The following is a 243793-nucleotide window of genomic DNA, read 5'->3' on the forward strand; positions in this document are numbered from 1 at the left end:
AAGGCAGCAGTGGCACATACATCACACAGGTAGCAGCAGAGCAGGGCTGCAGCACTCTAGAAGCATATCCCAAACCTGTATATCTGTGCCCCAGCCCTGCAAAGCAGCTTCAGCTGACAGTGATTATTTTGCCCACCTGAGGAAGATGATGATGATGCCCAGGTAAAACAGGCAGCTCTACATACTGAAGGACTGCAGAAGCAGCAGTGTGTGCTGCTGGTGAGCACTTTGATTTCCCCAGACAACTAAAAAGGACCCCTGCACAGGCTGTTGTCTAAGCAGAGCTCCACTGGCTGTGCATTCTGAAATGTATTTTCACTCTCTTTAATGTTGCTCAGAGAATGACTTCATTACACTGCTCCAGACTTCTCCTGACTGTGCTTATCCCAGGAGGACCCAAGCTCTGGGAAAGCATTTTATGCTTGCCTAAAAATGCACCCTATTTATAACTCACTCCACTGTAGCAGGCAAAGTACTTTTTGCTGGACCCTTTCCCTCATACGTACACCTAGATGCATATTTTTTTGTCCTCTCAGTTTTCTCATTCACTGAGCCACAGATAATTATTGTGCTGGGAATGATAAAAGACAAGCCAGTTAATAAAATAAAGGCAAACAAGAATAAAAATACAAACAGCTTGGGCCTCGGCCAAAGTAGATCTGTGCTGCAGAGGCTCTGGATGAGCTTGGCTGTCTTGAAGATGCCCTTGCCTATTTTTCATAGTGCCTGGGAAGGAATAGTCCACCCACAACTTTAAGGCTCCCTCAAGTTCTTGTGTTTGTGTGGGTTCCTCCGATTGATTTTCCCCCTTTGCTGAGTCAGCTGAAGTATTTCCTCAAAGTCTGACAAAGGAAGGTGCACATTCCCCTTGCACTATATCAGACTAGGTTACAGTGCAGGAGAGATGCTGAGATGCTGCGTTCTCTGTCTGAAGATGAGGTTAAGAATAAGCCCCAAGAGTCGGACCTCAGGTTTTTCCCATTGATCAGACAACCCTGCCTGCAACAGGGAGGTTGGAACCAGCTGATCTTTGAGGTTCTTTCCTACCCAAGCCTTTCTTTGATTCCATGACCCTATGACATGAACCAAGGACAAAGAATAGGCACAAAGCCATCTTTCATATAGCCACAATTTAGGTGCCAGATGTGGCTCGGGAGGGACACCATGGGTTTGAGGCCAATTTGCTTTTGCAGTCAACACTTCCATAGAGAGTATGTAAATCAAATGAGGAAATCTATGGCCAGAACAACTCTTGGTGAGTGGACACTATAAGGATGTTTCTTAGATTGCCAGCCCCAATTTTATATGAGAGAGAGAAGACTGATGTTCTCTGTATCTTACAGAGGCTCCTTTGTATTCGATCAATCAGGCACAGAAATACCCAGATATGAATGCAGAATGACCAATATTCCCAGTACTTCTATTGTATACCTGCATCATAAACAGGTTTTTGATTTTACAGTATGAATTGCACAACGAATATTGTACAACACAGCAGAGCACAGAAGGTTTGGTTCACCATTAACATGATCACCATACATTTTTGGGTTTTCAGAGGGCTTTTGTCTTAAATTCCCATACATACTTGAAAGACTTGCTTATAGGGGTTGCATTTGTGTGTACTGAAAAGTCATCAGGATTCCAGGTTCAAACCACAGTGCTGTAACACCTAAAGAAATAAATGCCTGAAATAAATAGAGAATTAAATCGTAAAGATTTGTCCCCTCTATTTTGCCAGCTCTTCCCACACCCTGCTGTGGAGGACTGAACAATCTTTTCGTAGGCTGTGGATAGGATCAATTTTTTGTCTAATTCCCATATATACTGTCTCTGCAGTTGTCTTGTTTCCAATTTTGCAAGATTAAGGTGCAGTTTCCATAAAGAAACAAGTGGTATTAGTATAAAAATATGCAACACAGAACACATGTGCATATTGGCATTCAGGTCTCTACACCAATAACTATGCAGCACAGAACCACACTTACAGCTACAGGCATTCAGCACAAGGGGTCTCCAGATCAGGAAAAGGCAAAGGGTGGAAGAATTTATAGGTTTCCCATTTGTGGCTACAGATATGTTCACAGTCTCTGCAACTCATGGCACAGAGATTTACCTGGCATGAATAGATGCATGGCCTGCAATGCATTATTCAGCCTGATGTTCGTATGCACAGTGGCAGCCCATACAAAATGTGAATGGACCTGCCTCTTCATGCTGCACAGTTTGGCATAACAACATAAACACACATAAAAACCATTCATAAATAAATGCAGGATGCAACCCAGACCTTCCCACTGTGCTGTGCATGCAGCACATTTTGCCATGTATTTGCAGCAGACACACGCTTACACCTATAATGAAGCTCACAACACGTAGAATCCTAATTGCTTTTGTGAAGCCAGGTGCCTGTGGACTCAACACCTACATAAAATACCCAGATCACACCAGCTTTTGCTGTCCGTATCTCTCCTGATCCCCGCTGTGGAAAGCAGAGTTGCATTAAGAACTCTGAGAGCAGAGCTGATATTGCCAACCAAATTGAAGACACGGCTTTGCAAGATGCTTCAGATCTAGCAAATCTGGAGATAACATACCTATCTCCAGAGCACTGGTGGGAAAAAAAAAAAAAAGAGATTCATTTCCAGACCTAGAATTTTGCTATGGATAGCCATTATTTTAAAAATAATGATCCACAAATGATCAGTTAAAAGCACTTCCAATCTCAGAGTCACAAAGAAGCTAAGTGCTTCCACACACATTTGAGGGGCCTGGACTGGGATTTGGGCTGCAGATGAATAGTAGCAACTCTTGTGCACTTCTACCAGCAGCAGCTCCTGGTAGCAAAATGGACCTGAGATCAAAAATGTACGAAACAGGAGGGTGTTTGGAGCTGGCAGTGGGGTCTGCTGTACTGCTAGCACTAACCCATGCCAAGGCAAAAGACATCAGAGTTTCAAGGCAGTGGTGAATTCCTACTGGGCTCAAGTGTTGCACAATTAGTGTGGTGAAAAGAGACTCGGAGCTGGAGGTCGTTTTCCACTGAATCATCACAGATTGGCCACTGCTGAAGGCAGGAAGCAGTGCAGAATGGATGGGTGATCTCAGGAGACACTGTAAATCCTGTGCTCCCACTTAATGCCGAAGCACAAGCTCTCCTATAACCCCTCCAAGGAAAATGGAGTTCTGCATGACTTCCACACATATTCGTATTCAATAATAGATGAGCTCAGTGAATTTCTTGCGAAGTGGCTCCTTCTAACCATTTCCTTTAGTTAAATGTAATTGTTTGTTTAAAATCATGAAGTGAAAGCTCAGAGGGAGCCTGAGAGTTTGACCTCCTGTGTGCACTGTAAGAGATCCACCGCCACAGTCAGGATTTTGCTGCTCTGCAGTGCTGACACTTTCAAAAAGTTGCTGAGAAGCTCAGCACTAAAGCCCTCTCCCTAGTGCTAAAGGAGTCTCCATGGCCTGTTGGCAAATCATGGTACATAACCTCCATATATGTGTTCATGATGAGAACCATTCCTGTTGGAAAAGACCTATAAGGTCCTCAAGTCCAACCCCAACCCATCCCACCAAACCCACTGGCCACGTCTCTCAGTGCCACATCTCTATGGGTCTGGAACACCTCCAGGGTTGGTGACTCCACCACGCCCTGGGCAGCTGTGCCAGTGTAGCACTGCTCTTTCTTAGAAGACGTTTTTCCTAACATCCATCCTGAACATCCCCCATTGATCCTGCTCGTTGTGGAGCCCCTGCACTGCAATAAGCCTTGCTGTGTACATTCCCCAAGCTCCCAGTATCTGCACAGTTGAACTGGGGTTTGTATAGAAGACATACATTTACTCACAAGCTTTTCCAGTCCTTGCTGCTGCTGGATGCACTGGAAACAGCACAGACATATCCTTAGCCAGAGGTGTTCAGCTCCCTGCCTTTCAGGCGGATCTAAGAAGCACCAAGTCAGATGAAAGCAGTGGATAAAAGGAAGGAGAGAGTTTCCTCTTCTGGTCTCAGGAATCTGTTTTGGACTCAGCATGGGTTCAGTACACAGCTCTGCAGCAGTCCTACCCACCAAAACATGCTCAGTGTGGCACTCAACCACTCCAAGCTGTATGCAGGTCTGTCCTGTGACCAGCACCTGGCTCTCTGGGCTCTGGGCACACCTGTGTACCCACAAAGCACCTGCCAATCGATGAAGCCCCATGGAATGTTTGCCATACAAACCCCGTCCTCAGGAGACACAGTCTGGATGCACACAGCAGTGTTTCTGGGCGCTTTGCCCTTGGGCAGAGAGTGATTCAGGAGACAGCAGCATCCCTAACAGGAAAATTTAAGCATATCTGACAAGTCCAGGAAAGCGAAATGTGCTATTTGCTTTGGCCCTGATCCTGCAAAGACTCAGAGGTGTGTTAACTTCACGCACTGCAAATAGTGCCACAGCAGCAATTATAAAGGCATATAGTTTATCGCGCTGCTCGTCCCAGCTCTGCAAAGCAGCTTGACCTTCTCTGTACTAATGCATCCTGCACTGAGCCTCCCTGTCTCATCCCAAGCATGTTTGTAACTGAGAGGAAGTCTGGCTGGGAAGGCAGAAGCACATCTGGCTGCAGGATGCTTGTAGCACCTGAGGCAAAGCCCTATGTATTGTGTGCGTGCGGTTAAACCTGCGCTGTGTGTGCTTGATAGCTGGGTATCAGCTAGGTATATGGCTATGTAATTATACTGCAATTAAATTTAATAGCTTTGCTAACAGCTCAACTGCAGGAGAGTTTGTCTAAGAATTTTTGTACTGGGATTATTAACCTTTTGTTGGCTTCACCCATCTATTTACACTTTTATCCTGTCCTGTAAAATCGTGTTTACATTTCAGCCAGAGGTTTAGAAAAACATGTTTTGTTGTGACTGTTCTTTTATAAGCCAGAATTGCTCAGCCCAAAACTAAATCCAGCAGCATACTGCATATGGGGAGAGTTCTGTGTGCCAATGCCCATGGCTGGAAGGGCTTGATTCCATGAGCTGGTGGTCCTCTAGAAGCCTCTAGAACACCTCTCAAAACAGAGTGAGGAAGATCTGGACATTATTGTATTCCCTCAGGAAAAGATGTAAAGTGGCACTGAGTTGTAGCAGAGGGACACAGAAAAAGAAAAGGCTGTTGAGGTATAGCAGAAACTCCTAAACATCGACTTGAGATCAGCACTCTCTCATTAGCTGATCTGCACTCTCTTGCTTAATGGGCCTTGGCTAGATAATTGAGGGTTTCCATCTTATGGTCCATGTCTGAAGCAAACGTGTGTGCTGGAAACACCACCACCTGGACTATGGAAGGAGAAATAAGAGGAGCAGCAGCCCAGGTTCCCAGTAAACAATGCTCTCAGTTAATTCATTGCTTCGATAGGTTCTCCAGGGACATGGTAGAGAAGATTCTGTCTTCAAAGATCAGAATTCCATGCAAGCATACCATACAGTGAGTTTCCATTCTTCGCCTTGTTTAGCTCACAGGACTCTATCCGCCTCTTTATTTTAACCTTTGGTACAAGGTCTGTGTTCAGGCATCCTCATTTCTCTCTATTTATTCAGAGCAGTGATTTCTCGTCTGCAGATTGGAATCTGCTTAAGCTTTCATGGTGATTTATAAAGTCCTATCCCTCCTACAGTGCCAGGTTTTGTTTTCCTGTTTTAACATGTTTTCAGCTCCGTAATGATTTTTAATCAGACAGCAATTAATGATGCAAATAAGAAAAATGGACACTAAGGGATTGTTACATCTACTGTATTATAGTTATTTGGATTGTAATATTTCTGTCCTCTTCTTTCTTATATCATTTGGAGGCCTGTTACCACAAGTGCTTAGCAACATGTTTAATAGTCAGCATAGAGGAGCACAGTCCGTTGATATGGTATGGTCCAGTGGAGAGAGCTTTGTGCTAAATGTCATGATACATTAGCTTTTTATGCAAGAGGTGTTTATGGGCAATGAAAGATATTAGCCTTTAACCTGTCATTGTATTGTAATAAACAGGAAGACAAGGTTTGGGCCTCTGGCTACAAGAAGTCTTCAACCTGCCTAGATACATCACATTTTTCTATTATTTTTTTCAAGAAGAGATATAATCTTTGGTAAATTTACTTTTCTTTACATCATTAGTGCATTAGTTTCTAGAAAGTATTGCAGTACTAAGAACGAATCTTTAAGGAAAAAAAAGGAAGTCGTTTGATGGCATGGTGTGTTTGATGGCACCAGCTGTCTTTTTGTAGAAGCTGCCGTGATTTCCAAGCTGCTCCTTGGCCAATGGCTGCCCCGGAGTGTGGCAGGTCTCACCTCTAGCCCTTCCATTAATGCCTGTTGCAATTAGGGGACACTCAGAACACCAGCGTCTTGATAACCTATGTTATCAATCTGTGCCTTACCTGCAAGGCAGCTCTGCTGTGGGTGTGGGTGACCTAGAAGACAATTTCCAGTCTTTGTGTTTGAGGAAAGCCAAAGAAATATCATGTTGTTGTTCTTTGAGTAATTTCTTCTAATTGGAGTGGAGTTTTTGGAGGCTTTTCTCTCCACTCCCATCTATATATTGCAGTTTTCCATGAAATGTATAATGATGTGTCAATAAATCACTAGGCAAAATAAATATGCAGATCTTTTAGTGGTGAATGTTGCAAGAAATAAACCTTTTGTAATTGATAATTAATGTCTTCAGGATCGATAACTGGCAGAAGAACCTGTAGAGTAAGTCTGAATCATCCATGGCTGCTCAGGAATGATTGATGCTTTAGAAACAAGCCTGAGTACCAGCCAAGTGTATAAATTACAGCTTTAATATAAAATTGCTACCCAATGGCCTGAAACAGGTCCTGCTAGTGGCAGACGCTGGCCATTTGGCCTGTTTTAGGAGCAATAACACATTTTTTCATCATGTTGAGATAGACATAGAGGGATGAGTATTACTCCAGCTTGGGAAGGTACCTCACACAATTCAAGGACAGGCTATCTTGCTTTCTCCTGCTATTCACAAAGATAGAAAATCCATTGATGGAGGGTACAGGGATGGGTCTTTGGCATGAATTCCCACGTGTGTGCAATAAACTCCAATAGTCCAAGCAATGACTGCTGCAGCCCACAGAGAGAGCTGTTATGTTGTGAATCTGGGGGGATCTGATATACAGAGCAAGTAAAATAATGAAACCCTTCCTTCAAGCTGTGCGGTTTGGGGATGAATCTAGACCTCACAGCTGAGATCATCCTGTCCAGTATTTTTGATAGATCTCTATTCTCTGTGTGTGTGGCTATAGATGTTAGATGCACTGCATGGCCTGTATATATCAGCTCTATGATGTTACATGCGCAGAAACTGAAAGGACAAATGTAAACATACAAACAAATACAGGCAGCTCAGATTATGTGCTGAGAGACCCAGTTATCATAAAAAGACCAATAAGAAAGAGTAGAAGGATGTCTGACTGCCGGAATGACTCTTGTTTCCTTTTCATTATTCTTAATAAAAGGAGATGGTACCAAAAAATTGTGTTTCCCTGGTTATTTTTCCCAGGAGATGCTTTATAAAACACAGAATATATAACAGACTGTGTTGCAAGCAAATATCTTATTAAGTGAGTATAGTTACAAAGAAATAGTAACAAAAATGAATGGTAATATTTTTCCCCTCTTAGAGTTAGTGAAAAATGTAATAGTTCTTGGTGATAGGGATTTAATAGCAGATACCCTAAGAGTGGTGAAAAAAGAATCTCACCAGCACGGTGAATAGAACTTTTTAAATACTAGTATTGAACCATTAGCAATGAACAGGGTCGTGTAAGACTTTCTGAGTGGATGGTAATAAGATTTCTCCTCAGAGATCAGGCAGTGAACAGAAGGCATTTCTTCTTCTGAAGTCCAAAACTGCAGGTCTTCAGAAAAATATATAAAGCTGCACTTAATGGCAGCAACTCTGTGAGAGCCACTGATTTCAGGACTCCCAAGTACAGTCCAGAGGGCAACAGAGATGTAGGCATCTTGGGGCATCCACCTCTTTTTACTGACTGCAGAAGAAGCCACGGTCAATTAGTCCTCTAACCTAAGTGCCCCAAGTTAACTGAGGTGAACACCAGGGCAGTAAAGAAAATCCAAAGCAAAGTCAGCTCATGCTAACTAGGGAGAAAATGCTTGTCCAGTGTTTCTCTGGGAGGGAATTTTCAGCTCACAGGTCCATGGTGCAGCTGTACTCAGGAGACTGAATGTAATCAGGTTCATGAAAGAAAAACACCTGTTGGCATCAAGCTTGTTGTTAGCAGTGATACAGTTGCCTGATGCTCTTGTGGTACCATGAAAAGGTCTCTGTGTCAGAAGGCAAAAGGGGTGTCCATTAGTGAAAGCCCACCAAAGTGGGACACTGCTGGTGGCACAGCCTTGTTCTTCCAGGATGAATTCTGCCAGCCAGAGAATAAACCTGAGCAGCTGAGATAAAGTTATGTTCTTTCCACTGATGCTAGATGACTTTTTCAGTAGAAGCCATCCTATTCAGTTACATTATTTTTTACTATTTTTTCCCCTCAAGGATTTGAGTCACCTTCAACAGCAATCCTCCCCCTCCCCACTGCTATCGTTCTAGCATCATCTGGAAATGCCTGTAAAGACAACAACAAAACCTGGGGAGTAAAAGAAGAATAATATTGAAAAAGTGAGAAAAAAAAAAAAAGAAGAAAAAACAGCCAAAACCAACCAGAACTTTTATTTCTTGTTGAGTAACCATATTCCATGAGGCATGGCAAGCAGACATTAAATTCTCACTCGACTCAAAGGCAAACCATTATTCTGTAATTTTGTATGTAAATAAGATGTATTAGGAAATCACTCAAGCAATTAATTAAACAGCTGTTACAGAATAAGTGATAAAGGAAACAGGGGGGTGAATATGCGGAATTTTCCTTGCACTTTATGCATTTATTTATTTATTTGTTTGTTTGCTGCTTGTGTTGTGCACAACAATTCCTGTATACCTTAATGTCAGCATTCAAAATCTTCAGAGAAGGTTATCCCTCGTGGTCAGATTATGATTTCTTTGCTACAACAAGAGGATTGGGGAATGAAGATGTCTTGGAAGGGGATGGAGGTCTGTGGCTGCTGGCATGTGAAGCTGTCAGTGGTACATCTGATCTGCATGCATGGACTAGACTTTAGCTGAGAGAGGGACTTTATTTCCTTTCAGAAGTAATCTTCTCTCTTTAAGAGATGCAGTGACCTAGAAATGATGTGCTTGATCCTAAGCCAAATGTCAGCCTTGGTATCTTCAGTTGGCCACTTGTTTGGAGAGAAGCTTACAGCTTCATAACTCAGGCCATATATTGCACAAGGAAGCCATGTAATAAGGGAAACCCTTTTGGTAGAGCACAGCTCTCCAGGCCAAATACCTGAAGTTGTCCAAGCTGAGATCCAGCCAAAGCAATGCAAGGCACACAGCAAGAGACGGTCTGGAACTGATGAGCAAACAAGACAAGACAGAGCAAAGGTAAAAAGAAAAATGGCACCAGAGAGATGGGATTTGGTTGAGAACACATAAAAGGCCATAAACTGACCACAGACTGCTGATTTTGCTAGACTCCCTATTCCTCTTTCCTTGCATCACACTTGGTCTGATGGCTGTGCTTGGAAAAATCCCTCTAACCCTGCAGGGTTTGTGCCTTACAGGCGTACTGCTGATGTCTAGTCTAACATAACTGGGAATGCAAGGCATGGTGCTCTGTTCCCAACTCATACTCCTGCTGTTCGCCCGCTGGTGGGGCTGGGCTCAGGCTCATCTCCTGTGCACACATCTACCCTGCTGGTGCAAGGCTGTTTTGTTTTCAACAGCCTTTTAATTTCAATACTAGGCTTGGCAGCCGTCTTCCCAGCCATTCCCATTTGCAGTGAGAACAGCCTGTACCACTGCTAGCTGCAGGTCTGCAATGGATGCAGTCCAGCTCTAGATGATGTCCAAATTGAACAGAAGCCTTCCAGATTATGAGAGAGAGAAGCACACGTGTTGTGACAGCCTTGAAAGGTAGAGAAAGCCTGGCAACGAGCAGCGTAAAGGATGCCTTCTCTGGGATGTACTCAGCCCTCTACAGCAGCAGCACAAGCAATGCATCAGAGCCTCTCTCAGACTTTGAGTGTTTCCATTTTTTCAGCTTAGGAGGATAAATGCACCGGCTGAGTGGCTGCAAAACTGAGCTCTGCACAAAGATGGCAGCATTGCTAGAATACACGTGTGGAAAGCAGGGTCTTCAGGGTATCTACTGCAATTCGCTTCGTTCTGGGACCATATTGTGTCCCATTCCCAGCCTTATTAAAAAGAGCTCACTGCCCCTCCAGTGGAAACGATCCGAGCCTTGAAGAGACAGAGGACTGTTCTGGCTAGTCAAGGAAGTAATTCTAATTTGCAGCATTCAGCTTCCAACTGTTCTACAATAGCGAGAGGTTAACAGCGTGGAACCGGGTCTCGCTCAGAGCAGCCATTTCGCTCAGGCACTTTGTGCTGTCACTGCCAGCCCCCAGGCGGCTCTTTCTCCTGCTCCCACGTCCAGCTGAAGGGATCCCCACATAGATTCCTACCCCTTGGCAATGCCACGGGCTCCTACCTGACTGCAGTTTTGAAAGCAGTGTCAAAATGATACGAACCTGAGGTCAGTAGCAGCCTTTTAGCGCTCTCCAATGCGGCTGTATGCCAGAATTTTCTCACTCCACTATAGGTTTGGGAGTTCTCTCTCCGGTCCCATGAGATTGCTGCTGATTGCAGCTCATTATGTCATTTAGCACCTTCCCCAGGGCTGCCTTGAGTGCCAGCAGATAGACCAGACCCCTCAGGTTGTCCCATCCCTGGTGCTGCAGTCTGATGCCTCGTGGACCCAAGCAGTTGGATTCAGTGCCAGCCTGTGGCACTGAGCCCTGCTCTCATGAGACTCACTCTTCAGTGATTTTGCAGGGCAACAGCTTTTCTGGGTTTTGTGCCTTAGCTGCAAACAACCAGTGCTGGAGCATAGAAATACGGGGAGGGTTCAGATCCTTTGGGCAACAAAAGATAAAAAGCATCCAGTTCCCAAAGTACCGTGGTCACATTGTCTTGCAAAGTCTGTGCCCATCAGACCAATTAGGTGTCAGCCGTGCTCATTTCAACCACTTGCTACCACCACCCTAATCTTCTTGGCTAAGAACAACTTGCTACCCAGCTAAATAAACAGGGAAAAGCCAAGGGCAGCCAGGGGGAAGGGGCTGGCCTCACTCCTTGTTTAGGAATGATGGCTGGACAAAAAGATCTTAGTGCTCTTTTCCAACCTTAATGACTTTATGATTCTATGATTTCCCCCACTTGTTTACATCCAGACATAGGAGAAAAGGGACACAGCGTATTCTACAGCTCCAAAATGTCTCAGTGATGTCTTGGTGAGTCTTTCTTGCTTCAGACCACCAGCCCCAGGTGGGGAAGGACACGGGTATTTTCTTTTTCTGTCCACTCTAGACAATTATTCCAACAGCTGTCCTGGATGGGGCAGACTTAATAGCTGCAAATGAAGGACATTTTTCTCTGAAATAAGTGTTTTGATAAAAAATGGTAAAATCAATGGGTTCATTATTACACATTGACAGTAATACTTGGGGAAGAAGGAAAAAAAAAAAAAAAGCTAGTGCTGTTATAAATGATTGCAGCCTAGTGGCATTTCATTGTTCAAAGAGGTATTTTTGTGTAATGGAAACATCTGTGGCCTTTATAGAAATCCAGTGAGCTAATGAGCAGAGCTTACCTTCTGCAAGCACCACTACAGAAGGCTGCTGGACCACCTGCAATTGCTGATCTATCCTCATTGGTGGAGCTCAGTGCAAATTGCAGGCAGGTAAGCAATCACTCAGCGTTTCAGATCTGCTGACACAATGAGAGAAACACAGACAGAGATCTCATAGAAACACCTCCTCTCCCACCAGCATTAAAGTCTGAACACACAAACCTCCAGCGTGCACAAAAGTTGGTTTAGCACAAACCACATTTCAGTAAACTTATTGGTTCTCATAGAGTTGCCCACAGCAGCAAGTGCATACACAGGTGTCTGGTTCTGGGTAGACATCTATGGCCAACATCAGCCATAGCAATAGAAACTCACAGCATTATTTCATCATAGGACCAGTATTGGAAATTTTCTCTGTGCTGTTGAAAAGTTGCACCTGAACAAACTTAGCATTAGTTTCCACTGCAAAACCTTTTAAAATTATTACTGTAGAATTTCTGCCAAATATTTTCATCTCCAGTCCTGCAACTGTCTGTGTGTTTTTCTTCCCTTTATCCCCTCTTTCCTTTTCCCTTCCAAATTCCCCACTCAGAGGAGGAGAAATAATTGTATTAACAAGTCTACATTTCATTTGCTTTTTTTTTTTTTTTTTTTTTTGCATGTTACTGAGGAAATAAAGAGTAGAAATCTTTGTAACAACTTTACAATTTTATCTTTCCTGGTGGAACAGAAAAATTTGGTGCTCATTTGTGGTATCTTGAACCACTCAGGTTTAGACAGCTCCAGAAGACTTTCACCTCCTATAAAAGTGAATGGCTTTACATTGATTTAAATTACCATTACACGAGGTCAAAACATGAGAGCTCCTTGTATTGTGAGCTTGAGGCCTTCCAGCTGCCAAGCTGAGCAGAAATGCCTCAAAACATTCAGCTCAATAGGTTCGTGTGGTGTTCACACATACAGTGATGGGATTTAGGGGTGCACCACCCAACTCTCCTTCCTTCCAAAAAGCAGAGGTGGATTTTGAGAGGTGAAACCGAAACCCACCTCCCCCTTCAGTATTCATTAGCAAAAGTCATCCTTGCACATCACATTTGTGACACTGAGCTTTCACTTGGCAGCTTCTCTCTTCTCATCTTGTTTTGCTTTTGATCCCGGTATTTCTTGATGGGGATTTGTAGTGACTGCCTCTCCTGCCTGTTTGCAGGAAGCCAGTATATGATGTGAAACCCCTAAGCCTGCGGATCTGCACAGCTCCTTTGCCATCAGTGGGTTGGGGCCAACTGACACCAGCTGAGGATCTGGCCCATAACCCATAGCCAGAGAAGCAGCAAGGGGCAGCTCCTGACTGGGCCAAATGGCTGGGCCAGTACACAGCTGTATCGAGGGATGCAAGAGCTTAGATACAGTAGATAAGTCTGAATAAATCCATGCTGTACTCACCATTCCCTTGCCCTAGAAATAACAGCCTCGTCAGAGCACAGTGTACTGGCAAGAATAGCAAAGCATCCAACATGATGAATAATGTTTACATCGAGAATCCAGATGTCATTTTCCATCCTGTAGCTTTAGAAATAATGGCCTGTTACTTCTTATTAAATCAAGGGTAATCCATTCACCTACAGGCCCAATGATAGCTGTCTCTGCTAATCTCCACTCAGGGAGCTATATTCATCAACGGGGAAGGCCTGTGTTTCTAGCAACAACTGGAAGCCCAATGATCTTCAGCAATGAAATTTCAAATATCAATTAGTAGTTTAAAAGTATGGGTCTGTCAGCACAGTCCAGCATTAGCATAAAACCCAGCTTTCCATCAGAAGCATGACCTCCTGTGTCCTCGTGCAGCACAGACATCCTATTATTCATCTCCTTTAAAAATCTTTTTATTTACAAGAAATAAAAAGCTCGATGACCTCCTCAGTGATGATTCTCCAGTGTCAAGCAGCACTTCAGCCAGTTTAATTCTCTTGTGGGTGGACCTGGCTTCAAAATTGACCCTGCTCTGTGCTGGGGTTTGGAGGAGATGACCTCCATTGGTCCCTTTCAACCCAATCTTTTCTATGACTCCAAGAGGGAAGCAGTGATAATAGCTACGATTAAAATGCCGTGACCTTGAAAAACAATGGAACATTCTCTTTAAATCATCTTTATGCAGTTTTGTTTTTCCTGGTTGGGTTGAACCACTGACACCTCTGATTTGACCTGGCAATTCTGTCAGTGTGCACCTGCCCACCTTTGGCTTTTTGCTGAAGTGTGAAGAAAGGTTATTTTTTTGTGTGCAAAAAGAAAGGGAATTTTGAAAGCATAGATTAAATAAACAAATGTGTGACCAATTTAATGTGAGATATTTGCACACAGCAAGATCTGGTCACATCTACTTTCTGATTCTAGTCCTTCGCTTTGGGGCTTTTGGACTGTAATTGTGTTCAGTCTTCTATTTATACAATGAATCTATAATGTAATTTCATGAGGTACTGAGATGCACTGAAAAACATACGAGCACTAAGTTGCTCTGTCTAATCCATATGAAACAGTGTTGGAAATCAGCCTGGTAAACATGGCAAGAGAATGAGCAAGGATTTCATCTGGGGCTCTGACACTAATCTAAAAAGGATTACCAAGGAGATAGCCTGAGATGCAGAGCACTTGAACAGAGAGGACAACGAATCCTATTTAAATGAATGCCTTGAATTGCGGGTGGCTTGTAAGCGATTAGCACACTGACTTCATACTGACCAAGCCAGTAGGAGTTCATCCCTCACAGACACTGCGCTGGTTACATTTACTGCTCCATTCACCGACTACAAATAGAGGTTAAGAGAAACAGATGATTTTCCAACATTAACTTTTAATAGGGACAGCATGTCTGGCAAGATGAAAAGAATGAAAAGCCCTCGCTGTTCACAGTTGTAATCCACCCCCAGTTGTCTTGCTGTCATTTCTCCATAAGCTCCACCACTTGTTCCTTTGGGGAATGATCAGCAAAAACTGATACTGGGGCAGCTGATGCTCTGTGCTGGGTGTCCCAGCAGAAGGCAGCTCTTGTTCTTGTGTTCACACACTGGCAAAGATGGGTGCTCATGACCGTGCTCCTCTGTGCTCCCTGCTCAACATTCTTGTCTTGTTTGCTCCTTAGATTGTAATTTAAAAATCAGATCAGTCCGTTTGAAACGATGGAAAGTGAGGATCAGGTCAGCAAATTATTTAATTGTGGGTTTAACATATAGCATGAGAATTATGCTTTCTGTCATCAAAGAAATAACCCATTCCCTCCTTTTGTGGCAGAAACCTAAGAACACTCTGATTCACTTGGTCTCATTAGCTTGCATACCTCTGGCATATTGAAGATTCTGTGGCTTTTGTCCCTTTGTACTATAGGATTTAGCTTCTAAATACTAGAAAATATTCAGTGGATTTTAGCATGTGCAGTCCTGTGTTGCTGTATCCCATATGCCTGAAGCCAAGTGTCTAGCCAAGCATCTCCCAGGATCAAGAATTTATGCAGTGTTTCAGTAACAACTGAACAAATCCATGTTAATTCCATAAAAGATCTGTCATCCATCCTCCTACTGTTCTCTTTGCTTTTTGGCTATAAATAAATTATGCAAGCCCAGAAGTCCCCTAAAATCTTCACAGGTTAGCAGAGTGTCACGCAATGAGTGAACAACTTAAATATGGCCTGTTTAAAGCCTGACAACTCTGTGTATGCTGTGGTTCTCCAAACAGCCCTGAGCATTGCTGCAAGCACGTCCACCTCCATCCAGCACAGCCGCTTTGCAGTGATGCTGCTGCTTCCTTACCCTACACATGGGAGGATGGGGAACATAAAACTTCTCACTGGTCCATTCCATTCCCATTCTTTTTTTTTTTTTTTTTTCCTGTTATTTCTGGCAAAGGCCACTAAAGTTCATGAGATGGAAAATGTATTAATTATGCCAACGTTTATACCTTTCACAAGCCTAGTCACGTTCTTTCGCCAGTTTTGTTGAGCAGCTTTATTTCCACACAAAAGCACTACCATGTAATTATTTTATCTACATGGTTCAGTGGTTGAGTTAGAAATCGTACCGGATGATACAGAACATTCCTTATTTGAAGTGAAACTGTCACAAATGTATCAAAAACACTTTTTTATTTTTTTTTCCCATGGTGTATAATAGAAGCTATTACATGTACTACAAGCACTTATCCATTATAAAGTCATATTTGATTCAGGAAGACCGGAATGAGTTGCAGTAGGTTAAATATCTCAAAAGCCAAGGTTCTCCCTTCCTGCAGTTCATGTGCTTAGTTCACTTAACTTTCCAAACATAAAAGTAATCATAACATAATAACATACCCAGGGGACCTGAAAACCTCATTGGGTAGTTCATGGGATGTATTAAGCCATCCACCATGCCTTTCATCCACCAGAAGATCTGTGCAGGATGGAGAATATCAATATAAAAGAAGGCATCATAATATAGAGGGCCAAGCCCACAAGTTGCGTTTCATAAAGCCAGTAACACTACACTGATTTGAGTCAACAGAGGATCTGGCTCTTTGTATTTAAAGTAGACATAAATATCTCAGAGCCATAAAAGAGAAATATGCTTTAGCTGTACTTTAAGGAGAGATTTCAGCAAAGTTTATGTTTAAATTTCTTGGCTGATTAGCCCACAATGACTTGTAATCGCTTGGGAGAATTTTTAAAGATCGAACCTGAATTCACTCAAGGCACAGAAGCTGAGAAAGTTGTCTGTAATTCATGGGGACTAACTTTTATTTTTTAAGGGAAGAAAAAGCCTTCATCTTATTTGAAAACAGCTGTTGCATCCAGAACTGAGGACCTGAAGCTAGCAAAGCCTATTGTTTGAATGAAAGCTCAACACCTCATTTTCCACTCCTCTTGCAAAGGATGTGCAGTCCTGTGGAAAATGATAGAGTAACAATATTATAAAAATGGAGTGATAGATAAATAGAATCCTGTGTGTTTATCTTTTTTGAGCTAGATCTAGCAAGGCTTTTCTGAGCCACCTTGCAGGTAGCTTTTTAACGTGTACGCTTGAAGATAGGATATGGATCCATCCCATCACCTGTCACACAAGGCATACAGAGGTAGCTAATAAACTCAGGTCAGCATTGGGTCTAACAAAACAGAAACACCTTGGAAACGCTATGGAAAAACATGGTGCTCCAAATCTCTTCCTCTCTCTGACTTTCACTGTGATTGAAGGTGCTCAGCACACCGAAAACCCAACAATTCCTTGGGCACGGTCAGGTTTTCCATTCAGGAGAGATAACACAGACATTGCTGGGAAAGCTGTCTGCACCCCTGACTGCCCAGCTGTAAAATGTAACTAATTTCATTCACTGGGGAGTGCTGGGAGGATTAATTGGATTTAGTGGCCGCAATGTACTTTACATTGGTTGGGTGGAAGGAGACTGATAAGAGCTGAGGTGCAAATTTCTCAGAGGTGCAAGGAAATAACTGACCAAGAAGGAGGGCGATTATTTAAAGAGTCAGTGAAGCAAGGAAAAGACAATTAGCATTAGTATCACCCTAATTCACAACAATTTACAACAATGAAGCTGAGCCACTCTTCCTATCAAGGCCAGAATACATAATTCAGTTGACCTTATTATAAAACATTGAAAAAAATGAGTGAAGAGCCTGCATGTATGCACAGGCAAGCAGAAAACTGAAGGACACGTGAAGGAGCCAAATGAAAATGTTTCTTGAGAGCCCCAAATATGAAAGAAAACAGCAGTAGGTCTGTCAGGATTTGCAGGGTTGCTCAGTGCAGTGGTCACAAAACTTTCTATTCATCCATCTCTTGTCTCAGCATTGCTTGCAGGGAATCTAAATTTTGGCATCCAAATGAGTGAAGGACCACATAACCAGCCCATCCTCCTCCATTGCTGGATTTCTTTTTTCCTGTAGGTTATCTTAGATGTTAGCCTCAAAGTCTCCAGCAATGCAGCATAGAACAAACATTAGAGAAGCAGATGGAACACCAGGAGCAGCAGCATCAATAACTTATGAGTGGATTAGAAGCTGGAGTACAGCTGCCACCTTCTTGATCTTTTATTAGCACGTAATGTTATTAATTATAGAGTTAAAGGAAAGACATTTTGGAAGGGACAAGAGGACAGCAGACCTCTAATGGAATTGTGACTCTTGTATACCCTCAGCCTTTCTGTTCTTTTCTCTGTCTTGTTTTTCTTATGTGGAGCATCTGTTTTATGTTGGACGCTGTTTTTTAAGGAATACGTGGAGCTAGGGATTTAGAGCAGATCAGTTTTCAATAAGAAAAGTACTCCTATCTGCCTTTACCACCTTTAAAATTTTCCCCTATAATGCCTTTTTAGGCTGCTTATGGTGCTTGTACCTAAGGGTGTTGTCTGTCCAGGAAGCACTGGGCAGACAAGTGGTAGCTCTCCTGTTTAGCAGTGATTGCCATCCCCTCTTCAATCAGGAAAAAAACCTGCTCCAAAGAACTCCTTAATTCTGTTGAAAAGAATGTTTTTGTCTTCGTCTGTGAAATGTTCCATTCCCAGATAGAAACATTTGCAGAATTCCTATTATGCTGATGAGAAAACGTTCATCAGCATTAAAGGGCAAGAGATCTTTGGTAATACCAATCGTATGCAGCTTTTCCCAGTGCATCTTACACCATATAAGCATCATCTCCCTACTATACAACAGTAGAAGGTGATCTGAAGGTCAAAGCCAGTGGGAATGAAGAATCCAGGTCTCCTAAGCCTGAAGATGTTGCCCTCTCGGTCCAGAAACCTCACTCATGCCCTTCACACCAGTACATCAAAGTGACACCCAATTTTGATCTGCCACTGGGTATGCTGAGCCTGGTGACAATATTTTAGTCGCGTATCATTGCTTGCTGCATAACTTTAAAGTTTTCACTGAGCTGCACAGCCTCATGATTTACACTGCAGAGAGGGAGAGGTTAGATTTCAACTATTTGGATCCATCTCATTTTTCAATAAGGCAGCCATGAAATTTGACTTTTTGCCTGACAGCATCTGTTTTTGGGAACCCTGAGCGACCAAACACGGTATGCCTGGAAATACAGATCCTCAAAAGCTGTTTTGGTGCTTCCAAATTGACCAGGAAAACCTATGTTAGGAACAGACAAATACACAATTACCGTTGTGTATTTGTCCCCTCTCATTTGTCTGAGGGAAAGAGCCAGGCTTTTCCATTGAAAAGCTGTGCTAAAGGTTATAAAAGAGTGAATAAAGGTAAAAACATAATTATAGGGTACAGGTGCCAAGGATTCCTTATGCTTACTCCATCTTTCTTAGCCTGTACCCTGAAGATGTATTGCAGACACAAATCTTCCATTCCACTTAATCAGCAACGTCCTCAGCACAGAATCCATTGTCTCCATCACATAGAATCACAAGCCATGCTTGTTAGATTCTTTATGATATTCCAAGGAAAAAAAAAACTCTCAAAATTTTGTCCAAAGTCCACTCAGAGGGACCATAACCATCCACTTCTTAAGAACTCTGGGATAAACAACCCCAGCCAACATTAATATGGCACAAATTTTACAAATCTTTCATATCTGCAAGATGTATGTGGGCTGACTATCAACCTCCTTGATTTTTACAGTTGTTTACAAAATATCTAGTGTGCTGTAACATTATTTACAGGATTATTGATTTTTATTATTCATCTTTATGGCTGTCTTGTTCTCTGCTGGCTGATCGCTGTCAGATGTACTAGATTATACTCATGGCTTGGGCTGGAGTGGATGGGATTAATTGATTTGATTACATTGAGTGAAATCAGTGGATTTCACATCAAATAGAATCAATAATCTGAATTACATTAGACAGATGAGCAAACACTGGACAGGATCATTGCTTCGGTTTTCGTGGGCTGTTATGATGGTTGAGATCAACGGATTGAATTCCTATGTGCAAGACAGGGACTGGTTCCATCTGAATCGCGCTAGTGGGCTCAATAACCACAATTCCTTTTTAACTTGAGTTTTCACTGATCTTTATTATAATAATTATACCTAGCGGCAATCACCCTCCCTGGTACACACACAAAAAAAGTTCATTATATGACACAGAGATGAAGTGGCTCATTTTCCCCCTGTTCTAATTTGGTAAATGGTGATTACAGAGGTAGGAGCTCAGCGAAACCCAATGAGCCTTGATGCGTTAGTTAGATTTTTAGCAAGTCATCTTTACTGAGACCTAACTGCATGTAGCCAAGTAAGATGACAAGTCCAAAACTCCTGCCTGCTGGTAGTGTTGTTATTCTCCTGATTATCCTCCGGCATGTCAAACACTTCTGTGCTAGAAGGACGGCACAGCTGGCTATGGCGTCTTTCTCTTGTCCTTAATCAGAAATGTTGAACTGCTCCCTAATTCCCGAGAGAAAAAGGAATTCATTTGATTTCAGCTTTTTTCACTCCTGAATGCTAAGCAGCTCCTCCTTTTTCTCTCTCTTCCTGTTGAAAATGTGTGAGGAACTAATGTTTAGGAAAAAAAGTACATTTCGCAATTCCCACATGATGCTAAATCTCATCTTGTGCATGAAACCACAGTCAGATGTCGCAGTAGCAGAGGGATAGGATGTCAGCGATACTCCCTTTCAATTCAGTGATCAAAATGGAGGATTAGCAGTATCTTTCCCAGCTTAATGATACAAAAACCATGGGACCGGTCTGTGAAAATAAAGGCAGACAGTGTCGGCAATGAGAGGAAAGTGCAGTGGGTTACGACTGAGGTTATCATTTGAAAATAAAAGATCATTCGTATTTTCACGTACATAACAGCATCAGTTTGGGGAGGACAAGACAGAAGTTTTGACAGGGAGTCCGTGAGGGTTAAAAGAAAGGCTCTGAGCCAGAGACTCACTTCACCTACAAAATCCCTTCAAGGTCAGCTCAGGGATGGAAATGTTCCACCCTTTGGAGAACCTGGCAGGTCAATCTGAGTCTTACTTGCTTATCACATTCTTGTCCAGCAAGCATTTCTTTTTAAAGCAATTTAAGTTTGTACCAAAAATCTGTATTATTGCTAAAAGAAGGTAGCCTCTTGCTTCTTTCTGTTCTTCAGATTTTCTTTCTCCCTCAGAAGTGAGTCCAGAGGCTAAATTCACAACTAATAATAACAGAAGTTATTACTAAACTTTTTATTTCCACCAAATCTGAAACTGTCAGAACCATCCCAGAGGAGAGGTGGCACAGAGGAGGAACAAGGACATCTGCTTACCAGTGAGGAGCAACCATTCCAGTGTTAGAAGAGCCGGGTACCCAACCCTGGGAGCAATCATTTACGTGTTAACATGCCAAGCAGCAAACCCTGGGGGCTGGACTCCTTGAGTAGCTTGGTAACTGCCATAATTGAGCAGGAGTGAAACAGTGAATGTGTAACTTTATGGAGAGATGACTCTTAGTGAATGCTAGCTTTTATGCAGTGGTTATGTTCTCTTAGTGAGGATAAATTCCTTAGCAAGATCTCTGAAATCTTAAATATTAATTTAACCACGACTCTCTTACTGCCCAAATATACATACAACAAAAGACATGATGGCAAAGAGCAGAGGATAAAGCAGAGTAGAGCCTCACCCCTCTTTCTGAGAAGTTGTTTTTCCTAGTATCCAACCTGAACCTCCCCTGGCACAACTTAAGGCCATTTCCTTCTTGTCCTGTCTTTTGTTACCTGGAAAAAAGGTCACTCATGCACAACCAGACAAGGACATTTCCTGGTCTTTGCCTAGAAGGGGTAGACTTGATTGGGCTGTTAAGGAACAGGAGAAAAAGTCTGGCTCAGAACATGAAACACATAACTATTCCACGATTAAGCTGTATATACAGAGCTCTTTATTGAATGCTCGGGGATATGCTCAGTCTAAAAAACCTTTTAATGCAGAAAGTCAGACTCACGTTGCACACAAGCACTAGAAAAGCTGAGGCAGGCATCGCATTGATATCTCAGCAAGTCCAACTTGCAGCTCCTCAATGTTGCTAGCTACCAACTGAGACCCAGCCTCTCCTGTCCCCTTCCTCCCACTCTCCAAAGTTCTCCCCCTTCCTCTGTCTCCCTGGGAAGGCTGAATCTCATCTGTCTGCAGTTAGCGGAAACCGAAGTAACTGGACTTGCTGCTGGAACAGAAGAAATATGTGATGTTAACAGTTCATTGAGCTGTGAGATGAACAAGCTGGGTGTTGAAAAGGAAATCCAAGCTAAGAGTACATTTCCAGTGTTAATAAAGCTTTCTCCTGTTGTTGTATATTTCCGAATACTGATTCCAGGATGGTTGTCATCTGTTTTCTTCCAGAATTAGACAACAGGACAAGTTTAAGGTATCTTGAGCTCATTTGTCCTTGTTAAATGATAGCTCTGCCTGCATTAGAAGTCCTACTTCCTCCTCCGTTCTTTGCTAAAATCCCTATCATGCCTACAGCTGCCTTTAATTTTTGCAACAAAGTCTTCAACAACACTTTTGAGTCTTTTTCACTTGTGTCCTTCTAACGTGGAAGTGATAAACCAGAAAGTGAGACATGAATTCACTAGGAGCACAAGCAAGGCTGCATGCTAGTCAGAGAAAGATGGAGCAATCTTTCTTCTTTTGGTTTCCTGCATGATTACAGTGTGGTCAGGATCCAGACATTGCTGGTGATGGGAAGCCTGTGACAGAAGAACAACCACAAAGCCCAGCACAACTAGCAGAAGGAGCTGGGTGTTTGCTGAGACAGCAACAAGGGAAAACCCAGTCCATTTTCCTTGAAATGCATGGTTTCCTTCAGAATATGGTGCATGACAGAAAATAGATGTTCTCTCCCTTTATTTCCAGCCATCAAGGCGTTGCTCTAAGTGTCATCTTATTTCCACCTTTGCAGAGAATTAGCATAGGTAAGGCAGGTGGGGATGTGAGCTACTCTTCCCAGATGTTTTTTGCTTTCACACGATGTGAGCAGATGTTGCATCCAGGCTGCTCGGTGCTATTCTTGGCAGGAGCTAACTCAAAAATCTTTGCACTACACTTTCAGATGGAGATGAGTTTTAGTTGTTTGGGTTGTTTTTGGTTTTTTGGGGTTTTTTTTGGTTTTTTTTTAAACTTTTTAGGAGCGTTATATGTGGCAATTTCATAGCCTGAAATGATTTAGACATCTTCTGTTACAGTAAGACCATTTGGCATTTACTTTCATGAGCCACAGCGGAGACCCCATGCTGCAGTGAGGTTTGTCTTGAATTTCTGTTTCGCTGTCACAAAGCCATCAGCGTCTGCTTTTGCCACTGAGCTGCATCTCCAGAGAGGAGTAATATATATTATTCACATCGCATTAGCGTTCACAACATGTGAGATGCTGGACAAATGCATTATAAGGAAACAGTCGCTGCTGTGAAGAGTTTACAACCTAAGCAGAGAAAGCAGGAGAAATGTAAAGGAAAGGAGATGTAACGTAAAAATAAAATAAGAAAATATTCAGTGTGTCATGATTAACAGATGTGTTGCTAATTCTTTTTTTTTTTTTAATATTTCATTTAGTTGGCAGAGATTGCTGATTTTTTTTTTTTTTTCAGAACTCTCCCTACTTCTGCTAAAAAAAAAAAAAAACTTTATGGTGAAGACGTGGAACTTTTTTTTTGCTCTGTCTTTTGAAAATTGATTTTCAGAAACGCTTTTTTATCTTTTGAAAGCTCAAATGCAGAAATGCTTTGGTAAACTCCATTTGCAAAAAGTGACATGTTAGATTTGCCTTTTAAAAATGAAGCCTACAGAACCTCACTCAGAATTATTACTTTTCCATGAAAAAGTCTCCTTCCGTTGCAATAATTCCACATTTAGTGCAACGCTGACAGTGGATATCATCTCGTGCTCACAACCTTCACCTTGGATGTTACAGTTGCCTTGTACCCATCTGGTGGTCACTTCCTGACACATCTGTCAGGCCATTGTGCCTTATTTTGGCCATCGTCAGTCAGAGAATCATAGAATCTCAGAATTGTTTGAGTTGGAAGGAGCCCATGAAGGCCACCTGGTCCCACTCCCTGCAATGCACAGGGACACCCACAGCTCCATTAGTGCTCAGATCCCATCCCCTGACTTTGCCTGTCTGTAGGATGGGGCACCACCACCTCTCTGGGCAGCCTGTGCCACTGCCTCACTGCCCTTAGTGTAGAAAACGTTTTCCTTATGTCCAATCTGAATCAGCCCTCTTTTTGTTTGAAAACATTTCCCCTTGTCCTGTCACAACAGACCCTCGTGGTACACAGTTACTACCACTTTCTTTTCTGTATACTATTTAATCTCCTGTCTATGTCCTCTTGAGCCCTCCTGCTGCTCCCAGCATGGCTCAAGCCTTCTCCAGGCAGGAGGACATGTGTGACACCCTACCCATGACCAGAGCAGGGCTGAGAATCCTTTGGTTGGACACCACAACCTTATTTTTGCATCTTTCCATCCTGCTGACAGCACTGATGGATTTGGTGGCTCCTTTGGTGGCAGAGCTTTACACCAGACTTCCACCACCTACAAAAATGTGAGTTTACCTGATAGAGGCTCTTAAAAGATCTCTTACCTTGTGAAGATACCAGGTATCTTTCATTGGAACCCTGCACGTTTATCACCAGAAGTGCAGAGCAGGTAGCTTCTAGCTGGCAAACTGTCCATTTAACTATGGGGTTTTGGTTGGTTTTCTCCAGCAGGTCTTTTTTATAACAGCTGAACATCAACAAGCCCTTGAGTGGAACAATTGCCTTTGTGAAACTACAGCATCCTTCTTTTATTTTCCTCTGGGCATCTCAGTTCAGTTGCAGCATCCTTGAGGTGTCCTGCAAAATCCCAAAACAGGGCAGCAATACCCTGTGTTTGCATCTCGACACGAGATGGCAAGCCCAAATGCACAGTCACTGTGATGTGATTTTTAGGAGCAGGGATTATGTTGCCAGTGCTAACATGCTCTTTTTAAGCTATTCATGTTTCATTAAATAGATGCAGACTGCATCCCAGCAAGAACCAGGGGAGAACCTCTGCTTTGTGTCATACACAGAGCGGAGTGCAGGCAGAGGGGGGAGTGGGCAGGCACTGAGTTTTCTGCTTCGTGGGGAACTCCCTTCAGAGGAAAGTACATCAATTCAGAGGCAGATGAAGCCCTCTGTTGTCACTCTGCATTTCCTTTCCAGTGAAATGTCGCAGACAAGCAGTTTTCTGTTGGTCAAAATGACTTGTTTTGAAGGAGGAGGAATAAGTTTTCCCAAGTTTAATGTTAACCTTAATTCACGTTTTGATGCAGACTCATTCAGATTCAGGAATCCCACTTCAAAATTAAACATGACCACATTAAAAATAATAAAAAAGATCAGAAAGTTCTCCAATATACTGAAAGGTCACCAGGCAGGTCTCAGCCACCATCCATCACCTCTCCCTGCATCCCTTTGTGCCACTGGAAATCAGTAACTATTGGATTTCCTAGGTGAGGTTCTGCCATCCACATAACAGATGGTAGCTGCTTTTTTTTTCTGTTTACTGCACGCTGTGCCCTGATAGAAGGGAATGGCTGGGGAGCAAGGGCTGATCCCTCGCCTGCTTTGCTTCAGCACTGTGGATTGGATGGAGAGAAAGCTGCCCCATGTCAGGGTGATGGAGCTTGCTGTGTGATGGAGCTTGCCATGTTCGTGGGTTCAGGAGGTGAAATGCTGCAGGGACCTCCCCTGAGAGAGGAGCAGTGTAAATGGAGTTAAGCTGCCAGTGAAGAAGCTCCCAGCTGTGACAGCTGTCCCAAAAACCCCCATTTCCAACCTGCTCTCAGCTCGAAGTTCCTCCATTTCAGAAAATTCCAGGTTGGATTCAAACAAAACGTAGCACTGGTGTGAAAGGCCCCTTTGGCTGTTTGAGTGCCATCACATCAAGGAAAAGGTACGGTTCCATCTGCCCTGGGATCCCACCCAATTTTTCTGGTCGTCCCATCTGACGTGGCATCGTTTGTGTTTGACAGCAGACGCATCAATAAAACTGGAGCCTGGTTAAACTGCTGCGCTGTGTTTTGTCTTCTCCAAAAAAGAGGAATTTTGCTTTTTCAGGTTGCTGCGTGTTACAGTCCCTTATTGTTCAGGTGCTAGTTTCCTATTTGTTATCAACAGCTCAATTTTCTGCTTCAGCTGAGGTATGTTTGCAGGGCATTGTGGCTGGGCTTTCTTTGCTTTGTTTTCTGCCCGATTTCTGGATTTCCCTGCCTTGCCTTTCCTTTCCTCCAGCTTATTGAATTGCTGTTGATGTGAAACAGACTTCACCATCTCAGTTGTTTTTTTCTCCCTAAGCTTTTCAGCATCTCCATTGTCACCTCTGGTTTTGGTTCTCAGATGTACCTCTCTGGGCTATTTTTACAATTTATAGTTTATTATTTCTGCTTCTACATTTTAACCTAATGTTTGCTTTCAGAGATGAGCTCAGGTTTCACATTCTGAAAAGATTTCTGCTGGAAAAAGGAAAAAGGTATTGAGGTGTAAAACCTGCTGAAAATTAAAGAAAAAAATAAAATAATAATGTTGAAGACGTTCTGTTTCATTTCTATGAGTGTGCTTAAAGGAACAGGTGATATTCCTGCAAACTATCAGCAGATGGCAACTCCACCAGCAGTGAGCTCAGGGGGAGCCAGGGGAAATAGCTTTGTTGCTTTAAGCATGAGGTAGATATATTCCTCCAGTGCATACAGCTATAGATTATAACTATTACTTGACAACCTGCCACTAATTAAATCATAAATGACATGACAAAGAAATGCTTCAAAATCACGGGAAAACTTTTTGGGATACTTTTAGTACATTTCAGCTCCGCTCCATTTTCTGAAGCAGAGTGACATCTCCCAGTGTTTGTATTCAAAGTAAATTGAAGTAGTGAAGAATCTGACACGTATTCCTTCGTGGGAAACCAGGACGATTGCTGAAGGAGCTGCAGGAGCCTCTTCTAACAGCCCGAGCTCTCTCCTCCATTCATTAAGGGCTTTCCCTGCATGGTAGCACTGCCCTAATGCCTCCATCAGCCGCAGCTGCTTCAGCAGGTGGGAGAACCTTGTACTGGTGGGAAGAGAGCTGCTGCCCTTCATCATCCACGTGGTGCTGGTGGAGAAACAGCCCTGTGACTAACAGCTAGTGTGCGACCCACCAAGGGGCTTGGAGCTCCACAATATTGCTCTGCACGTAACAAATAATGCCTCAGGTTTAAATAACGCAGGCTAAACTCACACAGATTGATTTTATTCAGGCCCACCAGTAAGGTTTACTGCTTTTGGCAGAGGAAGACCATACTGACACCAGCTCCAAAACACTGCTGTGCTGTTTTGTTAACCCATTTCCATGGATTTCAGGTAAAGCCATATATCTTTTCTCAGGTAACAGTGATAGGATGAGAGATGATGTCCTCACGTTGCACTAGGGGAAGTTCAGGATGGAAACATTTCTTCTAAGAAAGAGCAGGGATGCACTGGCAGTGCTGCCCAGAGTGCGGTGGAGTCACTGACTATGGAGGTGTTCCAGAACCATGGAGATGTGGCACTGAGGGATGTGTTCAGAGGGCTTGGTGGGATGGTTTGGGGTTGGACTTAGGGATCTTAAAGGTCTTTTCCAACCTTAATGATTCTATATTGCCCGTGTTATCTTCCCAGCTCCATTCTGGGGTTCACAGAATGAAAGGGAAAAACATGGATTTGGTATGCCAGTGCCTCACCAGGACCCATGTCCAATCAACAGTGCTGGTGGAGCCATGTGTCACACTGCAGATAATTAGCTGATAAAGCAGATTCATTGTCTTTTTTATTCCGCTGGAAAATGACATAAATCATAACAGTTTTTTTCTTTGATAACTTAATGCTGCAGATGTGAAGTGTTTGGGGATGAATAGGATTCACTGTTTGTTAATGAGAGTTTAATGTCTTCATCTTCTGCATTAAACTCTAGCTAATTAATATTCATTCAATTAGAAAATGTAAAAATAAATTATACAAAATTAAGCTTTACACAGGAAGTGAGTGACCTCATTTCTGCTGTTTTCAGGTGCTAATTAAATTAGTCTCTTTCCTTTAAAGGAGGAGGCACCAAGTCCTGTTAGTCCTGGTAAGGAGCCTTAATGCACAGAGCTTTGCAGCTGTGAGTTCCAGCCTGCCCTGAGCTGATGGAGACTGACACCTACAGCCAGGTAAGATACAGTGATGATTTCTGATGATCTTTGGCTGGAAAGTTTGCTGGTTGGTGGAAAGACTCTGGTGGGATGCTGGTGGTTTTGAGGAGCTGAGTATTGCTGGAAGAGAAGGAAGTGTGCTCAGCTGGTAGGAGGATGAAGTCTTGGTTCTAGTCTGGATCTGTTTGCTGGCTTTGCTTGGGAGCTTCTTCCCTTCTTTTATGCTTTTTTTTTTTTTTTTTCCTCTCTCTCTGATAAGATTGTCTAAGCTTAGGAAGTCCTTTGGGAGGTGTACTAAATGGTGCTCTTTTGGAGTTGAGTGTCTTTGGGCTAGAGGGATGTTGTAGTCATCTGACATAAAGAGGTGGTCTGACTTAAGCAAGATTAAGGCAGCATAAAGCAAGCCAGCCTGAGCAGTCTTTATACAGAGAGACTGCGGGGGTCCTAAATAATCAGTTATCAGCGTGCCTAATGGAATTTTAAAGCTGTCCTTGCTTTGAGTCAGGGGTTGGACCGGGTGACCTGTAGAGGTCCTTCCAACTTCAATTACTTTGTAATGTTAAGCTCCTTCTGCTTGCCAAGATCCTGAAACTGTGCTTGTCTTCTGTTGCCAAAATAGTGTAAAAGGCAGTAAGATCCAGTAGAAAACTCAAACTACTTAAAGATTTGCTGTGATTATTACATACTGTGCTGTGAGGGGATGGGGGCATGGAGGTTTTATGCTGTTACCTGTTTTATAGTGCTTCATCCATCACTCCTCTTTAATCTGACACTTTCCAGTAGCCTTGAATGGCAATTCACTTGTGAAATAAAGGGGAGGGATGAATGAAACTCAAAGGTTGCATCTTATCTTTGTGGATTGCCAAAAGGAGAAAACATGGTAGGATAAAGATGGATCAATTACCAAGTGTTTAGGGAATTGTTATTTTTTTTGTGTACTGTTAGGAGTCAAAAGCAGTACAGACCATCACTGACACTGCAGTGAGATTGCTTGTGATGATAAATACCTCTTGCAAAGGAGGAGGATATACTAAAGCAATAAATGCTTTAGGACAACCTAGGAAAATTACAACACGCCTGATACAAAGAGATGTGGGGCCCAATTGTGTTTCACTGTACCATCTCCTCAAGGAGAGAAATGGGATTATTCCTAGTGTGACATGTCATATTTGACTTGGCTCATCATAAAGACATGATTTGTGAAGGATACACAAATGAACTACAGCATGACAGCCACAGGCACCTTGGTAGAAAGGAGGGTGTTTTGTGGAAGGGAGGTCATCAGTGTTACAAAAGATAGCTTTTTTTTTCCTCTGCTGACTGCTCCTGCTGTGGCCTTTTACAATAGGAACACAATAACTCTACCAAGGCTTGTCCCTTTGTGAATTCTGTAAAGGCTGCCATCCCATTCATCACTCGTTTTTCCTCTTCTGCTGCTTCTGTATCGTTCTACTTGCTGCATCTCCACATTAGCTAAAATATCTTAATCTTTAGAACCTGTTCTTGGTTTCAAGCCAGATTCCTGCTTTTCTTGGCTCATTCTAGCTATCACAATAGTTGGCACCAACTGTTAGGGCCACGCTGAAGGCCCCGTTTCAGGGTATTGCTTACAAAGCGATCTGCAGGTACTTGTTTGCCTGATGTAGACGATGCTGAGAGGAATGAGCTGCTGCAGTCATTGACTTCAGTGTTTTGTGCTTCCTGGTGCCATTCGGGTGATCTTAATTTGCTCTCTTAACTGAGCTGCAAGGGAAGTGCAGTCCCCAGAGCTTCAGCTTCGTGGTGTCACTTGGTGGTATGATGTTTGTTCTGATCACAGTACTGGTGTGCAGCAAAGCACGTCTGTGCCTCCTTAACTCCGTGTGTGTTTCGGGTCTGTTGCAGTCCATGGGGTCTGCCTCTGTGTGCTGAAGTGACCTGCTTTGTCTTGGGCCATTGGTAATTAGTGCAGGGCATGGCTTGGAGATGAGCTCCAGGCTCTTGGGTGATTGGCAAGGCTGTAACAAGCTTGATTCAAATCAAAGGGTTAAAATCTGGAGCAAGCTGCCTGATGTGATTGGATTATTCTTGGCTGGAGTCCTGTGGGCACAGGATGGGACGTTCCTCAATTTGTTTTCTGCTCTAACAAAGAAAAGATGATTGTCTCTACACACCTCCCGCCAAACCTTGCTGAGAGGCAGGTAGAAGAAGCCTTTGGGAGTTCACTGGGAGCCCTTTCTCTGCATGCCACCTTCCAGGAGAGCTTTTCATTGCTAATGTAAGGTCTGCCTGAGTAGAACTAACAAGCACTGCCCCTTAACATCACAGCCCCGCAGGTTGGCTTTCTCCCTGACATCAAGTTTTTCTCCTATATCCTCTCAACAATACCTTTTCTTCTGTAAAAGTCAACTTGGGAACACTGACAGCTGTGGATATGTCAAAAAAAAAAAAAAAAAAAAAAGACTGGCCTCCCATTCCCCACCCCACTGCTGAGTCAAGAAGTGTTTACACTTGACAAGATTAATCTCACCACCTATTTGAAGGCTTTACTGAAGTCTTTCATTTCACTGCTCACTCAGGCTGCTCAGGAAGGTTAGTGATTGCTGATGGCTTTGCAAACTGCTCCAGTGGACACTGAGTAAATATTTTAGGGAAGGTGGCTGCAAAGCACTCAAAATCCAGCCCTTTTGATGACAGGCTTCACCTAACCAGCTCAGTCAGAAGGGGAAACGACGTACCTCAACTGCAAATCCTCCTCCTTATCCTTTTAAGAAGGACCAGAGTCATGTTCAGATGTCTCTCACCATCAAACCTTGACTTGTGGTTGTTTTCTGCCCTGTGCTTCTGGCATACGATTCAGAAGGTGGGCACACACCTGGTCCTACAGCTGCAGTAGGTTCTTGGTGTCAGCATGGCATGAATCTTTCTGGCATGGTGAAGGCTCCTGTGTAACCCAGTGAAAATACTTAGTTTTGACTATTGGGAATTCGTTAACTAGTGATATATCTGTTGAGTTGATCACACGTGCAGTGAGTGAGCAACGAAGCAGCCAGCTGTGTGCTTCCATCCAGCTGCCATAGTAGTTAAGGTAGACCACAGACAGCCAGTTTCAGGTTTTTTTTTTTTTTTTTCCAGAATCTCTTGTAACTATGGAAGAATTCCTGAGTTCCTCATGCTTTCAGTATTGCATGCCTGTGTCTGAACTTTGCATTGGAACTCCTCAAATATTAGACTGTCTTGGTGGAAAATTTAGCAGAGGCTTCACTGCTGGGAGATGCTCTGGGCAGGAATTCATCAAGGATGATTCTTGTGCATAGCAGATGGTTTCTAAGCTCTGAGAAATGAGTATAGCATCACCTATTAGCCCAGACAAGATCACATCTCTGCTTCTCACGTAGTTTTTGTGTAGGGTTTGAGTATTTTAGCATTCTGACAGAAATCCAACAGATCTGTGAACTCATAGTTCCTCCAAAGTTAACTAATACCTGTGATGATTTCTGGACAGATCTCACTAAGATTTGTCCAAGGTAAAGGATTTTTTTTTTGTCTGACCCTTGGACCATACAAAAAAATCAAGATCACAGCATTTCAAACCCTTTGTAACATCTCTGCATGATTCACCCTTCAGTCAAGTTGTGCCATCACCTCTCCCCATCTCTCCTGTGAAACGTGGGATTATAGTCCAGCACTGAACTCAAAGGGGAAGCGCAGCTGTGTAAAGCAGCCAGGTTCCTGGCAAGCTATCTCTCTCCAGGCCAGCTTCACTTATTTCTTTTCACATCTATTGCTTCCTCAGCCACACGCGTGCTTACGTACGCTGTAATGATACTGACAGTGGCCAGAATTTTAAGCTCACTTTATATTTCTCTCTGTTTCCTTGGCTTTTATCCAGTCTGCAAGTCCCACTAGAAATACATAAATAAAAGCTGTTGTCTGAGCTGATTATGGGCCATCAGGCTTGAAGGCCCTTTTAAATTATGACCGGTCTTCAGAGATGGACAGATCTGTGCTGCTGTCTGATGCTGATGGGTCGTGTGTTCCTACAAGAGAATAGGGGGAGGGCAGGCTCTGCCTGCTTTTTTTTTTTCCTTTGGGTGAAAGGGACATTTTCTAAATGGGATTTTATTACAGTGACAGTTCTGAGTGTGAATCACCCCATTTATGTGATATTTTCAGCAGCTCCACCAATTATGGCCACCTTTGCCATGAAGAACAAGGAAATTAACAGCAGCTAATGGACTGACAGAGCTTTCAGTGCCAACTTGCTAGCATACGACAAGGCAGATCAGTCCCCGCCTGCCTCTTTTCTTATTTTCTTCACTGTCAGATATTTATTGTAATAGCTGAAAGGCAGCATTTAGCTAGCATAGCACTTTCTATTTAAGGTGCTGTGCAGAACAGTCCATTCCACAGATAAAGGGAAAAGTATGTTTGAGGATGATATTGGTACTGAAATGGAAATTGCCTAAAATTGGGTTGGGTGAACATGCTTATTATTCATTGGAATGATTTAAGTACCTGTTTTAGAAAAGAGGAGCAAAGACTGAGAGTGAAGTAAACTGTTATCTTCTCATTTAAAATAAATCTGTGGCTCAGGGAGTGCCCAGTGACCCCTGTGCAGGCTGCAGGGTGGTGGTGGGTGTTGGGAGCAGCTCTGGTTGGGTTGGATTCCCATAGGGCCTCCGCACAGAGCATCCTTGAGGGGAATATCTGCTAAACTGGGCAGCTGATAATGGTTAAGGAAGAAATCCCATCCTCAGCCCTTGTGTGCAAGTGCGTTGGGAGGCAGGAGAACAGCTGCTGTGGGATCTATGGGGTCTGTCCTAGATTTTGAATGCATCTGGACTCTACAGTACATTCTATTTCTGTGATCCACTATTATGGATCAATTTGTAAGCAGCACAGGGAGCTCCCAAAAATATGGGCAGCCTATGAAGTGACTCATCTCTCAGCTCAATGCAGGGTTCCCAGGACAAGGAAATAACCTTTTCCTTTCTATCACTGCAGGTGATTCTGTGATGGGGCACTTCAAGTTTTGTTGACAAGACCGAAAAGGATAATTGCAGCAGATGCTGTGGGGTTTGGTGTGCATTTGGGTTTCATTTTTCTGTTGCTTATGTAGCATGGATTGAAGGGTTTTGCCACAAGAAGCCCTTGAGAGCATCTCATTCCAAAATACTGGCATCTCACGGCCCTAATTTGGTACTAGGAGTGCTAATGTTCATACCAGAATTGCTTGTCATGCCTTTGAACTGCAGTCAGTTTGGAGAAGTTTATTATTGCGAGTGCTGTGGGCTGGTGAAGCTGTCCCAATGTTCAGAGCAGAAAATGAGGAACCTCAGTATCTAACTGCAGATGAGCAAGGACTGTGCTTATCAGGGTGTAATTAGCCTGATCTGTGACCTTGAGGGAACTGAGGCTGTGATAAGAAGCCCCTGGGAAGGATGCTCTCTTGTCAGACAGAGAACTTGCACAGAGATTAACTTCTGCTCTTATCCTAGCCTTGCCTTTATTTCTTCTTGCTTTTTACTCCTTCCTACAGAAAAATGGTTCATGAGATTGGTGCTTTTTAAGCTCCCTAGGCAGCAGCCTGAAGAAAATCACTTTTCCATCCTCTTTATGGCAGGGCCATCTCCAGGTTCCCCTCTGGTGCACTGCAGGTGGCTGTAGTGTCCTGGTGTCACCTGCAGTGGGCTGCTCTCGACTGAACTTTTTAGTTCTCAGTAGGCATTATCTCTGTAGCCTGGGCATCACTTGATGGTGATGGCATTCAGGGACCTGGACGCTGCATGAATTGCACTGGAGGCAAAATGGAGGTGATGATTTCCCCTTAGGCGTATGGATCTTCTCACCCTGCTGAAAGAACCTTAATGTCTTAGTTCAGACATGGGTTTAACTCTACGCTCTCCATCTCTAAGCAAAGCTAGGTTCAGAATCAGGCTGTATCAAAAGAAAATAGAAAGCATTCAGGCTTTTGGTAGGAATGTCCTCAAAAAGTGTTTCTCACTTCAGTTTCGTGTTTGCAAACTCTTAATTATAATTGAATTTTTAAAACAAAAGGCTTCAAAAAGTATAGGAGCTGAGGCAGACGTTTCTGAAGCTTGTTAGAACTCAAGTCCACAGTACTGGCTTTGAACTGAACAGTACTGTAGCCCGTACTGGCTTTGAACTGGCTACAGACTGAAGGTCTGTAGATGAAGGCCTGGATCTTCGTATCACTTAACATACATTGTTGTCCCCAGAGAAAAGAATGACAGGAAGTTGTGCAAAATTTTTTAAATATAAACTTCTTCTAGCATCTCTGACTGCATGGAAACCACATGGGTGCAATTCAGTTTCAAATAACCATGCCTGCTAACCATATCTAAACCAATGAAGCCTAGATACAGATGCATACTGCTTGCATAAGTTGGCTTCTGTGTGAGGAAACAGATGTGTTCCTTGTAGGCTTCTGAGGTTATTTAAATATCCACTGCCACTGTACTACACGTAGCCCTGACATGGTTATTTTACATAACACTGCTGCTTTTCTAAAACAGTAAGAACAGTGCAGTGCCCTCCCGCATTAAGATCAGCATGTGCATGTTATTTCTGACAGCATAACTATTTAACGTCCCCCTGGAGCAGTTTGAGAAGAGCTTTTAATGGGAAAAGAGATGGCAGAAGTTTATTCCTTCTTACCTGCATCACTTTGTATGTGCTTCTTATACAGATCACGTTTCCCGAAGTCCAGCACTGATTTATTTTTAATTTTTTTCTCTACTTTTTTCCCCGTGCCCAAGGATCACTCACTGGTAACCTTTGGAAAGCTGAAACCAAAGAAGACTTTCCAAAAATAGTGTCTGCATCTGAGGTCCTCAGCTGAGGACCTTCCCTTTCTGTGAGTGCATCTTCAGAGCTGTTTCACTGGGGTAACTTATTGAGCTCAATAGGTTCACTTCCTTCAGGGGTTTGGGAACTCTTCTACTTTCCTAGGTTTGCACACAGCTCTGGGGATGCTGTCTGAGCAAACCAGCCCAGCCCTGAGGATCCTGAGCCCATTGTGATCTGAGAATATCACTGCAAGCACCCAGCTCTGCCAGCAGCAATCTGAGCTGACAATGTCCTGGTGCATCTCGCAATGTACCAGGCTGAAACTGCAACTTCCATTTTGCTGCTAATTGTTTGGAATTCTTTGAACTCACGTCTGTAGATGGCACTTAAAACTGCCTCTGCCTGGTGCTCCTCATAAACAGATGGAGCGTTTGTTGACGTTTCAGTGACAGCTTGAAAACTTGTCTCCTACCTCTGAGCTGAGCCCTTTCTGCCTTGTCCTCCATCTGCCATCTCATTTTAAAACTAGCAGAACAACTCGAGTGAAGCAATTCCGACTTTTTCCATCTGTGCACAGTTAATTAAGAGGGTAATGAGAGCTCCGAATGAACAAGCCCTGCATTAATTCAAGATATGATTAAGGGAAACATCCAAAAATGAAAAATATATATATGTGCCTACATACATTAAAAAAAAATGTCTGAGTCCCTTTTGTCTGTCCTTATATTTGCCAACATTATGGCTGCTGATGATAGAAAAATGGAGGAAAGACTATGAAACGTCATCTCCATATTCTGAACATAAAATCTGCCCCAGCAGCTCAAAGGTGGGGAGGGATGGAGCTGCAGCTGAGGCTTTGCATAATGGGTTTCCCCCTTGTAAGGGCTGTGCATGCAAAGATAGGGGCTTGATACCAGAAAAAGAAAACACTCCACTTTTTTCTTTGGATTACAAGGGCAAGCCACAGTCAAGGGCCTTGAGGTGTGCACAAACCAAGGAATCAGCTTAACTGCAATGAATTCAGAAGGTATGGCTCTCCATGCCATTTGCTTGGGTGGCCCTCTCTCTTGACAGCCAGGCAATGTGTGATCACGTGAATCTACCTTGAGAAACTTACAGCCAGATATTTTTCTTGAATTTTAATTCTAGTGTAGGCTGGAAAAAGTGATGCACTGTCTTTGGTTTAGTTAGATTAAAGGTGCAGCAAGAAGCCTGACTGGGGAGTTAAGAATTGTATCATACAGACCAGAAGAGACCCCTAAGATCACCAAGTCCAACCTCAGTCCACCCCACTGTGCCCACTGACCACGTTTCTCAGTGCCACATCCCCACAGTTCTGGAACACCTCCAGGGATGGTGACTGCACCACTCCCAGGGCAGCCCATTACCTAATACCCATCCCTAATACCCGGCCTGAACCTCCCCTAGTGCAACATGAGGCCATTATCTCCCGTCCTATCGCTGTTACCTGGGAGTAGATGCTGACCCTCTCCTCACTAACACCTCTTGTCTGGAGGTCAGCAATAACTTCTCCTCTGAGCCTCCTCTTTGAGAGCGAGGCAACCTGTGGTGTCAGGAGGACACCATGAATCAGGGCACAAAAAAGGGCCTGAGGAGCCTTCAGAGTGAGGAAGAGGAGTGGCTGCGGAGTGAAGCACAGTCAGAAAGGGCTATCAGCTTCTCCTCTGTGCTGGTTGGTTCTCCCTCTCTTCTTAGCTAGTATTTTGTTTTACTGGGGGTGGAAAAATGAGTGGCACTGAGGAGGCTGAGTGAATTCTTGTTTGGGTTTGTTCTCCCTCTTAGCTTCTTGCAGCAGCAGGAAACACAGGAAATATTTCCAAACAAAGCCTGAAACTGACTGTGTGTGTTTGCTTGTGTAACTTTTCATGGCTCACAAATGGGGCTCTTGTCCCCTCACCACTGGGGCATGCAGCCACATTAGCAGCGACTTGTCAGCAGCCAGCACTGAGGGGCTGCTCCTCCTGCTTTATTGGAGGAGCTAATGGCATCCATGCATATCCAGAGGAGATAGCCAGGGTGCAGAGTCCTGGCCAGGATGATTACACAGAAGCACGCAGAATAGGACATGAGACATCAAAACACACATTCTTTCTGTTTTGAAAGGATTTCCGGAGTGCTGTGGGAAATAAGATAGGAAGGGAAATCAAGATATAATCCCTTGCCCCAAAGGAGCATCAAAATTGTCACTCCTGTCAGGCATTTGTCTAATCTTTGCTTAAAACCTCCCAGAGTGGGGATTTTGTGCCTTCCCTGGGCCATTTTTTCTGGTGTTTAACTACCCTTGCTGTTAGAAAGTTCGTCTTGATGTCTTGTCTGAATCTCCCTGGCTGTGCAATTTAAGTCCATTATTCCTTGTTATACCCTACATAGAGGAAAAATTTGTTCTCCTTTTCTTCTTATTTTTCATTGTGTAGCTTTCTGAAAACAGATGTCTTCCAAAAGGCACACGTGGAGTTCAGCCACAAGCATTTTGTCTAACGTGATGCATTTGCATGTCATGATTTTACTTGTTGCTCAGAAGCCAACACTGGTACCCAAATCCAGAGCTGGGCTGAATCTGCACTTGTTTAGCGAGGCTGATGCCAGAATTGTCCAGAAGTAGGGTAGGAACACAGGACTAAGAAACCAAATTCAGCTCTAAGTGCTTAAGTCACACTGAAGTTAATATGGTGGGTGAGTTCTACAAGCTGGCCTTCTGGAACACCTGATCACTTGTGCTTTTTATACTGGGACCTTCAGCAGTTATCTTTGGGAATCAGAACATGCCCTGTAGAGGCTTCCAGAGCTGTTTTTGGAGAGCGGGTGCTAAATTTCTTGGTATCCTGTGAGAGCATATTGTGTATGCATGCTTGAAGTACACAAAAAATGGAATTTCTAGCACAATGTGTGCAGTGATGCATCACGTGCTTTATTATATTGTTGATGACTCACACTAAACGTACACAGATAATTATGTGATTGCACTTTGTAGACCTATTAATGGAAACTTCACGTTCCCACTACATAGAAAACCCCACTTCAGTGAAACTTCCTATCTACGTTTTCAGTTTTCCTTACCTTTCATAAAGCTTCTGCTATATCCCTAAACTTTCAGAAGATTGGTTTTTCTCATTACACTTGAAAAGGAAAACAGGCAAGGATTTTTGTTAGAATCTGAAGAAAATGAGGAATTCTTCAGGCTGGGAACTTGTTATAAATTCCCATTTAAAAAAAAAGTTTCCCCACCTTTCTACCACCAAGTTTGAAGCTCCTTGAAATAAGGGCTAGTAATGGAAATGCTGACAGTATCTTAACTAGAGCAGCGTGAAAGGAGTGATATAATAGTTTATTTCAGGTAATGCCATGGTGATTTTTAATTTACATAATGTCAAAAATGCAGTATGTGAACTTTCTGAAAGCAAAAAAGTGGTGATAAAAAACATCTATTTATTCCTCCTGCCTCCTTGCAGAGATGAGAGAATGAACAAAGCCACAAGGAAAAACCTCAAGGCCGTGGTATTTGCATGAAGCATGCTACACATTATGTACCCTAGAAGTGTTTGAAAGAGAAGCTGACCCTGTATACTTACTCTTGTCTCAAATCATTTGCTAGTTTAATAGCTTAACATTTGCAAAATGATGTTCAGGTTTTCCCCCTCCTAGCATTAAAATGTAACTGGTACAGAGTTGACACAAGAGATCTCTGGAGGAATTTGGTCCCAAAATCAATTCTTGTGACAGTTCAGCATGTTTGAGTTGGGGTTGCAGGAAGCATTGGAAATGGAGGAGATTGTGGGGTCTAAAGCTCTACCAGAGCTCAGGGTTTTATAGATCTGAGGCTGCTAGGGATGTGTAAGTCAGACATCTGCTTTTACTGGGGAAAAAACTGTGCTCTTTCCTACTATCCAAATCAACAACCCTGTTCATAGCAATGGGGTTGGAACTGGATAACCTCTGAGGTCCCTTCCAAGCCATTCTTTGGTTCAAGTGGTGTCTCCCAGTCTTGAGTTCTATCGCCATTATATTCTGAGTCCTTCCAGATGGTATCAAGTTCTCAAAACAGTATTCTACCAAATTTTCAGTGCACAGTCCTTCTAGTAGCCCTCCACAAAGGGAAAACGTGAGCTATTAACACAACTCAGTGTGACACAGTAATGCTTGCAGCCACTAAAGCAGCCTAGTGTGACAAAAATGGCTCTGAGAAGCTAATGGAAATCCTGCATGATAAAGAAATCCAGAGTAAGAGAATCCCTTGTGAAAATATTATACTCTGAACGTCATTCATAAAAATAAAACAAATAAAAGTCAATTGTAAGGTCCAGGATACCAAAAAATATGAGTTTGGGTAGAAAAACTTAGAAGGAAAATTCGCTTTAAATCTGTGTAACCACCTTCAAGCCTCACACACTTACAGTTTTAATCTCTCACATTAGTGAGATTAGTACATGGTTTTTTTGCAATTAAACTGCATATTTTATCACTTCTTCTACTTTCATGCTATATAAACTTCCAGGAAATTACAGGTCTATAAAACGTTGCTGGTGCCCTGCTGCTGTGGGAGACAGAAGGAAAGAGACAGAAGTGGTGCTTCAGAGGGTGGCTGTTCCCTTTTTCTCCCCTCCCCAGGTTGTGTCATTAGTCAAAAAAAATGACAAACATTTATAAATGCAACTGTACGATTAGGACTTGTGTTCACAGGAACCTGAGCTCTGTACCCATAACCAGTGATGCTTTCCACTGAAGGTGCAGTATGGGTCTCCTTACTGAAAAGGAAAGGGAGAAAGCACTGCATCTCCATGTTTCCCAGTGAGTTCTTATCAGCTAAATCCTTTTTCTCCTTTTGTTCCTGTGCAATGTTGTTGGGCAAGGTCACTGTCTGAGATAGGAGAGCTCAGATGTTCCTTTTCCTCTACAGCTGTTAAGAGCAGAGGAACCCAGGATCTGGTTCAGTGTTGGGTCTGTGACTTCTAACCTCTGGACCCATACAACTGTTGTTGGAGGTACCCTGTGTCCCACAGAAAGTGCTCTCAGGCAAGAAAGGTTTGAGCCCTGCTCCCAAGTCATGTACTGTAAAGCAACAGATAATGCTTGGGGCAGACATGGAGGCAGAGAGGGTTGCAGACGAGAAAAGGGCATTTTTGGAGAGCAAGGCAACTCTGCTGCAGGAAAAACAAATAAAACCTGAGCTTTAGGCAAGTGTTGAGTAGCTTGAGAGTCAGTCTGGAATGTGATCCACTCAATCCAATGCTGCTGATGCCTCTAGCATAGTAAACTCAACTCTCTTAAATGTCACTTTGGAAGGTGAACAGATGGGAAGTGGAGCTAGAAATATAATCATGTTACATCTCTTAAACTTTTTTTAATAATAAAAAAAGTCTTCCTTGCAAGCATTTATCTGCCCTGTATTCTCTTCCTCACTTTTTTTTTTAAAAAAAAAGAACAGAATTTCAGTCTGGTGCATTTATGGAGGCGTTTGGCAGTAGCTGAAGGAAAGACCTGATGTGATGAAGGCAGGAGCTGAAGGTCTGAGTCCTTTCCCATGTGCTGCTTCTGATACTGACCCAGCAGGAGCAGAACTTTGACCCAGGGAGCAGCCTGGGAAGGGGAAAAGCACCAGGAGCTGAAGGCAGAGTGTCCTTCAGTGAACCAGGGAAGCTTTGCTGAAGAGTCTCTAAGCAGTGTGCGAGATCTGCATGTTGTGTGCAGCCAGGAGGCAGCTTTTGAAACTCCTGGCAAAGCTGTTGCATACAGATTATGAGCCTGCAGATTTGAGGAAATAATGGGCAGGACTCAAAGACTCTTGCTTCCCTGTAGGGGCAATAACCAAATTCCTTCATCTTATCAACCTACATTTTCAAAACTGACAAGTGATTTGGGATGCTAATGCTTCAACAAACCCACAACAACATAGCCTGAAGAGACCCGTTTTTCAAAGACAAACTAATTAAACACATTGTGCAGGACTTCCTCTCATGTTCCCAGCTAACAGCACTCGTGCATCCTCCAGGGTTCCTTTGTGGAGCTGAGATTGGGCCCACCCATACATCAGGTGCTCATGTGGTAGACAGAACGACTGGGAAGTTGAGCTAGTGAGCAAAATATTCTTGATGAAGGGTTATGTCCTAGCTTTGACGTTGTACCTTAGTTGCTCTGCTATAGTCAGATTTGCTGTGCAATTGCATTCCTATCACCTGAGAATTTGATAGGCATCTGATTCACCAGACACATTTCCTTCTGCAAACAGAGCTTTTTCAGGGTGTTGGAAGCAGAGAAGAACAGTATCTCTGAGTGGCAGTGGCCTCTTCCAGAGAATCAGCTGAGGATACAAACTTCCCATGCCCACCCAACACAAACCCTTACACCCCAGGGTCACCGGTGATTTATTCTGCCATGACTCCTCAGTGCTCCAAGTCCTCCTACCATCACTGAAGTTGATGGGAGAGAGAACTGGATGGGGAAAAACAGTGTAACTTTGCATAGTCCATTCTCATTGGTACATCAGTAGAGTTCCCATCTCTCATTTGCGTTCAGAAAATTAGGGTCTGTGGAAGGGCTCATCGTGGGGAAAGATTTTTTTTTTTTCTTTTTCCCACTGATTTTTGTCTCCAGAGAGATGAGTAAAGCATTACAGATAAACGTGGCATAGAAGAAAGAACATATGCTGTACATGCATTTAAATAGCATTTATCTTACTTTTCACTGACGTAGTGGTGAAATATGTTCTCTTTGCTTTCAAATTTTAGGGACGAACAGATGGTAAAAAGCTTAGTTTTGGGTATTATGTCCATCAAAATAACCTGTATTGCAAGTACCTCTTACTATAATTGGAGATTTTAGCTGCAGTAGGATTTGGACTCTAGGAAAAGTCCACTGCAGAAGGAGACATGTGCCAAAAGAGGACTGCCTTTCCTTTTTTTCTCACCAAAAAGTAACTTTTCTCAAAAGTGTGCTAAAAAATCCTTATTTCTTTGGTCCCGATTTTCTATGGATTGAGCAAAACCCCAACAATTCCATTCCCATGTGGGCTCTACGTCTCTCCATCCCCAAACGGGCCATCATCCCCCCCAGAATGTATTCAGTCATAAAAATTGGGCTAGGAACAAGATCTAGAGTGGTTTTAACACTATCTGTTCCTTTGAGAACTTGTTCTCCCATTCCTTCAAAACCTCATGAGGATGCATGAGTTGGGACCTGAGACCATCCCTGAAGTGAAACAAGAAGCACCTTGGGAGGATATATGATATGAAGAGGCAGTAGGAAGGAAAAACTTATCTAAGCCCTTCTTTCAAAAAGAGAAGCTCAACAGTTCTAAAGTTTTATGTATTTTATCACTGTTTGGCTAGTCTGAAAAAATTCTGAAATCTCCAGTGTAAGATGAGTTTAGGTACGTGCTCCACCTAGTCACTGCACTCTGGATAACACATCGTAATGCTATAATGGGATGGAAAATACTGCAATAATAATAGGGTGGCAAAGTCATTAGCTACAGCAAATAAGAACAAGCCCAAATGCAACAGCTGTAAAAATGAAGGAAAAGAGCTGCTTACCTTTAGAAGGCCTGAGTTACACAGATGTCTCAGCAAAAGATACGTTTGCCTTCCCTGCCAACCTTTAAATGAGGTCTGGGAAGGGATGAATCCTGGATCCAGCCCTTCCAGTCACTCAAGTGCATTGCATACAGCTGAGCTCCCCTGGGTTGGCCCTGCCTTTCCACCTGGTGCTCAATCACTGCTTCCAGCTCTGACTTAGCATTTCTGCTACACACACTGTACCAAACCTATAGCAGATGAGGCATTCTGGCAATGCATGCATACACTCAATCAAAAACTGTGAAGTAATTCCCATCCTTTGTTTAAAGTACTGTAGTAAGGGAAAACTTGGCCCTGAAACTAAAGGAGCTTTTGGGGAAGAAGGAGCGTGTCGAATGTGTGTTTATACCATAGCCAGGATGATGGGAACCTCCTCTGATGTGCCTCTAGAAAGGAAGAGCTTATGTATCATAGTGCTTGTAGACAAGTGAATGATCCCATTATGGGTTTATATATAGACAGGCATACTCTGAAGCATTCAGAAGCTGCCTTGCCCAATTTCAAGAATTTTTGGTTTTTATTTTTTCTCTCTGGGTTTTCTGTCTTGTTTTTTTTTTTGTTTGTTTGTTTGTTTTGTTCTTGTTTGTTTGTTTGTTTGTTTGTCTGTGAGTTTTGTTTTGTTTGTCTGGTTGCTTTTCTGGGGGCTCTGAGCTGCCGCTTCTGCTCCTCAGCAGTTTTCCTGGTTCAATGAGTCAATTTCTAATCTCTTTGGTCAGTGTGTGTTTTGCATGAATTTAATACCTGGTCAGCATTATCCCAGCTTTGCAGAGGACGGTCTCTTGCACTGCTGGTTCATTCCTGCAGCTCAGATTCGGGTTAGCTAATTGTGCAGAAGGATCTTCTAGCAACGTGTTCAGGGACTTAGAAAAGAGGCATCTTCCCATGAGGGAAACAGATAATCCAGCCACCTCACTGGAAGAGTGCCCAATGCAGCAGCATTTAAAGAGTCACCATTTGCTGCTAATAGCTGGAGAGTAGCAAGATTGGGGCTGCCTTTTCTCCCTGTGCTTCAAAAAAGGAAATAACTGCCTCAAGTATGCTGAAAAGTAATTATGGAGAACATACTTCAGACACATCCCTCATTTTTAGAGTTGTCAATCATTTTAGACCCAAAATTACAATGTACAATCAATGTCCCTCCCATTATTTTTCCTTCAGGATTGTTTACCGCAGAACTGAAATAACAACAACCAAAAAAAAAGTGATGGATAGAGTTATCTGCATACAGAGGAGGAATGCAACCATATTTTATTTGCCGACATAAACAATTCTTTTATTTAGTGTAGACTGTATCTCAACTTTGGACCCTACCAGACTGAGAGCTTTCATTCTCGTTATATTTATCTCCATACACTGAAGTATTTGTTTGGATTAAAAGTGGGGGCTCAGAGACTCAGAGAATGTTTAAACATGAGTGCTGTTACAAATTGTCTGCTGTGTATTTACCATGGCACCCCGCTGCTTGATACGAACTTACTTAATTGTGCTCGTTTGCATCATCTGTTCTATAATGCTAACAGCATTTTATTCATGTAGCAGGAGCCTGTGTCTTTGCATTAGGAGGATATTATTTTTATCTGTGTTGAAGCACACTAGAAATTATGCCTTTGATTTCTTTTTTCTTTAAAATAAAAAGCAGAAAATATATTCCACTTTTTTTGCAGTTAAATACTGATTTTTTTTAATAAGGATTTTTTTTATGTAGATCTGGAAAAAAAAAATGCAGAAAATCTTGAAGAAAAATGAAGAATTAGCTAATCTTGTCTTACAAAACACATTTCCATCCAATTTTTCTCCTCTATGGTTAGGACATCGTGAGTTGTTGTTTCAATCTAGGGCACTGCTTCTTCATGCTGCTTCGGATGGCTATAAATGAAAGTGCACAAGACTTAATTTCCTTTAAGAATAGCACGTTTTAGGGGGCAAGGGCAAGAACTGCACTTGCAGAATCACAAAATCATGAAGGTTGGAAAAGGCCTCTAAGATTCCCAAGTCCAACCCCAACCCATCCCACCATGCCCACTGACCACATCCCTCAATGCCACATCCCTACAGTTCTGCAGCACCTCTACAGATGGTGACTCCACCACTTCCCCGATTCAGAGTCCAATTTCTCCTAAAATGAAGTAATGTGTGCACTTCACAACCTGACCCATGCACGCAGGTCGGACCTGCTGCAGGGTATTTTTGAAGGAGGGAAGGATAAAAGCTGAGGTTGTTCACAGAAATATTTGGTAATAAGAGCTAAAGCCAAGGGAAATTGTAACATTCTTCCAAGTTTTAATCCCTGTCTATGCTGAATTTGCTCATCTGCAGCTCATGTGCTGTTCAGACACATCCACACTCACGCTGTGGGTGGAAGAAGAGTACATTTCGCATCATTCTGTAGAAAGGACAGGCTTGTTAAGCTTCTTTCTTTGGAAAAATTGAGTGTAAGACCAAAAATTCAAAGCTACCTCTGGGAATGTAAGGTCTCAAGAATAGGCAAACTGAATTGGAGCCAGGAGCCCCATTACTGACTGTTCTTGAGCACAGAGATGCGGGCCAAGCAGGGTGCTTTTCCCACCTGCAGGCTCCCACCATCAAAAGTCTCTGTGAAAGGGTTGATCTCTGTTTAATAATCCAAATTTTTCACCCTATCAGAGCTGCCTCCCTCCACTTGGTTCCAAAACCAACAGGAAGGCGATCCCAGTTGGCTCACCTTAGCAAACACAACCACACAACCATGACCTCCAGGGACTCGTGCAGCTTTATGCAGGGCTGCAGGAGACCTCCCACGAGCACCTAGAGATGTTTACAAGCCTCAAACTGACAGCCAGCCCTCTGCCTCCTCCCCAGTCCACCTCTTCCTCCCTTCCTCCGCATGGGGATGGGGAGGCAGCTACAGTCTTTATTCCAAAGTTCCTCTTAACTCAAGCTTCAGCACGACCTTCTGCCCTGTATTTATTGGAAGCGATTCAGTCTTTCTTTCCATTGTCTGTAGGCTGAAGGTGGAGGTTACTGCTCTATAAAGCCTTTACAGCAAACACGACTCCGCGTGCAGTCTTTGTTGCGGCGTTGTTCGTCACAGCAGAAATAAGTTGTGGCAAGAATTCGAATGTGGAAGTGGCAGAGCCCAGGCTGGGAGGATTTCCTTGTTGCTCAGGAGGACCTGCTGTAAATCAGCCCTGCTCCACAGAAATTCTAATCTTTCCCATCTGCCCAGAACAGAACAGCCAGGGAAACACGAGTTCCCACCGCTGCCTATTTGCATAAGTCCTTGCTGTGTTACTGCTCTGTCACTCAGATCTTTGGGATAAGCACAGTTTTGTCCAAATATTCTTGGGCACGGTTAGCAAGAAGCACAGGAGTTATTAGTTATGCCCAAATGAAAACTTGCCCATCAAAAGTTCACAGATGAAATTTATCCCGGTAGGATACGATCCATTTCCCTACTGACAAACCAGTTTTTTAGCCTAAACAATGTGACATTGTTCCTTTAAAGAATTCTTGTTACTTTCTTACCTTGAAAGATCTTAAAGCCCTTCTCCTTAGCAATTCCAACTGCATAACTTCGGCATGTCAAGGTTATCTATAATTTCTTCATTTCCTTTCAGGAGGGCTTCCTACCTACACACTACATCATGCATCTTTTATCACCACCTTAACGTATTTATAAAATATTGATAATTCATTCCGAATGGCTTTGCAAATGAAGCCATGTGGCATGGTGTTCCCTTCAATTAGCAGCGTGTTCATCTGTTTACTGAAATGACCCCATCTTCAGAAGGTGGTCCTGAAAATGAAGCTTTGAAACAAGCTTTTGTGTATTTTTGGTTCTCGTGCCAATTTTTGCCTTTGGTTATATTCAGCCTACGCCCCAAATATTATGTATTTTTTTTTCGAGTTGCTCTCAATTCTTACTGCAGTAACTGGGGACAGAATGGGGTTAGTGGAGCTACTCTGTTTTCCTCTGCATTAGGAGAGATCCAGGTAGATGTAACAGAGATTTGTGCTGCAGGAACTGGGAACTGCATGGGGTTGCTCGGGATTTCTCCTGGAGAATGGAAAACACAGGTTAGCCTCCATTGACACCAATAGAGCTGAGTTTTGAATTTAGCACACAATGTGTAAATTAGCACCTGGAATTAATTTAGCATCACGCTTGCTAATGAGAAAATAGAAAAGCTAGTTTATAAAAGAAAGAAACACAATTCAAGGGGAAGAATAAGTGATAAGGAGGACTTAGGGAAAGACTCAGCTGCAGCCTCCTTCATAAGGCAAGTTTGTTGTTAAATTTAATGGGCTATAGGTGTTGATTGGTAGAGTCATAAAATGAACTGTTAATTTGCTATTCTAAGAGTGGAGAAGCTAAATTATGCAAATTGCTTTTAAAACTAGTCTGTTCCCAGCATACAGTATAACAAGGTAACGTGGTCCTTTCCACACCATTATTTTTAGGACTCTTCTCCATTGCCATCACGGGTAAATCTTAATGCTTTGAAGTGCCATGAGGCTTTGATTGCCTCTGATCTGCAGTCTCACCAGTGCAGCTCTGCTAGGTGCTGCTGTGCTGTGTCAGCTCAAAAAGGGCTCCCTTTTGTCACATGTTTGAGCACCTACATGAGCAAGATTTTAAACTGACAGCCCAAAAGAGGCAGCGATGCTTACTGCTTTCAGGATCACATGCAGAGAGAGAGAGCTCTGGGAAAGTCAGGGAGCACTTTGGTAGATGTGCAGGCTTCGTTCATCTGCCTCTCAGCTGCACCAACATGCCGAGGTTGGGAAGGTGTCAGCATTAAAGTTTGTGAAGGATGAAATGTATCTTCCAGGTCTGGTTCTTGCAGTGCAGCTGGGGAATGTCAGCCCTGGGGAGCTCTATACAAGCACCTGAGCAGATAGAATCATGGAATCATTGAATTGCTGAGGTTGGAAAAGACCTTCAAGATCATCAAGTCCAACCTCAACCCAACCATACTACCCTAACAGCTCACCACTAAAGAACACACAGTCCGTTGCAGTGGCGTGTTGGAGCGTGTGCTGTGAGTGCATGGAGAAAGTTCTCTAAGGGTAACACCAAAATGTATCACATCTGATGTGCGAGTTGTCCTAGGCTCTTTGAGCCACAGGCACAACACTGGCATCGGTCACAATCCCATAAACTTTGAAACTTTGTCCGTGACAATCTCAAACGTACATTTGCTCAGAGCAGCGGTCAGTGGACCACATTTCTGTTGACTCAACCAGGGTTCACCCTGAGGCCATCTTCTAGAGCACAGGATGTGTGCATCAAACACACGTGTCACAGAGAAGCGAACAGGTCGAGGACCTCCATGTTCACCTTCCTAATATGTATTGCTTGTTGAAATGGATGAGTTGATTTTTGCAGCCTGGACCATCATCATGAGGCTCCCTGCTGGTTTCCCTTCATCACATCTTAACAACTGCTTTTGGAACCATAATGCTTACGGCTGTAATGCATTCTTTAAGAACCTTCAGGGAGATACTAGACATACCACGTGGACCATAGGGTAGCTGTTTCCTTGCTGTTTCAAATTGGAGGCTTTCGTGGGTTTGGGGGGTTTCAGCATAGATGGAGACTTTTTCAATATCCATAAAAAATAACTTCCAAGTGAGTAATATATTTACCGAAATTGCTTTTTTTTTCTTTTCTTTTCAGTGAGTTAGAGTAATTTGTGCTGGTAGGCGAGCAGAATTCTGCATCTAATATTGACACTGAGGAGAGGTATGAAAGCTATTACACCCGGTGCCAATGGCTTCTCTTTTCTAATCAAAACAATGTCAAATAAGTAAGAGAAAAGGAATGAAATAAGCCCAGTCTTTTTCCAACTCTCCTGTCTCTACAAAACAAGAAAGTGTGATGGCATTTCAGATATTTGGAGCAACCAGTACGAAGTCTTGCAAAACCCTGTGGTATTCTTTTCTTTTGCTTGTTTGTTTGTTTTATTATTGCTATTATCATACTCACAACTGTTAAGTGAATCACTGAGATTTTAGCTGAACATCCAGCAGAAACATGCCTAGGGCAACAACAGGGTTTTATTTATTTAACTTCAGAAACAAGGAAGGGAGGAAGGGAGCTCTCGTGTGCATCTGTCTTCAGCTGAGCTTTGAGCATCTATTTACAGCGTGTCCATTCCCTCAGCACTTCTGACTCCAACCCCAACTTGCTTGCTCAGCACAAGACCACACGGACCTCTCAAAGGCCTGGCTATCCCTTGGAAAAGGCAACAGTCTGTGCAGGACACATCTTTCCTAACCTTCCCTTGGCACAGCTGCCCAGGGAATGGTGGAGTCACTGTCTCTGGGGGTGTTCCAGAACTGCAGAGATGTGGCACTGAGGTCAATGGTCACGGTGGCTTGGGGTTGAACTTGATGGTCTTTTTGATGGTGTTTTTTTCCAGCCATAATGATTCTCTGATTCCCATGAGCTCCCTGCACAGAGCTCCTCTCATTGCCCAGTTCTCAGCATCCACATCAACTGATTTCCCACAGTGAGGGATCAGACTCTCACACTTCACTTTTCATTATATCTCTGATTAAACACTTCCCTGTAAGTACACCTGCTGATATCTGTGTCTCCAAGTAGCAGGCTCAGTGTTAATATTCGGGTGTTATTGCTTTGAGAAGAACCTCATACCTTGAGGAGCCTCATTGAGTTCAGCCAGGTTTCCCAAAGAGGAGACTTCCCATGGGAGGGACAGCAGAGCTCAGCTTCCAGCAATTGGCCTGGAATTTCCCTGACATTCTGCTAACATATATTAGTTGACGTTTCATTGGTTTAAAATATAAAATATCCTTTCTGAAATATAATTACAGGGCAATGATGTTTATTTTCTGTCTCAGTATATTACTATAGTAACAGGACCATTGTTATTCTATTTTAAATTTGCCTGTGTATGAAGTAACTGAAATGCTGACTGGGGGATTTACTCCTGACAAAACCAGGGTGAGGTTATCCTATGCAGAGAAACAACCCCCACGGGCAAGGCAGGTGGGGTGGTGCATTCTGTCCTGCTCCACACAGAGTGATTGAGGATGTGATGCTGCACGCTGCTTTGTGGTGCCTAAAATGGAGCAATGTGTCTACCATGATCAACCTTAATTAAGGGGTTAGAAGCAATTTGGGCTGATCATTGTTCAAGGAGCCTGCACCCTGATTTCCTCTGCTGTGAAAGTAGAAAGAGGACTGCATGTGGCTGTCTAATTCAGGAGCCTTTCCTTCCCACTTCTGCCACATCCCCAGAGGCACACGGGGACCCAGGGACACATCTGAGCACTGCCACAGCATGCCTTGCTTATGGCAAACCGCTCCTTCTGCGCTGCAAATATTTGTCTCCTGCACACCACGGGGACAAACCTGAGCACCAGAGAGCATCTGTGGCAGCAGTGAGATGTTGTTAATGAATCTTCATTGATAAGCACTATTTACCCGTTTTGCCTGACCTCCAGCTGATAAAGCAGACATGCAGAATGGCACATGCTGCTGCCACGTGGTGCTCTGCTCCGCTTGAAGGGAGTGCTTCTCTCCCAGCCGTGCCTCTCACCAGGTGCATTTGCATGCTTTTTCCTCCTCTAATTTAGTCTGATGTCACCAAATGACATTTACAGGGCAGCGGTTAAATGGGTTTTTGCCGTCTCACCCCCTGCCCATCTGTGATGGGTGCTTTGATGGTCTTTGCTTACACGGATTAAGCTGTAGAGCGGATGGAGGAGGCTACTAGCTTTATCACTTCCTTGATAAGCCAGAGCTGGAGATGGAAGATGAGCCCAACTTGATTAGCGGGTGATGTTTAAGTGCTTGGAGATCTGAATTTTACATAGTGTGGTGCAGCCACTCGGACTATAATCCCAGCCCAGTGCTTAATGATATAAACAGTGCTAATAATGCTGGGTCACCTATCTGGGGAAGACAGATAAGGGATTGAAAATTATGCACATTACCATAGGTAATCTACTCCCAAATACTGTTGAGCGGAGACCTCGATTTTTATTTCATTCCCCTTATGTTCTTGCCCTGATTGCACAGCAAATAAATTGGAAATTTGGAATTAAAGGGTCTGCTAATTCAAATTGATCCGCAGCCTCCAGCACCCTGTTTCCCATAGAAGGTGTAAATGGATCCTGGTATCTGCCTTACAACAGCAACTCTTTGGTCTTCTCTGCTGCAGTCAGAAATAGGAGAGGAAAGACAATTTTCAGTGGCACCAGGAAAAGGAAAAGTTTGCAGAGGGAGCAGGTGATGTTCTGTTTTATTGTATCAGACAAATTATTTGCTAGCAGTTAATATCCACAGTCCTATTTCTGGTCTCACAAACCAAACAGTAGCTTCCTTTGGAAAGTCATGCTTAATTTCCAGGACAAAATGCAACCCATCCTTTGTTCTGGAGGGAGCTGAGCTTGTACAGCCTCTGCTGACAGCAACTGGGAGAGCTGGTGTGGGGCTGGGGATGTGGGGCAGCTGGCAGCCCCCCCAGCACTATTTAAGCTAAGAAGTGTGAGGGGTGCACAGTTGTTAGGGGTTGGTTTATTAATGTGAAGTGGTAAGGAAAATCAACCCCAGCAACCTCAGGTGACGATAGTGGATGTAATTGGCCTCTTTCCTATGAAAAAAAAAGATGAAATAATAAATAGACGGAGTAAATGAATGGATTTATATGCACAGAAGTAGAACTGTTGGGCACCTGCAGTGCTCTGGGAAGGATGCAAGCTGTGGGGTGGTGCCTTAGGTCATCTGGACTCAAAGGACAGACCACCCCCCTGCCACCTCCATAGGGCAGCCCATGCTGTGGCACGTGCAGATCTTGCAGGCAGGTTATTTTTTCCTTGTATTTTTCCTGACATGGATGCAAATTGCTTGGGGCCAGGTGGAATCACCTGCCACCTCTCACCTGTGTCCTGCAAGGTGAGATTGGGATGGTGATGAATCATTGCTGGGTCCAACTTCTGGGCCCACGTTGCAGCTGCCACCCACCAGGCTGGAAAATGCAGATGAAAAGTGTCCTCTGAGCAAAGTGAAAATAAAGAGAAAGCAGTGCTGTTACTGTAGATTACATTTCTCTGTGCTGCTAGCCATGTGACAGACAGACTGTGTTTCTCTATTTGTACCTGGAACACTCCAATTTCTCCCGATAGTCTTAAAGCATTATTTTTAAAGCTCTCTTTTGACACTTACACAGTGTGACTTGATTTGATAAATAAAACCTTCTGGTGCTGTTGTTCAGATTAAACACTTAATGCTCTACATAAGGAAATGCTTTTGATGGGGGGAATTTAATACCTATTGGTTACCCCCAGAACTAAGTTTATTGCAGAGGGTTCAGTTCACAGGTGAGCAGCAGGAGGATCACAGCTGAGTCTGCCATCACAGAAAGACCCCTCGTTATGGAGTCTGTGCTGCACAATGCTTCACGCTGTTGGTGATAATTTGATGGCATTTTATTTATGAGAACAGAACAAGCAAAGTAACTTTTCCAATAACTCAGAAGCAACACAGACTAATTTCTTAAATTTATTTTGGAAGATATTTTTTATTGCTCTGGAGCAATGAGAGCCATATCTGAGTCATCCTTCTTGTTGATTATGTCTGGGTGTTGAATAATATCACAGTCTTCTGTGCAAATTTTATACCTCAAAGCCCATAATACTTGCATTTCCAATTTTTAAGGGCCTGCTAGCTGGTACAGTTACCTCTCCATTGCAGGTGTGGAAACTGAGGCATCCCAAGAAGTGGCATGGCACTATATTTAGTATGCAGTAAGGTCAGGGCATGAATGCAGGATTGGCCCACCACCACTTGAGCTTGCTCCTTGTGTTCGTTGCTGTATTCATGGTATTAATAATAACGTGCATGACAGCAACAGCCAGAGGCCCCAGAATCAACCCATGTCATTTGGTCCTTCATTCACCCCACCTGGGCACTGCCTGACCCCTTCTGGTGCTGTAGGAAAGAAACGGGGGAGAAGCAGAGATGTGACTCAGCTTTTTGCAGGAGAGCCAATAGATATCTCTGAGTTTGTGGCTTTCTTGTTTCATGTCAAAATAGTAGATTTCATTTAATTTTATGATGTGAAGCAAACTGTTTTAAATATTTGATTTACTGAACTTCCATGCATTATGGCTTGAGTTGTCCTGCGTACACTGATTCTGCAATCCGATTGCATGCCAGATCTGCCCTGTACTGATCATGAGTCTGGTCAGAGAAATAGAAATTGTCCACATCCCAGCAATGCAGAATCACACGTGCATGCTCAGCCCCATTTAAACTCAGGCTGGGAAGGTTAAATGCTCTGCAGTCTGTATCACTGAGATACAGTAAATTCCTTCGCAGAAGTTTGAGCTTGTCTGATTCTGCAGAAAAATGTAACAGCATCAAAAACATGACACACAAAGGTCAAGGCAGCATTGATCCATGAGAACTACCAGCTACAGTCAGCTCTCTCCTTATGCTACTTTTGATGAAAGCACTGTATATTTTTAGATATACACACACACACACGCTTAAATATCTATACAAGTATAAAGCCTGATCCATCATATGCTGTAGTTGTTGCCTTCAGGGTGTGCTGGTGATGCAGGTTTATAATCCCCAACATGGTTTGGCCCAGCTCCTGAGCCCAACATGGTTGGTGTCTGGCTGCTTTGGATGCTGAATCTCACCCTGGATATGGTCAGCTTGATGCACCTGCACACCTGAGCCCATCTCATTTCTGAAATCAACTTTGAAAGTGGAAAAACTAAGGATAACCTGATAGATAACCTATCTGATCACTTGAAGAATTAACAGGTGAACACACAGGGCACCCAAAGAGCCCCATCTTCTCTTGAGCTTGAGAGCATTTTGCATCCCACCTTTATGCAAGTTTCACTGTGAACTTAAGAGAGTTTCACTTCCATATCGATTTTCTTGGACTCAGTCCTCTAGTTTTAAAACTACTGAAGTGGTAAAATACCTCCTGGCATTAAGGACAAACAAACTCAGCTGTTGTCATGAATGCTATTGATCAAAGATCACTTAAACTAACTACATTACATCATGTCACCCCTGTTAACCAATTTGCTTAATCTGTCCATGTGCACCTGCACAGATTTCTTTGTTGACAAAAACAAGGCAGGATAATTCTTATGGAAATAAGTGAAATAAATAATATGGGATGATTATAGCTGTATAGATCTTGGTTCAAGGTCTTGCTTAAGAAAGCTGATACTCAGTCAATTCCTGGAGATTTTCAGTACAAATAATAGCTTGCAGTATGCAGTCGGCTTCTTGGCCTCTTGCCTGAACCCTTCACGGTCTCTGTTCTGCTCATGGACTTCTGCATTTATAAGCACTTTCTTTTATCTAACCCTGAGAGCCCATCATGTTTTATTTACCCTTCTTTTAGCTCTACCTATACATTTCCATCTGAACAAAAATCAATGAGCGTGTTGCTAATTTTACCTAGGAAAAAAAAAAAAAGAGAGAGAGAATTTACTAGAAGATTAAATGCAGCTGTTTTTGAAGCCTGTTCTTTGGGGTTTTGATATGTTATATATATAGCTTCTGTTTTCCAAACTGACTTGTTTTCTTTTCCTGGCACAAGTGTGGCTTTCAGACTTCTATGTGCTTCATTATGCTGCAGATCCAATATTTTTGCAGCTGTTTTTGTTTGGTGCTTAGCTCTCAGTACAGATGTGGTATTAAGATAACTCAAGACCACTTAGCACTAACAATGCTCCAAATGCTCGGAGGTTTGGGTAGGCTGCAGCCAGGCTTTGTGTCTCTCCTTTCCCATATGCCGTGCTGGCTTTGCTCATGCTTGACCCCGTTTGGAAAGCAACGAAAAGATCTGAATGGTGCTGTGCTTACAGCTCAGCCTTTGCTTTCAGCATACTTTCCAGCTTTCCCTTTATTCCTGTTTATCTAGATTTCTGTGGCCTGATGTATTTTAAAAAATATATGTATGTCTTTTCCTTGTGTGTGTACCTGGAGAATAGTGAACGAACGTGCAGCATAAATTTAACAAATAAGTAAATTAAATATTGCAGAACAATCAGTCTGCCAGCAGAATCCTTCAAAAGCACAAATAATATTCAGGGGAAAATAACACTCAGTCCATGTATTTGATTCTCTCATAAAGAAAGGGGGAGAAAAAAAAAAAGGAAGTAAAAAAAACCACAAAACCAACAAGACAACCTTATTTGCTCTTAGTTCTGAATGGAAATTTATTTTGGATCAGATCCTGAAAGATGCTGAGCATCTGCACACCTGAAATGTGATAAGCATCCTCATCCTCCAATGACTTCGGTGGGAACTGAGCATCCTTAGCACATGGCAGGATTGAACCTTGTGTCAGGAGACTATCAACAGGCTTGGGTGCTTATCTGGAAAGAAATACTTCATGTGCTGGCATGATAATAACTAGATCTCGGAGTATCCCCCTGGAAGTAGGTACTTGCTTTAGATCTCATAGACATTGTCTTAATTGTATAGTAAATCAGCACTCGATGGCAGACAGTTCAGCCACAGGCAGCAGAGCAGACTGCTTTGGTCTCTGGTGATGCTGTGTATTAGCAGCTCCTACCAAATGCTTGCTAAATAAGGTTCACATTTTGTGACATAAACTGCACTGGGTTGTTATCCTTCAGAGCGATCTGTTAATGCATCTCTGAGTTGGATTTCCTTTCTTTGCTTTTTTCCTTTTTTTTTTCTTTTTTTTTTTCTTTTCTTTTTTCTTTTTTTTTTTTTTAGTGGATAATAATCAGCTTGGAGAGGGGTTTTTAAAAAGGAGAAAAGGTTATTTCACTGGCATCATTTTTTTGTGTTAAATGCGCGCTTGGCCAACAGCCAAAATATTTAATTTCTTTGCTGTCTGTCCCAGTTGAATACAATTTAAGATTTATTGAATTCTTTTTCATTCTGGCTTGAGACAAGGTTAAGACTTAAGTAATTTTTTTCCCTTCCAATGGCATCACGGTCTTTGCTAAAGTCAAAGCTGCCCTTTGATGTACTGCTGGTGCCGGCTGTCTGGGGCTGGAAGTGATCTTTCTGGAAATGCTTTCTGCCCTGGACCTCAGTGATTGTGCACATCACGCCTGCACACGTCAGGAGGAGAGGCTGTGAAGGGAGCCCTTCTTCCTGGGGTTTGTTCATGGGTGAGAAATTGCAGTCTGTGCTGGTTTGGGGCTTTTTTTCTTCCTCTGAGGAAAGGACAGCACTGGGGGATGCGATTCAAGAGTACAAGGAGGTCTCAATGGAGATGCTCTGCTGGCTGTGAGCTCTTTGGAGGAAGAACTGATGTCTGGGCAGGAGCCCAGTAGTGCTAACGACAAGACATTGGGGTGATTGATTGAAAGCTTTCCTTGGAGTGATGTGGAGGAAGGGGACGGTGAAGATTAAGCCAAGACCAGGAGCAGCTTTTGCTGAGCAGTGGAGCTGATGGCTGTGTCCTGTGGCTGCCCCTTTGCACTGCATAGCTTACCATTAATGGTTAGACTCCTGGAAAACCCTTACCTAGAGAAAATCTTCCTGAGCTGCTGGTTTGGTCAAGGGCCAGTACCTCTTGTTTTAACCAAGTCCACTATCTGTCTTAATAGCACTTGAGCAAGCTTGAGTGCAGCTTGAGTGCAGCCGCAGAAACTAATGGCAGCATCCAGAGGAATTTGATTAGCCCCAGGTTTATTCACATGACCCAGAGCATCACCTAAGGAAAATGCTAGGTATGTTTGCGAGCAATTATTTGTGTCAGATCCACTCCCCTTTCCATCTCATGTCTAATGTAACCCAATTCACTTCCACAGGAACTCGTGTCACTCAGTTAAAATGCCCCTCTGACCAACACTGCTGGCATTGCACTGTGTTGTGTTACATTTCTGTACCATTTCATTATTGTTTTAACCTTATTATGATATGAGAACCTCCGCATGTTTTAGTGCACTGAGTAAGTGGTGCAGGTCACTAATGTACCTCTAATCTGGTAATAGATAATTAATAATGATTACGGCTTGGCCATATGATCCCACTTCCCTTTGTGAACACTCCATGTCGCTTTCCTACCCTACTGCTAACCACCTGCTTAAGGGCTGTGCTGGAAATGATGCCTTTCCTACATCACCCACTGAAGAGGCACCACTTCCCATTGGCCTTGGCTCCCACCAACTATCACGTGTCCATCACAAGGACTGCACAAGCCTGAGCTCTGCTGGTTCCTGTCCTCCCATCCAACTCTGACTATTCCTCTGCAGGCTGAAACCAGCAACCTTGAAGGAATTGTAGCTGCCCACGTATTTGAAAATTCAATAAGGTTATTTGCAGCATTTGCAGAGATTCTTGCATGAGGGTAAACGAGAGTTTTCATCAGCATAAAAGCATGTAGCACTAATACTAACAAACTTATCATGCTGTGCACTGACAACACAATCCCCCGTGGCAAGAAACACATGGCACAGTTTCCCTGGACAGAACCAAGCTGTGTTTGCTTCTCACTATTAATGCAGCAAGAGAGTTTCCTTAGAAAATATTTATTTCCTGTTTTCTTTTTTTCCCCTCCAACAAAACTTTTCCCCAGGCACAAATTAAAAATAATAACCTGCAGTGTTCTCTGATTGTTAGGAGAACTCTGAGCTGGAGCTTTATAACTAAGATGGGTCTCTACCGTAAATCAGAGGAACCCAGGCTTCACTGCACGGTGAACCACTCCTGAGCAGAGTCAGAAAAGGGCAAATCCCCCCTGAAAACAGCATATGTGGAATCTACTCGACTCTTTCAGCAAGCTCCAGATTTACTGAACATGCAGAGCATACTAACTGTGCTGTTGTGCATCCAGCAACTTGCAAGCATGCGGCTCAGGTAAGCCCCACAACAGAGCATGGCTGGGCATGGACTGCCAGCATGAGACTTTGGGTCTGTTAGGAAAGAAGGGAATGAGCTGGCAAGTTGCTGTCTGATGCTATGCTAAGCAGAAACTCAGCTATTGGTGGTAGGTGAGAGGTTGGACCAGAATGGTCTTAGAGGTCTTTTCTAACCTTAATGATTCAATGTGGGGAAAGCACTTCAGGATACAGGAATGGGACCACCCTTGGTTGTTTGCCTTTTATAGTGTCAAGTCCATGCGTTGACTTTCTCAGGCTGTGTTAAGTCTGTGGAGAGTGATTTGATATTTGTATTGATTTTAACCAGAGAGTAAATACAGTGGGCCGTATCCTCTACTGTTTTATACCTCTTCAGTGCAATATCCTGGAGAGTCATAGGATTGTTTGGGATGTCATGCAGGCTAGAATATGACCCTTTAATATTTGTCCAAAGAAAAAAACCTTGTCATTATTCAATATCCATTCTGGAGTTTGCTTTTCCGAATGTGCCAACACAAATCAGTATGATTTCCAGATGTCCTGAGATGTCTCTGACTCAGAGAAACTCCATGGGCTCCCCACAGAGGTAAATCTGCCTCCGTCTTTGGCAATAACCACAGGAAGGCAGAGGAGAAAGGAATTTTTCATTCTCCTTTCTGCTTGCAAGCAGTGCCTATTAAGCATAATCAGGAAATTCTAGGGAGAGTTTTTATAACGTAATCCAACAAGGATAGTCCCATTTAGTTTCTATAGAAAGTCTGTAGGAAATGTTCTAGGAAAACCCATTGAGATTTCTGAGGGTAATGTATTACAGCAAATGACCTCTTTAAAGTTTAGCAGACAGGCAAGATGTGAGAGAGTGCATACTCCTTATATTACAAATGAGGATGGGGTCATGTGTGTTTACAAATCAGCCCTTTATTAAAATCCTCTTTAATAGGGTTTCCTTAGCACAGCTCTGGTTCAGATTTGTAGATCTAGATGTGAGAGGCAGCAGTAACAGCAGTGCATTAACTCAGTGCCTGGGTGAATCTCATTGAGCCCAGAGAGACCAACTTCCACCAGTAGTAACGAGCCAAGCAGGAGAGCTCCTTCCCCACTACTGCTCTGACGTATTGGTAACTCCAGTGATCCCATCTCAGCTCACATTATAGCATACTCTTATTAAAAGCACCAATCTGAAACATCAAGATATCATGTGGGATGTGAAGGCCAAGCTGTTGGCTCCCACTGAATGCATTTAGATATTCCATAGGCTGTCTTTACCAAGTACAGTCCTTGCCTTAGGTCTTGGTACTTACTAACCAAGCTGCATTTTTTTTCCTTTTTTTCCTTCCCACACTTCTGGAGATCTGAGACCAAGGTTCTTAGTGCTGCTACATCTGTGCTTGCAGAGCAGAGCACACTGCTATTGATAGCTGTCTGTTCATGAGCTGAGCAGTAGGAGGTATCTCCTGAGATCCCATCCCTTTCGCCCACACAAGGAGCTATCGTAGCCCCTGGCGAATGCTTTTAATTCAGAATAGCATCAGGACAGTGTGGCCCAATTGGCAGAGTACTTGGAAGACCTGTGTTCACACCCCAGGTGTCCTGCTGGATGACACTGGTCAAGGCACATCGTGTTCCTACATCTGACTCATGAAACTCAGTGATACAGACCTCACTCAGAAAGTGCTTTTTATCATCAGTAACCATGACCTGATGGTTTTGTGATATATTACTTAAACCATGCACAAGGTTCTTTCAGCACGACTTTAGGTCAGCACTCAGAGTATGTAGGCACATCCCATTGGCACAATCCAGCTCTTACATGCCCTCACACTCAACCTCATCACCTGTAAATTACTCCCTGCTTCATTATCTTTGCATTAGGTTCATCAAAGCTTTGGTCAAGTTAAGCATCTTACAGGGATATAAAAAAGCACAAAAGCTGATCACTGCCTCTCTTTGCATTTACTCCCATGCAACTAGGACATACTTACACCACTCCAGCTGCTCCCAACAGCCAGTGCTTTGCATCCTTGGCACCAGCTCTGAGGTTGGCCTCATCTTCCAGCTGCCCCATGTCATTTCAGTACGAGGCCCAGTGAAGCCAGCAGCAGGCAGATCGCTCTGTGCCCAGGACTGAATTTGGCCCATTATTTATAAATAATTTAAAGCAATTCTGTAAATGTTTTTGTGCCCGGAGGTCTGGGGATGATTTACAGCTCTCTCAAATTGCATAGACCCTTGATCTGGTGGTGTCACTCACAGTAATGGGATGTCTCAGCTGTCCAAACAGAGACATGTTTTAAATGTTAAAAATGTTCTGGAATCGATCTTTCTGTGTTTATGGTAAGTGCCTTGATTAGATTCTCTTGTAGGCACTTCAAAGGCAGACTCTCACTCAGACTTTCCCTATCATGAAATCAAGTTCTTTCTTTGCTCTCCTTTTTATATTTCCCCCCCTTAAATGAATGTAATGCTTGAGAAAGGTGACTGATTGATGGCCTTGAGGACTGAGGCTTTTTGGAAAAGCATCTATGGACACGGTTCTGCTGCCTGACCTCCAGGCAATGGGGTGTTCTCTGAAAGCAGAGGAGTGAGTGAGACATGGATCTCCTTGGGATATGAGGGTTACTAAACCTGCCTCTTCTCAGCCTCAACGATAAACTGCTTAGCTTTATGCTCTGATAAGACCCAGTCAGATGTCATCTTTCTTTTATGTGTACTGAGATCATGAGGTGACTTGACAGAGCTGGGAGAGACTGCAGAGCAAAGGTGGAGATGGACAAAAGAGTCCCAGTTGGAATCTCACTTTATTCCTTCATCAGATCTCTGCATTTCTATCAAAAAAATGAATGGGGGAATGAGGTATTTTTGTGAAGTGTGCCCTGAACCAGATTGAGACCATCAGTTCGTTTCACATCCATCACTAACCAGCCATTGAACACAAAGGCTTTCATTCTCACTATTGACCTGGTCTGTAGTTGGTCCAGAGACCTTGAAATGCAAACGACACTTCATCCTATTAACAGATCCCTGAGCTATCCGATTCCCTACTTTTGCCCTTTTTTTCTTTCTTTTTTTTTTTTCTTTACTTTTATTTTCAGTGGAAATATCTCCACTTTGATCTGTGCATCTCCATTGATCAGGAGACCAAGTATACTTGACGGGCATGGCACAAAGAAGTGTGACACGAAGAGCTTGTGACCTAGTACGAGAGGATTGGTCTAATTATCGCTAATGAACTTACTTAAAAAAAAAAAAAAAAATCATTTAATTTGCAACTTAATCTTCTGAATGCTTTCTCTGTTCCTCCTCTTGGGTCAAGATGATCGGCCTTCCTTTCCTACCTCACATACTCCTTTTTCCTGACCCTTCTCTCTGGCAGATGTGAACATTTCATCTACGATGCCATAGGGTCGTACACAGTAAACAAGTAAAAGGAGCCTTCTATTTCTCTTGACAATATCAAAGAGAAATATACATGCTCTGTGACAGAACAGAGCTGCACAGATGGGAAGAAAAATTCACCAGGGTTTGTTTTTTTCCAGATTTTGATGGTTAATTTGTGACAAGATAATTTCACCCAGAAACACATGATACAGGAGAGGTGAATGGGAGGACTGTATGATCTTGTCAGAAGATCCCCTTGTATTCATTTGGTTTAGAAGCAAAGGAGTTAGGGAAGCTCTTAGATTCAGAGAAGATTATCTCATAGCAGAGATCAGAACGTGTGGAGAGCTCAGAGAATTCAGGAGCAAGAAATCCTTGGAAATGCATGCTGTCCTGAAGGCTTTGACAGTCTTGTGGGGATGAATGCCATTTGATGTCATCCCTGCTAGTTCAAAAACGCTGTACCTCTGCACTGCTCAATTTTCTTTGTGCATGCATTTTTGTATACAAATTCAATTTTTTTTTACATATTGATCTATCTCTCCCCAGGCCTTTTCACTGGCCAATGTCCTAATACTACGTTTTTGTTGCACAGCTTCATTCCAAGGAAGTTCAGCATACCCCCAGCAGAACTTCCAGTTTTCTTCAATAGAAGAAAGGTGTTATCCTGGTCAAGCTCTGGGACTTTCCTATCCCCAGGGGATCAAGTTGTTTCTGCTTCTAGAAATCACTCTGCTTTTCTGTTAAAAGATGACTAATGTCCTTTTATAGCCTTAAAAATAAATGTGGGACATCACCGATCCCCATTATTTGATTTTCAAGGACTACACTTGTGAATTATCAACTCATCTCTACTGTAACAAAACATTAGGGGAAATGGCCTCAAGTTGCACCAGGGTAAGTTTAGGTTGGATATTAGGAAACACTTCTTTACAGAAAGGGTTGTTAAGCACTGGAATTGGCTCCCCAGGGAGGTGGTTGAGTCACCATCCCTGGATTTGTTTAAAATCCATTTGGATGTGGTGCTCAGGGACATGATTTAGCAGCAGGTTGTTAGTTAAGGTAGTATGGTTAGGTCATGGTTGGATTCAATGATCTTTAAGGTTTTTTCCAACCTGAGTGATTCTATGATTCTACAGATTAAGTCGAAAGGGACCCTAGCTTTTGGATAATGTTCCAACATTGACTCTCTTCCAAGGGAAGCCTCCCTACACTACCACAACTGGTGGCCTCTGCACCACTCTTGTTTTCTTTGGATCATGTCTAACCCCAGTTTGCACTGAAATAGAGCCAGACGAGAGACTTTCAGGGTATTACCATTTCTCTGGGCACAGTGATGGTCATTTCAGGCATAGAAAAGGGTTGGGAAGCACATAATAAGCCCCAGTCAGCTAGGCACTAATCCTTGAAGAGCCTACTCTAGTTATGAAGAAGAGCATATTCAATGTAAGAAATAATTCAGGGTCATGACAAAGCAGAAGGAAGATACTGCGTGTGGAGTGCATTTGTGTGTGCCTGGGAGCACTGCTTGTATTCTGTAACGTCTCTTTGCAACATGCATTTTGGACATCGCATTTTAAACACGTTAAGCATGAGGAGCAGTTATATTTGGTAGCTAAATCAAGAAATTAACTTCTATCATACAGCTTGCTTCCGTTAGTTCATTTAGTGAATTTTGGACTAATGAAAGGATATGAGTTGGCCATTCCTTATTTGAAAGAACTTTAATCAAGGAAAAGTCTGTAGCACATTTTCTTCTACATTGCTTGCTCACCCTAGATTTTTCGTGCTAACCTTGGCTAGTTTGAGAGAATTTTGATTTTCTTGGGACTTCTTTTTCCTTATTGCAACTATCCACAGGGGAAGCAGCTATGAGCGTGGTTTCTTTGACAAGGATAACAGAGACATCAGATATCAAGGGGGCAGCATTAACTCACTGCCATATCTTCCACCAGTATCCATGCACGTGTCAGTTGAGCTGCAATAGCAAGACACATTATAACTCAACTGCATTTGCAGTTGCATTTGCTACCAATTTATTTTCAATTCTGGGCACTTGCCTGCCTGGCCAGGCACAAAGAATGGAATGATGGGAGTGCGGAAAGCACAGGTAATGTTTCCAAATGGTAAATTGCTTCTGAGCTCTTGAACATGCTGTCACTCAGGAGCCTTGTCCCGATGGCTGCCTCAGGCTTTTGTTCTGCCTGTAGGGCTGTGCTGAGAGCTCTCAGGGACTCTCCAGCTTGCTTCCCTCCTCAGGCAGGATCCAGGGCTGGGCTGCCAGGTAGTCACCAAGGCAGGAGAATAGTAAACAGAGCCAAAAATGCTGCTTTAAAGGAGCACTCTAGAAATTATGGTGCAGTCAGACCATCACACGGCATTAGATGAATGCTGAAGGTGTTCAGTAGAAGGGTAATGAATGTCTGAGGGACTTCACCAATGCTATGTGGGGACAAAAAAGTGCATGCACAGTCAGATATAGCATCTCACCTGAGAAGGTCCATAATTTGCTTTGAATTACTTTAATTTGGCTGCTGGTGAGGGTCTGTCCATCTCCTTTGGGTAGAACTAAGAAAAGGCAGCCCAGCACAGCAGGGTCAGGAGAGACTCTACTTCTTAATCAAATACAGGTGGGATGTAGAAGGTGCCTTATCTTTACATACAGGGAGTTTCATTTCATGTAAGTTCTCTGAACCTTGGGTTTATTCACTTTGACTGGAAATCTTGTGAGAACAGACTTTCCTTGTGAGATGTTGGACAGCCTCCCATCCCCAGCTGCATGATGTCTTTTTAAGCATGACATCCTACTATGTCAGGACAAGATCTGAAGGGTATACATACCAATGACCTCAGTTGGGAAATGTACATGTAGCAGGGCCATGTTACAAGCCAGTCATTCTATTCCAGCAGGAACTTTCTGCCCAAAATGGGTCCCTTCTGTGTTATATACTTGTTCCAGTACATGACAACAATGGTCCTCATAGCTATTTATTGTCATGCATGTATGGAATGTGTCTGAACTGGAATTTATGTGGTGTTTTTTTTTGGGGGGGGGAGGTTCTTTTTTTTTTCATTTTCTAGGAGAATAGGAAGCCATGATGCTTTGCTGTAGTATTTTATTTTTCAGCCTGCCTCTGTAACTTGAGTTGCCCTTTATTGCAAGTCTCCCTTTGTTCCCTAAGGGTCACCAAGGCACGGTGAGAAGGCTGAGAGTTTTGTGCAATTTAAAATGTCACATCAAAGCACAGAATTCACCCTAGCCCAAAGACACAGGCTAGAGATTGCTTATACTTCATTCTTGATTATCTCTTAGGTCAAGGTCACTGCTAGAAGGAATAGCATTTAGAAAGCTCCTTGGGCTTTGCCTCTGCCACTGACCTCCTCTGCAGCCTGAAGCAAGTCACTTCATTCTTCAGGATTTCTGCTTCCCCTTCCACCTTCCCTTCATTTGTTTGAACGGTGTGTGCTTGAGGCCAGGCAGTATTTCTAAGGGTGCATATCTCACCTAAAGCAATAGAGTTCTGATTTCATTTGGGGCCTCAGCTACTGTAGTACAGAAGAATGAACTCTTTCCTGCCTTTGTCTCTCCCAGCGAGTGCTTTGGTACCAGAATGAAGTGGCATTTAACGAGCAAGCAATGCTGTCTTGCAGTTAATGTCAAGGGAGAAAGAGGGAGATGATGAGTCTACTTACTGGGTATGTCTTTGTGCTCATGTGTACCAACCCTGTGCTTTTGGAAAGAAAGAAGCAGGATTCTCATCTGGAGTCCCAGGGTGTTCATATAGCAGCAGAACCCACATCCGTGGATCTTATTGAGCAACTTGCAATAACAGTTTGAGCTGTAACAGGCAGCAGAGTATGCTGGGGGTAGCAGGATTAATGGAACCCTGTGGGAGAGAAATTGCATCGTTATCTACTGATGACATGATCAAGACCTTTCAGCAGAAGCATAGGTGTGTTCCAGAGAGGGCTCATCATCTGGCTTAGGCTCTAGCCATATCCTTCAATTGCAAGACATTTTCAGGTGTTGGTTGTGGAAAATAGAATTTTTTAAAGGAAAAGTTTTAAGATAGCTTGAGCACTCCTAGAGGACAGTGAATGCAGAGGCAAATCATATTAGTTGTTAAAATCAAGGTGAGCTGAAGCCATTTAGAAAAAAAAAAAAATCACCATTCTGTCTGCAGTCCCCTATATGACAGCAAGACCCAGAATTCCAGCTCACTTATACTGTGCACCAGCTCATACAGCCATCCCTGGAAAGGACATTGCAGACACACTGTGCATTATACTTGTACACTGATGCCCACACAAACATGCCTTCCCACTCCCTGCAGTAAGTTTTGTTAGGAATCCCTGGCAAGTAATTTACCTGTCTGAAACCAACAGAGTCAGGGGACGTAGTGCAAAAAACTCAGCCACATAAGTTATACTCAGCTTTAATCCAAGTCTTTCCTGACACATGTGCTGTCTATCCCCTAATGCGAAGAGGAAATGATATACATTTACCTAATGCAATCAGTGACAGTTGCATATATTAACAGGTAGTGAAGTGTGAACAAGTTTTTTGCAAAGAAAGAGTTTAAATATGGGGATAGCTTACCCAAACCAACACTGACAAAACCCAGACTTCCAACCTGCAAGAGAAGTAACTCAGAAGATCGGAGCAAGTCTGGGGTTTGGAGTTTGACTTCATGTTTTATTTTCTTGGAGCAGTACAATTTGTAAGTAAAAACCAGAGCAGTTTTCTGGAAGAGTGGCCACCCTTTTGCCTCCAAGGAAGCTAATGACTCATCTACCAATTCAGCAGGAGTCAGGAGATAGTCATCTTACTGTAATATCTTTTGTCTTTCTCCACCGACACCTCATTGATGGGCAATTTTTCTAAACAACAGCAAAATTGCTGTGCCTGCTTCTCTGTCAATAAATTCCATTATTTCACGTGGAGGTTGGTAGCATAGCTAGAAAATGCCAAAGTGATTACATTGAGAAACTACAGATCTGTGGTCTGAGCACTCTATAAATCTATGGACAAAGTTTGATAAAGCATGTTGATACTTTATCTGACAACAGCCTGTCTAGATTTACAGGGCTCAAAGCTGTTTGCACTGTCATCATCCTTGATTCAATTAATGCAACCACACTTCACATCCCCACACTTCTTTTTTTTGTTGGACTAAATGTGATCTTGACACTCTCCTCCCATCATTAATGAGCAAAATATAAAGTGAAAGAATCAGCCAAAGAATAATAGTATAGCTCCAGAGCTGGTAGGATAATGCAATCAAGCACTTTCAGGTTAATGTGCAGAATGATCCATGGAGAATTTGCTTCAGTGCTGGGGTGCCATCAGTTTTCCCCTTAATCGTTTGTAGTCCTAATGATGAGCAGCAAAATCAGATGAAATTGTGGCAGGTTTAAAAAATGTTGCACTTCGCTTTTTCATTTGTTTTGAAGTTGCTAGGATTAGGGCACCAGGAGACAAGGAGAATGAGCAGTTTATGGTGTGCTTTAGCATGGCTAAGGATGAAGCCTGGGGGAGAAGGTCCTTGGTTACAAAGCCAGGGGCCCACATCACTGCCATGGTTTTGTGTTGTGTCCTGGAAGCAACAGCACAGAGGGAGAACAGATTTAGTGCAAGGGCTGTACTGAACGTAGCTTTTGAAGAACTATACTTAAAAAATTGATCTGTGAGGAGAAAGGAGTCGTGTATGAGATGCATGGTGCAGTATGGTGTGACAAGGTGCAGGTTTATAGCAGCCTGTCTCCTGCTTTACCACAGATAGAGGCAAAAATGCACTCCTGCACTCTGACTTTGTCTTTCTTTGCTTTATTACAGGAAAAGTGTTTATTTAATACTTGCTGTTGCACTGATATTTCAGGCTCACTTTTACATCCCTTAAAGCCCCCAAAGTCTCTCTGGGATAAGAATTCAGGAATTCTTGTCCTGTATTCCCTCTGGGATGCAGTTTAGGGAGTGCTGGAGCAGAATAAGATATCTAGTTGGTGTGCACTGCAATTGTGTGTGAGGTAATATCTTTCCATGGAAGAAATCATGTAAAGTGATCAACCTGGAGGATTAGGACTGTTTGCTGTGATTTCTGCCCAAGAAGAGGGAGTTTCTCCTGACCATGCCTGGTAAAAGTTCGAAGACTGAAGTGACACATGAGAAGTGCAAGGCTTCATGATGGCCCCCGAGGCAGGGACAGATTCCCCCTGTAGCATCTGTGTCGTACTGTGGAGATTGCTTACTTTCCCCTGACACCGTGTAACTCCTCACTGCTCCCTGACAGGAATACAATTTACTGCAATTTACTATAAATCCTCATAAAAGCCCTTCTCTTGTGACACACTCAGTCAGAAACCCTAAAAATGACTGACAGGCTCTTCATAAATATTTATGATCTCTAAAAAAAGATTGAAAGAAAGTAAAGTTAGCTTCTCCCCTTCCGTGAAGTTCGATGGCAGGTTTCCCACAGCGGCTTGGCCTGTCCTTGCCAGGAGGGACTGGGGAGGCCTCAGTAGAACTGGGAGTTATCCCCCATGTCCCACATGGGCCCAGTGCATCCATCCGGGCTGCATCAGCAGGGTTGTATCCCCAGGTGTGGCCCTTTGGGATGGTAGACCCATAGTTTGCTTTAAACCCAGTACAGGAGGCCTCTGAAGCAGTAAGAAATGCCCCCCAGCAGGCAGAGCTACTTTTGTGCCTGGCACAGGGCTGCTGTGCTTGGTCATTTCCATCCTTCTCACCATGGGAAAGGCAGTCAGAACCCAAAGAGGGTCCTTCAGGGCTTCCCAAGGGAAAGAAGCCACACGCATTTGAACCTGTCTGTTAAGCCCTTTGGGGCTGATTAAGAGATTACATCCGTTTTATTCTGCTACCTTGACTCTCGTTCTTGTTCAGTTTATAAATAGTTTTGACATTTACTGCTCTTAGTTTGGGAGGGAAAAAGTGGAATGGGTTTGAACCAAGCAAAGTATCAGGGCTTTGTGATGTAGAGTTGAGCCAGCAGAGGAAATCTGAATGTGGTAAATTAAGAGAACGTTCCTCAGATGAAACTGTCTCCCAATCATAAGTCATGTGACGATACATTTCAGCTGAGTGACAACAATATTAACAAACTGAATATAAGATTGATGTGCATCACAGGTCCATGAATGCAAAATAAAAGGGAAAGGCTTGCTAGCCTGTGATAGGCAAAGTATAAATATGTATCACTTGGTTCTAAAGTGAGTTATGATTACATTTTCCTACTTGTACCTGAAATCTGTAGAGGTTATTCATCTTATCCTTATATCAGCCTTGACAGTTATAGCCATGCGGTGCATACGGCATAGATACCTGCTCAACAGATAAATCAGCAGGCATGAAGGGAGCCGTTGTTATCAATTTGATCTTCAGAATAAATATACAAATATGTGTACAGTATTGTTGTCACTGAGAACAATTTCCTTTCTTCTCGCCGATACATTTTTAAGAGGTTGTTCCAAGAGCCACTTTTGAACAATGCCGGAGGGAGATGGAGGGAAGCACTGATCAAGCAGGAAAACTAGATTTATGGACTGTTGTCTATTTTTTAAGAAAAAAAAAAAGAGAAAAAGAAAAAGAAAAACACTTCCTTCTAGCATTGCTTGTCCTTAGAGTGCAGTGCAAGCTGCCTTGTACTGATGCAGTGGGTGATGGTAGAGGAGAGAGATGATGGGGACAGCTACGATCAGTGAACATTTGTAAAAGAAAACCTTTCCTGATGAGGCTGAGAGTGGTATTGCCTCTCAACTGGTGCTAAAGAGCTAAAGTTTTTATGGTTCAGTTGGGACTGCAGGTTAATCCTGATTTACCACAGCAGTTCAGCGAGAGCCTGGCAGCTCAGATGGCACCAGGACCCTTGTTGTGTGCAGCTGGGAGGGAGAACTAAGGGGCCATTTCTTCCTCTTTCCCAGCAAACCAGAGCACAGGATGCTCAAACCAGGCACAAGGATGCTCAAACGCTGGGACCATGCAGTTGCATTGCACTGCATGTGAGCAGTGAGCTGGGTTCTGCAGCCCATGCTGCTGGGTACTGAAAGTCAATTCAGGTGAATTCACTCTCCACTTCCCTCGTGACAGTCTGTAGCTGTGTTACTGTCATTGTACAGAAAAATGCATAAGTTGCAGCAGAGACACAGCCAGTCCCTTGCATTCATGGTACCAAATCTGAACAGAGATTACTTCAGTATGAAATAGTTATCTGACGGATGAGATCCACTCTCTTATTTTTTTGTAAAGCTGGAGGGAATGAGAGTGTTCCCACATTGCAGGTAGGACTGGAATGCAGTCTCCTGGTGATGTCTGCCAAAGCTGTGGGGAAAAGGCTAATGCCTGAACCATTTGTGTTTTTAAATTGTTTCTTCTGGGAAGGTTTCACTTATTTAATTAATACCATTCATTTAACTCACATCACAACAGTGCGTGAGGTCCCCAGCAAGGATAGAGGCTCAGATTTGGAAGAGGTTAAAAAAACAAGTTTCCAAACAAAGTACTATTTGGATAGGTTTTTGATAGCTACAAATCATAATCTTGAGGCTCCATCCTACCTTATGAGCCTTGTCATCCTAACTTCCCATCAGGCAGCCATGTACATGAAGGCTGTAACACTCACAGCCAGATGCCAGGCTTCTGCCTCAGACACTCCTGGGTTCGACACAAACCCAGGTTAGGAAGCTTTCTGACCCCCTTTCCTTGAGCCACAAAACAAAGATTACACCTTCATTTTTACCCTCTGAAAATATTTCATGGAGTATGGCAAGGCTTCTATTTTATTTCCCTGTGGAAACCTCAGGATTTACTTGGGAAAATCAGAGGTTAATAAAGATACATTTCATTTGGAAATGTGAAGCTCAGGTGGAAGTGCTGGTGAATCTGAGACACGGGAGGAGCAGCAGTGCTGGCTCTGAAGGTGGCTGAGGACATCACCTCCAGGCACTCGAGATGCTGCATGCTGAGTCTGTTTAACGCCATGGGGGGAGTCGATGAATTGGATTGTTTTCCTAAACGACGATACTTTAATGAAAAACAACTTCTGTCCTTCAGCCGTAAGAGCTATTCCTATTCTTGAACTGTGAAGGAGGAGGAGTGAGCAGGAAAATGCCATATGAAATTGTGAAGCTAAATTCAGAGACAGTACGTTCTGGCCAACAAGGAAGATGTAATCATATATCACAGCATTCTGTTAATGAGGGTTCATTTTTAGCCCGACATGTCTGCAATGGAAAACCCTAACATTTAATTTTCATAGAGTTAGAATTGAAGCTGACTTTAACCTTAGTGTTCTCTCCACATAAGATTATTTTTTTTTCCATGGTGTAAATCTCTCTGCTCTAATAGCAATACAGGAGTTATCCCCTTGCCATAATAAATGGGGGATGATGACTCATAACTTGTTACATAGCATAATTCCAGACCACAAATGTGCAGCAGCCATTGTTGGGAATATAGTGCCTAAAAGGTATCTTTGCTTTAGTAAGAGATTTGTGAAAATAAACTGCCACATATCAAGATCTCTGCATTTGTACTAAAGTGGTTTTAAAAGCATGAAGGTAAATATCCTTCCTTCATTTCTATTAAAAATGGGAAAAAAATCAATTTTTTCCCCAGCTATATTAGTGGCTTACATTGCTGTGTCGATTTAGGCACATGTTTTTTGTTTTGGTTTCAAAACACCTTTGAAAATGTGGACTATAGTATTACAGTGATAGTTTTGCACAAAAACCAAAGTTATCCTCTATGAAATGATCTCTAAAGGACAACTCTTCTGTCCCTGTCACACTCAAGCATACTCTAAATCACCGCTTTCCCTCATCTGCAAAGATCCTCTGCATCAATAAAAACACAGGACTCAAAATGAGGGTAAAGGAGAATGGCAGAAGCTGCCACACACATTGATACGGATGGGAGAAAGCTGCAGAACAACACATTGTTAGCTGAGTCTCCATTTCACATCCTGCAAAATGAAGACACTGTCGCCTTCAAAGGAGGGTTCTGAGATTTGCCTCCCAAATGTGCTTAGAGGTTCTTGGATGGAAAATGCACAGGAATGGGAAAGTATCATCACACTATGACTGCCTGGAGAAATCAGGAATCCTAATGTTAATTAGAGCTGGGTGAATAATTCATAACAGATCATTTATTAAAAGAATGCTGCCACTTTTTTTTCCTGTTTGCAAATTGTCCATAAGCAGATGGTGATTTTGCTGGATTGCGTTCATTATTCAAACCTATTTGCTTAATTATTCGGGGGAGGAAGTTCTGCTCTGTGCCTCATACAGGAGGAGTTAGCTGGGCATATTTAATGGTCTGAATAACTGTAAGCATGTTAGCTTTCATTGGACATATTGGTCAGCGGGTGTGTTCCTGCTCCAGACTGGATGCACTCACATTTGTAACAGAGGCTTCAGCATGAGGGAAGTCACCATCCCTGGAAGCATTCAAGAAACCAAGACATAGTCTAGAGGGCAATATTGGTGGTGGGGTGGACAGTTGGACTGGAGGATCTTCGAGGTCTTTTCCAACCTTAACGATTATATGATCCTATGACTCCTTGAGCTCCCCATCTGTATGCCACATCAACCCGCCGCCTCTCCGCTCACAACGTGCCTCAGCGTGGAACTATTCAGAAATGTTTAAATCAGAACAATTATTCCTGAATAGCTCTCTCTGTGAGCACTTATTCTATAATAAGAGTGCTGCGTACCAGTTTAGTTTAATCCGCTTGAAAGTGATCTAAACCAAACAGGAGTAAGGCATGCCACCTGCAAGAGAAAAGACGCCGCGACGTTTAAATTCACAGCCCATCTCTTGGGTGTTTTTTGTTTTTTTTTTTTTAAGCACAAAATACCATTTCTGGGTCAGAGAGGCTTCTGAACAGCAAAGTGGAAGCTGGAGGGTTGCAGCAGGGGAAGGATTACTCTGTAAATATCCCGTTGGATGTGCTGTTGTAAAGAGAGGATATGTTGATGGGAACCTTGGGTCTGACCCCAAACAGCCATTCTATGGTTATCCATATGAATTCCTGTGTGTACACACATGCTTTGCTGCAAGTGCTGTCTTTGCTTTGGGAACATGCAGCTCCTAACCCAGCAGCACTCAGTGCACAAAGGGGTTAATAAGTCAGAAGCATCACAGAGCAAGGGCAGAATTAGGACTGTACTCCAGCATCCCACCACAACACCTCCAAGCCTCCATTTCTAACCTCTGAATAATATTACCCCTCAGTGGAAGAAAACTAAAGGAAATAGCCTATCGAAACGCTGCTGGATAAATATTCCTTCTGCACTGCAAACTGTTGCTTACAGCTAGTATTTTTTGGGTAATGATCTGCTTTTAGATTTTCCCTGAGATGTATATTCCATCTCTTTGACACTGTCTCAGCCTTATCTCTGCTCATTTTTCCCCCTGTCCTTAAATCTCTTTCTTTACATTTAAAAGCACTCTTTCCCCAGCAGTTGCAGACTCATTGCTGTGCTCTTAGCATGCAGCTGAGCAGCTCTGGAGGCAGAGGAGGTGCTCGTGGTGCTCTCTGCACTCAAACACAGCTGATGCTGACCCCCAGGACCACCAAGAGCAAAGAGTTATCCAAAAAAAAAAAGTGATGTTAAAAAGATAGATTTTATTTCCTTGGGCTCAGCAGGGTGCAGTCACTGATGAGTTTCTCACAAGTGATTAAAGTTGTTGCATTTCAGTGGGATCTGCACAGCCAGCAATGGGTGGGGTGCTCCTGGCCAGACTTAACCTGCTTTGGGTTGGCACCTGGCTTAACCTGGGGGAGAACTGTTGGACAGACATCTCAGCTAGAAAGAATTAAGTGCCCTTTCCTGCAGCACCAAATCTGCCTACATTCCCTAGTGAGGCCAGTGGGAGTGTGGATTGCAGCAGGGAAGATGGGATGAAATTGGAGCAGGCTAGAAATGTGTAGGAGAAATGCTGGAAGTGCATGTACATAGCAGGAGACTTGGTGTGTTAGGAGTGGTCTGCCTGCACTGAGCTTGCTGCAGCTATGGGGAGGGGAGAAATTAAGTGTATGGTAAGCACAGAGTGACTTTGTGATGCTTCTGCAGCGATCTTTACCAGAGAGGGGATTGAAAAAATACTGGGAGGTTGTATGAGTTAGAATAAAAGCTGTTCCATCATAACTGATATTGAAATTAACAAATAAACTTAAAAGCAGCAAATTGTCAAAGTAATAGAAAGACACTGGTAATTACAGAGCACACACTTTAATGTGGGACAGGGCCAAAATATGAGGTGCAAGACAAGCCGTGCTGCTCAGAGAGCTCAGACAAGGGTCATGTGTCACCACCAGCATCCAGCCCTGCCCCATCCTCAGCATCTCCTCCCCTCATTCCACACCACCCTCCTTCAGTCACCCATTTATATGGACTCTGATGTCTGCCTCTAGCACTTGCTGGTGGCTTTGGTCCTTCTGGCATCTCTGCAGTCTAGCAAAGGCTTGGCAAGAGTTTAATTCCAAGACTTTGCATGTTCTGGTGCTCTCATTCTCTTGCCCTGGAGGGGCACAGCACCAGGCTGGCTTTTGCTCTGAGCAGGGCATGGGACACGGTCACTGCCCAGGGATGAATGAGGTGGAAGAATGTTCAGACATACCCTGGCATCCCATTGCTCTGTTCCTGCAAGTGCTTGCCCTGTCCCTGTCTGTTCAGTGGGTAACAGAACCTGGTACACCAAAGCCCCACAGAGGTGTTGGTGAAAATCGATGCACAGCTTTGTGCCAACACTCCGTAAAGACAAAGTAACCCTCCCAGAGGCAGTGCATGTGCTTGAGAAAACGCATCCCTAAGGACAGCTTCAGCAGGGCCACAGCTTTTCCCATCTGCTTTCCCATCACGGTGTTTCCTGGGAGTTAAACTGAAGTTCTGCAGGACACGTGCCAGCCTTCCTGCGACTAAGTCTATAAAGAACAGCAAACGTTTCCCCTGTGCTTGTGTTTCCTGGGAAGGGTATGTTAATATAACCTGTCTTTATTATCCTATCTGAAAAGATATTTCATTTTACCAGCTTTTACTACACAATCTCAATAACTGGAACTTGTTTAAAGGCTCACTGCTCCAGGAAAATGCATTACATCTTGGCTTTTAAATCCGCCAGCTCCCATTTATTGGTATTAATAATACATTGGGAAAGCTGTTCTTTTTATTTTATTTTAGTCTTCTGATTATTTTCTTTTTTCTTTTTCTTTTTCTTTTTCTTTTTTTTTTTCTGAGTGGTTCTAAAATAAAATATTTTAAAAAGAGAATGTTTTTAACTGCTTTCCCTTATCCTACAGGTGACCACCCAATGCAAACTGCTCATAAGTCATTTGCAGTGCTTAGGAAGGGGGAAAGGCAAAGGGGAAAAAACAAAGAAGCAACAAAACTGTTTCATAATCATTTATGAACCCAAAGGGTCCAGGGAAAAACTTTTTAATAATGAAGGAAATACCTAAATTAGTTTCCATTTAAAGTTTAGGCGTCTCTAATTTATAAACGCTCCTTAAGCAGAGCCATGTTGATGAGGGCTGGAGTAATTACTCGCATAAGTGGAAATGCAAAACTTTGGTGCTTCCACGCAGTTCATTCTCCTTCTGTTAACTCCACTGAGCTTTTCTTAAGCTCAGCACACCCAGGGAATTGCTGCTGCATGTTTATGTATTTACTGGAGAAGACACTTCTTATTTTTTTATGCCAAGCCAGCACAGGCTTTTTAATCTTTCACAGGTTTCAGCATTGCTATTGTGAAGGAGGCTACAGTGGTCAACTCCTTCCCTCGGTGACAGTGGTGTAAAATGGGCTGAAGCTGGTGGAATTTCTGCCCATGCAAAGCACAGCTCAGAGGATCTGATAACTCAGGATCACCCTCTGCTTACCTCCACCTCTCTCCTCCTGTTCTAATCAAAATGGGAGAGAGGAAGTTTGGCAAATAGCAATTTTTTTTTCCCCTTCCACTGTACGCTGTATAAATGCAATCCCTGCATTATTATATTGAAGCTGGGAACCTCTAAGCAATTACTTCCCAGCACATTAGTGTCCATGTACTAAATGCTAAAGTGTTTATTCAGTGCATTGCAGGATCAGGTTATTGCTGAGTCTGTCCATCATGCCAAGAAATTATTGCTATAAGTGCTTTAAGAGCATGGCCAGTACAATGGAGATATAACCAAGCTGAAGGACTGCAGTGCTCCTGCTCAATGTAGAGAGGTCAGGCATGTCTTTATTTAGACAGAAGAAAAAAAATAAAAAGGAGGCCACGAAAGCGTTCAGATCCACAAAATCTCATCATCAGAAGCACATTGCTGTAGGAACCAGAAAGAAAAAAAAAAGACACAAACAACTTTATACCGAAATTGAGTGGAAATTGGAATAGTGAAGGAAATATGCTTTCTTTTTCAATTCCAGATGCTCACGCAGTCTTTTGCCTGGGATTAAGAGGTCACTTATTGCAGCCTTAAAGGATAAGGACTGGGCTAGATAGGAGAATCAGCAGCTGTTTATTCTGTAAACGCTTGAATATGAATCACATCTTCCCTTTCAGAGCTTCGCTTATTACTTTTATTTACTGGGATAATATCAGACGTCTAATTAATTCTTCCCACCTCTTTCAATTCTCAGTGTCTCAGTGCTTCAGCAAAGCTGGAACCCTTTAGAGCTTTCTATCTATTGAATGAAATATCCTTGTTTATAGGGATGGCTATGTCTTTATCTTTTCAGTTGAGATTGCCTTAAAATGTGCCGGTGCAGAACACACAGATAATGCCAGAGGAATAATCATTTCCCTTTTTTTTTCTTTTTTTTTCCTTTTTTGCATTTGGTTATCAACCAGTGGTTTATTTCTATAATCGTCTTTATCGGAGTCCTTGCTGCACAGGTGTTAATATTCAGGAATGATTTTTCTCTCTTTCAAAAGTTGGAAATATCAGCCCCAGGGAGACAAACCGAGGCTTCTCAGAGTCACACAGACAGGGATGTTAAGGGTGAGATGCAGCAGACCCAAAGGTGATGTTCAGAAAGTGATGTCTAACCCTCAAGTACTTCTACTGATGCTTTTTGGGGTGAATGGCCACTCTGGAGGCAGTTGCTTGGACTGAGCTGGGTGCAATGGATCCCAGCCCACAAATCTGGATTCTGCTGCTATGATGCCAAAGGACCTGATTTTGGCTAAAAAGCAAAATCCCTTTGCAATTTTCATATTTTGACCTGTTTCATCCCATTTCCATTACCATGTGCTAGAGGCAAGGTGGGAGGACAGCAGTGTCCTGGGGCACGGATGGCAGTCAGCATTTCCCCAGGCTTGAAGGAGACTCCAGTGACTTCCACAGCAGAATGGGACAGTGCCAAGGGGCACCCTTTGCTCTCTACAACTCCATGAAAGGACGTTGTGGTGAGGTGGGGGTCTGCCTCTGCTCCCAGATGATAGCAATAGGATGAGAGGTGATGGCCTCACATTGCACCAGAGGAGGTTCAGGTTGGGTATTAGGGAACATTTCATCTCAGAAAGAACAGCACTGCACTGGCACAGCAGTTGGGGTCACTGTCCTTGGAGGTGTTCAAGAAGCATGGAGATGTGGCACTGAGGGACGTGTCAGTGACATGGTGGGGTGGGTTGGACTTGGGGATCTTAGTGACCTTTTCCAACCTTCATGATCCTATGATTCTATGATTTGGATGGTCCTGTGCTGAGCCACCAGGAGTTGAACTCAGTGATCCTTGTGGGTCCCTTTCAGCTCATCATATTCTGCAATTCTGCAAAACTCTGAGGTGGGCACGACGAAGGATGGTGTGATTGGTGCTCACAGGGCACTCTGCTTTCCTGAACTGGGTACTGTGACCTTGAGTGAGCAGCACAGGGATGACAGCTGTGTGTATTCCAACTGTAAGATCTTTAAGTTGAATCTCATGTAATATTTGCACATCCTGTCCTAGAAAGCTGCCACAACAGCCCTTATCTTGATGAGGGACTCAGTGTGCTGCCCTAGTACACTGTAATAATAACAACATTAGAAAAATTCCTTCGTATCATGCAGCCCAAGGACAAATGAGATCTCCCTCTGTGCTAATTCAACACGGATTTTGTTTATTCTTGATTATTTTTTCTGGTGATGCTCCTATTACCGGAGTTGGTTCTGTTTGCTCACAGCACTCTCTCTGCTGTTAAAGCCTTTCTTTTGCATTTGACCTAAATGCTTCCAGTTTTTAAAACATTTGGGCAATTCCTCAGCAAATTGCTCCTCTTGGCTTTTAAACAAAGTTTCTTCCTCCTTATGCCTCTGGTACAGCAAAATAGTAGCTCAGCAATAACAGCTTGCATTAACTTCGCAGCTAAAAGAGGTGCACAAGGGAACCATCCATTTCCTAAACATATCACAAGGAGTTCTGTGTTGATTGCGCATTCATTATTGATAATTATTAATTATATTCTGGTTATTACAGTTCTCTCATTTTATTGGCATGCCATGCATTTTACAGAGGCAAAAACCATTCGAAGAGAAATGGGTGACATTAGCTCAGCACAATGATTAATAACTTTATGATAATCATATCTACCTAATTATTGACCTCTGAAACACAAGAAGTCCTATGCAAGCTTGTTCACACCGTGCACAGTACATGAGAAGATGATTTTGCCACAAAGATTGGGCCACATCTATAGCTGAAAGGGGGAGATGAGAATTAGTCCCCATTAATTAGTGGAGGTTGGCTGGACTTGGGCCAGCCAGACTTTTGCAAAGTCAATTTACAGTGGGACTCTCAAGGGAATCTAAGGATAGGCCTAAGCACACATAGCCAACTGGACTTGCACACACAAGCTCGATGCCCAAGAAATGCCAAACAACGAAAATCCCATCCCTTCCCTCATGTTGACAGTTTGTTGGCCAAACTGGAGTCACCTCTGAAAATCTGCTCGTTTGAGCACATTAGCTCAGGACCCAACATGGGAGCACATCATTGGCCCTTGGGTTGGATTGCTTCCAGTGTAACTCCTTCCCCTTCCAGCTGCCCAGGGCATTGCCATCCTGATAAGGACAGATGTGCTCTCATGAATGGTGCCACGTGAGGTTTACACCAGCATCCAAACCCTCTCCCTAATGTGTCTGTCACCCCAGCTGTGCCAAGCCTGTATCAGTTTTGATTTCCAGCTTTGGTGTTATATGAATGCATAGTAAGTAGCCTCTTGGTGGAAATGCTGATAGCTTCTGAAATCTATATTCCAACCTCGAGATAACAAAAAAGTATGTTTTACACCTTGGGGAAACAAGGTGACAGGCTGTAAGGGAAGAGATGAGGATATGCACAAGTGAGTAACCCCACCTCTCTGTCCAGAATTCATGCATTTCCAGGCAGGATGACACAACTGGAGTGATGGAAATGTCCCATTTCCAGAGAGGGGACAGGAGAGAGGGGATCCCTGCACTGGGCTGGATTGATTTCCCTCTGCGGAAGCAATCGCTATTCTGAAGTGGCAAAAATAAATAATAATAAATGAGTAATAAACACCCCATTTGAATCTTTAAATGAATATTGGATTTTAATTATAAAGGTTTAATTTTCAGAATGGAAAAGCTACTTTTGCACAATTACCGCATGCAACTTTTAATTAACTTTCAAGAACTTTCTCTTACTTAAAGAAATCTAATTAATAATACTTAGGGAACTGTTAGCATAAAATAATTCACAGAAAGGGGCAGAGAAATATAAAACAAATATATTTTGTACAAAATTACTTGGGAGAAAGAGACTTGCTAATTTTGAAAACAAAAGCCAAATCTTCCAGCTTTCCTAGTTCTGGCCTATAAGGAGATTTTTTGATGAATGAAAGGATGGGAAAGACACGGGGATCACAGGATTTTGGACAGAAAATGCTGTTATGTTAATCAGCTGTTACAGAGACCTGTTAGACTAGAAAAGATGATATGTTTAAAATGCCAGAGGTTTCTGTATTGGGGGCAAATATGGCATGGAAGATAAGACAGGGAGGTCATAGAATCATAGAGTCCTTAAAGTTGGAAGGGACCTTAAAGGTCCAACTCCCCTGCAATGAACAGGGACAAGCACAGCTAGATGAGGCTGCCCAGGGCTTGATCCAGCTTCACCTTGAAAGTCTCCAGGAATGGGGTATCAACCACATCTCTGGGCAACCTGTGCCAGTACTTCACCACCCTCACTGTAAAAGACTTTTTCCTTACATCCAACCTAAATCCCTCTTTAATCTTGAAGCCATTCCCCCTTGTTCTATCACCACAGACCCTGCTAAAGGGTCTGTCCCCTTCTTTCCTGTAGCTCCCCTTTAGATACTGACAGACTGCTATCAGGTCACCTCGCAGCCTTCTCTTCTCCATCTGCACAGCTCCAGCTCTCAGCCTGTCCTCACAGGGAGGCGTTCCATCCCTTGGATCATTTTTGTTGCACTCCAACAGATCCATGTCTCTCCTGTGCTGAGGGCTCCACATCTGGACTCAGCACTCCAGCACAGAGCAGAGGGGCAGATCCCCCCCCTTGCCCTGCTGGACACACTTCTTTCCATGCAGCCTGGGGTACGGTTGGCTCTCTGGGCTGTGATGCACACTACTGGCTCATGTCCAGCTTCCCATCCATCAATACCCCTGGGTCTTTTTCAGCAGGACTGCACTCAATCCTTTCATCTTCAGCTTGTATTGGCAGTGAGGTGCTGGATAGGCATTATGTTTGGGTCTGTAAGTACAAAATATGAGCAGACTGGGAGCAAAGGAGCTCACATTTGGAGCAGAAGTGGATTCCTATAAGAACCAAACAGCAAAATAAGGCAGCGGTGCAAGGACACGAGGCAGTAAAACTTGTTGCACCACTGATTGAACACGAGCTCCTTTTCCTAATCAGCCTTCTGATCAATATAGCTGAAAAAAAGAAATCAGTGAGCAGGAGCAAGGGACCTGCTTCCCATGTGCATGACAGTGGCTTCAAATTCACCTTGCTGACCACCGCATGGCTCTGTGCATGGTTCTGCTGCAACTGTGGGCAGCATTCAGCTAAACCTGGAGCAGAAACTGTAAGACCTTGGACTGAGGACCTGCCTGATAACTTCAAGGGCAGCTCAAGAACATGAAGCATCTTTACTGACTATATACCACATCGGTTATTGCTTGGTACTGGTTGTACTGGTGGGACTCCATGGCCTTTGGCTAGAATCCTACCAGTCAAGTCCTATGACCAGAAAAGGGAGAAGGGTAAATAAAGAAAGGGGAGGAAAAGCATTGATTAGGGCAAATTCACATTGGAATTCTCATAAAAATTATTCCAGAGCCACTGAGTCTGTAGGGCATGTTCTGAACTGCATCTACCTCTGCTGATCTGATGGAAAGGCAGTGCTGTGCTCTGGAGCTATGAAAACATGTCACAAAATGTTCTCCTTTTGTATTCCAAGTAATTTTACTCTGCAAGAAAAAACACCCTAAGCTGTTGAAAAACAACCACCACAACAACAACAGAAAAAAAAAAAAAAAAAAAAAAAGAATAACACCCAAACGAGTTTAGATTCTCATATCCCTGCTAGGATGTTCCTAATATAACCACCAAACACACTTCTTAAGCCCATATTTATTACTATACAAATCTAGTTTAAAAACAGCTCTACAGGGGTTTGTGCTGAGCTGTAGCACTAGATCAGAGTAAAAAGGACATCTTATTCCAGGCAGAACTGCAATGCTGCACTGACCTCCAGTGGAATTTGAGGAGATGTTCCCATTTGAGGCTTTGCAGCCCTCTGGAGCCAGGACTTGCCTTGTTTTAGGACTTCAGATTCCTATAGGATCAGCACACTCGTAGCAGATTGCTCCATGTTTTAGGGTAGTTACAGTAAAATACAATAAAATTGTTTATTTGGAAAAACTATTTTCAGCATAAGTCAAATTTAAATTTAAATATGCAGGTATTAAATGAAGTTTCTCAGTATCATTCAGCTTGAGGGGTTTTTAATTGATCCAAGACGATGCGTGGAATTTTCCTCCATTTTTCCAATGCTGATTAAAACAAAAAAAAGTAATTGCAATTTACCCATCACAAAACGTTGTGTTTCAGTTTGGCCACCAAACCAAGACACTCCAATGGCAGTCACTTCATGCCTTGTCCTATCAGCAGGAGATATTCAAGGTCAGACCAAGGTGACCAAACGGCAGAGCAGCACCTCCCAACCTGCCCATGAGTGATGGATTGCCCTGATCACATCGTAGAGCAGCTCCATCTGACAGTGCATCCTTTCATGTCCTGATCAAAGAAAAAGAGCTCAACCTGCCCGGATATCCTCTGGAATTGAGCAGTCTGAAGGTCAGCTGGAGGAGGTGGTGGTACCTATTCTATGGCCATCTCCAGGCTTGGCTTTGGTTGTGCTGGGAGCTAGACGTACACCAAACAAAGCAGCTTTCACTGACGCAAATATCTCCTGGTCTGAATATTAGAAAATCAGTTCAGCTTCCATTTTAAAATATAACCTTTATTGAAAATGATCCCTTTCCCCTGAAACAGCTAGAGGGCCATTCCAGGTTGTTCAGGAGTTTTCTCTGAAGAGCAATTAGAGAACTATTGTTCAAAGTGTGCTCAAGGAGGAGGCAATGAGGACTTCAGAGGAAAGAGGCAGAGATTGATAAAGCCACTCTAGAAACAAGCGGGGGGGAGTCAGACCGACAAGGGGACCTGAAAGGAGAACGACAGAAAGAAAGGCAGTTTTATTCTTTTTTTTTTTTTTTTTTCTTTAAAGCAAGATAAAGAAAAATATTCACATTGAAGTGAAACGATATTTAGGATTATGGTTATTTTAAACTTTTTTTCTCTGCCATTCATTCTAACCATCCTTTAATCATTGGCCACACGTGAAATCAAAATCACAGCTGGGGAAGCTGACGAGTTTGGTTTGGTGCAGTGGCGTTTGGTTTCTTGGAAATGTAGTTCTGATGTTTCACATCAAAGCATTCAGATACAAACATGTCTCAGGAAGATTGACGGCAAGGAAAACGTCAGCCGAAATGGTTAAATTTTGGCAAAATTATAATTAACTGACAACAGTGTCTCAATAATGAGAGGTATCAGGCAACTTTAATAACTGCAGATGCCACTCTTCTGCATAATGTATCGAGAGAATGATTTAGAATGTATGCCAAATGTTGAACTACATACTGACTGTGGATCTGCTGGAGACTGATCCACCTGTGATGGAGTCTTTGCAGGATTTTTTCCCATTAGTATTATGAAGGCTGCTCCAACAGTAATGCCTTCCATTCTATGATGTTGGCCCAAAACATCAGAGGAGGATGTTGGTGGTATGGAAGTAGAGTTTGAAGCTTCCCACCAATATTCCATTACATTTTTTTTTGCTGTGTGGCAACAGATGGCAGCAGAGTGGCAGTCTGACAAAATGGCATCTGACATGGAAATTGGTATGAAGCAAAGGTGTGGAAGTGAATTCCTCCACGCAAAAGCATGGCACCCATTGACATTCATCAACACTTGCTGAATATTTATGGAGGCCAAACAGTGGATGCGTAGCAGAAATGCAAAGGCATGGCTTGAAGCAGTGATTGAGCACCTGGTGGAAAGGCAGGGCCAACCCAGGAGAGCTCAGGTGCATGCAATGCTTCTGAGTGACCCCTTCCCAGAGCTCATTTAAGGGTTGGCAGTGGAGGCAAAAGAATCTTGCTGGAGATCCTTGCCTACTCAAAGCCTTCTGAAGGTAAGCAGCTTCTTTCTTTTATTTCTGTGGCTGTTGCATTTGAGCAAGTCCTCGCTTGCTGTAACCTAGGACCTTGCTGCTCTGCTGTCATTGCTGTGTTTTCCATTGCACTATAGGATGTTAGCACAGAGGCAGTGAGTGGTGTGCTCCAGCAGTGGTGAGAGGGGGTCACTTCTGCTGGTGCAGAGTGAAGCATGCAGTCTCTTGTTTGTTGCTGTTGAAAATGCACAGTTAACAGTGGTGACTATGTTGAGCAAATTCTCATCTACAAAATGCTGTTTTTCAATCAGGTAGCGTTACTGTGCTCTTTGTAGCTGTTGGGATTTCTATGCAAGTTAATGGGAGGCATTACTTTTGGAGTAAGCCACGTACAAAAGGAACACAAAACTTGATATCTCATTTCCTGATACTAATAATATCACAGAGCAAAAGAGCAATGCCTAGTGGATGGGGAGATGCTGTGTATGTAATATGCTGTGTGCTTACTGGGACTTCTTTTGATCAACAGGCAGTTGGTGGCTTTTGTTATTGCTGTGAGGTCAGCCCAGCTGTGGCTTTACATAGAAATTATGGTATGGCTGAAGCAGGGCCCTCAGAATGGGAAATGTTTCTCTTCTTGATCCGTTGCCGCTCTTCCAGCCACTGCTTGCAGGCTCATTGTAATGCAGCAAGCGTCACAGGTTTATATAATCTATCATATCTTAATTAAAAGGTCTGCAGCTTTCATTTGGACTTTGCTCATTTTGTTTTTGTATTACCAAACTAAAGCGATTGGACATTATTGAAAAAACATGTCTTGATGGCACTGAACCAAGACTCCTGACAAAAAATGTTGGCAGAGAACTTCACAAGTATGACTGTTCATCATGCTTCGCAGAAGTTAGCTATTTCAAAATGTCAGAATTTTCCACAGACCAGAAATTCCTGTTCCTTCCTGTCTCTATTATAAAGTGCCTCAGCCCACACCCCCCTCATCCAAATGCTCCAGCACCGAGGCTGCAGGAATGCGTGCATCAGCAAGACGCGCCAAGAGCTCCTGAAAGGATAAACAAAGTTACTCAAATTATTCTTACAAAGCAGAAAAATATGGATGTAATTTTATGAAATTACTTGCTGAGTGTTGAACAATGAGACGAGCCCTCTAGCCCAGGTACATAACGTCCCAGTTATGCAAACCCCAGACTCATTAACCCCACTTTGTCATCCTGCATACAGGTGTACTGCTGTAGTTCTTCTTACCCCACACATCACGTGGCACTACTTCTTAGTTCACTGTGGAAAACTGCGTTTTAGGGTAGAAATTTAACAGGTCAATTAACGGGATGTAGGTTGTGAAAATGGGATGGCAAAGTTAGAAGTGCTTTCTTGCTCTCAAAAAAAACCCCCACAAATTCTGAATTATCTAATTCTTAATCTGCTTTACTACATTGATGCATGGGACAGAAATATAGTTTGGATTTCAGTTATCACTGTTGGGCTGGAAAATAGAATATACTGTGTTGTCCATAGAATCACAGACCTGTTTGAGTCGGAAGGGACCTTTGGCCATCTGGTCCCACTCCCTGCTGTGCAGAGGGACACCTACAGCTCCAGCAGTGCTCAGAGCCCCATCCAGCTCTGACCTTGGGGCTCCCATCAATGACATCCCATCTCTTTGTTGTCTTTGCATCCAAGGGTGAAGAACTTTAAGAGATCTCAGGCTCTTGGATAGCATCATCCAAACAGCCCTCTGCAGCCTCACAAGCACTTCTGAGAACAGCAGAAGGATTTGTGGCTGTGGTGACCTACAGTCAAACAGCAAAGGCTGTTGGTAGAAACTAAATTTCACAATTTCACGTGTAGTCACATCAGGAATCGAAAGGATTAGATCACCTCGTCAAAGAGCTAAAACAATATCCTGCCTCATACACCCGATCAGGAGCAATCAGCAGAGCTCTAAATTTTGTGTCTGCTTATAACAAACTGCCCATAAACAAGCTGCAGACCTAGGCAGGAACTTCAGATAACAAATGAATTTGAGCAAATCTCAGCAACAGCTCTTGGACAACTTGCAAACAGAGAGGAAACTAAATTAATCAGATAAATGATTTGCTCAGCTCTGGTAGAAAATGTCAAACACTTCAAAACTAACCTTTTGGATTGCTCTTCTGGATCTATTTAAGATTTCTGCCTTTTGCATTTGTCAACAGAGCAAGGAAATAAGTGTGCTTCAATAAGGGCGATGTGCCACTCACAGCACGTAGTGCTGGCCCTGTACTGAGCAAATCACATCCCTTCCTTTCTATGAGCACATCCTATGCAGTTGCACCAAAGGGAGTGCTTTGCTGAATGGGAGCACGGGTTCCTTGCTTGCCACGCAGCCCTTTGCTGCTGTGTGTGTGGAGATGGCTTCACCATGAGCACAGGTGGGAAGCCCAATTATACACCATGCATGGGGACACAGCATAGCAGCCTTGCTCTGCCACGTATTGATCAGGCACAGGTGCATTCGGTGCAGAGATGTCTCTTAGCTGGTTGAAGTACAGGGCATTTGATGTTTATTGTGTTCTCAAAGTCTGTTATCAGCAAGTTTGAAGTTTGTTGCTATCTCCCAGCGTCTTAGACTAATCACTGTAATGAAGGCATTGAACGGAGCCCTTCTCAGGTGGCATTTACCATTGTTTGCTGCAGATAACATAAAGCTTTCTGATTACAGTCGGCTTTTATCACTTCAGAGCAAATCTACTCTACTGAAATGTGCTAATAAAACCCACGGAAGCAACAAACTGGAAAGAAGTGTTACAGCAATAAAGGAACATGAGGGAAAATGTACGGCTTCTGCCGCTGTTATCATTTTCAATTTATTAAGATCTAACCATTTTTGTAATACAGAGCTATTGCTGGGGGTTAATTTAATCTTCTATAATACCAGGTTCAGGTCAGTTTTCAGTGTCAATTTAGATGCAATGCATATTTTTGTGTTAGAATCAGAGAAACACCCTCCACGGCCCCATGACCATATGCTTTCAACAATCTGAGCGTAAATGCCCAGCACTTCACATGTCTGTTTTATGAGATTAGCTCCAGCCCTTAAACACACAAATACCATCAAAAGCACCTGACGTCAAGGCTCCAAGGACGAGCAGCTCCCGGATGAGATGCAGTGATGCTGAGTTATGAGCTGGAGCCATCCATTGCTGCCCTCAGCCAACCACCATGTATTTATCTGCTGCCTTTCTCTCTAAATGGTCTCAGAAGCAGATTAGAAAACTGCCGGGCTAAATCTTGAGTTCTTCATTCCATCTGTACTGAAGACGGCAGTTCTGTGTGTAGAAGGGCAATGTAAAATCCAGTAAAGGTTTTATGCTGCCACTAGGGAGGCTAAAGACAGCAGCCCAGTAAAGTACATAAAGCACAGAGGGGAAAATTGGATCTGAATACTTGGGCTGAAAGAGAAGTGGGACAATCAGTGTCTTCCACGTCTGTGCATGGGAGATGGGATACTAATTATTGAGAACTCTTCTCCATGATCCCACTGTGCAAATAACATCAAACCATGTGCTGCAGGAGGATGAAGGTTAGGATTTCAGTATGCCTTCCTGTTTAGGTCATCTGCAAATCAAGGGCATCGAACTCTTCTGCATCCCACCTCCCTGATGGTTTCCTGGTTCAGTCCAGCTGTCCCATGATTTCTTGTGTTGGTGTCTTTCTTGCTTGTTTCCTTTTGATGTGTTTCTGTGCAGCTAAAGCCATTCACTTCACCAAAGTGGCTAAGGAGGAGGAACACTTCAGCAGGGCACACTTTCCTTCTTTGGAGCTGTGTAGGCCTCTACAAGTGCTGTGTAGAAGGAAACACCAAGCCCAGAAGCTTCATCTGTTGCAGTGCTGCCCTGTGTGCATGCAGGCACTCAAAGCACAGAGTGCTCACTCTGTTCCAGTCCTTATTCAATTTCCACTTTTGTTCAAGTTGGTCATGAACTCCATGCTCAGCCTGATGGAACTGGCTCCCTCCTAATGGAGCAGCTGGAGAAAGTGAATCTTCAAAGGATTTAGTGAGGTCATATAGGACTGAATGGACAGAGACTGAATTTAAATCTGAAGAACTCATGTTCTTCTGCTGCTTTCTCTGAACTCCAATGAGGGGCTGCCATATGGTGCCAAGGACATTAGAGCTATGAAATGGAAAGACAACGTATTTTCAGCAGTTGTGCCAAAACCATTGCACAGAGATCAGAGGAGACTCTGGAATCTCAGAAAAATCCAGAGGGAATTAATGAGACTTTCAGGGGTCAGTGGCTAATCAGGGATTCCAAGCTCTACAGAGGACTTGGGATGAGGGAGGGTGCAGAACTGCAGCAGAGCAGTGTGTGTGTTGGTGGGGAAGGAGGAGGCTACACACCTGAGTTTATGTACATGACACAAGCATTCATGGCCCTGTTCTATTTAATCCCAGGAAATTCTGCAGGATGTCATTTGTGTGGCTGGTGTGATAAGGGATAATGTACTGTGCAAGGCTGAACCAAGTTGCATTGGATTGCATTACACTGAAGTACAGCGAGGAAAATACCAATCATCTGTGAATCACAGTGATTGAGGCTGGGAGAGACTGTGAAACGGCAGCACCTTTTGAATGCTCTGCCTGTGAGGTTTGGTGTCTTGTTTAGAGCACGCTGAAAGGCATTGCTTGCTGCTGAATCAAGATTTCCCCTTAAAACTCACTCCAGCAGCTTCCCTGTGTTTGCCTCGAGCCACCACTCAAATAGCAGAGCTTGCTCCTGATGGAATAACGTTATCTGCTGCAAGATCCTCAACTGGACATGGATGGGATGGGCGGCAGCTGAGGAAGCCAAGGTACAGACATAGCATGGACAACAAGGCAGGGATTGCTAGGGTTTGCTCACCCTCAGCCCTGTGCTGCAGAATTGCACGTGGGGAGGGGATGGGGCAGAGCAGTGGGACAGCTGTGTCCCCTCACTCCCCAGCAAGCTGCTTGCATTGTGAGCAGCTAATGAGATCGATGTAAATGGGAGTTATACAACATATACATGCCCTTCACCCAATGACGGACACCTTCTGCTACAGTTTATTTTTCTAGCAATCATCAGTTGCACTAATAATAATTAAATCTCAGAAGCTGTAATGAATAATACATAGCAGCATTCTGTTAGCAAAACAAAAACACTTTAAAAGATTTTCTCCTAAGCTAACATCAGTGCTTATTTTTTGCAATTATCTTTTTTTTTTTTAAATGTATTAAGCACCTTTAAAGTTTGCTGTATTGAAATATAGTACTGAGTCACTGATGCACAAAAATCCTGGAAGCAATTTAAAGGAACAAGGCACCGTTATGGTAATAGTTTCCATTTGCATGTAGCCAGCAGAGGAGCAGCAGTCACAGCTTGAGTTCCAACAATGGACAGGAGAGAAGGGACAGGGGAGGCTGAGCAACACAGGGACTCAGTCCTTCTACCTGACCTTGGACACATGGATTAGGGATGAAGTTCACCTCTTCCCAAAGTTAGACATCCAGGTGAGGATGGTCAGTGAGTCAAAGCCAAGGAGGGGGCAGCTCCTGGTTCAGTAGCTTCAGGGTAGAAGTGATTTAAGCTTTGTTTCTCTTGGGCTGGGGTTGGATAAAGGCATCTTCCAAGCACAAGTATCTGCTGCGTGGCACAAGCCCTGCTGGTGTTGCAGTCTCACAAGTGAATAAAAGTTCTTTTGCTGAAAGAGCATCCTCTGCTCCTGCAATTGCCATTGATGTGCTCTTCCCTTTTCATGATGTGTTTGCAGAGCTGGAAGGGAAAAATAACCGTGTCAAATGCCCCTACTCACACCACTGTGTAATGATATGGTCACTCTCAGGATCATGATTTTAAAAAAGAGTGTGTAATGCCATAAAGGGCTGGAGGGGCTGAAGATGTTGGATATGGTAGATCAGGCACTGAAAGGGGATAAGCATCCATTTCCCCAGCTGCATTGTACAATCAGGCACCACAAAGTTATGTGATGACATGCATGCATGTTACAGCTGATCTCACTCAGATTAATATATTGTCTCCAGTATGCAGTATAAGTAGTCATTATGCAATAATTGAGGCCTGAGTTGAAAAGGACCACAATGATCATTGAGTTTCAACCCCCCTCCTATATGCAATGTAAGATAGCTGACTTTATTTTCTTCTCAAGCACTAAAGGGATCAATGCATCACATACCTTCAGTGCATGTGAATGTCCCACCATACAAGTTGACGTTATCCCAGTTCTCAGCAATCACTAGAGTCAGGTGCTACGAGGGTGACAAGCCTGGTTCCGTGTCCAATATCAGTCACCCAAAGGTCAAGCAGCAAAGTCTAGTAGCAACTGGTTTGCTCAGTAGCTCTGCCTGCAACCTGCAGAAAACAGGAAAGCCATTTGCATCAACAGGGGTAGATATGGAGCAGAGGGACCAGAGGGAACAGAGTAAAGCTGAGTGAGGGGAGGATCAGGTGTGGGATGGGGAAAGGCTCTGCTCCACAGGGTGGTGAGCATGGCATGGGCTCCAGAGGTTGTGCTCAATGACTCCTGTAGGTCCCTTCCAACTCAAGATACTCTGAGGTTCTGTGGAGCTGGCGATAAATGAATTTCAGAGCTAGATGACCTTACATAGCATGCTCAGAAAGTTCTCTGCAGTGGAAGGGTTCTGATTCCTGGAGACCCTAAATCTGAGCTGTGCTAACAGGGAGTTTCACAAAAAGCCAGACAAAAGAAAAGAATACTGTGGAGCTGATCTGAAGAGCAGACTTTTTTTTTTTCCCTGTGATACTGGATCAGACAATGGAATCACCTACCAAAAGGAGCAACTTGTTTAATCAGTATAATCAGATATCACAGGGATAAGCACAAGATAAATAGCTCGATACCTCAGCTACGAGTGCTGCATAAATAACGCAATACCTTTAGCAATGAGCTCAACATAAATAACCCAATACCACAGCAGCGTGCTCAGTATAAATAATCCAATACCACGGTGATTAGCTTAGCATGAACGCTGCGATACCACAGCAATTAGCCTGGCATAAATAACCCAAAATCCCAGCAATCAGCATGGCATGAATAATCGAATCCCATACCAACAAGCATGGCATTGCTAACAGAGAGAGGAGACAGCCCTGGGATTTGGTTATTAATGCAGGTGGAGGTTTGTATGGCAATAGTAGCTTTGGAGCACTCCTTGCTCTTCCCCATGCCTCCAGATGGGCTGCGCCCTGCAGCTACCCATGAACCAGGTCTGTGGGTTGAGCAGAGCGTGTTTGGACAGGAGGAAAAGCAGTGGGAGAAAACGAGTTGACTTCTAGGTCTCCATTTGTGCTTCCCAGGGTGCTCGCTGTGATGCCACCATGAGCCTGGCCCCACTGGTTCTCTCACATCCTCCCATGCTGAGGATCTTGGCAGCGTTACCAGGAGTCCATTTAGCGCCTGAGTGCTGAATTTATATGTGAGTCACAAATACATCTTTTATGCACTCTTAAAAAGCAGAAGCATAATTACTAAGGTCAATATATAATGTTTATTTCCTTTATAATAGACATTATAATTTCACTTTAGGGAAAAGGAACTGTATGCATAAAAATAATGACAAATATTAAAGTCACCAAAATAATGGAACCAGATCATTCTACTAATCCTAAATTTAAATGCATTAACGATCCTGTAACATTAAAGGTCTGATAAGCCAAATTAGGTTTCTTGTAAGCATAATTAATCTTCTTTTTCAATGAAGATATTACAAGGGAGTTAATTTGAATCCCAAAGGCATTTCTAAAATTGAATTATATAGATAAAGCAAATATTTGACCTTTTACTGATAATTACTACAAAAAAATCAACATGCAAATGAGGCTTATGAAAACCGCTGCTGAAAATTGTATTGGGGCATTGAAATCCATATAATAAAAAAAAAATCATTTAAGGATTTGAAGCACAGGTAGCCCCTACACACATCTGTAATTTGAGAGCACTAAATTGCAAGAGTGAGGCCTGTGTTTGTTAGCAAATAACTGAATGGAATGCAATCTAGCTGATTATATCAAACACAGAGATTATCTGGTTTCGTTTGTAGGTCAGTAAGTTTAAATGTTTTGGTCCACCTTCTCTTCTGACATGTTTCATAGTGTCATTAGGTGATGGCAATATTCATTGATTTAAGTTACTCTCTGGCTGGGAGGTGCTATTTCATAGCACTGATCAGGGTGTTTTCTAGAAAATCTTCATTCAATTCAATAAAAACAGAACAAAATCCCTCCAGAGACTCCTTGCTGGATGGGTTTAGGCAGCATTCAGGTGCCAAAGGGTCTCTGGTGCTGAGCATTGTGTCCCAGGCAGGGGTGGGAATGAGGGATCAAACAAGGAGTCATCAAACAAGTGACAGGATCACCTGAGGAAAGCTTTCTTTGGCCAAGGTTTTGCATTAAAATGAAAGTTATTAATGACAAGGGCAACGCTTCCATGCATCCCCACAGCACCTTGTTAGGGGCACTGGTTTCCAGGTAGTGCAATTGGATATTCAGGGGTAGTTCTCTGAAATCAGACATTTAGTCAGTTGCTCATTGTCATTTAGACACGTTCTTGTCCCATTTTGCCCATTTTTGAGCCTGGCTGCTGCTTGCCAGAAGGAAAGCTTTCGTGCAATGGCCAAACTCTCATCACGACACACCTCAAGGCTTTGGCTTGACTGCTGTCACACAGCTCTGTCCTTTTGTCTTTGCGGCTGTCCGAGCAAGACAGCTTCTGCTAAGGCTCCCAGCTCTTGGTGGTTGGTGAGTAAGCTGCTGTGAGCAAGGCTGGGCTGACAGGAGTAATAGGTGAGCTTTGTTGTGCAGAGATGAAGCACTGAGCTGATAGCAGCTGGGTCATTATCATCAACCAGGGGTTTTATTAGTTGAAAAAAGGGAGTGCAGTAATAGATGTTTGTGGCTGAAGGCTCGGCTGATAACTGGGTTGAAATCAAACCTCAGTATCACCAGCAAAAACAGCAAGCTTCCTATTAGCCAACCTTCTACACTTGAATAAGCCCAGAAAGTAAAGGAAAAATTTGCCCATACTCTGCATTACTCCATTCAGCACAGATTTGAGGACAACTAACTCTAGAATGGAACTAAAGCGCATATTATAGCTATTCTGCCCCTATTTTGCTCTAAATTAAGGACTTCAACCTCCAGACCTGTCAATCCAGACCCTCTCACAAGGAGGGGGAAAAAAAACCACAAACCTTTAAAATGCATAAAGAGAAAGAAATGCTCTGCTGACTCTGGCTGCACACCAGCTCAAGACAATGCATATAGTTATTTCCAGTTGATGCCAAGGTGCATTGTGATGAGGCTGCTCTGAAGCGATGCAGGACCATTTGGGCTGAGTGTGCTATGAGCAAATGAGCTGCTGCTTCTGAGGCCAGCAAAAGGAATTTCACAGCTCTAACAATAACTGGTGTCACATCAAGGGAAGAATGGCTGTACAGCCAAGACTCCTGGAGTTTCTTTCCAGCTGTGCCGCCGATTTATCAGCCAGCTCTGAGCCACTTGTATGCCGAGTTTTTCTCAAACATGATCTTGTAGTTTGGCCCCTCCTTGATTTTTATTGTTGTTGAGCCAAGCGCAAGTGGCTGGTGAGACACTCCAAGAGCTCTCAGCATAGATGCTGCACTGCTGACATGGCTTTTGGGAGGAATTTCTTTGTGTTTCCCAGAGAGCAGCTAGACTGAGCGGATTGCTTTTGCAAAATCCTGCCTCCAGATAAGCATCCTCCTTATGCTCGTGTGGCTCCAACAGCCCTGATCCCTGCTCAGACACTCCAGGCACTGCTGTAATACCAACAGTAACATTTACAAGATGCTCACCATGCTTAGAGCATCCATCTTCAAAGTTTTTGAACTGCTCAGTGTTAGGATTGAGTAATCACGAAATAGAAAGGAGCAAGTGAAGCTCATGTAGATCCAGATAAGCTCATTTCAAGCTAGCTCAGGTGGCTGCAGCACTCTGCCATCATGAACTGATCTCCCTGCCAAATATAAAAGCCCCCATGAGCTGCAGCACTACCATGTTGCCTCTGTCAGTACTGAGCAGGCCAGCCAAATGCATGCCAAGAGGTGATGTAGGCACTGTGGGGTTGCAGGTTGGCCAGCAAGGTTCCTCTGTCCCTTAGGCTATTTTGAAATACACCCCTAGATATACATAATAACCTGCTTTTATTCAGATCTAGCTTTGACTTAACAGTGCTGACAGTTCTTCCCACTATGGGTTTTAATCTGTCCAAGGTCATTGGAAGCCTGTAGAGAAGCACCATTCCTTTATTGAAAGACTTTTCCAAGACAACATTAGCCAGTCTATTCTATCTCAGGCCTCTAGCCTTTAGATATAATTGCTTTATTAAATGTCACAAATGCTCTTTTGACTTAGCTGGTGTCTCTCACTCTCAAAAAGAGAGAATGTTAATTTAGACACAGAAAATGGCCCATTTGCTGTTGAATTCAGAGCAAATACCCTGTCTCTGACTCTAAACACAGCCTCTTCTTCTGGAGTGTTTGCAGTAAGGGACATTTAAATGGCCTGAAACAAAGTCATTTTCTTTGTCATTATTACACTGGAGTTTTCTATCTCTCTGATTAGATTAGAATTGAATCTGGTTGAAAGAAATTGAATTTGTACATTTCCCTAATCATACAATCTTCAAACACTGAACTTTCTAGTACCAATTAGACTGTCCTGATCGGAATGAACCTTCCAAGATGTCCCTATTGATGGGAACTAGGAATGAAAAGCTGTTGATGAAAGTGATGATCGATTGATAAACTGCCACCTGCATAAAAGCCCTCATGCTCTTTTAAGATGATTGAGTTTGTGGCATCTTCAGGGCTTCTCTGAAGCTGGTGAGTAATGAAAAAAACGCCGTTCTGTTCTGCATTTGTAGAAAATTTGCATCCTTTGTTCTTATGGTCGTGATCAGGGTGGGCTCACTGTGTCTGGACATCCCTCACTTGTTCCTGGCTGAGTTTTGGTATTCGCAGTTGACCAGTCCAGGCAGTAGGAAGCTCTTATAAATCCCTTCTGCAAGCAGCTGGCTGTTCCTGTGCCTCATGTACCTCCAGAAACTCCATCCAGGATTCTCTTGGACAAGATAATGCACAACTGTAACTCACATTCGTTACAGCAATTTATTTTCTAGATATAGAAATCAGTTTCCATCTGTCCCTGTTTCCAATCTGAAAAAAACCTTTTTTGTACCCCCACATATGCCCACTGCCTGTCTTTTTGCAGTGGGAACCACTTCTTAAAATAACAGCTGAGGATGACAAATAGTAATTCAGTGACATATCCTCCAGCAAGAAGCAGTGGTCCTGGGTGCAGCCATCATGTGCACACACATGGGCATGTCAGCAGTAAACGATTCCAATCATCTTGGAAGATCAGTGCCTGTTTGTCATGGTTTTGGTTTTTGCTTATTTGACTTTCAGTATTCAACATCAAAACATCGTGTACTGGAAGTGTTAATATTCTAACTCTACGTACGTATCCCTATACATTGCGGAAGTCACGGGATCTGACCCTTCCGGGGGGGGCGGTCTCTTACTGCCTGGCAGTGGGTGCTGGAGGTGCTTTCCTAGCCGTTCCAAGCTTTTTCAGGTTTGACTCGGTCTCGGGAACTCTCTCTCATATCTTATTTCATTCATTAGTCTCAATTTCAATTAGATTGTATTATATTGTATTATTTTTGTATTCCGATATCATAGTTAGTAAAATAAGTTTACCTCCATAGATTGTTGCCGCTGTTTCTTTCCTTTTCCCCCTTCCTTCCCATTTTGTGGGCCCAGGTGGGGGGTGGGGAGGGCAGGGGCCTACTGCCCCCTGTCACGGGCATAAACTGATCCAGTTAATTCCGTGACAGATTTTGGTGGAGAATGCGGGCATAGCTGCCTTTTGTTTTTGGTTTTTGCTTTTTGGCTCTTAGAACGAATCTCGCTCTCTGCTCTTAGAGAGCTTCGTTAGGGAGCATTATCAGTAGCTCAGGTTTTGTGCTGGGAAACTTGACCTTGAAAGGCCAGGCGTACTGCCAGTATTCTGGGATATTTGTAAACTTTGAGCACTGCTTAGTCTGGGTAGTGCCTTTTTTTCCTTTCCCCCCCCCCTCTTGTTAGTTTCAATTCATTAACCCTTTTTGAGCAGAAACCAGCGATGAACCCACTCTTTTTCGTGGGAGCGCTGAGTAGGGGATTAAAAGCTATGGTGTTTCTCGTGACCTACTGGCCAATCATCAATGTCATCTTTACTTGTTGTGGAATGGTGTACGTATATAACTACATAAAGGCACTGATGGAGACGCCTGTATGGTACCTATCTTGGTACCTATATGCAATGTTTAATACGAATTTTGACACTTGCATCCCGGATGGAATGGCTAATTTCACAAGCAACTACATCCCAGATGGAATAGCTAATTTTACAAACCACACGATGTTCAAACCAGTTTCCAGGTTTTCCTTTTGGTTTATCAGACGCTTTTCCAATGCTGAGTTAACTCTCATGCTTGTGGTCGTAACAGTCCTGTTCATATCACTGTCCCTGAATGTATTCCAATACAGGAATAGTAAGCAGAAGGAGTCTCCTCCAGAACCAGAGAATGCTGACTGGCAGGGAATATGGAGAGGTTTAGGAAAAATCTTAGAAGCATGGGGACCCGCAATGTCATGGGATTTCACTCTTGAGCACCTGTGGGATCCCCAGAAACTTAGCCAGTATTTGGAACAGGGGCAGTGCGGCTCAGGTAAATCTAAGGAGGTACAACTTATTTGGGGTTTGGCTTGTGCTTACCGTGCCATATATAATACTGTTTTGGAGAGAGAGAGTTTCCGAGCTGAGGTTCAAGCCAAAGGGAAAGTCAAATCTGATCAATTACAGGAGACACCAGTAACAATATCAGTTGCCCCTGTGGAGGGCAAGAAATGGAAACGAGTGTCCTCGCGTCTAGAACGGAAAAAAGAAGAAGAGGAGGAGGAGGAGGTGGAGGAAGATCCAGGTGAGGGGCCCTCCTCGAAACCACCAACATCAAGAAAGGCAAAAGGAAAAACTAAGAGACATGCAGAAGAGAGTGATGAAGAGGAAGTTTCTATTACTACTCGTCGGCCTCTGAAGATGACTGAAATCCAAGGCTCAAGAAAGGAATTTATACGGCGCCCAAATGAAGCTATCGTTTCCTGGTTAGTTCGCTGTTGGGACGATGGGGCCAGTAGCTTGTCTCTAGATGGTAACGAAGCTCGCCAATTAGGAGCCATTGCCAGAGATCCAGCTATTGACAGAGGAATTAGTCGATGTCTGGATGGGGCTGCCTCCCTCTGGGAACGAGTATTAACAGCCGTGAAGGAAAGGTACCCCTTCAAAAGTGGCTTGAAGCCTGCGACGAAAAGATGGGATACAGTTGAACAGGGTATCCAGTATTTGAGGGAAATAGCCGTGGTGGAAATGTTGTATGATCCTAACTGTGTTTTTAACGACCCACAAGGCCATGACCCTGAGAGAGTGAGAACAACGCGTGAAATGTGGCAGCAACTCACATCAACAGCACCAGCCAGATACGCCTCTGCACTATTGGCAGCCTCGGACAGATACCAGGACCAACAGAGAAGCCCCTTAGTTTATGAATTGATTCTTATGCTCCAAAGCTATGAACAACAGCTACCCCCAACTCGCGCCGCCATCGCCGCAATCTCACAAATGACGGAGCAACTGAATGAAATGCGAGAGCAAATGTCTTCACTGATGAATCATGACAAACCTGTAGAAGTATCAGAAACGCTTGATGAAGATCAGAATAGTCAAAAGAGTCTACTGAAGGAGCTGATGAAACTAATACGGATCGAACTAACTAAAGACGATGAACCCTCCTTCTCAGGTGCAAAATCAAAAATCTCAGCTGTTAGAGGCAAACGCTCTCCAGCTCCAGGAAGGAATCCTACATCGCGGCTTGCCTTGTGGCGTTACTTACGTGACCATGGAGAAGACATGAGGAAGTGGCACGACCAAGCTACTCATGTACTACGAGCACGGGTGAGAGAATTACAAGGCAGATCAACTGCCAGTGCAGTTGCTCCGGTTACCACAGGTAATGAATAGAGGGGCCCTGCCCTCAGTCAGGGGGGGGAAAGGGATAATAGAGTTTATTGGACTGTGTGGATCCGATGGCCTGGCACATCAGAACCACTGAAATATAAGGCATTGGTGGATACCGGTGCACAGTGCACTCTGATGCCCTCGACTTATGAAGGGACAGAATCAATCCATATTTCTGGAGTGCCTGGGGGCTCTCAAGAATTGACTGTGTTGGAGGCCGAGATAAGCCTCACTGGTAGGAACTGGCAAAAGCACCCTATTGTGACTGGTCCAGGGGCTCCATGTATACTTGGTATTGATTACCTCAGAAGGGGGCATTTCAAGGATCCTAAGGGGTATCGATGGGCCTTTGGAATAGCTGCTATAGACACAAACAACATTAAGCAGCTGTCTGTTTTGCCTGGCCTGTCAGAAGATCCGTCTGTTGTGGGGTTGCTACAGGTAAAAGAGCAACAGGTACCAATTGCTACAAAAACGGTGCACAGACGGCAGTACCGTACCAACAGGGATTCCTTGCTCCCCATTCATAAGTTGATTCGTCAACTAGAGAGTCAGGGAGTGATCAGCAAAACTCACTCGCCTTTTAACAGCCCCATATGGCCAGTGCGTAAAGCCAGCGGAGAATGGAGGCTGACGGTGGACTATCGTGGCCTGAATGAGGTCACACCCCCACTGAGTGCTGCTGTGCCGGACATGTTAGAACTCCAGTATGAACTGGAATCAAAAGCAGCCAAATGGTATGCCACCATTGACATTGCTAATGCCTTTTTCTCCATTCCTTTGGCCAAAGAATGTAGGCCACAGTTCGCTTTCACCTGGAGGGGTGTTCAGTATACTTGGAACCGTTTGCCCCAGGGGTGGAAACACAGCCCAACCATTTGCCACGGGTTGATCCAAACTGCATTAGAACAGGGCAGTGCCCCTGAGCACTTGCAGTACATTGATGATATCGTTGTGTGGGGTGATACAGCAGAAGAAGTCTTCACAAAAGGAGAGCGAATAATCCAGATTCTTCTGCGTGCTGGTTTTGCTGTTAAGCGGAGCAAAGTGAAAGGACCTGCTCAGGAGATTCAGTTCCTAGGTATAAAGTGGCAAGATGGCCGTCGTCACATCCCGACAGATGTGATCAACAAAATCACCGCTATGTCTCCACCCACTAGTAAGAAAGAGACACAATCTTTTTTGGGTGTAGTGGGCTTTTGGAGAATGCATGTTCCAAACTATAGCTTCATTGTAAGCCCCCTTTATCATGTGACGCGAATGAAGAATGAGTTTACATGGGGCCCTGAGCAGCAGCAGGCTTTTGAACAGATTAAACAGGAGATAGCCCGTGCCGTGGCCTTAGGGCCAGTACGGACAGGGCAGGATATAAAGAACATCCTCTACACTGCTGCTGGAGAGAAAGGTCCCACTTGGAGTTTGTGGCAGAGAGCCTCAGGAGAGACCCGAGGCCGACCCCTGGGATTCTGGAGTCGGGCCTACAAGGGGTCGGAAGAGGGCTACACTCCAACTGAGAAGGAGATCTTAGCTGCGTATGAGGGGGTTCGGGCTGCTTCTGAAGTGGTCGGTACTGAAACACAGCTCCTTCTGGCACCTCGACTACCAGTGTTGAACTGGATGTTTAAAGGAAAGGTTCCCCCTACCCATCACGCAACTGATGCCACTTGGAGTAAGTGGATTGCGTTGATTACGCAGAGAGCGCGGATGGGGAACCTCAGCCGTCCAGGAATCCTAGAGGTCATCATGGACTGGCCTGAAGGTAAAAAGTTTGGAACACCAGCAGAAGAAGTATCACGAGCTAAAGAGGCCCCACCATACAACGAATTACCAGAAAATGAAAGAAAGTATGCCCTGTTCACTGATGGATCGTGTCGTATTGTGGGAAAGCATCGCAGATGGAAATCTGCTGTGTGGAGCCCCACACGACAAGTTGCAGAGGCCACTGAAGGGAAAGGAGAATCAAGCCAATTTGCAGAGGTAAAGGCTGTCCAACTGGCCTTGGATGTGGCTGAACGGGAGAGGTGGCCAATGCTTTATCTTTACACTGACTCGTGGATGGTGGCGAATGCTTTGTGGGGGTGGTTACAGCAGTGGGAGCAAAATAACTGGCAAAGAAGGGGTAAACCTATTTGGGCTGCTGAACTGTGGAAAGATATTGCTGCCCGAACAAAGAATATGGTCGTGAAGGTGCGCCATGTAGATGCTCATGTGCCCAAAAGACGGGCTACTGAAGAACAGCAAAATAACCACCAGGTGGACCGAGCTGCCAAAATTGAGGTGGCTCAGATAGACCTGGACTGGCAGAACAAGGGTGAATTATTTCTAGCTCGGTGGGCTCATGAGACCTCGGGCCATCAGGGGAGAGATGCAACATATAAGTGGGCTAGAGACCGAGGGGTGGACTTAACTGTGGATGCTATTGCACAGGTTATTCATGACTGTGAAACATGTGCTATAATCAAACAAGCCAAGAAGATGAAACCACTCTGGGAGGAAGGGCGATGGCAAAAGTATAAATATGGGGAGGCATGGCAGGTTGATTATATCACCTTGCCACGATCCCGCAGTGGTAAGTGTTATGTGCTTACCATGGTAGAGGCGACCACTGGGTGGCTTGAAACATATGCAGTACCCCATGCTACCGCCCGAAACACCATATTAGGTCTTGAGAAACAAGTCCTTTGGCGACATGGCACCCCAGAAAGAATTGAGTCAGATAATGGGACTCATTTCAAAAATTCTCTTGTAAATACTTGGGCCAAAGATCATGGCATTGAGTGGATTTACCATATTCCCTATCATGCACCAGCTTCTGGTAAAATCGAACGATACAATGGGTTGTTAAAAACAATGCTGAAAGCAATGGGTGGCGGAACATTTAAGCACTGGGAGAAGCATTTGGCAGAAGCCACCTGGTTAGTCAATACCAGAGGATCTATCAATCGTGATAGTCCTACCCAATCCAGCTCTCTACATACCGTAGAGGGAGATAAGGTCCCTGTTGTACACGTAAAGAGCATGTTGGGAAAAGCAGTTTGGGTTCTTCCAGCTTCTGGAAAGGGCAGACCTCTCCGCGGTACTGTTTTTGCCCAGGGACCTGGATCTACTTGGTGGGTAATGCAGGAAAATGGGGATGTTCAATGTGTACCACAAGGAAACTTGATGCTGGGGGAGTGCAGACAGTAATTCCATGTATATAGACGTGTGCGTGTGATGCATTTGTAATCATTTTGTTTGTTTGCATATGTGTGTATATATATATATATATTAAGCGTGATGTAGTGATGTAGAATAAGGGGTGGAATGTCATGGTTTTGGTTTTTGCTTATTTGACTTTCAGTATTCAACATCAAAACATCGTGTACTGGAAGTGTTAATATTCTAACTCCACGTACCTATCCCTATACATTGCGGAAGTCACGGGATCTGACCCTTCCGGGGGGGGCGGTCTCTTACTGCCTGGCAGTGGGTGCTGGAGGTGCTTTCCTAGCCGTTCCAAGCTTTTTCAGGTTTGACTCGGTCTCGGGAACTCTCTCTCATATCTTATTTCATTCATTAGTCTCAATTTCAATTAGATTGTATTATATTGTATTATTTTTGTATTCCGATATCATAGTTAGTAAAATAAGTTTACCTCCATAGATTGTTGCCGCTGTTTCTTTCCTTTTCCCCCTTCCTTCCCATTTTGTGGGCCCAGGTGGGGGGTGGGGAGGGCAGGGGCATACTGCCCCCTGTCACGGGCATAAACTGATCCAGTTAATTCCGTGACACTGTTCTCAATCTTCAGAGGTTGTAGCTGTGATGCTACCATTGTGGGCATTACCCACAGTAGGGGAAGAGGCCAGGGTGAAAAAGCAAAGACTTACAGATGAAGGAATTATCAATAAAGAAGATAACAGCAAGTATTCAAGGCAAAGGAGATGGCTTCTGACAGACAACAAGGGATAAATGACTGCTGAAGTGACATTAAATTAAGCTGGTTTTGGCACAGATGTATTTACCTCTGTGTGAGCAGAGCATCGCCTCGCTGGTACCGGGCACTGGAGACATGAAGACAGGTTTAGTGACTGCTCAAACGGAATGTGTTTTTATATTGGGAAGGGTTGTCTGGAGGAAGCATCTCTCAAAAGGGAAGAAAGATTCTGGCAAGCAGGGGCATTGTTAGATCAGAACACAAGAGATGAAGAGTGGGATCATCGTTAGCGGAAGAGGGAAAATAAAATAGGAGAAGTCCAACTTTGAAACGTTCAGCTTCATTCCTCTTCAGTTCTCAAACAGTGAGAATTGCCTCGGGTCATCTCTGCACAGTTTCTTTCCCCCCACGTTTTGAGCACTATTCCACAGGGGCACTCTCTGCAGCTGCTCAGATGCTGCTGCTTTGTAAACCCCTCTGCAGCTCTGTGTATCCCTGCATCCTCCAGACAGGCTGCTGTGACGCTGTGGGGAAATCTGCTCAGGGTTCTTCTTTCCCCAGACATGAAACACAGTCCTGCCAGGCCCGGATCCTGCTGCTGTGTAGCACAACAATAGGACTGAAATATAATATTAAAGAAATTGTAGCTATCCTACATAAAGCAAGAACGTAGAATCCATCTATCATTAAGGGAATGAATGAGAAAGGCATTTCAAAGAGGAACTCACCATGATTTCTGTTTAAATTAAGAACTCAGCATCCCCATCTCCACAGATAACAGAGGAGCATAGATCATGACATAGTGGTAGGTGGCAAAAAATCAGATTAAACAGATCCATGCAAGTGGATCCTCTCTAGCTGGCTTGGGGACTGCCCACAAAAGTCCAAAAAGCTGTGATTTCATCAGGAAACCAACGAGACTGGTGAACACCCCTGAGCATTGTGACCACAGATGAATTGGGATAGCTCTAGCAAAGCAGTGTGACTTTGCAGGGCCTCTAGCTCAGGAGGCAATAACCGCCCATCCATTGGCACTGGCTGCTCAAAGAAGCCTTTTTTTGCCAGATGTTGGCAGTAGTTCTTCTGTTTGGAATTGTGAGCTCACATAATGATCCCTTTAATAAAAGAACACATTTTGTTTTAGCTCCCACAAACCCTTTGATTGACTGTCGTCAGCTCCGTAAGCTCTGGAATTCGCCAACGCAATTGAGCGTCCTCTCGAATAATGATAATTCATCTGTGTTCACTTTGCTAAACTATCATATTTTATGGAAGAAGTTAATTAAATGGCGATTTGCACTTCCGCTGAACATTAAGCATTTAATGCAGATGCTCCAGTCGTTGCCTGAGCTCTAAAGTGGGAAATGGCTTCCAAACTCTGTATTTCCTTAAGAGGTTTAATGATGCTAGATCAGGCTATTTGCATACATACATACACTGGCATATTTTATACTAGCATTTATTGCAAACAAACTCAGCTTTCTTCTTACCTCGTTCTCAAGAATATAAGGTGGGGCATGCAGATTGCAACTGAAGTGTTCTCTCCGGATGATTTGCCCCAGCCACCATTAAATTAATGGGCTCATTAATGAGAGATTTTCTAGGAAGGCATGAGAAAGAAACCGTTATCTACAGCAGGTCGCCTCTCCTATAATTTAGAAGAAATTAATTGGTAATAAATTAAGAATTCTAATAATTAATTCCTGTACAGCAGAAGTGGGGTTTATGCACGTTGCCTTCAGCTGAAGTGTCACAGTAAATCCTCTGCAAAGTAAATAATTGTTGGGATGAGGGAGGAAGAAGAAATTAATATTAATGTGCGTTGGAGGGGGATGCCACAGAGGTGAAATGTAAGGCAGCCTTTGGATGGTGTGCGATGGATGTTCCTCCTCTCTGAAATATGTGTCTTTGTAGGAGGAGGTAACATAAAGCACGCGATGCTGCTGGGTGCCTCCCATCTTTCATGCTCTGTGTGGCCCTGATAAATCACACTGCTCTCATCCAAATGGTCCTGGCTATGTAACAGGGCACACTGAGGGGCAGGCTTTCATTTCAGGGCACGTGGATGGCAGTGAGACCTTATCTGTGTCTGCCTCTGCGTGAGGGCAATGCTTGTTTCTGTGTAGAAGCAGTGTAGAAGCTGGCTCTCAGTTTTAAATAATTTAGCACTTTTTTTCCCCATTACTCCTACAAAAACATTGGTTTTCCTTCAATTTTGCAATGCAGTGAGTAAAAGTGGAATAGCTTTATTTGTTTGTTTTTAATGAAATGTCATGCTCCATGCAAGGGAGAGATGGGGATAGAGCAGAGCTTTCAATGCATCTTCAAAAGCAAAGAAATTTTGTTCTCTCCACTCACAGAAATCACTTAAGAAAAGAAAAAGCCACACTTTTTCTTCAAGTTTTTCTATTAACTCAACTGCATCTTCTAAATTCCAAATTGCTTTGGCCTTTCTCTCCTCCTAAATTTGCACAGCGTCAGTATGAAATATAAGGAGCTCCGATCTCTCTCATTCTACCCCAGGATTTTCAGATCTAAATTTCTTTTAGCTATCACCCAGTCATCTCTTTCTTAAAAAAAAAAAACAGGCTTAAAGTAGTTATTAGTGCATATAACAAATGCACTTAAAGTAGCAGATATGCTTTAATGGACATTAATTTTAGATTTGCTGGCCCTTTTCCAACTAAGCCTCTCTCTAGAATTTTTTAGAATATGAAAAATTATTCACAGATACGCCATGCATTACGTTAGTAAATGAATATAGGTTTGAATTCAATTTGTTTTAGCAAACTGCTGTTATAAAGAGCCTAGTGTAGCGTGAATTATTATCCAGATTTATGCTTAGCATCTGACAAAACGTTAAGCTACTTTTTCAAGTATCCATTAATTCTAAATAAAGGCAGAATTGTGCCATTCCTGCATGGTAGATCCCAATACCAGCTTCACACTCCGTCACTTTGTTAGCTTGATGCTGTTCCTATCATTGATAACTTCCATTTCCAAGTGCTTCAGCACAGGCAGGATTTATTCTGTGCAGCCTGGAGACAAGAAGGCTCTTGGAGTGCTGAGAGCAGTTGGTCAGGGGACCAGATGATTTTCAAAGGTCCCTCCAACGCAAACCATTCTATGATTCTATTCAGCTAATTTGGACATCAGGATGTGATTTCTCAGTATCAAACTGACTCAAAACCATGTTCTTCACCATTCCTGCCATGTCCTACACCCATTTCAGGGAAAAGATCCTGATCACTGGCTGATTCTGAGCAGGTAACAAAATGGAAATGTTGAAGAGGGATGCTCTGGGCTCAGAGTAAAACCCAGGATGGGATCAGCCCAAACCCAGAGGGTTTAAATGAGCTTTTCTTGTAATGTAGATTTTTTATCCCAGCATATGTTGTGTCTGCAGAAGAAACTTCTACCTGAATGTGAACTTTAGGCTCTGCAAAGTTGCAATGAGATGTATCAGATGCAGGGCTAGGAGTGGAAACAGAGCTGCTCCCCATCGCTGGCTTTGGGAAGGGTGGCAAGGCTCTGACACAGCAGTGCAATGCACTGCCCTTATTTTGAGGCTGGGTGTTTGATCAGACATTGCCAGGCTGAGCTCCAGCCTCACCCTGGAAAGAAGCCACCAGCACATCACAGCCACACGGCAAGATTTACAAGGAGCAGATGAAGTCAAGTCTTACAATAGTTCATTATAATTAACAAAGCTGGAATTGCACTGGGCTTTTAGCTGTATATCAATGCTAAATATCTCATTACCAACGTAAAATATTTATGTCTCACGGTCTTTATCACAAATGCAGGCTCACCTTTAGTGAGTCCTGGTCCAGAAGATGAATTCCAAGGGGAAAATGAACTGCTTGGCTTCAAAGGCTGGCAGCCCCACAGGACAAAACTCCTTACTGCATGTGATGGAGCGAGAAAAGAGAGTAATAAATGCACAGCAAGGGGCTGCAGACTTATGGTTTTTGCAGGAGAATACTCCCTGCTTTTTTCCCTTTACTGTTGCCTTAAAGCCAGAGCTATTCCTGCACTGCCACAGTTGACAGCCACTTGTGGGGACAGATTCATGGCCTTGCAGGGATCTGTGTGCTGGGTGGGATGGGGCACACGACTGCAATGACCACACTGCCATTCAGAAATGAGCTGCTATACTCAGCACCATTTACTTTCCCAGTGCTGCCACAGCCGTTGCCAACTTGCTCCAAAGAATGGGGCCATTCTTAACATTCCAATTAGCTGGTGAGCAGGTTTTGACAGAGGGAAGCTGGGAGCATGGAGGCACGTTTTGTACATTTGTGACATTTATTTGAGAGATTAGCACCTTCTAGTAAATAGGTATTAACTAAAATCTGTCTGAATTATGTTCCAAATTACTATTTCATTTGTGCTGGTGTTGTATTTATTGCAATAAGCTTCTTGTGTATTTATTGCATTATGTATTGGCGTGAGACTGCAGATGCTGAATGTATGTGCTAAACACAAAGGCTAATAAGCATTACAGTACAAAACGCTTGATAGGACTCGAGCCATTTTATCCAAGCTTTGCAATCCTTCTCTCAAATTAAATGCAAGAAATATTAAATGCAAGAAATAAGTGCCTTCCTCCACTCCCATCTTTTTTTTTTTTTTTTTTTTTGCCCAAAATGCCAGTCCAATGGCCTCTCTCTGTTGGGATTATGGTTGGCATTAGGATTGCCCCATGCTTGTGCTGCAAGCCTCACTTTGTGATGGTTCACAGCAGTTACTGCTGTGTTTTGAAGCTGACAATCCCCACTATCTTCTCCTAGCTGGCTCTGGGTTGGTTGGCTGCTGCTCCAAGGGACCTAAGACACAGCTGTGGACAGAGGCCTACATCTGAGGAGCCCATTCCAGATTTGATGCCACAGCACTCTGAGCCTTTTTGCAAACTAAACAAAGCCAGGACGGCTATAAATCGTCGTTAGATGATTGTGCATTTAATGCTTCTCATAAACGCATAAAGTTTGTCTTCAGAAAGCTGTAATGAAGAAAAGCAGATTGAAGCCAGGAAGTGTCTCGTTAGCATGTGATGGAAATGTTAATCAGGGCTCTTTAAGGAGGATGTGATTAATTCTCACTGCTGTGGGAGGGTCTGAGGACAAATCAGGAAGCAAAGAATAAATGGGTTGGAGGGGGCAGAGGAAAGGGGCTGCTTTGAGGTGAGTGGGGTTCTATGGAGTTGCCCTGGGTGCTTCTCCCTCGTGCTAAGGGTGCTGGGCCTGGAGTCGATGACCGACCTGACTGCTGGCCTCATGGAAATGAGTAAGCCGTGGTGTTCTCAGCTTCCTCATCTGAAAGTTGGAGGTGGGTGTTGATGAACAGGATTGTGCAGTGAGTAAAGTATCAGAGCTATGGAGTTAGCTGCTGTTCAGAGCCTGCTCCTTCCTCTCTGGTTGTCTCCCGGTCCCTCTGTGCTGCTCTTGTGGCCCTGCTCTGTTTGGAACTCGTTGCTGCTTTCCAAAGGGCTTTCAGGTGTCTGAACAGAACTAAAAGTTTGAGTTTGCTTCCTTTGGACTTTCATTAGTTATTATGTCTGGTTTGGATCCAAATTTCATCCTCGTTATTGTGCTTTTCACGCTCTGCCTGAAGCCTCGGTGCTGTAAGGGAGCAAAAATCCCCAGTCCCTTGAGGGCCTCTATTGGATATGACTCTGGTAGCATCTGGGGCTCTTCCACCCGAACAGATTTGCAAGCACAGAGAGGCTTTATTTTACTGACTAATGCAGCAGAAAAGAATAAAACTTCTGAAACAGTGAGACTGTAAACCAAACCCATTAAACCTGATTATTGCCAATTTGTACCCAGTACCTGTGGCTTGTAGGAAGTTCTTGCCTGTGGTTAACTGGCAATCGTTGTTGTTTATGTGTTTATTAGTTTGTACCCAACATATGCTTAATGGCTCTTCTGCTCAATTTTTTTTTTTTTTAAATTTTTTGCTGTGGTTTTAATCTGTTTTTGCAATGCACGGTGGTCGCTGCAGTCACAATCTGTCTCTTCCCTGCAAGGTTTGCTGACCTTTTTGTGAGAGGCCCTTTTGTGACGGGCTTTGAACTCTTGTCCTTTTGTCTGATGATGCAAGGAACAACCTGGCAGTGAGTTCGGTGGCTGTGACAAGTTCTGGCTGAGGGCTGGAGGGGTTGAGGCCATGGCCTTTTTTGAGAGGGCTGCTACATCCCAGCACCATCTGGGCAATTGGAAAACATTCCAGCTACTCCAGAGTCAGCAGAGTTGTTGCTTTTGCCAACAGAAGGGATCTTCTAACTTAACTTGGATCTTCTAACACTTGAAATGGGGTGTTGGATGGTTCCAGAAGCAGGACCCCATATAGGAAGATGTATCTTTCACCTGTGCGTGCTGAAACTCCTTTGTCTGGGGGGGCCTTGGTGTTTGCAAAGATCTCCTTCTGTAGAGCACTATTTCTGTGCTTATGCTCAGTTGTATCCAGAAATTAATCCGGTTTTTAAGGCTCTGTGAGAGATGGTCTTTTCATGGCATGCCTTACGAGAGTAAGGGAATTACTAATCCCACAAATGCTGCCTCTGTAGCCAGAGGGAAATGATGCATCTCTCCAGGGAGAATTGTCCTGCAGCAAGGAAGGAGCCCAGGGCTTACTGTGCAGAAGGAGCAGTGACCTGGGGACGTGTGGATCTGTGCTGGGCTAGCAGGGGTGTGCCTGCTCTGTGTGTTATCACTGCTGGGATTGGAAATCCAAACTGCTCCTTCTGGTCACCTGGGAGACAAGGTGCAAAACCCAAGGGTGTTTTTTTTTTTTTTTGTGGCAATACAGTCCCAAAGGTGCTGAGCCCTATGCTGTGAGCTGGGCAGCTTTCAGCAGGGCATTAACTTCAAACACTTGGGTCCATAAATGCATGCTGTGTTCCCTGGTCCTTGCCATTCATATCGTGTTCCAAGAACATTCATATATGCTCATTAGAGACCTCTCCTGTCCTGCCTGGCTGCTGATCAGCTGCTCTTGAGCACCAACCCCTTACAAGTACACACGGATGCTGGCTGTGGCTCTGGCCCTCAGGTCTATCCATTTCCCAACTGCTCTTAGCCAGAATCCCATAACCCAGACCTGCTCTGAGCAACTTGAGGAAGAGCTGTCCTTCCTACCTGCCCCACTCGAGTCCCACACCTCTCCTGCAGCAAGTCCTTCACCTGCAGCAGCTGCTCCCTTCTTAGCCAGGAAACCAATGTTTCTGCTCACGTTTTAAGCTCGACTCTATAAGGAATGCAAACTATTACTTCAGTGCCTGCATTTCTCTTACGGGGCTGAAGGAATGTTACCTTTGCTTAGTTGGTAGCATAGATATATTCCATAACTCTTTGGGGAATTAATATTCATGCTATTAAGTGTAACATATTGCTCTCAGTTCCACATCTTTTTGGTTTAACAAGCAGTTGCAGGCTCAAAATGATGAGCTTGGTTGAAAATGCTGCACCTCTCTTTGGGGTCTGGGGACTGAGTTTTACCAATTAAAGTCAAAATATGTTTGAACTGCACCGTGGAAAATCAACATTCAAATTAGTAGCGTGTGGGATTAAAATTACTGCTGTAAGAGGACGTTGCTGGAGGTCAGTGCAGCCCTCATCTGGAGGAGGCTGCCTGAGGTCAGGGTCCCTATGGGGGCAGCTGGTTCAGCTCCCTTTGTGTAAGGCTTGTCCTTGGGGATGCTCGTGGCTGTAAGTTGGAGCAGCCCTGGGCAGTGCTGCTGTCAGGAAGCACCGCAGCTCCAAATACTTTTCTCTGGGCTCAATGCAAGGAGGTGCAGGCGGACAGAAAAGGCAAAACTCGAACATCTCTTAGCAATATCTGCAGTCACTTCTGGTTCTGGAGCTCGCTTCAGGTTTTTTTCTTTTTACTCTTATTTTTTTTCTAGCAAGAATGTCATGATGGAAGGGTCCTGCAGATATGATGCAGGTCTCATGGCTTTGGGAGGGCTGATGATACAGCTCCTCACTTTGCTGTAGAGCAGTCACTGAAGTTTTCTGCCAGAGGTATTTTGGTAAAAACACTTCTGGAGCTTCTTTCCAGTCTTCCAATTTAATAGGTGGCTTCACGCCTGCTCTCTGCTGCTGCAGCACGAGGTGCGATGTGCTGGGGAGAACACATGGAGGAGAGAACTTCTCTGAATCTGTTCTGGGAGAGACCCAAGCCCAGGGGCTCCTTTTCTGCCAATTGGATCCTACTGAGAAGTTCTTCCCTTCTCTGAAATTATGTGGCCTCGTTCTTCACCCCTTTGTCCCTGAAAGGAGCTGCGTTTGCATGGGTACGGCACAAAGTTACGCTCTGAATGGAAAGCTGGTGACATCAAACTCAAACACTGATGGGTGCAATAATCATTAACAGATCGTTTAGAAGAAGTGTAAAGCTTCTTAATGAGCACTTTATCAGGAACCTCCTTCTGGAACATATTCAGTGGGGTTTTCTACCTCAATCCCAAGTAGTTTTCAGCCGTGTCTCAAAAGTACTTGGAGTGATTTAAACGAGATGAGCACCTAAGAATTATATATATATATATATATATATATATATATATATATATATATATATATAAATAAAACTGAAATAAAGAATGGTCCGACCTTCAAACAAAGCACCCTGCTAGCCTTAGCAGTGAAAATGAGTTTGCTTTGCCCCTGGGTTATTTTGTGCTACTGAGTTTCGTGGCTCCAGTCCAGGGTAATTTCTAATAATGCTCCTCTATCTGAGCATGAAGTTGTCACTCTTTCAGCATCCGTGTGTCAGTGCTGCTGTGAGCTCTTCTGTCCCACTCTTGCTCACCTCGAATGACTCACTTCTGCAGCCGATGTACTCAGCTTCTTCCATCTTGCCATCCATACGTATGCAGTTGCATAAATAAAGAAATAACAAGCTCTCACACCATTAAATTCAAGGAGCTGATGCATTTCGAACGTGGAAAACAGAAGCAATAGAGTGCCTTGCTAATTTTTACACTAATTTACACCAGAGGGAATAAGAAGTCTCTTAAATCAGATGCTAATTTTGTTTATTTAACTTCCTAGTCAGCACAATGACCTTTCATCCACGAGTAAGAACAAATTAGCGCAGAAGTTCTTTGTGGGAGGCTGGAGAACTTGTCTCAACCTGATACTGAATAATACCCAATTAAATCTACTTCCTAACAACTCTGCCTTCCCTCCTAGAAGGAAGTTTCAGATAAAAGAACAAAACGAGATGCCTTTTATTTGCCACTCTACAAAATCTCTTCACGTAATGCAAACAACCCTAACCCTGGTGTGTCTGATACAGGATTTGCAACGCTCTTGGTTATTGGTAAGAGGATAAGGAGCTTATAAATGTTTATCAGGAGGAGGATAAAAGATCCCCTGCCCCCCGTGCTAGGAGAAGAATGGATTTCCATGTTTATCAACAATCAAGGTGGGAGGAAAGCGTTTGGTAACAAAGCTGTAAACACAAGAAGAGTTTGTGGAAGGATTTGGTAATAGGATAAGAGACGTTGGGCAGGCTCTTGTGTGAGATAAGAAGCTTACTCTAAAATCAAAATGTTTTCTTGGTATCAAGGGGACCCAGAGACCTTCTGATGATGGACAGGGAACTTAGCAGCCCCTGGGGGGTTTGCAGAAAGAGCAGAGGTGCTCTTGAGATGCAGCAGGAGCTGTTTGAGCATGGGTGTGAGAGCACATGGAGACCTCAGTGAGCTGTGGCTGAAGGAAAGCACAGGAGATGGCAGCTCCTTGGGGGTCAGTAGATGTGATGGAGTGCTGGATGGGGGCAGCACCTCTGATCTGCAGGCATGCAGGCTTTGGAAGATGTTTGGGAGGGAGACACCTCCAGCACTGTCTCCCACCACATTGCTTTGTCCAGACCATGAGATCTTTCTAAAAGCCAAGACATCTCAAAGATGCCTTATGAGTGCACCAGGCGCTGGGTTGGCTGCAGGGCTGGGTGGGCAGCTAACAGCAGAAGTAGCAGGCATTAAATCTGTAGCACAAGTTCTGTTAAAATAGGTTTGGTTCTTCTGCTGGCAGTGTAGTTTGGGTACAAATGGCTTTCTGCTGCAGCTGGACTGGTGGAAAGGTGATCTGTAAGATCTGTGCTGTGTTGGAATGCAATGCCTTGAACACATCTGGTGCTGGCTGCCCTACACAGCCTACTTTCCCAATGGCTTTGAACGAGCCATGAGGACTGGGTGAAATTCATAAGTGTGTGCCAGAGAGGTGCGAATGAAATGTGTGATCCTGTACTAAGCATGCTGTATTGTAGAGGTCAGACTGCATAGCTCCTTTTAGTCCCACTGAAGTCCCAGTCATGTGAGAGATCCTCTTTGAAAGCTGCTCCTCCCAACAGGAACTTGGGACCACAAGATAAAATAAATCCTAGCGTATTTCCAGCTCTGTTCTCCAGTGCCTGGGTGAAGCCATCTGTTCATGCACTGCACGGGTCACTGGATGCTAGGACATGTCACTAGGAGAAAAGCCTATTTAATTCTTCCTAGTGCAGAAGGAACTGGCACAGCCCGGGAGCACTGCATGTACCTGCTTCTGCACCCTCAATCTGAAGGCTATGAGCTGCAGAGTTAAACCCATCCATACTCATGGCTCTCCCTCCCACCCCACTGTGGATGTGGACTCGCCTCCAGCTCTAGCATGCAGCTCAGCTAAGGGCTGAGGTTTGGGCTTCCTTCCAGTTGGGTACAGGGAATGGATTCCAGCCTTGCTTATCCTCCCCTTGATGAAGCCTCCAGCTCCAATCCCAACCCGTTATCAGAGGGATCCAGATGCCAGCCAGCAGAGCGTGATCCCTGGCAGGGCCTGCCCGTGCTTTGGCCACTTTGTAGAACCACAGAGCAGCAGTGCTGGAGCTGCTCTTGGGGCTGGCAGCAGACCAGGCCAACAGCACATTTATTTATCAGCGACCGAAATTCGTGTGCTAAGTCCATTGAGATGCCCAAGTTATTTTCTTAATGGATATTGCTTTGTGAATTGTGCACGGTCATTTATTTTTAGATGTGCCCATTGGTTTTGGGAAGGAGCAGAGGGATGCCATGGACTTGTCCCTTCTGAGCTCAGTTACCTGTCGGTGCGTGGCAGAGCTTCACCACAAATCCCCCCCAGATCTGTAGGAGGATCTGTAGGATGCACACTCAGCATCTGGCTGCGTGTCACCCCCAATAAAAACAACGTAAAAACATCCCTGGGACCCTCCTGAGCGAGCTGCTGTCCCAGATGTGTCCCATTTCAGGGGCTCTCCCTGCCCTCCCACCCGTGGGGAATTCACGTTTCCCACTTCCAGATGAATCTCCCTCTCTGGAGTCTGACTCCAGCAAAGGAATGATTTGCACTTACAGCGCTGCTAATGAATTTCTGAAATAAGGAATTAATTACCGTCTGTCTAAATTAGAGTTGTCCTATCCTTTGAGATCCATCTTTTTGATTCTAATTAATTTTAAAAATTACTTCTAGAGTCTTCAGTAGAGATTCTAATTTATTTTACTCTAATATTATTTCTCTGATAAGCAATTTAATTTTTAGATCGGAATCCGCCTAATCTCGAATTTGTCACACAAACTCCTCTCTCTCAGATACTGTTTACAGAATTTGGGAGATGACAGGCGATGCACAAATCCTTTCTTCTTTTTTTTCCCTTTAAACACCTGAATGTGTGTTCAAAGGAGATTAATTGAAACCCTTCACTGCGCCGTGTTTAGGAAAGATCCTTAATATTTTAGAACCGAAAACAAATATTAGTTATAAAGCTTCTCTAATTGTGCTATTTCACGGAGAAAAATGCATGTCTAATTTGCTTTTTTTTTTTTTTTAAGAAGATCATTTGCTTTATGGCTATTTGCTGGAGTCTGACAGTTACTTAACTGGCTGTTTTTATGAACTCGTTCTCAGCATCGGGCGCGCTGGCAGCTGGGGAAAATTCAAATATCAATTTTACATTCTTATCTAAGCTGCCATCCCACAGGCTGCAATGAGCTGCACAGCAAACTTCGCTCTGACTCCTGAATTTGTCCTGTCTAAGTTTCAGAGTTCAGAGCGTTATTTTTGCTCGTGGTGGTGATTACTGCACCTCAGCTGAGACTGGGGCTCCCAAGTGCTTCATCTCTGGGGTTTTCAACCCAAGCACGGAAGCCAACAGAGGGCAAATGTTGGCCCAGTGGCCTGTCTCTTCCTCCGCTTGGCGGCAGTCTTTGGCAAGGATGAGGGCAGGTGAATTTGTGACGTTTGGAAATGATGGCAGGGCAGCTGGTCCTACAGGCTGAGTCTCCATCTTGGTTCTCATACAGCATCCCATGTTGGAAGGGGCCCACCATCATCTCCATCATGGGTACCATAGAATATCCCAAGTTGGAAGGGACCCAGAACGATCGCTGAGTCCAACTCCTGAGCAGTCTAGTTTATAGGCACACAGCCCTCCTCTCCATTGGCGTTTTTATATTTTCTTGCCAAATATGAATGAAAGGTTTAAAAACATATTAGCAAGAGACAGATGTGAATGGAGATCTCACAGTGCTTGCCAAAACTCTTGCAAAAAGCAACTCTACAGAGCTCTGGAATTCTTCCTGGCAACTCCATGGAATTTGGGCTTTCCATATGTATCTCTTGTGGAGAAGACCCCTTCTCTGCAGCCCTTCCATGCCCCATCTTATGGTACGTGATCAGTTTTCACACTGATGTGTGCTGAAGAGCTCTGGTTTAATGAAGCTGATGCAGTTACTTGACTGTGCACCTGCTTGCTGTGTAGGGAAGACCTTGTCCTTGTAAAACTCTGCTTCTTATGTTGGTATGCAAGGGAGGCAAGAAAGTCCTTCGTCATTTTTGGACAATTTTACACTATAGTTTGTTTGGGTTCTTAAGCTCCTTCTATTTGTATTTTTTAATTCCCACCTGTGTGGTATGGATCTTGGATTCTAAGAATCCCAGATGCTTAGCAGATGGTTAGCTCGAAAAAATAATCAAAGAGGCAGCAAAATTCTGTGTTCATGAGCTCCTATTTATTTCAATCTGGTGTTTTGCCTCACAACAAGACTAATAAGCAATTACTCTAGCATCTCAAATGCTTATGCAGTGTAAATGCATCTGTCAACCAGATTCAACATCATCAATAAAGCTGCCAGAGCTGTTCATAACTCAATGATATATGCTTTGAGCATCTTTTTTTGAATATAATTTAAAGATTGCAGTCCTATGATTCCGACATTATTTTGTATGTGTTTAAAATACCTCCAGCTGGAAAGATCCCTGCCTTGCGTCACATAATCACCTCTGCTGTGTGGGCTGCTGTCAGCCATGCCATTTGGCTTGCTTGCCCATCACAGTCCTGGCTGATCCTACTGGGCTCCCACTGGGGATGCTGGAGATGCAGGCAGCTCTATGGGATTAGCAGCATTTCGTTCCTCCTTCCTCTTTTCCTCTTCTGGTGAACGTTTTCCCCTGTGCAGAATTCCATTGCAGTGTGAGAACTCCTTAACAGAGAAGGTGTATTTCACAATACCTTCAGTAATAGTTTTTTGGGTTTTTTTTTTCCCCTCATTTTAATGTTCTCTAAAGACATCTGTTTGTAAGGGGCCAGCTACTGCGATCAATCTCTATGTATACGTGCACATGTCTTAATTGTTTTTCTGAATTTCAATCAATTTGACAGAGATGTCCAAAATATGATGATTTCATTATTACGCATGAACAAATTATAGCACATTGCTGCGAACTGGCACCTAGCCATAGCTTTGGAATTACTTAAGAGGCAATGAGAATCCCCCCCCCCCCCCCCCATGCTGCCGTCATATCTCCCTTCCCTTACCCCCTTCCTTCACTTACTGTGCGCCTGGAAGCTTTTTGTATCGTTATAAAATCACAATCATTTGAGTTGGAGGGGCCCCTTAAAGGCTGTTTGGTCCCAATCCCTGCATGCACAGAGACACCCACAGCTCCATCAGTGCTCAGAGCCCCAGCAGCCTCACCTTGGCTGCCTGCAGGGATGGCCACCACCACCTCCCTGGGCAACCTCTGCCACTGCTTCAAGTACTCTTATATCTAATCTTTTCCTTTGCAGCCACAAACATTATTGGGATATGAGATCCACAAATGGTAGGAAGAGCAGCCCCACAAGCTCAGCTGTTCATTGTATCCCAAACTGCCCACACAGGAGAGGGCTTTGTGGATGTCCCAGCTGCTGGAAACTCTTTGATCAGATGTAGCAGATTGCCCTGGGCTTTGGGAAACAGCTCTTCCTCCATGTTGGTGCTGCTGAGGTGAGGCTTTCAACCTGTGCCATCAGATTGAGGAAAATACAGGGTATTTTCTTTGTTGAGTGTTGATTGGTGCCAGGTAGTTGCTGGTCCAGTGTGGAGGCACAAAGACACACCTGGAGTCCCAGCATCAATACCAGTGTCTTGGTTGTGCTCAGAGGCTGCTGAATGCTGCGGACCCCATGCTAAAATGAGCATTGTTCTGCTCCATCCTTGCATCAACATTAAAGCCAGGTGGAGCATTACTGTAGGCATGGCTGACAGCAGTGTGCAGCCGAATCGCTGACTGCTGTCCTGCTTTGCCCCCTGCTGCTCACCATTACCTGCTCACGCTTATCCAGGTAGGGTCTTGGCATCCGAAATGGATGCTGAAATCCCCTGCAGTTTAGCTGCCCCATCTCAGCTTTCCGGAGCTGCTGCTACAGTGGTTCAGAATGGACCCTGCTCAGCTCTCTCCCTGAGGGACAGAACCCAGCTTTTTGTCACTGTGTAATGGGATTACGGTCATTTTCTTGTTTACCAGCTCTCCTTTAGCTGTCTCAGTGTGGCTGTTTGCTATCAGGGCACTCTCAGCTGCTTGCATTTTTCCAAGTGCAGCGCACGTTCCCCAGCTTGAAGCAGAGCAGCTCATCAATCACAGGAAGCGATGCTCGCTGGGGTTTGGTTCCTTCTTATCTCTGCTACCAAATTCTCACAGACCCTCTTGGCCACGTGCTTCTGTTGCACTCGGGACTGACTGTTCCTCCCATCAGGATCACCTTGTGAGAGCCAAAATCCTCTGCTCGCACTGCAAGCTGACTGTGCTTATTTACTCTGCCTCCGTTTTCTTGCTGCCTACCAGTGTGAGCCTCCTGTTCTTTTGGTTTGTGTTGTGCCTTAATCCAGAGTTAATGGAGTAGAGATTTCTGAGAAAAGAGATCACAAGGTTTCTTTGTTACTATAGATATTTTTAAGTTTGTGTGTGAATAAGAACCTGAGTGTGTCAATGCAGGAGGCAATGCATGGCTTCATTTCTCTGCTCTCTCAACTGTGGGAGCTCCTGGAGGGGGAAAGAGCTGGTTAAAGCAGCATGCTAGGAGCAGCAGCCCAAGGCTGGGAAAAGGAATTGTTACAGATGGGCTATTTGGAAAAGCTCAGCTTTGGGAAGAGGTCAGCTGTGCTGTGTGTGTCTTCGCAATGGGCTCTATTTTATTTTGTCAGCTTCCCTTATGTTTTGCAAATAGCTGCCACCTCTGTTGGGATGGGCTCTCCATTCTTTAGATGTGTGTGTTCAAATTGGTCCTCCTGGGTCTGCCGTGCAAAGAAACTAAAAACCCAGAACCACCCACAGCATCCCCTGCAGCTTCTGAAACTGGTGACATCAGATGCTCACCAAAAACACCAACCACAAACAGTGAATCCAGAATGTACCATTGGGCTGAGGAGGAACTGGAGGATCATTTCAGACTGTTTTTATGCAGGTGATCACAGTGCATAATTTTATTCCATTGTCTGCTTTTGCAGCTAAGAATAATTTTAAGGTGCAATAGTGACAGCGTTTTCCCTCACCCAGCTGACCCTGTCCCACTGAGCTCTCCAGCCTTCTTTTATAGGCAGTAGGCATAAGGAAAAAAAGGTGGCAGAAAAATTTAAAACGCTTTATGGAGCATTTTAGAGAAGAGTGATGTGGCGTGTATGGAGTGGTTAATAGCATGATGCAGGTAACTGGCACTGATATGTGGGGCAACGGCCGTGTGAGTTCACATTAATTAAACCCTTAATCAGCACTGTGTAACTGTTATCACCCAGGGAGATGCTGCCCTGGGTCTGGTGAGAGCTGTGGGTTACAACTGCTGCAAAAGTCCCCCCAGCAGCAAAGCCTGGGGAAATGAGCTTGGTGCCGGAGACCTGGAGGGAGGGGAGCAGCTCGTGCTTATAGAATTGCTCTGGCCGCATGAAACTTTCATGATGTTTCTGAGTTTCCCCATGTCGAGGCTTGGTGTAAATTCTGTGCTGCTTGTGGAGGTCAGTAGGGCAGCTCGCCGCGTATCGATCCTTCTCTCTGCGTTATCATCGGGTGTAACTAAAAACAATCAAGGAGTGTGTGCATGCAAGCCTGCATTCAGGCAGACAAATGCAAATCTCCTTCCTGTTCTGCAGGGTGAATTCCATCAAGGAAATTGGTTTTGGAGTGGAAGCCAGCCCCATTTTTTTTTTTTTTTTTTCCAGTAGAAGAAATAGAAACGTCAGGTTTCAGGACCATATACATCTCTGCCTCTACACCAACAAAAAATAATCAGGCTTCCATCAAGATAAGAGGGGACACACTTTGACAGCTGCTGACAGTGATGGATACCGACAGGTTTAGGAGATCAAACACAAGACAACCCGTACTGCATTTCAAACCACCCCAGGCTCTTAAGAGCTGTTGTGATCTGGAGGTCTCAGGAACATGAATGATGCTCGGCAACACCTCTGTCCACTTCAACCCTCATTTAGAATCATAGAATCATTCCAGTTGGAAGGGGCCCTTAAAGACATCTGGTCCCACTCCCCGCACTGAACAGGGACACCCACAGCTCCATCAGTGCTCAGAGCCATCCTCTGACCTTGGGTGTCTGCAAGGATGGGGCACCACCACCTCTCTGGGCAACCTGTGCCACTGCTTCGCTGCCCTTAGTGTAAGAAATACCGCTGTTAGAAATTAATAGCTTTCTCCACTTTAAGCTTACTATCCAATACGTGTGCTCCGTGTGTTTCTGTGTTAGGGATCAGGCTGTCTTGAAGGCAGGAGGACATGGGAATGGTGATAGGATATGTGAGATGAATACTGAGCTGTGAGAGGATGCCTTGTGGCAAACAGTACATTGGGAACGTGATGTGGGTTCCACAGTGACACTGGAGGGAAATGGTGCTCAGGGGACGCAGAGAACTCTCCCATTTGCAGCAAGGCTGGCTCACAACGCAGTTATTTGAGGGTGATGCAACTGTTGGAGAATGCACAATGTGCTCTGGGGACTCGAGATGAGGCAGGCTGCCTTTTCACCCCTCTGCTGTCAGTTTTCCAGGCTGCTGGCAATGCAGGCCTGAGAGCTGAGCCAGGCCTTGGCCTGCTGCTGTGAGGGGCAGCCCTGGGCTGGTGCAGGGGATGCTGCTCCCAGCAGTGCCAGCGTGTTAATGATGCAGTAATGTGGGTACATTTTCCACTTTTCTGAGCGTTAATACTGCGATTACTTTGTCTAAATAATGTCCAGGCTCAGGCTGCCATATTAGCTTCCTGAAGCGCGATTTACAGCTGTGATAAATCAGCCTTTCAGCCATAGAATCAAAAATAATTAGCCTTATATCTCAATCCTTGCTTTATCCGCTGTTCCTTTTTCCTCAAGAACCGTGCAGATGTGGTACTTAGGGACGTGGTGCAGTGGGGGATGTTGGTGACAGGTGGGCAGTTGGACCAGATGATCTCCGAGGTCTTTTTCAACCATAATGATTCTATGATTCTTACTCTAAAATAACATTAGGTGACCTCCAAGCATGGAATACAGCATGGAGAGGGTTGTCTGGATGGCCTCAGAATTGTCTGTGCCTTTTTTGTGTGGCTCTGCTTCACTAAGCTCAGCCCGAGGGCGTTGGGCACAGTGCTGGCAGCTCATGTCCTCAGATCCTGAAAGGGATGGAGAGAGCAGATCTCCTCCTAGGACACATGAGTGCCACCTGAGCTCGGTGCTGTGCCTGGTGACAGTGCTCACAACTGCATGTCGTACAGAGCACAGCTGCTCTGAGCTGGTTTACTCAGCACAATACAGACGTGTCTGCTTTTGCTGGTAGCTGCTCTGAGCAATCCCAAGCAGAACAGCTTGAAAGAGTGGAGTGTTTCTTTTCTCCACTCTTTCCTTTAAATAAATGGGCATTTTCTTTCTTCTTTTTTTTTTCTTTGAGCAGCTAATGTTCATTTTGCGTGCGGGCACGCGGTTCCAATCCTGTTTGAGGATGCACACAGTGCGGTGCAAAAATAAAGATTGCATCTCATCCATAATGCATGCCCCAGCAATCCGCTTTAACAAATTACCCAAGTAGATTCCTCTGATGGGGCTAAGGAGAAAAGGGGGGTGGGGGGGGGGGGATTGTAACAAGTATCTTTCTGAAGAAAGGAAAGGCAAACACGCACAAAAAGTAGGCAGCAGGGCTTTTCTCAAGACAAATCGGTTCAGAAGGCAAGCAGGTTGGGTGCTGGGCTTGGATAGGACAGCATCCCTGAGATCCCTGACCTCCCTTCAGCTCACTGTGCTCCATGGGGGGCACATCTTCAGACTCTTTAAGTCTGGCAGAGGGGAAGAATGGGTACCCCTGTGTGTGAGGTTACCTTACATATGGGAACGCGTGTGTGGGGGTATCTGTATTGTTGACACTTTATTTCCACCCATTGCAGAAATGAGCACGAGAGCAGCATGCTGCGCTTTGCAGAGCGCAGTGCTGCTAGGTAAGGGTTCGTGTTGGAGTCAGCAGCCTGCAAAGCCTTTTGGCTTTGAGTGTCAACAGAACGTCAAAAAGCGCTGCAGCTATTTCTGGTTTTGCTGGTTTGTTTTTTTTTTTTCTCCTTTCTTTTCCATATTGCAGCTTCTGTTGAATTTGGAAGTGATGACAGGAGCCGCTTTGTCTTGTTCAGGGTTGAGAATAAACCTGGAGCGCAAGCAAGGTGTGTGCACCTCACTCAGCTCTGCAGGGTGACGTTCAGCAGGGTGTGAGCTCTGCCCTGCCTGCACCCCCAGTGTGAACTGGACACAGCCATGCCTGCAGAGCCCCCCCAGCTCACTCCCCCAAAATGCAGTGAATTAAAATACCACGCTGCTCTAATGTGCTTTTGTTTTTAAACGCTTGACTGCGTTAGCATTGATTTATTTTTAATACAGCCAGCTGCCTGTGATTTGGGGTATTGCTTCTATTTGTTCTCTTTGGTGACTGTAATTACAGTGCGGGTTGTGGGCTGCAGGCACAGCCTGCAGGACAGGGTGCTGGTGGCAGGAATGGTGTGTGACACCCAGCAGTGCCTTCACTCATTGCTCACTGGGGCTTAAGGAGAAGGAAAAAGCGTTCTCTTGCTTTTCTTGGGTGTTTCCAATCACCTTGCACATGAAATGGAAGCACAGACAGCAACTCCTAAGTAAATGAGCCCCTCCTTTAATTCCATTTGCTTACGCCGCTAATTTTTCTCCCCCGTAATTATTTTTACAGGAAAATTTAATTTTGTGTAATGGGGACAAAGTTTAACACTCCATAAGCTTTGTCTGCTGCAGCCCTCCATCTGCTATGCTTTTTTAGCTTAATTGTTTTTAAACTGGCCCAGTAAATAGCGTGTTTAAGAGGCACTCCTCGTCAAGATGCAATGCTTTGATCTCATAAAAGTGTCTCATTTTAAAGACCTGATGATCCACCAGTATTTTTTTCTTCCCAATAGGGAACCTGTCCGCCCCACCTGCCCTGCCCTGCCAAAGCTACATTCAGACTGATGGAAGGAAAAGGAGCAGAGCTGTGAGTGGGCACAGCAGGGACCAGCAGGAGTAAGTGGCAAATTATCTCAGGAAAAAGGAAACATCTAATTTTTATTTTTTAATCACAGATGGTGTAGGGGAAAAAAAAAAAAGCTGCACAAAGACCAAGAGAGGGGTTGCACTATATATAGATGTACAGCTGTTTCCTTCAGGTGTTATAACTCAAAAACGTAGGATGATTAATTTTGAAAGTTGAAATGTATAGCAGATTCTGATTACATCTGAGTGTCTATAATTTAGCTACTTAGTAAAATTAACTTGACGTTTTTAGTGAGCTGTGAGGACAATAATGTGTGAAGAGACTGAAGAGCAAGTTTGACTGCATGCTCTTTCCTTACCTCCCCCCCTCACTTTTCAATTTGCAAAGTTAAAAATAAACTTTTTCAGTTTTTCCTGCATCTTTCCTTTAATCCAGACAAATGAGTTTGCCTCCCCCTGCTGTCAGCTCCAGTCAGCATTTTGCTTCGGAGCATCTCAGGAGGAGAGGTGAGCACTGTGCAGCCAGAAGCTGGAACATGGCTTTGGGCAGCCCAGGTAAGGAGCAGCCTGGCTGGGGATCTCATTTTTGTGCTTCAGAGAAAAACCAGTGCTGTGAATTCCTGAAAATCAGGCAGCTCAAAACTGCGTGGCTGTTTTTTTTGTTTAATAAAACCCCACCTGCACACACAATCCTTGTGGGGAGCACAGCCAGCATTCAGTGAGCACAAACTCATTTTCCAGTGAAAGCCTATTGCACTTGCCTGTTCTCTAGGGTGCAGTGTGAAGGACCCAACAGAACCCCAACCCTGTGCTGAGAGATCCCAGACCTTGTGCCAACCTCCATGGATGATGAGGGTAAGTTATCTTGTACAGCATCATCAACTTTAAAATTCATTTTGTTCAACAGAGCCATGACTGCACCACATTTTTGTAACCAACAAGCACTTTCAGTTATGGGCGTGTGAGGGTTGAACTAAATGATGTCCCAGCTTGTGCTGTGCCACTGCCTGCACAGAGTCTGTGTGGGCAGCTTGGACTGAGCTGTGGAAAAGGCAACAGGCAGGATGAAGGGAGCACAACCATGCACGTGTGGTGCTGCCTGGCCAAAATATTGCTATTAGAACACTTAGAAAAATAATAATAAATGATTATCTTTAAAATTAGGGCATTTTTGAGTGTTTGTAGCAGAAAAATGGATTTCAAAACTGTCAAGCTTTATCCCTTCTGTGAGCTCCTGTTCTCTTGGTATGGATTTGAGGGGTACAGAGGGGAGTGCAGTGCTTCTGCCAACAGCAAAATGCCTTTTGTTCATGGCTGCTTGAAGACAGGTTCCCAAAGAGAGAACTTAGCAATGATGTGAGCAAACACAGCTGTAGGGGCTGTATTCCATTTGCTCCATGATGACAGACTCAGTGCTCTGTGCCCACCATTACAAAGATGCCAAGCCCTTGACTTCTTTGTTCAACGAGAGCTCAAAGTTCTGACATTTCAAACAAAACAACACAAACAGGTTTGTGATTATGTTAAAATTTAATTAAATGGTCTGACCCTACGTAGTATTTTCAGACCTAGCATCAATCTAACTTCCTAACAGGGCAGTGAGGAAGCACAGAAGGAGGTGGCTTCCAGGAGAATCTTCCACATGAGATTTAAATGCTTTTAAATAGTGAACATTATTTACGTTACTATAAAGCAATGACAGCTGGCAGAACTATTCTTCTTTCACCTCCATTCTGTCATTTCAGCAGTGGAGAAAGGGGCTGGAAGATGGATTGTGCTCTTGATTCTTTCAGGACCTGTGTGACTACAACAACAAACAGTGTATAACACAAAATATAAAATCTCAAGTGAGCTAGCTTTAAAAAAATCTGGGTTTTTTCAATAGCTCCAGTACCATGTTTTTGTAATAAATATTAAAAACCAACATCTTTTACATTACAGAAAATGTTAAATAAGTTATTTACAAAAAAAAATATTTTTTTTGCTATCCTCCCTCCCCAAGGCTGATTTCATAAAAATGTTCTTTCAGCTCTTTTAACATCAACAAATAGTAAGGCATAAAGAAGCAACCACCAAGCAGAGGAACGATCTGTCTTTTATTAGTGGACCTTTCTCCTTCAGAGAATCCTTTTTTTGCTGGTATAGGAAGCTGGTTTTTGATTGTCAGCTGCTGGGACCTGGTAAGAAAAGCAATAATTAATACTATTCTATGGTACTACATACATCTCGTCCCTATCCCTAAGCTATCATCCCACAAAAGAATCAGCAAATCCTGTGATCAGCTGATCTACCCATCAAAGTGATGAGATTTCTGTAAGCAGAAAGACTTTATGTCCTCAATGTCTAACTCAGGTAGGACTGAGCCTGTGCTGGAGTTGCATAAGGAAGTGCTGCTGATGAGGATAATAGAGAAGAGATTCACAAAAAGAGAGAGAAATTTAAGGGCGGGCTGGGAAACATACAGCCATTGAGAATGGAATGGTGTGAGGAGAAGGATGCGATTTAGGAGTCGAGAAGTATATTACAGCCTTCTGGGAGTGAAGTCAGAGCCTTCTGGGAGAAATCAAATCTGAACAGTGGATACTTAAACGTTCAAAGTAATTTAATGCTCTGCATTAGCAAAGAGCTGTTTGCAGAAGCTTTACCTATCAGGTCTGCATTTTAGGAAAACAGAAGCACCGGTTATTAACCCACACTCAGGCTTTAAATAAAGATGCCTTCTGTGAACTTATTCAGTAGACAGCTTATTGGACTGTGATCTGATGAAAATAAACCACTGGAGAAGAAAGACATATGAATATTAATCTGGGGAAAGTATCAGAAAAGAGAGAGGGTTTAGCTGTTTGCATGGCCAGTCATAAAACTCTAATTTAAACATCAAATAGTGCAGAATATTTATCATGGTAAACTGCTGTCACCCAGACTTGATCTTAATGTTGTTCCAATTGCAAACCCAAAACAAATTGGACTAATTCTGCAAAATGCTACTGACATAGCAGTGCCTATTTCTAATGAGCACGTCAAGGAATTAAGCGCAGCAGATACTTTACTTACTTCCAGGTTTCCTCTAGCCTTCTTCAGGACATCATGAGTTAAAACCACTGGAAACAAAGAGGCAATGATTACAGGACACTGCACTGTACTCAAAGTCTTAGAATCAAATATTAAATAATGTACAAACTCACATCTATGAGATGGGCAGCAGCCAGGCAACCATACACGGCCCCACCACCGCATCAGCTTTCTTACTTAGCAAAACCCAGAACTGTTCCTCTGTCTGGGCTCAATCCAAGGCATCAAAGGAACTCTTTCTGTTCATTTTAAGAGAGATGGTGCATGATCTAACAGAGGTTAGGGGGAGAAGGAAGAAAATGGTGCAGTGGAGAGGTTATGTGGCATGATGGGCTGGGAAGACAATGGATGGCAAAGAAGTCAGCCAGCTCCTCCTGCAGTTCAAGGACAAAGCAACCTATTTGTGCTTGGGGGAAAGCACATCAGTGGCTCGCTCTGAAGTGGCCCAAGTTTTCTCTGCTCATTCAGCTAGTTTTCCTCTGCAGGGAGAGAGCAAGACCTGTGAATGGAGGAGGGGATGCTTCTAAACAAAACTGATATTTAGAAATGTCAGGTTAAATATGTGATTCTCTAATCTGTGTCAGCTCCATAACTGCTGAAAAATACCATTCACAAGTGCCAATTTAATATTCCAGTCTCAAAAATAAACAATTTAGCCATAATAAAGATTTTTCATTACAATAATAAGAACCCAACAACTCCAAGGGTATAGCTGTCATGAGATAATTATACCCTTGGCGGATTGCTGCAATTTGGCACTGCATTGTTACATGTTCAGAGGTTCAGATGAGGTTTATAAGCATTACATTCTCTTGCCCAGAGAAAGCAGACAGAAGACTCTGAGCCATAAGAATGTTCCAGTCTCTGACTCTAATGTATTTAGGAATGCTAAACTAAATAACAGAAACCTGAAAATCCTCAGTGGAGTGACCAGCTAGCAGGGTACTTAGAGAATGAAGCCAAGCAAGGTCACCTACTGCAATGCCTGTGGTTGCTTACTGGCAAAACAAAATAAAACAAGTATAAGCATCATCATAAACTCCAGCCCATGATTCACTAGTTTTGTTGTACTCTTGGTCAGGAATTTGTACACAGATGCAATTTGGAAACATTTCTGAAATTGCTCTTTAAGGCAAAGGTGACTTGACATCCATAATTCCCATAATCAATGAAACTTAAAGAATCTTGTATCTAGGTCTTTCTGTGCAGCAGAGTGCTCTCTGCTCATAAAGAACTCTGATAGTAAATTCACTTCACCTGACAAACTAGATTTTTCTAAATCAAAAATATTAAATTCAGTACATGAAGAGAATGTAGAGTATGTGACACTAATGGAGAAGCTGCTGGGAGGCAGGCAGGACTGCACAGTATGGCTTCAGAATACACAGGTTTCATTTTATTAGGACCTAATCCTGGGCGTGCCGAAATGGTGAGAATAAAATAAGAGGGAAATGCTCTGTTTTCTTTCTGAAAGTGTGGATGGAACAAGAGGCTGTGTCCATAAGGTTAAATCTCTGCTGATTTAAACTCTGCGCAGCCCACTGTGTCTGTCTGACATGTCACTGGAACTAGGAACTGACCAAACCAAATCAGTTAGTCTGTCCTGAGGGATTTTAGTGGCACAGACATAATAATAGCTTTGATTTTTTATATGACAAATCCCAAACTGAGTTACTAAAAACCTAAACGAAATCTAATTTTAAATTTTATCTAAGTAAGTAACTTGGATGTCATTTGATACAACACTTCTGGAAGAGATGATCAAAACCAGCTCATAAGTGCTAAAAAAGAAAAAGCAACAATAATCTGTATGCAGAAGGTATATGAAATTTAGACATACAAATTATAGGCTATGGAGCAAAATAGCACAATGAGTGAAATAAGGACAAAATAAATGACCTGAGAACACAGTGTTACAATAAACAATAACTTTGTAAGATGTAGAGCCTTTTACCTTCTAGATTAACTACTGATAACATGAATGCCATTCAGCACAGCCTAATGAGCCTTCATTCTGTTGTTTCTCTAATTCAATGAAAGCCATGAATTACATAAAGAAAGAACCACAATAAGGCATACACTTACACTGGTCAATAATGACTTTCTCCATGTTTTCCTTCAGCTGGTTGGTAGAGTGCAAGCGTTTCACTGTGCTGTGTAACTTCTTTTCTTGCTCAGACAGTTTCTTCTGCAATCGAAGTATTTCTGCTTTCATTCCTTCATCCTGTATCCAGAGATGATGATAATATGTTAAAGCACTATAGAAATTATTTATACCCTTTAACATTTAGACTCTTTAAGGTTCAGTTTTTACCACCAATTCTAAACAAGTCATGGTTGGCACCCTGTAAAACAGGACTTCAAGTAGCCCTGATACAGTCTGCTAATAATGCACATCTGGATTCCTCATGCAAAGTTAAGCTTATACATTTGTCTTGTTGTGCTGTGAGATAATAATACCTTCTGGAATTCTCCCCTAGCACTTTGCTCTTTAGAAGAGCTGATTACTCCTGTGGGGCTAAACAGAAGGCAGCGAACACTCAGTATCTTTTGGGAGGCATTCTTTCATATACTGTATTTAAGACATCAGAAGCACTCTAATGATCGTGAGATCTCAGTATGTTGGATAAGAAGGTCTAAAAAGGAATCTAAATAGACTCCAGTTAAGAACTGTAGTAGAATCTCAGATCTCTCACACACGAGGTCAGATTTTCTGACTGATCCAGATCAAGGTTTAAATCATACAGACAGAAAAAGCATTTGTCTGTGTGCATCTGTGACGTGCTCAGATCATCCAAGCCAGGCCAACATACAGCTGTCCACATATACTGTGCACATGGGGATAAAAATGGAAGTGCTCCTATATCCCAAATACGGAACTGAAACATGAAAGATTTATACTGCTTTTCTGATTTAATATATTTAACAGTGCTAGAAAACTATAACAAAAACGTTATTAAAATGATATATCAAGTGTTAGCTTTCCTGAAGTTTTATTCTCTTCAGCAATCTCCTGCTTCTTTTAAGAAACACGTACAAAAAGCTCAGGGAAAAAAAAATTCAGATGGATTTTACAGCCAGAGTTTGAAGCAGTTTATTGTTGAGTGGTGATATCATGACAGTACAGATAATTCATTCCTCATTCGGTTTACTTTCATTCATTTGCATAGTGCAATCCTTTTTAGTTAAAATGTTATAAAACTTGTCTCGGGGTTTTGTCACACTTTTAAGAAAGCATCCTATTTTACAGCTTAGGCATCAAAAACATAAAACGAAAATGTAGCTCAGATTACATCAAAGTTGCTGAAGTTTCTGTTGTTACTGGAATATATATAATCAAATTGAATTTAATTCTATAACAGGGAGTCCAAATCTTTTCTCACTGAAAGGGAATTTTTGCAGTTTTGCCCAGCTTTCCTGAATATCACACGGCAAGGTTGCAGATTACAACCTTCATATAAGGTATCTGGTAAATAAACAGCTGAGTTGTGCAGTATGATCAGGACAGAGAGGCAGAACACGTTCAGCCATGGCCTTCAGATGAGAGCTACTCAAAAACTGGGCTACCTACGTTCACGATTTACAAACAGTTTTCCCAAATGACATGTTCTTAACTGGTGTGTCCTCCTTCACACAGTGCAGCAGCTCAAGAAAGCAAAACTCAAACAAAATGAAACAGAACAATACCTGGGTGCTGTGAGCAGAACTATGTGCTGCTTTCATTGGAAGGGAAACTCTCCAGAGAAGTTTCAATAAACGTGCAGCCTCTTCTAAAATCTGCTGCACTGTGTTGGTGCTTGCAGAAAAGCTTTGCAGCGACGCCTGGTCTGGTACCTGTATTGTAGGATTGGACACATGTTATATTTTACCTTTAAGAAACGAGGAAAATGTAATCTTAATTAGTGGTATAAATTTCATTGATAAGATTTCGTATTTAAGATGATGTACATAGCTATTGTGTGCCAAAAAAGCTCGTTTCTTCATTTAGACAGGCTGTTGAATTGCACATTATCTCCGAATTTGAGGGAGGAAGGAGATATCTCCTCATCAATAACCATGATTAATAATAGATTACATTTACTGGATTTGCTGTGCCACATGGTAACAGTTGGCAACTCTCGCCTTCCTCCATTTGCATTTTGTGTCACGTTATTTGAAAGTCAAATGATTACAGACATCAATTTAAGCAATATAGATGTTTCTTCCTTAGCAGACCCTTTAAACTGTTCCATTTAATGCTAAAATAACTATCAGAACACACATAAAATGTTTTCCTCTGCTGACAGATGAGAAAATCAAATTGAAGAAATTGCACAAATGTGAATTAAAGTAGAGAAAGAATGCAAGGGGAGCAAATGGATTACCAAAGCAGCAGTGATACAGAATGGGGGAGGGCAACGAAGTAAAAGCCTTTATGGTTTGTGCCCCATCCAGCATATCATCTGAACAGTGACTCAGAATTGCAATCCTCCTGTCATACAAAGCATCCCATTTGCTAAGTAGTCTGAAACTTCAACGATGTAAAGCTGATAGGAAACTCACTGCTTTTATCTTTACACCAACAGAAGTTAAAAACTTAGATTTCTTCTTCAGTCATTATTAGCACCCTAACTAGGTCATCTGAAAACACACGGTACTTCAGAGCCCCTTAAGTGTCATTCAGACATCTTTCTACTGTGAGTGTGCAGGTGATACTATAAAAGGATTTCCAAGTTGTTGCAGGCTGCATTCTGAACAGCTTTGCTGATTATAACTCGGAAACAGAAGTGTTCTTAGAAATCTCTCTGCTAATGGTGATTCAGCAGTGTGAATGAGCAGCCTCCAATACAGTGTTTCACTGTTTCTACCACCAGCATCTTCTTCTAACCTTCTCTTCCAAATCTTCCCTATTGCAGGTTAAGTTTCTCAGTTCATTATTAACTGCCATGGATACATACAGATTGTTCTTTCCCTTTTGCTGAAACTTGGAGGTAGGTTTGATTATCTCATCCATCCCGAATACACTATTGGGCTGTTAACTGTATCCAGATATTAACACCAAGTAAGAACAAATCAGTGTAAGCAAACACTTGCTTTCCTGATTCTAGGGGAAAACCATGAAATATCTGATCTTTTTTTTTCCCCTTTGGTATATTTTTCATTAGAAAGCAAACATTTTATTGTCTTAAGAATTATAATGCTTAAGACAATAGCACTGTGACTTGGTATCTTTATGTCACATATGATGCAGAAAGAATGACAGACTGTGTCTAAGAAGACAAGGCTTTACCATTACTGAGATATTCAAGTTGCTGGATTAGCTGCTGATATTACTGAAGTATTCACCTGCTACCAGAAAGTGGAAAAAATATATAAAAGCTTCCTCAATGTAAAACAACCCTCATTGGCATACATCAGTCATTGCTGTAATGTGATCACTTGGCTGGGTTCTCCACTTACCTGTACCCTGCCCTCCAGTAACACGAGCTGGCTGTCATCAGCTGGGTATTAAATTACTTTTAACTAACTCATTTCCTGGGCTTATCCCAAGCCTCCATTACAACAAAATCTCCTTTATTATTATTATTATCCTTAAGTTACTGATACATAGCTTAAGCCCTGTCTAAAGCATTTTACAGTTGAACCTGTTTTGCTGTTGTTTTTTAATAATTTTCACTGTGATGACTACTAGTTTCCATAGTAAAAGCTGTTTCACCTCATTTCAAGTAAAGTGAGACAACTTATTAAAAAATCAGAATTAACCGATTTATCCATGGCCTCATTAACCCAGAATCACAAACAGGAGCCTGCATCTAGATGCGACTTCCAACAGCCAAGGCCGAGGTATCCCAACAGAGTTAGGAAGTTAATAATGCCTGCTGCACCATTAACCTGCTTGTTTTTATAATCTATACGTTTTGCATCTCTAGGCAAAATCCAGCACTTTCTACCAGCTTTCACCGCTTACCTTTATTCCAGGCTCCTGCAACTTCGTACCAGTGACCTCTCTTAAAGTGACCTCCATTTCTCCCAAGACCTGTTGCCCTTCTGAGATCTGTTTCCGGAGAGCATTGTAATCCTCAATCAAACCAAGGACGTGGCGCCCATTTTTGTCTGCCCACATCCGATGCCCAGGAACGAGCCGAGGGGTACATGATGTACCAGAAGATGAGGTACTGCAGCAGTCTAAGTCATCTTTAGAGGCAGAGTGTGTACCTGGCATAGAAAAACAGTATCGATTTTTTTTTTTTTTTTATCCTTACACATAATTGACATGAGACTTCTTTCAAACATGCACATACAGGATAGCTCTGCATGTACCTGTTTGTGCCAGCGAAACGCCATGTCCGTGCTTCTGCAGCTCACAAATGTTTCTGTTGGCAGCAGGGCATTTGCAAAGATTTTCTGTACATCAAAAGGGAAGAAGGAAGAGCGTATCAATAGAAGTTAACACACATTAAAAAATCATCCTGGGTCAACTTCTGTTCCTCTTTTCTGCTGATGCTACACTTAGACTCAAGAAGTAGGGAAATACAGTGAATTTTCTTGTACTCAGGCCGAGCATCTTCCATCCTTCACCCACACTCATTATTTTTGGCATCTACCCAAAGCTGAAGATATCTCCCAAACTCAAGACATGGCTGCAGTCTTGGGTTTGCAAACCCAAGCCTGATGAAGATATTTTTAATCAATTCCATAAGGATGACACTCTCCAAAGCTACACTGTACATAAGGTCAGCTTATACAAGCAGCGGGAAGGGAGACTTTATGCTGTATGCATGGAAAGCTGCAGAGCACTTCAGCAGAAAGAAAGAGCTTTCTTGTGCCCTGTTCATACTGGGGCCATAACCCAAAACGTAGCAATAAGAATACATTTTCCCTGATTTGCTGCTACAGTATCACTTAACAGTGATTGAAATAAAGGTAAAATATTTCCCAAGAGCATAAAGGGGAAAACTGATTTATACAAAGACCATTTAGTGAACTTATTGATCCTTCCTGAGTCAACCACAGCAAATGCTATAGAAGCCTGCATTAAAATAAGAACACTCCAGTAAGCAAAATTTCTGGCACTTTAACACAGCCATCCTTCCATCCCAGACATTTTCCGCAAATGCTTTTCTTGAATGAGAAAGAAGTGACAGTTGGAGCCCATAAGACAGCACAGTGTGCATTTCATCACCCCGTGCACTAATAGCTCTACAGGAAAGGGATTTGAAAGGCTGATGGGCAGTTCCCAAACCGTAGAGTTGGTGTTGAATAAAGTTTTAAGAGCATCTTTAAAAAAAACAAGCAACAGGTTCTACAGGGTAACAAAAGCACTTGTGGCACAGTACCGTTCATTCCTGCATAATGCTGAGAGTCTTGTTTGAAAAGATAATTGATATTCACAGCTGACACTGATCCCATTTCCTCCTTCTTTTCTTTTGAAAGCTGCTCCTCTAATTTTCCGTGCAAAGTCTTGTTTGTCTCTATGCTTCTTTCAAGCTGTACTCGCAAACTCTGTATTTCAGTCAGTAGTTCATGTAAGTCAACTGGATTATTCTGATCTTTTCGAAATTCTTCTGATGCATCACATCTGGGATCTGAAACGATTTGAAAGAAACACTTAACATCTTTCACAATTAAAATAATATCAGCCGTTATCAAAATGCTGAACAAGTAAATTATAGCCAGTTTTATCCTCAGTATTAAGAATTAACTACAAACGGCACTGAGATAATGGTTTGACAAAGCATGTCTTAATTGCTTTTACTCTCAAAAGATCTGAAGAGCTGAAAATTATTTTGTACTTTGTCCATAAAAGCTAATAAGTCTCATACCAACAGCAAAAATATAATAGTAAGAGAATGAAGAAGATTTACAAAATTTGAAGTGCAATAAAGCACAGTCTGGGGGAAAAAGAAGTAATGGGTAATCTTGGAATACGGAGGAGGGATAGAGGACAACTGGGAGTTTAATTTTACACACTGCAGAGAAAAAGAAAACTGATCACCTGGCAACCAGCAACAAATGTGAACCTCAAAAAAGAAAGGCTGCATTCATCTTTCACAGAAGGGGGTCGGTACACAAAAAATTTCATGTGTTCTCTAATGCTGAAATCAAACTGTTCTCCAGATAGTGGAAAGGATTCAAGTGGTGTGAGGTGGGTGCTGCTGCTCTCTAATTACATTACCAATGCTTCAAGGAAATGTACTTCTATCCCTGAGCCAACAGTGGCTTAATGCCTTACACCAAGAGGGTTGTTCTGTAGTTAAGCATGAAATACAGTAACAGCAGGGCATATTACTTCATGTTGGAAGAAGAGAAAAGCTGACTTTCACAAGAACTTCCGATGGGAAATTTGCTGGATCCTGTATGCTGTACTGACTAGCATTCTGCTTTTTTACCTAACCATGCTACCCCTTATATTTGGTGCCATCTCTTCCATAAAAGGTGGAAGGCAACCTGGACGTGCCTGGTCAGAGCACAAGCACACCTCGCAGCTATACTTCAAGTAAAAAGCAGCATTTTATCATCTGGCTCTTGCTTCTGCTTTTGCAAAGCAAACCCAAGCAAAAACAAAGCAGTAGTGCCCTACTGTCTTTTGACAAGATCATATCCAGGGAGAGAAGGACTGCAGGAGCTAAGGGTAAAGAAATAACTGTTTATACCTGTCCTCTTCCTCCTTGCTTCCTCTAGCTTTTCATAAACTTTGATTTCAGTTCGGAGCGACTGCAGTAACTTCTCATTCTCAGAGAGCTGATGCTGCTTTACATTCATTTCTGTTTGCAACCTGTTAAGATCCAATAAATCACTAAGTTAATAGTTGAATTCTTAGCCGTTATTTCAAGATCTAGAATCCAGTCCTCCTTCCTCAACAATTCTTCCGTTGCCTTTTGAATATATCTATGAACCTGATTAATGTTAATGGCTGTGGCTAAATACATTCACATCACATTGACAATTTTCTTCTCTAAATGCATGTCTAAATGTGGACAGAATCTATACCTGTTTAATTCATTACGACTGCTGTAAATTTCACATGTCAGATATCTGGTTTCATCCTCCTTTTTGCCAATTTGTTTTTGTAACCTTTCATTTTCTTTCTTGATGCATTCATAATCCTCGTGAAGATGTTCAATGATTGCATTCTTTTTAGAAAGAGATTCTCTTAGCTTTTCATTTTCCTTTTGTTTATCTGAAAGAAGAAACACGAGGTGTTTGTATTGCCTATAACACATTAAAAGCTATGCTTTTCAATAAAATCAGCTTTCTTAGAGACTGACAGAAAATAGCAGCTGCTCTTGTGAGTATTAGGATTTCGCTTTTTCGATTGTCAAATGATTTTTTGCTATACACATTTCCTGTGACAACACAACATTTAACCCCCAAGACTTGCGAGATGTTCCATAAGAGGGCTCAATAAAAACCTGTGTACAGCCTCCTTTGCCAGATGCCCCACCACGTCTTGGAATTGATCAGAAGGAAAGCATTCAAAAACTGGAGGCAGCAATTTCCCAAAGAAGGCACATTAACTTTGCTAATCCTCCCAAAATAACTTTTATTATTTGTTAGGAAGAAAAAAAAATTAATAGGATTGCTTCTAGGAGTTGCATTCATTCCATCTTGTCCCACAGAAATCCCTTCATCCTATCTGTCCCAGTCTTATCCATCTGCCAACTTTATCACAGCTGTCCTCCCTTCCATGGTACAACAATTCCCCAGGACCAAGAACTGTTGGTAGGGGCAAATGACTGCTGCAGCCAAAGAAGTCTACAGGGACACTAAGTCACCCTAAGTGAACCAGCATTAGAAAAGGAAGAGGCAAGTTTGGCAAGGTAACAAGGCAGATTCATTCCGACTCCCAACAGTTAGAAAATCATTCCTTCACCTTCAGTAGCCGTGCTGAAAGCTCATGCAAATGGTAATACCCACGTGCTGTTGACAACAAGTACCTTCAGCCTTCCACTACTAACAGGATAAGCTAAGATTGGACCCAAGATGAAAGCAAGCAAGAGGTACATAGGCAGCTTTCCTCCAGGAACAAAAGGAAAAGAAGCTCACAACTCTGGAGACATGGATATTATTTTAAAACTCAAGGGCAGCAATGCGTTATTCATCACAGCTCTTAATATAAAAAAGAAACACTGGTATTATCAGATCATATTGTCAGATGTAGAAACAAACAAAAGCTGTAATATTTTAACAAACAGTACATTTAAAACACAATGATAAGCTGGAAGAGGCACCAAAACAGAGGGCTTCAGAACACAGACATGGGGAAAAAAGGATTATGAAAATGGTAATAAAAGGCACAGAAGAAAGAGGGGAAAGGACATTATGAAAAGAATGGTATATAAAAAGAAGAATGGAAAAATGAAAGCACACATCAAATGGAAAATGCTACGAATAAAGAGAAAGGAGCATTACTGCTTCACTTTTATCATTGTTAACCCCAGTGTGAGTGCTTGTGGCTGAGCATGGAATTTCAGGTGTAGGAAGAACGGTGAAGGTAATTTAATGGACTGTAAATACTTCCTTGTTTTCTGATTTGGAATGAGTTGCAGTCTATTTCTGTAAAAGCACAGTTTTACCTCTGGATCCTTTTGCCAGCATTGCATTCAGAACTTGATTTTGCTTTCTCAGGAAATGTACTTCAGAAGTGAGAGAATTATGCTGCTCTGAGCCATGGATAAAATTGTTTGCAGAACCTATAAATATGTACATAAAAGATGATTTATGAGTCATCTCTAGGTCATTAAAGATTAAACTTTCCAGACAAGAACAATTTTTAAAATTGCAGAAAAACATGTTATGAAAGGTATTTATCCCCTATGTATTTTGAAGGTTATCCTTACAGACTGAAAGACAGTTCAGGTTAATGCCAAGTAACCTAAAGCTCTGCTTCACAAGTACCTCTTGTTGCTGGGCAGCCATTACCCAAATTGCAAAATTATCCCTGCTAGTCTTTAACTATCAGCCAAGAACACACCAGGACAAAATGCAGCAGTATTTTGTGACATTGCTATTTTAAAATAATGCAAACTGTACCAAGGTTGCTCTGTTCATTGCTCTGTTCATACAAACCTCTGCAGAGGACAGCTAGCTTTTACAAATGAATTAACAATGGCTAATGAAAGAAGTAATGTGCCTGTTAATACATATGATGCCATGTTACTCCAGAGTGTAAGGGTGGAGTCACCATCTTTGCCTCCAGTTACAAACTGAGAACCCATTTATGATGGCAGGGATGAAGACTCATACCTCTTTATTTCAGATATTTAAGGTTTATACAGCTGAGCCTGTGTTGATCACCTTGGGCTTCCATCAGTGGTCATGGAGAGGCACAGGAACCCCTAGAGAGGGACACATCCTCTGCACATCCCTCTGGGGAGGAAATGCACTGTCCCCCAAAGGAAGGAACTTCTTGCCAGCGTCTCCAGGAGGAGCTGTGTGTGACTGGATTTAATGTCTGACTGTTAGAAACTCAGGGTTGGTGAATCCTACTCTGAAGGTCTCACATGAATGTGAGTGTTAAATCGTGTATCCACATCAGATAAACTCCAGCCCAGGTAATCCTCACAACGTACTGCATTTACACTACTCATCCCACATTGATGTGTACAGCACACCCTGAAATCTGCCATACTCCATTCTCAAGGCAGCTGCCTTGCAAACACAAGTCAAGTAACTGTTATTGCCCTTTATAACCTATTTGTAGTCAGTAAAACACTTCAGAACCCACTGGAATTAACAATACCATTAAAAGTATTTTTCAGTTGATTGGTTATCCCAGCATCTACTATGCTTTAGTGCTTGAGATAACTGCATGAGTGTCAACTGTTTGGTTAATAGAGAAATAACCAGCTGGCAAAAAAATTAGTGGAATGTATGAGGAGGATGCCTTTCAGCTCTGGCAATTCAATTCAATTGGATTTGCTGCACTTCCTCTGAATAATCTCATTTTATTGTAATCCCAACTGAAGCTTTTACCAACTACCTGACTGGGATGTAGTGTGCCATGATATGCACCTCTTGTCGTTACTGAAAGACTCACAGGCTCTAGAAGCTCAGCACTAATGGCATTTTACTATCTATATGTTAAAGAGTTGAGGTAGCTACGTGAACTCAAAAGGCTTTTTCCTTTCAGATTTTAACAAAGCAATTCAACTTCAAGTGGCAAAGCTTGATGGTCTCATCTTGATTCTAATTTAATTTATTGCCCATCACCCAGCTTTATCCTATTTGAGAAGTTATGCTAACACAATGACTGAAAAGCTTTAGAATATAACTATTAGTTATCTTACATAATAAGGGATAATGCAGAGCCAGTGGTAATAAGGCCACAATCCTGCAATTTGACCTACTACTGAGACTACTACTTCTGTGCAGAGCCCTGCTGACATCAATTATGCTCTCCATAGATGCAAAGGTCCATCCAGCCAGAGTACAGTGAAGCATGAGGGCCTGCAATTGGGATACACTTAAGTTTTCATTATGTTATGTGCTGAGCACTACGTGTGAGCACTAAGAAAGCCTACCTTGAAGGTTTCAAAGAAGCACTGGCTGAAAGACAGGCACTACAGAACATCACAGCAAAGAGGAAGGGAAGAAACACTCGTTCCCAATCAAAGCAAAATAAAGGCAAAACAAAGCTGAAGTCTGAGGACAGACATTAGTTGCTTAAGGGTTAAAAACGGAAACAAACCCCTTTTAATGTTAACTGCTGTTATTAACATTTGAAACATAGGAAACTCAAAATTAAACCTTTGATTTTATTTTGATGCCTAACATTTGAAATGATTGAAGCAATTATTTCAGTTCTACTTGCACTGCAAATCTCAGCTCTATAGTAATGATGTAGTCATTACCAGCACCTTGTATCATTTATAGAATGGTGGAAGCCCAGAGGCACTCAAATACTTTGAAAATCAACATATTAAAAATAGCATGGCAAAAAAAGCGGGCAGGTGTGTGTGCATACACAGATACAATATCTGTCAAATAGACAAGAAAAATTCTTTGTGTTAAATTTATTTGAACATACAACTCAATATCAGACAGATTTAAGAGGCCCTCATCAGCAATTAAGTTATGTTACAACTTGGTTTCGATTTTTAAAAGAAAACAGACTAAGGATATTAAGTTAAAACTAAAAAACTGTTTTGAATGATTATGACTCCAAGCTAAAATCTCCTTCAGCTCCACTTGGGAACTTCTTTTTACACTGAAAGTTAAAACATAAAATAACAAAACCCCACAAACAAAACGCATCTATTATGAAAATAAGTAGCATCATTACTAGAAAAGGAGATAGCTGAGAACATGAAAGAGATCTTCAGAACTGAGAGAATCAGAAGAGCTGAAAGAACACAGTAACAAAAAGGAACAGCTGTAACACACAGCTGTTTTTTCCTTTCTTTTTGAAGATTTTCCTCCATGCATTGCTAGATGCACCAAGGCAACAAGAAGACAGACAGAAAGCATAAGACAGTTTATAAAGAAAATATACTTTCATTGCATTAATGGATGCCCTTGCCAGAATCTTTATGAAGCTGTAACAGAGCTGGAAGTGTTTCAGTGTGGTTATTTCAAGAGAACGGTGTGCCTTTCCAGCACTGTAAATACTTCATGTATGAAATGGATGCTTTTTTATACGCCATTCCAGCAGCGTAAATTATTCCTGAAAGCACACTGCCATTTGTAGGCAGTATCCATTTAAACAACAACAGAAGTGGATCGTGGGGATGATGTAAAACATAATGAATCTGATGTCAATATTAGTGAAACTGAGTTAAGAGGAAGGCATAGATGTATTCATTGCCTGCTTCCACTCTGAGTAATATTACATATTAATCAATTGTTCTATAGGGAAAAATGTGGGAAGGAGAACAAGAAAAGGGAAAAATGTGGGAAGGAGAACAAGAAAAGGGAAAAATGTGGGAAGGTATGTCTGGTGCTGTGTGCTTGAAAGGTGCTAGGAAATGGTCCTTAGTGAGAGCCTGGCCACCATCTCATGAAAAGTTTTAAATGCACCACTGAGCTGAGTTTTCAGAGGTGCTGAACACTACCAATGAAGAGCAGTAATTCTGAATTTGCATGCTTATTTTTAGTATTTTTCATCCACTGCTTTATATTAGAGTTTGGAATGAAAACCCACTCTATGTTAAAATTTCCATCAGTTTGACAGGTACTTCTCATTAAAAACTCACAATGTCATTTTGTGTAGAACACATTTGTCACAGTAATCAATTCAAATGACAAGTTGAACAACAAGGCCTAGGCTCTGAGTTCTACTGTGGCTATTTGTCCTTTATGTACATGAAACCTGGCTTCAAAAATGTCAGAGAGCTGCACAGAACGCATCTCCAGCAGCGCTGTCTGTGGTGCACTGACCATCCTGAGCACACAGGGAGGAGAGGTATGAGAGCTAATTCCACAGCATTCCTCGTTTGTATCAATAGCAGCAATGTAATTTAGAGCAAATAGCCTCCTCTTTTCATACTGGGTTTGGGCCCAACTGAAATTATGTTGTTAAAATTGGCTTTCTTACCTGCAACTGCCCCTGGCTGGACATGGCAGAGGATTAAGAGGGTGACATCCTAACATCCAAGACCATTATAACAATAATGATGTCCTAAAGGCAAAACGAAGCGAGCTGTTCGCTGATAACAGAACTAGAAGGTCATTCAATTTTCTGGGTGAAATTCAACCACAGTAACATCAAATGGCATAAAACAACCTGGTAGCACTTCAGTCCTGTTCTCTTAGCAACACTTACAACTGTAGGCTCTGTGGTGTATCCGCATCCCACAGAAGCTCTGTGCATCTGTACTGCTTCAAGCAGTGGAGTTAAGGTTAGGATTAGGCATTCGCTCCCTCAGGCTTCAGGCTGAAGAGGTGGATTTAAGTTATCAGCAGACAAATTCTTACCTTGATCTAGCTCTTTGTCTGTTACTTGTCTCTCAAGCTGCTTCCTCAGTCTCTCATTGTTTTTTATGGAGTATTCCAAACGTTGTCTCAGGATTCGAATTTCATTCAGATACTCCATTAATAACTCTGCAGAAACCAAGAGATCACTTCTTATTTAGAAGAAATTCTTCTTATTTGGACCACTTCTTATTTTGAGTAAATGATTGTATTCCTCTCCACTGAGCACTCCTGTCAAATCTGATGTGTGTTTATATAAAAAAATGGCACAGAACCATTCAAAATGTTACACATTAAGTAACTGTCTCCACAACAGGTATTTCTCCATTTGAGCCCAAACCACACGTACTGAGAACTACTCTAAATGTTAACAGTGGTCCAGATTCCAGGCTTTTTAAACATCAACTTCCTAAAAAACTGTAGCAGATGGAAATGACATCTAGTCAGAACACTCCCTAGATTCAGACATGAATCCAAAGCTCTGCAATACAGCCAAACATTCAGACTAAACACACTAAGAGTACACATTCTTCCTTGTAACAATAGGAAGCTTACTGGAGTAACTCAGATATAAATTTGACTTTGGCTCACACAATGCATACCTTAATAAATAAATCTGCTCTATCAAGTTTCATTACAGTACCTGTTCCTTCTTGCTTTGCCATTCTACAATTTTTCTTCCACTGGCTGTAAGTTTCAGCTTTACCCAGGAACTTATCTGTTTTAGCTGTCACTATCTTATTTGCCAGTTTATCCATGTCATACACTCCTGGTTTACTCTGCAATATTTTTCTCCTGCACACTACGTGCTATCTCAGCTATTAAATTTTCATTGCTGCCTGTAACAAACTACTGCAAGCGCCGCTCGTGCTTAGTGAAACTATCCAGGTCAAACATGACACCGCTTATTAATTATGCAGCACTTACAATTCTCAAGGAAACACAACACTGGCTTTTATAAAATTAGAAAATCTTTCTTTTTCAGTGCAATAATCTCTTGACAATTGTCTATTTTCCCTCATAACTTGTCTATTTAAAGACCGTCTGGAGTACTGTAAAAGATGATAGTCTAAAACAACAAAGACAAAATATCGTAGTTAATTCTGTTTCAAACAGGAGGTAGTTCAAATCGTTGTCATCTCTGTATGCCTTATTACTGAAATTGCAATGATTATGCAAGATACTGGAAAGCTGAAGCAGACAAACATTCTTCATTATTTCTTAATTAGTTCCCTCGTGTCTTATTTATCGCATTTTCCCCAATACCTTCATTGGGAAGATTATTACCTGGGGGAAATTTGCTTGGCAGAAGTGCCAGTGTGGCATGCTGTCCTTCTCCTAGGTCATGTCTGTGCTCTGGTGATCCAAGAGATGACTTCTCTGACAAATCAAAATCAGACAGGCTTTGAAGAGCAGATGGTACAGGTGATTCATCCTTAAGCTCCTCATACATTGTGGCATTCTTCTCATTTTCCCTTTTGAGACAACATGTTTTAAAATATAAGAATTATTCTGTTATTTTGGGAGCAGGAAAAGACAGCATGGTATCATGTTTACAGGACAAAGGTAAAGCAAGTGATTTTAGGTGACTAAACATTACAGAGCACTGTGTTAGCTGCACGTATCAAGACTGAAATCCAAACCTCACTGAAGTCAGCAGGAACAACCAAAGAATCTGAAGCCCAGCGTTCACACTGCAGCACTAGGTGGGTCACCTCTGTGCTAAGGGGACCTCAAACTGCCTTCAATGGGAAGCTGAGGACTTCTGTAGCACAAAAGAACCCCAGGCTGGCAGAAATCCAACATATGCAGCCAACACCTGCTCTCTTCACCTTCACCCTTATGCTGCTTTCTTCAGCAGAATAGCGTTTTGAGAATGAAGTACAACAGAACTGTATACTGGTGCTCCTGAGACAGCACCAAGATCACACAACCAGAAAAGCTACCCTTTCTAGCAGCTGCAATTAGGATAATACCTAAATATACACAGTGGTGTCTTATAGCACAACAGTGAACGTTTTGTTTCTTTGTGAAAGGGAAAACCCTGGTAACACGATGTTTTGCCTCAGTAATTAAAGCTGAGTAATGCATTGGTGAAACACTGGCATAGGTTGGTGGTGGATGCCCTGTCCCTGAAGACATTCAAGGTGAGGCCAGATCAGCCTCTGAGCACCCTGACCAAGATGCAGATGTCTCTGTTAGATGTTTCTGCTCAGTGCAGGAAGGTGGACCTTTAATGATCTCTTGAAATGATTCTATGATTTGCTGAGAAGTAGAGGAAAAAACCCAAGCTTGTTTTCTGTGAATATTTTACAAACAAAATGTATACTACTGAAACAGGCAGCATAAAAAAAGTCCTCTCCAAAAAGTAAGACAGTTAGGTTGGGCTGCAAAACATGGAGTATCCTTATCAACTTGTCAAACAATTATAAATTTAAATAACACTGAGTTGCACTCTTACCTTTGAGCTAATTCATAAAGTATGGTAACTTCTGCACCTACTGACTCTCCTGCAAAGCAAAAGTATCTGATTAATGAGAGAGTCTGAGAATAATTTTTGTTTCCCCTCCATCTCAAGCAATTCAAACACAGAATGGTAAATTAATGAGAATTTGGAGAAGCCAGCAGATTCTCAACACGCTGTGCATTCATGTCAAATACGTACATGAGAAAAACTATTTATAACACAGCAACTAAACTTTCTTTGGAGTTCAAAAAAATGACCAAGGAAGGACTGAGCAACATATGTGCCAGATTTTACAGTCTTAGCGTTTTAGTGAGCAGACAGATGAAATATCCTGCTACATGACAAAAGGATTAGGGGTACATGTCACTGCTATTTCAATAAAAATTACACAAGAACCATTCCAGCTCACTTGGATGTTGGCCATCTGAAGCCAGGCTAACAAGCTGTCCTTAATAAAGGAGCACACATAGGGCTCTGCCTGCAGTACTCTCAGTGGAACGGTGTGTAAGCACACACACAACTCAGTGCTAGAGACCTGGGCTCAGACACTAATTTGAATTAGGAAATAAGAATTGTGTCGTGTCACCTTGGCTCAGCACAGTGCAAAATTTTTGTGCAATTAAGCAAAAGTGGCAGGCAAGAGTTGCACAGCTCAGATTTCAGGGGAATGAACTGAAGGTCAGGATGGAAATGCAGAGACAGACGGCTGTTTATGCACCTTCTTTACAGTCAGTTCCTCGTAAGCTGGATGTTCTTTATCACCCTACAAACATCATTTTATTTTACAGTGTGATTCAGTGCAATAGCATGGTGTTAGATACATTGAATTGTCTCAGTGGCTTTTCATAGTATATAGGATACCATCTGTTGGCTTGGTGGTTTTTTTGTTGTTGTTTTATTTTAAAGACATTTAATGTTTATTCACTGCACACTCTTCCTATTTTTAATGCAAGGAATCTCTGTAGCCACCAAAATCACTGAAGACACTCAATCTTTTATAACACTGCTATGACACACTGCCCGTTAATACCTTTTTCTCATATACAACCCCCTTCTATGAGCCATCACAAAAGCAAAATGCTGCAACTATCTTTAAAGAAAGACAGAATACAGATCATTGCATGGCTGGAGCTGAACGTTCCCAAACAAAGGGATCTTCCAGAAGCAATGTCAGGAAGACACAGGGGTTCTGGGTCCCTTTTTTTAGGGCAATTCAAGTGCTTGGCTGAAGATGTCCGTTTTGCAGCTGACATCTGCAGAAGCTCTACCAGCTGTTTGGGTGAGAAACAGCACCATTTGCAATCATAGCACTGAAATTAAAATTTTATTAAACTGTAACCACTGGGTTTAGAGCGGTTTAAAATACTCTAAGACAACTCAAAATGGAAGGTGCCAATGCAGAGGGCAACTGCAAAGGTAAAACCCAGTCTTTTTAGATCTTCCAAGCCAGTCCATCGCATAACACATTCAGAAGCAACCACGAAGAAAGTAAGGGTTTCATTTCCACAGACACAAAACTCTACATGAATGCACTTCAAACGAGCACAAAGCATTGCTACTTACCATACAGGAGTTTCCTTTCCAGCTTCTCAAACAACAGCACACTTTGATTCAGCTGCTCACGGAAGCCTTCAGCAACGTAATAATCTACATCGCTGGCTTGAAGCAGTTCCTCAAAAGCCTTAATAAGGCTCGTCAGATGCTGATGGTAAGTGACACAGCCACAGCGGATCTCTTTAATTTGGTGGTGTTGAAAGGAAAGCTCTTGAGCTTGTGAATGAACTAATGAATCATATCTGAGGAAATGAAATTATCTTTGAAAGTAATTTTCTGACCGTAAATAACATTTAAATATAAATAAAAAGTGAATTAAATTTATATTTCTAAGCTATAATTTGATGGGACTCAATTTTCTTTTAAAATGCTTTTATGGCCACAATGACAAACGCATTGTCTCTAAGTGCTGAGTTTTGTATCTGTGGGCATAACTGGTGGTTATTGTCCCTCACTTAACTGCTTCATTTTTAAGATGTGCAGAAACTACAATGAACTGGTTGGCCTGAAAGTAACATGGATTGCATCGAAGGTGCCAAAATAAATAAGACAGAATACACTAAGAGAATGTTAAAGAATTCACTTATTTTTTCTTGTTATTATTATTTTTTTTTTACTCAGTATGGAAACTTTCTATACTGGCCACCAAGAACACATTTGACTTTCATCCAGTTTGATGAATTCTACACATCTCTGCATGCTTATTACCAAAGGCATGACCATGGCAACCACTGCAGTGTTCAAACTCTTCTCCACAAGCTAGGGTCTATGTATCAGTTCAGAACAGTTGAATTTATTCTGCACTTGTGAATACAGACATCTCCTTTATATTGCAACTATCTGTAGCACAGATGCACTCCCTTTTATGGAAACAAACATCAGCAAAAGGAGTGGATCTGAAAAAAATGCAGGGAGTCGAAGAATAGAGGTCATAAACAAAATCTATGATGGTGTGAGTTGTTATGGCATTTTTATTGTCATTTGTATAGGGAGAGATACATAATTCATTTTGGGGGCTGTCATTTGTGACTCGTGTAGTTGTTCTACACAGTGGCCATAAAAACCTCACAGAGATCCATACCATCCCATTCCTTAATTCACACAGTTACATCTCCCTTTGTAATATGAAAGAGGTGTACTTTCAAGGAATGTAAATTTATACACACTATGTAGTAAGACTGTATTTTATGACAGTAGTACTAGAAGATAAATAATTGTCCATCTTGCTGGTTGCTCACTGTCTCCAAATATTTCTACCCAAGCATTCCAAAGGAAGCCAACAGGATGAATACCTTTCTTTGTAATACTTCCTGTTATTCTATCAGCCCTCAAGAAATTAATGACACTACAGTCAGGGAAAAAAAAGGTTTGGTCTTATGAGCCCACATTTTACGTCTGTGATTTGTATATATGCTATCAGAGATGCTGCCCCTAGTCCTTCCATGTGAAAAATAGGACTGATACTTCCCAGCCTCCCATAAATGATTTTCTAGCTTGCAAGTTTATGCCATAAAATTTCATTCATTAATTTCAATATATATATACTTCTACATCCTTCAAAGAAGGCACTACAGCATAGAACTGCAAAATAAATTATAACTAGAGTCTCAGATTCTTATTTTACACATAAAGTGTGGTCACACAAACAGAAGGGTTTGCATAAATATGTCAGCCAGTTTCCCAGGGAAATATTTGTAGCTTAGTGGGACCTTCCATTTTTCTAAACATGTCAACTGACAATAACAACCTCTGAGTGACATAAGGTCATCCCACTTCATAGAGTAACCAAGGATATCTGAGTTTGCTCAGGAGAAGATATTTCACTGCAGAGCTGTAGGCCTGAGGTGCAGAAAGAGATCCATAGCATCCCTACTGCTGACAGTACAAGCTTTTCAGCAGTTCTGCACTAAGAAATATAGTATTTTGTACTTCAAGACATCTCTTAATTAAATACTTTAGTTGTTTTATATTATATTAGTAATATTTATCATGTAGCGCAACACAGTTGTATGTGAATATGATCTATCACTTGGTAGTGCTGTTTAGAAAAAGGAACTGAAGCAGTAACAACTTTACTCACTTGGATGGTGATGTCTCTCTCAGTTTGTTTTGAAGACAGTACACTTCATCAGGATGCATATCTGTCACCAGCTCTTTTTTGAGGTCCATCTCATTAGCTGAGAGTACTTCCTTAAAGTTTTGTGCTGGCCACAAGGTTTGTGCTTTTGAAGACTGTGAATTCCTATTTTCTGTGTGAATCTCATAATCCCTCAGCTGATGTAAACCAGAAAATGGTTTGATTTCTTGCATAGCTGTATCTTGTACAAAACGTCCTTCCCCAGGCAAAGCTGCATCACTCAGAACTGCATTGGAAATACCACTCAATAAAAGCTGGTCAGAGGTCTGTAAATGAAATACGAACATTTTGTACTTTTCAAGTTCAGACTGCATATTCTTAATTCTTTGTTTCAGTTCTTCTGTATCATCTACGACTTCACAGTCATCAAGTGCATCTGTGCTTGTTACACTCAATTTGAGAGAACGAAGACACTTGGAACCTGAATGTACTGTGGCTGAGTCAATGTCCTCATGTTCCACTGAATAAAGCTCTTCATTTCTTCCTTTTAATGAATGCTGGATATTCACATCGCTAATGTCATGATGATTTTCCATTTCTGAAAAACAGGAGGCTCGTGTGTGAATATTAATATTTATTTATCTAACATTCTGTTCTTAACAGCACTAGAACGAATTCATTTACTTCTATAATGACTGAATAAAAATGCAGAATAATTACAAACTGCACCACACTTGTTTTGGCCCTTTCACCTCTTCCTGTGATTTGCCCATTAATTCAACTTAACATCAAATACTGCAAACTCCTTATCAGCTGTCAAATAACCAATACTCAAAATAAATCCACTTTCTTTTCCCAAAAGATTGAAAATTACTTTTGGTATATTCGTTTCTGAATCAGAGACACTGACGAAGCCCACTTCTTTCCAGCCAAAGGGATGATAACTTCAGACATAAGGCAGAGAGGTTTAAAAGCTGACTGTATGACCTTACATGTGTCTTTCTAAAACTTCTAATTATATATTCTTTTTCTTCTCACTTCAAAATCTATGTAAAACCATTTGGAGCAAAAAGTTGGTGGAATTTTAAAAAGACTATTAACAAAATAGTAAAATTTGAAAAAGAGTCTTTAATAACTTCTTTTTAAAAACGTGTTCAAAACAAAATTCATTAAAATGCTCGCTGCTAAAAGTCTTACCAGCACTTATTTGGCATTCACAGCACATCTCATGGTTGTCTTTGCCACTCTAAGTAATGAAATCAACGCAGACTCAGAGCAATAAAAGTTATATATATTGCTACATATGCTCTATGTTAATAGTTCTGTGTGTGCTGAGGGCTGTAAGTATCAAAGAAAATGGTATTTTCTGGTTACCAATAAATTAAAGTCTCCCCTTCTATTAATTCTGCAAAAGATCTTAACTACTTAGAAACTCCCTTCTGGGAGTCATTCACTGATGTTGAGTAAGTCTGAAGAGTTTCAAATCCCTTTTCATTCCATGGAGAATGAATGCGAATGCCCAAAATCTAACTCAGAGTAGTATGTTTGAGGGGACAGCTGTATGTGGAGTCTTAAGTTAAGCACAAGGATGAGATAATAAGAACAAAATAACCTAAAAAGAGGAGAAAAAGAAAAAGAAGCTAGATCACTGGGATATCAACATATTTGAAATCAAGGGTAGATGATATTCTCTGCAACACACAGATTGCTGAACATCATTTACATCATTCCAAAGGCAAAAGAATCACAGGACAGAAAGGCTTCTCAGAAAGCATTCAAGAAGACACAGTGAATAAGAGATGCAACATTAAGTTCATTCACTTCTCTTCTTCCTCCTCTACCTGAAAGGCACAATCCTGTGACTTGGTAGTTTATTTCTGTTGAAAGAGATGCAAAAAGGTTGTGGACTGAAGTACCAGATGAACTCAAACTCTGTAAACTTGATTTGGGGAATAAATGTTTCTGATTAGAATATGGACTATAGTTCTTAATGAATGGTGTTTCATTAAATGCTAAAATGCCCCATGTGTGTGAGTGTCCATGCACACAGAGCATGATGCTGCAGACTGCCAGGCTTCAAGGACTCTTATGAATAAAAACAGCAATGTGATCAAAATTGACTATATCCTCTGTCTCTTGTGAACAGCAGGTTAACTACATTATTCAAGCCCCTCCATAAATGACTGATACACAGTAATAAGCTTATTTACATTTTCATTAAGGGATTTCATTAGGTTTCAACCTAGTTGAATGCCTTCAAATAATTCAGATAAGTAAAATTCTATCATTCAACTGCTTCATTCTAATAGTTCTTAACTAGATGCAGGAGCATAAATATGTAAAAAAAAATATATTTAATACAGAACAGTGTTCAGAAGCAAGGACATTAACAGCAGAGATCAGGGGTAGGCACACAACTCACTGTTTTTACTGGTATCCAGATTATGAATTCCTCTGACCCTTCTGAAAACATAACCCTTAAAAGACTAACTTGGATTCTTAGAGCAATTCATCCATACTAGCAAAGTAAGCAAGATTTAGAACTCACAAACAATGACAAAGGAGACAGTTACCTGCAGCAAATTACAATATTGCAAAACTTAGCAGAAAATAGAGTTTCATTTTTTTTCTTATCCTTTATAAACACTCTACCTTGACAGTTCTGCTGATTTCTATACATCACATATTCCTTCTTGCCCCCTGTATCAGCATCCTGTGATTCAACCTGGGCCCCAATGCTGCCTGCTTTGCTGAATGAGTCACCTGGAGAGCAGCAGAGTAGGGAACAGAAGGCAGTAAGTGAATGGAAAAAAAAAAAATCACACCCACAAATCTAAACCTGATTATCTCACAAGTCAGAACTGGAAAATCATGAAAGGAACTACTTCTGAAAACCTAATACAAATATTATTGGTGGCATGCAACAGTTTTCACATTTTTTAAAGCACTTGACTGAACTACAAGAATAACTACTGAAGAATGTCCAAAGCATCTTAACAATGAATAAAAACAAAGATTTGCAAGTCCCATTTGTAACATAACTGCTAATCAATTTTTAGTGCATTTTCAAATGTTTCATGTTAAACCCAGAGAAAGACTAAGAGGTGTGTCTGCTGCTCCTCTGCAATCTTCCATTGCATCCAGTCTCAGAATTACTGTCTGCAGTACAACCATCATCCTCTACAGGATAAAGAAACTGGAATGGAAAGGAAATCTCAGCAGAGCAGTGTTCATTTCAGGACCAGTCCAAAAGCAATTTCCCTCTCAGAATTCTCCACAGAATTTGCATCTATCAAAATTAAATGCTACAGTCTTATCAACTTCAGCATTAACAATTAAGTCGTGCCATATCTGACCCATCCCACAATGTTATCCTTAATGCAAAGCCTCTCATCTTCTGCTTTTGACAGCGGTTCACTTGGAACTTGATTTAATCTTATTTCCTACATTTATGTCTTCTCTGTCCCCCACCTGTCCTTTACATCTCTACCCAGTTTCTAACCTTACTGCTAAATGCATTTTTTCTTTACTGCTCCAAATCTTTATATAGTACCCATTGTTCTCTGCCTTACAAATTTGTCATACTTTGCTGATGCAGACACTTTGTCAACAAGTGAGTTTAAATTAACCCAGCCACGCTGGAAACTGACACAGCTGACTTGACTGATCAGTGGAATATTGGAAAAACGTATTTACACAGTATAAACAAATACAGTATTTTTATATTCTCCTGTCTCTGTTACAGTTTTCATTAGACTTGGAAGCCCACACAGGAAATTTCTCATTTACCTGAACACTGATGTGTGCGTGCACATGTGGGCACCCTGCAAAACTGTCATTTATTTTGCACTTCATGCCACGTATGCAATGTACTTTCTACTCCATACAAAACTGTTTTACATTCTAGCAGCAAAAATTCAACTAAAAGAAAAAAAACAACAGTGCTTCTCAAGACCTACATACATATAACTCACTACTCAATAAGATCTTAAGTTTAAGCAGCATTTGATGTGTGTAAAAGTGACCTGTTTTCACTTTCTACAAGGAAAGAATCCACTATTTCAAGCAGCACTGTAATGTTTGCTCTTTAAATACAATTGCTTATTCACCTCTCCCTAATGTGCTCTCCTGTCCAGGCTCTTCTTGCAGGTCTTCAGTTCCAGACTCATGCAATAGCAGCTCTCCATTTGCTTGTGGTTGAAGTTGCTTGGTTTGAACCTCACATGCCTCCAGACCTTCGTAAGGTGCTCCGGTGTGATGCCAGAGTTCTGAATCCAACCTGTGCACAGAGGAGCTCACAGGCCAATTTCCTACTGGTCTGGATGATCGTAGCAGAACGGGCAGCCGGGACTTCCTAGGCAGGTGAGCAGCATCAGTCTGAAAAAGGCATTGAATAAAACAGCAGCTTTCAGCTGATAGGTAACAGCTAAAGGGAGTATAAACAAGCATTCCAGGAAAAATAAAGATTTTCCAGCAGTATCAGTCAGCTGTCACATGAAATTGTTTTGAAAATAAGACTGTAATACCCTTGCATGGAAAACAAATATTCAGTGAGAACAAAAAAAACCCTGTCCCACTGGTCCAGTTTTCTGAGTGAGTGCTGCTAATGCATCCACAGCCACTCTGTGAATGGCTTCCAGTCCATGAAGTAAGACAGCAAATTCACCCAAACAAAGGATTTTGGTCAGTAGGTCATTAACCTCGAATTTTTGTGTGTCCTAGGAAAAGAGCTTATTACTCAAACTGACTTCTCTGTTACTACCCACTCCAATGATTTGCATCACATGTGACTTTCAAGCAATTGTTTCCCTCAAATCCTTTTTTTTTTTTTGAGGATCTTTCTAATTTTTCCTAAATTCTTGAACATATTTTCCTTTCTTCTTCTGCCTCCATCCAACAGGCCCTACACTTCATCCCAGCCCTTTCTTACCTTTGAGCAAATGAACAGAGCTTTGCATCAGCTACTGAAGAAATGTGTTCTGCCTGAGAGAAATTACTGATGAACGTGAACAGTTTCATCACCCACACAGTCTATGCACTGCTCTTGCAGGACTCCATCACCTACTGTAACTGACGTTCCATCAATGGAGTTGGGAGGAGAAATTCAATTTCTTAGTGGAGATCACAGCATGTCGGCTGCTCACCTTCTGAAGACTCCACATAAAATAAATGCATCCTTGGTTAAGCCAAAGAGCATAAGATAGCACTATCTCCAGAAGGATAAAAACATGCTATATGTTGATGGAAGTTATAGAATTGTGTGTAATAATAGTAATAAAAATCAATGATAGCATGTTCAAACAGATTTAGTTTATTTTTTTGCTGTTCATTTGCTCCACCAGCATCATCAGGCCCTGTAATTTCTTTTACCACCCAATGTATTCTGAAATACCTTTCCACATTCATTTCTTAGCAATTATAGTCTTTACACAATTTAAAATAATAAAAAGCAAGTTCCATTTTCCTAATGACATCCTCAATTCGTTTTGTACATTCGTGAATACAAATATCATTTGGAAGCTGAAAAATAAAGCCTGTTGAGATGAACTTTTCTAGTTTTACTGAAATGCTCTTAATAGTGTCACATTATTTCCACCTGTCTCAGGGCTGTTGTATATACACACACATTGCACAGATTACTCTTAAGTTCAGTTCAGCAGGCTATATGAAATAGAAGCCATTCAGATGTACCAATGTATCGGATTAGATCAAACAAGAACAACTTTAGCCAGTGCTGAGGTTGCAACTCATCTGGCAAATGATAAATCAAAATAGTATGCTAAAATTTAACGAAGACAAGAACTTGAAATAAAGAGGTTGCAGTGATCAGAGTTGCAGAAAGAACTCTTGGCATTCCTCACAGAGGGCAGGCAGGTCTCCATTTGCCTCCAGAAAGATTGTCCTTTCTTCCCGAGAGGTGACACCAGCAAACCAGACACCATGTGTGCTTTTACACAAGTCATCATAAGTAGATCTGCATTAATAGGCCAGCTGGGATCTCCAAGCCCTTCCCCTACCACTCACCCTAACTATTAGTTACCAGCTGCCCTCATCTTTTCAAGTGTTTTAAGGCCAGCTGCTCCAGGTAGCCCCAAAAGAGACAGACCAGTTCCTTTCTGCCTCCAAAGGACTTGGTCAGAGCACCCAGAAGATGGAGGCACAACAGTCAGCCTGCCAAACATGGCTGACTAAATGCCCAGCATCCTAAAAACACTAACAGTCAGAGAACAACCGAATGGGTTGGGTTGAAAGGGACCTTAAAGATCATCTAGTTCCAACTCCCTGCTGTGGGCTGGTTGCTGCATCCTGTCCCCAGCTCAGGCTCCCCATGGCCCCTTGCAGCCTGGCCTTGGGCATCACCAAGGATGGGGCACCCACTGCTCTGGGCAGCAGTGCCAGGCCTCACTGCCCTCTGAGTAAAGAATTCCCTGCTAACATCTAACCTAAACCTTCCCTACAACGGCCTAAGAACATTTCCATTATCATCGTTATCTTTTCTACCCACTTATTTTTTAAAAGGTAGAAAAATTGCACCAGGATGGAAAGCTTAAAAGTCTGGGAATGTAACTGAATCTCTGCCAGCAAACAAAGATAGAGTTTGATTATGTGTAAAATGATTAGTGAAACAAGAAGTTGTTTTTGTCAGCTGCATACGTGGGTTTTGAATTCTAAGAATTCTCCATAGGGTTTCCCAGGGACCAACAATGCATGACAAAACCTTAAAGTCCCAAACCATTCTGAGTTGCTTACACCAGTACAGACGACACCTCTTGGTTTACAAGCACCCTCTTTTAATGAAATAAAGACAAGGAGAACAAGCCGGAACAAAAAGCACCAGCTGTCAGCAACCTCTTGATCACTAAAGTCACAGAAAACATTCTTTGCAGCAGGTGCTACAACATTCCCTATTAGAAGCACACAAAATCAACAAGATTCTTCTTTCCTCTCTTGCAAGACCTTCAAAGAGTTCTCACCTTAGCCTCTCCACCTGCTACTGAAACAATATGCAGGAACCCTTTAGTAGACATTACTTTGCCCCTTTTTTGATTGGGATCACAGAGTACCTGCCTTCAAAAGGCCTGAAAACTGTAATGGCACAAGCAAACTAAGCCTGTGCAGAAAGCAGATTCTGTGCTCTTAATTCCCAAAACAAATATGAAGAACTGACCTCCCAGTTTATAAAACTTTCAGACATCCCTAAGAGACATACATGATGGTAAGATGTTCATAAAAGCACAGAAGAAAGATTTGAGTTTGTTGAAATCCACCATTAGTGCTTCACCTGTATGCTCTGAGATATTACACAAGTCTTCAGTTTTCTAGATCTCATTTGCTACTTACTCTTAATAAACCAGAGGTTCAGAACACTCTGGTTCTGCACTTTATGAGCATCTATACTGAGATATAAGGCAGCACAGAATCAGGCCACTATGCTATAATCTACATCTCTATCCAACAGCTATAATATTTACTGGTGCCTAGTCCCAGTGAGGATTGAAATTCCATTAATTAATGTTCTAAGGCATGCTGAAGCACGATGAAAAGCTCCAAACATTAAGAACAATTACCTTACATACATTCAGTGTACATCTCTTTTTTTAATTTTAAAAATTACACAGAAGGAAAATCTAATATTAGAAATGACACGTACTTTTCTCTTTTGTACATCTACTCCCTGGGTACTAAAAAGAGAATCTTAAATGAACTTACTTCAGTTGTTCTTCTTGAAAAGAAGCCTCTTTCATGCTCCTCGCTCTTCTTACACACATTTTCCTGCTGAAGTTCTCCTTCTGCATTTAATCTTGAGTATTTTGTTTTTCCTTCCGAGGCTCCTTTATTGCCTTCACATTTGAATCTCATGACATCACCCTCTAAAGTCATTGTTTGTGTAGCCACATCTTTCAGTTCTGCTTTCAGCAACTCAATATCTTTATTAATCTGTGGCACTGCATCTGCACGAAGCTTCTCTTTCCCATCAGAAGTTGATTTTAATTCTGCTTGCTGCTTTAAGAATTTATTGGCCTGCTTGAAATGTTTGAGTTCGGCTCTTAGTTGAATTATCATTTGCCTAAGATCTTCTTCATTCTTTTTCTCTATGTCTTCACTTGAACGTTCTTGCTCAGTTGTGCTCAGATGATCTAACAGTTCATTTACAGTTTTCATTTCTTCTTGTCTGCTGTACTCAGGAAGGAGGAAAGAAAAGGCATGAATTTTGATTTTTATTTAAGCAAACAAGAACACCTTCTAAGAAACACTTTTGCAGCGTCTTGACATACTTGAAATTCCCAGGAGGCTTTATTTTATGCACTAATGAATTACTCACTAATGAACAGAGGTTTTGAAACATTTTCACAGCGTGAATTGTAACACAAATTATCTCATCAACACTTTTCTTCTATTCATGACCATATATGCTCTACCAGCCCTCTCCTCATCCATGAACGGTTAGTAAACCTCTAGTAACTAAATTAATTGTTTACATAACAGCAATAGAAGAAACAGGAATGTGTTTTGAAATGAGTTCACTCTCGGATTTAAATACTTGAAAAATAAAACTCCCACCAAAACACAGGATGCTCTAGAGGTTGATTTTTTTCTTAAATGGGTCCCTTTATGCTTTTCTAATGTAACATGGAAGCTGGAAATGGAGAAAGCAGCCAAAAGCCTGCAGGAATAGCTCACTACAGACCACCACACTGCCTCACAGACAACCAGTGTCCATTGACAACACTGAAAACAACACTGTAAATGAAACTGAAGCCAAATAAGAGGCACTTAAGGCATAAGCAAGTCTTCAAATCCTACAGATGATATCATGTGTCCAATAAAGAACAGTTTGTGCCACTAAACATATAAACTAGCATTTTAAACAACTGTATTTATATAGTTAGCATTTGAAGTGCTACAGACTAACTAGGCTCTTTATGTCTCTGTCTGGCATCTAATGTCATTAGTGAGAATTAAGTTACCCAAAGTACAGGCTCATCACCAGCCAGTCTGGTCATTTATATCTGAATAGAGAAAAAATTACACACTAGAGAGCTAAAGATGACGGTGTTGGAATCACTCATTAGCAGACTTTTAAGTGAAGTTAACAAATAAAACAATGTTATCTGTTCATCTTCTATGAGTAATAACCCCCTCATTTATCACTGACTGGTGCTTTGACAGCTAAGATCATTGGAGCTCTTGGAGAGTTCTGAACAGCAATGTAAAAACACAGAACTGCTTGAGTAAAGTCAGCTGCAGTGCATAGGATAGGATTTGACTTGTGTAACTCCACAGGATATTCTGCTACCAGCACTGCTGAGTTCTCAGTATATGGAAGGTCATTCCCATTACTCTGAAAGCACAACACTGATGGGCACAGGAAGAAAAAGTCATTCAGTGCTGTATATAGTCATAACAGTGTGGAAAGAAGAAAGAAAGAAAAATGAGAGTAATCTCCAGGAAAGCTGTAATTGAGTTTTCAACCAGAAGATTAAGTGGTTTAAGCATAAAGTGGGAGGGAGAAAACCTAATGAGGGTGTGTTCTTTCTATACACCTTGTTTGGTATTGTCCAGTTCCTAAAGAAATAAGCATTTCAGCTGGGAATTGATTGCACTGCCCATACACACACAGATAGAAAAGACAGAGGCCATGAAGGGTACCAGTAATATCTAATCAAAATTAACCCTCTAGTCACTGTAACTCCACTTCCACCATCCATAATTTCTCACTCATATCCCTTCTACAGCAATATGGATTCACTCCCTTCAGCACACCACCATTTACTGCCCTGCTGTGTTTTCAGCTATTTTAGTATCATTAAAAACAAAACAAAATAAATAAATAAAGAAAAAGAAAAATAGAAAGCAGTAGCATGCATTATCATCTGAGCCCTTTAGCACTGCTAGTCCCCACTCTGAAAACATTCCTCGGTACAGTAAAGCTCCATATATCAATAACTTTGGGGAGTTTTTTTTCTTGTAATGGTTTTTTCATAAGGATTTCTACTGATAGTATGTTTCCTAATTACTTAATTGCATGATAGACTAAAATGGCTCTGAAGGCGCCTTGCCAATCTCTCAGGTAAATTAGACAGTGCCATTATCTAAATTCACTTTAGCAAAATTACTTTATTCTCTTCTCAAATAGAAATACTGTCAAAAGCAGTGCATCTCTCTCATACTTACGTAGATTCAAGTACAGATGTTCTATTTTCTCTTAAAAGAGATGTGAGCAAGTTCATCTCTTCTGTTTCATGTTCACTCATCCCTATTCTGCCAAAGTGTTTGCCAGTTGTATCATGTTCAGGCTGAGGCTTATTTGGATTCCTATAATGTCTATCTTTGCAGAAACTCTCTGAATAGCCTGATGGAGTTATCTGTTAAAAAATTGCAAATATTTTCTTATTAGATAGGTATGCAATGTTCTATTAAATTAAGGGCTGCAATCTTTTTGTAATCAGGTTTTCTAATTCCTGATGCCCTTTATCTACATTAAGAAGCATCCACAGACATTTCACTGACCAGTTATTAATTGAAAAACAAATGAACATCTATTTCACATGATTAATTTATACAGATCAGTTGTTCAATAGTAAGTATACTTCCCTGAAGGTATTTATCTTTGAATAGGTATGAAATATCTGGAATGCTGCCTGCACATCACTGCTAGCTTTCTAGTTTTAGTTTACCTTTGAATCATTTGTCTTTACAGTATCAATTTCTGTCCTGGGATCATCAGATGCAAGGATTCACAGCAAGGACAGACTATAACTTAAACTATTTACAAACTGCCAACTTCTTGCATGGAGACTTTGTTTCTACATGGGTCCTCTCCAGTAATTCAGCATTCCTTTAAGTCAATGGGAGTCTTTTGTATCAACTACATGAGTATATACACCTGGTCCACTTCATGCAGTTTCATGGGTAGGCATCACCAGTGAGACACTAAAATGTTTAAGAGGCAGGAGAATTTTTACTATACAACATACCTGCTTATCCACCTCAGAAGGACAATCCATGGATTCATGAAGGCATATCTAGTCAACAGAGAAACACAGAAATTACAAACCACAGAATGTCACTGTGCTTCAACACAACCACTCAAACTGTGTCACTCTGTGTCATATTTTAGCACGTCACCATTTTCAAACTATTAGAAATGTCCAGCAAATTACACTTATTGATCTTCTGAGGTTCCTTTTAACTTGAATTATTTTAAGATACCATGATGCTTTGGAATGATCAGAGGACAGCAGATTCCAGAAGCTTGTGTCAAGTACACAAATGTCTCTACCAAGTTACCATGACATCCAGTATTCCAACCCAGAAGGATCTCAAATACTGCTCATCAATGATGGCAGCAGACAAACCTCACATCATTTGAACTACGGACTTTTTGAGGAGAAACACAGTGCATCCAGTGCAGAGTCCTACCTGACTGCCCCTCTCATAAAACTGACTGTTCTGCATCTTCCTGTCATTGTCACCATCTTCAGTCTGCTTCACCTGCTCTTCTGTTATTTCAAGAAACTACACAAAGTATGGAATGATGTGAAAATGTAGCACAAAAAAATACTGTGATATGAAACATGCATAAATAAGTCAGTGACATGTCTTAAAAGAAAACAAAAAAAGCCTGTAATACAAAGTAACAAACACCAAATTAGATTTCTTCAACAAGATCAAAGAAAATTAATATAAAAACCAGGAATTATTCATATTACAGTGAAACCTTATTTTATACATTACTTCATTTTTATTTAACCCTCTCCCCTCAGATATTGCAATAACAAATGAGCATATTTTAGCCTCTCACGACAAAAGACCCCTATCTTCAGCCAAGTTCTCACTGTGCCTATTTTATTTTCCCACTGCCAGAATTCACTTTTACTTGCTGCACCATCAGGGCTTTTCTCCAGCACCCAAGGAGCAGACACTTGTCAAAGAAAGCACATGCAGCTTTCTAAAAAGAGTTACAACAGTTACACCTGCTTTGTCTAGCCTAAATTTGTCAGTTTGCAGCAAATGGTATTAAATTTACCTATGATGAGCCCTTGGAGCTGCACAGTGTAAGCAAGCTTTGGTCTTTTTTACTTTTTTTTGCTGATATATAACTAAGTACTTAGTAATGCAGAAAAGTGAAAATAATTCATTTACATCCCTGGCTACATTCCTGTAGGTCACAGAGTAAAACCGGTGGTTTCTGGGGGAGTTCTTGACTGCACTGTGGTATGAATTTGGCAAAATTTAGTATTTTAGGAACACTTTGGAACAAAGGTCCCCAAACTGTAGCAGACCTGAGCCAGAGAGCAGCTCCAACCCTACCCAGCTGGGAAGAATGAGCAGCAGAGCACTAGAGGAGAAGCACAGCACAGAGCCTCTGAATCACTGCAGACAGCATCCAAACAGCTCCATTTAAAGAAATCTGAGCTAGAATTTCAACCAGACTGGACATTTATATCATTTTGTTTATAGCATCTTTTTTCAATCTAATAGAAAAAGATGGTTATTTAAAATCTTTGCTGCTAGAACCTCATTAAAAATAGGGAACATGAGTGATGGTAAATACCAACGATGCTGTGCCTAGGATGTCTAAACCACAGGCAGGATATAGCATTGGCACAGGAGATTCAGACTTGCATTAGATTCCATTTTTTACCCTTAAAGCACTACGCCAATAACACAGCACTGCTGTGTTTAACAGTCATGTGAAGCTAAAGAAAAATTAACTTGAGACAAGAGGAAGCAGAATCCTGAGCACAGTCACAGGAAAAGCAGTAAATCGAGAGTATAGGTACAGAGACTCAGATGACACATTGAAAGGAAAGAAAACTGGAGCCTAGTGGTTGTGGATGTGATATTTATAGTTTTGATGGATACAAAGTGTGGAGCTGAAACTTGGGACATGAAAAGAAAAACCTGCTTCCCTGGTATCACATGCTGTAAAGTCCTGGCTCTCAGCACGTCCATCCAACTGCAAACAGGATTCTGCAGGGAGTGTTATTTTTGCTTCCTATGAACACTTGGGAATTGAATGCATGTGTGGGTTTGTTGTTTTTATTTTTAATTGAGCACAAAAGGTGCACATAAATGTATATGGGAAATAAATGAGAAAAGCTTTTTTTTTTGTCTTCTGATCTCTAGCACTATAAACAGCTCTAATGGTTTTAAGTAACTTGATGGTGCAGTCTATTAATATATTTGCCTTTTACTATTAGAAATCTATATTCAAAATTAACTTCTGAGCCACGTTTCAATTATCTTGGTATTTTCAATTAAAACTTGGTTTTCCAGGACAACACGAAGTAAAGGCAATCTGAAAACCAGAGCAAGATAGACAGAGCTGTGACAGACAGCAAGAACATGCATTTAAAAAGATAGCTTTTCACTGCAATCATAGAAAATCAAAAAGTCCAACCATATTCGCTGTCATAAAACAGTGCTAAATTTTAGTCTTCCATGTAGGGTTTGATGACATGAATCTACACATTTGTGTATTAAAATCCAACTTATTAGCACATAAAACTTATCCACCTAATGCAACTACCTCTACTGACTCAATATTTTCTAGCATACAAGTTTCCCAGGTCAGTGCTGGGCTAAATAAGTGGTGCTGCTCAGAACAGAACTCTTATGTCAGACCAACAGGTTACAGCAAACCATAACAAGGGATCACTGCAGTTTAAGCCTGGTCCTACATCTGAGATGCTGAAAGGAAACTTTCTGTGCTTCAAGGAACATAATCTAATGCTCAACAAAATATTAGAAGCAAATAAATGGCTTAAGGACAGAAAAAAAAGTCTGCTAAAAATAAGCAGCCTGTTTAAAGTATTTCCTTGGGGACTGAAAACCTTTTCCTAAATGAACCACTGATATGCTTGGTTTGTAAAGATCCCCAGAGCCCTGAAGGCTGAAATCACTCAGGCTGCTTCTCTCAGAGAAAGCAGATGTTCAGAGGACAGTACACAAGTACTGTCTTTTCTGTTCTCCTCACTCCCTTCCAAACATGAGGCCAAGAAATGGAGCACTGAAGGCTGTCAGGCCCATGGGAGATGCCCTGCAGAGACCCCAGGATGCACATTTATCTGATCTGTGCTCTGGCTTTCGGAAGGAAAAGAAAAATGGGTTCATTTTAAGAACCTGAGAAGGGTGCACGCTCCTGTTCCTGTCCCAATTCCTCTTTAGCATCATCTCAGCACTACCTGCCAACAAATCCGTGCCCAAAATACACACAAGAAATAGAATGCGGTCTCTCTGACAACGGTTATTAACATGCAAAATACACTGTTGTCACAATCCCTAGCCTGGAAACAAGATAGCCCTTTATTGCCAAGGCTGATGAAATAGTACCTTTTAAACTAAAAGCATTTAATCACAGCTCCTCTAACTTCTGAGCTCTATAGCACTGTCATCATACTGACACGCAATCAGATTTTACCAAATTTTACATTCCCATGTCTGCTACAAGAATTTTGAGGGTTTCTATTTTACAGGTTTCACTCTTTGCCATTCTGCATCTCATTTCACGTAGGCAGCTCCCTAAGTAAGAAGCCTCACATGTTCCACCCGTGCCAAGACAAACGCACAATCACGATATCCTGTCATGATAACGACACAAATTCCTTCGGTCTGAGCCATGGCATCAGTGGGGGTGCAGCACCCTCTGCAGGATGGCACGGCAAATTACCAAGGAGACTCAACTACAGGAAGCACAAGTGCACTGAAACGGATTGCCCACAAGCTTTTCAGTGCAGAAGCATTACAACAAGCTGAAAATTCTTTATTTTAATAAAAGTCACGACGCTCCTAAAGGTTGTTCTGTAATTTAAGCCTATTTTCGATTAAAATGTATTTCAAGTAAAGGTAACAAAAGTATGTCTTAAAACTGAAAAACGAAGATTATTTTGTGATTTCTGATGACACCAAAGGAATTTGTGCTCTGTACTGAGACAATCATGACAGGACATTGCTTACTTTATAAAGCAAAATTAACTTTCTCTTCCTCTTCTAAATGAAAAAACCAACAGATGGCAGACCCAATAAATGTTTTAACATATATGTTGTTTCTTTAAAACCCACTAAAAACATCACTGAACACTTGCTGAATTGAGATCGTGAGATCTTGTGTTAACCTCTTAAATTTATTTCCATCATAAACTTAAGTTATTATAAGGAATTAACAATCTAAATTCCCCAGGTTTTTTGGTCATTCTGCACTTATGTAAACGATTCCACAAGGTACATTAGAGGTGAGACTCAGATTCACTGCTTTAACACTGAAAACCTACCTCACTCTGGTTTAATATTTTCATTGCTTCCTTCCCTTGAGAATCTGCTGTGAAGAATCCAAGCTGTTTCATCTTAAGTTCTTGATTAATTAACTGCAGGTCCTTAACCATCAAGAGAAGATCAGTAACCTAAACAACCAAAGGAAGAACAAGCAAAACTGATAGCATCCATGCTAGTATGAAAGCAAATTATAATATATAAATCTCTATGTAAATCTAAACTGTAAAGTTGGAACGCCTGGGCTTCTGTAACTGCAATCTCCCTATGTAAGGAAAACATGATAATGTATTTGTAAGTTGGTGTTCAAGAAATCTTAACTTGGAAGACTCTAGTTTCCAGCTAAGATGAAGCACCAAACTTCATTGTTCAGTAACAGAGAGAAACTCAAGAGCACCTCACAACAACAGGCTGATTTATGAAGAAACTTTTTGATGCAAGGGAAGCCAGCACTACATAGAAATAGTAACACTCAGAAGCAATCTGTTCTTGTACCTCAAACACCCTTTAAGACACAACCACTGAGTTATTTCACAGATATAAAATCTGCATCATAGTGAATAGTCACATTCAAGACTCTTGAATAGACATCAGTGACACAGACTTCTGTAGCTATATCAAGAAGGCAGCATTTGCAGAAGGTGGTGAAATGTTTTTATTAGAGCAATTAGTATATTTGCAAAAAGCAGATCAGTATTCAGTCATAGAACCTCTTTTTCAGGCAAGAAATGGTTTATCAACATCCTTTGCTAATGCTGTCCCTGAATTTGCCAAAGGGAATATGTTCAGAGATAAAAGTAGTGTTCCTCAGAATGGGACTGATAGACAATCTGGGGCTTTTTTACTTACACCTGCTCAGTGTAAGGCAAGCTTCTTTCCTTCCCATTACCCACCCCCACATTTTGAACACTTGCCTACAATTCAGCTGTCCGTGAGAAATGGAAAAGCCTCACTTATGTTCAATCTCAAACAATTGCATTCAGCACAGTTCCTTATCATAAATTGGTGCACTGCTCAGAGATCAACGCACAGGATGATGAGTTAGAACAGTTTTCTGAACTCCAATACTAATCTATAGCTTGACAACTGTCTGCAAATTTAATTTCTTTGAATTTCAGTTCTACTTATGTAGAATGAAGATAATATTAACCTACCTCAGGGTTCCTTTTTAACATTCCATATTTGTCAAAAAAATTGTGAAGCCCGTGATGGAGTGTGCTATACAGAATAAATTACAGACACCACTACCATATTCATGATTAATAATGGCAGGTGAGATGTGCATTGTAGGATACTTAATACAAAAACTTTTCTTTCGAGTTGGCATACTTCATGATCACTAAAATAGGGCATTGAGTTTGAAACTTGAATCCAGCTGTCTGACTATTTGAAAAGCTTTGCAGCAGCTCACCTACCTTGCAGTTGGCTCTGAAGCTCATGTTGTGTAACAAGGAGAAACTGCTCATAAAGGGTGGATCACAAACCACATAGATAAGAACATCAAATCCTTTCAGAACTACCAAGTCATATCTAAATAAAATGCTTCTTCCCGTGAGAGACACACAAACTACAAATGAATCAAAATTAAGTCATTAAAAGCAGTAAATATTAAAAGAGATCAATACCTTTTTCTTAAGTTCTTCAAGAGACAGATGGTCTATCTGTAGGTTTAAATTATCTTGCTCGCCTAAGCAAATACTCATGTAAGATGTTTGATCTCCACAGAAAGATAGTGTTTCATCTGTCAAAATAACCAACAACGGGAATTATTTCAGAAACTCTCATTTGTTTGCAGGAAAAGAAAGCATAAAATGCAACGAGAGGACTTTTCAAATAAGAGCCTACCAGGAAGTCTGGGGGAGGCCTGTTAAAATTGTTTCATTCCCCAAAATAAGCTTTATGTTCAATTGAACCAATTTTGTCCTTACATTTCTTTGTACCTCTGACAACTAGACATGCTGTATTTTCTGTGGTTATCAGCATGAGGTGTGGATGCAATTCCACATTATAATTTGCATATTTAGTATTACATTTAAAAACATCTTTTAGGAAGGATAAGTAAGGCATGAGCAGTTATTCTAGCTGTATTTGTGAGAGTTCAAAGTCTGAAGGCAAAGAGCCAGGTTGGACAAGGTCACAGAATTTATTTTGCTTTGGGGCGAAAGGAACTGAAAACAAATGGAACTGAAAATAGTTATTCATTTCCTCTACAGCCACATGACTGGTTTGTTATGTTTCAATAAACACCTGTTCATTTGCAGTATAGCTGACAATTCTTTAATATTATCTCATTAGATAGTGAGAAAGCATCTCTGAATTATGACAAAGAGGAGACATCCAAATTCTATTCCCAACTCTGACACTGATCCAATGGAAGCTGTGAGGATCCAATGATTCACAAATGATCACAAAATTTCTGTCTTCTTCCCTAACAGCTTCAGCTACAGCCCCACTGCTTCTGACAACTGGAGCAGGGAGAACCCACAGTTCCTTTGGGCTTTTCCTGGCTGTTCCTCACCTCTTCACTCTGGAGGCTGAAAACTATGAAAAAGCAGAAGCTCACCTTTGGTCGCCTATCAAAGTGGGGAAGAGAATGATGCCAAAATGGAAACTCTAAGTTGAAAGGCCAAGTGAACAGGCTTGTTATTCTTTAATATATCTCATAAGAACAAAATAGATCTCTCTGCACATGCATCCATGTGCACTTTTAATATCCATCATTCTTTTCTACAGTTAAGTATATAAGTTAAACCATCTTCAAAGAAGTAAAACCAAACATCTTCAAAGAAGTATAACCAAACTATATTTAAAAGCTCTAATATTTCTGAATAAACTACAAAAGAATAAAACTACTGGCTATGTTTTTCTTCTCTGGAAGTGCTTGTTGCCTTAGGAGGAGTCTACCAATTTCCTGAGACACAAGCTGTTTAGCAAAATATCATCCAATTACAAAGTTCCAGAGACAGAAAGTGATCCCATGGCCACAGAGCCAGGAATCTGATTTCTGCAGAAAACAGTAAATTCTATGGGTACAAAATTGTAGGCAGCTTGAAATGATCGCTGCAGTAGAATTGCCATAGAATTACTAACATTTGCTGCGGGGAAAGAGAAAAGCTGTCCTTTTATACAACACTCTGATTGCTCAAAGATACTCTGTTTCAAATCCCCCAAATAATTTTTAGTACAGAAGGCTGAAGTCTTTTTACACCTTTATCTAATTTCAAACAGTTCTCCTCCATCAGAGCAAACTGAGTGCAATAAAACCAGTTTTCTTTTGTGCAAGAAGATCAAAAAAAGGGATGGGCTACATATATATACAGACCTTGTCTGTTTTTAGCATTCTTAATCTGATCTTCTAAGACCTTCTGGAGATTCCGAGTGGCTAGAATGTCATCTTCGAGTTGTTTCCGTAACATGAAGATCTTGTTTAGTTCTGTCTGCAAGCTATTTAAACTAAGGAAAAAAGAAGAAAACCAGAAATTAAACAAAAACATTTAAGATTTTGATTTGAAGCCCTCAGTTAGGCAAGGCAGCATCTTTTACACCCCCAGGCTTCCACAAAGGCCCCATTTCACAGCAGCCAGCACTGGTTTTCATCACACAGTTACATCATTTTGATGTGTAAGACTTAACTAATCCCTATACAGAAAGGAGGTATCAAACCTTTACATCCACATCCTCTTCTTGCTGTTTTGAACTGTTGCTACTTTTAAATCAGCTTAAGTAGGACAAATGCACTGTAATGGGCAAATGTGAGGGTGTTTGTTTGTTTGTTTGAAGGAAAACCAAAACAACCAATCTCAGTGTATTCCATTATATGGTGACCATGGAAACTCTGTTCTCCTGCTACAGGACTTTACTATACAATCCAATGCTCCCCTAAAAAAATAATTATTTAAAAAAAAAAAATCATGTTTCATTCATATGATTCAGGCACAACCCAACTATTTTATTTCTTCCGTCAGCCAGCAGTCTGAAAAAAGACCTTTCAAGTTTAAATGGTGCCAATTATCTCAACCGGGTGTAAATTTCAAAACTTAAAAATGACAATTTGTCAACATGAATTAATTCCTTAAGCAGCTTTTTTTCCCAGCATAGTCACCAAGTGCTTACTTTAGCATCAGTCACTGCCCCCTGTGTCTCTCCATGTCAGCACATCCAGATGTCCCTTGCTAGATCATCCCCATCACCCTTCAACAGCACGGACAAGACAGCTACAATCAGTCCATAAAAAGACTTAACTACACTAAAACCTGAAATTGTAACAGTATGAAATAAATAGCATTTAATAAAAAATAAGGTGCTACCGAACTCATTGTATTATTTATTTTGACATTAAGTTCACTCCAAACCTCAGTATTTTAAGATAAATTATGCTGCTGTGGAATTTCCAACCCACAATATCGAAATGCCTAAGAATTCAGGGATCTTTCAAAACAAAATTCAAATCTGCCTCACAGGAGGCTACACAGGAGCAAACAGTGCATCATACTTGCATGAGGATAACAGCATCTTGCAGAAACACATTAATTAAAAGGCAGCATATATGAAAAGACTCTCAGTCTGTCTTCTGACAAGTGTGCTGTTGTCAGTGTTTCTTGCACATGAACCCACTCCTTTAACTAACGCTCCCTGGCTCGGGAATATCTTTGAAGAGAAAGCTCTCTTAAATGCTCAGCAAAAATTAAGAAGAAAAGCAAACCAAGACATTAGTAGAAGCTAAGTAAGCACATTCTCTCCTCCTCATGAGCTAAAGGTTTTATCAGAATAAGCATCGATTCTCTGCTTGGAGAGACAAGGAATGTCATGGTTCTGACATCAGGTATCTTATTTTGAAAAATCCCCATTCAAGTTGCACAGTCAGCTACTGTTATAATTTTCCCCATTTGAAAGATATTCTAAGAAAAGATAGCAGCAGATCTGTTTCTTTGTTGTTGCCATCACTATACAGTGTTGACACAATCACCTTACCCACAGACTGTTTCAACAGTAGGGCACTTTGTGTGAAATACTGAACCAAATGGGCTCCTTCCTTCATTTGGTGATTGCCACAAAAGCCATTGATCTTTTCCTGGAGATAAGAAATAATCTCCATAGTCTGCCTTCTATCACTATTTCTAATGAGAAAGATTCTATTCTCTAAAACAGCTTCTGAGCTGTGGCCAAGCACAGGATGGCATTACTATTAATGTGCCTAATTCAAATTCTAGATCTCATCTACCTTAGTGCTACTCACTTGCTGGTTTCCAAACTACAGTTCCTATACACAGACTGCAAAATACAAACATGCATTCCCAAAAAGCTGGCAGGTATGAGCCACTGCATTCAGGCAGTAAGAGTGAGGAGCCATCTCCTAAACATCCCCAATACCTAATTAAGATATTTGTAATTATAACAGCAAAAGTACATTTTATTAAACAATATTTCTTTTACCCAAAGGCTAAGAATATTCCTCATTTCATCATAACATCTCTTCCTCAACCGCCAAGCAATAGCAGAATACAAAGTAGGTTAGAGATTTCTTTCTAAAATGCTGTGCTCTTTGATATTAAAAGGTTGAAAAGCACTACCTCCTGCCGTTTAGAATGCTTTTGAATGCTTGATGTTGAAAGAATGTTATGAAAATTTCACTTACTCTATTTTGTTTAAACATCTCCAAAACCTTACCTGCTTAATTCTCATCAAAATGTTCACTGTGCCACTCTTAAAGTAAGCATTATATTATTATTTGAGAAGGAGTAGACTATGGTAAATCATCCAGCACAGCACAGTTGACAGTGGTTTGATTTTTCCCCTATATTCCAACACAGGACAAGAACCTCCTCTGACAACCTATCTGCTTTCTTTGTATGCAAATGGAAATCTAATCCAAAGAGAAATATTTTCAGAAATATTCAGCTCACTGAAATAACATTTCTTTCTTTACAAAAATATTTCTTTTTTAAGAAGACTACAACAGCAAGTTTATCACCTGTTAACAATTACCCTGCACAAAATACTGCCTACCCACTTAAGCTGCACCTTTATTCACATCTTCTAACTTTCTCTGAGTTTAGATTGGCCATCAAAGCAGAAAAAGTACTTACCTATCTGATTCCTTAAAGGTCTGCACCAGTGTAGAATAAATATTTTGTTCCTTTCTTAAAGCAAGGATCAGCTTTTCATATTCAGATTCTTTTTTTTCCTAAATTAAAAAAAGAACAGTTATCTTCGAATTTTTATGTCAGCATGTCTACAACTTTGTGCAGGCATGAAAAGGAGAAAAGGTGAAAAGAGCAACTGAGAAGTCACTGAACAGGAGTGCCCACCTCAAAAATGTAGTATGAATCTGGAAATGATTTCTGACACTTAAATCTGCTGTTATTACAGGAGGTGAATAGTGGTTTGCTATTTACCTATTATAAATGAGCTACGTATCTAAACAACGGTTCAGCCCAGGAACAACCCAGCAAGTTGTTATCATGGGGAGGGAAAGGGAAAAGCAAAGACCAAGTGCCCATTTTAGAACATTGTCCTAACAGTCCTCTCCATTTTCTGGATAAAAGTGGTTTTCTTTGGGGCCAGGTTTTCTGCAAATTCTGTTCCATTTCTGAGTAGAAAGGTCTGCATTGAGCCAACAAATACAGGATGTACATGCCAGCCTCGTGCTTGTCGAGTCTGAACACTCAAGCTGGGTCACTCCAAGCTGCTTTCTTTACTCATACAAAAAAAATGTGTTTGCCTGCAGCCTCGCTCACAGAAGGTATATTATTACTAGAATAAATCCAGACTCCTGTGCTACTTTCTCAGTAAGCATCCACTGCAAGTTCCGAAGACTTTTTTCAATCCAACAACCACTCAGCCACTTTTTCAGCAGGAAGCTAAAAATGCAGCTATTTAAAGGAGTATTTGCTTGCACTTATTACATAAAAATACCTAAGATGTCAGCTGGCTCGGAAGAGAAAATAACTGGGATATCTAAAGGAAATGTAGATGTATTAATGTCAGGCACAGTATCTTCTGTCTCTGTTTGAGAAGAAAAGGCCACGTTGCTTCTCTCACTTTTCCTTCCACCTGAAAATTGAAAGCACAAACAAAAAAGGTGCCACAGCCAGGGGGGGAATGTGCCTGGCTCCAGCATGACAAGATAACTCCAGAGGATGGGAATGAAAGGTAATTCTATTTTCTCCACATTACAACCTCAAGACTGGAAACTAAACTCTCAAGAGATACTAAATCATTAGCGAACACATCATTAACAGGGAAGAAATCTACACCCAGGAGTTTCAAGCAGCTGTTATTACTTCAATTGCAGTTCCTAAGCCAGGAAACTGCAACAAAAATTCAGCTACAGTAGAATCTCGTTAATTCACGCTAACGATGCAGAGACTGTTAATTTGAAAAATTCATATTCTGCAAAGTAAACAGCACAAAAGCAAGGACAACTGTTGTTTACTTTTAATTATTTATGCTCGTACTTCACAGTGTGCTAGCAAACATGTTAAATACTATTTTGCAAATGTAATCAAGTTTTGATCAAATTATTTCCATTGAGTAATCTGCATAACAGATCTCAGTGCTGAAAGAGCAGCTCGTGCCACTTAACCCTGCAGGCTCTTTGAAGAAGTGACCTTGTCTTTGTGTTCATCACGCTCCACCAGCACCATCCCTAACGGTGCCCTAACACACAATTCAAGGTTCTCATGCTGCTTGTACATTAAATACTATTTTATAGGTGAACAGCAAAATATTGAGCTTCATGTCAAGCTTACAGTCAAGGTGAGCAGAGAAGCAGCACACAGCAATGACTTCTGCTGGCTGAGTGCTGAGAAACACAAAGGCGAAAGGGCTGAGATGGGTGATCCGGAGTCCATTAATAAAAAATACCTTTTAAAAAGTGTCAAAAAATGAATCTCACAGCCTTAGTTAAGGACTCTTAGCAACGTGCAGGAATCCCAGCCTTATAAGAATAGGCATTAAGCATAAAGTACTCTGATTGTTGCAATTCAGTTTGGAAGAGGGTTCATCACTGACAACAACACTGATCAATGACACAAAAGGAACAGGAAGAGATAAATCTTTTGACTTAATTTAGTTGGTTAACAGTCTGTTAAAAGTTCTAGTGAACTCTACCATATGTCTGATACAAGCCTTGCAATTATTACTGAAAATACTACAGAACGGTGTCCTAATTAGAAGGTCTTTCTGAGTAATGCCACTCTGAAGAGTTTAGGACAGGCACATTAGATAAGGGCTGTTACCAATTGTTCAGGGGCTGCTGAGCAAAGCGGTGCTACACAGAACCTTGCCTCTTCTCTTACCCTTTTTTCTGAATTCGTGAGTTAATTCCGTTGAGCATTTGCACCAAAATCTGAGCAACCTCATGAAAACCTCCTCCATTAATGGAGACAAGGGCTGTTTCTAAATTCCAAATGTCACAGATTATAGGCAAATTATTACAAAGTCTAAATTCAATTAGCTAGGTAAAGGTTAGCAAAATCATGAAGAAGCGTTCTTGATTATTCAGATTCTTCCCTGAATAATAAGGATGAGAAGGTACAGCACGAACATTTTTTTTTGGGTACATTATTACTGTCACTTCTAAATAAAGTGTAGGAGTGAATTATTCCAATCAACTCCCCAAAGGTACACAAAACATACGGCAGCTCTGTAACTTACATAGACCATAATGCTGTGGGAGTTAATGAAACATTAAACCTCTTGACACATGGTGTGAGGGAAAATGTGTTAGAAGAGATAGCTGCAAGACATCCAGGACCATATTGCAGTGGAAGATTTATATTCCCGTGAAAGCAGGCAATCTAATACATTAAAGTCTATATTTAAATCTGAAATACTATTGCTAAGCAGCAGCGGTGGAAAACATCACTTATTTTCATTAAAAGGTTTCTCCAATTGTAAGCAATGAAAGGAAAAAGGGTTGTACCTCTGCAGTAAGTAACCTACTGGCAACGTCACAGGAATATTTGGTGGCCTCACTGGGATCACTTCAAAGTCTATGAAGGTCAGGGGATGAACAACAGAGATGAGGCTGCAACCTACAGCCCAGCACTGACCCAGCCAGGCAGCCATCAGCACCAGGATTTGATCATTTCTTATAACCTTGCAGAGAACAGGACGTATGGTCTACTGTAAATGAAACAATCACTAATAAGATCAAAATCGTTACAGGCCAGTGAGTCACAGACCTGAAGATGGAAATTACTGAAGCTAAAGACTGCTGCTGACTTTTAGAAGATGTCATCTCAACCACAGAAAATGTCAAAAAGCTGATGGCTCTGAGGAACTCATGGCCCCTCCTGATGATACATATGGTGAGATTACTGGACTATAAACATCTGCAAATATCACTTCATCAGCCTAACTCTGCTAAGATGAAACTGCTTCTAATATGGAAATGCTGCAATACACAGATCCCATCCCACCAGGAAGCCACAATCAGTGTAACAGTGAAAAGCATCACGGCTGCAGTGTGTGAACACAAGGATAGTGACAAAAACGATGGCTGATTTCAGCTGTGAGCCAATCTCAACAGACCAGAAGCTGAACTGCTTCCCAGTTTATGCATTCACAACAGCAATTGAAAGAGTCTGAAGGCAACAACTACAAAGCACTGATAACTGTTTAATAGACACTTGTATTAAAAAAATCAGCCACATCACTTTCCATCTCCCTGGTGACTCAGCAACAACACTTCATTGGTTTTACCAGTTAAGGCACATCCACAGAGCTGCACCAATTCTGGTTCTCAGGGCACCCAACTGCAGCACTGGCTACATCAATGACTTCATGCTTTGACTACAACTTCACCAACTGCAGTAAATCAGACATCACAAGTGCACACACAGTATTCTTCAATTCCCTGGCTGCACAGCATTAACTCCCAAAATACTGCAGTAATTATAACTGAAGTCAAATAATGTGCTGATTGTACAGGAATTAAAAAGCGTTGTGTTGTTTGCAGAAACATCAGGTTTCAGCTGCTCTCATTTCCTACTCCACTCCTCGAGTGGCACATAAGCTTCCCTTCTCAGAAACAGACATTATGGAGAGATATCACAGCAAATCCAAGGATTCTTTTGGACACTCAGAGAAACCAATTTAGAATTAAAACTCACATCACTGTGGCTCTCTACTGCTGTATGCAAGGTTATACATGTAACACAACAGAACCCAGAAATATACATACAGGATTGAGCAAGAGCCACTGTTCTCAATGTTCCTGCTTTTTCCTGCTTTTCTCAGTACTGAAATGAACTGCAAAGGTCTACAAATCTGTTAGAAACGTATTTGTCTAACAAACTGTCCAACAAAAACAGCTTTGTAAGTAAAGGAGTTATTGGTAGTGAGAGCAGCATTAAGCACAAAATCATCTACAGTTTTCAAAATTGTATGAGTCCACTGCACTTCTAAATTCCTTGCTGTAAAAAATACTTAATTCCAAGACTTCACAGATACCAGAGTCAGCAGTTGCATGACTAACCTCATCAGCAGTGCTCTCGCACACTCCCTCCCTCCCCTGCTCTCTCTAGTCTGTAACAGTGGCTCAAGAATCCAAACTTTAATTGGAAACTGTCATTTATCTTCCCCGGCCTGGCCAAGGCACCCAGCAGAGCTTTGGATGTTGGTTGCTTTAAAATTTATCATTACATTAAAATAAAGTAAAAAGGTATGATGAAAGAGAGAAAGTTCTGCATCTCTCAATTCCGTTTCTTCAACTTTAGAGATCAGTGAGGCCAGAAGAGCTCGGTTTCTGTTCTCTCTGGTGGGGAGGATCCCACTGTGCATTTGCTGAGAGTTGGTGCAGCACTGCAAAGTCATCAAAGAGTCTAAAGCAGCCAATGAGAGCAGAGCTCTGGATAATCTGTGTCCAAAAACTTATGATTAATATGCCAAAAGGGGTTCTTAGAGGTGATATCTTACACAGAGGTTGAGCAGAGAGGACAAAGGGTTGTGATTAGGTATTGTTCACAATCACTAAGTGAACCAGCAATACAGAATAGGTTGTGATTAGCAGGTGGGTACTGGGTCATTACCATGCATGGCTTCACTTGCCACTGTTCTCTTTCCTGGTTATACACCTGTACCTGAAGTGGGCTGTCCAAAAGAAAATCACTGTTGGATTTGTATTAATTCTATGTGATTTTCCATCACTACTAGGTCCCTTCATTACAGAAGGTACATGCACACATTGCAGTTTGTTTTACAGAGGTAAAACTTCTACATAACCTTCCACAGACCTTATTTTCTCTGTATGCACATTCATTCATACTTTGTTACACTCTTTGTTGGTATCCTGGCCAACAGTGATGCAGCTCCTTAACTCTGTGCTTGTCAAATAACTCGTGTCTCAGACTGTGTTTGCACCTTCCTTATTTAATAGTCCAGTCCCTAACATATTAAACATTCCATCACTAGTGTATTCAGAATGTGACAGTACACGTAGTACTCATGTTTCCTTTGCCACTGGCTCTTTTCATTTTAAATATCCTCAAGAAAATGTCATTAATGACCAATTTATTATTAAAGAAATGAAATAGCTTTCTCCACCATAAGAAAGTACCAGTCTGGTTCTTGCTGCTTTGCATAATCCTTTTGGAGATCTTAACAGACTATATTGCAAGTGATACAATAAAGACAAGAAATGGAACATATCTCTAAAAGAAACTTCTTTCTCCACTAATCTGGACACAACAATAAACAATGTAATGATGGAGTCAGCAAGTGATTCAAAAACTTCTTGTCAGTCCTTGATTTTTCCTTTTGGCTTGTGCCAAAATAAAGGGGGGAAAATGTAACTATATCTATATTTTGAGACTTTGAATTCTGATCTGGTGTTTCAGGTATCAACAGTCCTCAGTTCATGGCACCAAACAAAAAAAAGGGCATATATCATTTACCATTTTTTAAACATATTTTTATACCATATCCTTTTTTCTTTTGCTTTAAATCCTCGTTCTAGACACATCTTAACACCTAAACCCCTTTTTTCTTATACTCAAGGTCCCCTTCTCTTTTGTATTCATTACATATGTTTAATCCTGCCCCTTTCCTACTAGGAGGGAACAAGTTCTCCTTTGTACTGCTCTTCAGTAGCAGAGATACTTCCCTATTCACAGAAGTATCCATACCCTAATGACCACAAAACTCTACGTGTGTATGGTAGGCAGACAAATTATTTTATGCACTTTTCAAGAGTCAAGTTTATAAGCTCATCAGTGCACAATTCTATATACAGTTTTAATGCCAAATCAAGAGCATCACAATCATAGGCTTGCAAAACATTTCAAGCAATCTAAAAATAATAACTCAACTACTAATAAAGTCATTGTTATCATTTTGTTACAGACCGAAATGGTACAGGTCTGAAAGAAAAGCTGCCCCTTGCTACATGGATGGATTACAATGCATACAAATCCACAAGCATGAAGACAAAAGGAAAACTGTCATTAATTTCATGTCAAAGTATTTATCTGCAAATGATCAGAGTTATGTGAAACTCACCTCTAACTCCCTGACTATCCTGATGACTGACTGTTCAGACTGTGCAGCATATTTTTCCTTCACCAAGCCCTCATTTTTCAGCTCAAGTTCTTGATTGTCTCTTAGAAGGTTCTTGTACTTATTCAGCAGCTCTTGCAATTCTGCTTCCTTTTCTTTAATTGTTTCATCAGATTTCTAACAAAAGAAAACAATGAGACGTTTTGGCAAAACTCACTCTGGTTTTATAGTGCAAAATATACACAGAAACAAAACTGAGGAAATAACCAAGGATGATCCAGCATGTTCTTTATAAATCTTACGAATGAGAAGCTCAACACAGCAAAACAGAAATGAAAAAAAAAAAAGAAAAAAAGAAAAAAAGAAACAAAAGCTTCAGCCAGCTATTCAATCCTTTAAATGCTAACAAAAATTAAAAATAAAAAAAAAGAAAAAAGAAAAAATGCTGATTAAATCTGAAAACTCAGCAGTATTTATGCATACACTTTGGTGCAGAGCAACCTCAATTACTAGTTGTCACAGTGCTGGTTGAGTGCCATCAGTACTGTCCAGGATCGTACCTCCAGCTATAAAAGCTTTGAGCAAGACTTTAAACACTCAGGCAGCTACTATCTCACACACTTTGTTTGGAGTTGGCTCTTCCCTCCCCCCCAAAAAAAAGAAAGATAAAACATTTCACTGTCTATACCTATTCCTCAACTTCTACTTTCTCTGGTCTCTGCACAAATTGTAAATCACAGGCACTGCAAAGCCTTTAAGTATCTTATCACAGCAGTGAAAATTCTGTATAAATATTAGAAAAGCATTTTCCCCCCTCTGTCCAAGTGTTTAATATAACCCCAGTAAGAAATCTATTTAATGGCACAGATCCCCACAATTACATGTCCATTCTGCAAATACAGTATTATAAGAAGTGAAGGATTATCATCAAAATCAACAGCAAATCCAAATACAAACCGGACTTTGTAATCATTCCTCATACAAAATCAAATGATAACTCCACATTTTTCATTTTGACTCAGGTCTACCTACCTGAAGCAATAGATCCTTTTGACTGACGTTGTCTGTTAGTTGCTTGATAAGTAGTTCTTGGCTCTGCAACTTCTGATTGCTTTCGCTCAAAAGAATATTGTAATGATGTTCAACAGCTTTTTCTTTCTCAGCCATTTCACCATGTAATTTCTCTACTTGATTTCTAAGATCCTACAAAAAAAATGAAACTGAATATTTAGCAAATCGATTTTAATAAAAGTTCAAGACTGACAAATCACATTAATAGCTTAAATGTCTATTACTTTAGATTACACTTTTCACTGCATGTTCTGGTGAACGTACTGAAGTCTACAGCTCTCTCTTAATACCTATTAATATAGTTCAAGACAACTTTTAGATAAGGTACCAGCAATGCTTTTTAAAAATCTAGACTGTTCTAGTTTAAATGCTTTTCACACTGAATGAACGGACACCAAAGCTGTTGTGAATAACACACACATGCATGTTGCTACTGTCACAACATTCACTTCTGAGTCTGCTTATTCTTTTGATTGGAATCCGAAAAAAATGTTTATGGCTGATTCAGTTTGTCATTTGCTCTTTTCCCCTCCAGCAGCTCCAAGATGAGTTGTGCCACTTCCACACTGTTTTTATGCTAAACTTCTCCTCAGACACAAAGAATGGGGTAACAGAGCCCACATCTTCAAATTAATTTGTTCTCCTTTTATTTCCAAAAAGGGCCCATTTGCGGAGCATCATAAGCCCTTTAAATAGTTTGCACATCTGGTAGTCACCTATAAACTTCACTTTTACCTCCACTGGGATTTAAAATTCAATAGTTTTCTTATCCTAGGTACAGGGAAATACTATTAGTGACACTTTAATTGCATTCTCTTTACAAACTGCTTTATGCTCTTTTTTTTAACTTAATTACCTTGCTTCATGCAGGTTCACATCAAATCTTTAGCACCACTTTACTACTTCCCTGCTTTATGTCTGTTTTGCACATTAAATACAAATTGTCATTTGCAACTTGTTTTGGTTTACTTGCTTAATTTTAGCTTCATTATCAGGAATCAGCTAAGACATTCCTAATAGCTCCCCAAAACCCTCATCAAACGTTGTTTTGTTTCAAAGAATGGGTAAACTTACACACTTAGTTCTGCAAAACTAATAATTTTTTCATCACCAAAATAACTTCTTGTTTGCCTAAGAACTGCTGAGAACTACAGCATCAGTTCCAAATTTTGTAAATATGCACTAACTGAAATATGTTTCCATTTCATTGTTACTAACTACAAACTGTAGTGTAGTTGAAGTAGTATAAGGTCTGACTATTGCAGAGCCTTCTGGCTTTCAGCTACTGAAATCTTCAAGTGGATCACATCACCTACACATGAACTGGAAGTAAAGGGCTAATTGTAACACTATGACTTTCATGATGCATTGCAAAGTTGACTCCTTTTCATTTTTATGTCATCTTTGAGCTAGTGTATCAGAAGTCAGTAAGTAAATTTTAAAGGGACACTTGTGATTTGTCCTGGAACTTCAAGAAATTATTACTCTGTGGTTTCTCTTTATGAAGACCATAAATAGATTTTTAAGAGAAAATGCAGATGTGTATAGATGGAAAACATGCTGTTGGCAATAATAGTACTACACTTCCTATAACCTAGCCTCAGACTTTTCAAGGTACAACACTTGTCAGGCACAGAAGTTATGTTTCTACCTTTAAAGCAGCACATATACTAAGGCTAGATTTAGGGAAAGAGCTGGACTGGTAATACACATTATTGCAGGAAATGGAAAGGCCTGTGAGAGTTTGCCTCCAGTGTTTCTGCCTCCAATATTCCCTTAAATCCTCCTCCAAGTTAAGATTGAAAGTTATTTTCTTTGCATGAGATGGAATTCTGTAACACACAAAACTATCCATCACTATAGCAGGTTGCTTGAACTCATTGACCACTCAAATTGTCTTGGAGAAAATCTGCTGGTTTCTATACATTGAGTTGCAAGGATAATATAGTACCTACGTTCTCAGAGCATAAACTTTGCTATTCCTTCTGCCAACCTTTCTCCCCAAGAGACTTTCCTATGATTAATGATAGTTGAACTAAGAAAAATGAATGTGAAACACAATAACGTCAAAGACTGGTGCAGATGCCACCCCCTCATCAGATGGGGAGCAGACTGGTGGATAATTAAGTCATGAAGCTACAAAACCTCCCCCTCAGCCTAACTTACATGCAGGAAGACTCCATAATAAATTCTACCTAGTGAGTTGTGCACTTCCTAAACAAGTGAACAAATACGAGCAACTAGCAAGTATACTCTAATTGTCTATATATAGGTCTGGAGAGACAATGGTTAAAGTGCTTGAATGATCTGAGGCTGGACAGAGGCTTTGATCAAGAGAAACTTGATGTTATATATGTGCCAAGATGGCAGACACAAGTAGAACATGGCGATGTTTACTCCTCATCAGTAGTATGGAAGAATAAATGCCCAAAGTTTCTTGTTTCAAGAATCTAAAGCGATGCAGAACTCAACAGCAGCTTCTGGAAAGCTCTGAACTAAAAGAGTTTTTAAGTTGACACAAAGAAAAGCTGGAACATCCAACCCACGGTGCCAGGGACAATGGTCAAGAACATGTGCTGCTTCAGAAGAGTCATACTGTGGGCCATTCAGATGATCAGCTCACATGCAGCAGTCTTAACTCAGCTTAAGCATCTTCTGTTGCAGGACAGTAATGCCCAAATCACCTCCAGCCAGAAGAATCTCATCCAGAGGGAGGTACTTCTTCCCCTTCCTCCCCTCCATCTGCCCTCTTTTTTGTTTCAAATAGATATATGAAAAAAACTGCCATTACCTCAATAACTGTAGGTAAAAGTCACCAAAACCTTCCCTGGGTGAGAGGAAGAGGTAGGACAGCTTAGAATAAAGCTAGCAAGAACGGTCATAACAGAGTAGAAACACTGATAAATAGGTAACTCAGGGCATAAACAGAATAGGATTTTTAGGGCTGTCTCATAAGAGGTTTGCATCAGATCACTGAAGTGGTTTCCTATTTGTCAAACAGCGAAATATCACAGCATATTTTTTTACTCCCACATATCTACTACTTAATGGGCAACATTTCACAGGCAGTCTTGCTCTATCCAAACGTACTAGCAACTCTGAAATTGAAGCAGCTGTTCTGCAAGGAGTAGGAAATAGGTTAGGGATATAATTTTTATAAGACTGCTCATCTTTTGACAGGAATGCTTTTCCCCAAGGAACTAGTCATTTACATGAAAAACTTGGACATAATGGAGTCAAATAGATTTCTGTAATACCGGTAACTTTGAATCCCCTGGCAAATCCCTACTCAGTCCTATTTTTCGTGCTTTTCCCGTACAGATTTATATTCTAGCTCCCCTTAAAGATGAAAAAAGATTCTGAATAGAGAAGACAGTTAAAGACAAAATACTTAAATCAATAAAATGTGTTCTTTGTGGCTGTTTTACTGATGGAAGCTATCTGTTCCTTCTCCCCTTAACCTCAACACCCAGAAGAAATTTCAAAGCATAGCAAAGATAAAGACTGTGTGACAGGAGCCTAACCACAGCTGACAATCAACCAAAACTGTAAGTTAAATAAATACAGCAGGCTGGGGGGAAAAAGATCTTATTCCTTTGTAGGTAAAGAGATCCCTCTACTGGTTTTAAGTGATATTGCAAGGGCAGCAATTTCTACATCTACACACTATATTTAATTAAGTCCTTATTCAGTAATTAGGACAAAATATAAACTAAAGAAGTACAAGCTCATTTGATCTTTTATGTTATTTAAGGTAGAAAGAGGCTAAGTTTTAACTGAAAACTATCAGCCTTTGCAACCAGGCAGGAGGAGTCTACCCATCATGCAGGTGCTGCCCTTAGGAAAGAAAAATCTGCATGGCAAGAAAGGAGAGAAGTACTTAATGTCTGCACTCAGCAGAACATGCATCCTTTTTTCAAAAGGAAGAAAAGAGTAAGCCCAGTTATTCACTTTATTGCATGAAGTGTGCATGTTGGAAGAAGAGCCTATCTAGACATCTACCCTCATTTCAAGAAAGCCCTAAAGAGAATATTAAGTAAAATTAAGGAACAGATACACCTTTTTTCTTATATATATATAGCAAGTTGTGGTTTGGGGATTTTACAAGCAAAAATTGCTATTAGTTATACAGCCCTTACAGTGACCAAGCTATGACACTGAAAAGCAAGCTGAAGTTTCAGGCTGCAACAACAGGCTTCTTACTCTTGCACTGCATTAGAACTTACGTATACTGCAATTTAAGACAAAGGGGACATGTAACATGGTAAATACGGCAGAAATAATACATACATTCTGTGTCAGGCATGTTCAGACTGCAATCAGAAAATTGAAGCAAACAGCTACCATTTACTGCGTATAAAGGCTAAGCATTTTAGCTATGATTTAACCAAGGCTATCAAAGTAAGATTTAAAAAATACTTTTCTGCGCAGACTAAGTGCCAGAATTTTCCTTGGTCTTCCTGGCCACGTTCTTCTGAACACTGAGCAAATACATTTGCCTTTCCAAAAAAGCATCAGTTGAAAATTCAAATTTGTTAGAAAAGGATATGGTAGTAACAAGCAAACATAGTATTTCTAAACCTAATGAAATGAAGGAAAAAAAAAATGATAATAACATTAATGGTTTTGTCACTTCTGTTCTTCTGCAGCTGTGCTTCATCCAGCTCCTTCTCCATTTTCTCTCTTTCTAAATTCAGATCATTTAGCTCTTGATCAGTCCTTTTAATCCTCCGTTGCAGTTTACGGTTCTCAGCATCCTTTGTGAGGTTTTCAGAACGCAGCTCTGCCAATAGGGTCTCTTTTTCCATCAGGAGGGCTTGATAATCCTCAGCACCCTGAAACATAAAGCAGCAGTCAAAGCCTATACAGGTACTTCGTACAACCTGCAAGTTTTACTGCTGTTACTTTCCCCACATGTATTCTTTCTACCACTTTAAATTTCTGGTACCAAAATCCAGTGAAATGAGTTACCCAAATAACATGGCAACATTATAAAAATTGTCTCAGGTATCCTACATAACAAAGCTTTCAGTGACATCTAACATAAAACAAAGTCTTAGATAAGTAAGAATTAGATGAAGGCTGGTGTGCAAAGGAATCCACAGCACAAATGAGACTGTATTATTATTGGTTCCCAAAGCTCTCATTACATAAAATCTCTATCTGGGGGTCAGTTTGAATCCAGACTAGGCCAGGAAGTTATCAAATCATACACATATATTGCATATAAAATAGCAAGTGTGATTTCTTCCTTATCACATTATGTTCCAACAGGCCTCCTGAAAGTTCACAACACAGGTGGCAGGAGCTGAGGTTATGATCTGCTCACAGAGAACTGCCCTCAACTCAAGTTTGTAGCTAAGGAGCAGAGTAATGAGGAGGAAGGCCTGCCCTGTCACACACTGTGCAATATGGGTTCTGTGGGTAGGAAGAATTAGTTGCACATTTTTTAAACCCAGAACTCAAAAGTAATCAAGCTCAAAAACAAAAGGGTTAAAAAATTAGACTAATATTTCATAAAGCTGTACTTGTGTGGTATTAAACAGCAAAAAAAACACTACAATTTCACACAGAGGACAAAGTGGCTCAGAAACAACACAGGACATACTTGTACACGTAAATTCTGGTTTATGTGAAATAAACCTCTTTTGGAAAAAAAAAATGGAGGTGCTTTATGAGAACTAAACACTGCTATTTCAATTAGATACTGAAATCAAAACCCAATACAGTTACAAAGCTTAGGTAAACACTGCAGAAGCAAACACATCAACCTCTTCTATTTCCACTGATTTGAGAGCAAATGATGAACAATTACCCTAATGGGAGTCGTTACTGCCATTAATACTAATTACTGAAAGTAGCAAGTCTACCTTTCACTAGGCTTCTGTTTAAGATTAGCTGGTACACATGATGTGGTCAGTTTTAAAAGAGAATTTTTTACTTCCTCCTGTTTTACATATTACACATAGGTTACCATCACAGTCTTCTCTCCCTTGCACATACAAAAGTAAGTGAAACTGATGTTGCAGCAAGATGTCTTTTTTAAACAGTGGCTTGACATTGATTATATAAAGAAATACAAATACAAACAAGTATCTCAAGTCCTTTTTTTAACTCTGCTGATGTGGAAGGGTGAACTGTTACTGCAGTTTTTGAAGAACAACAAACATTTGATTCAGAGAACTCAATATAATCTCAATTCCAAACGTAATTGCACCTTTATCTTCAACTCATTGTGCTTCTACATATTTCTTACTTAGTTCTCAGTTGTTACAGAAGAAGAAAATGAACCAAGAAGTCTGATATCCTAAGATCCAATCATTTAAACAATTACCTTGGGCAAAATTTGTTACATAAAAAATAAACATTCAAAAAAAAACCAATTCTTTGAACTACTTTCCAATCCTTTACTTTCAAAGGCATAAAGTAATATATGTTATGTGGAAATACAGAGAAGGAAGGTGCAGGGAAAGGGAAAGCCACATTAACCGCTTGCTTACCTTGAATTTTTGGATGTGTGCTTGATGAGTTGCCTCTCTTGCCTTAGCCAACAAAGCATTGAGAGCTTCAATTTCAGAAGCAAGTTCTTCATTCTTTAAGTAAAGTAAAATGAACACCACATAGAAAGTTATTTTCAAGGGATGGCGACTCAGTAATAGCCATCCCACCACCTCATTATCCATCCAGCCAACTACGCAAAACAAAGATTTTTTAAGAACAAAAGCATCAAATACATCATAATAAATCTCACATAAAGAAACTCTTGCCTCACACCCTAGTCACTAGACTGCCTATCACTCAAGTTAACCACTTCCCTTTATTACATAAAATTCGAATTTCGTCTGACACTGACCTACTATTTCACCTTTTTTTATGACAGCTCTACTTACTCAACAACAAAAAAAATACTTCTCATACCTTTTAAGTGGCTCTCAGAGCTGATAAACAGCAGTGTTTAAATGAAATCATTTTTCCTCTAAGTTCTTAAGGGAGAAAGCATCAGTTAAATACCTTTTTCCTCCCCCCTCCAGCTGAAGGCCCAAAGCTATAGATAACAAAGAGAACTGCTTACATGCATGACAGGAGCAATTTAGAATCTACTAGAAGCTTCCTAAACGGTTAAAGGGAGAGAAAACAATCCCTGACACACACACATCATGCACATACATTCAGCAATGGATCTAAAAACCAGCAAGATCATAGCCATCATACCTCTTTTTCCTTTGCTTTTAGTGCAACAGTTAGCCCTTGAATGGTTTTATCCCTTTTCAAGCCATTCTTCTTTTCAACAGCAAGCTCATTTTCTCTCTCTTGCAACTCTTCTTCTAGAGACTAAATTAGATTATGTGCAAGTTGCATTAACTTCTTACTAAGAGATGCTGTAGCAGCAGATTAATAAGTATAGTCTGTAAGTTCTTATATCTTATAATTCAAATTACTAATATTAAATACATCCCAAATGCAAGTCATCATCTTAAAGATAAGCCTGGAATAATAGTAAAAGAAACCTAATCATGTGCTGGCCATGAGTACCAGCCATAGAGCTTTAATATTTAATGAGAGTGCCTTTCAGCTACACTGAGAATTGCTTCAAAAACAAGGGGCTCCTTCCTGCCACCTAAAAAAAAGAATTAACCATAGGAGTTGCTTTACTACTATTCTAGCCAAGACTTCTCCATATTTATGAACGTTATGAATGTATAACAGAAGATATCCCAGCACACAGTGCATGCAGCAAAAAAATACAGAAAGACAACTAGGATTTACCTGGATTTTTTTTCCAAAAGAATTTCTCTCATTTTTAAGTTCCATCTTAATAGCCTATAAAAAGAAAACAGGTACACTGATTCTAAACACAGAAGCAACACATTAAGCATTAAAACTAAAAAAAAACTCTGAGGAAAAACACTCCATATGTGTCTCAGAACTGCACTACAGTCAGCATTTAGGCAGGAATGCATAGTTGCTTCCTGGTAGCCTATAGATGTATCTGGGCACAGTATGAAAGAAAACAGTGTTCTTCAATGAGAGACAGGACAATTCTACTTGGTAAGCTAATAAGAGTGCATTTTTATGAGACTTAGCTATGTCAGCAGGATCCTTTTAACACAGGAGATTTTAATTAGCGCTTTTCTTTGGGGAAGATTGGTTTTTAAAGAGGAATAATCCTACATGAAAATGGAGCTGTGCACCAAACACATTCAACTTCCTTCCTCTAGCACTATAGCCCAAAAGGATGATACAGTCTATTCACTTGCTTTGAAATGATTAAAGATGACTCTGCTTTCACCTTGACACAAAATAATCTTGTGAATCTAGGATAGTTCTTCATTGATTTCACTCCAGTAAGACCCAGAAGTGAAGTTTTAATTCAGTTCAGTTGAAGAAAGCTCACATCTATTCCTGACAGAAACAAAAAGGTGTTTCTGTGCTGTTATGAAGTCCCAAAACAAAAGAGATGAATCTTTCTCAGAAGCACAACAGCCTCCATAATTTCTTTTTTTCTTTCCGTTTTGTTAGTGTGAGTAACAAATGGAAAAGCAAACAACCAGGTAATGCAAGGCTTCAGACTTATTCCTGCCTTTAAGCTGTCAAGGTATCTGTTTTCCTCTTAAAGAGACAATAGAAATACAATTACGATTCTTGGAACTTTTTGTAAGCTAACTGCAATGCTTTCACTTTATTTCATGACAATTTTTTTAACACTTATCTCCTTTAATAAAGCTTATTCTCCAAATAAGACTACAGAAATATCTTCCTAAAACGAACTCTCAGGTCACACTCTTAACTTACAGTACTGTAATAGTTCTGACATCTGCTGGTGGGGATCCAGTAACATTTAGCTTTTTTTAAAAATACAAACTTCTGTAAAGCAATTACACAGTATCTATGATAAAACAACTATAAAGTAGAGGGAAATGATCTCTCTTTGAAAGAATGATAAGCATGGCTGGTAACAATGAATACTGGCTGCCAAAACACAGTATAAACAGTGAATGTTTAGGGGATGAAGAAGGGAGAAAGGAATAACTGTGGAGAAGGATTTTGTATTATTAAGTCACTCACACACTGCCATGCTCAAAAACTTGAGAATCCCAGACCAGGTGAGATTTACTCTGTATAACAGTTGAAACAGTTTCCTCACCTCTATCTCACTATCTTTTTCATGTCTCAAAGCAATGGTAAGTTCTTCAATTTTTTCTGCTAAGTTCCCATCGCCAGGTCCACTCTGAGAGTTTTCTTCTTCAAGATGTTGAATTACAGCTTCTTTACTTTTCAAAGACAGATTCAGTTGCTCTATAAGTCTACAATTATAAGATTTTTTCATATTAATCTTGCATGATCTACCAGCAACTCTACAGTTATTGCAGTACATCTTACAGGCAGCTTTCCTAGCTGAAGACTCCAGACAATACTTGTAAAACTTGAGGAAGCCTTTCTTTCCACAACCCCCTCCTCCTCCAGAGAAACTAGAAAAGCTGCCATCCACTTGAAGCAAGCAACAAACAAGTTTGAGCTATCTGCAAAGCACTCATTTTTCCTTTCCTCCAGAACTATTTTAAACATAAATGCTTAAACCTTCAACATTTTGTTCCCTTTATCCTATACACAAAAGCTTATCAATGCATTCCACTTCCTAGCACACATCATTACGTACCATTATGAAGGGGTTCCTCAGGTACCATCACTTGTATTTGTGGCTAAAGTTGATCCTAGTTCCACACAACCCCCTCAGAATTAGCTCATGGCTACCTCCATCAGTCAGATACACATCTCAGCACCTCTAATCTTTAAACCAATTAAAATCAGTGCTACCATTTTTTGACAGACGTAAGGGTTATACCTGAAAACTTTCTGGCATAAGATGCCAGCTGTGATCTCCTTAGTGTTTTGCAACCCAGATGGTGAAAGGATCTTTTTAATACAGCATGAACTCCCTATGTGCTACTCTCAGACAAGTTTAAAGTGTTGCACGTTAGTACTTTGTTCACTTCAAGGAGTCAAATGCCTTCTTCCATCAGCACCGTTTTTCTGATCCTGCAAATACTTAGATATGTCAGCATAAACTGATAGGAAATCCTGCCAGTACAGATCACCAGAAGAGTTCCTTACTCCATGCAGCCTTCATTTCAGTGATTCAGTACTGACAATTTCTTCCCACACCTGAAGCACTGTTTTCACACAAGCTCTAGAGCTGGAAACTGAAGTACATCAGAAAGGGATTGCTTTTGTAACACACTCCTTCAGCTCATATCACTCAGGAGAGCAACCGTGTACACAGAGAGGTCTAAGAGACTGAAAGAGGACAGGGAAGATAAAGGGAAAGGGAACAAGACTGCCTAACAGCCAAGTTACAATCACTGCAGTATCATTTAATGTGCAGTAAGAACGATTTCATCAAATTATGATACTGCAGGAGTTCAGATTGGCAGTTTTCAATCTGTATGTTTACATAAAAGCTGTCTGAAAAACACTACAAACCTTGCTTTGGTCCAACTGTATTATTAAATTGATAAATGAAAGCCTCAGGCCAACATACCTTACCGTTACCAGGGCAGACCAATTACGCAGTGAATCAGAAGCTAACTTCAGGGTTCAGTCAGAAAAGGACAGGAAAGGATACTCCAAAGCATTACAAATTATAACATTCTTCTCATTTCCTCCCCAGGCTTACATACCCAAGCTATCAAAACTTTACTAGGTTAACGAGACACGTATTTTATCCTAAATGTATTTAAAAAACAAATAAAATCAGTTCTCCAAGTGTTGAGATCTGACTGTACACATCTCTCTGTCTGAAGAACAACTCAAGCACCTTTTCAACTACCTGCCAAACAAAGCAAAACCAATGCTATGCAAAGCATAATCAAAGCCATAAAGCTCAAACATTTTCCTTTTCCCATTAGATTTTTACCAACCTCAACAGATACACCAAGACTGAAGTGCATGAAAACACTATGAAAGCTGCAAGTGAACACAGATATAAGAGTGAATCTCTACTTAAGCACTGGCACAAAAGCAGGAAGCAGAAGGTAAGACAGCAGTTACAAAAAAAGCTTTAAAGCAGGACACCATGTCACATGCACATTGATTCTGTTACACTTTCAGACATCTTTTAAAGATTTTGCTGTCATGCAACATGTAAACTGGTTGCTGCACTCATTTACAAGCTAATAGGATGTCTAGTAATACTCATCTATCTCAGGGAAGGATCAAATCATTACAGTCTATACCCATGCTGACTCTTTGCACTTCAACAGTAAAAGAACTTCTACATGGTTAGAAATATCACCAGCAAGTGTTCTGACCTGTCCTTCTCAGCTCCTGAAATCATATCCAGATCCTTTGCAGGAGCATTTGTAAGTGAAGAAAGTCTCTGCTCAGCAACAATTCTCAATGCTTTCTCCTTCTCTGCCATTGCAATGGCTTTCTCCACCTCTTCTTGGGCAGCCTTAAGATTCTGTAGTTAAAATAATTTAAAAGAAGATCATTTTGATGCCTACAAGAACAAAATGCTCACAGAAGTTTTTCATGCACTGAAGAGTCTTTACCAAACACACACTAATTATCTCAAGCGCTTTGCAAACACTTCTTGAAAATACAGACATGAAAAGTTCAGGTTAATCAATTTTCTGTGGTACATAAAGATGGGAAGTTCATTTCAAAGTAGCAAATCAAATTCCCTACCCAACAACAGAAACAAGTGCCCCTGTGCTATGGCTTTCGATTTAGCTATGATAATATGCTTTAAAATAATTCAACTCTACCCCACTATCCTCCCACCACTGTAAGAAACAGACGGAAATTAAAGAAATTAAAGGAGGTTTTATTCAATCAGGGATAAAAATCAATATTCACAGCCTCACTGTAGCTAACTGGAACTCCAAGATGATTGATTAAGCATTGATAAAGTTATGTTTCCTTTGGACAACAACAGAAATAGAGGAAACACCCAGATGTTCCAGTTAACTTCTAGTGATCCGGCTCACTGGGCCGGGGAACAAAAAGCCACCAACAAAACAAAAATGCACAAAAGCAGCCTGTCATATAACATTTGTTTCAGATCTTCATTTTTCTGCGGTAAGCTTCCCTGCTGTGCTCACTGAGTTTTGCTTTCTACGATCTATCAGCCTCCCTGAAGCCTAACAAGTAATCCCCTCCCCTCCAAAGATGATCTCTTGAGGAATGGGGTGTGAAGAAAAAACCCTTCTCCACTAGAATTCACTGCTCCTCTCTCCTCCCTATCAGCACTTGTCTTTCAGTCAAAAATTCCAATGGAAATCCATACCTGGATCTGTGTAGCTATACAGCATTACATGAGCAAGAGACTAATACTGCTCTGCAGTATTTACATTCACCAGCATAATAAAATTCATGTCAGAGGCCAACCCTACCTTCAGGCTACAGAAAATATTATAGCACTGTGAGATAATATCTGCTACTCTACACGTCAGATTTAGGAAATGTCAGTCTGATCAATCATTTTGTTTTACAGTAAGTAATTTGGGATATTTCCTACCTCAGCAATAGCACAAGAAATGCTTTGAGAAACCCAGTTCTGCTAAAGAAAAGGTCGTGGTGAATCCCCATAGCTCAGCTCTGAAGGAGCTCATTGCTTAATCTGATATAAAATAGCATTATGAGACTGCTACCAATATCTTCTATGACCAAATCATTCTTTAGAGACAGAAAAGCAAACACTGGAGCTTATCCTTGTCCTATTTATTTACTCACAAAAGAGCACCAGATCTCTATTCTCTCAAAAGATGCAGTTACATAATCCTTTACCTAAGTATACCCACTCAGTGATGCAAAACAATTATGAGTTTATTTATAGAGCTTAAACATTTCCAGCACAGGCCATTCAATATCTGATTTGTTCTTTACAAGGAAGAAAAGTCTCCTTGCTTCTGAGGAAGCATGTTATTCATACAGAGAATTCTTTTCCTTGTGGTGCCTATACACTACAAAACAAGAAAAACACGAAGCAATTCCCCTGTTAAGATATCAGCAATGGCTCAGAAATAAATACAGGAATAAACTGTGTCAACTACATGACAGGAGCTCTTACAGAGTGGTTTCAGCTATTTGTGAAGCTGAGACCTTACCAGAAAAAGTGTCCAAAATGCAGCCCCTCTTCCTCTAAACAGAGATTGCAGCTCTGGAAACAAAGCTCTCACTGGAACTCAAGACTTAAAGGTCTGTTATGAACATATCCAAATAGCATCCAAAGGTAGGAATTTCCTGAAGAATTGCTATCCTCCTATTCAGTGCTTTAAGAGTAGCTAATGGTACTTTCCCTTTCACTGTTTGTTTTGGTTTTCCCCTCTTTTCTTCTCCTCCTGCATTTGCACTAGCTATTTCTCCATGAAAGCTGAAGCAATTTTGAAAATACAGACCTATCACAGTATCAAATCTCAGATAATAGTACAAAATACAGATATCTAACTATTCATTCTGTTTTAGGCACTCACCTCCTCCAGAAGGTTTATTCTGCCAGTCAAGATTCCTTCCATTTCTTGTAACTTCTTTTGTGCCTCCTCTTTCACACGCTGTATTTCAGCATCACCACCCTGGGCCAGGCTTTCAACTGCCTTTCTGAAAGGCCATAATATATAATCGAAATCCCATTGCATATCAAAATAGAAAATGTTTTAGTGAAAGCAGCTGATAGATTACAGAGAAGTTTCTTCTATCTTTATCTGTACCTGCTTGTCACTGTAAGGCGAAAATACAAACATCTACACAGTACGTAACAATTTTGGTGGTATAGTCTCTGCTTGATGTACAAGCCTTGTCACAATGAATGAGCACACAAAGAAAAATAGTTACTATTTCTTGCATATTTTTAAAGCTTTCAAGTAAAGTATCAAGCCTCCAATAGAGCTGTGTTACCTACAAGCAACAACACTGGAATAAACTGAAGATGCGTAGCTGCAGATACCTCTCCTAATCACTTTGTTAGTAATTAGTAATTCCTTACCAGCTCCTTCTTCTCTCATACTTCCTCACTAAGCAAAGGATGAGCACTTGTTTATGATTTCACTCTAAATTCCGTGTTCTATTATGAACTCACACAAGGTTCCATTCAAAGTCCAGTGAAACTTTCTTACAGCTACAAATGAAAATTAATCAGGTCTGCAGGATCTACTTGGAACTCCAAACTACTGAAAAAAATAATTAGCAACAACTCAATGCCACGTAATGTCAGCCACAAAGAAAATTTCATTGCAACTGAGGCCTGTGTAGCAGTCATTAGCTGTCACTGCCAGCTTGGATTCATTTTGAAACTGATATCTAGAAGGAAACAACTCTACAGGGAGTTATTATACAAGCTATGCTAATAGGAATGCTAACCCGTTCTCAACCAGGGAGTTGCATTTATCTGAAAAAAATATTTACTTCATTCCACTGCATAAGTTACTCTGTGACAACATCATTGCGTGTAAGAACAAAAATGTCAATCCAGCATCACAAGGGACAATTTCTAGAAAAACTTTAAAATACTAAACACTAAAATGCTACGTTGCACTCCTCGTGTTCCAGAAGCATCAGGAAAAAACACATACAAACAGAAGCAAGAATTTGGAAGTCTTAAATAACACACAGTTTTAATATACTGGTACTTACGAGGCCTTGATGAGGAGTTTCTCTCTCTCTTGCAGATCACGCTTCAGACTTTCTATCTCAACTTTCAGCTCGATGTTCTAGAACATAAGAATGAAAGCATCTGCAGAGAACTCAGAGGTCACCATATAGATTAGTTTTGCTTAGAACAGCAAATAAACTATCACAGGGATAAGATCAGCATAGCAATTTCAACTTATGAAAGCACATTTTACAAGGGTCAAGCATTTAGGACCACTGTATTCAAGCAAGTTTATGCACATATGTGTATGCTGAGCTATAATGGGAAGTGGTGCAAATCAACTTGGGAGTTACTAGAGCTTGGAAGCTATAATTTCTAGTGATATTCTTTTTAAAGTCTGGTTATACCAATTATTGAGGCTTTTAATCATTTTAAAATGATTTTCTTCCAGCCTGGGAAAACACATCGTACAAGAACTGCCTGGCACACAAGTTGACAGAATTTTCAATATGTTAGCCATTACGAGACAAGCCAGAATACAGTAGAAGACCAGAATAGACCAATTAACAATATTCAGTTGAAACCATGACCTAGCTAGGCAGTTATGCACTTAACTACTGTGACAACCACCAAGAAAAACTAAAGTTTCCATTCCATTACAGAGGAGACTAAAAATGCCACTGCATTACCAAAATGAATGCCTTGTAGAATGCAGACAAAAAAGTAAATGCTTGTCCCATGAATGCATAGACTCAAATCCTTCGTCAAACTTAAATAAGAAAACCAAGCCTCACCTTCTCTTCTATAAACTTAGAAAGGAACCAAACAGATGAATTCCTGATTTAGAGGTACGTAGAGCAATAATTCAAGAAGCTATACACAACCCAAATACAACTACATCTACATGCTTCAGAAGGAACTGCTCCACATAGACTGGAAAGGTTGCTTCTTTGACAAGCAGGCTGCCACAGAGCTGGTGAAATATCATTAAAGAACTGCTAGAAAGGAAGCAGACTCCTCCAGTGAACAGTCAGAGGTCAGAATAGGATAGTCATACTGAGAGTTCCAGCTGAGAGATTCAGGAGTAAAACAGGCAGCTTTCCCATTAAACAAACTCTTCAGAGATGCATAATTATCTTATGATATTCTAAGCACATACAATTTTGTACATATCTTCTGTGGGACCATCAAACTTCTGCTGTATTCGCATTTCCTGGAAGTATATACGAAGCTTCAGGTTGAAGTTCTCTTTTTTCAGATCAGAGATTTGCTGTGAAAGAAAGAAAAGGAGCCAACTACATCAGGAGTTTCAAATCAAGGAAAACAAACAGCGAGAACTGCATCCACTTAGTTTTGCTCTCCACTGTGAAAGACAATTACTGAGATAGAATCCAACCAACATGGTGAGACATGCATGTGTGTGCATACATATGTTTATTTTTAGTCCTTAAAACTCTGATACTTTGGCACTGAAATCATAATTATAGAAGAGTATTGTTTAATAAGCATAGCATGCTGTCACACAGTGCTCTTAGTTCCTCTAAGAACTAAAACATTGTCTGACTTCATAAGAAAACCCAAAAGAATATTTACAGACTAAAAAAAGGACTTTTTTCCCACTCTACAGAGTTTAAGCAAAATCTGAAGAGATATGTTGAAACAGAAGTATTTCCTCAGGGATGGGAGCATCATTCATGGGAGGAAAAGCCACAGGCACACAAGGCAGCAGAGCCAAACCAACTACCAATAAAATCTTTATCCACTCCTATAAGTTTCATAGCACTTTTTTTTTTCTTTTCAAAGAATAACGGCTTCTCCTACATGTCCTTCAGGACTTATGATTTTTGCACTAGCAGAAGCAGTAACACAGTTGATGGTTTCATTAAAAAGAGTTTCCCTCTGAAATGGTTTAAGAGGCCAAGAATAAAACATTCATTCAAATAAGCCTCGTGACCCCTGTCAGATGCTCTCAGCAAAAGGAAATCTAATATGCTACAGAGCTCCTAATAAAACATTTATGTAGGCTTTTCCAGAACAGCATAGTACCACTTGTAAAAATTATTATCAATGCAATTTTTATAATACTCAGCTTGTGTAAGCCTAGGAAGACTCATTTCTGTATCTCCTCTCACCACTTCCATTCACATTCTATTCCAGTGTAGCAATCTCTGCCTAGCAAGGTGCCCCTTTATTATCCACAAGCAAGCATCAGCCAAGCAACAAGAAATCCAGAGGACTGTAACAGCTCTGTGGCCCATCCACACATCCTGCAGCAGCTGTCTTCAGCAGCAGCAGCAATGCAAAGATTAATTCCTTCCCTCCTTTTTGTATCCCTACGCTTCCAACCCAATGACCACAAACAGCAACATCAACTGTAACTGCAGAAGTGGTGACTGCTTAAAGCACACCTCCTGAGGATCACGAGGCATCTGGAGGAACTGGAAGGAGTATTCAGCATTCGGATGGATGTGAGCATTAAGATAATGCAACTTCGTGTTCTGAATCACCTCACAGAGTGCTGCTCAAAACTGAAGTCCTTGTTTGGAATAAACAAAAATTAATGATTTCTTCAGGGAAGCAAGGCTGTAGAGTTGTCTTTCACATCTTACTCAGCTTTACTCCCGAAAATTGAGCACTGTTTGCAACAAATGTGAGCACACCTTGCAGTTCTATTTGTTTTTAAAGCCATCAGAAAAATATTCAGAAAAAGCCCAAGCATCAAAGAGTGAAGTTATAAGAGCTGGACTTCTGCTACGCTTCATATCACTACAGATCTGAGCTTAAAAAAAAAAAAACACAAACAAAACAATTTCAGATCTCAGCGTTCCTTAACCCTATTCTCATGCATTTCTGTGGCAACAGAATTAAACCAAAAAGCTTAAGCATACTGAACCATTAGAAATGAAAGGCAAGCAAACATACTGTACCATTAGAAATGAAGAAGTGAAATAAGTGTTCCCTCTGACATTCAGTTCCCTCGAGCAAAGTGAATTTGAGCAGGTAACAACTAAAAGTTATAGCTTAATAAAAAGCAACCAATAAAATATGAACAAGTTCACATTGCAAAGGAACCTTCATGACAACTCTCTTGCCTTCCTTCTGCACTTACAGACCCACTCTTAACACCTTTATACATTGTCATGTCTGTACTTAAGAACAAAAGAGAAGAAACAGTAAAGACTTCACGAAAACAGAGGGAAATGTAATACACTGCATGGAAAATTACACACCACAGACACCATGGCAGCAAATACCACTTCCCCAGCTCAGCTCAGCTCCTCTCCAAGTCTGCACAGAGCCATTTTTATGCAAAGCAGCATCTGTCAACAGGAGCTGTGGTTTCACGCACAGTTTTTGCCAGCAGAGGCCATTTTACAAGACAGCACAATTCTGAATGGGTTTAGGAAGACAATAACAATAAATAAATAAAAATAAAGCCACACACACAAAAATACAAAGAACCACATACAGACAATTACTAAGTACCCTAACTTGCTACCAATAACTCTACTCATGAGCATCTAATAAATCATAACAAGGTCCTCAATTAATGAAGTCTTTCATTTTTGCCCATGTAATCATATTTGAAGTCACTGGCGTTTTCCCCTTCTCCAGGACACATCATAAACACCTCCAGGATTATCTGCCTTTGTACATTCCCCAGATCTTAACATAAAAGGGACCTCTCCCACATAGGTCCACCCATTGCCCCCTTTAAAGGGTCAACACATCCATCCTGGTCTCTCCAAACCACAAGGCAAGTTCTTCCACTCTTTCCTTCCAAATTCTTTCCCACTCTTCCTTCATTTTCTTCTCACGGCCTGAGCAAACATAGCCCAAAGATCAGCAAATGCATATATGTGTATGTACACACACACACACACACACACACACACACACATCTCCAGGCAGGAGCTATCAGGAATCGTATCTGCCTTTAACATGTTAACTCAGATTTGTTTTAAGGCAGGATAAGAGCAGGCTTATGATGTCAGTCCAAGCACATCTAACAGCTTCTAGATGCTAAGTAAACAGTACAAGGACAAAAAAGTGAATGCTCCCTTTCTCACATTTAGCCTTCCAGCTACCTGCAATCTCAAAAAGAGCAGAAACTCCAGTGTACTTAATTACCCTTTACTACATTTTTCTGCCATTACTTTAAGAGATTTTTGAGCATTCTGGTACTGTTAGCAAGCACAAAGACCTCCAAGAAATCCCACAGCTTAGCTTAACAGAAGGGGTCTGTACACACCAGGAAGTCTTTCCTCTTCCATACGAGGCCCAGGCTGACATAGCTCATCTCTAATACATCTCAGCAATACAGACCACGGGCCAGAGACAAAAGGCACGACATCAATTCTTCTGCCTGCTCCAAAAGGAAAACAGAACTCCTCCATCACACATAACCAACAACAGATTTTTCCTTCTACAACATTTTCTCTTGTGAAAATGGATGCTGCTGAGAGTAAACCATTTGCAGAATGAATATTCTACACTGAGGTCTTATGCAGTAAGACAAAGTACAAGACTTTAAGCACATACTAATGCCAAAGCAGAGTCCTACCCCAGACAATATTCCAAAATAAAAGGAAGTGAACTAGAAACAGTAAGAAACGTTATTTACTGAGACTTTCCAAAACAAGCCTTAACTCCTAAACAAAGAGCACAGCTCTCTCCTCAGAGGAAAATAAGAAAAACTGAAAGAGTTCAGACAAAAAGCTCATTTCAGACTTAGCAGTGCAACAAAGGGTAACAGTGGCAGTAAGAAGCACACTAAAAACCACCAACATGTGACACATCCTGTAGACAGCAAGCCACAAGATGTAAAGCAATCATAAAAACTTGAGCTAAACGACATAAAAAATTCTACGGAAGTGTTGTCCTGCTGTACCCAAACAGAGTCACTCAGCAGCCATAAACAATTAGCTCGTAACTTAAACAGTTTATTCAATGCAGTTGACACTTTAAAAGCATCTGATGATTTCCTCTGTATTCCAGTAAGCACCAAAACCAGTTTTATTTACAGCACTGTCACAAGGATAGAAGACCTTTCACAACAAAGGCTTGTCCATAAGCGCACAAGACACCACGCAACAGTCAGCGAACACAAAATCCTACAAGGTATAAATGAAGATAAGTTTGATGCTTCCTTGAAATACAAGGAATCAATTGCAGACTTGCAAACTACGCTCTCATGTTTCCGGCGATTGCATCCACTTCTGAGCAGATGGTGCCAATTTCTGTTTCACAACTTAAGAGCAGCAGCTGGCTAGTCTGCCTTACAGCAATATTTTGCCTTCAGTTTCGAAGGCAGAGAGATGGAAATTGACAGCACAAATAGCTACAGATCACACCTGTGACATAAACAAAATGCCCAATCCACAGCCAGCATATCAGAATTACCTCAGACATAACTCTGTCACTAAGTTTTACATTAAAAGCCTGCTTACATTTTCATAGTCCTTCATGGTCCGAGCTCTGATTGGTGAGACTGTGTCTTCTGCCACATCTGGTAATCCTGGACATTGAAGAGACAGAACGAGTTCAGACAGAGGAATCCAAGATAGGTTTCACTCTGGAAACACTGAGTTTTAGTATTACCTTCCAGTCACAGTCAGGATTTCTTTCTGCTCCCGATATCTGGTCTATCAAAACTTCTGAATTTTGAACTTTTAAATCAAGAGGTACATCAAAGTTAAGCTGTACAAGAGGCACTTCTAAACACAAGCCTTCAGAGCATCTGCAACAGGCTTCAGTATCAGAATGAAGTCCTATTAAGCTATTAGAAGCCGGAAACGACCAGCATCAGTATTCCTTCTGAACACGTATGTATTTAAACTGCTTGCATGCATGCTCTGCAACAACTGCTGCTTAACAGGGCTGCATAATCCTTTTCATTCAAAGCCCCCATGAGAGTAAACTTAATGAAAATAGCAAGATTGTATACAGCTCAGAGCACTCGGGTTATCTGAAGTACAAAAGGCATCTGTGGCCTTAGGCTATCACCCACGTGAATTCAAACACTTCATTAAAGTACTTTCAAAGTCATCGCGTAACCAGCCTTTAAAGCATCCCAGGCAATACCAGCAAGCTGTTTTTAACTCTTGATATTCTAATTAACAATCACAAAACTGCATCCCTCGAGCCCAGGCCGAGTACGGTCACATTATTTGGCAGCAGCACCACTGCTCGCTTTTGGCAGCAAGGAGGTCCTGCTGAGCCTGGCTCAGCCTGCATTCCCTGCTTCTGCACAGCAAAGCGAGCCGGGTCACAGCGCTGGATGCCGGCGGGAACAAAGGCAAACCAGAAACACGCGCCTTGGGCTCGCAGAGCAGAACAAAGAACGGCCAGCCTGACCAGCAGTGCCTCTCAGTACAGCACCTTTCAGCCATTTTATCTCAAAAGAAGCTTTCTGCGTTCCTATCAACCAGCCTGAAGGACGCCGAACGTAACGACACCTCGTCGTTTAGAGAAGCAGATCTAACGACAGCTTCCGTTCAGCACGGGGGGAAAGTTCTCAAGGTGGGAGCAGACGAAAAGTGAGGCGCTGGGTCCATCTGTTCAGGCAGACAGGGAGCCGGGCAGCCCCACACAGCCAGCGCGCAGCGCCCGTCACCGCCCCCAAGCCGCCGGGACCCGCAGCCCAACGCAGCGCCCGCCGCCCCGCCTCACCTCGGCAGCCGGCCGGCTCCAGCTGCGGGCCCTCGTGGGAGATGTCTGGCAGCGCTGAGACACTGCGGAGAAAGCAGGGCGCTGAGAAGGCCCACACGCACCGCGGGGGGCGGCGGGCCGGTTCTTCAGCCCGGCCCGGTTACTTCGGTTCCGCGTGCCCTGCGGACCGCTCGCCTACCTGCCCTCGAAGCCCACCGGCAGCGTTATGTCTTCCCCTGGTAGAGAATCCATGCCGCCCGCAGCCAGCCGCGGCTCCGGCGCCTTTGTGCGTAGCTTTGGCGGCTCCGCTGGAATTCAAACGGCCGCAACCGCTTCCGCCATCTTTGCGTCGACGGAGATGAAGCCGCTGAAGGCAGCGCGGAGGAGGGTGGGAGGGAGGGCACAATGGGAAAGAAAGGGGGCGCCATCTTTGTTATGGGTACTGGCAGGAGGTGGGCGAGCGGGCGCCATGTTGGTTGAGGGCAGAACGGGGTGGTGACTGCCAGCCGGGCACAAGGGAGGAGAGCGGTGGACGCCATCTTGAGTGAGGGAAGGGGTAGCGACGTACAGAGCCGCCATCTTTTTAAAGTAGACAGAGAGGCGGCGATAGTGGGCCGTCGTCTTTACTGAGGTCACAGCGTCAGACTTGGAGAGTGAAGTACTTGAGTTTGATAACTCAAAGTTCCAGTCACAGGCGGAGTGTAGCCACGCAAAGGGCCGGCCTTGCTCTGCTTCCCACATCTACCTCAGCGTTTCAGACTGTGGCACTGACGTACCTCCCTGTGACATTCCAGACTTGAGTCAGAGCACTGGGCTTTTCCCAGTGGGAAAGGGATGTTTCTGCAGCTGCTGGCCCAGGGGAGAGGGGAAATCCAGACAGCGAGCACTTTTCTTCGTGGCATTGTAACATAAGGACGCTCTGTGGGGTGGGACACACACCGCTCTCCCCTCGGGATCAGCAGCAGCATTTGGTTTCCTCGGCTGTTCCAAGTGTGTCACATTTCCCTCAGTCACCGGCCAGGCTGCCTCAAGGGGATTCTCACCTGGCTGGGAAATAGGCCAGCGATGGGGCTGGCACAGACCGTGGGCTGTGATGATTAGCTTTATGTTCTCCGCGTATCTCATATCTCCCTGCAGCTCTGCTCCCTGTTGGGAACGGGTGAATGCTGTCAGCCTGGGTGTGCCCCAGTCCCAGCCCCAGGCGTGTGTGGTCATGGTGGGCCACCCATTCTTCACCCGTGTTTCTATTGCTCTTCTCTGGATGCACATGAGTGCATGTGGAGCAGCTGTCAGTGCTCCTTACAGCAAGGAAATGTACTGCTCGGTACAACTAAGCTCTTAATCTCATCTCCTTTCTAGTAAACTATGCCTGATGTTTTGCACTTGGGGTCCAAGGGTCCTAAGATATGCTCGGTCCCTTCAACTCCCCCTCTGCCTTCCAAAAACATTTGTCACCTGATGTGACCGACTCCCCTTTTGCAGTGGCCTCACCTTCTGTCCTGCTGAAGCTCAGTGTGCAAAACCAGGTCTTCCACATGGCACCAAGATCGCTTCATCCTGTCTGCAGTGTGCCTGCACATCTTTACAAAGCAGAAATGAGTGTTCACTTCATAAAATGAGTGAATATTTACTTAGAATACCAGTGGTGTTGGTTAAGGTTACAGTAGGATATTATATATTTGATGCATGCCTTTAAGTCACCATCCATCAGCCACAAGAGGTGAGTCTGCAGAGTCCTAGCATATTCCTGCTTTTACTGTAAAATGATTTAAAAAAAAAACCTATTTTGTTGATCAAGTGAAATGGAGAGAACAAATTCATATCTGTATTTCTTAAAGTACTGAAGAGTTCTTGGCTCTTGTGGCATGTTTGGTGCTCCTTTACAGTTAATTCTTTTAAATTACAAACAAACTTTACAGTGAGGGTGACGGAGCACTGGAACAGGCTGCCCAGGGAGGTTGTGGAGTCTCCTTCTCTGGAGATACTCAAGACCCGCCTGGATGCCTACTTGTGCAACCTGGTGTAGGGAACCTGCTTTGGCAGGGGGGTTGGACTCAATGATCTCTGGAGGTCCCTTCCAACCCCTACAATTCTGTGATTCTGTGATTCCTTCTGAAAGAAAATCAGAAGGGCCCTCCTTGTCAACACTTCATGAAATGATTGTCTGATGGACAACAGCATATGGACAGAGATGTACACACATACATATGTGGATGTGGTAGAAAACTCCCCTGGGTTACTGCCCAAAGCTTTAAAATCTGCAACTGCAAGAGGCAAAGAAGGTAAACGTATTGTCTAAAAGCCATTAACAACTTCTGGTAATCTTCTTAATGTTATTTAACCTTATCTTAATTAGCAGTACATCTGGGGAGATTGTGGAAAATCCTTGTTCCAGCAAGCCAAGCTGAAATGGCGTTCTCCTACTTCAGAAGCCAGTCTGAGATTCTTACTGCTCCAGAAACAAAGTGCTAAAGGGAGTTTAAGAAATACATACTTACGGACAGTGCAATGGAATGATCTATGAACAGGTTGCCCAAAGAACTGTGGATGCCCCATCCCTGGAAGAGTTCAAAACCAGGCTGGATGAGGTCCTGGGCAGCCTGATCTGGTAGGAGGCAACCAGTCCACAGCAGAGGGTTGGAACTGGATGATCTGTAAAATATTTCCAACCTGAGCCATTCTATGATTCTCTGTTGACCACAAAGTCTGAGGGAGCATGCTGACAGCCTGCTGCTCAGTCCAGAGGCATGGTGATGGCACAAGGATGGACATCACCATCACCTGAACCTGGGTTGCTTCTGTCCTCAAGTTTGGCACTGGGGACCTAGTTCAGCATTCAGTTTTGCTCGCTCCTGAGCAAAATTCCTCTTCAGCTAAGTCATGCAGAATCAAACTGTTCTGCTAATGCAAATCAGGTCTCAATAAACTCCCTGGAATTTCACTAGTGTGGCCCCTGCTTTTATAGCTCTGGCTCAGTGAAGCATTTGAATGAACACATAGTTCTTAAGTTCACTTAATTGATGCCGGCTCACCTCTCCTCAAGTTCTTTGCTTAATAGGAGTCAAAGAGTTAGACATAACATTCTATGCATTAAGGCAAAACTAGCCTTTAGCATTTGTATTGACACCAAACAGATAATACTGAAAAGTGAGAAAGAAGTGCAAGTTTATCATAAGTCCTTTTGCAGACATGGCCAAAAAAAAGCCATCCAATACTACTGATGCCCACAGATGTGGATTTCAGAGTGTGCGACAAACATAAATTTTCTTTGCAAGACCCATTGTGCTCATGAAGAAAAAATATAATATCCTCTTCCAATTTCTTTGCTCTGCAGGTTGATTTTTAATGACTGCATAGATCTCTGACAAAATATGTCTATGTGAATATCACATTAAATGATGGGGAAATAAGTGTTGGCTGTCCAGCTACCAAACACATGAATGAAAGCTGAAAGCTGGAATGGTTAATAAGCAGACACAACAGATCACAGGGCTCATTTTTTAGATGGATTATCTGACACAGTGTCAGCTGGATTAATGAATATCTGATGTTAAAAAACATTTTTAGGCCACAGTTCTCATCTCACATACAGCAGTATAATGAAGGAATAATTCTCTTGGAACAAATGCCATTACTGGGGTGAGATCAGATTCATTCCTTTAGGTTTCAAGCCAGCTTTGATTGCTATCTGTACAAAGACTCCTGCTGAACTCAGATGAACAAAAATCAAATGCAGAAATCCAAGTGGCATAGATACAAATTATATACATTTATTTTTATTCATTTTAAATAACATTCTTCTGTATAAATTCTGACATATATTCAAATCATACACTTTTTTTTTTTCTAGAAATGCATTTGTAAGCATAGCATATGCTTAGGAGACGCCTTATTTGGATGTGTAGTAAGACTGATGGGTTTCAGTTGGGAGCAAGTACAAGGCCCACATTTTTCTGATTTTAATCCATTCCTCTGACATACAAAGAGCAGAATCCTGTGGGAGCTCATTTCAAAACTTCATTTTAACAAGAAATGTATTTTTAGGATACAATCTTAAATCCATTACTTAAAGGAGACTGTGCAAATTATCTGCCACATTTACATTGCATTTAACATTTATGATAAGACACTGTATAGCAGTGGTTAACTGGCCCAGGATACCTGAAGGATGCTGAATACATCCTCTTCTCTTTTGAAAAAAGGCATCCAGTGTGCTAAGTTTGCTCAGCCTGGTCCAAGGCAATTATCATTCCAATGGATGACATCTCCTGACAGCTCCCCAGGGCTACTGCTCCATGCAGTTATTTCTAGCTACAGTGGTTCCTAAGATTTAAGATCATCCACTCACATTAACCCAATCATACTTTTGCATGTCTGCTGCACTTTGCTTACCAAATGCTCTCCTAAATTGTGAGCCAGCCAGGCTGCCCCATGCCTTTGACACGATTGCTTTTTGCCCTTTATCTGCTCCATTATATCCTCTTGCCTTCAGTTATTTGTGGAACTGAACTCACCCCATCCAGACCAGCTGGATCCACAGAGCCTCACAACTCCGAGGATCGTGCCTGCAGAGCTGGCTTCCCACCCTTACTCATCTCATCGTACCTTTTCTGTGTTCTCCAGCTACCGTACCATCCCACCACTGCCTCTCCCCACAGTGGTCACACCACTGCAGCCAGACAGTGGTATGGACCATTAAAAATGAAAGCTCTGGGTATCTGTATTGCTACATCAGCCCTACAAGTTGTCTAAATGCCTTTGCCTTTTCTTGATAGACACTGAGTTGGGCCCCAGCGCTGCCCTGTAAGTCCATTCTGGCTAATCTACCCATGGCATTTGCAAACCTCAGCATCTGGGAAGCTTCATGACAAGTTACAACATAGCCAGGCTGATGGTCCTGGTGGCCTTTAGTACCTGGCGCAGGTATTTTGGCTCTGCACTCCATCCACAAGTGATGCCAACCCAAGCTGACTAGAGATGTAACTTGCTCGACTTCTCCTTTGCCTTTCACACTGCCTGGGGGATGACTGTATGATTGACAGAGGCAGCAAGGAGAACCTAATCTCAGATCAAAGTCAAACATGAAGCTGTTTATTCTTTCTTTGCTGGGGTATCCCTTTATAAATATCATTCCTCCACACCAAAGTTCTGGCTGGCTGGAGATGGCTGGTCCACCCTGCTAAGTCAGCTTGCAATCTGACAAACACTGTCCCACTGCCACATCCTTTCCGTGCTTTCCTCTTCTGTCCAAACTTGGGCAGCCTGGCCCCAGCCCAGCCATTCTTCTCATCACAGCTGCAGAGGCCATCTAGATCCCTTTGTCCAGATGTTCGACCCCCACAGACCACGGCTGCATCACTCTCCTTTGCATAAGGCATCCTGACCTCCTCGTCTTTTCAAACTCAGGGCTAAAACACAAAGCTCTTACAGTTCTGGAGGCCAGAAGCAACCCAGACACAAACACCTCCCTTTGCAGTGCATGGGATGGGAGGGCTGAGCACCTGAACTCACGCTCCGGTTCACAGATGGTTGGTATTTTTAAAGCCAGAAAAAAATTAAACCCTATTCCAGGTACAAGGTAGCCTACTGTCTTACCAAATGTGGGGAAGAGGTGTTTTGTGGCAAAGAGGATAACATCTACTAAAATGTTCTGGAAACATTAGAGTGAACAACCCATCCTTCACTTCACCTGCTAGCATTAGTCCCAGAAGCTAACAGTTCCTAAATTACCTTTCCCCACCCTATGAAGTGACCAAGTGCAAGCGTATCGCAAAATGAGCACTGTCAAATAATTACAATTTTTAGGAAATTCTCTATTTGTTACCACTCTGCTCTTTAAAAGCTGGAAGAATAACTCAACAATGAGCAATATCCACATTTTCTCCTCTGTTTCTCCTCCATTTCATAACTAAATGTAGCACTGCTCGAACTTCAGCCCAATTTATAGAACTACAGGACCTCACCCAGGCCCATAGCAGGCAGCAGGATCTCTTCCACATTCCTCTATGCAATACCACATTCTCCTCTCACCATTTCTCACCATCCTCTTGGCTATTCTCCTTCCTTGCTGTGCCTCACCTTTAAATCAAGCAACAAGCTTTTGAAGCAGAAATGGCATCTTTGTGCTTGTGTTTAAAGCACCTATTCCCCACTCCCCCAAAAGTCTCCAAAGATAAGAAAAGCCTCCATGCAGCAAATAAATAATCACCATATTCTTCCTACCATTTCTCATGCTGAGAAATATTTATTTTACCCGGCTCTGAGGATGCATCAGCCAGCTCCTGCTGACCCTTAGCAGGTACTTCATTCCTCCTCAGCACCAATCACTTGCAGAGCACCAACACGTACAGTGATGCAGCTTTGTTTTGGAGGTCGCCTGTGAGTTGAGTGTAATATTTGTGCATATCCAGCATAACGCTATTGATTTACGTGGGGCTGGCCCAGCAGTACCAGCAAGGTGCCCCATGGCACGACTTCCCCACACTGTGCTGCCCATTTGCTGTTCTTTCTGTGCCAACAGTCTGCCAGGCCCATTGAAAAATCAGGGGAACCTATAAAACCCAGTCCCCTTGTAGTGATTCTCCTCCACCACCTTGTGCTACATGAATTTCCTGAAAGCATCCGTGCACTTTCAGCTTTTAAGGCCAGAAGTGCAAATCGGTTTCTGCGAGTATTGTGACTGAAAGCCATTTCCACCCAAATCCAGGCAATTTTTGCCTTCATCCTTCAAGAAAAGCCAGCAGGCTGCACCCAGCCATAGCCATCACCGTGTCCACATGGGAGGAACAGCACCAAGATCCCAAACGTGAGGAGCTTCAGGAAAGCTTGGTCATTGAGAGCAGGCTCTCAATGCATCCATGCCAGTGTATTTGCATCTTGTACAGAGACTTAAAAACAAGTAACAAAAAGGTACATCTGCCTGTTGGACACCTCCAGGCTCTATTTGTGGCAACACTGGCTATTCGCTCAGTATTTAAAGGAATAGGGAAATTTGACAGATGCAAGTAGGGAGCACTCACATTTTCTCTAAAAAACAAAGTTATTCAATGACACACTAGAAGAAAAGCTTTAAGCAGTGGGTGTTTGCCAGAGTCCCAGCTCTGACAATATTGCCATCTAATTTACAGTATTTTAAACAACCTCTTTTTTTTTTTTTCTTTTTAAACAATGCCACTAACCACTGTACAATTAAAATCTAGATGATAAAATATGACTGGGGAATAGAGGAGGTTGGGGAGGGGTCCACGGTTTTGCTGTTGGTTTTTTTGGTTGTTTGTCTTTTTTTACAAATAATTACAAATACAGTTCCAAGAAGATATATTACATTTTATATACAGAACACACCATTGCTATCAGGGTAGGGTATTAAGCCTAGCTTTTATTTGTACACAGCAACCCTGAGATGTCTTGTCGTCTTCCCTTGCACAGAAACTATACAAGTTCATTAACCTCTTCTAGAAAAAAAAAAAAAAGTGGATTGCTATGTTTTAATAGCATCATCACCCTGTATAAATACTCAGAAAGGGAAAAGCTTACTCTCCTCCCTAACTCCAATATTTTTGTGATATTTTTTCCCGTTTCCCAGCTTTGTGGAAACTGTTAATGGTGACTTTTGTTCAAGTGTGCAACTCACTCCTCTACTTGCTTGGTAGTACAATAAACAATCATTTCCCATTTTTTGTCCTCCTTGTCAAGCAAATTCACATCAGGAAGTAATACAAAGCCTTTACAAAGGTCTGTTTCCTGAAAATCCACTGTTAATTCATAAGCTACTTTTCAAGCTAAAGATGCAGGCATAAGTGTTAGGTTGGCTGGAAACAGAGTAGCTTCTGATTAATGGGGCACTGCTTTCACTGCCCCATCACCTCTACGTAAAAAGGATATTTTAAAATCAGCATAATCGAGTCTTTACCGACAGTGAATTATATTATGGGTCCTTATGGAGAACAACACACTGAATGCATTTCACCACATTACCTGACATTCGGACGTACTACACCTTCCTCCTGTTCACCTGCGAGCTACAGCATGCCCAGCTAAGAGTATCTGAAGAGCAAATTCCTCTGCACGGAGCCTTGGCACGGATCCTGATACCCCTTCAACAAGCTCTGTAACTTCTTTAAGCCAACTCTGGAACAGCTGGATTGCTTCCTCTTCTAAGCTTTAAAATTGTGCATGGGAGTCGTCAGCGTCAGCTGTCCATTCGGTGCCACTTCATTCCCATCATCTTCCAGCAGCCCCGAAACATCAGCGTTGGGGATGCTGTCGTGGTAGCTACTGAAGCTGATGTTGTCCTCTTTGAGTTCAATGGTCCAGAAAGGAGCATTAAGTTTTCTGTTTTGATACTCACGGTACATATAGACAGCACCCACAAAGCCCATTAGTAGGACCACGACAATGATGATGACTGTCAAAATAATTATATTAAACTGAGTCCAAGAAACATCTGCAAAAGCAGAGGTACTATTGTCAGAGGAACTTAAAGGGAATATAGTCTGTATAGTTGTTGGTGACAATGTACTGTTTGTCACTGCAGTTGGAAGTGACGTTGCCTTGCTAGTGTTCGGAGCAGGACTTATAAACTCTGTTATTTCTGGGCCAAGAGTGGCTTCTACAAAACAAAAAACAAAACAGATGCAATCAATAAAGAAACACGATAAACTGCAATCAAACACACTCTTATGTAACAGTTATTATGTCAATCAAATCTACACTGCTAAAGCTGGATGTTTTGCAAAATGCTCACAAAAAAGGTTAGCCAGAGATTTTTAAAATAAATCTGTGTGCTAAGTGCTCCCTGACAGCAGAGATCCTGTGAAAATCCGGTGATGGACAGCTGAGTTTATGACCCAAAGACAGACAACAAGTGCACTAACCAAGATTCAATGCTAGATACATGACCGTGATGAAAGTAAGCCACCTGGTCCAGCTCATACTTAGCACATGAAAATGGGACTCCACCAGGCACAGCAAGAATTTGAGCTTCAGCCCAACAAAGGCAGAGCCTCACTGCAGCAATGGGGCTGGCACAGCACTGTGCACCTTAACAGAACACTACAGCCAGGATTTATGTTTGTCTTGCCTGTGCAAGATCAAGAGAAAACAATGATCCATCAGTATTCTGCTGTCACAGTGCTCAGTACTGGGTTTCACCAGTTACACTGTGATATGTAAAAGGGCAAAACAATCCCAGTTCTGCTTTCAAATGAAGTCATACACAAACCTCAGGAATCCCTGAGTCGAGACAACCAGAGGTAGAGGGTAGCTGAACTGCAACTAAAGAGTGCTTTGGATGCTCTCCTGAAGCCTGCAAACACATGGGAAGCCAGCCCAGATCCTGTTTTAGTCTCTGCTGCAGGCACATGTCCACACGCAAAGGACAAAACCATGGGGACAAGCAGAGGGCCTTTCCAACACCACCCCCCTCAGCAGCCAAGGAGCTGCCCTCCCTGCAGGTTAGCTCCCTGCCCAGAGCTGAGACAGCCTGAAGGGAATGCTGGAGATCTCCAAGGTGGGAAAACACAGCGATTAAGCCTTCTTCAAAGCCACTGAGCTTGAGGCCTCAGAAAGCACCATAAGAACCTGAGTATCTTTCAAAATGTGACTATAATGAAGTATTTTCTTCACAGGAGTGACCTGTGAATCTATTTTAGACTCTTAAGTAAAAGCAGTAAGAATCTTCCAGAAGCTGAAACCTCAATCAATCAAAATGTACTCGACACCCATTGTTCCACAGAACTTTCTGCACCCTCTTTTCCTTCCTTTTTCCATTTCTGCTATCAGAAACACAACTTCATCTGAAACCCACTTACAGCTGCAGCAATTACAGCTGATGGTGCTGCGCTGTATTGATTCAGCTCTCCTGGAGAGTCTGCTAATGATGACTGAGGAGAGAGGAGCCACATCTGAAAGAGTCATTTCGCACAAAGTTGCATCTCCAATGGCAACAGGAGCTGCTCATATTGAGCATGTCTCCAGCCACGGGCCCTCAGGGGAACTCCCAAGAGTTAACTTTGGATTGATGGATTCCCAGGTCAGGCGACGGAGAAAGAAATTCCTCTGAAAGAGGCAGCATGAACCTAACTCAGGCTCCTGCTTTGAGTCCTCCCTGCAGCAGCTTCTCTTTTCACTGCAGGTGCTGCATTAGGTTGATAAGGATGCTGGGTGACAGAAGGCACTTCTTTATGGGTTAATGGGCAGAATCTAGTAATAGGAAGGAAAATGACGGGAGCAAGAGATTCCCGGATACAGCTTTAGGAGAAGGGCATGAGGAATTCAGTCATTCTTTCCAAATTCCTTCATCAATACTTAATTCTTGGCAAATCCGGACAGTAGCTATAATTAGCAAAAACAGAACTGAGACAATGGCTGATTCACCAGCAAGGAAACAGGACTTTTCAGGGCCTTATATGTGAGTCAGCACCAGCTAAGTGCTGGCAAGGGTGTCCCGGGTGAAAACATATCCTGGAACTGATGACAACATCATAGGAAACAGTGCCATGCTCTGACAGCGGACTGCAGCTTCTGAGCCACAACAAAGGTGCCTGTTTCTGCTCGGCAAGGCCGTGCCAGCCCTCCAGATGTCTGAGGCCTGCTCCTTGAGAGCAGCAGCTGTTCAATCAATGGGCAGCTTTGGCAGCTTCATCACGAGCATCATATCCAGCTGCTCTGCTCACCCACAACTTCTGCAGAGCTGCCACTAACTCGTGCCATGAGTGAGCTCCAGGGAGCCAGGGCTGCGCCTGCAGCGTTTAAGGCAGACAGTGATGCTCTGCAGGATGGCATCCCCAGTTTTGGCTTCCTCTGTGCCCTGTTGCACCTCAGCACTGCAGCAGGATCAGCAGCCATCTAGGGATCCAAACCTTCTACTTTGGTCATCCCATGTGACTCTTGACTGTTCTCCCGAGCTGCTGCTAAAGCATCCCACCTGGTAAGGTTTGCAAATGATCCATATGGAAAGATGAGGTTGGTTTTAGCCTTGCCCAAGGAGTGCAAAGTGTGTTGTCATATCAACTCTGTTGGCTTAACAGAGCCTCAGAGCCCAACAATTTCATCTGCAGATCTGGTGAGGATTTCACTCCAGAAACCACTCCAAACTAGGTCACTCAAACACACCAGTGGTTTGTGAAAATGTCATTCTAAACTAGTTAATGCACAGTACCCTCAGCAAGTCAGTTTTTAGACAAGTGAAAGAAACTGTCAGAAAGAGAAAAAACAGGTGTCAAGGAAACAGGAAAGCTAGATGAACACGTCTCTGTCCCTTTGAACAGAGACAATCTTCTCCTACATCAGGAACTGGCTTAACAATGTCCTTAAAATAAAACAAATTGCAGTGAAAGCTGCAAGTATACAAGCAAAATCATGCATATGGATTTTAATGGAGCAAGGTCACATAGTTCTTTGTACGATGGCAGAGCTGTGCAGAGCTAGATAATGGATGACCCAATGCAAAACTGTCGTTTCCAGCCCTGCATCTGCAAAGTTAGAGCTAATGAGCATTCAACTTTCTTTGTATTGATCATCTCCCTGCACAGAGGGCTCGGTGATTGCACCTCCAGAGAGCAGCATGGGAGTAAAAACCACATTAGCTCCTAATGGAAGATCTGGATTAAATCTCTGTTGGTGACAAAGATGAATTTGGGTCCAGGTACACTTCCTGAACAATGGGTTCTCTTACCTAACACATAAGAGCGCTGGAACTGTGTCTATGCACGGAGCTGGAGATCCACCTTGAGGAACAATGATATCCACTGATATATTCAGTGGATATCCTAATATCCACTGGACTGGTAGTGTAAGAACTACTTTCTGTGATTTTACTCTGAGTTTCACTATACACTAGCTTTTCTAAGTACCAGAGCCAGCTTGCACCTGAGGGTGCCACATGCAGCATCTCAGATGCACACCGAAGACAGATGAGAGAGAGAGTGGTGAGGTGCTGGAACAGCTGCCCAGAGAGGCTGTGGATGCCCCGTCCCTGGAAGTGTTCAAGGCCAGATTGGATGGGGCCCTGGGCAGCCTGGTCTAGCATTAAATGAGGAGGTCGGTGGCCCTGCATGTGGCAGGGGGGTTGGAGATTCATGATCCTTGAGGTCCCTTCCAACCCTGGCCATTCTGTGATTCTGCAAGAGACTCCAGAGCAAGTACCACTAAGTTCCGGCATTCATTTGCTGCATAAGCCCAGCTCTTGCCTCTCAGGGAAGATTCAGCTTCCCCATTTACAAAGCCAAAACAAGAATATCTAGATTAGTTCTGAGTTGGTCACTATTTGCACAATATAAGGGGAGACAAAAGTTATTATGAATGCTCTTTGCATGGAACTAAACAATGCACTGAAATGGATTGGTCAAACTGGGGCCCTGGGCAGCCTGGTGGTTGGCAACCCTGTTCATGGCAGGGGAGCTTGAGTCTGATGGTCTTTAGAGGTCCCTTCCAACCCAAACCATTCTGTGAGTCTGGGCAATTCATTGGGCACTAGGAGCTCAAATACGTAAAGCAAGAGAAATCTGAAAATCTACATTTCAATACACTGCAAGTAGATTCCTCCTCAGCACACTGTCTTGACCTGTCTGGGAAACTTAAGGTATCTGCAGAATGCTGAGGGCAAGCAGCACATCAGGCGCATCCATCACTGCTGCTTGTTTCAATACTGGCTGCATTGAACTTCTGGTAATGGAGGACAAATCTTCCCACAGAAGTCTTCCCCATGCCCCACCATGAGCTATACCTTTTGGAGGCATGGGGTTCATTGTTTTCCCTGGGAGATTTCAAAGCTGCTCCCTCCTCAGTCCAAACCCACTGCATGAGCCATTACCAGCACCCCCTCCCCAGCCTCCAGGCAGCTCATGCGCATCTGACGCACGCAGCAGGCTTCAGCCCCAAGCCCAGGAGCACATTTTACCTTTCCTGGTGCAGTTGATTCCCTCGGGGTCCCTGACATAGCCGTCCTCACACTCGTGGCAGTGGAAGCCAGCAGTGTGGTACAGGCACCCGATGCACTCGCCACTCTCTGGTTTGCAGATGCTGGGGGACAGTGTGGGGTCCACGTTCCCATTGCACTGGCACCTGACACAGATGCTGTCGGAGTTGTAGTAGCCATTGGCACACTGGTTGCAGTTGGGGCCAGTGTAGCCAACTTTGCACTTGTCACACGTTGGGGCAGCTTCACCGGGCTCTGCAGAATACAGAAAGAAGAAGAGGTGTGTTCCATAGCCCCTCTCTGTGGGGTTTGTTCTGTGGGACTGTCTGACTGACTTCTAAGACAAACATCAGTGGCCACTGACTGTTAATCAATCTCAAATTTTAAGCTATAAATATAATTCTTTATCTGCAGCATTTTCTGTTTCTAGGGAGAATAAAAGCTTTGTGGGTTTCTGATGCCTCGTACCAGCATCACAGAGCATGCTCGACATGTTGCTAAGCAAACATGCCTGCTCCTGAATGTCTCCATCTCAAGCAGCCAGTTTCAGGAAAACAGCTGGATCAAGGCTGCCAGCAATCTGCAGCAACCTGGTGGCACTGCTTCCAGCAAGATGCCCCGGTCCCAGCACAGGGAGACCCAGCAGCTACAAGTCGGCCCCATGGCCGTTGCACACTGAGCAGCAATTTAACTGAAACACATTGAGAAGAGCTCAGACCAAGAGGAATCAGACCAAAAGGAAAGGCTTACGGATCTGGCAGGTGCCGGTCGATGCCACGGTGGAGCAGGGGCAGCGGTGGCAGCTGTGGGCGCTCCTGTAGAAGCCACTCCTGCAGAGCTCGCAGTGCTTCCCCTCCGTGTTGCCCTGGCAGTGCAGGCAGGTGCCTGGGGACAGAGCACAGCAGCCAGTTGGCACCAGAACTGGAGCAGAGCATTTGGAGCATGAACCCACGTGGTGTGCTTGCAATTAGCAGAGCTCACAGGTGATTCAGGATGCCCTCCAGCCAAAACACAATCCTGGGACTTGCCTTGGACTCTTATGACCTTTTGACAGTGTTCCACACACACAGATAATGTGAAAAAGTAGGTAGCCTCAACAAAGGTGCCCACAGCTCAAAGTCAAGGCAGGTAAACACATGCCATCAATATTAAATATTCCCCAACAGAAGGGGTTTGGAGCAGTACCTGTGACAGCAAGCCAGTATCACAATGCTTAAACTCTCACTTTTGCAAGGGGATTTCCCTCCAGCTTATGCCTTTGCCCCTTTTTGTGTTCCCACACTTCAGAGCTGATAAACAAATGCCACTGCACTGCTGTGGGGGCCAACAGCTGCATCCCACCTGTGTGGATCCAGCTCCCCCCATTCCTAGCACAGGAGGAACATTTGTCATGGGCACAAGCCAGCAGCAATCGGTGACCTTCCTGCGGGGACGGAGGAGACCTGCCAGGGGAAGCCCCTGAATCAGAAAACTGACAAGCTGTGTCTCATGGAAGCTGTGTCCTAATGGCCCTCTAAATTGCATTTTGATATTATTGTGAACAGAGAAAGAAAAATCAACCACAAGGCCATCCATCAACGGGAACATCCTGTAATTCAGCAGGCTCCTCTTGGAGGTGGTGGTGACCTGAGGGATGCTTATTTGATTAAATCCCCTGCACAAGACTCTAAAAATGCAACAGCCTCCTTGCAACAACCCAGGCTGGCACTGCACATCCACTGCACCTCTGAGCACTGACAGAAGGTTCCCTAAGCTACGCCAGCAGTGCTGCTCCTATCAGTGCTAACCACATCTAATATCCTGAACTGGTTTAATGCTGGCTATTAACATAACCACAGCAGATTTTCTCATTAATTTTGAAGCAGTTTGGCTCCCATGCAAGCCCACTGCATGGCTCCTGCTTCTCTCCTTGCACAGCGATGACTTTGCAGCAGAGCATCCCAAGCCCAGCACCAAGGAGACGAAGCAAACCCTGGTTAGCTGCTGGACTGGGGAAGTGGCTGATTCACCGACGGCAGCGCTGACAGCACCCTGGTAAGTCAGAATGTTTGCTCGGCATCAGCTCCCACACACTGTTTGCTCTGCTCCCGGCTGCCTGCCAGACACGAGCTGGTGGCTTTTGTGGGAGAGGTGCAAAGTTAGAGGGGAAATCACCTCCTGCTCTCATTTCCCACAGCTGCAGCCCTCAATCAGCTGCTCTGCCACGCTGCCCTGTGCAAAGCCACTGCTGGAAAGCCAGTGTGCTCCATCAGCACCGAGGGTGCCTTGAACTGTGCTCTGCAGGCTTCAGTGGGGCATAAATCTGGGCTCACACCTGCGTGTTCTGTACAGCTGTGGTCATTTCAAGCCCACTGTCTTTCCTGCCTGTGGAAATTACCAGCATTTATCTGCCCTGTGAAATGGCTGCTCTTCCAATGAGTCAGCAGGTTGCTCAGCCATGCACAGCAATCGAGTATCAATGTTGGAAAGCCTTAATAATTAATAGCTCTTCCCACCCTGATAACACCCTGGGGACGGCTCAGGGCTGGCTGTACCCCAGCTGGATACAACAGAAGCCGCACTGCCCCAACACCATGCATGATGGTCTCAGTGGAGGAAGCAAGGCCACATGGGGACTTCTGGCTGTCCAATTTCCAGCCCAGTAATTCCAAATATTCCTCCTGGGCAGAGCTGAGACAGGCTGTGAGGAGCCGCCAGGGGGAGCCCAAAGGACAGCATTAATGCGGAAAAAAACCTTGAAAATTTGACAAAGACTGCACACAGTTGATGTGAAGCTGGGGAGGTCACACAAAGTGCAGTCTCTAGAGCAGGCTGAGAGCACTGTGTTACTCGTTAGACGTCGGAGCTCGTTTTCATCGACTGTTCTCTGTTCTGGTTTTGTTGGGTTCCCCAATCTCCAGCAGCAAATAAAGCAGATGGAGGAAAAGGGAGGAAAAAAAAAAGGATTTTTGTCAAATCAACAATAGCTCATTAACTGAAATGAGAGTTTTTCTTTGCAGAGCTGCAGAGGCCAGGGCTGTAAACTGGGGTTTGAATCAAGAGAGGGGGATCATCGTGGGAGAAGAAGGAAGAGCAGATTATCTCACTCCTTCACAAAACCCACACAGCCAGCTCCAAATCAGCATCAGAGATGAAGTGTGCACAGCTTTAGCTACAAGCCCATATCCTGCAATATCAAGAGGACATAAAACCATGCTTGAAGTTCAGAGTAGGAATGAATGAATTCAATTCCGAGGAGTGCAGACCCAGAACATGCCCATGGAAGCAGGAGTAGGGCATCCTGCAGGAGCAGGTGCCAAAACTGCCCCAGATCACCATATCGATAAGCTCTGCCTCTCTGTCAGCTATTAAGAAAAGGGCAGCATGTCTGAAATGACTGCTCCTTGATAAGCTCCTGGATAAATATCACAGAATCACATTGCAATCTGGAAGATCTGATGAGAATGTGAATGCTACAGGGTGAGTGCTGTTGCTACGTGGGGACTGTGCTGTCTGCACAGAGCTGCTCCTCCAGGAGTTCTCCCTGCAGTGGGGAGGGGAAACAGCTCAGCCCCCCCCTACCCTCCCATACACCACCCAAGCACAGGTGCCTCAACACTTGCACCCCATCAGCACCTATATGCACAAGAGACAGCCACAAGGATGATCAAGGAAAACAAATGAGGCAAATTCACAGGAAGTAGACAATAGTAATTAGACGTTGCCAGTTTTTTCCCAGCACTAATTACATAATCCGTGGCAATACCAGTCACCTTACGTCACTGCCAGCACAGTATATGTTTCCAGGTAAACAGCACTGAAACAAAAGCTCCTTAAGAGCCCGTGTTGTGTGTTAGTGCAGGAGAACAATGGAGTGCTGATTTCCGATAGAGACTGCAGGATAAAGGCTCTGCACTGCAGCCTGGAGCAAATAACACAGCCTTTATCGGCTTCACTGGGAACAGGACTCCCTCCAGCCCTGCCCTACATCTTAATTTCAGCCTCACGGTGATGATCCTGAGCACTCAAAGCACAAAGATGCAGATCAGTGGGGTGGGTGAAAACGGGAAAGGAGACAAAGAGGCGAAGCTTGCAGGCACAGCTTGCAGGGGAAGGCGGTGTTACCTGTTAGGCGGTCGCAGGTGTTGGAGTGGTTGTTGCACTGGCACGGCTCACAGGTGCTGTTGGCTCTGTAATACCCATCACTGCACCGGTCACACTTGAGGTCTGTCACGCCGACTTTGCACCGGCATTTCCCATCGCTGCACGAAGAGGAACAAGCAGTGAAATCATCAGATCACAAAAAGAAACCTTTAAAGGCCATCAGGTCCAACTCCCTGCAATGAGCAGTGGTGCTCAGGTTGGTCCCCTGCAGGAGAAGGGATCAGTGCAGGCACCACAACCCACAGAGCACCCTTGGGCTGCATGGGATGCAGCCCCTGCTCACCCCCTTCCTTCCCCCAGCATTTAGCAGTGCCTGCATCCTATTGTTCTCCCTCACTCCTCCTGGGGAAGCCCAAGCACTGTGCTATTTGCTGCTGAAAGCTCCCAGAAAAATCTGTTGATTCCAACTAATCGAGGCTCCAAACAGCTCGATGTGTTGCTTTTAATTAAAACACGCTACATTGTGATGTTCTGGGAAGACGTTGCTTCTGTTAGAAACGAACATGATTCTGTATTTCTGTTCTTCACTCGCTTGCTAAAGGAAAAGGAAGCACTCCAAGGCACACCAAAATGCAGCAGTCAGCCCGGGAGGCTGCACAATTAAACACTTGAAGAATACAAAATTTCAGGCATATTTAATGGACCGATTACAAGAAGGCAAAAGCGATGTTTCCTGGCTCTTCAGACCATTATCCAGAATTGGAGCGGGCAGATGTGGAATTCAAAGGGATGATGCTGTGAAGCAGCTCTGAATGTTTGACTTTTAAAAAGCTTTTCACAAGACCTGACATTAATCCAAAACGTTGTCACAGCGTTTACAACGAGAGCAAACAGAAAGCAGTTTGTTTTTATTTGCTTCTGGCCACCGCTGGGCAGATATTCCTGTAAGAGGGCAGGGGATGGGCAGAGCCAAGCAGGGAAAAACAACAGAATGGGGATTTCACAGAGTGCAGAGCCCCGTGTTATTGTCCCTTGCACCATGATCCATTGCCCCTTGCCCCATGATCATGCCTATATTTACTGACATCCTCCTGCACCTTTCCTCAGACTCCCACGTTTTTAAAGGTTTATTTCCCTACTGACTCCACTCGATGGAGCATTTTGGGGCAGCGTCCCTTGATTTTACTTGTGAGCTTAAAAATAACAGGAAAGAAAGGTATTTTTATTTAAAAAAAAAAAAAAGGTTTTGGAAAGTTTAATTTTAATGGCTCTCAAGCAGACCTTTTCTCAACATGTTACATATGGCACAGAGCCAGGTTCTGCATGTGCAAGAATTAAATCACTCAGCAAATATAAAGCTTTCCCTGTGGTCATTGCTTCCACAGAATAAAGCCCCCTTACAACACTCCTTTTCATAGCCCCAGCCCAGTAAGGGCTGTCAGACACTTTTTAAAGCAAAGGTCAATGATATAAATGCGTCGAAACCACAAAAAAAGTCCTGTTAACAGACCGAGTGTGCCCATAAAAATCCAGAAACTTGAAAGAAAAGAGCCACAGTTTAATACTCGCTCAGTGAGAACGGAGCTGCATTTTGAGCCAACGCCAGGAATTTCATTTTTGGGGGAGGTGGGGGGAAGGAGGGGGAAGGGAGGAAACATTTTGATGCAGCGACATCAATTGCTCAACTCCATTTCGGAGATTAACTCCACCAAAGCCAGCCAGCTTGTAGCTCTCGACAAAGAAGTGATGTGGGGATGGGATGGGACAGAACCAGGCCCCAAACCCCAGCATCTCAGTCAGCTTTAACCCTGCCCTGGGAGCAGGGCACAAAGGGGGTCCCACCTCTTTAGCATCCTGCCTTGTGCTCGGCCTGACACTGCAGAGCATCACAGGTAACTCCCAGCCAGGACTTATGGCTGGGGATGGACACACAGACACAAAGAGCTGTCTGTCCAAACTCCTCACTGCTCAGCACAAGAACTTGAGGCCTCCTTGCAAGGAAAATAATGAAAGCACAAAAATATCTGTGGTCCGAGAGAAATCGCAGCATGCAGCTGTGATGGGAGCTGTGCTCCTGTACAGAAACCCCTAAAGAGAAGGGACAGACGGACACAAGACAAATGGGCACATGAGCAGTGCAGCCTTAGGGCTGTTTGGAGGCATGCTGTGCACGGTTTAATGGTGTAACAGAAAACCCTTAGCAAGCTCCAATAGTTTATTTTCTTCTTCTTTCTTTTCTTTCCCAAGGAGAAGGGAAGGGAGAAATTCGTGCTGAATGTTTTCCCAGCTGCCAGCAAAACACAGATGCCCAGCTGCCATCAGGAGCCCCAGGGCCAACCAATGTGTCCCAGCACCAAACTTCTGTGCTTTCATTTTACAATTTTCTCTTAATACACAAGGCTGGCAAGACTCTGGAGCAGAGTAAGAAGGAGGGCACACCTACGGGAGTCAGCACAGGGCACGACGTGTGGGTTTCCCATCTCCCTGTTTCATTCAGAAGCACAGAGCATGCACACCTGGAGTAGGAAAAGCCCCCTTGGGTTTCACCTCCCCTTTTTCTCTCCCCCTGGAAGCCCAAACGCTTTCGTGGAAGCGATGCCCAGCTCTGAGCCGCCTTTGTGGCAGGCAGAAGAAGTGGGGCTTTATGGCACAGAACATTGGGCCTTTGTGCACCGCATTCCTCGCGCTGTGCCGGGGGAGGGCGCCTGGTTAGAGGGCAGCCCTCGATGGAGGGGGACCCTGAAAGGCTGCTCTGTGAGTGTCAAAGGGCCACCTTGTCCAGCCCTGCCACCGCATCCCCCCGCCGGGGACACCCCGCATCCCACCCTGGGAAAGCTGGGGATCTCCACCCCAGCACTGCCTCAGTGCTCAGAGGGAGCTCAATGGGGAGAGCACAATGCCACTGGATACCAGTACTGCCCTACAGAGTGCAGAACTCAAATGCACTCAGAGCAGGATCCAGCCATGGGGAATGGGCTGCTGCCCATGGTTCTGTGCAGTGCAGCTCCTCTGTGCCCCAAATCCATCAATGCAGGGAGAAGGAAGACACAGGGCAGCCTGAAATCAGGCTGAGCATCTCCCCAAAACCACAGTGCAGCCATAGGGACTCCAACAGCCGTGCTGGTATCTTTGTGAGGGCAGGCAGTGCTCAACAGAGCAGCAAGCCTGCAACACAGGAACAGCAAAGCCTGTTGGAAAATCAACCAAATAATAAGATTTCTGAGCAGTCCAAATTACTGTAGGGGAGATTATGACAATCTGCTGCTCACTGTTGTGTCCATTCACCCAGTCCTTTCCCTCTCCTTTCTGCATCCCAACACAGATGGGTGCAGGGACAACATCCACCTGCTTGCATAGGAGAACCAGTCAGATGTAAAGCACAGGAGCCGGTAATAGAAGAGATAATAGAAGAGATTGGATAATTAAAGCACACACACAAAAAAAAATCTGCTCTGCCAGGGTATTCTTCTACATTTATGACGTCCACATGTAACAATTTCCGCTATGAAAAAGATCTCTTCTTGGCAGAAGGATGCTGACGAGGCATTGCCTGGAGAATAATGAGCCACTGCTTGTGCTCGGCCGATCCACAAAGGGAGCACAGTGTTTCAGATATGAAATATGGAAAAATGGCTTTTTGGAGCCATTGTTTTGGAAGTCGTTGAGGAGTTGGGCTCCCAGTGTGGTTTACTGGGCTGCTGGGATACAATGGGATGGCAACACAGACCCCACCCTAAAAAATGATATTTCTAAGTGAATGACACTGACGACAGAAAATAAGCATTTTCTGCATGCAGAATGAGAACAACACCACCTTCCCCCCAACAACTCTCTGAGCTGGGATGGGTGGAGACCCTGGGAACAAGGCTGGGGAAGCTCCACAAATGGCTCTCCATAGATCTGCCTTTTCTAACAAACCCCACATTTCCACCTCACATGGCCTCACACCACAAGATGCCCAGCCTGATTCCAACTCCTGCTCTGCCCCACTGCCTCCCAGTAAAACTAATGCTCCATGTTCACATTTCCCATGGCCTCACTGCATCCTTCCCCTCCCAAAGAGCTCTGCAAGCCCAGCTCCCCCAGAACCCTCAGGCCTTAGTCAAAGACCTTCACAAAGGGCATTCTGATGCTGCTGCATCACAGTGCTTCTGCAAATCCATCCATGTCAGGATCCCACACAGCCCCTCTGAGCAGAGCCCAGCACACGGAGGGCATGCAGGAGGAGGCTGCTCTCCTTCCAGCCTCACCACATCCCTGCTTGAGGGCACAGCCATGTACAAATGCTCTCAGGGATGCTCTGCTTTAATTCTTTTTAATGCAAACACAAAGCATCAGATCCCCTCGAGGGGGCAAAACATCTCTGAATTAACACTCTGGCATTTATATGCATGCATTATCTTTTTTTTTTTCTTTTCTTCTCAGAATGGAAGCAAGTGACAGCAGATCTTTGCTACATGCCTTACACCAGCCTGAGGCAGGAAGCATGGCTGCACCAAGACCACACCTCAGAGCTGCCAGGCTGGCAGTGAGCAGAGCAGCATGCAGGCTGCAGCCCAGGGCACGAAGCAAACTGCAAAGGCAGCACATGGAGCTCGCGCTCTCCACTGCCCTTCTGCTTGTGGGGAAACTGAGGCACGGGCAGTGGGACTGAATTATCAAACATTGCAGAGCCCCATTTTAACATATTCCTGTTTTGGGACACACAACCACACTGCACTCTTGTCCCTAAAGTCCCACCGGGTGCTTTCCTCCACCAGCAATTTCTCTGAACACAGTGATAAGAGACAACTTCATAGAAAGGACAAATGGGGAACTGAGCCCTGAGCCCTTCTGCAGGGCAGTGCTGTCTCACAGCATCTCTCCATGTCACATCCCAACGCACAGAGTGTGACAACAGCCACACGGGGCCGCCTGCTCATGTGCCACCAGGAAGAAAAGCCAGCAGGTGCTGTGTGCCATGCTGTGAACTCCCAGCAAGATGCAAACACCGCTGCACTGTGGGGCTCAGGGACCTGCAGGGCTGCCCAGCATTGCCCAGGGAATGACACAAAGTCCTTCGGCACCTCCTCTTTGTGGGCTGCCTCCTGCAGCCTGGAACCCTGCATTACTCCCTGAGTCATACAGAGGACAGGTTTCCACAGGAAGGCTGTTTCACCATCCCCTGAGATAGCCTCTGCAGCAGGAGGAGGCTCTGACCGCTCCCATCCTGTGCTCTGGGCACGGTTCCCAGCGGGAGCATCACACCCAGCAGGGCGCAGGATGGGCAGGCAGGCACAGCTCTGCACAGCAGGTGCCAACCCAGTGGTGCCAGGGGATGTCAGCACAGCCCTGCTGACAGCAGCACCCAGCCCCGCTGACTCACAGCCTGCAGAGGGGACTCCCAGATAGAGAACTAAAACTAAAAGCGACCTTTGATTAGCAGCTGCGGAGCCCAGGCATGGCAACAGCATGTCAGGTCAATGTTCACTCCCCAGATCAATGACTTGCCTGAGGAAAGGGATTTTTATTTTTTATTTTTATTTGCGGTCTAGTTAATAAACAGCATTTTGGCTGGCCAGATGATGGCACACGGATAGAGCACGCCTGGAAATAATACCAATAACAATCATACGGCGCTGCTTTAAAAGGCACTCTGGCAAAAGTCTGAGCAAGCTGACAGCAATGCATCACACATGTTCTGCTGCCCTGAGCTCCCAGCTCCAGGTGGGCAGAAATCAGCAGCTGCAGGAGCTGCTGGAGGCCACATCCATGCTGCTGCTCTGCTCAGAACAGCAGGTGTTTTTTTTCTTAAACCAGGGTGCAGGAATTAACCTGTGCAAGTTAACGCTTGGCTGCTGCTTTAATCAGTTCTAATAGTAATAATAGCAATAATAATAACAGTCATAAACAGCTGGCAGTATTTTTAATGTCAACAAAGCAGGAACTGGCTGTTGCTGTGCCTGGTCCTGAGCAGGGTGGAAAACTCCACACCCCCAAGAGCCACCTTTTCAATAAGAAGGTCACCCCAGCCAAGTGCAGAAGTGCATTTAGGCTTTGATTTTTCAATCATGTACGCCACCAGAAAAGGGCAAATAATGCAGGGTTTGGGTGCTTGGAAAAGAAATAAGGCATAAAATTCTTACAGACAGCATGTCCCTGCAGGACACTGCGGCTCTGACTCAGCACCAGCCTTGGCAGCAGAGTGCAGGTGTTGAGCACAGAGGGCGCCCGGACCAAACCCCAAAAGACAACAAGAGCAATGCCAGCACAGCAGAACATCCGGCAGAGGAGCACATTCGTTATGCAGCAATTCAGGAGCATCTGCAGCAGCTCTCTCAGGTTAAATGAGGCTGGGTTAAAGCCCAGGCAGGGAAAGAAGCCACAGGGTGGATGAGGGCAGACCCCGGTGCCACACCTGCCCCTGCCACCACCGATAACCTCCAATTAGCACCAGCCAACATGACCCATCTACAGGCACTGGGTTGGAACGAGATGATCTCTGAGATCCCCAAGATATTCCACAACCCTATGATTCATACCTGCTCTGCATCTCAACCCCCCCCCCCTCACCCAGCCCACCACATCATCCCCACCTGGGGTCGTTTGGTTACTCACTCATCGCAGCTGGGTCCGAGGGCACCAGTAGGGCTGCAGGCACAGGGCAGGCAGTGCTGCTGGCTGTGGTCGTGGTGGAAGCCATGGGCACAGTGCTCGCAGTGCAGCCCCGCATAGCCCGGCAGACAGGTGCAGCGTCCCGGAGTGTCGTGGCACCCACTGCTCCCCACAGCACTGCAGTTGCATAGCTCTCCTGCAAGAGGGAAAGAGAGGCTGAAAGGGGTGTGTGGAGGGCACGGGGATTGGGTCACAGCCATATTATAGCCGCTTAAATATATGTACACATACATATAATCATGTTTGTCGTTGTCTGGTTATATGGTTGGTCAGGAGCTGAGCAACATTAGGTGATAGCAGGGTAAGATAACAGTGCTGCTGGTCCTGGGGAAGCTGCTCCGGGTGGCCCAGGTTTAGCAGAGCAGCTCCAGGGATCCCTCCCAGCCTCAGCCAGTCTCTGAAAACCATTAGCAGGTGATGAACCCATTAACTGTAAGATCCTCCACTTCCCATCTCTAGCTTACCACTGGGACTGTCCTTACAACAAAGACATCTTCAACACAGCTATATGGTGCACCAGGTGGGACCACTGCTCATGGCGAGAGGATATAAAATCCCCCAACAGCTGACCAGATTTGAGCTCCGTGCATTCAGGGCTAAGCATCCTCCTTTTTCCATTGCAGGTCCCAACTGCAGCAGCCCAAGCTCCCTGCAAATCTGTGCTCCGTGCCAGAAACAGCTTTAACCAAGGGGTGATGGAGCTGGGCAGTAGAGACCTGCTTGCCTTGCCCATGACATGATGGCCACCACCAGCTGCCCATGAGCTTTATGGACCCATACATGTGCTTTGGATACCCACATGTCCTCACCCACATATGAGCTCCAGGGATGCTCATCCTTCACAAGGCTGTAAGACCAAGCCCCAAGCAGTCAATGTTTTAAGAGAGGAACAAACCTGAATCAGCAGTGCCTTCCCAGTCCCCACACACTTTATTTCTTGTACTACTTCCAAGTACCTAACACAGCAAAGAGAACAACCTCCCCAGCAATTTGTTTCTGACACGAGGTTCATCTCCGCTTCTTCACTGCAAAGTATTTGGTGCCTTAATAATTTACAGTCTTTTACTGCCAAGTGTGAATTATAAACAAAGATTATTTTCAGAAAGAGCACATCAGGGCTTTACGCAAGCACTGCTGTTTGTTATTCCCTGAGGAAAGCCACATTTGGGGCACCTTGCAGAAAAGAGAGGACAGATCCCCAGCACACAAAAACCTGACTTCAACCAAGCTCTGAGCACCCCATGAAGACCCAAGGATGCTGCTCAATGTCAGCGCTAGGACCTAAGGTTATTTAACACTTACACTGCGTGCTTGTGCCCCAGTGAACCATGGGTGCTTGTTAAATACCTCACCATGCTTTGAATGCTTGTCTGCTTTCTCTCAACATACGTACATCTCAAAAAGATGAGTTATTTGGCTTTGCCACTCCATCCGGGAAGTCATCCCCATGGAATTCACTTGGTGCCTATGCACCTGTGAGGCTGATGCCAACAAGTAGGACAAACACCCAAAAACCCACAACCACCCCTCCAGAACCTACTTCACACAGGAGCCCAACTCTCAGCTCAGTGAACCCAGTGGAACCCCATCCATGTGGGTACTGGGCTTTTGCCAGAGCGAGGCATGAAAACATGCACTGAGCCAACGCAGCACCTGCACTGGAGTCTGTCAAAAACACATCAAAATCCCTCTCAAATCTCAATCCGTGCTGTAGCTGACAGGGCTGTGCTGAAGGAAGGGATCAGCCCGGCTTTGTGGTCACGATGTGCAACAGGACAGGAGACAAATGGGAGGTAAGAGCTGGGGCTGGGCCACCCCCAGGCACTGCGATCCCAAACAGCCTGGCTGCAGGCTGAGCTCAGCAATGGTGTCAGCTACAGATCTTGTACATCATGCCATTTTCCTTCCATGGGCAGGGCCGAGGCTCCCTCGGGCTTTGGGAGCTGTATGCCTTCCAACACACACTATCATCTGGGTGCCTTTTTTTTTTTTTCCCTCCTCCTTTTCTTTTGCAGGTCTTTGCTCATCAAAACTGCACAAAGTCAGGTCCAAACCCAGGGGCAGCTCAGCTCCAGCAGCCGAGCTCAACAGCAATGCAAACAGCACTGGCTCCACATTCCCCATAGAGCAAGCAATGCTGCAAGAATCCAAACTAACACAGGCAAAAGGAGCTTTGTGTTGGCAGGCTGGAGGGAGTGCTGAACCCAGGAAATAACTGTCCCTGGGTGCAAGGCACAGCACCACAGGGCCAACACATCTCCCCAGGGACGGCCGTCCCATGTGCCTTCCTCCCTCGAGCACCCAGGAGGACTTTTGGGAACAGAGAAGCATCACACATTGTACCCCAAGGACAAAAGTCCACTCTGCTGCACTCGGCTGACGGATTCCAATCGTGCCCTCAATGCCCTTTGGTGGGAAGCAGAGGAGCAGCAGACAGCAGCGTCAAAACCCGGCGGCGAGCACAGCGTCAGGGTTTGACATGATGATGTACCAGACTATGAAAACCCCAGGCTTAATTCAGATAACACTTTGGTGTCCTGACGGCTGCCGGGTTGGAGAAAGCAAATGCGATCTGCAGGCAGAAAGGGAAAGTGGTAACAAAGCCTCTGCCTTTGAGGTGTGGGAATACATCACAGAAAGTGGGGATGGGAGGAAAAGATAAGGGAGCACTGCCCTGGCTCCTGGCTTGACCTGGGTACTCAGAGCCTTTATTCTGTTCTGTCAGGCAGACATATTGCTTTTGAAGATAACCTTCACAAACGCCTTACCAAGAGCTTCTGCCTAATGAGACGGGTCAGAGGAAGCTGGGCTGGAGGTACCAGGTTTGGCTGCACATTGCCTTCAGCAGCAGGCACAGCAAAGCCCCCAGGGCCACAGCTCTGCTCTGAGCTCCTCACCATGCTCTGCTCCTCGCTGCCTCAGTTTCCCCACCCACAGCTCCATTTCCCCATTTCTAAAGCATCACAGTTTCCTTCCCTTCCTTCCTTCCCAAAGCACTCAGCTCTCAATGATAAGAACAACCACCTTCGCTCACGAAGGTGTTGGCAGGCTCTAATTAACGAGGAGCCCAGTGACACTGTGAGATCCCTGAATAGAGGCACTATAAAAGCGTGCACCCTTCCCACATACTGCTACTCCTCCAGCCAAAAAAAGGAAACATCACTCCCTCCATGAGCTGCATTTCAACCTTCGCCATTCACTCCCAGATCCATGGAGGCAGCTGGAGGAACGGAGCAGGTTCCCAACACTCTGCAGCAACAGGCATGCTGCTCACGGTGCAGGAGACCCAGATTTAAAGTGCAATTACAGCCAGCAGCAAGCCTGAATTGAGTAATTATTATGCAAAAGTCATAGGTTGCCAATAAACCGGAGATGAGTTACTCCTGGATTTTCAGCCTACTGGATGCACACAGCCGCTGTAGGATTACTGAAAGTTCTGCTCAGCAGCACCAACACAATGAGGAACCCGCTGGGATCCGTGCACGCACTGATGGACCAAACACATCCCCAGCCATGCCCTGAGGCACAGAACACAGTGCTGAGCCCAGCACTGAGCCCCAGGGCTGCTTTTAGTGAGCATTTCTAATGTGTGCACAGCACAGCCCCCAGCAGGCTGTCCTGAAGGGCTCATTGCAGTGCAAGAAATGTTTTTTGAATCTTTTTTTTTTTTCTTCTGCCTCCTATTGGACATGCTGTGGTTTTGGTCCTTGCATGCGCATTAAGCATGCCTCCTTCTTCCAACTGTGGCACTTAATGAGTAAATAATTTAAAAGCCGCTGAAATATTCACAAAACAGCAAAAGAAGAAATCGCTGTGAGACGCATCAAGACGCCTGCATAAAACCTATATTTGCTGGGGACATCCTTAAACACCTTAATCCTGAACAAAATCCCCAACTCACTGGGAACCAACACACAAAATTTCTTTGTAACTCCACAAGCCCCATGAATTCTATCCATTGCCCAGCCCTAAGAACTTTCCCACGGACACAGCCATTATCTGTCCCCAGGACTGCTTTGATCTCCCAGGTGTTACAGCAGCACTGACTGCACCTCTGCGTGCTGCAGTGTGCTCACTGCACACAGTAACAGCTCGCCCTGGGAAGGCTCAGTGATGCTGTTCATTCAGCACAAGCTTCTCCTTGCATTTCATCCCCAAACGCAAGCTCTGCCTGCCCTCCCCTTCTCCCTTGAGTCCAACCACAGTTCCACACAACTCCACCCAAACTCTATGGCTAAGAGTGATGTCCCAACACACGCTGAGCTCCAGCATCAGGGCTGCGCCCATCACCCTCTCACACACAGCCTTTCCCAGCCCCAGCCTGGCAATCCCCTGACACAGCTCCTCACCATGAATTCTTGCATGCTGCCAGCACACAGAGCAGCACTGCTCATGTTAATGCTGTTAAGAGCTTTACAGGAATCACTTGTGTCGTTCCATAAAAGGATTGCGTGGGTCAATAGGGGAGAAAAGACAAGGATTTCTCAATGCTTATACACCGCTTGTAATATCGTTAAAAAGATTAAACGTGTTTGTCGAGGAAAATTAAATCAGATTAAATCCATCTCTTATCACTTGGAAAGAAACACAACGTCAAGGTGCCAGCTCTGGGTCGCCAACAGCACTTCCAGCAGCATGGGGCAGGCAGCTGGGGTGCAGACAAGACAGTCACTGCTCAGCTGCTCCTGGGCTTCCAAGGGCTGCGTATGGCTCCTGGCCATCCCCATCCCCTATCCGAGCACAACAAGCAGCAGCAGGCCTTAAGCAAACTCAAAGATGCGGAGGATGAGTTATTTTTATTCCTTTCCTGCACCTGCAGTCAGACATCCAGGCATTTGGATTCCTAGCAGTTGGTGAAAGCTCCTCCGTGCAGCGCAGGCACGAAGCAATTTGTTGTTCTGCTGTCCTTTTTGGTGCTGAACAAGCCAGCAACCTGCACAGCAAGCTTTGAACCGGCTCCTTCCTGAGCAACATGTGTCAAAGCAGCCAGACACACAGGTGTGCAGCTGAAGCATCAAACCCTGCAGACAGGCACAAGATCAACTAACAAACAGGTTACACGACCCATCAGCCCTGCTGGGACAAAAAGCCCTGGGAAGCTGGGATCCCACCACCATGGGGAGAGGTTTGCACCTAACACTGAGTTTCCATAGATAGAGAAATCTTCTGGGTCTCTTGCACAGTATTTGAAAGTTGTTTTCATATAAAGAACGTGGCCCTAAAATGTTTATGATACAAGAAGCTGCAGTAACATCAAACAGACCAAATGAATGTTTAGCGATTGCAATCCCTGCAGTTAATAAAAGCCAGACTTGATCCTTTTAATCAATTTAGAAATAGTTTCGCTGGCATTTTCCTTTACTTGGTTATATTTTCACACTAATATTTTCACAAATGCCTGCAAGCATATAAATACTCTGCCTTGCTGTTTATTTTATTTTATTATTATTATTATTATTATTTTTTACCACCCAGAGTGCAACACAGCCCAGCAGGGAGGTTGGAGGCAAACAAGACGAGATGTAACTTTGGCACACACCTGCCAGAACAGCCTGGCAAGCTCAATCCCACCAGGCACGCTCCCTTTGGACTGCAGGAACCTCAGTCATTTTGTCAGCAAACCCCTTCAGATGGGAGATGAAGGCACCTCACACAGGCCTGGGCTGCAGATTTATGAGCACGCTTCAATTTTGGTATCTATCTGCTACATCCTCGTGGAGAGAGGGATTAAAAAAAGCTGCATGAATAATACAAACTATAATCAGCTGCTGAAGTCTCTGTGTGCTCAGATCCCTGCAAAAAAGTAATTAAATTCACAAACTTTGCTCAGCGCTGTGGGGAATTGAAGCTAATGAACGGGCGCGTTAATTTATAGCGGAGCTTTAACAGCACTAACCTTGGGCAGGAGCCATCCTTCCCAGCACAGGATGTGAGCTCTGCTGCATGCACCAGCAGCAAGAACCCTGGTTAGGAGCAGGTAGGAGACTGCTGCCTCCTTTCCCAATCTTTGAGGGCCAGGGTTCAGTTCCTTCCCTGCTTTTCAAGGCCAGATGTTTTTCAGATGCTATTCTACAGCAAGCATCATAACCATCCCAGGGCTGCCAATGCGCACGCTGCTGCTGTGCATCTTTTGGGGGATGCTCCAGCAATGCAAGTCCACCCACTGCCAAAGGGAACAACAACAAGCTGCCACACTGGGACAACTGGTGCCACTGGGTAAAGGGGCAAAACCAACTGACGAACATCAATGCTGAGGACTGGGGCAGAAGTGTCACCGAGGATGCAGCTCCCAGTCACACGGATGGGAATATTCAGCCCAGCATTGGCATGCTGCCCCGACATCGCGCCCAAATTCGCTGACTGCTGACACAGCACGAAATGCCTGGCGCTGCCCAAAGCCCCACGGAAGCTTTGTTATCTCAGAACTTCACCCTCGAGCCTTCTCCTGGAGTTAATTTGTTGTCAATGATTTGGACGCTGTCGATGCGTGGTGCAAAGCACTCAATGTTCTCAGCTGAGGCTCCCAAGGGTTCTCCCTAATTAAAAGCATCTCATCAAGCTCCCATCTATCAGCTGCCCACCGAGGATGGCAGATGCAGCCACCAGCCCCACGTAAAGCACTCAGGTCTCCTGTGCAGCCCAGATCTCCAGCAAAGGGCAGTGGTGACATCCTTGATCACCATGGCTGATCTGCCACCCGCTGCCCTTGCAGTGCACAGCCCAGTGCATGGTTTGAAGGGTGTTAAGGCAGTGCCCCATGGCAGGGGAGTTGTGTGCCATTGTGCCAAGAAATAAGGCAATACAAAGTATTTATCCTGACTTGAATTAACAAACAAGACCTTCCTTGCAATGGATTGCAAGAAGCCAATCACAGCCACAAGCTACCTTAAATCCACAGTAAGTAAGGATGGCACCACCAGAGAACTGCAAACTCCATGTCTCCATCCTGGGACAGGGGGAAAGGAAGGTGGCATTGCTGTTCTTAGAATCATAGAATTGTTTGAGTCAGAAGGGGCCCTTAAAGGTCATCTGGTCCAACTCCCTGCAGTGCACAGGGACACCCACAGCTCCATCCGTGCTCACAGCCCCATCCCCTGACACTGGGCATCTCAGGGATGGGGCACCACCACCTCTCTGTGCAACCTGTGCCACTGCCTCACTCACTGCCTTTACCACAGAGAACTTTCTCCTTATATCCAGTCTAAGACTCCAGTCCCTGGGGAAGCTCTGTGTGCCAAGGGCTCCTCATTAGTGAGGTGCTAATGAGGCAGGCCTTGCCTTCCCTCTCTCCAGAAGCCTTTCTGCACTCATGCAGCACCACTGCAGTTCCCTGCTGCATGCTGCTGGGGCCCCAGTGCAAGAAAGCTCCCACCATTCAACCAAGGGCATAAAAGCACTGGCAGGTTAAACAGACATGATATCAAAGAAGGCCTCCAGACGCCCACAGGCACTTTGCCCTGCTTGTGAGGGACCCCCCTGCTCACATACAGGAGCTGCTTTCCCTTGACCTGATTAAAACCAGGTCGTGCAGCACTTGAGAGCCCTTTACCCTCCAGACATGGGCTGCTAACAGAAGATGCAGCAGCTTCTCCTCTTCCAAGTCACAAGCAATGACCCAGCCTGGGCAGGGCCTGCACAGCCTCCTCACCCCACACCAAGCCCAGTTTGGGGCCTAGGAGCTCTTTGGCACCTGAAAGCTGCCCTGGCTCCTCACAGGCCCCTCTAGATGGGAAGGGACGGACCAGGCCCAGCCTGCTGTGAAAAACATCTTGCTCAGCACAGAAACCATCTCTACAGCTGTAATGCATCTCCTTGAGCACCATCAGCACTCCTCTCTCGTTTCAAGCAGTCGCTCTTACACTGGGAGAAAATACAGAGCAACGGCACGGAGATGGCAGAAGCAACAGCGCGGACGTGCAATCAATGCAGAATTCAATATGAAAATGCACAGATTCACTTTGGAGGGCTGCAGGCTATTCTGTGTTTAAGCCTGTGGAGAAAATCTGGAATGCAAACTTCCATCAGCATCTCCAGCAGGTGGCCAGGGCAGCTCCTTTCAAGCTTCAGTTCCTCCGCTGGAGCAGCAAAGGGACAGATCCTCTAACAAAGGCTGCTTTTATCCCTAATGTTAATAAACACTTACTGAAAGTGTTAATGAAGAGGCGCTTTGCAGAGCCTGAGGGAAGACCCCCACACACACACCCCATCCCTCTCAGCTCATTGCATTTTCAGCTCAGAGATCAGGGGAAGCCACAACAGTACAGGATTCATTTGCCATATAATTTTTTCCCAACTCTAAATAAACAAATGCAAAATTCTACTTATCACAGCAAAATAGCAAAGAATCATAGAGTCACAGACTGACTTTGGGTGGAGGGGACCTTAAAGATCACCTAGTAGTTCCAACTGCCCTGCCACGGTATTCGCGCTTCCTTTCATTCAGTTTCACACCTCTGCAGAGGAGGAGAGAAGAAAACCTTCCAGCAGCCCAAAGCCTGGGAGTTCTGGTTCTCAAGAGCTTGGTTCCAAGTTTAATGAAGCTATTGTGTCTCATTGCTCAATGAGTGGAATTACCACAGCAGAAACTCTACTGGGAGAGAAGGACAGCACAAAGCATGAGTAATCACAACTGGTTTCAGGCAGGTTTTGCCATTTGGGTCTGGTTTCAAGGCTATGACGACACAACGCTATAGGCAAATTTGGATTTACCACGATTCTTGCCAGGTGAGAAGTTGCAAGCTGTGAAGTGCTGCAAGCACAGGGAGCTCTGAACAGCACAAAACGCCCTCCCAGGAGGGAAGAGAGGATGCTTCCTGCTGGCCAGGTTTTATGGCTTCATTCCTGTATTTTTTAACACGAGCCTCATGCTGGCCCCGCAGTGTTTTGCGTGAGACTCAGTGCTACGCTTGCTTCTCACTCTCATCCCATTCTGGAGTTCCCTTTGCTTTCAGCCAGCACCAGCAGAACTGGATTGTGGACACTGTAATGAGACAAAACCTGCTGGCAAACCCTAAGAGGAGAAGCCAAACTTTTGAAAAGGGAACCGAGCTGGGGCAGGATACATCAGGGAAATAACACACAGAGGGGGAGGTGGGGATCACCAGCTGAAGGCCAACATTACCTTCTGGGTACCAGCACCCCAAGGCCCCCAGAGGAAGGAGGGGAGGGAGGGGGGAGGGATGTCTGGGAGCACCTGAGCTTTCCTCTATGATTTCTCTTCCAGCTGTAGTGTTGGCACAAGGCCAGAGCACAAACCCAGCATGCTGAGGGCTGAGCCCATCTGTAGGGCTGAGGGCATCCCTGCTGCTCCCCCGAGCCCCGCAGCAGATTGATGACCTCATGCAGGGCTGCAGATTGGCTTTTAATTTCTCTCTTTAGTCATTGTGCTGTCAGCAACACTGACGGACACGAGGTTCATCCAGCCCTGGCTTCTGCTTGTGTTTACTTAGCTCACTTTCAAAATGAAAACGGTTCCAATAAACAAACAAGTTCAGCAATTGCAAACAAAGATTGTGTCAGAGCCTAAGCCAAGGCTCAAGCCTTCACAATAAACACCATGGCATCCACACCGTGCCATACGTGGAGTGGTGAAGTGCCCACCTGAGCACTGACAAGAAACCAGAGTACATCACACAGGAGCCTCGTCCAACAGAAGAGCCAAATCCTCTTTAAGCAGGTCAAAAAAAATCTATAAGCAAAACACCTGTGCAGTGCTGCAGAGCACCCAGCAGCACCATGAGATGCACCGTGTTCCCACATGGCATTGCCTGAGGAATCATCTGCAGAGCAAGGCACCAGATCCTGATTTGGATTAGCAAAGGTGAGCTTGAGCCCAAATCAAAGAGATGCTCAAACCACAGGGCTTCCCCTGCAGCTGGGGCTCAGCTACGAGAGGTTTGGTTGTATTTCCCTCCCAGCTGTTCCCCAGTTTTTGAGGGCTTTATAATGTTCCTGGCATAAATTGAATAAAAACAGAAAACAATAGAGACTCTAGTTTGGCATAGCCAATGGTGCACTCTCTACTACATGTGTTGCCAGAAACTGTATAGATGCAGATGAGAGGGACCACCTCCATGAGAAGGAACATGCTGCTCCCATAAGTACCCAGTGCTGGACACAAGCTTGGGTTTGATGCTAAGAGGGATCACATAAGGGGATTGATGGTAAGGAGAAAAGAGAAAATCATCAATTCCACCATTTACAAGTTCCAGTTCAGCATCTACACCTGTTCTGGACCACTCTCAAGGGGTCTGCAGCTCACAGAGGCTGACAACACTGCTGCAGGTGCCCAGCATGGCAGTTGGGTACTGGAGGTCTCCGTATGGCAGAACACTGCTCTCCATCCCACCCAAACCCTGCCTGGTTTGGCTGTGCAACCAGCAGCCACACACACTGCTTAAGAGACGATGCCATCTCTCATTTATTTTCTATTTCCAATGGGTTGGACTTGCACAAAGGCCTCCCCTGAAGAGAAACAACCAAGACATACGAGGAATGGAAGGGAAGACCCAAGCACAGGACATCAGCGATAACTCACATCAGCAGGCACGCTGCTGACAGCTTACAGTAAGCTTCCAGGAAGGAAAAAAAAAAACAAACCAAAACCAACACAGAAAAAAAACGCTCCGAGTAAAATAGTTAAGCCCAGACAAATGTTTGTCATTCATTATCTGGAGTCAAGCTTGGATTTCTCAACAACACAGCTGAGCCAAAGCAAGTGCGTTAATAATAAAAGATATTTTCCAGGGAGCTCCACGTTGGGCGTGCAGCCTGCCCTTGAAGGGAGAAACGCTGGAGGCAGGTGGAGGCTGTTTGCTTTTCTCCAAGAACAGGTATTCAGCTCCCTGCGTCACAACGCTTATCGCCAACCGGAGCCACCGGTGCTGCTCCCTGGGCATGCAGCCATGGGGACATCATGCAAGGCACTGTGGGACCTGAGTCCTGCCCCGAAACTGGGACACAGCACTGACACACACACACACCTTGGTTATAGCTTCAGTATAAATAAGAATAATTTAATAATACCTCAATGCGGCTGCTTCTAGGGAGATGAAGAGTGGCCACGGTCATCATCAAGGTTTCTAGGACTCAAACACAAGGCAAATCCTTCCCCAAGCACTAAAGGGGGACTGGGGATGATGCTGAGCCCAGGAGGGAAGTCAGAGCAGGACGGGGCTGCTGCAACCTGCTGGGGCAGCCACAGACAAAAGGCACCTGATGTGATCACACCAAGGGAGCAAACACCCAGCCCAGGCATGCTCCAGCTTCACTTCCACAGCATCATAGAATACCCTGAGCTGGAAGTGCTGAACAACCTGGGGCATGCCCTGCATCTGCTCAATGCAAAGACAACCCCCCCACTCCATCACTTATGCATCCCATGAGCCAGTTTGTAGGAATCTTACCCCCAAATCCTGCCCACCTTCCCAGCACTCACTGCAGTGCATCCCTTCCCAAAATAAGTGGCTCCAAGCAGTCAGGTTGGTGCATCTCTGTTCTGAGGCAAAGGAGGAACACCAGAAAACTTAACAAATACAGATAAAAATCTATAATATTTTCTTTGTTCCCAGTGACAAAAGGCATGAGTTACAGCTGACAGAAAAATGGATTTTCTATCCCACAGGAAGTTCTGGCCTTGCTAAAAAGTATATATCTGCTTTGGGAGAGAGGGCAGGAGGAAAACAAATCACTGAAGGTTTTCATGAAGCTATGAAGAATTTGGGGGGGAACAAAATGTCAAACAAACCACTTTCAATGGAAAAATCCTCTGAACAAAAAAAGGATCTTTTCCAGAAAGACAGATATTTTGCTGATCTTGACAAAAATCTGAGGAAAAAAAAAAAACAAAACAAAAAAACACACCTCCTTTTGAAGGCTTTCAACTCACACTGCTTTGCATCTTTGTGCTTTTCAAGAAAGAGACCTTGCAGCACCTTCCTTGCACGCTGTGTGCCCAGAGAAAGGCTCAGAGGACACCCTGCCTTGCCATGGAAGTGAGCAGGTGTCAGCAAGGCTGGAAAATAAACAGAAAGCAGTGTTTCCTCTCTGCTTTACCCCCAGGGAAGGGAAGTGCTGATCCTTTGGCTCACTGATGGACCTCCTGCAGCCATCCTGACTCCCAGCCCACAGGACGGATGTGGGCAGGATGAGCTCAGCCATGGGACGCAGCACTGGATGTGGTGGCATTTCCAGGGTGATCCCGTCCCCAAGCAGACCACATCTCACCCTGCAGAGGAGGAAGCTGAGGGTCAAGCAGCAATTAAAGTCATTTTCTTAATATCAAGCAGCCCCAACCAACTCATGACGGGCTACAGAAAACACGCATTGCACCCACCCCATTCTGGTTGGTTTTAATCCCATTTAGGTGCCTCTGGGCCTGAGTCACAGCACCAGGAAGGACGAGGCATCACCTCCACGGCCACAATCCTCCCTGAATATCCCCCAAACACGGCCACAAATCCGCAGCAGTGCCACCAAGGAAGCACTCAAATGGTGCTAAAACAGAAGCGCTCCACGTGCTAACAGCAGAGCGGCGCTTGGGGAAAGCAGTGCGAGAGCTGGAGAACCACTGGGGGGAAAAAAGAAAAAAAAAAAAAAAGCAACAAAACAAACAGTCCATTTCAATATCCTTTTCATAAGCAGCCGAAATGAACCCAGGAACACATCAGAGAATTATCATTTAGCACAGATCAAACAGCAGAACTCGCGCATTAAAAATACATGCAGCATTAATCAGCTACGCGGAGTTATGTGCCATCATTTCCATAAATAATACGGGATCAAAGCAGCCCAAGCAGCACTATCAGTTAATATAGGCAGCCAGTCAGTCAAAATACAGTAAAGCTGCCTGAAAAGTGCAGCAGGGTAATTTGCCAGGAATAAAGCAGATCCATCTGAGAAGTGGCACGACCAGTTAAACGGGTGAGGGCTTCCCAAAAGCCTTAATTACACAGGTGATGCCACAGAGCCAAAGCAAAGGGTTAACATAACCCCAAAATGAAACAAAAGAGGGGAAAAAAAAAAAATAAAAATCAAACTTGGGGGATGTCGATGTGAATCTGCCTGGAGGTGAACACCCAAGCAGCAGAGGGAGCACCAACCCAACCAGGAGCACCCCAGTGCTGTTTTGGGACGGGGCAGTGATGGCCACAGCAGGGATGGAGGGTCAGGACATGGGGTTGCCCCCAATCGAGGGGACAGACCCCACCACACAGCAGGGTTTGAAGTGCAGGCATCCATCACTGCATGCAGAATGCCTGTGTCATTAAGTCTTTTGCTGAAAGGCTGCAGAGCCATTTAGCCGGCTGATTTTTAAAGCAGGCGTGCGGAGCAGCCCAAGCTATAAATAGCAGGGATGCTTGCCTTGTCATGTTTCTGCTGGCTTATTTATAAGGACGTGGGGCGAGTGAATTAAAAATGGTAAAAAGAGCAGCTCGGGCTTCTCCCTGGTTTCAAGGCTGGTCTGCATTAAGAGGAAAACCTCGGAGGTTTCACTTTTTTTCCTTATCCAGGCAAAGAGCGAACATCCGCCCTTCCCACTGAGGCTCTGAATCGGTTACATTTACAAGGCAAATTTTAATTCATACAGCAGGTGCTCAGCAAATCCTCCTTCAAGCAGCAGAAGACCGCACTGAGACTTAGCAGGAATCCGTGCAGCTCTGGGAGCTCCTCACTGACACCTGCTTGGATACAGGATCCACGCAGGCAAGGCAAGAAAAGACCCCAAATCCACCCTTTTTCCATGGATGAGTGCTCCAAAGCCTGCTCTGATAGTGATGCTCTGCACACGACCTGAGCATCCCTTGGGACCTGGAGCCCTTGTGCACAGGGACAAGCAGCAGTGCTGGCTCTGCTCTCACTGTAGGACCTGGACCAGCATCACCAGCCACCAATCTGCAGGGGGATGGAGGCAGATGCATCCCCATGAGTCCCCATGCATCCCTGAGAGCAGGCAGGGGGCCTGATCATCACTGATGGGAAATTTCCTATTGAATAAGGAAAAAACGTTCTGCCCTAACAGAGGGATTTGATTATTCTTCATCCAGAATGCCTCGTTCAAAATGCTTCCAGATTGACAGGTTTAACCAAACTGAGACCCCTCCATACAAGCCCTGCTGACTGTGTGTGTGTTTCCTCCAGCAGCCTTCCCCCAGAGCCCATGCTGGGGATGGACCAGACGGACATTGCCCACAGGGCAGCACCACGGTGCAGGGCCCTTGGGCTTCATGGAAACACAGCCAAAGCACTGCAATAACCACCACGCAGCCACGTTATTTCAGTCTGAACCAACTGAAAGTCAAATTAAATGTGGGGGGAAAAAAGAAAAAAAGCAGATAATTTCCTGCAAAGCACAAACCTTGGATTGCAGGCAGTTTAACGAGTCTGCAGGTGGGGTTCTCCTGGGGTGGTACAAAGCCACGTGAGCTCGCAAGGCAGGGCAGATGGCAAGGCTGCAATCCTCCCCCCAGGCTGTACACCATGTTAACATCCTACCAACCACCCAGCACCAGTTCCAAGCCCTGGCCCCACCTGCCCCCCTACACAAGGCAGCCCCACAGAGCCCAACGCATGCAGTCCCCAAAAAGAGCTCAGGTCCTTGCTGCAACCTCATTGAGAAGCCTCAGCTGCAGCCTGGGTGCTGCACAACGCTTCAGCATCCCGGCAGTTTGGGGTTTATTTTAAGCACTTGTCAGAGGTACAGCAGAAGGAGTTGTTCTGGCCAGATGGCTGCAGGAGAAATCCCCGTTCCGCTCCCAGTACAGGCACAGCTTCAGCCCCAGTGCCAGCAGATGCCTCACACAGCCCATCTCTGCTCTCAGGAGCACCAGGAGCTGCAGCAGCACTTCCTGCCAGCCCGCTGGCATCGGCTGCAAATATTAGAAGCAGCACGATGACTTATCCCGGGTATTTATAGAGCAAAACACTCTGAAATTTCTCCCCTGACTTCAGCAGGCTGGCGTGCCTCCGTTCCTCAGGGACAGGTCCTTCTGTGCTCCTCTGCCCACAGCTCCTTGGGATGGCCCCTGGATGCCCCCAGCATGAGCCTGCCATCACGGTAAGCAGCTCGCTGCAGCACAGTCCCACTGCAGATCTCCCACCTCACGCTCAGTGTTTCCCACCTGGCAGCTCAGCAGTGCAGCATTTGTCCCAAAGGAAAAAAGGCAAATCCTAGCACTGCACAAGAAAGCGAATGAATGAGACGTTGGGTACTCCGTAGGTCTTCTCAAAACACCCCAATTTTTATAAGCACTGCTAAGCCCAAAAATCTCAAAAACCTTGAGTCAGGACCATTGGCAGCATCTGATTCAAGAGTGACTCAGGCACGGCAGCACGGAGGCAGGAGGAAGGCAAGTGAGCCACAGGCAACATCCCTGCATTGTAAGCTCAAGATAAAACCCTACAATGCATTCCTCAGTTGAAGTTAGGCTCTGCCCTGGCTGCTCCCCTACTCAACCCAAGTAACATAAGCATCCTCCTTACCATGAGCCTACACGTCTGTAACTTGATTTTCATGTCCTTAATTAAAATCAGAATGTGCCATCCAGAAGCTGAGCTGTCCCAGTAACTGAGCCACATCCAAACCTCAAACGAGGGAGCTCCTGTCCCACTGGGATCCGGGAGCTGCAGCCTCCTACAGAGCACAGCCCTAGTGCAGCAGCAATGGGTCTGCTTGTTCATGGCCTTGGAGCCTGAAGCAAAGCCCTTTCCCCTACAAAATCACCATTGGGACTGCAGAGGACCCCATAAAACCTCTTCTTGCCCATAGGGTGCAGGGACCCCACGTGTGCATCTAGCCTTGAAGCAAAGAAGCTTACTTTATGCTGGTGGCCATGCCCACCCATTTGGCCAGGTCACCCCATGCCACCTCTAGCACCAGATCTGCTGGTGCTGTTTCTAATCTAAGCCCATGGGCTAGAATCCCCCCATGCAATGCAGCTGCACCTTCCCCAGCTGTGCTGAGAGCATCCCAGCTGTGAGCTGCAGCCAGCAAACCTCACCAGCACCCCAACGGGATGCAAGACACCTGCACCCTTCAGTGCTCCAAGTGCTGCTTTCCCAGAGACCCTCATGCACAAAGCACCCTGCAGGAAGGAACAGACAGAGGGGTTTTGTTCTCCATGCAGGAGCAGCCCAAGCAGGGCTGTGCTGACTGCATGCACCCAGCCAAGAAATCCCTGCAGCGTGAGGCCACCCCAACCCCGAGCACATGGAGAGCACAGGGTGCTGTGTGGATAAGGCAGGGCACGATGCTAAGCCCATCTCCACAAACAGGAGGATTAGCAATTTGCTTCCCTTAAAAAGAAAATCCGGGATTTTAACAGGATTGGAAAGAAAAATAAACACTGCGAAACTGGGAAGGGGAAAAGAAGAACAAACCAAGCAAGGGGCTGAAGGGCTTCTAAAATCAAAATGAGAACAACACACTGAAGTCAGGATTTCAGTCTTGGTAGCGTTGAGAGGACTCACGCACCAATTCCTTATCAGGAATAATGCTATCAGCATTAAAGGAATTCCTTCTGATGCCTGTGAGAAGAGGCCCGCTTGTTTCATAAAACATTAATTCCCTATTCGGGGCTGAGGAAGCAGCACTGAAGGCATTAAAGCCAAGAAAACCAGCAGCTGACCCCATGGATCCCATTGCCTCCACCAACCCTTCAGCTCCATGTGAGCTGGGAAACCCTCCAGCAGGTGCCATTGGGCATGGCTGAGCCCAGGGAGCAGCCCCACACCTCCAGGCCCCCAAAACAGCCCCAGCACATCACAGCCCCCAGGAAGGCCAACAGCTAATGAACCACAATGAGCCCTACAAACTGACTCTTTAGAAAGGCATTAAAGGGCCACGTGCCCCCACTCCACACGCAATAAGGGGCAGAGAGCAAGAGATCAGTGTCTGCTGCCACCAACACACGGGCACAGCACGAGCATCCCAGTGCCACCTCCGTGCCCATCCCCACAGAGCGATGCTGGGGGAGGAACCGGCCCGAGGAAGGCAGAGCAGCGGGCAGGTTGGGCCGGCAGCCTGCTGGGCTCCTGCTGGTCCCACCTCAGACGTGGCAGCACGGCGGGGTTTTGCTCCCAGGGACCGCAAGCCCTCCTCCCGCTGTCAGCAGCTCCCCATCTCCACCCGTTCTATCTCCTGGAGAAAATAAAGACCCGAACCGAGATACAAAAAAAGAAAAGCACCGAGGGCCGCACTCGGGAGCAGCCGCAGCCGTAACGCCAGGAGCGCCGGTCGGTGCCGTCGTTCAGCCGCGGGGCTCCGCAGCAGCGCAGAACGGGCGCTCCGCCACGGCCGGCTCTCAGCAACCCGGGCAAGGAGCAAAAATTACCACCGTTACAGAAATAAAGCAAGCAAAGGAAGGAAGCAGCGCTCCGGCCCCGCTCCCCGCCCGCCGGGCACAAAGGGACCCCGGCACCTCGCTCACCTGCGGGGCCCGCGGCCGCCGCCTCCTCCTCCTCCTCCTCCTCCTCCGCTTCCTCCCGGGGCGGCTCCGGGGACGGCGGCGGTGCGGGGCCGGGCCGGGCCGTGGGGCCGCGGGGCCGCGCGGTGGGCGCCGGGCTGCTGTCGGCGGGGCCGCCGCTGCCGCTGCCGGGCTCGGGGGGCGGCGCGGAGCCGGGGGGGGGCAGCCCGGCGGCGGCGGCCAGCAGGGCGGCGAGACAGAACAGGGCGAGCCCGGGCGCGGTCCGAGCCCGGCGCCTCATGGTGCGGCGCGGCGCTCCGCCATTCACTCCTCCGTCCCGTCGCTCCCTCGTTCGGCGGCTCGCTCGCCGGGCGGCGGCGGCGCCTCCCGCCCGCCTCAGCCGGCCATGCCGCGCCGCTGCCCAGCGCCCGCAGGCGGCACCCGGCGCGCCCCGGCCCCGCTGACAGCGCCGCGCCCGCCCCGCCCCGCCCCTCTCGGCCGCAGCCAATCACCGCGGCGCCCGCCGCACGTGACGCTAACTTTGGGACGCGCCCCGCGCCGGTCAGCCAATCCGAGGGCGGAAAGGCGGGAGGGGGCGGGAAGAGGGGCGGGGCCGAGAGGCGAGGCCTCGGCGGTGCGGCATTGTGCGGAGCGCCCCGCCCCCAGCAGCACCGCCCGCCCCGCGCTGCCGGCTGGGCTTCATTATGCTGCGTTACACCTCTGCTGTGTGCTTTGTATTTTTCTTTTTTTAATATATTTTATGTTTTTATGCTTTATCTACTTACAGGTATCTCTTTTTTTTTTTTAAATGAATAAATACAGAATTATATCTTTAGGCGTTTTTAATTTTTTTTTTATATTTGGCGTTTTTATATTTTCTTTTCTCATCATCGATCTGGTTTCTATATTTCACTCTTCCGCATTTCACATTATAGCATTTTACATTATCGTACGTTTCCAACGTTATTTATTTTTATCTACACATACAGATGTCTCTTATTGTTCATATTTTTACCTCTTTCATTCAAACGAACCCTCCTCCATCCCACCCCACCCAGCAGTGATGCAGGCTGTCCCCGCGGCCCCCTCCCACCGTTCCATGTTCCCACCCTGCACACGGCTCCCTGTGCTCCTCACCCACACAGGGACGGCTGTGGGATGACAAAGCCGTGGATCCCTGCGCTCCCACCAGCCCTGTGCACCAGGAGTGACTTTGCCCCAATATGGAAGTGCGGTGATACAGATGTTAATTATTAACGTGGGGCACTGTGAGCCCTGTGCTGTGCGGATCCACTGGAGCTGTGCAATAGGACTGTGGTCATCAGCACTACTGCACATGGCTGCTAATGGTGCTGTGACGGCTTGCAGGGCTGGACAGGACCAAAGAGCAGCTACTGCTCTGCATCCCTCAGCATCCTTTGCATCGTAGAGTCACGGAACGGTGTTGGTCAGAAGGTACAGAGATCACCCACTTCCAGCCCTCCAGCTGCAGGCATCTCCATGCATGGGGCACCTCATGTGGTGCAAACAGAAACATAGAATGACCTGGGTTGAAAAGGACTACAATCATCATCCAGTTCCAACCCCCTGCTATGTGCAGGATCTCCAACCAGCAGACCAGGCTGCCCAGAGCCGCATCCAGCCCGGCCTTGAATGCTTGCAGGGATGGGGCATCCATAACCTCCTTGGGCAACCTGTTCCAGTGTGTCACCACCCTCTGTGCGTCACCCTTTGTGACAAACAGGTGTTGGCCTCGCATCTCTTTCATACAGGAGGTGACAAACACCCCCCTGGGATCAGGCAGCCCCACCTTCACTGCTGATCCAGGCTGTGAGTCTTTCCCTAACACCGCATTTCAGGTTTGTCTGCAAGGGCAACACGGCTGCTGGGGTGAATTGCTGCTCAGTAATTCCCCGTTCTTCCCCCGTATCCACTCCCTTTTCAGAAATGAATGGGGCTTTTTTCAGGCCTGATAATATAATTATTATCCCCCAGCAGCTATGCCGTGCCGTTTCCCTCGGGACAAAACCGATGGCTTTGTGTGCCCGAGGTCTGAGAGCATCCTCTGAGCTCAGCACCGCAGCTCTGCAGCTCCCACCTCCCAGCACAGCGCTGCTCATCTGCGCTCCAAAACGCTTCTCCTGTATAGGAGAAGCCCTTATATGCTATCAGGGGCTGCAAGAAGGAAACGCCTCAGCGCTGTTCGTGGCTCAGAGCCCCGGCGCTGCTCCCACCGCCCGCTGAGATCCACCAGCGCTGCGCTGCCCGACGCGCTCCCCAGGGCCGGCCGGGCCGGGCGGCAGAGCTCGCCGCTCCCCCTGGTGCTTTCAATGAGGGTTGCAAGCGCTGCACGCAGCCCCGAGTTCGAAGCAGACCGCAATGGAGCTTCCCGACACACAGCGGTGCTCCGGTGAGGCGTTCAGGTGGCGCACAACCTCCTTTTTGCGTTCGGTCTGCAAACAGAAAGTGAGAACGGTGCGTCCTCGGGACCGAGCTCAGGTTGGGAGGGTGTCAGCATCCCCCCGGGGTTGTTCTTATTCCATCGCATCAGCAAGATTTCCTTCCCTGCTGGAAAGTTTCCAGGAGCTATTTAACAACCGATGTTCTCTGACCTATTTGCAAGCCTCAAGCCTCTCCCCACCACCCACAGCTGGAAAGCTTTGATAATTCAATGAGATGTTAATTCTGATACCCACAAGAACTCAAGATACAAAACCTCTCTTTTAAAATTATCATTAATTGCAATGCAGGAGTAACGAGACTTCACCGCTGACTCCATTTCCAAAGCAGCATTGTGCTGCACTGCTTCCATTGGGCCCAAGTGCTGCCTGGGCAGGCAGCTCCCCAGCATACACACAGCCACTGCAGGGAGAAGCAGGACCTGTCCTGCCCTCCATCCTGCCAGCAGCATTGCCCTTCCTGGGTGAAATGTTTCATTATTCCACCTGCAAACTGACCATCTTTTAAATCATCCAACAATCTGAAGAGGGGACATGAGGTTCCCGAGAACCTTTGGAAGGAGGGCATCACAGCACAGCGTTAATAAGCAGCTGCTCGGATGCTGATCCTAACCAGGAATTGGCTGAAAACATAAGCAAAAGCTTTATCATCACTGCTGCAGCCAGCACGGTGCTGTATGTAACAGCATGGGTGTTGGGAAGAAAATCATTCCAAAAAATACCTCTGTTCTCATGACCAAGCCTAATGTTAGCAACAAGACAACAACACAGCACGTGTTCCCTGCGTGCTTCAGAAATCAAACATCATCGTTGTTCTATCCCACAGCTGGCACCTCTCTTGCCACTTCCCAGCTAACTGCATCCCCCCCGGCCAAGCACCAGCCTGGGCACCAGCAGAGCCAGCACAGCTCTGTGTTCATGTGAAATAAAGGCAGTGAGCAGGCAGGAGGTGCTGGTGACAGTGGGTGGGATATGGTAGCAGTCCTTGTGGATCCCAGTTGTGCATGCATTTAAACAGTGCCTTGACTTTGGGTACATCAAGGTCACGCGCATGGGAAGCTAAGCTCCTTTTCACATCAAAAATGGTCTTACACGTGGAAAAAGACTGAATAAATTTGAATGCCACAAACATTTCTCGCTGCTCGCTGGGAGGTTGGGTTGGAACAGCTCTGTACTGCTGACTCAGATTGCTCAGAATCTAGAATTTCTGTTCCACGGGCAACTCATGGCACTTCGTTTTGTGCTTTCACCTCCAAATCCACCCAAAATCTCCCAGAGAAGGAAAACTTTCAGAGCTCTGGATGGAGGTGACCACGCTTGCCGTGGTGCAGCCCCATATAGTGGGAAGCACTGTGAGTTCCCATGCCTACACCACATCTCACATCCAAATATCCCCCCTCAGCTCCAGCTCTTCCCATCACTGCCCAGGGATGTGCACTCCTGATGTGCAGAAGCACCTCCCCATGCTGCTCTGTGTGCCCTGATTCACACTGCGGGGCACAGAGAGGAGCAGCCCTGGCACTGGTTGGGAAGCACGGAGCATCACTGACAGCAGGGTGGGAGAGTTTCCCTACTGCACATCCACAGAAGGGAGCAGCAAATCCTCCCCTTGTTTGATGGCGGATCGTGCAGGCAAGTCCTCGAATGAGAGATGCTGAGCTACCGGGGATTATGCAGCTCCTTTGAAAAAGGGCTTTTCTTCGAGATCCCTGCAGCAAATCTCCTGCTCTTACCCACCCTGAAGCACTGGTAACACTCTCTATCTCTGCAGCTTTCTGCCACAGACACGCATTTTGCCTTTCAGTCCAAGGCTGGGGTTTGTCACCGAATGCTGAAAGCGCATTAGAGCCTGGGATGCAGGGCAGGCTTCGGTGGGGCCGCCTGAGTGAAACAAAGCTTTCTGTGTCTGACTGTTTTTCCACGTGTGCCTGTGGTAATGGAACCCTGTGGGCCTGTATGGAGCCTGGGGCTCATTCTGACCACGGGGAGCTGCAGCATCACACCTTCCCAATGGCACTGCAAGGCAGGGAGTCCCTGCAGCCCTTAACCCAGCAATGCCCACATGGGGCATCTTATCCAGCACTGTGCACCAGCTGGCTGCCTTCATCAATGTACATCTCCCACCAAAGCCCCCAGGTTTTGTTTCAAGACCCCAAAACTGAAAAAAGAAAGAAAGAAATTAAAAAAAAAAGCACACCAGCACACCGCTTCCCTTTGGATTTGCTCCAAAACATTAGACCTGGTTTTGTTCTCTTTTTAACAATGAAGGTGATTTATTCCCAGTTTGACTCTGTCTGGCCCTCACTTCCAGCCTCCCATTTGTGTTTTCCCCCTGCTAGACTACAGGCCCTGCAGCACCCAGCCTGCTCCTCCATCAGGTATTTATATGCTGTCGTCGGGTCACCTCTCAACCTCTTGTTTTAATCACACAAACAGATGGAGCTCTGTAAGTTCTCCCCCTCCACGGCTGCTTCTCCAGCCCTTCCATCATTTCTGCAGCTCTTTTCAACGCTCTTCACCACCCTCTGTTAAACACAGACACCTGAATTGGTTGCAAAATTCCCAAATCAGTCTCTCCAGGCCCATAAAGCACAAAGTCCTCTCCCAGCTCCTGTGCACCATTTCCCCTCTCACACATCCAACAATGAAATTCAGTCTTCTGGCTGAAGCTTCACCCATCACCAGGAAGATCCTGCAGAAATGCTGCTTCTGCTTCACTACAGCCCACTGGGGCTTCATAGAGAAAAACCAGCCTAAATTACCCCCGCTCAGACCATTGCCTTGCCCTATAACCCTGGTCCTTCCTCTATAGGAAATGCTGCTTTTATGGGAGGAAGGTTCCCAGCTGGGATGTTTTCTGCTGGGAAATGGCTGAATTCTCTGCAGACGGTGTGATGGGGTGGGGGGGTTGGCAGCTGGTGGCTGCAGCACTGCAGTATTGCTCCATCCAGCACACAGCTGTGCAACATCTGCCTGCCCAGTGCAGGCACATTGCACATCACACCCTCCTGAGCCCCACGTGCAGCACAGCATCCCCCAAACCGTGGGGTCTGGCTCAGCGTTGTTGCAAGGATAAAGGATTGACTGCACAAAGAAACCCTCTAAAAATGCAGAAGAGAGACAAAAATTGCTCCATTGTGGATAATAATCTGCAGGGTTAACAGCATGGGGTGCTCAGTGCCCCTCAGAGCCTTCCACTGAAGACAACAGTAACTTGTGTTGTTGATTCCCCCCATCCCCTCCAGGCTCTGCTGAAGAAGAAATCTGTAATATGAGGCTTGCTTTTTCCTCCCATTGCCTTGGCAACATGTTTCCTCATTGTGTCCATCACCTCAATAAAACACATCTCAGTGTGGGGAAGGAAAGAGAACCCTGGAAGCCCCCTAAATCCCCAGCTGCAGGCTCAGCTCCGGGCTCAGCACCATGGTATTGTGCAAAGGGAGCCAAAAAAGCAGCAGTTTTGCTTTGGTTTAGTGAAATATCAGTACTGGCAAGGGTAGGAGGATTTATGGAGTGGAAATTGGGCTGACCACAGCCAAACAAAGCCTTTGTTGACTTGGAGGTGAGGGAAGGTGTTGAATTCAAAGGCTGCACGTTGGCTGGCTGCATGCCTGAGCTCTGCATTCAGCCAGAAGGTGCAGGTGTTTCACACTGCCTGACGTGCTCAGGAAGCTGTGAAGCAGAGGCCGTCCTCCAAATCAGCAGCACACCCCTTTCCTTATCCCCAGGAAAAGAAAACAAACCGTTGTACAAACCAAGAAAACAAGAGCTGAATGGCAGCTCTGGGTCTGTGGGGAGACCCCAAATCCCCTGCACACCACCCCGTGTATCAACCCATGCACCACCTGTGCATCACCTCTCATCATCTGTGCACCGTGGGTAACACGGACAGTATGGGCAGCACTGCACAGAGCTTTGCTCAGTGACTCCAACACCAACTTGGGAAGAATTCCCTCATCCAGGAGAAGTTACACGAAGTGGGCTCCTCGCAATGTGCAGCTCCTCTTTTGGCTGTGCCTATGTGAGGAATATCCATGGTGATGTGCCCACGGCATCTCGCCTGTGCTGCCTGCAAAGAGCAGGAGCACAGCTCTCATCTAAATAGCTGGAAAAGCGAAGGGATGGAGCCCTTGTTCTGTTGGCTGATGGGAGAGTGTGGAAATGGAACCACTTAAAGGCTGCATCCGTTCCAACATCACAGTGCCATCTCTACACCCAAACAGGGTCAGAAGGAGAGACACAGGAGACACACTGCTGCTGCTGAGTCACACATCCTCTTCCCAAATTATGGAAGGGGTTCTTGGAGCTGTTCCATTCTGAAACAGTTCTTTGTATCTAATTGTAGAATTTCAAATAATTCAGCACACACACACACACACACACAAAAAAAAAAAAAAAAAAAAAAAGCAAACACAAAATATTTTCCCAATCTCTTGCAGAGAAAGTTGACTCTTTCCAATTTCTCTCCCTCCATTTCCCTGCCCCAAACACCCAGCACAGCTTTCTGCCCCACTTCTGTCCTGGAGCCCATTTCTTTCTTGTCTTTCCAACAGCAATTTACATTTTTGTTTATGTGAATAATCTCAAATACGAAAGCTTTGCTTTGCATTCACCCCATTGGATAATATTAATTGCAGCAGGGAGTCAAATAGCTTAAAAAAGGGGGAAAAAAGCCACTCTGGAAAAGTTGCAGGCCTTGCAAGTATTTAAAGGGCCATCTGCATCTCCTCCAGAACTGCAAAGACAAATGCAGGCAACAGTAGCACATATTTATTCAGTAGACATCATGGCAACATTTGTGCTCCTCTCTCAGCCAAGAACTCGTGCTAGGAATGTAAGGCTTGCTGCTCCCCTGGTCCTCCTGTCCCTTGGGAATGCAGCAGCGATGTCCCAGAAGGACCCAGAAAGAGTCACTCAGAACTGGGGTCAGCTGCCAGCTCTGAGCTCTACCTCGTCCTCCACTTGCACCTCACCTCATCCTTGTCCCTTCAGAGCTGCTCCACGTCTCCTCCCAGCAGGTCGTCCAGGTTTCAGGGCTGGGCATGCTGCCTGCAAGGTGCTGGATCCATGCAAACAAGTGGGCAGATGGACAAGGGATTATGATCCCAAACTCCTGCCCCAGGCACCACTGCACCCCTGGGCATCTCTCAGCTCAGCCAAGACCACCTCGGGGCAGGGACTTAGACCCATACAATCATTAAGTTTGGAAAATAGCACTAAAATCATCAAGTTCAACCATCAACCCACTCCCACTAACCACATCCCTCAGTGTCTGCAAGGGTTTAGGAAGCCATCAGTACAGAACACTGTGCTCCTTCTGCCCTCAGTTGAGGGTTCATTTATTGTAATACAAACACAGTCCATATGTTTGAAGCTTTTGGTTCATATAGGTGGGTACCTACCTTACTGCTGCCCTATGGCCACAGCAAGAGGGGCCAGCACAGGCTGCCCCAGGGAATGGGGATGTGGGAATGGGTCCCATCCCAGGATAAGGGATGCAGCCAGGGGGAGAGCACAGTGCTGGACACACTGTGATTTAAGTGTCACCTCCTAGGCAAAGGTCTCCCCATTTCACATCTGGACACAAGCACTTATTAGACATAATAAGGAAGGGTTGCAATCCATCTTAACATGTGGAGCGAGACAGACTGCTTAAGAACAATAATAAATATCAATAAGTTTACTCATAATTCATCCAGTCCAAGCAAACATCTTCTCCGGGCAGCCATTCCAGCCTGCTGTCTCTCCCTGACATTAAGCAGGGCTGCTCAGGCCTGCCCCTGATTTTGCCTTTGGAGAGCAGCCAGCAAAGCCTCCAGGTGGATGCTGCTGATTTACAGCCCATCTCCGTTTGCTGCTATATTTACCCTGGTTTTTCTTTCTTTCTTTCTTTCTTTCTTTCTTTTTTTTTTTTTTTTGTGAACTGCCTTTCAGGGTGCTCATCAGTTGTGAAATACAGGAAGGAAATGTCAGCAATTGGAGGAAACCTAGAGTGAAATTCAGTCACAAATCTCGTATATTAATTCCTGTTCCATCCCTCTGCATCCTCGGCGCTCACACTGGGAAGTCATGCCCCTCACTGGCTGCTTTTCCACACAGATATTATATTGCTATAAATATCAGA

At 43.5% G+C, this 243793-nt stretch overlaps 3 protein-coding genes and 3 long non-coding RNA genes across 13 annotated transcripts; 3 read left to right on the forward strand and 3 right to left on the reverse strand.

The window, feature by feature from the left end:
* Positions 1–26894: 26894 nt before the first annotated feature.
* Positions 26895–35376, forward strand: LOC149915454 (uncharacterized). Of its 2 annotated transcripts, XR_016458980.1 has the most exons (4): positions 26895–27083; positions 27801–27910; positions 34654–34751; positions 34847–35376. It is a non-coding gene; the product is annotated as an uncharacterized LOC149915454 (long non-coding RNA). The 2 variants fall into 2 exon arrangements; XR_016458979.1 differs by having other exon boundaries at positions 34654–35376.
* A 69504-nt stretch (positions 35377–104880) lies between these two features.
* LOC149915455 (uncharacterized) lies at positions 104881–129014 on the forward strand. 3 transcript variants are annotated; one of them, XM_090121443.1, is made up of 5 exons: positions 104881–105556; positions 119929–120031; positions 120438–120508; positions 120774–120856; positions 127969–129014. In XM_090121443.1, the coding sequence occupies exons 1-5, from the start codon at positions 105481–105483 to the stop codon at positions 128032–128034; spliced, it is 399 nt and encodes a 132-aa protein (XP_089977569.1). In that variant the 5' UTR covers positions 104881–105480; the 3' UTR covers positions 128035–129014. The 3 variants fall into 3 exon arrangements, 2 of the variants coding, with proteins under 2 accessions (XP_089977569.1, XP_089977568.1); XR_016458913.1 differs by having other exon boundaries at positions 104883–105556; positions 120438–120556; XM_090121442.1 differs by lacking the exon at positions 127969–129014 and adding an exon at positions 121747–121835 and having other exon boundaries at positions 104886–105556; positions 120438–120556.
* CDK5RAP2 (CDK5 regulatory subunit associated protein 2) lies at positions 121513–194523 on the reverse strand. 4 transcript variants are annotated; one of them, XM_031601593.2, is made up of 39 exons: positions 194352–194523; positions 194174–194235; positions 192952–193019; positions 188661–188771; positions 187543–187619; positions 186387–186510; positions 184221–184372; positions 182057–182216; positions 180679–180732; positions 180124–180243; positions 179412–179504; positions 177528–177746; positions 172873–173043; positions 171844–172017; positions 165426–165523; positions 162662–162792; positions 160965–161080; positions 159342–159470; positions 155488–155583; positions 155043–155090; positions 154240–154430; positions 151774–152239; positions 148173–148440; positions 146716–146826; positions 144067–144661; positions 141996–142228; positions 140427–140475; positions 139253–139440; positions 137969–138094; positions 133630–133746; positions 132044–132233; positions 131707–131828; positions 130390–130638; positions 129374–129457; positions 129021–129268; positions 126761–126907; positions 125159–125297; positions 123056–123102; positions 121513–122178 (listed from the first exon to the last, which is right to left on the reverse strand). In XM_031601593.2, the coding sequence occupies exons 1-39, from the start codon at positions 194402–194404 to the stop codon at positions 122119–122121; spliced, it is 5886 nt and encodes a 1961-aa protein (XP_031457453.2). In that variant the 5' UTR covers positions 194405–194523; the 3' UTR covers positions 121513–122118. The 4 variants fall into 4 exon arrangements, with proteins under 4 accessions (XP_031457453.2, XP_031457454.2, XP_089977567.1 ...); XM_031601594.2 differs by lacking the exon at positions 155488–155583; XM_090121441.1 differs by lacking the exons at positions 194174–194235; positions 194352–194523 and adding an exon at positions 193103–194094.
* On the forward strand, positions 186994–192935 carry LOC116234185 (uncharacterized). 2 transcript variants are annotated; one of them, XR_016458915.1, is made up of 4 exons: positions 186994–187048; positions 187953–188349; positions 188760–188904; positions 189129–192935. It is a non-coding gene; the product is annotated as an uncharacterized LOC116234185 (long non-coding RNA). The 2 variants fall into 2 exon arrangements; XR_016458914.1 differs by lacking the exon at positions 186994–187048 and having other exon boundaries at positions 187666–188349.
* A 4877-nt stretch (positions 194524–199400) lies between the features above and the next one.
* Positions 199401–235511, reverse strand: MEGF9 (multiple EGF like domains 9). Its single transcript, XM_090121674.1, has 6 exons — positions 235235–235511; positions 217752–217944; positions 211176–211312; positions 207822–207956; positions 207054–207326; positions 199401–202763 (listed from the first exon to the last, which is right to left on the reverse strand). Exons 1-6 carry the CDS (start codon positions 235509–235511, stop codon positions 202309–202311), a joined length of 1470 nt encoding a protein of 489 aa, XP_089977800.1. The 3' UTR covers positions 199401–202308.
* On the reverse strand, positions 218320–226283 carry LOC149915456 (uncharacterized). Its single transcript, XR_016458916.1, has 3 exons — positions 224694–226283; positions 223348–223601; positions 218320–222829 (listed from the first exon to the last, which is right to left on the reverse strand). It is a non-coding gene; the product is annotated as an uncharacterized LOC149915456 (long non-coding RNA).
* Positions 235512–243793: the final 8282 nt, after the last annotated feature.

This window comes from Phasianus colchicus, chromosome 19, assembly GCF_987193195.1.
Source record: "Phasianus colchicus chromosome 19, bPhaCol1.hap1.1, whole genome shotgun sequence".
Classification (NCBI taxonomy): Eukaryota; Metazoa; Chordata; class Aves; order Galliformes; family Phasianidae; genus Phasianus; species Phasianus colchicus.

Excerpts from the sequence above, each read along its gene's own strand:
- LOC149915455 (XM_090121442.1), top strand. The coding sequence starts at position 105,481 with ATGACCGACCTGACTGCTGGCCTCATGGAAATGAGTAAGCCGTGGTGT. Across the intron at positions 105,557-119,928 it reads TCCTCATCTGAAAGTTGGAG|GGAACCTGTCCGCCCCACCT; the intron begins GTGGGTGTTGAT and ends TCTTCCCAATAG. Across the intron at positions 120,557-120,773 it reads CATGGCTTTGGGCAGCCCAG|GGTGCAGTGTGAAGGACCCA; the intron begins GTAAGGAGCAGC and ends CCTGTTCTCTAG.
- CDK5RAP2 (XM_031601593.2), bottom strand. The coding sequence starts at position 194,404 with ATGGATTCTCTACCAGGGGAAGACATAACGCTGCCGGTGGGCTTCGAG. Across the intron at positions 154,431-155,042 it reads CTTCTGAGGTGGATAAGCAG|ATAACTCCATCAGGCTATTC; the intron begins GTATGTTGTATA and ends ATTTTTTAACAG. Across the intron at positions 122,179-123,055 it reads AGGCTAGAGGAAACCTGGAA|GTCCCAGCAGCTGACAATCA; the intron begins GTAAGTAAAGTA and ends TTTTCTTACCAG.
- MEGF9 (XM_090121674.1), bottom strand. The coding sequence starts at position 235,511 with ATGAGGCGCCGGGCTCGGACCGCGCCCGGGCTCGCCCTGTTCTGTCTC. Across the intron at positions 211,313-217,751 it reads CTCGGACCCAGCTGCGATGA|CGATGGGAAATGCCGGTGCA; the intron begins GTGAGTAACCAA and ends CTCTTCGTGCAG. Across the intron at positions 202,764-207,053 it reads AATCAACTGCACCAGGAAAG|AAGCCACTCTTGGCCCAGAA; the intron begins GTAAAATGTGCT and ends TTTGTTTTGTAG.